Here is a 206,836-nt window from a genome sequence, read left to right on the forward strand (position 1 = left end):
GCTTTCTCTAGTTGCGGCAAGCGGGGGCCACTCTTCATCGCGGTGCACGGGCCTCTCACTGTCGCGGCCTCTCTTGTTGCGGAGCACAAGTTCCAGACTCGCAGGCTCAGTAGTTGTGGCTCACGGGGCTAGTTGCTCCGCGGCATGTGGGATCTTCCCAGACCAGGGCTCGAACCCACGTCCCCTGTATTGGCAGGCAGATTCTCAACTACTGCGCCACCAGGGAAGCCTCATTTTTCATTTTAAGCCCCATTTTGTTTCTGATGACAATTTCCCTGCTTTTTTGATGCGGGACTATCCTTTCTGTTATAAAATGATGCTGACAGTTGATGTTTTTTGCTATTTTTATTTCCTTAATTGGCAAGATAAGGAGTTGGCAGCCCTCTTTTTCTCACTTTGTAAAAATATTCTGGGGGACTTCCCTGGTGGCACAGTGGTTAAGAATCCGCCTGCCAATGCAGGGGACACCGGTTCGAGCCCTGGTCTGGGAAGATTCCACATGCTGTGGAGCAACTGAGCCCGCGTGCCACAACTACGGAAGCCCGCATGCCTACAGCCCGTGCTCCACAACAAGAAAAGCCACCGCAATGAGAAGCCTGCTCACCACAACTAGAGAAAGGCCATGCACAGCAACGAAGACCCAATGCCAGCCAAAAATAAATAAATAAAATAAATTTTTTAAAAATTAAAAAACAATTCTGTAACTCTGAGAACTCCCAAATCTGGGAAATACTGGGAAAAAACTGCAGCTGCCTCAGGGATGCTCTGCCTGGGGTGGGGGACTGGACTAGCCAAGCTCTGTAAAGAGAACACAGGCTTGGGTTCCACTCACAGCTCTGCCACTGACTTGCTGTGGGAACTTGACAAGTTACTACAACTCCTCGAGTCTCTGCTTCTCCATCTGCAAGATGAGGATGATGTACACATCTCAAGGCTGTTGTAAGATTAAACCACATAATGGACCTGGACAATCGCAAGCACTTGAGAAAGTGTCTTCCAGAGTCCATGAGCTCGGTAAAGGGCCCCATTTTTTTCTTCGGCAAGTCGAAGAGTTGTCACTTCTTCAATTATTCTTTACATCCCCACTCTAGTTTCTTCTTCTGTGTGTTCTCTAGTTTGTCACTGTCACTCTTGACATATCAATCTAGAACATATTCTATTGGCGTGGTCTGGCTGCGTACAAGAGAGAACCTACTATCACCTCCTTCAGTCTAGACTCTATACCTCCACTAACACAACCCGAGTTTGCAATGGATTTTTTGTGCTCTTATCTCACTTCTTTGGTATTTGTTGAGCTGAGAATACCTACCGGCTCCAGATGTTTTTCACAAGAACGTTTGCAAAACCCCGTCTCCTATTCCAAACCTGTGCAATTGAAGTCTTGGACCTAAAACGAGGGGCTTTTTGCATTTATTCCCTTTTATACTTTGTCCAGTAGGACAAGGTGCCCCCTCTGACTAGATGGGGTCAAAGAAGACCTCAAACGTATTCTCACACTCAAGAAACTGAAAGGAATGTTTAGCTGACTCTTTTTAGTCCAGGGAAGAGAATGTTTATTTGAATCTTAATGGAGTCCAAGGACAGCAGGGCTGGCACTAGGTAATAGGAAGACCTGGATGCTGTGGATTTAGTTCCCCCAAATCTCACCTGTATCAGGTTCACCCCAGGGGCCTGACGTCGTACTTCCCTGCCTCAGGGCAGTGGACCATCTGTCTGTCCCGGGATGGCCTGGGGACTTGAGAGAATTCACAAGCCCAGGCAGATTACAGCTTGCAGGGCCCAGGGGTCTCCTACTGCCTCCTGAGAGGAGTGATGTCCCAGGATCCTCCTGATGATCCAGGCTCCATGAAGGGCCCAGGCCCGCACCCTCCCTCTCCTGCCATCCTGGCAGCTGGGTTGCGTGCCAACACTGCCCGAGGGACACCTTGGCCCAGCTGGTGCCAATGTTCAGACCACATGGAAGGCAAAGCGCTCTCTTTATTGCTCTAGCTTGGCCCGCCCGCGCGTCTCCCAGGACGCTGCTCTATCCTCGTGGGCTGAAAGGATGCAGTGGTGGTCACACCGGGGCCTGGCCTGGCTGCCCACCTGGCACTGGTCTCAGTCGGTCTTCCTGAAGCCTGGAAGGCAAAGCCCACAGGATGGCATGGGATTCTGAAGGCAGCCAGGCCTCCTCCCCACCATTACCCCAGATGCCCAAATACCCCTCATAGCTGGGATAAGGCAGTCATGACCCACAGCCATTGCAACAAATTTCCCCTTTATGCATGAGATGGATTAAAGGAGACAAAAGTTCACGACACGGAAGCACACAGCCCCTGGCCTCTCAGTTTTGTGATTTAATGGTAGACACAGAGCTGCTGGTCAAGAAAGAGGATCTCCTTTAGCCTTGCCCAGCCACTCTAGCTGTGTGATTCTGGGCAAGTCACTCTACCTCTCTGATGAGTGTAACTGACTAATGAGTTTCCTCATCAGCCAAGTGTAAGATAACTGAAACCCCCTCTCACCCCCAGTTGGGCAAATAAAATCACAGAGAAGATACTGTTTGGAGAGGTGCAAAGTTCTATGAGAGAATGAGGAATACCCAGGTCCCCTCCACTTTCCTACAATGGTTCAGACTTAAGGACTCTTACATCCATTCCTCACTTGATTTTCACAACACCTTTGTGCTGTAGGTATTATTACACCCATTTTCCAGTTGAGGAAACCGAGGCTAAAAGAGGCTCTAGAGCCCCAGAAATGGTAAATGGAAGGAGGCAGGACTTGAACCCAAGCCCCTGACTCCAGGCCCTGTGCTCTTTCCAGTATGCTAAGCCTCATTTGCAACAGAAGACCCTGGTAGGGAGAGAAAGTGAACATAGAAGAATGTAAAAGTTACCTATCAGCCTAAGCTTCTGAAAGAGGGGAACGAAGCCATGCAGGACGCTGTGGATCCGGTACACTGTCAGGAACGGAGGAGAGAAAGGTGATGGAGCTTTGTGTCCCCTCGAGGGATCCGGGGTCAGACCTCCCCCTGCCTGCCCTTGAACAAAGCTCGTACAAACAAAGCTCTGATGGTGGAATTTCAGGCTGCAGGTTAAGCTTAGATAATGGTATTGAGTTCTTATTATTAAAAACAACCATGAGCAGCAATAACAATGCCAGGAAGCTCGGCGAATTCAGTACCTCACTCCATTAACTGCCTTGTTTTCAGTATCTGGCTAATTCTGTTTGTTTGCCACTTTAAACTGTCTTTGTTGTATTTTTATGGAGCTGCCCATTTTTTCCATGGGGTTTTGCCAACGACCTCACACTGACCTTGAAAGCGGTCAGGAAGCAAACACGAGCATAAAGAAATCTTTACAAAAAGTTTAGGTCGTGGCTTTCCAGCCCTTGGCAAGCCTCTGCGGCCGGCCCAGCCACTGCCCTCCCAGAGTCTGTGTGCGAGGGTCTTACCCAGGCCAAAGTAGATGCCAACGGTCTCCAGGGAAGCGAAGGTGAGCAGCCCGACCCCAAGGGACATGAACCAGTCTGCAGGGGCAGCGAGGGAGAGAATGGTCAGCCTGCAAGTCTGGACCCCCGCCCCCCGTTCTCACCCCCCCCCCACTCACCTGTATAATAGTGATAACACACCAGCAAGGCCCCAATGGCAAAGCAGAGGAGGATGAAATGGAAAAACTCATCTGTAAAGGCAGAGGTGAAGATTACTGTTTGCTTCTTTCTCTCTTTTTAATTAATTAAAATATTCTTGTCTCTGCTCAAAGGGAGCTTTATTCAGAGAAGTTGCTCCTGACCAGCCCAACTAAAACAGCACCCCAAGCCCCACCCGTTTCAGCCCTCACCTCACTTTATTATTTTTCTAATACTCATCACCACTCAACTTGCTGGATTTCATTGCTGTGTTTATTCTCTGACCCACTCTGTAGGATGGTGGTTGGGGATTTTGCCCATCATCTAAAGCGGCGCCGGGCATGCAGAGGTGTCTGACACCTTATTTGTCGAATGATGCTAAATACAATTGTAAAAAATGCACATGCCTAGTTTAAAAGTTTCACATTGCTCCATTCTCCCTTCCTAAACTCCTTAAAAGCAAGCAGTGATTGACAAAACTTTTCCAAGTATATATATGCACATTCAAAAAAAACAAAAGCAGGATCAGTTTGTGTACCTGCTGCTCTATCGTTTGTTTTCCTCTCTTTGATAGATTGGGGCCATCCTTTCAATCTCCAAGCATATACAGATCTGCCCTGTTCTTTTTTTTATATATATAAATTTATTTATGTATTTATTTTTCTCTGCGTTGGGTCTTCGTTGCTGCGCGCGGGCTTTCTCTAGTTGCGGTGAGCAGGGCCTACTGTTCGTCATGGTGTGTGTGGGCTTCTCATTGCGGTGGCTTCTCTTGTTGTGGAGCACGCGCTCTAGGTGCGCGGGCTTCAGTAGTTGTGGCTCGCAGGCTCTAGAGCGCAGGCTCAGTAGTTGTGGCACGCGGGCTCAGTAGTTGTGGCTCGCGGGCTATAGAGTGCAGGCTCAGTAGTTGTGGCACACGGGCTTAGTTGCTCCGCGGCATGTGGGATCTTCCCGGACCAGGGCTCAAACCTGTGTCCCCTGCATTGGCAGGCGGATTCTTAACCACTGCACACCAGGGAAGCCCCTGCCCTGTTCTTTCTGATGGCTGCATAGTGTTCCATGGCATAAACTTACCCTAATTTATGTAACTAGTCTCCCATTGAGGAAGCTAGAAGGGACTGATTTTCTGCACCAAACATCACTGCACATGAAATGTGTCTGTGCCCTTGTGTGTGCGTTTCCGTGGGCCTGGTGCCCAGAAGCAGCATTGCAGGCTCTTCCTAGTAGTTAACGGAGGTAGAGAGAGTACCTGGGAGGCAGGGCCTGTGCCCTGGGCAGGAATTCAGGGATGGTTTGTGAAGGAGGCCCCCCTGCCCTTTGCCAGGCGCTGCGGGAGTCATCAGGGGAGAGAACACAGGGGCCTTGACCCAGGCAGAGGGTTGCGATGGGGAGATGCCAAAAAGGTTTTTAAAAGAAGAAAGAAAGAAAAAGAAAAAAGAGAGGACACTTCAGAGACGGTTCCCTGGAACGACGCAGGCTCTCTGAGTGGCCAAGGCTGCTCGGAATGTGTCTTACTTTAGTCCAGTTTGGCCACTGATGTGCTGTGAACTTTGGACAAGTGTCCTGACTCCTTTGAGCCTCAGCATTCTCATTGATAAATCAAGGAGAGCAACCTCTACACCACTGACAGAGGGATGGTTGGGGGTCTTGGAGGGGAAAGTGCTTTGTAAATGGTAAAAGGCAGAGTGATACTACATATCGCTGCTGTCAGGTGGCATGTGGAAGGCAAGTGAACAGAAGTGAGGAGGGTATTTCTGGTCTTGTTTTTGTTATTTTTTTTCTGGGGGGAAAATCAAAAGAGTATTTCTAGAACATTCTTGGCTCTGAAATCAATTTGTCCTTTAGGGGAAAAAAATACGTCATGCAGAACTAGACTTAACATTTAAGAAAGCATCAGGCTTAGGTCTGTTCAGAGATGTGACAGAGTGGGGGTGAAAACTCTTTCCTCACCCAAATCTTCAGAAATGCAAAATGGGGGGCTTCCCTGGTGGCGCAGTGGTTGAGAATCTGCCTGCTAATGCAGGGGACACGGGTTCGAGCCCTGGTCCAGGAAGATCCCACATGCCACGGAGCAACTAGGCCCGTGAGCCACAACTACTGAGCCTGCGCGTCTGGAGCTTGTGCTCCGCAACAAGAGAGGCCGCGACAGTGAGAGGCCCGCGCACTGCGATGAAGAGTGGCCCCCGCTCGCCGCAACTAGAGAAAGCCCTCACACAGAAACGAAGACCCAACACAGCCAAAAATAAATAAATAAATGAATAAATTAATTAAAAAAAAAAAAGAAATGCAAAATGAATTCCTAGCAGAGAATTTCTCCCTGGATCTTTCCCCCATTTTCTTATGAGTAAATACTTAGAAAATACAAGTGTTTTTAAAGAGAGAGACTGCAGAGAAATGTAAGACCAAACAGAGGGCTGGATGGGTAGGGCAGCTTAGTTTGAAAGAGCAAAAAATTAGAAATAGCCTAAACATCTATCAAGTGGGGAATGGTAAATACATTATAAGGTACCCACACTGTGGAATTGGATGCAGTTCTAAGATGTCATAAACATTCAGGACTCACCATATCTGGGGCAGTCCAGGAGGGCTTAATGGAAGAACGAGAGTTTGAGCTAAGCCTTAAAGACAGCCAAGGCAGTAGGAGTTGGATGAAAGGGAAGATTGTGTGCGTGTGTGTGTGTGTGTGTGTGCGCGCGTGCGTGCACACATTCACGTGCCATGAGACAGGTAAGAAGGTGGGACCAAGGCACAGACCCAGTACAGTGAAGGGTTCAACCAGGTGAGCGGAGGAGGGTGAGTGAATTTCTGGGAAGAGAACTTCAAGTTTTAGGGAACTAGAAGTTTTGGGGGCTGAAGAGATCAGGCCAGGATAAGGACTCCAAGGTGTATTGGAGCCGGAGGGACCTAGGAGATCACGCTTGTCTGTTTTTTCTGATTTCAGCCATCCACACACCACCTTTGTGGGTTTTGCCCTTTCTACGTAGCACTGCTTATGACCTTCACAATTTCATGCTACCCAAGGACCGCTTGTACTATTTACTTAACGTTTTTCTTTAAGCAGATTCTTATTTTTCCTTAAATAGATTTACTTGAAAAAGAAACTTTATGTCACAACGCTAAGTGGAAAACTAGGATCCCATGTCTTAAAAACAAACAGAAGGCCCATAAAGCAAGATGGTGAAGGTCTACCCGCCTGCTGCCTGCAGACGGCTCTGCGCACCGTCCTGATCTCTGTGTCCGGAGGGCAGTGAGTCGGGGTGGCACTAAAGGCCCGGGGGCTCCAAGCAGAGAAAGAGAGGGGAAAGGGCAGTCACCTTCTCACTTGGGGGTATAATGCCACGTCCTGAAGCAACCTGGACATGGCCTGCGCTTTGGGAATCTCGGTTTTAGTGGGATGAGACTCACTTCACAGCCCGGGACAACTCGACAGCACGTCCCGGTTCATGTAGCTGGATGGAGGCAGAGCCAGGGGCTCGGACCCAGGTCTCCCACTCCCTAAAGGCGGGCTTTTGAACAACTCAAAATATTTCTAGAGGGCTTCCCTGGTGGTCCCATGGTAAAGAATCCGCCTGCCACTGAAGGGGACATGGGTTCGATCCCTGGTCGGGGAACTAAGATCCCACATGTCGCGGGGCAGCTAAGCCCGCGCACCGCAACTACTGAGCCTGCACTCTAGAGCCCGTGAGCCACAACTAGTGAAGCCACGTGCCCTAGAGCCCACGCTCCGCAACAAGAGAAGCCACTGCAATGAGAAGCCCAAGCACCGCAACAAAGAGGAGCCCCCACTCGCCACAACTAGAGAAAGTCTGCACGCAAACACCCAACGCAGCCAAAAATAAATAAGTAAATTTATATATAAAAAACAAAACAAAAACCATGGTCTCAGGAGTTCCCTGGTGGCCTAGTGGTTAGGATTCCAGGCTTTCACTGCTGGGCCCGAGTTCAATCCCTGGTCGCTAACTAAGAAGATTCCACATGCCTTGCAATGCGGTAAAAAAAAAAAAACCCAAAAAGCCCCCCCAAAAAACATGGTCTCCCTTCCCACCCTTACCCTCCTCCCCGAAGCCCCCACGATTCCAGGCCGGGAGTCGAGGCGGTCCTCCCCCCGCCCCGTTCTCGTCACTCCTTCCCTAGAGTCCAGTCTAATCTAACCTCACAGCTTCCTCGGCCCAGCCTGTTCCCAGCTCCCCATTATGGCCATAAGGCCTGGAGGACGTTTATCATCCTAGTGACTCGGCGTACAGCAGAAAGAGCACAGGACCAGGATCCAAGCCCAAGTCGTGTCACTCACTAGCTGTAAGACCACTCCCCGTCCTTGAGCCTCAGTTTCCATATCTGCAAAACAGGAATCATTGTACCACCTTCTCAAGGTGATTCTAAGCTGAGGATTTTGCAAACTGCAGGGCCCGCAGCAGAGGTGGGCCATGATTACTGCCGTTCCAGGCCACCAGCTGACTTTCTACCCAGAGAAATCTGGACCAGACAGCAGAAGCAGCCCTGGAACCTCAATTTCCTTACCATCCTTCTTTATATTTAGTCTTCTTAACTGGGAGGGCTCCACTTCTCCTTGGGAACAAGAGAGAGACGAGGGTTTAACTCTGACACAGGATAGCTGGTGGGATTCTCGCTCCCCTGCCTCACTGAGAATGGCTCTTCCAGGTTCTATTTCCTGGGTCAGAGGGCACTCACTGCAGGACTGGTCAGGGCAAAGCTTGAAGGTGGGGTAGCTGTCCTTGGACCCCCACTGATGCCCTCCTCCTCCACAGGCCTGTGTCTGTTCTGTTCCACGTCCCCTGAGCCCAGAGGCCCCTTTCCTGGATCACGGTGACACTCTGGCTGGTGACGGCACTGCTGCTGGGACTGATCTCCCTCCCCCCCAGGCTGCCTGTGGTCCCATCCCACACCCTGGAATCCAGGCCGCCTCCCGCTCTCCTCTGGGAGCTTGCATATTTACCACTCTCTGGGTTAGAGCCTCTCCTTCGGAGTCCTGGAAATTAGAAACTCAACATTAGTGCCCAGGCCAGCTTGGGTCCTTAACGAGTGCCACAGGTGACCTCTGAAAACGCCCCTGTTGAATTCTCCAGCCCCCAGGGGATCTTTCTATCTATAGATTGTTATTAATAATCCCTTTGTTCTTGCCTGGACCCCCTTTCTAACCTCCACTGGCCCCCTGTCTCATGCCACTGCCAGCCCCGCCTGCTTGCTGAGCCCAGGTCAGAGCCCCAGGCCCCAAGCAGACTTGGAGTCCCATCTCTCACAGCCGTGCACCTGACAGTAGCTGCCTCTTTTGGGGGAAAGACAGTGCCCAGACCTCGTTCAACACCAGTACCAACGACCCCTCTCCCCTATCAGACACTCACCTGATTCCTCATACGGCACCACCTCCCCGGGGGCACCTGCACAGAAGGGAAATCAGTGACTGCATATTCGCATCCTCTAGGTGGGGAGAAGTTACACTGCAGGGAAGTGGAGCTCTCTCACCCAGAGACTTTCCATTGATCTGCAGGGGGCACTGGAGCAAACTGGAGGGTTCCTCTTTCATCTAAAGGGGTAGGCACCACCCTGCAGCCCCCGAAAGCTGCCGCAGCAATGCCTGCCCCGTGTTACAGGTCTTCTAATTTCCCACGAGAAGCCAGAAATTCAGGTTTTTACATAAACTTCTTGACTATAAAAAAAGCTGGCAATTCATATTCCATCGAATCAAAGATATCATGGTTTGTGAGAATGATATCATTTTATGGAAGGAAAACTACTGCCAATTATAACTGCAAGTTGCCAGTGATTTTAAGAGGCACCCTGATTTCATAGATCTCAAGATGTGAAAAACTGTTAGTTGTAGACGTGATGAAATATATTAAGAACAATAATAATAATAATAAAGATACTCTGTGAGCCAGATAATATACATCTGTACACACAGGCCACCAGTTTGCAATCTGTGCCTGTTCATTCCTATCCAGATGCAGGTGAGGACACTTAGCCACGTGGCTCCAGCCCCACCAGGCCCTGAGCTTGTGGAAGTCAAGCTGGGTTGTACCGTGGGGGCTCCGGCCCCTGACCCCAGTGTGGAGCTCCTGTCTGGGCTGCCTAGGGTGAATCGAGTCCTATACCTGCCCTGAGATGCAGCCTTCCCTTTAATCTGGCATGGGTGGCCCTCCCACCTCATTCACACTCTGGTTCTTTTTTTTTTTTTTTAATTATTTATTTACTTAGGCTGTGCTGGGTCTTAGTTGCGGCACGCAGGAACTTTAGTTGTGGCATGCAGACTCTTAGTTGTAGCATGCATGTGGGATCTAGTTCCCCAACCAGGGATCGAACCCGGGCCCCCTGCATTAGGAACGTGGAGTCTTTCCCACTGAACCACCAGGGAAGTCCCCACCCTCGGGTTCTTGGTGCCTACTCTATTCCCAGTGACTTCTCTCCTAGCCTGTCACCTTCTTCCCCTCAAGGGCAGGCAGGAGTCCCCACTCTGTACACTTCCGCCCTCCAGATCAGCCCCAGGACACAAACACCTGAAGGGGGCACTCAGCTCATGGCAATAAACACTCAGTATGCTGAACTATGTTTAGGCTAATGTGCAAATGGGAACCAGTGTCTGCAAGTGACCAGAGACGCCAGCACCAAGGGTACAGAAGGCAAACCAAGAACGGCATGAAATGAGACTCTGGCAGTGTAATTACCAAGTACCTCCGGTGTCTCGGGGGGCGGGGGGGTGGCGGTGGGGAATTCATTACTTGGGGGAATTAATTCACAAGTACGTGACGATATCTACGTTTTCTACAGTGAACATGACTTACTTTTTGATGAGAAAAAAACATTTAAAATGTATGTACATGTAACAGTTTCTCTCTCATTTTACACTCAGTGAAAACTTTCTTATACTACTTAACAACATTTTAAAAAATTACATAATACCTGATTTTGTTTAAAAAAAAAGAAAATCAGAAAATGTAGATGAAAGAAAATAGTATGAAGATTACTCACAATGCTACCACCCAGTGGCAGCCACTGGTAATACCTTGATGCAGAATATTAAGATATTTCATTTCTATTTCTTTGAATGTATATGTGTTTCCCGTTGTATTTCTTGGGTTATTATCTGGCATTAGGAGACTAAGCAGATTATGTAAATGTTGGATTAAACAAAGTTAAACAGGTTTTCTTATCTGGCAGTGTTCATTTATGAGGCTTTTTGGCAAACTGGTTCATTCCTACAAATTCCTCCATCTCATCAAAGTGCTACCAAGCAAAGTGCCATAATATTTATAACTGCTTGCTGTAAAAATCATGATGCTTAGAAACAATTACTCCATAATTTGAGTTTTGTAGAAATCAGGTCCTTAATTTTCCCTTGCATGCTTAAACAACCCAGTATTCCAAGAGAGAGGGTACTGATTAAGTTCCATCTTGCTGGTTGGAAAGCTGAGGCCCAGAAAGGTTGGGTGACTGGTCACAGTCAACCTGCAAGTCAGGGTTATAGATCAGAAGAGATTCCAAGACAGTCTCACTGTGGCAGAAAATGCCTGCCCCCACCGCCACCTGCCCATGTTATAACCACTCACCTTGCCACATCTCCTGTATCTGCCCAGAACTTTCAGCTCATGAAACACCCTCATCACCTTGTTTCCTCCCAACAAAGCCCTAAGCCTTCGTGTCCTTTGTTTAATTCTGTTTCCCCCAAAGCCAATGGACAATCACCTTCATAGAGTTGAAGCTCATCCTTCAAAACGTCAGGCTCCCCATGCTCAGCACCTGGGTGTAGACAAAGCCTGTTAGTCAGCCCCCCCCAGTCACAGCACCCCAGAGTGGCTTCCCTCTCCTGGCGTCGGAAGCCTTAAAAAGTAACACAGTCCTTGCGCTGCGGGTGAGGTGGGCGCTCTTCAAGAGGCAAGACAGCTGTACAAGAGCTTTCCTGCTGCTCTGTCTGACGCCCCTCACACACCCTGAGGTGACTGTGTTCAGCTGACTAAAGAAGAATTGGGGGCCTGAGATGACCTGGGCCTCGTTCAAAGTCAGTAATAAGAGTCACCATTTACTGAGCACTTACTATGCACCAACACTGAACTAGGTAATTTATAGTTAATATTTCATTTGATCCTCTTGGAAATGCTGTGAACAAGGTATTAGTACCTCTCCTTCCCCATTTTACAGATAAGGAAACTGAGGCTCACAAACGTTAAGTTATTTGCTGAAAGTCACACAGGAAGCAGAAATTCCAGGGTTCAAACCCAGGTCTGTCACCAAGGCCTGCATTTCTAATCATTTCTATCTCCAGAAATAAAACCCAGAGCTCAGCTCCAGAGCCATGAGAGCATTTATTAAACACCTTGTGTGTGCCAGGATCTGTACTAGGCATTAATCCAGGCTCTTTCCCCCAAGTTCTTTTCTTCCCACAATCAATTTAGGCTAACATTTATTAAACTTGTTTTTTTAAAAAAACAAAATTATATTCTTTTGGTTATAAAAATAAAACAAGATTATTGTAAAATATCTATGGTATAAGTCAATTCAAAAAAAAAAACCAAGAAAATAAAAGTCACCTATAATTTAACCATCCAGAGATAACCACTATTAACATTTTGATATTTTTCCTTCCAGTCTTGTTTACAATCATGTATGTGTGAATTTTTACAAAGTGTATATGAGATTAAACAAATTCTATGATTTGAATTTCTCTTTTTCACTTTAGAGATGTATGAAGACCAGGGCTCTGACCAGGACAGGGTATAGCATCACCACTCTGTGTTGCTGTTGTTGGACGTTAGGTTGTTTGTATTGTTGCCCTACTATAAATAACGCTGCAAGGAACAAATCTTCACACGGGGGACATCCCTGGTGGTGCAGTGGTTAAGAATCTGCCTGCCAATGCAGGGGACAAGGGTTCAAGCCCTGGTCCGGGAAGATCTCACATGCCGCAGAGCAACTAAGCCCATGTGCCACAACTACTGAGTCTGTGCTCTAGAGCCCGCAAGCCACAACTACTGAGCCCGTGTGTCACAACTGCTGAAGCCCTCATACCTAGAGCCCGTGCACCGCAATGAAGAGTAGCCCCCGCTCGCCACAACTAGGGAAAGCCCGAGCGCAGCAACAAAGACCCAACGCAGCCAAAAATAAATAAATAAATAAATAAATGTATTTATTTATTTAAAAAAAAATCTTCACCCGGACACGCTCAGGCCCACTGAGAAATTCAGCCATCAGCCAAGTGGGCAAAAGAGAAATGGTGAGGCCTACTGCCTACCGGGTGAGCTGCCCCTGCAGGGGAGACCAGCCCCCGTCTCTGCCAACGTTTTCCAGTTACTCAGGGGTGCTAGTCCTCATTGCTGCTCTTTGCAGGGAACAAACACAAGCTGTGGGAGAAGCTCAGCCTGGATCGAGCCTGGAATACCTCATTCTGGTGTCGGTTCTCAGAATTCAGTTTACGTGAGGAGTGTGGTCTGGGGGAAGAATTCTGCTTTGAGGGTTAGGGAACAGGAACTGCCACGAACTTTCTGTGTGACCTCAGACAAATCACTTACTATGTTCAATACGGCTTTCACTAAGATAAGACAAGGTCCTGTGAAGTATCGTGTTACTGAGGTGCTTTCCCTCCTGCCCAGCATGGGGGCTGCATCATCTCTGTGATGCCACCAATGCCACGCTGACTCTGGGTTTGCTCGTGCTCTGTCTCCCACCTGGAATGCCCTTCCCACTTGCTCCCTGATCCTGAAGCTTAAGCCGATGTCACACCTCCTGCAGAAGGGCTTTTCCAGCTGCCCCAGCTCACACGCATCTTGCCCACCCTCCCCTGGGGTTTCTATAGCATCAACTGTCTGTGCTTGACACAGTGGGCATGAGGGTCCCTGGTGGTGCTCATCCCTCCAACCACCTTGAGCTCCTGAAGGACGAGGCCTGGGTATCACTGTCCTAAGGCTGCCCCGCCTGGAGCAGGAGCTCGATTAAGCCTTGAAGAATGACCACATTGTTTGCACTCTTGGATTGGTCAGCATTCCAGGGATTCAGGCCTAGGAGTTTCTGGCTTCAGGTCCGGAGGACTCCCTTTTCCTCAGGATGACCAAGAGGGCCCCAGCAGTCCTGATGTCCCTCAGCGGGCTTGGGGACCTCCTGGTCTATCATGGATAAATTTTTAAATTATAGGAAACCAAGTTAACTGTGCTTAAAAATCAGTGCGAAAAAAAAAAAAATCAGTGCGTATGTGATCTCATATCTCCAGGCACAGAAAAAGAGGTATCAGGAAGTACATCAAGATAACAACAGCAGTATTTATCTCAAGAGATGGAATTTTGAGTGGCTTCTATTTTCTTCTTTTCTGTATTTTACAAATATCAATCAATGCCCCCAAAAGGCTTTTTCATCATATTTTGCAAAATATCAAACGATACAGAAAACAAGAAAGCAAAAATTACTCCAAATTCTATCCAACAGGGACAATCTCTATTAACATTCACATGAATATTATTTTAGCTTTCTTCATGATATATTCATGAGATATAATTTTTCAAACTTGTTCAAAGATTGATTTTTTTTCTTTTCCATTATGGTTTATTACAGGATATTGAATATAGTTCCCTATGCATACTATATAATTTTTTAATAAAAGGTACTGTAGAATTGTATGCTGTCAAGAATGAGGATAATTTTTCTGTGTGCTGTCTAATTCAATTGTTTAAAAAATTAACTCTGGCAGAAAGAATCACGTTTGTTTCCGGTGTCCCCAGTATCCATCACTGAGCCTGGCACATAGTTGATGCTCAATAAATATTTATTGAATAAATGTAAGAAGATACACTAATATGTGTTTAGTGGTTATCTAACAGAGCAAAGGATGATTTTTTTCCTTCTTTCTACTTCTTTGTATGTTCCATATTTTCTACAATGTGCCCATGTGTAATCTTTTATAATAAAAAAAGTTTTAATTTAAAAATAACAGGATAGGGACTTCCCTCGTGGCGCAGTGGTTGGGACTCCGTGCTCCCAATTAGGGGTGCTCGGGTTGGATCCCTGGTCAGGGAACTGGATCCCACATGCATGCCACGACTAAGAGTTCACATGCCACAACTAAGGAGCTGGCAAGCCGCAACTAAGGAGCCCGCGAGCCGCAACTAAGATCCAGCATAACCAAATAAATAAATAAATAAATATTTTTAAAAACCCAAACAGGATACATTAAGAACAAAAAGCTATGTAGGGAGAGTGGTGCTGGATGCCAGACTCTGAGTTAGGGCCCTCAAGTGGAGGAAGGTGGGGGGCTGCTGGGAGGCACCCAGGTTTGGGGCCCGAGGACTAACGGTCACCATCTGAGCCTGAAGAATGGGCAGGGTCTGAGTTCCAGCAGCAGGCCAACCAGGGTAGGACCAGAGACCAGGATCCTGAATGTCAGTCTGTCTCGATGCTTCTAGGACTCCGTGTTTATTTTCCTGCTGCTTTCTCTTAGTGTTGTTTTGTTAACTATGCCCAGTCCCATGTGTATGTACTCTGGAGGCCAGAAGGAAGGAACTTATGGCCACACTTGGGGGAGAACATTTGTGGGGGAGCAGCAACCCCTGAGCGTCAATCAGAATCAGAAGACAGAATGTCCCTTCCCACCTAGCGAGGACAAACAAAGGGACAGAATCCCCTGTTGGAGCCCCCCTGCCTCTGGAAGCTCTTCTACAACGAAACCTCACTGGCCTTGGTTTCCTCACCTGTAAAATGGGAATAACAATAGTGCCTTCCTCATGGGTCGCTATGAGAATTAACTGAGTTATTCCACATAAAGTGCTTGGAACGCTACCTGGCACATAGTAAGTGCTCAATAAATGCTAGCTGTGATGTTGCTGCTGCTATAAATTCAGCCTTACCTTTTGAGTTAAAAGTAGAGAGACATTCTGCTTCTTGTCAGAGAATCATGCGGCAATTTGTATCAAAGTCCAATTAGAGATGCTCATCCCTCTAAACCCATTAAAGAGCTTGTGGGAGTCGGTATGTAAGACTTGATTTGTATGAAAAATTCAAAAAGTAAAGGCTTTTGTGCAAGGATGCTCATGAGCATGACAAACTGGGGTGGGGGAGGGGGAGAATCTTAACAACAGCAGTTATTTTTAGAGCTATTACTATCTGATAGGTGCTAAGCCTTTGCACGTGTAGAATGTAATCCTCACAGGTATCCTATGAGATAATAACTTTTGCTATCATCCCCATCTTATGCATGAGGACCCCAGGGCATACAGGGTTAAGCAATTTACCCAAGGACACTTAGCTAGTTAGTGGCAAAGAAACGGTATGAACCTGCAGGCTGCTTGAATGGACACATGCACTGCCCCTGATTCCCAAGTTCTCCTACCAAACTAAACGTTCCTTTACATGAGATGCAGTCACTTGAGGGCTACTTGGGAAGCATGAAAAATAGCCGCTAAGATATTATGGAATAACATGGCAAAATGCTTAGGATAAGATAGCAAAAAAAATTGTAAACCAAGGACAAAATTGTCTATACGGTAATTTTTTGGGTTTTTTTTTTTTTTTGGCCATACTACGTGGCATATGGGATCTTAGTTCCCTGACCAGGCATCGAACACGTGCCCCCTGAAGTGGAAGCGTGGAGTCTAAACCACTGGACCACCAGGGAAGTCCCTATATAGTAGTTACAACTGTGTACAAGTTACATGTACAGAGAGGTGGGCTCTGGAAGGGAACATGGAAAAATAGAGCTGCAGTACTGAGGTGGGAGGTTCAGGAGACTGGTTTTTCTTTTTTTTTAATTTATGTTTTTGGCTGCGTTGGCTTTTCGTTGCTGTGCGCGGGCTTTCTCTAGCTGCGGCGAGCGGGGTCTACTCTTCGTTGCGGTGCACAGGCTTCGTATTGCGGTGGCTGCTCTTGTTGCGGAGCACGATCTCTAGGCGTGTGGGCTTCAGTAGTTGTGGCACGCGGGCTCAGTAGTTGTAGCTCGCAGGCTTAGTTGCTCCGCGGCATGTGGGATCTTCCCAGACCAGGGCTCGAACCCATGTCCCCTGCATTGGCAGGCGGATTCTTAACCACTGCGCTACCAGGGAAGTCCAGGAGATTGGTTTTTCCATGTAAATGCTTGTCTTTAATATTTTGATATAGATTTAATGAAATCATTGCTTTACCTGAGGAGGAGGATGAGGAGGAGGAGGATGAAGAGGAGGAAGACTTGCCTTTCTCATCCTCTTCTTGAGAATAGAGCTCAGCCTCCTGGTCTTGCTTGTGGAAATCCGTCTCTCCATCTGGGAGGCACACATAGGCAAGGATGAGTGTTTCCTGCCCTTCCCACCCCAGAGACCACCCAGGCCTCCCTAGGGGTCTACTTGGATGTGGGGAGCCAGGAGTGGCTGAATTCGCTGGGACACTCTTCCCAAACCCCTAGGGTCAGTGGGAGGTGCAGGAGACCAGGGCTCTCAGAGGCCCCAGAGGCTCTAGGAAGGCCAAAGGCAGACTTTTCTCTGAATATGGAGCCCAGAGAGGGGCTTCTAAGCCCTCCATCCTTCCCAAGAGACCACTACACCCTGTAGAGCAGTTGCCAATTTAAAATTCTCTGTAAATTACAGGGCAGGTGGGATCCGATCAAGCCCTAAACCTTCCCATTCCCCATTCTGGGGCCATGCAGGACCCTTCCCACCTTCTGAGGACTCTCCCTAGTGCCAGTCCAAGCCCCCAGAGCCTCTGAGATTTGGGGAGCAACTGAGGGTCCACACAGCTAGAGAGTACTGGGGGACAGACTGGACCAAGCACACACACGTGCGTGTGGGTAAAGTCACTACTTCTCTAGAGGTTTCAACCGTAACTTGGGCCATTCATTGTGCCGCATGAACTGAGCAGGGTCTTCTGTTCCACCTACTGCTGGACTTCACCTCCCATGTGGCTTTGCCCAGAGGGTCAGAGAGAGCAAACATACGGTCTAGATCTTCTGATTCTCCGTGGACTCGACTGTGGTCTTGAAGTGATCCTGAAGTCTCCATGGCCTTCCCTGGAGGAATAACAATAGTAATTAATGTTACCTTAGTTAATATCTTTAATATATAAAGAGCTTAGCAAATAAATAAGAAAAATATAAACATCCAGTATTCAAAGGTACAAGAACAATTTACGAAAAAAGAAATAAACAGTTAGGGAAATTTGAATAATGATCACCTTTTGATACTATTAAGAGCTTATTTTTTAAAAAAGAGACTTTAGTTTTTAACAGCAGTTCTAGGTTCACAGCAAAACTGAGTGGAAGGTACAAAGATTGCCCATATATCCCCTGCTCCTAAACGTGCATAGCCTCCCCTGTTATCAACATCCTCCATTAGAGAATTTATTTTTTTAGGTGTGATATTTGTATTGAGGTTATATTTATTTAAAGTATTTAGAAAGAAGTATTTAGAGATAAATACTGCAATGTTTATGATGAAATTATATGATGTCTGGGACATGCTTCAAAATAATCTGATTATTTGAATAAGGGAGTTGGAGGGCATAGGTGGGGGTCCAAATATAACAAACACGACCACGAGTTAATAATTGTTGGAGCTATAACAAAATATAAATAGTAGTTATCTCTGAGTGGTAGCATTATGGGTATTTTTAGTTTCTTATTTTTACTTTGCATTTTCTAAATTTTTAGCAGTATTGCTTTTCTTTTCCTTGTTTTTTGTTTTTCCATTATAGTGTATTACAAGATACTGAGTATAGTTCTCTGTGCTATACAGTAAATCCTTGTTATTTATCTGTTTTATATATGGTGGTGTGCATCTGTTAATCCCATACTCCCAATTTATCTCTCCCCCCACTTCCCCTTTGGTAACTGTAAGTTTGTTTTCTATGTCAGTATTTCTTTTGTTATAATAAAATAACCAATAATTTTTCATTACTTAAAAATGTAATATGCCACCTTATACCAGTACAGTAGTTAACAGTTTTACAAAGGGCTTATGTGTCTGTAATTCCATCTGAGCCTGATGATAAACCAGTCTGTTAGGAATTGGAATTAATTACTTCACACCTGAATTGCAGTTTCTAGACAACAAAACTTCCCAAAAGATTGTTTCATTTGACTCTTACAATAACCCTGCAAGGTAAATTTTATCATCCCCATTTTATAGAGGAGGAAACTGAGGCTCACAGAGATGAAGAGATTTGCATGAATTGGGACTCCAGAACCCACATTCTGTTTAATGTACCCCAAACATTGGTCTGGAGCACAAAACTGCTCAAAGTCAAGCCCTGCTGGTATGGCTGTCAGGATTATAGATGCAAACGGTAAAGCGGGGGCAGGAAGCAGGCACTTGAACGTGCAGAATGAGGTTTGGGAATCTGTCCCTTCAGGACACCATACTCTGTGCTTTCCTGAAATTCTGAGTGGGAGCTAGTGGTAACTCGAAGCCAGCCTTCAGATGAGGCCATGAGAAGGCCATAAGTGTGGCCTTGGAAAATCTAAACGGCTAACCTCAGTGAGCTGGTGCTCTCCTCTGGGGAAAATACACGGGGCTGCCATGGTTGGGCTGACTTGATTTTAGCTGGGCACATGGCCCCCAGCTAGAGACTGTATTTCCCAGCATCCCTTGAAGCTAGGCATGGCCTTGGGACCATGTGACTCACATTCCTGCCAGTAGACCGTGAATGAAGGGGATGTGCGTGGTGGTGAGCTGACAGATGTTCTAGGGTTCTGGGGGAAAAAGTATACACACACACAGATATGTCTGCTGTAAATTTTACTGATGTAAAGAATGTATGGGGGATAAATTAGGAATTTGGGATTAACAGATACACACCACTATACATAAAATAGATAAACAACAAGGACCTAATGATTAGCACAGGGAACTATATACGATATCTTGTAATAATCTATAATAGAAAAGAATCTGAAAAAGAATACTTATATATGTATATGTATAACTGAATCACTTTGCTGTACACCTGAAACATTGTAAATCAACTATACTTCAATAAAAAAAAATAATAAATAAAATTTTAAAAAGAATGTATAGCACACAGTTACAAAAAATAAAAATACAGTCCTCTTTATTGTGAATTTCATACACCTCTAACTTCAGTGTGACTTGGAATTTCTTGCAAAATCTACTATCAGTTTTTACAAATCTATCACCAACAATAGTGTCACAAAATCAAACTACAAATAAATGCTCAATCACTACCAAATTCAGAAAAGAAGTTGCTCACATCATGGATGAACAAGAGCACTGCCGACGTGAATGTTGGCTGATAACTTCTTTCATGTTAACAAGTAAGATGAAAGGGAAACAACAAATGCCTTTGTCGTCATAGTTTGTCAGTGATATAAGCAACTTCTTTGCTGAATCGAATGATACTTTACAAATTCTGGAAGAATATTTTCTCAACTTTTTGTATTGTTCACAGTGTAATGGCAACAGGCGTAATGTAATGCCTACAGGTTTGAGGTTTGATCTCCATTATTAACATTTGCTTGATCACTTTCTTAAATTTAGACAATCGACAAAGCAAACCTTCAAGCTCTGATTTGTAGAGTTTACTGATCTCTGTGACTGATACCTGTGTGATGTCATGGAGTGCAAAGTTGGGAAGGCATGGGCAGTGGAACACAGCATTACACAGTGATTCCACAATACAGATAAAACAGATGTGAAAATCTCAAGTGCCTAGGTAATGGGCAGAATGTAGTAAAATAAATTAGGAACTTATTTACCTTATTTTTTATTTTGAGTACTTATTAACCTTTTTTTTTAAACATAAATTAGTTATTTATACACTTATAGAATTTAATTTAATAATGGTGTGTTTAACAACCGATTTTCAGCTCTGGGCTTATAAACTTCTGTGCCTTCTACTTCCTCTTTCCTGCTTCTTGTATGCTGGAATGCAGACATGGGGTGGAGAATAACCTCAATCGCGCAAACTGAGCCAACACCCCAGGGAATACCTGAGCAACAAGGCAAAGGAATCTGGGCCCTGAAAGGCCTCACTCACGAAGCCGTCTGCACACCTGGACCTGTCTCTGGTCAGCTATGTGCACAGGAAATGAGCTTCTCTCTTATGTGATCCCAGGGATTCGGTCTCTGTTACAGCATCTCAGCCACGCTGTGCAGGCTTCGTTCTGACGCACCCTCCGCCATTTCTTCTCCTCCCAGCTCTGAGACTAAGGCCTCAACTCCACGAGGAGGTAGACTCACTCCTCTCTAACAAGTTTAGACCTGGGCTCCCAACCTCAACGCTCCCCACGTTTGGGACCAATGATCCTTTGCCGGTGTATGCATTGTGTTTAACGGCCTCCCCACTGGATGCAGGTAACACCCCCCCCCAGTTGTTGTGACAATCAAAAATGTCACCAGACATTTCCAAATGTCTCCTGGGGTCAAAAATCACCCCTACTTGGGAACCACTGGTCTAGAGAATCTACTCTTTTTTTAAAATTTTAATTTAATTAAAAATTTTTATTGAGATAAAATGCTCATATAACATTACTTTCAAGGGTACAACATGATGATTCAATATTTGTATATGTTGCAAAATGATCACCACAGTAGTCTAGTTAGCATCTGTCACCATACATAGTCACAAAATTTTTTTTCTTGTGATGACAACTTTTCAGGTCTGTTCTCTTAGCAACTTTGAAATATGCAGTACAGTATTATGAACTATAGTCACCATGCTGTACATTACATGCCCAGGACTTTTTTATTGTGTAACTAGAAGTTTGTACCTTTTGACCCCCTTCACCTATTTCGCCCACCCCCAACCCCCCATCTCTGGCAACCACCAATCTCTTCTCTGTATCTATGACTCTGTGGGGTTTTGTTTGTTGTTAGTAGAGAATCTACTCTTAATCCACCACAAGACCTTGACAAGGCAGCATCCTTCCCCGTGCCTCAGAGCTGGATTGCCTGGCTGTGAATCCAATCTGACACTTGTAGCTATGGGATTCTGGGCCAGTCACTTAACCTCTTACGTGCCTCAGGTTTCCCGTCTGTAAAATGGGGACAATGATAGTGTTTACCTCATAGTATTGCTGTGAAAATGGCATGACTTAAAACCCATAAAGCACTCAGAACAATGCCTGGTATAGAGCAAGGGTTGAACAAATGCCAGCTGAGATGACGATCATTATTATGACGGGGCGCGGCAACAAGACAGCATATGCTTTCGGGTGAGACTGACCAGGGTCCAACCCCACTTCCATCACCTGTGCACAAGATGACCTTGGCAGGACAGGCCCCTTCTCCAAGCTCTAGTTACCTCAATTGCGAACTGGCAATGGCAGCACCCTAGAGAAGAAAGATGGCCAGTGCCTGCCCATAGGAGGGCTTGGTGAGTGTGAGTTCCCTCTTCTACAGACCTCCTATGACCCTCGGACATTCGGGGTCCAGCCCCAGCCCCACCCATCTCCCATCTCCTAGGGCCCAGGCTCCATTACCCCTTTCTAGAATAAAAATTCCTATTTCTCAGGGCAGAATTCAGCTAAGCATTAGGAGGTCACTAGCCAATAAAATGAATCAAAATCCAGGTATGAATGACTGATGACCACAAGCCTTCAGGGCATATTTATATTTTGAAAAGGACTCTTTGTTCATAGCAGGTGTCCAGTATGTCTCACTGGCTGAGATCATCTCTCATGGTGGAATTTCAGGTGGAGCAGAGGAAGAGACTTAGAGCCGTACGGGGGCAACAGAGCTGCTGGCTGACAGCAAATACGCCGACAGTCCGCCAAGCTCGTCCTACCTTTCCTGCTCTAGCTGTCTCGGTCACGTGGCAGCCCCTGGTGACACTCAGCATTTTCAAGCCTCCAGACTTCCACCCATGCCATTCTTCCTTGTTACCAAAATTGTATCTGACTTCCCAGGCACTGCGCAAATACCACCTCTTTCATGAAGACCTCTGCTGGTTGTCTAACCAGTACCCACCCTCCTTACCCCCACTCCCTTATTCCTTCTCCCCGCTCTGTCACCCCTGGACTTCTTGCTTGTGAGCAAAACTGAATTTTGTTCTTCCATATCAAGTAGATACTTGTTTTCCCAGCTAGGAGTGGCCATGTGATCCAGTTTTGGCCAAAAAGAAGTGAGAAGCCTGATGGGGTTCTGGGAAGGAGTTTTGCTTCTCCTGACCAAAGAGGCCAACAGTGTTGGTGCTGTGTCTTGCCTCTCCTTTCTTTCTTGAACATGAAGGTGATGGCAGGAGCTACAGTGGCCATCTTGTGACCATGAGGAAAGGCCAAAGCAAATGCAGGGTCACTGAGCTGATGAGCCCTTGACAGCAGCTGCCTGTTTTCTTGTTATTTAAGAAAAATAAACCCCATTTTGTTTAAACCTCTATAGTCAGGATTCTCGGCATTTGTAGCTGAACACAATTCTGACTGATACACCTTCCCTCCCCTACCTTCATACATTAATCGAGCACCTACTGTGTGCTAGCACTGGGGATAGCGTGGTGAACAATTTGCAGCCCTGTCCTCAAGGAATTTCATGGTAGACCCAGGGGGTAGTCCCATGGGAGTCCAGGGGCCAAATCAGACCAGGGTCAGCCAGGGAAAGTTCCTGAAGGAGGGAATGCTGCGGGTGAGTTTGGAAGGGCCAGATGAGCTGTGTGCAAAGGCACAGAGGCGAGGGGCTTTGGCCCACATGGGAGACAGTTGGCACGAAGCAACTCTAAAGAAGGATGGGATTTGGGGGAGGCCCAGAGGGCACATTGCTCTCCTGAGCCTTCATCAGCTGTGCCTTGTTTCAGACTCTTCCTTCTTGAGGGAGGAGCCTTGTTGCACAACTGCCGGGGCCACTGTTCCTTGTTCACCTTCAGATCTCCAATCAGGGCCCGGCAGAGGGTCTGACACACCCAGGGTGAGTCTCCTCCACTAGATCACTAACCAGCCAGGGTAGGGACCATGGCTGATTCATCTTTGTCACCTGTGCCCTGCACAGGGCCCGGCAGAAAGCAAAAATGATGATACTGATGATGATGAAGACAATAACAAATAAGTGCTTCCTATCTACCAGGCAAGGATCTGAGCACATGACACATGTGCCTCACATATGCCTCACCACAACTCTATCAGGGCTCACTGTGGTTGTGCCCATTTTATAGGTAAGAACACTGAGGCACAGAGAGGCAAGGAAACTTGCCCAGGGCCACAGCTAGTAAGTGGTTGAGCAAGGGTAGTTGCTCAGTCCTTGTTGATGCTGGCACCTCTTCCCAGGCCTCTGTCATTAGCACCAGGAAAGAAGCCACTAACAGTCATCGAGTGTTATGCAAATGATGCTGACTTGCCTTCTATTTAGTGCTGGAGCCCTGAGCAAGTGTCCCCAGAGCCCAGGGAACCTCCTCGGGCAGTTTTTCAGCACACTGATCCATCAGGAGGGGAAATAGAACTATCACGGAGGCAGGACCTGAGGTAGCCCTGTTTCTCCTTTTAATGTCCTTGCCTCATCCTCCTCCACCCATATTTCTGCTGTAAGAAAGTATAAACAGAATTGTAAAAATTTAAAACTCTAAGATCAGTGTGTAGGGCAATGCTTAAGACAAAAGGACAGCGCACTAGTGGTGGGACATCAGGCAGAGGGATTGCCGTGAGGGGCTTCTGAAAGTTCAAGTTCACAGCAATGTGACCTCCTTTGAGCCAAGATGGAGCACGGGGAGTTGAGACAGGAGAAGTGAAGACAGAAGAAAGCAGAGAGAGGAAAGAGCACATGGCACAATCCCTGCGATCTTATTTCACCCCTGCAAGTCTTATTTTACACAGAAAGAAACTGAGGTTCACAGAGACAAGTGACTTGTCCAAGGTCTCCCAGCTTACGGATGGACTCGAATCCATCCCCTGCCCTAACAGAGAACCCCCGTTCCCTGGCCCCGGTTAGAGGCCCGTAGGCCTCCCTCTTTCAGGTGGCCCCCACCTCCCCACCATCTGAGGCTGTTCCTACAAGGAAATGCAATGCTTAGCGCTTTTCTCCAAAAAGCCCAGCCCTGCTGAGTCACCGGTGGTGCCAGGGCCGCTGCACCCACAGGCTTTGCTAAACTGGATTTCCACTTCAGTTCAGCCCAGATTTCCTAAGCTCCTGCTATTACAAGGGCCTGGGTCCGAGGTGGGAGGGATAGTAGGGGACACCAGGCCATCACAGCCGCACAGAGCTTTCCCCGCTCAGCTCACTGGATCCTCACGCTAACCAGGCAGGAAGCAGGGTGGCGATCGGTGTCCTAGTTTATGGAAGGGGAAACTGAGCCATGGAGAGGAACTTGCACAGGATCGCACAGCGATTCAGGGGCAAGGCTGGCTCCAGAACCCTGTCTCCTGATTCAGGGGCTGCCTATCTTTCTTGGGTGTCCCACCTTGGAGGACGGGGCTTACTAAGATTGAGTTGGATTTTAACATCTGGCCAAAGTGGGATGAAGGTTTAGTGGAGGGGGTGGGTGGCAGTGGGCTGCTGAAGGGCTAGGAACCCCGTGAGGCTGGGGAATCATCCAGGGCCTTGAATGCTTGGGTAACGGCCAACTCTCCCCACAGGTGGACTGAACCTTCACCCCTGAGGGCCACCAATGCTGGACCAGCTCAGTTCAACACGCCCAGGGCAGGAAGTGGGATGGGAGGCACTGGGAACAGAACCAGCAGCTAAGAGGGGGACAGAGCCGACAGAGGGGTGGACACTTACTGATTTTCCCCACCTGGCATTGAAGCCCCTTCTGGTGATTGCAGCAAAGGATTAAGTCAGAGCCCTGGATAATCTCCAGCTTCCCAAGCCACCCCAAACAAGCATGCGCCCTAATTCCAAGCACATCCTTGTCAGGCAGACACTGCTCCAGGACAACTGTATGGGAACTCTGGAGGGGTGACTGCCCTCCACCCAGGCTAGACCACCAGCTTCTCCCTCCCGGGAATCGGACTTGTGATGTGAGTGACACAAAGCCCTCAGTCTGTGGGCGCTGGTCTCCCCTGAGACAGGGCCCTCTTGTTTCTGCTCCTGGGCACCGTCTTCTCTGCAGTCTGGCTCCTCAGAAGTTCCCTCTGTTCTGTGAGACCTCCATATCCTCCCAAGAAAGTCCTGTTATGGTAGCCTGTGGTGGTTTCTGTTACTTGCAACCAAAGCATTTGAGATGAGACGAATGCGGGGGGAAGGGCTCTGAGAGTGTAGGCAGAGCGAAGCGGGGCTCGCTGGGCAGGCCACGGTCCACAGATTTCACTCCAGCCCCCAGGGCGGGATGGGCAGGGCCCCTGAGGCCCCCCACCCCATTCGTGGTGCTTTGTCTCAACTCCAGGCTGGGTTGGGGAGCTCCCGGGTTTCCCCAGCACTGTAACCACCCAAGCCAGTTGTCCTGAAGATTTTGCCCTACAGGCCTGCACACTTGCTGAGGACAGAGACCGTCCTGGAGCTGGTTCAGCTCCTCACTGGTTTTCTATTTCTTCTGTAACAAATTCCCACAAACTTAGTGGCTTAAAGCAACACCTGTATAGTATCTCACAGTTCTGCAGGTTAGAAGTCCAACACTGGTTCGCCGGGCTAAAATCAAGGTGCCAGCAGGGCTGCCTTCCTTCCTGCTCTAGGGGAAATCCGTTTCCTTGCTGCTGCTTTTTCTCCTTCCCCTTTCCCTCCCCCTCCTTCTTCATTTCCTTGCATTGTCCAGCTTCTAGAGGCCACCTACATTCCTTGGCTTGTGGCCTCTTCTTCCGTTTTCAAAGCCAGCAATGTCAGGTCAAGTCCTCACACTACACTGTTCTGACCTCTTCTGCCACCCTCTTGCACATTTAAGGACCCTTGTAATGACACTGGCCCCACCCAGATCACCCAGGATCATCCCGTATGTGACGGCCAGCGGCCGAGCAACCTTAATTCCACGTGCAATCTTCATTCCCCTCTGCTGCGTAACCTAACAGAGTCGCAGTTTCCAGAGATCAGGACATAGGCACCTCTGGGGGCTATCACTCTGCTTATCACAGTCTCTCCACCGCAGTGCCTGTCTCAGCCCGGAGCCCTCAGATGCTGACCCTCTTCCTTCCTAACTTCTCTGACTCCACCACCCTCCTGGGCCCCCAAGCTCCAAAGGCAGGAAGGATGACACGGCTCCTCCCTCCACAGCCAGCCAAAGCCCAAGCCTGTCCCATCTTCCCTTCAAGAGGAGCTGGGTTTTCTATTTCCACTGCCTCCCTCCCAAGAGATCCTACAAGGGGACTGAGGGCTTGGGACTTGGTCATAACTGTGTTCCTGTCCCTGTTCCTTTGCTGCCAGGCTCCACTCAGCTTCTATAAAATGGTGTGTTAATATCTATCCTCCAGAGTGTTGCGGGGATGAAAGGATATCGCACCCACAACAAGCCTAGAATCCTGGCAACTTAATAAATGAGAGTTTCCCCTTCCTTTCCCATGCTCAATGTCTCTCAAATTTGGGTAATGGTCAGATGTCCTTGGGAGCACTGTTGACAGGGCAGATACCCAGGACTCTCTCACTCAGAGCGTCTGGTGTTCAGAGCAAGGTTAGGGTTAGGGTGTGGCTCAGGGAAATCTGTACTGTGAACAAAGGCACCACATGCTAGGCAGAGTGTGGTCCACTCAGGCCGCCAGAAACTCTCCCCTGAGTGTTACAACAGTCTCCCAACAGGCTCGTCTGCCTCTGCCCTCCCTCCTCCAAACATGTTGCTGGACTGCCCTGGGCTTCAGTTCCCACACACGGAGAAGCTGGGCTGCACCCTGCAAGGTTCTTCCAGCTCTGACGTTCTAGGATACTAACGCTCTGGTCCCATTAAAGCACTCAGGGCTCATCCACTCAATCAGCAAAGGCGCTCAGGGTTGATGTGACCCATGGGAGGGCCCAGAAGAGCATGTTCTAACAGGAAGATACACACAGTATCTTGTGGGGCCCTTGAAATGCTCCAAGAAAAAGTGGATTTTATGTTCAAAGAAGTTTGGGCAACACTGCTTTCCATAGCCGCCCCCACCTTGGAGCTGCATGAAGTGCAAGTTGTACATTAAAGGCTCTGAGAAGGCCTGCAGGATAGAAAGCTCTTTTACTCTAGTTAATCCAATCCTTCCCCAAACTACACAAGAGTACAGTCCTTTTCCCCAGAATGTGGTTCAATGTCTTTTGGTACAGCTTTGGGAAATGCCATCTGCTTCAATCCCTGCTGTGCCTGGGGCCCGTCTTTTTGTCCTAGAATCCAGGCCTGGGCACTCTCGCTGCCCACTCTGGACACTGCCAGCTTCCCGGGTCCAGAGTTCCTCCACCCGTCAAGCAGGACAGTTGGGGAGGGGAATGAATCAGACACAGACCCTGGGAAGCCAGAGGCATGGGACAGAAACTGTCTTTTCAGAGCTCCAGATCCCAAGGTATGGGTGGGAAGTCCTCTGGGCACCCTCAGGGCAGGGGCTGGGAGGAAACAGAGTTAGCTGCTGTGAGACCGAGGGCCTGGCCGGGCCCTGCCACCAAGCCCTGGGCACATCGCTTCCCTCCTCTAGGTCCTTTTTCTCATCTATGAGACAAAGAAGAATGTCACTCACCAAGGGTTTTGGAGCTCACCTGGGGCTGTGGACAGGACAGTACATAGCAAAATGACATGCTGTTAGCCAACACTCTGTACTGAGAGGTATCTTGATTAAGTCACTCCAGCAGTGGGGTCTGACAGAGCCCACTCCAAATCGTGCCTCATCACTTTACTTCCCAGCTCGGTGACTTTGGGCAAATAACTTTATCACTTTGAGCCTCAGTTTCCCTGTCTGTAAAATAGGGATTGTGTCACTATCTTGCAGCGTCGCTGTCAGGATTCAGATAAAATGGACTTAGATTCTGGGCTCCCTGGGATTAGGAATCACGTTTTTCTTGCTACTATATTCTAGTCCCTGGCTTAGAGAAAGTGCTTCATAAAAAGAAGCCATGAAGTGCTGGATTTAAGAGCTTAGAGAAATAATGTTACACCAGCAGTGTCTTAGCATCTCCCCCTTCCCTTTATAAGATCCTCCGCTTGCTCCCGTCCCTCTTCTTCTCCAGCCCGCTACACCTCCTGCCTCAGCCTCACCTCCCACCTCACCCCACTCCCCAGGCTTGGCCCTCTCTCTCTTTCCCCGAGCTTGAATTCCACAGAGTTACAGCCAGCAGATCAAAGCTGAGGCCCAGAGAGGGAAAGGGGCTTCCCCACAGGCCACGTAGCAAAGGATATGAACTCGGATCTGAGGCTGAAGTCCAAGCACAAGGGGAACCTCACAGAGGAAAAGAATGAAGACGCCACCGTTCCCACCTCCTCAGCCGTTTGTCTCAAGTCCATCCAGGCAATTTAATGGTGGGATAACAACCCAAACTGCTCAGCCAGCTGCCCACAAGCTGGACGGACCTGTCACGAATCTGAGTGAATCCTGTGGCCACAGTACATCCAAGGATGCAGCTAGGGCCTGAGAAGTGGGGATGGCACCGAAAGAAGAAGGTAAAAGGGACAAAATCAAGTCTGTGCAGAAGGAGGATGGGTGGGCCCAGCTTGGAGGCTGTTCATACAGAAAGACCTAGGATTTTAAAAACATTCTCTGAAAGATAAGTAAATGTTAGCACGAGCATCTGACTGGACTCTAGCACACAGGAGGTACATAACCAATGTCTGTTAAAGCGCAATACGAGTCAACAAGGTGACAGAGCAACAAAGCAAAGCTAACACAGCCTTCGGTCATATTAACAGAAGCACAGAGTGTACAGTGAGGAAGGTGACCTATACCTCACCAGCTCCTATCCTAGGCTCAGTCCTAGGTCCTGAACAGAACAGAGTCTGGACAAACCAAGATCATCCAGAGGACGTGAGTGGTACGGAGACCACATCCAAGAGAAGTGGCCGGAGGAGCAAGGTGCTCAGCCTAGGGATGAGCACTGCAAGAACAGACCTGGTCACTGTCCCCAGGTCTCTGCAGGGCTCCTCCAGGACAGGACGACCAGGTGGGGCTGTGAGCCCAGAGGGAGGGGTTGGGACCTTGGGGAGTCACCGGGGCAGATGCCAGCTCAATATGTAAAGGAATTTTCTAAAAATGAGAGCTGCTTTGAGTGGTCATGAGCACCCTGCCATGAGAGATGGCAAGCGAAGGTGTGGCAGAGGTGGGCTTAGATGTCCTTAGCTCAGAACCTATTAGTCTCTCAAATAATAATCTCCAAAGCACAGGAGGAAAATATTAGTTCATTATTTCTGCTTAAGTTTTAGCTAAAAGTAGTTAAGAGTATATAGTTCAACCCTGATGTGCACCCTTGGCCATATGTCAGACACCCAATGCCATGTCCATTAAGTGGGGTCCCCAGAGGCCAAGGGCAGCCCACAATGCAGACAGGTTTGCTATGCCCATGTCTTCTGTTCTTTTACATTCAGCCTATTGCTGTATACTGTAGTGTCCTGGTGGCAGGTTAGGTGGAGTTGAGGATCAAACAACACAGCTTTAACTGAATCAATCCCTGTAGTGTGGACAAGTGGCTTCTCAAAGTCCCTGCCAAGAAACCGTGGATGGAGATAACGCTAATCGAGAAAGTACAAGCCAGCGACAGGAAAAGTGTAGGACAAACCCACCACTGCTCCTAGTTCAAGTCCTACCACAGCTACCCTAACGTTGAAAACAATAAAGAATGGCATCTCATATACACATTATTGCTGACTGAAATCAGAGTAAGAAAACTCCTTGAAAGGTGGACTTCTATCCACTACTGTTGGTGATGAAATTCACTCCGAATATATACTGGGCCTTGAGACATTAGTTAATGGTCACAGTACTTGTATATAATTTCTAAATCCATATATAAATATATAGTGTTGTGGGTGTCTAAACATTTTTCTTGAGCAGAGATTGCTATCAAAAAGTGTGACGAACACTGCTCCGGATTCTCAGACCCAGCTAGACACTAGGGGATGCTATTCCCTGTTTAGGTTTGGGGGTCTAATCAGATTTGTTTTGGATTTAGAGACGAAGAAAAACCAGGAGGGAGTGTGCTCCTCAATAAACTTTTTTGAGGCCCCCAAAATGTTTGAAGAGGAATGGGAAGAAACCACAAACTCTGAAAAGAATCTTCCCTGGCTCTGACTCTCCAAGGCCGGTGTCTGGTTAAACAGCCAGTGCCAGGCCAGGCTCCTCTTTCTCATCCTCTCATGCCAGTTTCTCTCTGTCTCTGTCTCTTCTCTCTCTCTTTTCCATCTTTTTCTCTTGGTCTCTCACATTCCCTCTCCCCGCCCCCCTCACACACACACACACACACAATTGACAATAGCAAAAACCATAAAGGAGGCACCCAGTGAAAGAGAAAGAGCTTTCTGGCTCTTGAATATCAGACAGACCTGGACTCAGTTCCCAGCTCTACCCACCACTGACTGTGAGATCACTGCAAGTCTCACCCATTCTGGGAGCCTCAGAATCCTCCCCTGGAATGGGCACGCCTACAACTCAACAATAATATGACATCCCAATTTTAAAATGGCCAAAGGATTTCAACAGACATTTCTCTAAAGAAGATGTACAAATGGTCACTAGCACATGGAAAGTTGCTCAGCATCATTAGTCATGACGGAAATGCAAATCAAAACCACAATGAGATACCACTTCATGTGTGCTAGGATGGTTAAAATAAGAAATACAGACAATAACAAGTTCTGAAGAGGACGTGGAAAATTTGGAGACTTAACATATTGTCAGTGGGAATGTAAAATGGTGCAGCCGCTTTGGAAAACAGTTTGAGCTCCTTACAATGTTAAACATAGTTTCACCATAAGACCTAGCAAGTCCTTGGTATTATATCCAAGAGAACTGACAACCTGTGTCCACACAAAGACTTGTACATGAATGTTCACAGCAGCGTTATTCATAATAGCTAAAAAGTGGAAACAACCCAAATGCCCATCAACTGACGGATGGATAAACAAGATGTGATAGAATCATACAGTACAATATTATTCACCCAAAACGAGGAATGAAGTGCTGACACACGCTAAAACATGCATAGACCTTGAAAACATTATGCTAAGTGAAAGAAGCCAGTCAGAAGAGATCCCCTATTGTATGACTGCATTTACATGAATTGTCCAGAATAATCAGATCCATAGAGACAGAAAGTGGATTAGCCGTTGCCAGGGAGAAGGGGATATGGTGAGTGACTGCTAAAGGGTATGGGGTTTATTTGGGGAGGATAAAAATGTTCTAAATTGGACAGTGGTGATGGTTCACAACTTGGTGAATAAACTGAAAACCACAGGCTTGTACACTTTAAAAGGGTGAACTTTATGGCATGTGAATGATATCTCCATAAGGTTTTTTTTTTTTTTTTAAAAAGACAACTTCCCACATACAGCTATTATGAAAGTGAAATAAGCGGTCCCTGGTCCTGGCATGTGGCCACCGTGTGGGAGATGTCTCCCTAAGAAGGCGGCCTGGTGAGGATTTCAAGGCACAGGGGCCCTAGCCTTTTAGAGGGCTGCACCAAGTTCTGGGAGATCCAGAGACAGGAGGGGGGTTCCTTATTACAGATCCGCTTGGCTTGGACTCCGAACAGGACAAACACTCACTCCTGACTTCACTTTTCTCTCAGCTTCTAAACAAACCAGGTCAAAATGATAAGCACAACCCCATAATCTTTCTTGTCCGCCATAAAAGGAAAATGGGTTGGCTTCCGGCCCAAAGGCTGCCTCTGAGGAGAGAAGCCGGGATGCTCTGAGCACAGGTGGGTCCTCCAGACTCGGGATGACGGCCTGGGGGACTGGGGCTGCTGGGGACTCCCTCTAGGCCGCACCCTCCACCCCGTGAGCCTCTGACTTCAGCGGGTCTCCCCCCGCCCCCAGCTCTCTGTTCAGCACTTTTTCCCCAGAGATGCCTTTGAGCCCGAGGCCAGGGCAGCTTCTGGGGGAAACAGGAGCGCGGCTGCCTTCACTCGCGGGTGAAAGCGCAGAGGCCGGGCGTCTGTGAGGAAACACCCTCCAAAGCTGTGAGTCCCATGAGGGCGGAGTGGGAGAAGCCTTCCGAAACTAGGGGGACCCTTCACCTCATGAATGGGAAAGCTGAGGTCGTAGGGTTTTCTGAAGGCCCCGCAGGAAGTCAGCGACAGAACCGCAGTGGGTCACCTGCGGGGGCGGGGCACGGGCTGGCTGGAGGCTCACAGCACCCCTGAAGAACTTCACCCTCCCCCGATTTTCCAGAGATGGAGACACAGGCGCTCACCCAGCTGGGAAGCCACTGAACTGGGACTCAAATCCAGGCCCACAGGGAACCACAAAATGTCAGGCCTGTTGAAGAGCCTGTTTCTCCCCAGTTCTCTTAAAAATCACCCCCACCCCGCCTCTCCCGCTCCGCGTGTCCCTTACCTGTGTTCCCGAGGCCGGTGTGGGCTGGAGGCGAGCGGCGCTCGGACTCTGGAGGCGGGCGGGGCGGGGCGGGGCCGGGCCGGGAGGAGGGCGGAGAGGCGGGGCCGCCCCCGTGGCAGGCAGGGGCGGGACGTGACGTCGCCGTGGGCCTCACGCTCACCCGCCCACGCGCCCACGCTCAGCCGGGGGGCGCTCCTTCCTGCGGTGCTGTCGGCGCCAGGCCTTCCTGTCTGCCTTGACTCCTACCTGGATGTGCCAGGAGGGCAGGTGGGGCGGCTGCACCCCCAGACGCGCCCCGGGCCGGGGCCATGCCCTCTGACTTAACGGGTGGTTACGTGGGGGCAGTGGTACCACCCTGACTGTGCCAGGCTCTGGGCGGGGAAGAGGTGGCGTGTCCCAGATGCTCCCCACCCCGCTGGGTGAGGCCGACTCAGGGCCCAGCCATGTGGGCCAACCGGATGCTCCCCCAGAGGAGTGAGGTGGGGCCGGCAGCAGAAGAGGAGGCCCTGGGGCTCAGGGCTGGGTGGGGGGACTCCTGTGGGTGGGACTGGCAGTTCCCTCTCCTGGTGAGGAAACTGGGCAAAGGCTAGAACATCCACTGCCTTGTGGATCCCAATCGGGTAGGGGGTGGGGACTGACCTCTCAAAGCTGAGGCCGGGACTCTCACTCACCTCTCAAACACTCTGGAAGCAGGACAGTAAACAAGTCCTACACTGCCCTGGGGAGCACCCTGAGGGAGACAGGCCACGACAGCCCCCATGAGGGCAAGGCCCAGGGAGCTGTGGGTTCCCAGGAGGGCTTCCTGGAAGAGGAGTCATCTAAGCTCAGGAGTCATCCTTGACCCTTTGCTCTCTCATACTCTGGTTCTGACCTATCTGGAAAACCCTGTTGTCCCCACCTTCAACATATTCTGAACCAGCCTCTTCATTCCATCTGCTTGGCAACCACCCTGGTCGGGCCACCACATCACTAGTCTCTATGCTCCTGTCTGTTCTCATCAGGCAACCAGAGGGAGCTGGTTAAAACTCAAGTCAGCTCATGTCCCTCCTCTGCTCAGCACCCTCCCAGGGTTCACACCTCACTCACTCCCGTATTTACACGGCCCTGTACGATGTGCCACTCACTCCTTGCTCTCTCTGATCTTGATTTCTATGACTTCCTCTCTCACTCCGCCCCAGCCACCCAGGAATGTGCTCCAAACACTCCAGTCAGGCTTCCTCCTCAGGGCCTTTGCACTGGCTGTTCCCTCTGCCTATAATGCTTTTCCCTAGACAGCCGCCTGGCTCCTTCCCTCACTTTTTCAGGTCTCTCTACTCAAATGTCACCTTCTCCAAGAAGCCTTCCCTGACACCCTGTATACAGTAGTAACCGCCTGCACCACCTTTCCCTCACATCCTGCTTTACTGCTCACTGTCTGACACACTGTATATTTTCTCATTATACATATTTCCTTCTTATGTATTTGTTCCAGGATCTGGGACAGTGTCCGACACATAATAGGTGCTCAATAAATTTTGTTGAATGAATGAGTGACCTGAAAGGGTAGCCCAAGATGCATTCCAAGGGTATTCGAGGCAGAAGGAGCCAAGTGTGGAAAGGTTTAGAGGTAACAGGCACTACTGTGTTGAGGATCTGTGAATAATTCAGTACAGCAGGAGAGTAGGGGCCTTGGGGGCTGGAGGAGGGGAGAAGGGAAAGCAAGAGACGCCTCAGAAACCAGACCAAGGAGGCCGGACCTTATCATGAGGGTGATAGGGACACGATCAAATCTTACGTTTCAGGCAGTGATTTGGCTGCCGTACTGTGGATTGGCAGGCAAGACGTGAGGGGCAGGAACCTGGTAAGCATGAGCCGTGGCAGGGCAGATAAGGACTAGGAACAAGGTCACTGCGCTGTCCAGAACAGTAGCCACCAGCCACATGTGGTTATGGAGCCCTTGAAATGTGCTGGTCAGAACTGAGATGTACTGTAAGTGTAAAATACACACTGGATTTCCAAGTCTTGGCATGAAAAAAAAGAAGACACAATAGCTCCTTAATAATTTTTGTATTGATCACCTGTTAAAAAGATAATATTTGAATATAGTTGGGTTAAAGTATATTATTAAAATTAGTTTCACCTGCTTCTTTTTGCTATTTTTAATGATGCTACTGGAAAATTTTTTAAATTTTGTACATAGAGCTCACAATATATTTCTATTGGACACTTGATTTAGAGGGTAGAATGGACAGGGCTTGGTGGCTATGGACTGTGCAGGTGAGGGAGACCTTTAGTCTAATTGCAAGTCTCCTCTCCCCTCCAATTGCTCCTTTTTGATGAGATCATGCAGTCCAGAGGCAGAGAGAATGAGCCACAGAGGAGAGCCAAGAGGGTTAGTTTTCATCGCAACATAAGCACACACACACACAAGTCATATCTTCACAGTAAAAACTATCTAGAAATGAAATAGGTTGACAGAATAGACAATGAGACCTCCATCCCTGGAAGAAGAAACTTGAGAACCACCATTAAGCAAGGGAAAGGAAGTTGAACTAATTAGTTAGTCTCAAAGTGTGGGCCCTGGACCAGCAGTATCAGCATCACCTGGAAACTTTTTAGAAATGCAAATTCTCGAATCCCACCCTAGTCCTAACGAATCAGAAACTCTGAAGGTGGGACCACAATTTGTATTTTAACAGCCCCCCACCCCCACCGTGGTGATTCTGATGCTTGTTCACATTTAGGAACCACTGGTCTAAATAATACTTCCTACCACTGAAAGGTTTCAGTGACGGGCACATAGTAGGTGCTCATAAGACCCAGTCATGACCTTGTGTTTGCCTCCTTCTAGTCCCAGGTTAGGGTACTTCCCCTCTCTGAGCAAATGGGAGTTCACCCCCTGCAGCATCTGGCACAGGGTCGAGGCACAATCTCAGGGCATTTCCTACCTCTCTGCCATGGGCAGATCTCCAGGGCCACGACAGAGCTGCCAGAGGCGCAAGGGAGGTCCAGCTCAGCTCCATCCTGAGGTGACCTCACTGCCCTGCGTGTGTGTGTGTGTGTGTGTGTGTATGTGTGTGTGTGGGTGATTCATGGGGCAAACTCCCACCATCCTGTGGCCACAGCTGACAGCCCCAGGGAGCCAGCTCAGCAGCTGAGTGTGGTATCTGGCTTCCCTGCATTCTAGAACTGACAGCCAGGGGGGGCCCCCTGACTCAGCAGGCACGTGAATTCTGGAGACAACAGTTACACAGCTTGGCCTCAGTCTCCATATCCATAAAAATGGGGAGACAGCAGTCCCAATCTGTGGTGAGATTATTTGTATGAAGTGCTCGGGGCAGTGCCTGGACACAGTCGCCCCTCCCCAGGCCTTGACACTCTTGTGATGAGGCCCTGGGATCCCTCAGGCTGATGGGAACTTCCCAGAGACTACCTGGGTCTGAGAATGATGCCCTGTGGGTGTAGAGGGCAAAGAATGTGCCCCTACTATGAGCACCCTGGAGCCTGGTTCTTGACATGAGTTTTTACTTACTCAGCAAATGGATGCCTCTGAGGGCTGGGCCTGTCTTAACCATATTAAAACATTTATTAAATGAATGCTCTAAATCTGGGACTATCGCCCATTTCATGGATGAGAAAAGTGAGAATCAGAGGGGTGAATGATTGCTCAAGGTGACATAACTGGGATGTGGCTAAGTCAGGACTTGAATCCCGGTTTCCTTGACCTCAAAGGCAGGACTTTTTTCACCCCTCCATGGAGAAACTCCAACCTAACCTCATTTAGAAGCCCCTGTATGTGTCATTTAAATCCATGTTTGAAGAGGTAGCCTCTGGCCTAGATTGGACTCTTTGCCACTCCATATTCTTTGGGAAACAATGGCTGTATCTGATGCAATTTGAGATGGAGTTTAAAATATTCCTAAATCTAGATTAAGCCTGACTCACCCTGGGCCTCTGGGTCTCAGTGGTTTCAACTGTTGGGTCTAAGGAAAACCTCTGCAGCTGAAGGCAGAAGTTGGACCTGGCCATCCTGAAAGTCCTCTGACTCTCAGATGCCAGTGTCTCAATGCCTCTTCTAAAGAACAAGGACTAAAGTTAAATTTTTTTTAAAAAGGGGGGGTGGCAGGGAAAAGGTCAACCCTAGCTCATTCTGACAAATGCAAAATGAGGGTTCAGACTCAATTTAAGTGGCTTTCAAACTTCCTTTTTTTTTTTTTAAGCAGAAAGATCCTTCTAACAAAATTTAAGACGTTCTAGCAGATCAGAGTGGACTTCTTTCTAGTTCAAGTGGGGATCTTGGGGCTATTGATGGAAGCATCTGCTCAGCACCACCTTGCAGGCAGCCACTGGGGTGCCCACTGAGAACCCAAAGGCTCCAGGGAACCCAGTTTGACAACCACTGGAGGGCAGCAATGCAAACTATCCCTGGAAATCTCTTTGAGGGGGACAAATAGGTCCAGAAAATATTCCCTTTGGTTTCTAGGGGAAACTACCTCTGCTTGACCACATTTTCTTAAAATTAAACTTTTTGAGATAATGTCTTTGAGATAATTATTTGAGATCACCACATGCAGTTTTAAGAAAGAATACAGAGACCCCCATGTACTCTTTCCCAAGCTTCACCCAATGGGAACATCTTGAAAAACTATAGTACAATTTCCCAACCACGACATTGAAATTGATACCATCAAAATACAGAACATTTCCATCACCACAAGGACCCCTCATGCTGCCCTTTTATAGCCACACCCACTTTCCTTGTCATTCCTCCCCTCCCTGATCCCTGGCAACCACTAATCTCTTCTCTATTTCTATAATTTTATTTCAAGGAGGTTATAGAAAAGGAACCATACCGTTTGTAACCTTTTGCGATTGGCTTTTTTCACTCAGCGTTAATTCTCTGTAGATTCATCCAGGTTTTTGTATCAGCAGCCTGTTCCTTCTCATTGCTGAGTAATATTCCATGGTACACAGGTAGGGCCCACCCCACCCAGGGCTGCTGGACCCGGTACAGAGGTTAACAGGGAACCTGGCCTCATCTTGAGGGCCTACTGTGAGCTAGCTTGTGTCCAGCACACAGCTGGAGGTTTTAAGAAGGGGTAGGACGCATTCCTGTCTCCATGCCCCTTCTAGCCCATTCAGGAAGCAAAACACTTGAAGTGCCACAGTTGCGGAATTCAGAGCCAAATGAATTTTGTGAACACTCTTCTAACAAACTAATTGCCGACAGACATCTTTGACACGATCTGGGAAACCTGAATATGGACTAAATATTAGATTATTTATGGGTTTTTGTTATTTTTGCTAGGTGTGACGTTGGCACAGTAGTTATGTAAAAACAATACCATCCGTTGGCGTGGCAGGCTGAAGCGATTACTAGTGACAGGACATTTCGTCTGGGATTTGCTTTAAGCACTCCAGCCTCGGGAAAAATGGGGGAGGGGGAGAGAGGAAGCACGATTGACCAAGATTGACAGTAGCAGAAGCTGGGTGATTCGTACGTTGGAATTCATTATATTGTTCTTCCCACTTCTGTGTACGTTAGGGTGTTTCCATAAAAAGAAGTCTTGGAGCATGCAGTGTTACTGGACTTACATTCCACACCTGGAGAGAGGCGGTCTTGTCCTACCGTAGTGTCTGGACTGTGGCTTCCATTGCTTTGTTTGAAGCCAGTATTTAGCGACCAGACACCAGGAGACTCCTGGCTGGAACTGCTGTTGTGGAATCTCCCGCTTTGGATTGTATCAGCCTTGGTCATCCCGTTCTAGTGCTGTCTGGTTTGCAAGTATAGTTCTGTTCTTGAGGAGGTGTCACGAATCTCTGTAAATAAATGTGTGAGCTGTTAACCTTTATGATGAATAGAAAGAATGGAAGGAAGAGAGGGAGGGAGAAAAGAGGAAGGGAGGAAGGAAGTAGGGAGGGAGGGAGATTTTTTAAAAGGCTCTTGAGAGCATCTTGAGATGCAAGGCCCAAACGTTTGAAACGGGCTCACCTGTGCTGGAAGGACCCAGCGCCTTCAGCCTGGGAATTCTAAGATCTCGGGCAGTGACTCACCTGTGAGTGATGTCTGACCGGACTCGAGCCCGGGCAGATGTCACAGGATGCATCTGTCCTGTAGGCCTGAGGGGCAGACCCAGGGCACCTGATGATGGAGCCTGAGGTTGTGAGGATACAAGCATGCGTGTCTGGAATGCTGGCCCGGTTCTCTGCCTGGAGGATGTACTGCTCTTCAAGGCCTGGCTCACACGTCCCATCCCTCTCCTCTGTGTCCCCAGAATCCTTCCCTCGACCATCGTACATCAGCATATGTCTCCCCTACAAGGTGTAACGATAATAAAAACAACCAATAGCTACCGTTCACTGCAGGTTTGCCATATGCCAGGCATTCTGCCAAGAGTTTTGCCTTATTGGGTGGGTGCTATTATTTCCATTTTATAGATGTGGAAACTGAGGCTCAGAGGGACTGAGTCACTTGCCCGAAGTCCCACAGCTAGAGGTGACTCAAATTCAGCTCTGTCTTCTCACTAAGTAGTTGTTCTTAACCACATCCCTGATCAGCTTTCCTCTGTATCTCCCTGTGCTTAGCACATGGCCTGGCTCTTTGGTAAATGCTGACAGGAATACTCACTGCTTGGATCCTTGGCTCCCCCCACAGGCTGGGGGGCTGTCACCCTCTCCCAGCAACCTGCCTTCCTCATTCACTCCTAAAAGATGTGATAGAACAAGAGTTCAAACTTGTTTGCTTCAAGCCACAAACATCTTTCTCCATCCCAGAAAGAAGTGGTTTAGTATTATGAATAGCCCTCAAGTGGTTCAGTATTTTAAATAGCTGGGAGACCCCAATTTGAGTGCTGGCTCTAGCTGTGTGACCTCAGCCAAATCATTTAACCTCTCTGAGTCTCAGCTTCTTCACAGGTCAAATGGAGAAATCACCTGCCCCACACAGACAGCACCCGAGAGTACTAAGCAAGTGTTCCTTTTTTAGTTCTCCAGGAGGAGGCTAAAGGATTCCTTTAGTGGCCCTCTGAGGTGGACCGGCATCTCACAACTTGGAATACCAGGAGATGGGCAGAAGCCCCTGCTGAGGTCCAGACAGAAGAAGTGGGACCCAGAGGGAGCAGCCCAGCCTCTCACGGCCGAGTGGGACGACTCCTGGGGCAGGGGCTGTTTCTGGGGGGGAAGGGAGTGGTTCTGCTGCCTGGGCCTTCTCCTCAGGCAACACCTCAAGCCCTGGCCATGTATGAGTGAGGAGAAGCATTTGCCAACAAATTCCATCTTCAGACCCCTGTGGGGCACCTCCTGGGGGGAGGGTCCAGGAATGAACCAGTCCTGTCCCCCATCCTAGGGGTATAGCGGGCACATGGCCACCAGAATAAAGACTACATTTCCCAGTGCCCTAATAGCTATGGGTGGCCAATGGGTTGTAAGTGAAGTATCAGCTTCTGAGAACTTTCCTTAAAACACATCTGGCAAATTGCCCCTTTTCTCTTCCCCTCAATCCAACTAGATGGAACGTCAGTGTGTGACAGGAGTCACAGTAGCAATATTTGACTATAACATGATCTTGGGCAGTTTAGTTACAGTGAGAGCAGGAACCTAAACAGCAACAGGATAAGCCAGAAAACAAGGAACGATGTCTTCAAAGTGCTGAAAGAAAACATCAACTTAAAATCCTAAATCCACCTAAATATTTAAGAGCAAAGGCTTAATAAAGACATTGTCAGGCAAAAAACTGACAAAGTTTATCATTCCCAGATTCTCGCTCAAAGAACTTTCCTCATTCCCTAGATGAGGAAAAAAGAAATTGAACATGGAAGTAAAGAATCAAAGAAGGAATTGTTAGCAAAGAAACTGGTAAACATAGGTAAATCTAAGTAAGTGCTCTCTAAAATAATAATAAACAACTTGAGATGTATAAACACAAGGTAGAATCCAAATTCATATTAAACAATAATACATATCAGACTGGAAATACTAGAGTTAAAGCATTCTAAGATCCTCATATTATTCAGGAGGAGGGTAGAGGTATTGATTAACTTACAAATTAAATTAAATTATAAATGATTTAAATTACAAGTTTAAATTATTTTTAATAAATTATAAATTTAAATGTAATTTTTAAAAAGGAATTTATTTATCTTTGGCTGCATTAGGGGTCTTCATTGCTGCATGCGGGTTTTCTCTAGTTGTGGCGAGCGGGGGCTACTCTTTGTTGCGGTGCGCGGGCTTCTCATTGCGGTGGCTTCTCTTGTTGTGGAGCACAGGCTCTAGGCGCACGGGCTTCAGTTGTTGCGGCACGTGGGCTCAGTAGTTGTGGCGCACAGGCTTAGTTGCTCCGCGGCATGTGGGATCTTCCTGGACCAGGGCTCGAACCTGTGTCCCCTGCATTGGCAGGCGGATTCTTAACCACTGCACCACCAGGGAAGCTCTAAATCTAATTATAATTAACTTATAAACTAAATTTGGATTAAATCAAGTCTACCTATTAGAATGTTAAAGGTAACTCCTAAGCCAATGAAATAGAATTTACAATTTCCATAAAAGGGGGATAAAAGGAGGGATAAAGAATATATGACCAATCTGGGACTTCCTGGTGGTGCAGTGGTTAAGAATCCGCCTGCCAATGCAGGAGACACGGGTTTGATCCCTGGTCCGGGAAGATCTCATGTGCCATGTAGCAACTAAGCCCACGTGCCACAACTACTGAGCCCCTGTGGCACAACTACTGAAGCCTGCGTGCCTAGAGCCCATGCTCCACAACAAAAGAAGCCACCGCAATGAGAAGCCCGTGCACCGCAACGAAGAGTAGCCCCCATTCGCCGCAACTAGAGAAAAGCCCGTGCACAGCAATGAAGACCCAACGCAGCCAAAAATAAATAAATAAATTTATAAAGAAAAAAGACTATATGACCAATCCAATAAGAAGTAGGAAGTAGCAAAGAAAAAGCAGGGTAAATTACACAAAATAGAATATAAGTGAGGATAAAGCATAAAACTGAGCAAGAGAAGCCAGACTCACAAAAACGTGTACTATGATGTCATTCATATGAAAGTAAAAACAAGCGAACCTAATCTATGATTTTAAAACTTACAATAGTGATTTTATTTGGAGAGGAGAGTGGGAGTAGTAATTGGAATATGCAGGATGGGGATTTCTGGGAATTTGATAAGGTTCTATTTCTTGATCTGGGTGGTCTCATGGGTATGCTCAATTGGTGATCAAAAATCAAGCTGTACTCTTAGGATTTTTGCACTTTGATGTATGTATGGTAGATTTCAATTAAAAAAACATTTTTAAACCTTTAAAAAAAAAAGAATATAAGTGAGGATAAAAGTCGACCAACCATATCAGTAATCACGATGAATATAAATGGAGCAGACTTGCCACTTTAACAAACTGGACTTAAAAAAATTTAATCTAGCCATCTCAGCTCGCTGTAGCAAAGGTGAATTTTTTTAAACTTCTAATTTTGATATAAATTATCAACTCAAATAAAGTGGCAAAAATAATACATAGAGTCCCATGTACCCTTCACCCAGGTTCTCCCAATGGTGACATCTTATATAACTGTACTACAATATCAAAGCCAGGAAATTGACACTGATACAGTACCATTAACTAGACTATCAGCCTTACTGCGTTTTCACCATTTTTTACATGCATTCATTTGTATGCACAGTTTCTATGCATTTTAGCTCATGTATAGATTCATATAACCACCACCATCCTCAAGATACAGAGCTGATACACCACCACAAGGAAATTACTTTGTGCTATAAACCTTTATATTTGTGGACATTTTAATAAATGATGCTGAGGCAATTGGGTAACCATTTGGAAAAAATAAAATTAGATCCATATCTCCTACCATACGGAAGAATAACATTTTTTAATTGCATGGCAAAAATCATCATAAAGTCAAAGACAACTGACAAACTGGGATAAAATGTTTGCAAAGTATACCATATAGGGCTTCCCTGGTGGCGCAGCGGTTGAGAGTCTGCCTGCCAATGCAGGGGACATGGGTTCGAGCCCTGGTCTGGGAGGATCCCACATGCCCCGGAGCGGCTGGGCCCGTGAGCCACAACTACTGAGCCTGAGCGTCTGGAGCTTGTGCTCCACAGCTAGAGAGGCCGTGACGGTGAGAGGCCCGCGCACCGCGACGAAGAGTGGCCCCCGCTTGCCGCAACTGGAGAAAGCCCTCGCACAGAAACGAAGACCCAACACAGCCAAAAATAAATATAAATAAATTAAAAATTTAAAAAAAATATATATATATACCATATATAAATATACCACATATAAAGAAGACTTCACGATTGAGGACAAGACTTCCAGTTTTAACACCAACACACAAAGAGCTTGGAAGCCATCATTCCCATCCTTGCAACAAGAAAAGGCTGAACAAACTGAAAATCAACAACTTTTCTTAGACTCAACCGAGAAGTGAGGTCGAAGGGCAAACACCACCCCAAAATTTAAAGAGGCAGGAGAATCTAGAAAGTTACAGCTGAGATCTGCTTCCCTATAGCAAAAGCCACTGGAGCCATAAGCTGGTAGGAACACTGTTACGGCAATTTTGACAAATTGAGGGAGGCTGACTGGGAACTAGCGGGAGAGTGAGAAACTCCTGGGGCCACAGTCTTAAGGGAGCCCCCCACACTTTTGTGGGTTTTACATCCAGGCACCTCACTAAGTTCTCATAATGAAGAGAGCTCCCCTGTGAGTTCTGAGAAGGGGAGGCAAAGAGTAACCTCTGCGAAATACACCCAGAGTGTTCTCCATAACAAAGGCCTACTCTCCAGGAAAAAAGTCTTTACAAATCCTTATCCCACCTGTTTCTGGTGATTATAAATAAAGCTGCTATGAACATTTATGTACAAGTATTAGTGTGAATATATGCTTTCATTTTCCTTGGATAAATACCTATGAGTGTAATTGCTGGGTCATACGATAAGCATACTTTATAAGAAACTGCCTAACTGTTTTCTAAAGTGGCTGTGTCCTTATTTATTCTATTTCTATAACACATCCAAATCTGTCCATGTCTTCCCACCTTCACCACTACTCCCCTAATGCAGCCCTCATCACACTTGACTGCACGACTGTTCAGCAGTCACAGGGGTCTTTCCAAAACACCAATCATGTCACCTCCTTGCTTAATGCCCTCCAGTGGCTCCCTAGAGATTTGACATAAAATCCTAACTAATTCCTCAACTTGGCCTGAAAGGCTGCGAATGATCTGGCTCCTGCCCACCTCTCTGACCTCACCTCCTCCAATACTTGTTCCCACCGCAGGACCTTTGCACTTGCCGTTCCCTCTGTTTGAGGAGCTCTTCCTGCAAACCTTTGCCCAGCTGCCTCCTTTTCCTCTGTTCAGGTCTTAGCCCAAATGTCTCTTCCTCAAAAAAGGCCCTCCTTGACTGACATGGCTAAAGTTGCCCCTCCACACCTAGGCACTCTCTATGCCCTCACCCCCTTTTGTTTTCTGTATAGCTCTTATTTTCCTTATCTAATCACTTACTTCCTTAATGCTCACATCCTCCATTAGAATGTATGGTCCCCAAGGGGCAGGGGCTGTGTGTGTCTAGTCCCCTGCTGTGTCCCTACTATCCAGAAATGCACTGTCCACTATGGTAGCCACTAGCCGTAGGTGGCTCTTTAAAGTTAATTAAAAATAAATAGAATTAAGTATTCCATTCTTCAATCATACTAAGTCACATTTCATTTAAGCCACATTTCAAGTGCTCAATAGCCACATGTGACTGATGGCCACCAGAATGGACAGTGCAGATGTATAAAATGTCCAACATTGCAGAAAGTTCTGTTGGACAGTGCTGCTCTAGAGCCCAGGAACCCATAATAACTGGTACCCAAGAAGTGTGTTATAAAATAAAGATTAATTTTATCCCTATCTTATGGGTGAGAAGAACATACTCAGAGAGGTTGTGTCATTATCCCAAGGCCACACAGCCAGGAAGCAGCCTGGCAGGGATTTGAACCCAGGGTTGTCTTGCACATGCGACTCACTTCCCCAAGAGCCAGCAGCCTCCTGGCTGTTTGGAGAAGTTCTGCCACTCTCCTCGTCCTCCTACAGATTCTCCCACCCTGAGCTTGTACCTACCTGGGGAGAAACTGTGCACGGCTTCATTCTGGTTAAGAACTGTTGCCCAGTCTGGGGTCAGTCCTGATTCCATCCCAGATTCACTGGCCATGTGGCCTGCAGCAAGTCCCTTTGCCTCTCTGGGCCTCAGCTCTGCAGCTATAAAATGAAGAAACTGGCTGTGATGTCCTGAGGGTTGGAGGTGGCAGGCAGGAGGCCTGGGGCGACAGGGTACACTCCATATCCTGTCTGGCTTTGGGGTGGGCCGCATGGGGAGCAGGGTGGGGGTGGAAGTGCTTTGGTTGGCTTGACCTACAATAGCAGCTCCTGTTTCTTGAATGCCTACAGATGAGAAAGCTGAGGCTTAGAGAGGTCAAGTAACTTGGCTAAGGCTTCACAGCAGCAGAACTGACGGAGGTGGGGTTCGAACCTGAGACTCTCTGTTACCATGCCTGTGTCTCGCGAGCAGGGTTGAGGCCCACAGGAATCATAGGGAGAGGCTGTCCGGTGAGAGATGGTGAGCTCCCGGTCTGTGGGAGTGTGCAAGCCGGTGATGGGCCGTCTGCAGGGCTGGCGCCTAGCCGAGACCACAGAGCTCCTAGCGGGCCCCCCTCCCGGGCCCCTCCCGCCTCCCGCCTCCCGCCTCCCGCCTCCCGCAGCGGCGGCCACAGCAGAGGCGAGCGCTGCGCCGTGGGGCGGGGCGGGGCGGGGGCGGCTATTTCTGTTCGCTGAGCGCAGCCCGCGTGCGGCGGGGGAGGGGGCCGCGCCGCCATATTCCCTCCCGTCGGCGGCCCCGCGGCGCAGCCACCATGAGCACCGCCGCCTTCCACATCTCCAGCCTCCTGGAGAAGATGACGTCCAGCGACAAGGACTTCAGGTGCGCCCGCTGCCCGGCCCCCGCCTCTCCGTCCCGCCCTGAAGCCCCGGCCTTGCCCTCCCGGAGCGCCGGCCCTCCCCCGGGACCCTGCAGCCCCCATCTCTGCTCCTCGCAGCGGGCCCCACTCCTCCACCCGAGACGCCCCCTCCCCGCCTCTGCGCCCGGCGGAAGCTCGGGCTGCGTTCTCCGCGGATTGCTTGCCCTTTCCTCTCCGGGACTCCAGACCAGCTGCGTCTCCCACCGTGCAAACTTCAGCCCCTGCCTGCCGTCCCGCGTCTGAGCCGCAGCTTGCCCCTCTGCACGCTTCCTCTGCCTCTCCTCTCTCCACTTATGCCCAGTCCGTATCTCTCGCCGCATTTGATGGGCCCTGGCCCTCCTCTTCAACCCCCGCTGAAGCCCTCGGCCTCTCCTTGGGGATCCCAGCGCCTGCCTCTTCTTCTCCGCATTGAAACCCGCTCCCCTCCCAGGACTCCAAGTCCCAGGGCTGACTTTTTCACTCGTACTCTCAGCTCTGCTTTCTTCTCAACATCACCCCAGGCCTCCTCCCCGCACTTCATAGGGGCACCCTTTCCCCGCCTCCCGGCTTTGCTCTGACACCACCTGAGGGAGGGGGCTGGGCTGAGTGGCTTAGCAGACAGAGGTAGGTGATGGTTTCGGTGGGGGCTTATAGGTTTTGTGGGCCACTCCCTTTCTGGTCCAGTCCCCTCCTCCTCAGGGGAAACTGAGGCCCAGAGAGGGGAAAGGATTGGTCCGTAATCACACAGCCAGTTCTGGACCCTCTGAGCTGAAAGGAGTCCTCAGAGAGGATATAGCCGTTGAACATTCTGTCACTTTACCCCCCCATTTTACAGATAGGGAGAGTGAGGCTCAGAGGTCAGAAGGGCCCAGGTGCAGTCACAAAGCTAGGAAGTGGAGAATCGAGGTGCACAGCCAGGTTAGTCTAACACAGAGGATGAGATCTCAGCAAGGCCCCCTGACAGGTGAGGATACCCAGGCCCTGCCCTCCTGGTCTGACCCCTGCCTTCGGCAATTCATTCCTCAACACCGCTCAAGAACCCCCACTTCAGTAGAGCCTCTGAGCCACAGTCCTGGGTTCGGATCCTGCCTCCAGCCACTTACTGGTTGTGTGACTGTGGACAAGCTGCTTAACCCCTCTGAGCCTCAGCTTCTGTTTCTGTGAAATGGGGATAATAACAGAACCCACCTCGAGGGTTGGTGTGAAGATGAAATGAGTTAATACATGCGGGATGCTTAGATTAGTGCCTGGCACCGCGTAAGCGCTTAATAGATTGACACTGTTGTGATTTTGGGCACATCAGAAATCTGCCAGTCCCCTCCCCTGTCTGGGCCTTTACCTGTAAGTTCTTTGTCTGCCCCGTCATTTCCCCCCTTCACCAGGCTAGCTTCTACTCAGTTGTCACCTCTTTGGGATGCCTCCTGATACCCAGGCAGGGTTAGGCACCTCCCCCAGCCCATATTTCTGCTGCATAACTTTTTAAGCCTGGGAGACCCAGAGCTCCTGGACCTCTGGACTGTGCACTCTCCTTTTGTGTCCAGAGTATGTTCTGGGTACACAGTTGGTGCTCAGTGAATGTTTTCTGTGTCCCAGGCTTCCTGCTGTCCAGTGTAATCTCATTCAATCTTCCTGTCTGCCTGGGTGGTAGTGATTGTTCTTCCTGTTCTCCAGAGGCTTGGAGAGGTGAAGTGACTTGCCCAAGATCACACAGCCGGCCAGTCACCGAGGGGATTTGCACCACTGTCTAGGCCCTCAGGTCCAGGCTCTAGGAGAGGGAATTGGCCCTGCCAACTGGAGCCTGAGAAGCCCTTCCAGTCTGCTCTGCCAGCGGCCCTGAGAACATTTAAAACCACCCCAAGCATATGAGGATGATGTCTATTTTTAAAGTCCAAATACCAGGGGGGCTGGATCCCGCTGACCAGCTGTCCAGGCACCCATGTGGCCAAGTATTTCAGTTGAGTCGCCTCTAGGGTTTCTCTGGAATGAAACTGAGACTGTGTCCTCTGGCTCCTGGAGGCGGACGGTGACTGCAAGTGGGGGTCCCAGGCAGGTGGAGGAAGTCTTCGATCCCTGTTGTTCTGGGCCCCCACTCTGTGGGCAGACGGCTGCTCTACTCCCACTCAGACTTCAACAGTGAAATGGGTAAATTGAGGGGTCTTGCAGGAATTCCTACATCATTTCTTGAAAACATAGTAGTATTGGTTCAGGAGCCAGGAGACCTGACCGGTGTGCTGATTCTTTTCCCAACTTGCTGTGTGATACTGGGCGGTTCATGCAACCTCTCTGAGCCTAGTTGCCTCATCTGCCTCATGCCGAAAGCTGCTTGTCCTATTAAAACCTCCCAAAGGTGTTACGAAGTGGGGCAAAGAAAATTCCCATTTTATAAATGGAAAAATTGAGGCTGAGAGAGGAGTCAGTTGTTCAAGGTCACCCAAGTGATAAGTATATGGCCAGTATATTTACTTAAAGCCAAACTTTGGTGCCCAAGCTCTTATCTACCAAATGATACCCTTTCCTGTATACGCCCCCTTTACGACCACCACACACACATACACATATATGTGAGAGCTGAGTGTTTGCAGGAACTCTGGGGTGTCAGAAGTGCTGGGGAGTATTTCAGAAGGATTAGTTTCTGAGTTTGGATTTCCACACAGCTGGTTGGCTCTGAGCCCTGTTAGGGGCTGGTCCTAACCCTCCTTCCCCTTCTGCCCTTACCCTGCCCCCTCAGGGCCTCTTTGGACCTGTTGTTCGCTGGGCCTGGAGTCCCAGAGATGAACTGACAGGCCTCTGTGAGTTCACAGTTTAACAGGAGAGACACCGGTGACCAAGCTTGCAGCGCAGTGTGAGAGATGCTATAATGGAGGGGTCCAGAGTATCTGAGAGGGTCCTATCCAGGGGGACCAAGTGTGCTTAGAGATTGTGGGTGGACGATAGGGCAGAATGATGAGAGGAGTCTTCCCTGAGACTAGGACATTTGAGCTGGGCCCTTGACAGGTGAATGGGAGTTCAGTAGGTGGAGAAGAAAGAGACAGGAGGCCCATCTTGGGCAAAGGAGTACATCCCTTGGGTTGCCAGGCTGAGCTGGGTCTCCATGGACTGCAGCAGAAACTCAGCTTCAGGGCCCTGCCTGCCTTCTCCGAACATCCCTTCAACTGGACAGACTTTGGGGTGCGTGTGGCTACCCCAGGCCTTGTCCTGGCTCAGATCCAAACCTCATCCTTCATCTTAACCTTGGCTGCTTGTCCTGAGGTGGCCAGGCCCACAGGTGGGCATGGTCAGCCCTGCCACCCGCTCCTTGCCTCCAGCCCAGCCTCCTTTCTTCTCTCAGGCTTGAGGCTTATCCCAGCTGTTAAAAATAAACAGCTATGACACCGACAAGTGCCCTCCTGCCTAAGGGGCCCTAGGGGCCACTGTGACATCCAGCAGCAGGTCTGAGCCTGCAAAGATGAGGCTGGAATCCCACTGTGACCGATTTTGCCATAGCAGGCTTGGTGGGGCGGGGAGAGCGGGTTCTTGGTTGACTCACTCAAGCTAGAAAGCAAGGCTGGTGTGAAGAGGCCTGGTTGGGGAGCAAAAGCTGGACGCTTTCTTTGGGGCTGCCACTCTCTGATCCGGACTTCACAGCATCTCTCCTCTCTGCTGTCAAGTGCCTGCAGGAGCCAATAAACGGGTGCAGCGGGCCTGGGGAGAACCTGCTGAGCTGGGGAGTGTGCACCTACCTACAGAGGGCAGCCGCCACTGCCTCGAGCCAGTTACAGTCACCAGAGACCGCTGGCCCAGCTGTATTCAAATATTCTGTTTTCAGGAGAATCTGGAAATCAGTACTTTTATGTCAACTCTTCTAATTTTTAAATGTCAATAAATAATTCAAATTTTCGAAAAACATTTGCCAGGTGGACACAGCCGAGGGCTGCCAGTTTAAGACTGCTCTCCCCTCCTGATCTTGGCAGGAATGGTGCTCCATGTTGCTACGGCAGCCCCAACTCCCCGTGACCTTCCAGCTCAGACTCCACTGCAATTTCAAATGCCGGGGACACGGCATCCGGCCACACGGATCTGCCCAGCTGTGGGTGGGTGGTCCTTGACGCTGATGCCCACCCTGGGTCTGCGAGCTGTGGCTGGGGACTGCTCAGCCGTTGCCATCTATGTCTAAGATATGCCTGTTGCCCGTCAACCTGGCCTGGGACGTTAGTTCTCACAGTGTGGTCCCCGCCCCTCAGCCTCATCCGGGAACTTGTTGGAAATGCATAATTTGGGGCCCCAGCTCAGACTTTGTGATTCAGAAACCCTGGGGCCCAGCAGCATTTAGCAAGCCCTGCAGGTGATTCTGATGCTGGTACGGTTTTGAGACCCGCTGGTGTGAGGGCAGGGCTGAGTGATTCTTTGAGGTTGGGTGGGCTGGGCGGGGCTAGTCCCCCTCCACCTGTCAGGTAGAGAGGCTTCCTGCTGACACCTGACTTGGTTGCAAGGTTTGTGTTCGACCTTCTAGCCCGACTGAGACGTGAACGACGTGACATTATAATCATGGCAGGACACTTACTGAGTGCCCACTGTGTGCCAAGCACACCCCATACATTGTCTTCTTTTATCTTCCATACAACCCCACAGGGCAGGTACCGTTCTCATCCCCACTTCTCAGACAGGTTAAATAAGGCTCAGAGAGGTGAAGTAACTTGCCCAAGTTCCCATTTGCATAAATGGCAGAAGCAGGAGCCATGTGCTTTGGAGGTCCTAAGCCTTTAGCTGGGGTGCTGTGTGTCCGAGTCTGCCACCTTGGGCCAGTCGGTATCTCACACACGCGTCGCCTTGTGGTAGCCCAACTGTGCCCACAGCCCAGATAATCTACTTGCCCTTGACTGCCCCTGACCCTTTGTATCAAGGTCTGCTTCTGGGGAACTCTAAGGTGCTGCCCAAATCACCGGGGCCCAGGAGCTGCTCGGCAATCCTCCTCCGTCCTCCCTGCCCAGGTTCATGGCCACCAGTGACCTGATGTCAGAGCTGCAGAAGGACTCGATCCAGCTGGACGAGGACAGCGAGCGCAAGGTGGTGAAGATGCTCCTCAGGCTTCTGGAGGACAAGAACGGGGAGGTGCAGAACCTGGCGGTCAAGTGGTGAGCGTCGACCCTGGTGGTGATGGGAGGGTCCCTGCCCCTTTGGGGTACAGCCTCTGAGAGAAGAGTTGCCGAGCAGCTCTTGGAGCGCCCGTGGAGCCGGACAGTGACTTGGTCTGGGTTCCCCCAGACGTACACCCCGTGGCAAGGATTCAAGTGTACGTTTACCAGGAAAGAGATCCCAGGAAACTAGGTCGGGGGATAGAGAAGTGAGGCAGGGAAGGAAGAAAAACAATAAAGCATCAAGCAAGTTTCTCCTGTGGGCGAGTGGAGCTTACCCCTGCTGGGGATCCCTGGCACACAGCGTAGGACATGCACCTTGGAGTGTTCCCACCTGCCAGCTTTCCTTGGTTGAGGGCTGCTCCTGGGGTAGGTGGAGGGTTATGCATTCGTTGGCATCTCCAGCCAGGGAAAGCCCTCAGGCACAGATGCAGGTGCTGGCAGCTGGAAGGTCAGGCTGGCACGCACAGGAGTGGTGGGGGTGAAAGAACGCGGCGGGGGTGGGCGCGTTTGCCGTAGGCATCATGAGGTGTGGTTCTGAGACCTTTTGCCAGTTACCCCCAGAGCTGAAAAAGCAAGATGGGGTATGTGCAGGGCATGTGTGTGTGTGGCGGGGTAAGCAGGGGACTGAGGAATGGCGGGGGTCAACAGAGAATTGGGGCACTGCCTGTCAAACAGTACTCTGCGAGCTGGACCCAGGTAGTGAATTGGGGCGGGTAGTGAATTTCAACTTGATCCCAAGAGTAGAGGAATTCAGTAAAGAGTTTCATGCAGGAGCAAGACGTGCTCAGGTTTGTGGTCTGGGAGCCTCCCTCTAATGGTGGAATTGAGATCAGGTGGAGTGGTTTCCTACTAGCAGAAGCAGTAACCCCTTTTTATAACACGTAGTCTGAAATACTCTTATCACGAAATGAAATTCATGCATAATAGAACCTGCCTTTACACATGATTACAAAACAGTTTATATAATGCCTTAAACTGGAGCATAAAGGAGAAATAGGAGGAACGTTGTTGATGGTAAAATAGTGTGTGTTTCACTGTGTAAATGCTCAGGCGCGTTGACGGTAGACGTGTAATGAAGTCGTGAGAAGCCTGCACCTGAGGTAGGCTCGCCGAGGCAGCAAGCAGGTGGAGACAGGTGTGGACGTTGGGGACTCAGATAGCACAGGCGGCATTGCTCTTACGAGATTTTCTGAAATGGTGACCATGTCCCGGTAAAGTTTCCCAGGAAAATAAAGTACAGTCTTCCTTCGAGTTACCTGATAACTACATTTTTGGAAATTTTAAGAGTATATTAAAATATTAATATTTTAATATATTAAAATAGTGCAAAAAAGTACTTTGTGTTTATATGTAAAATGAAATTAGGTTTTGGACTCAGATAATTATAGAAAGGCTGCTTACCTGTATGAATGCCCAGTGGGATGTTAGAAACTCCAGCAGGACATGGAACATGGTTTTACAATATTGTCTTTCTGTCATCCGTGACCTCCCCCCCGTCCCCTCAATAAAAGCCAGAAGTGCCATCTCATTAGTTACGATGAGCATAACTAATAGAAGGGCCCCCCCAGTAAATATCCAAAACGCCCCTCAGGGCAGAATCACCCCTACTGAGAACCAGTGCTATAGAAGGTAGAGTGGAAAGACCTGGGATTACTTAGAAGTCAAGAGTTTGCCAAGTGGTGTGCACTGCGGCCACCTGGGACCCTTGTTTAAACTGTGTGCTCCCCACCCAGGGATTCTAATTCAGGAGGGGGCTGGGGCGGGCAGATGAGGATGTAGCACCCAGGAATCTGCATTCTAATGCGCACTGTCATCTGAGAACCACTCTTTTAGGTCAGAGGTTCTCAGCCTTGACTGCATGTTAGAATCACCCGGGGAATTAAAAAAAACTCACCAGCTCCAGGCCACACCTGAAACCAATTAGCTGAGACACTCTGGGGCTGGCACCTGGGTAACAATTTCTTAAAAGGCCCCAGGTGACGGCAATGCGCAGTTAAGGCTGAGAAGCAGTGTGTCTGGTGTGGTTTTTAAACTTTCGCGTGCATTCGAATCAGCTGGGGGTTTTGTTGAAGCACAGATTCTAGTTCACTAGCTCTCGGGTAGGACCTGAGCTGCTGCATCTCTGCGTCTCCAGGTAGTGCTGATGATGCTGATCTGTGACCGCACTTGGAGAAGCAAGCCTCTAAGGCAGAGGTTCTCAAAGTGTGGTCCCTGGACCATCAGCATCTACTGCGAACTTGCTAGAAATGTAAATTCTCAAGCCCCACCTAGACCCCTTAAGTCTGAAAATCTGGAGTGGGGCCCAGCAATCTGTGTTGTGTGTTTTGTTTTTTTGTTTTTCTTTTTGTTGCGTTGGGTCTTCGTTGCTTCATGCGGGCTTTTTTTTCTAGTTGTGGCGAGCAGGGGCTATTCTTCGTTGCGGCGCGTGGGCTTCTCATTGCAGTAGCTTCTCTTGTTGTGGAGCGCGGGCTCAGTAGTTGTGGCTCGCAGGCTCTAGAGCACAGGCTCAGTAGTTGTGGCGCACGGGCTTTGTTGCTCTGCGGCATGTGAGATCTTCCCGGACCAGGGCTCGAACCTACGTCCCCTGCATTGGCAGGCAGATTCTTAACCACTGTGCCACCAGGGAAGTCCCACAATCTGTGTTTTAACAAGTCCTCTAGGGGATTCTGATACACGCGCAAGTTTGAGAACCCTACTCTTGGGCATTCTTTGGTTTCCAGCTGAGGTTACTGGGTTCGATGGTTTGGCCGTATACTGAGATGTAAAACCCAAGAGGAGGTGCAGGTTTGGGAGGTGCCAGGAATGATGTCGGCATACCCAGAGGGTACCTCTCTTTCTGGCAAAATAGGAAGTCCCCTGTTGATCTGGGGCCTTTTCCTCAGCACATGTGGCCCCATAGACATGAGGGGACATAAGGGGCAGCCCGACTCGGGCTGAGCCTGGGCTTTCGGACCTCCTCCCTCCCTCCATATTCAGCCTGGGTCCTCTGGTGGGCAAAGTGAAGGAGTACCAGGTGGAGACCATCGTGGATGCCCTCTGTGCCAACATGCGGTCAGACAAGGAGCAGCTCCGAGACATCGCTGGCATCGGCCTCAAGACCGTCCTGTCGGAGCTCCCCCCTGCAGCCACAGGTACTCAGGTCTTAGGGACTCGGTGCTATTGCTATTTGTCCTAGTCTATGATTGAAGAAGCTGAGGCTCAGCGAGGTGAAAGGACTTACCCAAGGTCAGCCAGCTAATAAGTGGCAGAGAATTCAGACCCAGATCTGTTAAACTTCATGGCTCTGTTTCAGGGATGCTTTTAGCTGCAAGTAACAAAGTCTAACTAATGGCAGCTTGAAGAAGTAGGGGGTTGCTTTTCTCACATAACTCTGAAGGGATCTGCCACTCCATTTTTACAGCCATTCATTCAGAAGCTCAATTAGGACAGGGCTGAAGTCTCTGCCCATGTCTCTTGCCCTTTATAAGAAAAGCACGTGTTTCCCCAGAAGACTTTGACCTGTATCTCACTGGCCAGAACATGGTCACACCTGGCCTCTCCAAGCAGCAAAGGAGTCTAGGAAAGAAGTGCTTAACTTTTCCCACCTCCGCATTGGAAGGCAGAGGGCAAAGGGGTCAGGTGTGGGGTGAGCAAGGCAGCAGGTCCGCCCTTGGTTCTTTAGCTCCCCAGCTGTCTCCTTTAGTGTGGTCTGACTCTGTGTCAAACCTTGGACCACGCCAGCCCTGGCTTCCCTGGTCAGCAGGATTTGGGGGATGTGGGCTCAGGAACACAACCAGAGCAAAGGCCAGCCACAGGTGGAGGCCAGCCCTGGGCCTCACCACACCCACCTTGTGCTCTGTGCAGGCTCCGGCCTGGCCACCAGTGTGTGCCGGAAGATCACAGGCCAGCTCACCAGTGCCATCGCCCAGCAGGAGGACGTGGCTGTGCAGCTGGAAGCCCTGGACATCCTCTCTGACATGCTGAGCAGGTGCGGGAGGCCACCATGGGCAAGGGGGACAGGGAGGGTCTCAAATTCACAGAGCCAGCACTTACTGTACACCAGGCCCTGTGCTAGGGCTCTGTAGTCGTACCAGCAGTGTCCCAGGAGAACTCATTTGTCACCGTTTTATGGGCTCTGAGAGGTGATGTGGCCTGTCTGCAGTCACAGTCAGTAAATGGCAGAACCTAGGTGTTGAATTCAGGTCTCTCCATAGCTGGAGCCCATGTGTTGTTCATCCTCTCCCTCGGCCCTTCTTTCTCTTTTTCTTCTCTTGGATTAGTATAGCTGGGCCTTTGTTTTAAATTGCACTACACATTTTTAAAGTATTCATTCATTCAGCCTCTCAAGATTTGAGCACCTACTGGAAAAATGTCAGGTGCTGGACTAGTTCTGGGAATATGGAGTTGGCTGGGTCTTGGCGGCCCCTAAGGAAAAGCTCACAGACACATAAATCTGTGAATGGAGTAAGAACAACAATACGGCTAAGAGCAGGGCCCGTAGGAGCTCAGAGGAGGAACCCATAACCCAGCTGGGGGTTGGGAACCTTCCTAGAGAGGGTCCAGCCAGCTGAGCCTTCAAGGGTGGGCAGGACTTGGCCAGGCGTGGGTGAGCATAAGGGAGACCCTGGATGGGGGACCTGCCTTCAGCCCAGAGGGCAAAGGCCAGAGAGACATGGGGTCCTGGGGGTTGTGCAAGGCCGTCGTGGGGTGTCATGAGGAGGGGCTGGTGTGGAGAGATGAGGGCTGGGAGGGTGGGGCAGTTGACTAAAGATTCTACTGAAAGTGTGAGGAGCTCACGGAGGGGTTCTCGGCAGGCATGAGGAATGCCCTGGGTGTATTTGTGTGTTTTAGACTGATCTTTCTATGTGCAGAGTGCACGGAAGATGGGAGGGGGTTGAATGGGCAGGGAGACTGCTTAGAAGGCTTCTGCAGGCAGGTGAATTCAGGTTGTATATAGGAGGTAGACTCCACAGCGCTTGGAGTGGATGAGAGGCAAAGACTCAAGGCTGACACCCAGGGGTCTGGCTTTCCTAACTGTGGGCACAGACACAGGGCCATTGGCCGTGTAGGTGCGCTCCAGGAGCAATGTCGGGGCGGACGTGATGGTTTCCGTTCGGAACATGTTGAATTTGAGGTGCCTGGGAGGTACCCACTCAACCGAAAACTCCATAGGGCAGGACTGAGGGCCAGAGTCCGTCTTGCTCTCCCGAGTTTCCAGCCCAGGCCCTGTCACATAGTAGGTGAATGCATAAATAAATGAAACCCAGGAGAGAGGTCTGGGCTGGACAGAGAGATATGTGAGGGTGAGGTCAATGTGTTGGTGTGGAGTGAGAGAAGAAAAGGTTTCAGGACACATATGGGACAGGAAAAGCACAGGCCTGGTTTGAACGTGGGATAGAAGCTGCTGCAGGGGCTGCGTTCTATCTGTGCAGAAACCATTCTCTGGTGTTCCCTCTTGCCTTGAGCCCGGAGCTCAGCTTATCCGAAGGGCACTGGGGAGCCACTGAAGGAGTTAGGCAGAGGCACACTTTAGATCACTCTGGCCTCAGTGATGGGGAGGGTGAGGGCCCTTGGGTTGTCATAATGGGGGAGGCGGCCAGGAGCCCATGGGGAGAGGGGAAGCGCCTGGCCCAGGCTGCCCGCCGGGTGGGCCTCACCCGACACCCCTTCCTTCCGGCTCCCCAGGCTGGGCGCCCCGCTGGGCGCCTTCCACGCCAGCCTCCTGCACTGTCTGCTGCCGCAGCTGAGCAGTCCACGCCTGGCCGTGCGCAAGCGGGCTGTTGGGGCGCTCGGCCACCTGGCGGCCGCCTGCAGCACTGACCTTTTCGTCGAGCTTGCGGACCACCTGCTGGACCGGCTGCCCGGCCCACGCGCGCCCGCCAGCCCCGCGGCGATCCGCACCCTGATCCAGTGCCTGGGCAGCGTTGGCCGCCAGGCAGGCCACCGCCTCGGTAAGGGGGAGGGGCCCCACGGGGAGGGGGCGGGGCCGACTACAGGGATCCTGGGCTGAGGGGGTGGGGCCCGGGTGAGCCACCTCTTTGGTTAAGGGGCGTGGTTGAGGTGGGGAGGGGCGGGGGCGGTGCTGAAGCGCCTGAAGAGGAAGAGTGGGCTCGAGAGGCAGCCAGGTGGGCCCTGAGCTCAACCTGCTTCTGAGCCCTACCCAGAGGCTCGCGAGGGTAATTATAAGTCATGCCTCCAAAGGGATGATGTATGTACAATAAACCGCATTACTTAAAGTGTACAATTCAGTGTGTTTTGAACTTTTCGCGCACTTGTGAAACTACCACCGCAATCAAGATGCAGAACATTTCCATCACCCCCAAAAGTTTCCTTGTGCCTCTTTGCAGTCCATCCACCCTCTGCCCCACCCTAGGCAACCACTTGTCCACATCCCCCCAAACAGCAGCCACCCTTGGGAGCATGGACCTGGGAGAGGGAACTGCACAGGACCGGACAAGGGTTCAGGGTGGGAAAGCGTACGGCTGGAGAAGAGCTAGGGCAGAATCCATATAAAGCCCAGGGACCAGTGAGGGGGCCCCCCTTGCCTGTAAGGGCAGTGCCTGCCTCCCCACTTTCCTTGCCCAGGTCTACAACCTAGTGCAGGAAATAAGGCAAGAACATGAGTAATAGTTTCAACAACAGATGCTTCTTATTGAGTGCCTGCTTTGTGCCAGGACCTGGGTGGAGATCTTTATCTGAATCTTATCGTTAATCTTGACAAACTCTCTGGCTGGTAGGCATTGTTATCCCTACTGTGAAGATGAATGGTCTGAGGTTAAAGAATGTTGTGATGTGCCCAAGGTCCCATAGCTTATAGGGCGCTGAGTCAGGGCTAGAACCCACATCTGCTTGACTCTGAAGCCTCTGAGTAACTTTGCAGTGGCCAGGGCTGCAGGTGCAGGCACAGGCTGAATGCTGTGGGCTGGGGGAGCCCCGGAGATGGTCTGGCCTCACCTCGCCTTGCCTCAGTGACCCACCTGGCCCTGCAGGGACCCATCTGGACCGGCTGGTGCCTCTGGTGGAGGAGTTCTGCAACCTGGATGATGATGAGCTTCGGGAGTCCTGCCTCCAGGCCTTTGAGGCCTTCCTGAGGAAGTAGGTGCAACAGGGGTGCTGGAAAACGGGGGCCCCGGGGTTTCTTTGAGAAGTTGGTGGGGATGGAGTGGGGGCAGGATGCTGGCCTCAAAGCAGTCAGGTCTCAGGACTCACCACTGGGCCCCATCCCCAACCCTGTCCTGCCTGGGTCCAGCAGAGCCTCCCCTATCCCACCCCACAGGTGCCCCAAGGAGATGGGCCCCCACGTGCCCAACGTGACCAGCCTCTGCCTCCAGTACATAAAGCACGACCCCAACTATAACTACGACAGTGACGGGGAAGAGGAGCAGATGGAGACGGAGGATAGTGAGTTCAGTGAGCAAGGTGAGTGGCCAGCTTGTCCTTGGGCTGCTGGGTGGAAATGGGTGCAGCCTTCCCGCAAATCCCCCAGCCAAAGACAGGGGCCACATATGGTGCCCCCATCCTGATCCCAGCTCTTCCTCAGGCTCCAGCCCTGCCCTTGGAAATCTGGATCCTCTGTGGTGCCCACACTCTCTGATTGCACAGATCACAAGATAGTAGTAATTGCTGATGTTTATTGAGCATCTCCTGATGTCCTACGTGCTATTTTTTTTTTTAATATTTATTTGTTTATTTTTGGCTGTGTCAGGTCTTAGTTGCGACACGCGGGATCTTTCATTGTGGCGCTCGGGCTTCTCTCTAGTTGTGGCGTGCGGGCTTAGTTGCCCCACGGCATGTGGGATCTTAGTTCCCCGACCAGCGATCGAGTCCACGTCCCCTGCTTTGGAAGGTGAATTCTTAACCACTGGACCAGCAGGGAAGTCCCCTAAGTACTCTCGTATTTCATGTTCCTTATAATGACCCTAGGAAACCAGGTATTTATTATCATCCCCATATTTCAGACAAGGAGACGGACACTTATGAGAAGAGATTTGCCTGAGATGACACAGCTAGGAAGTGGCGTAGCTGGGCCTTGGAGCCATGTTTGCCAGACTCGCCCACCTCATGCTGCCATCTCTGTACCCTTTTAGTTATGGTTTCCAACAGCCATTGCTTTAACCCAGCAGAGTGAAGCTCTAGTGGTGGAATGATTGGCACTGACAGGGAGAGATACCTGGATGGGGGATGGACTCAATGGCTTCTTTCCTTCTGTGCCTGTGGGCCTGTCTGTCACTCAGAGGGAAGGCCCTGGGCCCTGGAGGCATTGGATGGAGGTGAGGGCCTTAGGTCCTGATGGGTACTCAGAGTGAGATGCGGTGGTAGGAGATGAGATTGGACGGGCATTTTGGGCTCAAATGCCCGGCCAAGGAGATTGGACATTTTCTTGTTAGTAACAGGGAGCTCTGGATGTTTCTTCATGGGTGACATAGGGTGGAAATAACAAACAAGGGTCCATCAGCGGGGACACATCTGCTCCGCTGACAAGCCGCATCTGGGGGACCATCCACCTGGCCCACTATGGCTCGTCCAGATGCAGTGCTCTGAGAGTCTGGGTTCTCTGCAGAGCAGTGTGGGTAGGAGCATGCTGGCCTTTGAGCCTGTGCCTGGGGGAGTCCCTAGGGAGGACCGTCCCCCTCTGAGCCTCGTGTGTGTCTCCCCAGGTGTATGAGTTGGCTTTGCGGGCCTCATTCATCTCTGCTGTTTCTAGCTGTGTGTCCTCAGGACAGTCCTCATTCTCTCTGAGCCTTAAGTGTATCATCTATAAAAGGGGGCTCAAGACACCTTCATTCCTGAGGCACGGTGAAGACTTGAGCTCTGACCTCTTGGGGGAGCTCGGAGAGTGGAGAGCCACACAAACACAGCTTTTCCTTATTGTTAGTCCTGCTTGGAAGCCGGAATCAGGACCCTGTCTGGGGCAGGGGAGCTACCACCTTTACCTTCTGAAATCCCAGTAAATGAGACATCACGCAGCCAGTCCTGAAACCCAAGGATGGGTCTTGTGCCCCGAATGGATTCCCTAAATCCTCACTGGAAGCTTGGGAGTCAGTTTTTCCCTGGTGCAGTCAAAACAACCAAGAGTCTGGAGGCAGCGGGAGGACCCTGGTGTAACTCCAGCTGGTTCCCTGCTTGACGCCACCCCTAGCGCACAGCAGGTGTTCATTAACCGGTAGTGACCATGGAAAGGTGAGGCCCTGGCGGAGCCCCCCTCACTGCCCCCTCACTTCTCACCCCTCCGTCCTGGGAGACCGCCCTGGGTGGTGCGCAGGGCTCCATGGGTGTCTGGTTCCCGCCCCAGAGAGCGAGGACGAGTACAGCGACGACGATGACATGAGCTGGAAGGTGCGCCGGGCAGCGGCCAGGTGCCTGGCGGCCCTGATCAGCTCTCGGCCCGACCTGCTGCCCAGCTTCCACTGCACCCTGGCGCCCGTGCTCATCCGCCGCTTCCGGGAACGCGAGGAGAACGTCAAGGCCGACGTGTTCGGGGCTTACATCGTGCTGCTGCGGCAGACGCGGCCCCCGAAGGGATGGCTGGAGGCCATGGAGGAGCCCACCCAGTCGGGAAGCAACCTCCAGATGCTACGAGGACAGGTGTGCCTGCCTGCCCCTCCCCATGCCCCTCCCTCCTGCTCACAACCCTTCCCTCCTCCATCTCCCCACCCTCCCACCGCCCCCCATCTCTCCACCCACCGGATTGTGCGTACCGAGCACCTGCTGTGTGCCCGGCCCTGTGCATGAAGTGGCGGGGCACAACAGGGAGCAAGACGGATGAAGTCCCTGGCCCTGGACCACACAGTCTCGGGCAGATAGCCCACAGCACAAGTAGGGTTCCAGGCCACAGGAAGGGGGTTCAGTTTTATTCTAAGAGGGTAGAAGCCACGGGAGGGGAATTATGGGATCCCACTCACATTTGAAAAAGCTCACTCTGGCTGCTGTGTGGGGAATGGATCGTAATGGGCTGGAGGCCGCTGCAGCTGTGCAGGTGAAAGGGCGTGGTGCCTTGGGCAGGGGGCAGGGGGACAGGTGGTCGGACTTGAGAGATAGTTTTGGGTTTTGCAGATGGATGTGAAAGGCAAGGGGCAGGGAGGTGTCATGTGAGTTCTGGGCTCTGGCTAAAAATAGTGCAGTCCCTGAGATGGTGGAGGGTGGAGCGGGGGCATGTCTAGAGTTCTGTTCTGGACATTAATGTTCGAAGCCCTCGTTGGATGCCGGAGTAGAGATGTCTGGCGGGCAGTTGGCACACAAGTCTCGTGTCAGAGATGTAGGTCTAGGAGTCATTGCTTCAGGGGAATCCTCAACTCGGAAGTGGATGAGCTCACTGGGGAGGGGATCTAGCTGGGGGAGGGAAGGGGACCCCGGTGCTTCACTCTCACCAAGTGTAGGAGTGAGAACCACGCTGCCCGGTGACCTTGAGCAAGTTACTTCAACTCTGTGCCTGTTTCCCATCTGTCAGCTGGGCACAGGACTGGTACCCACCTCAGAAGGCGAGCGTGGAATCAGGTGCCTGGTACAGAGCAAGTGATGGGAAGCTTGGGGTGGAATGATCCTCTCCACGCTGGGGGTCCTCCATGGGCAGGTGCCCGGGCAGAGTCCCCCAGTAGTGGGTGGGGTGTGGAGGTTCCTGGGTGGTCACTGACCTCCCCCCTCCATCCACAGGTGCCTCTTGTGATTAAGGCCCTGCAGAGGCAGCTTAAAGATCGGAGTGTCAGGGCCCGCCAGGGTTGCTTCAGCCTCCTCACCGAGCTGGCAGGCGTCCTCCCGGGCAGCCTGGCAGAGCACATGCCCGTGCTGGTAGCAGGTAGGATGAACTGGAACCCAGTGTCTGCTGTTCTGGGCTTCTCCCTGAGCCCAGCCCCCAGCCCCCAATCCCTGAGAGTGCCGCTGTTCAGCAGCCTACAGTGGCTCCCCGCTGCCAGCAGTGAGAACAGGGATGGGGTGCAGGCCCGATGTCCTGTTTTTAAATAGGTTTCCTGGCCTGTGTCCTAAGCCCTGGCTCCGGCCACGGCCAAGCCCTGACCCCTCATAGAATCTGCTGCATGAGAGCCCAGGTGCCTGGGTCCAGCTCAGACGCTTGAGGGTACTCCACCCCTGCATCCAGGGAGGGCTGAGTTGGGTCAGGGTCTGTGGCCTGGTAACCTTGGCCCGCTTCCCCGCCCCCCCCCCGGCCCCCAACCCAGGCATCGTCTTCTCGCTGGCGGACCGCTCCAGCTCCTCCACCATCCGGATGGATGCCCTGGCTTTCCTGCAGGGGCTGCTGGGCACAGAGCCGGCTGAGGCCTTCCACGCCCACCTGCCCACTCTCCTGCCACCTGTGATGGCCTGCGTGGCTGACCCTTTCTACAAGATCGCAGCCGAGGCCCTGCTGGTGCTCCAGGAGCTGGTGAGGGCCCTGTGGCCGCTGGACGGGCCTCGGATGCTGGACCCCGAGCCCTACATTGGAGAGATGTCCGCGGCCACCCTGGCACGGCTTCGTGCCACCGACCTGGACCAGGAGGTGAAGGAGCGGGCCATCTCCTGCATGGGCCACCTCGTGGGCCACCTGGGTGACCGGCTCGGGGATAACCTGGAGCCGTCGCTCTTGCTCCTCCTGGACCGCCTGCGGAATGAGATCACCCGGCTCTCTGCCGTCAAGGCGCTCACACTGGTGGCCGTGTCCCCGCTGCGGATCGACCTGCAGCCCATCCTAGCTGAGGCACTGCCCATTCTGGCCTCGTTCCTGCGGAAGAACCAGCGGGCTCTGCGGCTGGCCACACTGGCCGCCCTGGCTGCCCTGGCCCAGAGTCAGGGCCTCAGCCTCCCGCCATCCGCCATGCGGGCCGTGCTGGCCGAGCTGCCCTCCCTTGTCAGTGAGAACGACATGCACGTGGCCCAGCTGGCTGTGAACTTCCTCGCCACTGTGACCCGCGCCCAGCCAGCCTTGTTGGCCAAGGTCAGCGGCCCTGTGCTTGCAGAGCTGCTGCGTTTGCTGCGCTCGCCCCTCCTGCCGGCCGGTGTGCTAGCGGCCGCCGAAGGCTTCCTACAGGCCCTGGTGGGGACCCGGCCGCCGTGCGTGGACTACACCGAGCTCGTCAGCCTGCTCACGGCGCCCGTTTACGAGCAGGTGGCGGACAGCGGGCCCGGCCTGCACAAGCAGGTGTTCCACTCGCTGGCTCGGTGCGTGGCGGCCCTCGCAGTGGCCTGTCCCCAGGAGGTGGCGGGCACGGCCAACCGCCTGGTCTGCGATGCCAGGTCGCCCAGCTCGAGCCCAGGGGTCAAGGTGCTGGCGTTCCTGTCGCTGGCCGAAGTGGGCCAGGTGGCCGGGCCGGGCCCCCAGCGGGAGCTGAAGGCGGTGCTCCTGGAAGCCTTGGGCTCGCCCAGCGAGGACGTGAGGGCGGCTGCCTCCTACGCGCTGGGCCGCGTGGGCGCGGGGAACCTGCCTGACTTCCTGCCCTTCCTGCTGGGGCAGATGGAGGCCGAGCCCCGGCGGCGGTACCTGCTGCTACACTCGCTCCGGGAGGCCCTGGGGGCCGCCCAGCCCGAGAGCCTGAAGCCCTACACCGAGGACATCTGGGCCCTGCTGTTCCAGCGCTGCGAGGGCGCCGAGGAGGGCACCCGGGGGGTGGTGGCCGAGTGCCTCGGGAAGCTGGTCCTCGTGAACCCTCCATTTCTCCTGCCCCGGTTCCGGAAGCAGCTTGCTGCAGGTAGGGGCACAGGGATGGGCACAGGCAGCCCAGATCGGAGGTGGGCGGAGGTCCACATTGGGCGAACTTGTTCTGGTCATCGGGTCTGAGAGTCACAGTGTTGACAAGATTTAAGGCAGAGGAGCCGTTAAAAACAGTGTTTCCTGAGACTTAAAGGCCTCTTCCTGTGGGACCCTCTGGGATGGAGGGGACAGAATCCTTGATGTGTCCCTGCGACAAATAAACTTTTCACGGTGCCACTTGTGGACAGCAGCCTTGTGGTCCAGGTGAGAGTTAGTAAAGGCAGTTCTCTGAGGGGCCAGAAACGGCAGCCTGCAGGATGCAGCTGTCTCGGGCTAGCATGAGGCAGGAGCAAATGGAAACATGGCCTAGGATTGGATGCCAGGCACCAGGCTGTGGAGAGGGCCAGGGAAGGGGTGAGGAAGGCAGGTCTTACGTTCCGGAGTTAGGGCGCGTCAGGATGTTCTGCAGCTCAGGAGGGAGGAAAGCGGGCAGGTGGACTGTGGGGTCTTAGGCAAGTGGAAGCCCCTGAGGGCGAAAGGCCTCCAGGCCTTGAGCTGGTCGCCTGGTCCCCAGAGGGTCAGTGCTGTGTTAGTTGACATAATGCAGCCAAAGTGCTTGGTATAGTGGGTGGTACCTGATTAGTACTGCTGATATCCACTATCGTTGCTGTGTCAGTGACTCCGGTTAAGCCCTTCCTGGGTTGCTGGTATACAAGCAGCAGCTCTGGGCCCTCACCGCTGTGTGGACAGGACAACCACGTTGAGGACGTCACCTGTTACACTGCACAGGGTTCTTCACAAGGAACCTTGGGAGGCAAGAGTCTTGGGATGAGGGCCAGCCCTGCCTTTTCTAAGCTCAGATGTGTTTAGACCTCGTGCCCACTATTGAACCAGCTAACCAGTCACATTTCCTATTTACTGCCGGCTGCTGGGATGCTTCGAGCCGAATCAGCGGCCTGCTTCTAGCAAGTTCATAGGACTTTCTAGTTGCCTCTCGCTGCATGCCCCTCACTCTGGTTTCCATCTCACTTTGTCCTTGGCCTCATTTTTCTTAATTCAATTAATCCTATTCTATGTGTATTATCTTCATCAGCCACCCTGAATCTTCTTAGGAGCCAGTCAGGATAGAAAGAGAAAGAGGAAAAAAACTACAAGTCTGAAGTCAGTAACTCACTCACTCATACCCTAGCATCAAATTGTAAACTTTCTGCTGAGTCTTGAACTGAAGTCTTGGATGGAAACAGCCTTAACCCATTCAGTGCTGTGTGCTGGAGGGGTGGAAGCTGCCGATTAATCTCCTTCACCCTAATGGGAAGTGTACTCCCTTCCCTTTCTGCAGCTTCTCTACTCAGAAAGCAAGCAGAAAAGCAAAATTAAGTGAGTTCAGCCTGCTTGAAGCACAACTGCTCCCTCCTTGGAGAAGCCCACAGAGAGGGCTCAGAAGCAGCCGGTGAATTCTGGACCTGCTGTGTGACCTTAGACGTGAATTTAACCTTTCCGGTCTCTCCTCACATGTAAAATGGAGATTAAGAATTTTTATTAATTATTGTTACAAGTATTATATGATTTATTATTATTATCAACCAATGACTAGGATTAATTAATCCTGAGTATTAATTGAGATAATGTGTCTGAAAAATACAACACAACCCCAAGGCCTGGGCAGAGAGGTCTTTCTTCGAGTTGAACCCTGTCTTGGGTTCTCATTCTCCGTTCCTGCCCTTGGCGTGGCTGCCTGAGAACTGGCAGTTTTACCCTCTCAGCCGAAGTAGGAAGAATTCAGGGGAGATTCTGGGCTGCCAAGGAAAGTGGTAGCATCAGCTTCCCCAGAGATGGGCGGGGCGTCTCGCGTGGGGAGGGGATGTGGTTCTGTCTCGGAGGCTAGGGGAGCCTCAGCGCCCTCTGGCCTGTGGGTGTCCGGGACCCGCCGCGCCCGCCCCAAGAGCCCCCTCCCGTCCTGCAGGTCAGCCGCACACCCGCTGCTCTGTCATCACAGCAGTCAAGTTCCTCGTCTCGGACCAGCCCCACCCCATCGACCCCATCCTGAAGACCTTCGTTGGTGAGTGCCCCCGCCCCTCTGCCCCCTTTGGTCACCTCCACCCTGTTCTTGGGCTTGAGCTGATTTTTCTTTTTCTTTTCTTTTTTTTTTTTTTTTTTTCATTTTTATTGGAGTATAGTTGATTTACAATGCTGTGTTAGTTTCAGGTGCACAGCAAAGTGAATCAGTTATACGTATACCTATACCCACTCTTTTTTTAAAGATTCTTTCCCATATAGGCCATTACAGAGTATTGAGTAGAGTTTCCTGTGCTCTACGGCAGGTTCGTATTAGTTATCTATTTTATATATAGGAGTGGGTATACGTCCATCCCAATCTCCCAATTTATCCCTCCCCACCAGCCCCTTGGTAACCATACGTTTGCTTTCGATATCTGTAAGTCTGTTCCTGTTTTGTAGATAAGTTCATTTGTATTGTTCTGTTTTTTATAAATTTATTTATTTGTTTACTTTTGGCTGCGTCGGGTCTTCGTTGCTGCGCACAGGCTTTTCTCTAGTTGCGGCGAGTGGGGGCTACTCTTCTTTGCGGTGCGCGGGCTTCTCATTGTGGTGGCTTCTCTTGTTGTGGAGCACGGGCTCTGAGTGTGTGGGCTTCAGTAGTTGTGGCACGTGGACTCAGTAGTTGTGGCGCCCGGGCTCTAGAGCGCAGGCTCAGTAGTTGGGACGCATGGGCTTCGTTGCTCCGCGGCACGTGGGATCTTCCTGGACCAGGGCTGGAACCCGTGTCCCCTGCATTGGCAGGCGGATTCTTAACCACCGTGCCACCAGGGAAGCCCTTGTATTGTTTTTTAAAATTAGATTCCACGTATGAGCGATATCATATAATATTTGTCTTTCTGTGTCTGACTTACTTCACTCAGTATGACAATCTCTAGGTCCATCCATATTGCTGCAAATGGCATTATTTTGTTCTTTTGTATATATGTACCACATCTTCTTTATCCACTCCTCTGTTTGTGCACGTTTAGGTTGCTTCCATGTCCTGGCTGTTGTAAATAGTGCTGCAGTGAACATTGGGGTGCATGTATCTTTACAAATTATGGTTTTCTCTGGGTATATGCCCAGTAGCAGGATTGCTGGGTCATATGGTAGTTCTGTTTTTAGCTTTTTAAGGAACCTCCATACTGTTTTCCATAGTGGCTGCACCAATTTACGTTCCCACCAACAGTGTGGGAGGGTTCCCTTTTCTCCACACCCTCTCCAGCATTTATTGTTTGTAGATTTTTTGATGATGGCCATTCTGACTGGTGTGGTGTGATACCTCATTGTAGTTTTGATTTGCGTTTCTCTAATAATTTGTGATTTGAGCATCTTTTCATGTGTTTTTTGGCCATCCGTATGTCTTCTCTGGAGAAATGTCTATTTAGATCTTCCACCCATTTTTTGATTGGGTTGTTTGTTATTTTGATATTGAGCTGCATGAACTGCTTATATATTTTGGGGATTAATCCCTTGTTGGTTGCTTCATCTGCAGATATTTTCTCCCATTCTGAGGGTTGTCTTTTGTTTATGGTTTCCTTGCTGTGCAAAAGCCTTTAAGTTTAATTAGATTCCATTTGTTTATTTTCGTTTTTATTTTCATTACTCTAGGAGGTGGATCAAAAAAGATCTTGATGTGATTTATGTCATAGAGTGTTCTGCCTATGTTTTCCTCTAAGAGTTTTATAGTGTACGGCCTTACATTTAGGCCTTTAGTCCATTTTGAGTTTATTTTTGTGTATGGTGTTAGAGAATATTCTAATTTCATTCTTTTACATGTAGCTGTCCAGTTTTCCCAGCACCACTTATTGAAGAGACTGTCTTTTCTCCATTGTATATTCTTGCCTCCTTTGTCAAAGATAAGGTGACCACAGGTGTGTGGGCTTGAGCTGATTTTTCTTACATGTTAGCCAAGGGGAGTTGGAGACCTGGGAGGCTGCCTCACCCATGATAGGCAGCGGGGCTCAAATCCCTGCACTGCCCCAGAATCGCTGGGTGGGCCCAGCATGCCCCTTCTCACCTCTGAGCCTCAGTTTCCTCATCTGTAAAATGGGATTGAGAAATCCTTATCTACGTGTTCTCAGGTTGTTTTGGAGACCCCCCTGTGTGACTGGGGGGAAAGCACTCCATGAACACAGGCTCTTAGAGGTAGAAAACCACAGCCTCTCCCTTGCATTGGCTTTGGCGGGCAGCTAGCTGGGTAGAGCTGCACAGGGGCTGGGGAGAGCAGCTCCCCGGCTCATCCCTGGTCTGAGGGGCCTTCTGGCCTAAGGAGCCCAAACAGCCTTGCCTGTGGACCTTCACCTGGACCACACCAGAGTCTGGCCCTCCTCATCCAGGCAGGGCAGCCTGGTGGAGTGTGGAGAGGTTTTAGAGTCCAGCAGCCTTGGTTCAAATCCTGGCTCTGCTGCTTGGGCTGTGTGAGCATGGACAGGCCACCTCGTCCTTGGCTATAAAATGGGGGTGCTGATCCCCACCTGCTGGGGCACTGTTGTGTGTGACCAAGGGGCCAGCACTCTGGGTTTGTTTGGTTTTTTTTAAATTTTTGGCCGCACCGTGCGGCATGTGGGATCTTAGTTCCCCAATCAGGGATCGAACCCCTGTCCCCTGCACTGGGAGTGCAGAGTCTTAACCACTGGACCGCCAGGGAAGAGGAGCCAGCACTCTGGATTGGAGAACATGTCCAGAAGCTGCAGCAATATTGTCAGCAGCTACTTCATCCCACGTCCTGACCCAGCGGGCTCACGCTGCCTCCAGCCCTGATTTTGTCCATCTTGCCTGAGCTGCCCATGGCTGGCACCCCCCCAAGGCCTCCATCTGGGTGTTTGGGTTTGTTGTTGTATGTTTTTGAGCTCTTGCTGTAGATCAGGTACCATGCTAGGCCTTTTACCTCATCACGGTTCATCTTCACAGCCCCCTGTGTAGCCTGAGCACTGGCCCCATTTTACAGATGAGGAAAGTAAGGCTCAGAGAGGAGATTTGAACTGAGGTCTTGCCGGGTCCCCACAGCTGTGTTCTCAGAGAGAGTGAGAACCTAGGAGCCAGCAGGGCACAGCAGAAGGGACCCAGAGCCACCAGCCCTGGGTTTGGATCCTGCTCTGCTGGGAGACTGTGTTCTTCCCAGTGCATCACATCAGGAGGCCCATGATGGCAGTTTGTCCCATGACAGGTGATGGTAACTCTGATTGACTGGTTAGGATGGAGACTTCTAGGTTTCTCCACTTTAAAGTTACTTTTCCCTTTGGAATGAATAAGTTTTTTTTTTTAATTTATTTATTCTATTTATTTATTATTTTTGGCTGCGTTGGGTCTTCGTTGCTACCCTACGTTGCGTTGCATGGGCTTCTCACTGCAGTGCCTTCTCTTGTTGCAGAGCATGGGCTCTAGGCACACGGGCTTCAGTAGTTGTGGCACGCGGGCTCAGTAGTTGTGGAGCCCAGGCTTGGTTGCTCCGCTGCATGTGGGATCTTCGCGGACCACGGCTCGAACCCGTGTCCCCTGCATTGGCAGGCAGATTCTTAACCACTGCGTCACCAGGGAAGCCCATGAATAAGTATTTTTAAGCCTATTGAAATATCTTCTTCCTCATCAAATTTTTGCCCACTACATTTTGCATCCATTGTGGTTTCTTGCCTGAATAAATGATTACTGACAGTTGCTAAATGACAACTTTCTAATTCCAGCATTCCTCCCATATTTATTAGTTTGCATTTTGTTCTCAGAAATAACTTTTCTTTTTCCCCCATTGATTTATTCATTGATTTGTTCATATCATTATAGACTCAGGGATTTGTATTTCACTCAGTGGGTTATAATCTATAACTGTCTTACTTATTTTGATTCCCAAGATTGTCTCACATTCAGCCAGTGGGAGCCCTTCAAGCTGGTTCTTATGTTCTGTTGATATGTTTCCATCATTCTTTGAGCATCTCCTTACCTTTTGGCACGAAAAGGTGCTCCCGACCCATCTTGAACCTTTCCTGCCCCAGCCCTGGAATCAACCATTTCTCCAAGGAGCCTGATTCCTTTTAGTGGAGAATAGTATTCAGAATCCAAGATCTGAGCACTAGGTGTGCTCACTGCTACTGGGATGCCATTACTTCCAGGCCCTCTCAGCAGACAGAATCAGGAAATCTAAGTATGTATGACTGTATGTACCTAGTCAGACACACATGTATATTCCAGTCCAGCACCACAGGGTTCCTGCTAGTCTTCTCCCTTTCCGTATACCCTTCTGTTACAGGAGAAACCCAGCTCCTGAGATATTTATTCACTTAATCCTGGAATACACAGAAGGTAGTCATGAGAATTGCTAAACCCTTATCTGTGAAAAATCAGTATCCGTTTATAATTCTTTTGTCTTCAGCCTGAGGGCATCTTGTCACAATGCTTTGGAAGTTACTTAAGTGAGTTTTCTCCTTCATAACCTGGGTGGTTATATTAATCATTTGAAATACAGTTTTTTTTTTTTTTAGGGAGCCCTGCCATTCTTGATTTTATTTATTTTTTGAATATATAAAATATTAACATAGTTATTAAAAAGTCTAACCTATACTGAAAGAAATGCTGTGTGATTTTGTGTAAGTCTCTTCACCTCTCTGATCTTCAGCATTCTCATCTGAAATAAAATCAAGTTAACATTTATAGAGTCCTCACTTGGTGCTCTGCTGTGTGCTTTGTAGACATCACCACATTTTTAATCCTAAAACCAGTCCTACAGTGTAGGTACTGCTGTTACACCCATTTTACAGTTGAGGACATTGAGGCTGTCCAAGGTGCCACAGTTAGGACGTGGTCAAGCCTGGATTTGAACCCAGGCCAGACTCAAGTCCACATTCTTATCTGGACTTTGAAGGTTTGTTGCGCAGAGTAGATGCTCAGAACACGTTTGTCCCCGTCCAGCCAGGTCTGCACGGCTCCCGTTAACCAGATAAGCACGGTGGGGTGGGGTGGTTTGTGTTTGGCTGTGCTGCCCCTCCCACCACCTCTGGTCTTTCTGCCAGGAGAGTTCATGGAGAGCCTGCAGGACCCAGACCTGAATGTGCGCCGGGCCACCCTGGCTTTCTTCAACTCCGCCGTGCACAACAAGCCCTCACTGGTCCGCGACCTGCTGGACGACATCCTGCCCCTCCTCTACCAGGAGACGAAGATCCGCCGGGACCTCATCCGAGAGGTGAAGCCGTGGGAGGACAGAGACGGGAGCCCTTGGGCCTGACTGCTGCGGCTGGGGCGAGGGTTAGGGTCAAGCTCATCAGAGCAGGTCCGGCCCACAGGGTTAAGTTTGCCCCTCCACTTCCCAGCTGTGTGACCCTGGCCGGGGCAACCCGATGCTCTCTGAGCCTCAGTTTCTCCTTAACGGGCAAAGGGAGAGAAATAACCGTGTCCACATTATAGGGTTGTTGAGAAGATTTTTAATGAGTTAAATCCTACAAGTGCTCAGATCTGCTCCTGGCACACAGTCGGCGCTCAGTAAATGTCAGCCACTCTTGTTATCACTCGACATTCAGCAGGTGTTCGTGGAGCACCAGCCCTGTGTCCAGGCGCCAGGGAGCTCATGGCCTCCTGAAGGAGAGGGAGGGATACCCTCTCTGCTGATTATTTAAGTTACTTAGAGCACTTGGTGAAGTTAGGATTTAAGAGGCAGAGATTAAAAGTGAGTTAACAGCCAAGTCATTGCACGATATAATGAGAAGGGCTGAACCACCTGGCATCGCTGAGGAGGATGTGACTGATCAGAGGGGTTAGGAAAATTTTCCAAAAGAAGGGGACATTTGAGCTGGGCTTTGAGGGGTAAGAAGGAGTTTACCATTAAGAGCAGAGCCTTGTGGTTATAACTTCAGAGAGACCTGGGTTTGTAATTCTGGTTGAGCCATTTGCTAGCTTGGGCTAGTGTCCTTGGGCAAGTTAGTTAACCTTTCTGAGCCTTAGTTTCCTCATATATTAAATGGAGTTAATAGTAACACTGTCTTCCTGGGACTGTTGTGATGAATGAGTAGAATGTCATCTGTCAAGCACTCGGCACAGTGCCTGGCACATCATAACTGCTCAGTAGATTCTAATACTTGTAATTATAATTATTGTTACTATTATTATCAAAAGGCATCATGGGCTGAGCAAAGGCATGGAGACTTAAGAGTCTAAGGCCTGATTTGGGGATGGGACGCAGTACTGAACAACAGAGGGAGGGGTGCAGCAGGAACCTGGGAAGGTGTCCTTATGCCCTGGGGTCACAGCCCCCAGCCCGCTCTCACCCCTCCCTCCTGCAGGTGGAGATGGGGCCCTTTAAGCACACGGTGGACGATGGGCTGGATGTGCGGAAGGCGGCCTTCGAGTGCATGTACTCGCTGCTCGAGAGCTGCCTGGACCAGCTGGACATCTGCGAGTTCCTGAACCACGTGGAGGACGGCCTGAAGGACCACTACGATATCCGGGTAGGACGAGCCCCCTCTCGGACCCAGGCCCACCCCGCAGCGAGAGGCCAGCCAGGCGCCACAGGGCCCACTTCTTGTTTGTCCCCCACCCCTGCCCCAGGCGCCCCCGTGAAAACAGCTGTTTTGTTCTTTAACAATAAGAAAAAGAACCCACGTCTCACACCTTTGGTGGGAGTCTACACTGGGCAAGCTCTTGGGAGGATGGGTTGACCAGAACTAGAAAAATGTAGAATTTAGAAACATTTTATTTTTTTATTTTTATTTTTTTTTTGGATTTATTTTAACATCTTTATTGGAGTATAATTGCTTTACAGTGGTGTGTTAGTTTCTGCTTTATAACAAAGTGAATCAGCTGTACAAATACATATATCCCCATACTACCTTAGAAACATTTTAAAATTTAGAATTCTTAGACACTCCATGAACTGACTTCATGGACTGACTCCTAAAAATACATTCAGAGTTTTATGTGAGAGATGGTTCTCCACAGCTTTCTGGGAGTTGGGAAAGGCTGGCAGCTACCCAAATGTCCACTCATGGGGAGCTGGCTCAGTAAAACGGGTACCTCCAGCCATGGATGGGATCCTGGCAGCATTACAAAGACGGAGAGGGATCTCTGTGCTGGCATGGAAGGTGGCCAAGACCCACTGTTCGGTGATAAGTGAGTTGTAGAAGTTTGGGCCATTTTTTTATTACCTGTGAGGGAGACAGGTTTTACTATCCTTCTTGTAGCTTTTTAAAATACAATGAACGTGAATCATTTTTGTAACGAAAAACCAGTGTAAAATAATCAAAAGGAATTATGCTTGTCTTAAAGGGTTTAGATGATATAAAAGTGAATAGAAGAGTGAGTAGTAATCTCCCAAAAGTTCCACTCCACCTAGAGAGAACCACTGTTGTAAATCTCAGTGTTTCCTGGGGAAACGCACAAAAACATTCCTTAATTTCGTCAAGCAATATTTGGTGAGTGCCAGTACACACAGGTCAGTGTGGCAGGCGGGCAGGCTGGCTGCTAGAGCTTGGGCTTGAGCTCCAGACCTCTGCTCTTCCCCGGGGCCTGCTCCTTTCCGTCCTGGGCCATTTCACCAAGAACTGTCTCCTTCCTCCTGGGCAGATGCTGACCTTCATCATGCTCGCCCGACTGGCTACCCTGTGTCCTGTGCCTGTCCTGCAGAGGGTGGACCGGCTCATCGAGCCCCTCAGGGCCACCTGTACCGCTAAGGTAAGCCCCCTGCCCAGCCCTGGGCGCACCTGCCGGGTTCTCTGCAGATCGTTCATGGTTACTGTTTGCTGAGAATCTCCTGCGGTACAGGTAGTGTATGAAGTGCTTTATTCGATCATTATCACTGCCCTACAGAGTACTTCTTATTCTTACCATTATACACACAGGGAAACAAAGGTTCAGAGAGGTTAAGTTACTGACTGAGGCTACACAGTTAGTAAATTGCAGAGCTGGGATTCAGACCTAGCTCTGTCTTTCTTTCACTCATTAAACACTTCCTGAGTGTTGGGCCTTGTGCAAGGTACTAGGGATGCAACATTGAACATGGTGGACTCCCTCCTCTCACATCCTAATTGGGAAACTGAGTCAGACCCTTAGAAAGATAGAAGTCACTGACTGGTTGATTGGTATAGGGCAGTTAGCCTGGAGTGCCTCAAGGTCCGGGGAGGATCTGGGGCAGGAGGCTCACGGAAAGCTGTCACGTTGAGCACAGAGCCTATCACACCCAGGAAATGCCTGCTGAATGCAAGAACTAATTTGGGTTTTGGAAGAGTAGGAATTAACCAAAAAGAAAGCAGAGTATTTTAGATTGGAGCTTAAAGAGGGGTCACAGCTCTTAGGGGGCAGAGCCATTTGAACCCAGGACTGTCCAGCCCCAATGCCAAGCTTTTCACCTCTACCTGAGCCTCTTCGGGGAAGAGCCCGAGTGTTGTCTGGGCTGCGTGTCCTGAGAGCAGAGCGGAAGGAATCTGGACTTTATTCCATAAGCAGTGGGGAAATTCCTGAGATTCTGTGAATAAGCGGGAGAGGTAGGGGATAAGGCAGTGGAAAGCAGGCGCGGCAGCTTTGGAAGTCTACTCCCCAGCTTGTCTGCAGAATGGGTGGCAGAGGCAAGGACTCGACCGTGGGTAAGAGGCCAGCTAGAAGGCTGTCACAGCAACCCATTCATGAAGTCCAGTGGTGCCAAGAGCCTGCTTTAAGCACAGTAAATAAAGATAGGAGATGGCGCATGAGCTGGGGAGGATGACGTGACCAGGGAAATGCAAGGCCACGTTCAGTAAAGGATGGCTCGTTGTTCATTGCTTCCCACCTTAGGTCAAAGCTGGTTCTGTGAAACAGGAGTTTGAGAAGCAAGATGAACTGAAGCGCTCCGCGATGAGGGCAGTGGCCGCCCTGCTGACCATCCCAGAAGTGGGGAAGAGCCCCATCATGGCTGACTTCTTGTCCCAAATTCGATCCAACCCCGAGCTGGCTGCCCTCTTTGAAAGCATCCAGAAGGATTCTGCTTCAGCCCCCAGCACAGACTCCATGGAGCTCAGCTAGTGCTCCCCCACCCCCAGGGGACCCCAACTCACAAGGAGGCCCACTGAAGCCAGAGCCTCACCCTCCCAGCACCACAGGCCTCTGACTTTTGCCCCTTACCCATCTCACTGGGGCCCTCCCTCTCCTGGTCGGGCACCTTCTCCAGGGATCCCAGTCCGAGCTGCAAGGCTGCCAACAGTTGGGCCCTTTAACTCAGGACAGTTATTCAAAGCGGGTGTGGTAGTTCTTCCAAATCTTCCAAGGAAGATAGATGTGACTTAACACACATCAGCCTGGCTCCTTCAAACTGGGGGTCCCAGCCTCACCAAGTACTTAGTTATTTAGAAATACGTGTGGTCACAGCTGCACAAAGCTTAGGAGGCAGCTGGATGGCCTTCCTCCCTGCTGTCCCAGATGTGTCATTCACACTACTCCCACGTTTTCACCTGATCTGATGTGCCAAAAATTAGTGCTTTGGCTGGGCATCTTAAAAACTCAGGTAACCTCCCTGAGCTACTCACACTTTAGAATCCAAAATGCTTTATTTCTCATTGGCAGTGATAAATCAGAAATGTGTATTATTTTTGCAGAGGCAGGTGAGTGGGGTAGGTAATTGGATGTAATGTTTTTTTCTAATCCCAACTCTTTATGTAGCAAAGAGAGACAGGAAAGCACAAATGAAAAAGTACAAACCACCTTTCATGTCCCCCCATTGAGGTGTAACCAGGTGGTTTGTGAACATGTCCTTTCTAGTTTTTAGTATCAAGGACACAGAAACAAGCAACAGGCCAAAGAATTTTCTGCTATCCCAGGTTAATAAAGGACAGATCCTAACTGTTACCGTTTTCTCCGCACAATTCCTCTACTCAGTAGTCAGAAGACTATCAGAATGCTTCCCACGTCAATTCAAACAAGTCACACAAAACGACCAACAATTTACTCAAAATGTTTCAGACTGAGTTTTGAACAGGAGCCAATCTGTAAGACATTTATCTACTGAACTAAGGGCCTTAAATCCAATCTTGTGCTATAGCATGCCACATGCCCTGTTCCATGTGATCTGTGCTGCCACTTAATACCATGTCTTGGAAAAATGGCCTCTTAGCCTCATAAAACAGCTGAATTCTAGGTACTGCTGACTAAGGTCTAGGACTGTAGTTGAAAAGGAAACTTGATTGTCCTCAATCTTCACAAGAACCACACAGGGTGATTCCTAACTTTATAAAGTGAGGCTAAAAATGACTACTTATTCCAAGATGCAAGGTCCTTCAACCAGGGGTCTCAGAACCTACCGTGGTCTGAGGGCCACATCTTCCCGAGCCCACCTGGAGCTGACCAAGGCTGCTCTGGGCGCCTGAGGCCTGGGCCCCATGAAGGAGGGATCACGTATCCTTTACAAACGCCTTCCAAACAGAAGGTTCCACAGAGCACGAACAGGCAAAAGAGCAATCTCTGTGACAAGCTGTCAAACAAACTGAAGAGTAAAACCAAGGGGGAAATGCCAGATGGCCGTTTTACGGTTTTATTAAACAAAACGTGCACACGAGCTGTCTATTCATTTTCTTCGCTGCGCAGCCTGGCGTTGGGATTGGTGACTCTGATGGCCAGCTGGGCTGCTCTCTCCACAATGGCTTTGCGGTTCTTGGAGGAGACGTTGTGCGCAATCTCAGCACAGTAAGACCTGGAAGAGAATTGGTATGTGAGTAAGGAGGCCATCGCGGAAAACACACTTGGTGTTCTACTGGGAAGGCAATAGCGCTGGTCACTTTGCTTCCAGAGCTACAGCACTGAAGAGAGGGGCGGCTGCTAACTCCCCTAATTCCATGTCACTAGCAACACGGCTCTGACGTGTTCCCTGGTAGTGATCCCTCTCGTTTAACCCTCCCAGCGGCCTTGTAATCCAGGTAGCGCCTCCATTTTACAGACGAGGAAACCCAGGCCCACAAAGTGGAGGTGAATTCCCAAGTCACACGTAGGCCAGGATGGCTCAGCCCCAGGCTCCAGGTTCAAAGGTTCTGCCTCAGTCCTTTGAACCAACCTGCCCCTCTCAAGGCAGTCTCAGGGAGCTTGGACTTGCCCGTGAAAAGTTTAGGTACTTTCTGCAAAGCAACCAACAGCAAAACCCAACAGCCTGATTAAGCCAAGGGCTCCCCAGCCCAGACCATAAACATTTTACCTGTTTGCTGCAGACAAATTCAACTTGAAAAGTAACGGTGCCTAAACTCACCCAGTGAATGACAACACCTAACATTTCCTGAGCTGGTGCCAGGTACCGTTCTATTCATTCCTGCACAGCCACACCACACCCCGGTTTGACTACAAATTGGCCTAATGAGCACATTTCAGTAAGGAGGTGATTTATGAAGCCATCAACAGTGGATTAAGAAGACACTCTACCCCAGGAGGAATTTCAGCAGAGAGAGGAGTAAGACTCGAGGGAGTGAGTAATTAAGGCAGTGGGCACAGTTCTTTTTAAGAACTCTGCAGGAAAACAGCTTCACAGCAAGAGACAAACCAATCCAGACAGAGAACTTCCTTGTTTTATGTAAAGAAGTCCACTCAAGTCCAATATCTTAAAACATTTCCCTAATCTTTATTTCCAAGGAGACTTAAGTTGCATCACACTTTTTTCATTTTTCAAAAACTCCCCCAAGTCCTCATCCATGTGTATTTAATAATCACAATCACACTGCACATACTTCAAATACTTTCCCCTCTGCTTGGGCATTTTCCATACATGACAACCGTTTTTAACGTACGCACAACATTCCAGCCGGCGCGTGTAACCCCACCATTCACCAATTATACGTAGTGCAGTTACTGCTGCAATGATCAGCTTACAGTTTCCCTACTTTTCAATTATTTCAGGATAAATGCCCAGAAATGGAACTTGTGAATTAAATTAGATCCAGAGTATTTCTGTGCCTCTTGATACAAACTGCCAAGCTGCTATTTAAAAAAGACTTATCTTTATGGCAACCAGCTACATTTGCACAGCAATCATCTTTGCTACACAAAAGATATTAAACTGCATCTTTCTGTCACAATTCTCCATCAACCTGCTTACTGCAGTTTGGGCATCCAAAATTAATTCCTATGCTCATCCTTTCTAAAGAGTATCTGCAGCATTTCAATGCCTGGCTAGATTTCTGACCTAGAGAAACTCAACCAAAAGTGAGAATAATGGTCGTTTATTACTTGCGTCTACAATTACTACAGGTAAAAAGATCTTTGTAAACATACGTATACACAGATGTTACTGGTCACTCTCTCCATGTCCTTTCTAACTCACCAAGAAAATGCAGGTTTTTTAGCTCCTGTTTAACAGGAAGGGAAGAAAACAAACTGTCCTCTGCTTAACCAAAAATTGCCATTCCCCCCAATCCAGATTAAAATTGTGTCTAAATCACTACCCATGAGAAATCTTTTCTCATCCCACTGCCCCAGTTTGGCCCTAAGCAGACCAAAAGTCTCTTACACACAGAGCTCGCCAACTGTCTAAATTTCTCAAAACACTAAAATAATGCTGTGAACCCCCATGCCCTTCTTGCACTCCTACAACTCTGTGTAAGCTGTCCTCTCTGCCTGCAGCCTTCCCATTTCTTCACTTCAGATCAAAGCCCAAAATGAGGCAGCAATTCCTCTACTCCTGTAGCCTTCTGAAGATACCTGTGGCCACAGTGTAAAGTGTCCCTTAGGTCTGAGGCAACATTTCATCCCGCCCCCCCCACCCCCCGCATAAGTAATGTTCTGAAAATGACTGCCAGAGGCTACAGCAGGAGCCGCGCTGTCGAGCTCAAGCAAAGCCACTTACTCTCTTCCGGTCCTGGGTCTCTACACTTTTCAGGACAGCCCCCAACCCCCATCTCTCCAGCAAAGGAAACACTCTGAAGTCCCCAACAAGCATCACCCAAGCTCCTGAGGACACACCACTCCTCCAAATGCATTCCAGAAGGTCTAGAGTCCCTGCCCAAACTGCTCACACACGCAGGCTTCTGACACCTGAACCGAGAGGTGGGACCCAGCTCACTTGTTGCACATCAGCAGCACTTCAAGCTCCTTGACATTGTGGACCAGGAACTTCCGGAAGCCGCTGGGCAGCATGTGCTTTGTTTTCTTGTTGCTCCCGTAACCGATGCTGGGCATCAAGATCTGGCCCTTGAATCTCCTGCGCACCCTGTTGTCAATGCCTCTGGGTTTCCGCCAGTTCCGCTGAAAGAAAACACATGGTTAGTGTCTGTGAAGACACCAACTCTTCCCTTCGGAGAAAAAAGGGACCAGATGAAAAGGAAACGTGCCGAATACTAGTTGTCTTCAGGGAACAGGATTTCACTACGTTTTTTTCTGGTGGAAAAAAATAGGAGCTCCTGCATCTGACCAGCAGGAATACAGATGCAAATTCACAGTCCTTCCAAGCAAAGGAAAAGCAGACTACACACCCATGGGATGTGAGGAGACCACGTATAATGTAAAATGAAAAGCATGGCTTTTAACATCGCACTCAACACCTAAGTTTTCTCATCTATGAAATAAGCGTAATCTCGCTCTCATATTGTCATAAGGCCACCTGAAATATAACAAATATAAGCCTCTAGACACCTCAAAACAGGCAAGTGTCCCTTGCCATTAAAATTTCAATTTACACATCAAGAGACTGAGTGCCAATAAGGCAGGGACACCTGGGATTCTAGAGAACTCTACCACCAGCCACAGACCAGTTCACCTACCAAAGGTCATCTGAGTTGGGGATGTAAGAAACCCAACAGCCTGTTTAGAAACCCCTTTCTTCACCCCAACACACACTTCCGTCCTGGGCCACATACCTTAATTTTGACATATCGGTCTGACTGGTGCCGGATGAACTTCTTGGTCCTCTTTTTGACGATCTTGGGCTTCACGAGGGGTCTGAGGGCAGCCATGATGCCTTCAAGAAAGAGGCAAGAGACCATGTCAAAGATGAGTCTTGGAAGGAGGCTTTCCCACCCTGCGTGGGGCTTGAACTCTGTTGCAGAGTATCTTCCAATCACCAGCTACTGAGCAAACTGGGAATGGAATGGGTACCTCTGCCAGGCTTGCTTTTCCTCCCAACTCCGAAGCTGGCAGAATACTAGCCATTCTCCAGACGCGATCCTAGGAGGTCAGGGGTCACCTTGCCCAGTCAAAGCCAAGAAAGAATGCCGACAGCTGACCGAAAACAAATTAACCACAAAGGGAAATTTTGCAAAGGAGCAGCAAATCCCATTCTACAAAGTGTCCCGGCCCTGAGATGGCCCAATTGCAGGCTTTGGGCAATCTTCATGAACCTGAATCTCAGTTTTCTCACCTTTTAAATGGAGATATTGCACACTGAACACCTGCAGTGCCCGGACCACAAGAGATGTGCAGTAAAGAGAAACTTGTAATTCCCCTAGGGTGCTGCTGCTCTATGACACCCTCGAAAAATACACAAAACCGTCATGTGCTTCTAAAAGGCCTCTAAGCCTTGGAACGTTCAGTTCCACCTGAGCATCATCCGAATACCAGCTTTTACGTTCCTCAAGGTGGCCTTCCCAGCTACCTTATCTTTTGTATTGCAGCACCCTTTTTGTTCTCTTCACAGCCACCAATTTCTTTGTTGAGCACACAGCAGTTACTCAATGAATGTGTCCAATAAATGAACTTCCCCCGACCCCCAATGATTTCCTCGAAGACCAGGATGCGGTCTCACATTCCCAAAGATCCTGACCCGCTACCAGAATTTCGGTTAATTGAATTATTCGACTCGCAGCTCGATTTTTTTGGCAGTCCCGCCACAGAGGCAACCCCAGGGCCAGAAACTGGAAAAGAGGGAGCGTGGAGCAGCGGACATATAAGAATACACGTGGGCAGACATCGCTGAGCGAGGTGTCCCAGGGCCGTAAGGCCGGAACCCCCTCAGTCGCGCCCCAGCCCCCAGGAGCCCCCTTAGTCTAGCCCCAACAGGCGCCCTGCGCCCCCAGGACGCCAACAAGCTGTCCGCAGCTCTGACCCCAGGCGGCCTCCGTAGGAGAGCAAGAGGCCCTGGGAAGCGAAGCTCCATCACGCTCCGGGCCGCTTCGCTCTGTTCCTGTACGTGGTCCAGCCAACCGACAAGGGCCATGCCCACCCAGACAAGTGCACGGAAGGACGGGCCTCCTCGGCAGGGGGCAATGGGGCCAGATGGGGACCGCAGAGACGAGGATGGCCAACGATTAACACTCACCGAGTAGGAGATGGCTGCCACCTCCGTAGGCAGCGCCGAGGAAGAGAGGGGAAGGTAGCGCGCGAGGCTGATGGGACTTCACCTCTGGGTCCTGGCAGGGAAAAGGAGAGCACTTCCGGCTTCTGGTCCTTCAAAGATACTATAGACACGTCAGAGAAATAATAGTGAAAAAATTCGAGAATACTTGTGTTTTTCTAGATGTTAATATCTAGGAGTAGCGCTAAAAATTTTCATGCCTGCTGTTGGGACTACGTAAAAATTTGGTATTTTGTTTTGAGCGTCTAAGACCTGGTGAGGAGCCATCCACTTCCGCCAGGAATTGAAGCCGCCCCTCCGGAGGATAATCCAGCTTTTAGATTACTGCCGCCCGCGTTTCTTCTTCCGAAGTGCTCCTCTTAGTGGCCAGGAGGGAACAAAACAGCGACATTTTAATAATTCTCTCAAGTGAATTTATAAATAGCAATGAGACTGTAACAGCTCTCGTTCAGTGGGCCTCGCACATTTCCATGAGGTAGTTCTATTAGTTTCCCCATTTTACATATGTAGAGAGTGAAGTATGGAGATTTGACGCCAAAAAAAAAAAAAAAAAAAAAAAAAAAATCCACACTTCTAACCATTAGGCTAGACTGCCTCGTTTAAAATTGTTCTTTATTTTAGCTTTTGTTTTTAAGATTATTGTGAAAATCAAATTTCAAGAGAGGAAAAAAAAAAAAACGTCCCTTGATTCCAGAGCCCGAACACAATAGGGATGTCATGTCATCAGTGATCTGTGGTAGAGTAGTTTCAGGGCCAGATGGAGACAGAAGCTGAAGTGGATGGTGTTGTTGACTTCGTGATGGGTGAGAAGGGAAGGGAGCGAGTGTTGACAGCTCCTTCGTGAGATTTTGACTGTTAAGGGGAGTTTGAGGAGACCCAGAGACGTGAAACGTGAAATGTGAAGGGAATGTCTTGTCCAAGATCACACAGCTGGCAAGCCGTAGGGTTGAGACTGCACCACACCTCACGAATCCTGCTTGCCCTGTGGGCTGGGGAAGTCAACTGGGATGCTGAGCACGGAGGCACTGTGCTAACAGCAGCCCACAGGGTGTGTGTTGTGAAGGAAAAGGTCTTGATGTGGGGTCAGGTGGGTGAATCAGGGGAAGGGCTCATGAACCAGTGTGCTTGCACTTGTGAAAGGCCCAAGAGTTTTGGATGTAGTGATCCAAATGGCTCATTCTTTGGGGGATGAGGGACACATTTCAAGAGGAGGGTGCAGGGGTACCCACACTGCCTGCTGCTTCCTGGGGGTCCCTGAGATCCAGGATGAGAGGCTGGAGGTGCCATGCAGGCATCCCTGTCAAAACCCCAGGCAATGTGTGTTTTCTTCCCAGGCTCAGGACCCCAGCTTGCCAACATCCCTCTGGCCACAGCTCCTGAGCAGGAAATCACATCAGCTGGATCACAGGTGACATGAGAAAAACCCCAACGTGGTTTATTTCAAAAGTACAGAGGTCAGGAGAGGGAAATGCTCAAAACCCACATCTTTCCCTGGACACACCCACCCTCTGAGACACTGCACACTTTGAGTCTGGAGAGAGCTGGCCCGGGCCTTCCCACTGAAACGACTTCTCTTGTTTGGCTCTTTGATACCCTCCCTGTGTCTATGGCTCTGGGCTGCTAGCTACACTGGCCCCCGGCCCCAGGATGGCTAGGTTTGGCGACCCTTGGGCCAGTCTAGTTGATGTGGTAGATCTTGGGGGCATCGTAATAGGAATAGGTCATGTAGTTCATGTCCTTAATGGGCCACCAGTGGTCGGGATGGTAGGTGGCTGAGTAGGCCTGGGACCGGTGTTGGACACAACTGAAGAGCGCCAGGCTCCGGTCCACGGTCACAGTGGGCAGGTAGAGCTGTAGCTTGTCCAGGAGGTGACCCGGCCAGAAGAAATTGGGATGGGTTAGCTGCGGACCACTGGGCCTCTTCGCCTTCAGCTTCCTGGAGAAGGAGAAGACACCGGGACGGTTGTCATGGAGACAGGTGGCGGATGGGGCTGCTTCCCAGCGGAGCCCGCCCGCTGTGAGCAGAGTGGAGGTGCAGCACCGTGCTAAGCACTCTAGTACTCAGTCCTCCCGACAGTGCTGTGCGGTGGGCTCCGTTGTCCCATCTGCCTCACCAGCGAGGACCCGGAGGCCTAAGGAGGCTGAGTTGTTTCCCCAAGGCCACACAAGCCAGCAAGTGGCAGGGCACAGGCTTGACTGCCAGTCTGCTGCCTCTAAACCCAAACTCTTAAGTGCACACCACCTGCTCTGCAGAGGCATTTTAATGTGCTGTTCAGAATGCAGCCTCTGGAGCCAGCACAGCTGGGTCCGAATCCCTGCTCCACCACTTAATAGAGATGTGACTTTGAGCAAGATAGTCAAACTTCCTGTACCTCAGTTTCCTCTTTTGCAAAATGGGAATGCTAAGAGTAACTTCATAGGGTTGTTGAGAGGATTTATGTGAGTTAACATCTGGAGAGCAGGGTCTGCCTAGCACTCCTAAGTGTCATTTTATGCCCCTCAGCTCCTGGGCACTGAGTCCCAGATGCTGTGCTACCATGTACCCTGCAACATGCGAGACCTGGGCACCTTCCTCCTACCCGCCCCCCTCCCAGAGTTAGATGATCACTACAGACCTGGTGAATTCCTCAAACTTCTTAAAGCTGACTTTCTTGATTTTCTTCAGCATGTTCCTAGTGGAGAAGAGAGAGAGAGGTATCTTGTCAGGAGACAGGAAATCCAGGTCAGTGGGGCTTTGGGGAGTAGGTCAGTGTGACAGGGGGTCCACCTCTGAGTCCAGACCAGAGCTCTGAAAGGAGAACTTCTTCTACCTGGGTGGGGCCCTGACTCTGTCCCCCATGCTCCAGTGGAACACACAGTGCGCTGGGGTGTCTAGACCTCTGGGCCCCTATTGGTCAAGCAGACAGGATGACAGCCCTGGGCTCAAGGCCTGGCTGGCTGGGTGACTTGGGGCAAGTCACTCCCCCTGTGGAGCCTCGGGTTTCTCATGTCCCAGCACAGAGACCTCCCAGATGGTTATGAGACATGCTCAGCAATCTGAATCCTTTTGGGGCCCCTGACTCCCACTTGCCTTCCAGAGCTGAAACCAGCCTTGAGGACAAGGGTGGTGAAAGCTAACGCCCCAAATCTCAGGCCTGGCAGACATCACTAATTACCACGGCACACTTTCCCAGCAAGCCTGCATCTGGCTCCAGACTCTTTCACAATGCATTCAAAGAAGCCAATGAAACCAGTCCACCTCTGCCCCGGGGGACCTCTATCCTTTATAACTGTGGTCCACCTAAGCAGGACAAAAGTCACTTTCTCAGGTTCCCTAGGTTCATGGCTCAGGAACTGGTGGCAGCCACTCAGGGGCTGGAAGGCAGTCACTAGGGGATCAGAAAGGACTCTCCAGGCCACAACCTGCCCAGTTCGTGCTCAGCTCTTCCCAGCCAGGGCTGTGGACAGCCCCACTTGCAGACCTAGCCCACTCCTGCACTGGAGAACGCCATGACGGGGCAGGCTACAACAACAACAATCAGTGCTCAAGTGCTAACTGCTAAGAAGCTTACTTGCATTTCTCATTGGTCCTCACTGTGTGTGGTATAGCTGTTGTGCCCATTTTACAGATGAACATACTGAGGCTCAGTGAGTAAGGTAACTTGTCCATTTAACCGCTGGCCTGTTGTATTTCCACTCGGCTCTGCTGCATCCCACCCCCCGTTCTGGCCAGACTACCGTAGCAGGCAGCTGGCAGTGACCTATGGTGTGGTTCCATCTTGGCCCCTCCCCCCGTCATGGTATCTGGTCAGCTGCCCCCTCCTCCCCCGCTCTGCAGGGATGCTGCCGTTCTCCAGTCTGCAGTCACCACTGATGCTGGTTCATAGCCTGCCCTGGGGTCACCTCCTGACAAAGGAGGGCATTTTCTTAGAGAGGACTTGGGATCTGAGGGTCAGGGGGAGGCCCCAGTGCAGAGTTCTGTTCTCCTCCTGGGGGGCTGCAAGCCCACCTCTTGCCAGAGAAGGGGCTGCCATCACTGTCCTCTGCAGGGGCCCTGACACCCAACCCATAATTTGTGAAGGGGCCTCCCCCGTTTCTCTAAGAAGTCCCTCTTTTTAACCTTTTCCAGAGAGCTTGAGGTCACATAGGATGTGGTCAGGAGGGTGGCTGCGTGGGAACAAGGCAAGGCGGCTGCAGAGATATGTGCCCGGGGACACGTGGCCAGTCCATGGTGATCAGTTGGGTTGGACATGCCAGGTTAGGACACAGACACTGGCACAACGTGACCCCCAGCCCCCCAGCAAAGGGGCAGCAGTGGGGCAGGAGCACAGGCAGGGTAGGAGGGGGCCAACACTCAGCTTGTCAGGCTTCTGAGCCACAGGTTTGGAAACTCCCTGGGATCGGAGCAGGGCCAGGTTCGGACTGAAGATCTTCAGGTCTGAGTAGTAGCCTCCCGGTTGCCGGATTGGACGCACCTGGTCCTTCTGCAAAATGATCTTGTCCCCCGGGTACATCAGGGCTGTGAGCAGCAAGAGAAATACAGCCTGTCAGCCCAAGACCCCTCCTCAGACCGAGCCTTTGGGGCAGAGCGGGGGGTTGTTTGTTTTAATAAATTCACATTTTTGTTTGAAAAGATTTTTCTTATATACATTTAAAAAATTTTTATTGTTAAATCACTGTAGATTCACAGCACGTTACAAACAGTAGTGCAGAGCGTCCCCCAGGCCCTCTCCCAGCCCCCGCTACGGTGGTGTGTGCCTCACCGCAGCACGCTGTTGGGAAGCGCGGCTGGCGCAGTACCGCTCACAGGACCGCAGATGAGGGTGCCTGTTCACAGCTAGGGCAGCAGTGGCCCCGAGGCCTGGGGGCAGTTAGGACGGAGCGCTGCCCCACACCCTACTCTGCAGGGGCGTCCTGGTCAGGAGTCCCAGGAGGAGGAAGGGAGGCCTCACCCAAGACTTCACTAGATTCACTTAGACCCAGTCGATGGCAGTTTTCTCCTCGTGCAGAACATAAGAAGCTCTGGGCTGGGGCTCCACCCTCCTGCAACTGCTGAGCAGGGCTTGTCCTAAGATGGTAACACACAAACATCTCGTGTTCTGGACACAGTGATGGAGGGTTATTCTCCAGGTTATTAATGCTGGTTATTGGGGCGGGGAGGGCAGGGATTGCGGAGCTGAGAAGGGAGGGCAGGGAAGGAGGAGACGTGCAATGTCAACATTTTTTAAAGGTTTAAATGATTTTTGAAAACTACATTAAAAAATATATATATACACACATGACTTTAAAAAATGATTTACATAAATAATTTTGTGTAAATAGTAAAGAAAGACTGTCCTTGTGAAAGGACAGTCACTAAAATATTATTGCTGGTCAACTCAGGCTGGGGGGATTTTTATTTGTATGTTTTCAAAAAATATAAGTGAGCATGGATTATCTATAAAATCAGGGGGAGAAAAATAATAAAGCTATATTCAGTGGGGACAGGAAATGCCTCGATGTTCTGGAGTTCCGGCCCATAAGCTTGAGACCTTGAACACAAGCTCTAGCCTTGAACACAGACCTGGAAATCCCCATGTTTGTGCTTCTTGGGCCACAGCAGATCACGCCTCTGTCATAAGGACAGCCAAGTGGCCAGGACAGTGGTCAGAGATGGACCAGCGTCTTTTCCGTCTAGACCAATCAGAAGCAAAAGGAAGCCCACCCACAGATGCTCCCGTGTGCCCATGCGTGGTGGGATCCTGCAGACAGGTGAAGCTCACCTGTGTGCGGACCCAGGAGCCAGCAAAAGCCAGTGGTGGAGAGAATCAGTAGAGGCTCGATCCTCTGGTGGGGACAGACCAAGGGGCACGTCCAGGGGAAAGACCTAGCCCACAGGAGCCTTCGGGTGCCTGGCAAGCACGCTGGTATTTTAGAAGACACAGCTGCAGCTCCACCACTAGCCAAGACCAGGGGATGTAAATGATCCAGGAAGACAAGGCTCCCCAAGGGAGCAGGAAGGAATGATGATTTGGTGAAAAGTTGGTGTCCAGAGCTGTGGGGTCTCCTGCTGTCTCTGCCCTCCCAGCCCAGGCGGGCAGCAAGTGGCCGCCCAAGCGAGGGGTGTGCAGCATGTGCAGGAGACAATGACCATTTAGGCTGTTTGGCCTGTGTTCCTGAAGGCCCTTGGCCACTTCCCCTTGTATAGACCTGTTATGGGCTGACTTGTGTCCCCCCAAATTCATATACTAAAGCCCTAACTCCCAGAATCTCAGAATTTGTATTTGGAAATAGGGCCTTTCAAGAGGTGATTAAGCTAAAATGGGCCATTAGGATGGGCCTGAATCCAATCTGACTGGTGTCCTTAGAAGAGGAAATCTGGACACACAGAGAGACAGCAGGGGTGCATGTGTACATGGAAAAGACCATGTGAAGAGACAGACAGAGGGTGGCCATCTGCAGGCTAAGGAGAGAGACCTCAGAGGGAACCAACCCTGCTGGCACCTTGATCTTGGACTTCTAGCCTCCAGAACTGTGAGAAAATACATTTCTGTTGTTTAAGCCCCCAGTCTGTGGTATTTTGTTACGGCAGTTCTAGCAAACTAATACAAGACCCAAGGCCCTGTACATTTAGCACATGTTTCCCTCCATCTGGGGGAAAAGATGGAAACAATCAATTGTGACTGTTAACTCTTGTTCTCAGGTAAGTCACACTACTCTCTGGGGGCCCCCTTTTCTGAGAAAACCACATGCCCAGTATGGCCACAGCTCCTTCCTGCAGAGTTCCTATGGGAAAACCTCTGCCCTCAAGTGCAGCTCACTCCGTGTTTTTAAAGCACAGACAGCAACCTGCCCATTAAATATATAAATTCATAAATTTGGGAAGCCGGCATTGCTACATGGTCACCAGGGGGTTATGGGGACACTCCCCTGTCCCATGTCTCAGAAGCACACATCCAGAGATGTGGAGGGTTCAGATCTGCTTGGATGTGTGAAAACACAATCCTTCCCCGACGCAGAGGGCAGAACCAGTAGGAAATCATAGGGTGGAGACCTCTGGTCTGAGCAGAGAGCAAAGGGCCTCAGCAGAACCTGTCTCCCGGTGCCTTCTTCCCTCCGTGTGTCAGAAGCACCAAGAAACAGGCCTGGCCTAGACAAGTGGTTTGGAACACCCAATGCGTCATAGCAGTTACCACTTCCAGCCAGGCTCCCTCTCTGAAATCGGGATCCTTTCTTTGTGCCCAACCTCTGGCTCCCTCACCCGGAACTCCTGTCCTGGTGCTTCCTGCTCTAGACTGGGGAACCCGGACCTCCAGGCCTGTGAAGCCTGCAGCCCTGCAGGGCTGTAAAATCCCATCTAACAGCGAACCACGCGGGGCTGTTCCTCCCTCCACCACCAACCCCCGCCCCCGCCCGGCCCCGCAGTGTCCCCACCACAGGCCGCAGTGGCGTGCTTGGATGTGTGTCGGCTGGAGAAGGACAGACCTCAGGTGGACGCCATCCTCGCCCTGGCTGTGGGCCCCCTTGGCACCTTCCCGAGGACCAGCCCCGAGGCCCTTACCTCTCACGAGGACGTCCTCGGTCAGCGGGAGGCCGTAGGATTTGCAGAGCTTCCAGCACTGCAGGTAGACCAGAAAGGTGCGGGTGCGCGACCTGTTGATGACCGCCTCCATCTCCCCGTGGATGGTGGACGGGAGGCAGTGCTCATCGAAGTGCTTGTTCCCGCTGCGCACCAGGCGGCACTGCTCCGTGTACTGGATGGAGGGGATGGTGAGCTGTGGAGAGAGCAGAGGCTGGCACTCACTCCTCCTCACCTCCTGGCCCAAGGCAGACGTAGAGCCTCATCTACCTCTCCCCCCAGGCCCCCGTGAGGGGCGACGGCAAAGAATGCAGGTTCTGAAGTCTGGCTTGGGATAGTATTATATTAGTACTGTCTGCCTCCCTGACTAGACTCTCAGCTTCCTGGGGCCTGGGGCCGTTTTGTTCTAGGCAGCACCTAGAACAGTGCCTGACACATCACAGGCTCTCGATAAATATTTATTGGATGAAAATTAACTCATGTAATCAGTTATTCCCTTCCTTCACTCGTCACATTGTTTCTGGAGTGTCTACTCAGCGCCAGGCCCCAGGCCAGGTTCTTGGATTCCAGCTGTGATGAAGACGCAGCCCTGGTCTCAGGATGCGAAGTCATAACTAAAGAGTTGGAGGAAGGGAACTCGATACTTTCAGATGCATCATCTCATTTTATCTTCACAGAAACCTTGTGAGGTAAGTGCCATTCTTACGTACAGAAGAGGGAACAGGGAGGTAAGGAAGCCCCCTAAGAGCTCCCCCGGCCAGAAGGTGATGCAGGGGCAGTGGATTTGAACCCAGGCCTACCCAGTCTCCAAGCCCCATCCCTCCCCTGTTGGCGGGGGCACCTTGCTCTGCCGCTTCTTCTCGCGGTACCGCTTGCCCACATCCTCCATCTCCTCCAGGGTCATGGGCCGTGCCTCCATCTCGGTGTCGACCACGGGCACGGTCAGCAGGTCCATCTTGAGAGGCTCTGGGGCTAAATTCACCTGCTGCTTCTTGGATGGACTCTGTGGGGAACCACTGTCCTTGGCAGATCTATAGTCTAGGAGCAGAGGGAAGAGACAGAGGAAGGAGGAACTGGGAGGGTGCCCAGCCATGGAATCCATCAAGCAGTTAACCAGTGTCAACAAGCAGGTGCCCACGTGTCCGGTCAGTGCCATCTGAGGTGCACCTTGAAGGTGTCCCTTCTTCCGTTTCCGCTGTGGCCACCTCCTCTGTCACCTTCACCATGGCCACAGCCCTCCTGTTGCCATTCTCATCCTCTAGCATCCTGTTTCCAGGCCTCCACTGTCCCGGGCAGAAATGAAATCCTGGCCCTGCCACCTTCTAGTTTTGAGACTGTGGACAGGTGTTCAGCCTCTCCGAGCTTCAGCTTCCTCCTTGCAAAGCATGAATAGTAGCCCTGACCTCTGGGGACTGGAAGGAGAAAATGACCTAATGCTGTGGGTAAATGAGGGTAAAGCTTCGCAGCCCACAGGGGGTGCCCCAAAGCCACCGCCTTCTCCCTTGTAAGCCAGGCGTCCAGACTCTTGATGCTGCTGCCCCTTTAAGCAAAGCAAGAGATACCCAAGTCCGCTTACCTTACCCACTGCTGCTCTCCAGGGAAAAGGAGCTCAGTGAGGACACTGAGATAGCACTGGCCAAGCAGATACCTGCTCTTGGCTCTTAGGAAATAATAGGTCTCAAATACCTTTGCTGCAAACGTGTACCATGGTGCACTCTGATCATTCACCAATTGTTGCTGCGTAGTTGCAGCCAACTACGCGGATAACGATAAGCTTCGGTAATGCATAATGAAAAGGCAAAAGGAGTGTGGGTGGGAAAGCCCACCCAACTCGAGGAGACCTCCAGGATGCACCAGACACAAAGGGTACAGGATCTCATTACAGTGGGGGCACTCGGGTTCCCTGGGGTTCTGAGAGGGATGGAGACTGTGCCTGGGGTGACGGTGCCTCGGCCTGGAGGCTTGTTGAGACTGGAGGTCAGAAATCTCGCTACCGGACTTCCCTGGTGGCGCAGTGGTTAAGAATCCGCCTGCCAATGCAGGAGACAGGGGTTCGAGCCCTGGTCCGGGAAGATCCCATATGCCGTGGAGCAACTAGGCCCGTGAGCCACAACTACTGAGCCCGCGTGCCGCAACTACTGAAGCCCGTGCGCCTAGAGCCCGTGCTCCGCAAGCCCCCGCTTGCCGCAACTGGAGAAAAGCCTGCGCACAGCAACGAAGACCCAACGCAGCCAAAAAATTAATAAATTAATAAATAAATAAATTAAAAAAAAAAGAAATCTCGCTACCCTGTGGGACTGAGGAGGGGATGCTCTAAGGGAGCCGCCTCTAAAAGAACCTACCCGGGAGGACGCTGAGCACCCAGCTCAGTGTAACCTTGAACTCCAGAGACCCCGCCCACATCTTCACCTCTGTAAGGAGACCCCTCTGCTGTCCTCCTAGGGCTTTTACATGACCTCAGGGAGGGCCAGGAGGTCCCCCCATGTCCACCCTCACAGACGTGTCTGAAATTAAATTCCCGCCAACCTGGAGGGTGGGGACAAAGCAAGATTTGTTTCATTTAGAAGAAGAGAGATGTGTTTATATTTGAGGAGGATTCTGGAATGGTGGGTAGTAGTCAAGGGAGGGCTTTAATTTTATCTGTAGTTGTTCAAAATTTTTTTTTTTTTTTTACAATAGTGGCACTAACAATAAAAAACCAAAAAACAAACAAACAAAAAACATGATGTACCCTGTGTTGTAAATTCATACGCAGAGCTACTGCTGTTTCATTTCTAATTTGCCTCTGTGCTTCGTCTGGATAGATGTGGCTTCACAAGCACACAGCTTGGCAAATGGAACTTGAGCTGTGCACAACCTATACAACTGTTCACAGCAGCCCTGCTAATATCCCTGATAGTAGAATACCAAAGTAGATTTTCCAGTAAACTCTAAACATGTACTAATTCTAGTTTCTGAATTCTAGTTAACTTTTTATCAATAATACGTAGATTAATAGTGGGCAGGCCTTGGACCCACATACAAACGGAAAGGCTTGCCGTTTGGGTCAGTTCTCAGCCTATCAGGTGGGCTTTGATGGGCTAAAACCACCCTTTGAGAATCCTCCTTTAAGAACAGGGTTGGGCCTCATTCATCTTTGAACGACCCGGTAGCTGGGCACTCAAGAGAATATCTACCCCGCGGTTGATCTCTGGGCCTGGAAATACCAGAGGGAGGCTTGGCCCACCTACAGTAAGCCAGAGCTGGAGAACACACTCAAGTGAGCCAAGGCTGCCTCCATCACACTGGCTCCCCGGACGTGGAAGTGGAGGCACGGGGGTGGAGGTGGATATGTACACTCTGTTGCAGTTGCCAGGGTGCTTTTCTGCTGAGCCAAAGACCACTGCTTGTAGGTGCTGGCCAGGTTATCCACGGTGATGCTGTCGTGCTTTCCCAGAGAGCTGAGATAGATCACGATGTCCTCCACCTCCTGGCTTTTCAGAGGGACTCCAACCTGAGGAGAGAAGCCCCAAGGTGGGCGGGCAGGCTTCAAACGTCCTGCCAGGATGGCCAAGGCCTTGCCAGCCTGGCCTCACCTCCCCGTCTAGTTTCATCCTCAGCCACTCCCAGCTCACACCCAAGGTCTCTGCCCAGGAGCTCAGAGCCTTTCCCCGGGGCCCTGAACACACCCTACACGTTCTCACCCTCTGCCTTTACTCAGACATTTCCCACTTCCTGCCTGAAAAACTCCTATCCTTCCTTCAAAACCCAGTCCAGACATATCGTCATCTTTGCAGAGTCTGTTACTTCTTCCTCTGGCCTCCCTCCCCACTCCATTCCAATCTCAGTGACAGCCTTCCTGTGCTGGACTGGAAGAAGGGTTTCACGTCTGTCGTCCTTGTCCATGAGGGACACATAAGCCGCCCTGAGCTGAAGTAAAGTAGAATCAGAAATCGGATACACATTACTCCTTTAAGGATGGTGAGCAACTTCAGAGAAGTAAAATGCTTGCCAGCAATACCGAATATTCAAGAAGAAAAGTTTTAAAGGAAATACAACTTTGTCAGCTTCTTTAGGCTGTAGATATTATGCACTGAGCTTTACTTAAAGAAGATCAGAACTCACTTGGTGCTAAAGGATTTAATGTTTTATCTTTTTGGTTACATTGATTAACAACCCTTTATTTTTTGTTGTTTTAAATGCTTTGAAATTTTGTTTAGATAATTACATGTCATAAAATGATAGTGTGAAAACTGGTGATGATTTAAGACCATAAAAGATGTAGCATTCCCCTTCCTAAAGTTTTTTTAAAAGGTATCTTGTATTCAAAATATATAAAAGCTTCATTCACCCAGACCAGGAGTCAGCAAACTTTTTCTTGAAAGGGCCGGATAATAAATATTTTAGGCTCTGGGAGCCACGTGATCTCTGTCATCACTACTCAACTCTGCCCTCCTAGCATGAAAGCAGCCATGACGATATGTAGAATAATGAGTGTAGCTGTGTTCCAATAAAACTTTATTTACAGGAAAAAAGCCTTTATTTACAAAAACAAGAGACTGGCTGGATTTGACTCCCGGGCCATAGTTAGCAAACCTCTGCTAGACCAATAGTACTTTCTACAATGATGGGAATGATCTATGTCTGAGGGATCCAGTGGAGGAACCACTCACCACATGTGACTACTGAGCACTCCAACTGTAGCTGCCGTGACTGAGGAACTGGATTTTTATTTCTTTACAACTAATTTGAATGTTTGAATAACCTGTGAAAGTGTGGTCCGTGGACCTGTACCATAGGCATCGCTGGGAGCTTGTTAGAATGCAGCATCTTGGGGGGACTTCCCTGGCGGTCCAGTGGTTAGGACTCCGCGCTTCCACTGCGTTTTAACAAGAAGCTGCATTTTAACAAGACAGAAGCTGAGACAGAAGCTGCGTTTTAACAAGACCCCAGGTGAGTCATATGCCAATGATGGTTCCAGAAATTCTAGAAGGTACTAGAGGCAGGACTGAAGGCCCAGCTCTCTCTGTGCTCAGTTCTGGGGTGATTCCCCAAGCAGCTGGCTGGTTATGGGGCTGGCTCTGCAGACCTCCCACTCAGGTAGGGCCTTTCAAGGTCAGACCGGTGCAGGGTGGCCTTAGGGGTCTGATGGGGCCTCAGGTTAAGCCACATATTTCAGTCCGGCTTTATAAGTAATATGGCTGATAGTCGGAGCAGGATCTGGGGAGGGGGCAGTGAGGGGGGAGGGGGGTGCATGGGCGCCCTCCACCCCACCCCCCCAGGCCAGCCTCGGGGGCGGGGGAGGCGCTTACCGCCTTCAGAGCCCTGATGAACTCCTCCCTGGAGACCCTCTGGTTCTTGCCCTGCTCCACCTTGTGAAATATCTCCTGGATCTTGATCTTGTGGCTGCACAGGTAAGAGTACAAGGCCAACAGGGCAGAGGGTTCCGGCAGTTGTAGCTGGGGCACTTGCCGGTGGAGGGGTCGCAGGCTTTTCTTCTGAAAAAGGCAAGAGAGTGGGGTAGAGGGGAGAGTGTGGGGGAGACAGGCCGATGGAGCTAGATCCCCAGAGTTAGAAATGGGAGAGAGAGAGTCTGAGCCACCCTGACCAGACAGCAAGGTGGAGGGCAAGGAGCGCTGGATTCCGGCAGGTGCGTCCTGCCACGGGACGCCTGGGAGATTTTGCTTCTCTGGGCCTCCAGTTTCCCATGAGAAGCAAGAGGCTTGGACAATATGAGAACTAAAATTTCATTCTTAACCACATCTCTCCTGTCAGACCAGTCAGTATTATAATCACACTGGGCTCTCCATGCAAATACATGCCCCTGGCCGGAGCTTCCTGGGCCCCCACTGCCCACACCTCCCAGCCTCTGCCCCTGCTGGGCCTCCTGCCTGGAATACCTCTCCTTTCTCTTCCTGCCCAAATCCTACTCCTCCTCCATTTCCGGGTGAACGGGAATACAGTTAGCCCTCCAGGTCCATGGGCTCCACATCCACGGATTTAACCAACCACAGATGGAAAATATTCCAAAAAAAATTCCAGAAAGTTCCAAAAAGCAAAACTTGAATTTGTCATGGCTGTTGGCTGTCAACTATTTACATAAAATTTACATTGTATTTATAACTATTTACATGGCATCTACATTATATTAGATATTCTAAGTAATCTAGATATGATTTATCCTCCTTATACGGGAGGATGCTTGTGGGTTATATACAAATACTCTGCCCTTTTATATAAGGGACTTGAGCATCTTCAGATGATGGTATCTGTGGGGTCCCCCCCCACAGATGCCGAGGGAGACTGTACTTAGGAATAATGTTCCTTTACTTTGGTGCAGCACTTGACAGTTTACAAAGGGCCTTGCCGTTCCCTAGCTTATAGCTCCTCAGTGTCCTAGAGTCTATTCATGGCCTGTGGCAAACTGTAGAGTCCTTAATCTGCTGTGTCCACCTCTGCCACTAGCATGGAACACCTTGAGAGCAAGACCATGTCTTATTTAGCTACATACCCCACCTCCTATCCTTGTACTCAACAAAGCCCCCAGCCCTCTGCAGGTAGGCAGTAATGGTTTGCTGAATGAAGAAAACAATGCTGTGAATTCGGTATTAGGTATTAGTTTCCCTTTTTTTACAAATGAAGAAACAGGCTGAGAGGTGAAGTGACTTGCCCGGGCTCACACAGCAGGTAAGCAGTGGAGCTGGGTTTCTAACCCAAGTCCTGTGCTTATACCTAGATGCTGTGCTGCTGGCAGGAAAGCATGTGTTGGACCCATGAAAGTTGGCTTTTGACTATGATTACACCAGGGACTGACGCTGAAGTTTGGGGGCCAACCCAAATGACATCCGTAAGTCTGCAATAATAATAAAAATGACAAACATTTATTGAGTGCTCACGATATGCTCAGCACTGTCTCAGGCACCATATATAAATTAGTCCGTTTAGATGTCACAGCGGCCCTAGGAAGCAGGCACAATGTTTATCCCCACTGAACCGTTGAGGAAACTAAGGCCCAGATCATACAGCTAGGAAGGAGCAGAGCTACCTGACCTCTTATGCCAGCTTTACCTGAACTGGGAGAAATTTCAAGTGTCTGTATTGTAAAGAAATGTCCCATACAGTGTCTGTATTGCAAAGAGTTGGAAGATGAGGGCTTTGGTTACTGACTGCCATTTACTATCCCTATGGGCTTGGACAATGTAGGCCTCACTGAGCTTCTGTTTTCATATTTATAAAAGGGACTTATATGTATAATATATATAAATACATATACAAATTTATAAAAAATTTTCTTCCAACCTCCCAACTGTGATCCTTACAATAGCCTTGTGAGCACCTGCTGGCACATATAGGCCCTCAACAAATGAATGAACCAATGAATGAACAATGAGTATTTAAAATGCCCCACAGATGAATGCCAGGGATGATTCGTCCCAGGGTGGTTTTAAGATATAGTCACAAATTCTTCAACCCTCCTCTCTTCTAAGGTGGAGCTCAACCCCCTTCCCCTAGAATGTGGGCAGTATTTAGTGACTTGCTCCTGACAAACAGACCGCAGTGGAAGTGATGGTGTGAAACTTCTGAAACTGAGACCTCCTGAGACGAGGTCATAAAAGGCACTGCAGCCTCCTCCTTGCTCTCTTGGACCGTTTGCTCTGGGGGAAGCCGGCTGCCATGTGGTTAGGACACTTGAGCAGCCCTGGGAGAGGCCCACGTGGCCAGGAACTGAGCCCTCCTGACAGCAGCCAGCTTAGAAGCGGGTCATCCTGCCCAGTCAAGCCTTCAGATATCTGTGGCCCAGGCCAGCATCTTGAGATGAGAGCTTGAGCCATGCCATCCAGCTAAGCTCCTCCCAGGTTCCTCATTCTCAGAAACAGTGACATAATGAACATCTGTTGCTTTAAGTCACCTTGCGGGTATTTGTTATGCAGCAATAGATAACAAATACACCTTTTCAGGACTTCTGTTTGCTCCCCTGGGACTGGGAGGGGGATGGTGGGTGGGGGTGGGGGTAAAAGGTCCCCATTCTGCCTAATTCAAGGGAGTGAAATGACAGCATGCCCCTAATACCCGAAGTGTCTGCATCTGGCAAATGGGGCTGCTCACCTTGGTGTCTCTGGTAGTGGCCAGCTGGCCCATCAGCCGGGCCTCGTGCTCCTTGTGGCTCTCGTGTAGGACCTTGGCCTCCGAAGGCGTGAGTCTGGACTTGTTCTGCAGCCACCTCTCTATGTTGCCAAATGACTCCAGGTCCTGCCGAACCTTCAGCCTCTGGGTCAGCCAGGCCCTTGGGTCCTCTGGCTGTTCTTGGATGTCCCCAACTTCCGGGGCTTTGGAGCTGGGGGTGGGCTCGGGGGGAGCCTGGGGTTGGGGGGTGGGATTGACGGGCATCAGAGCCTCCTTTCGAGGCAAGATGATGATCCTCCAGGGGCTCTGAGGCAGGTGGAAGTCCTCCTGCTTGAACTGCTTGAAGCAGTGGGCGATGACCGCTTCAGGGTTGAACACGGGCTCCTTGCTGGCATTTTCATCGTCAACCAAGGACTTAGACTGGTAGAACCCTGGAAGAGGGTTAAAAGGTGAGTTCCTTTCAGGAAGAGGATCAAAGGAGTCGGGAAGGAGAAATGCTTCAGCACCAGGCTGGGCATCAGGGCCCCTGGGTTCCAGGCCTGGCGTTATTGTTGCCTCGCTGTGATGAGGAAAATAATTACATCTAACGTGACTGGGCACTCCCAACAGCAGGCACTATGCTAAGAGATTTATATGCTTCCTCATGAACCTTCTTAGATTCCAATCTTACTCCACCCCACTCCCGCCACCCCCAGTACTCCTTGGCAATCAGAATGATCTTTTTAAAATGCCATTCTGATCTGGTCTGATCATCTGAGGCAGCCTAGTGCCGTAAAGCGCAGAGGCTTTGCAGCCAGAACGCTCTGGCCTGAGTTCCGGCCCTGCCGCTTACTTGGGGGCATGATCACTTATCCTTGCAGGGTCTCAATTTTTTCATCTGTAAAATGGGGATAATGATGGTACCTACCTTATTGAGTGGTGGAGATGTTTAGAATCAGTTCAGTTTGTTCACAATAAGTGCACTGTTATTATTTTTTTATATACTTACCCTCCCCCCATTTTGAAATACTTCCATGACTTTTCATAGTCCTCAAAATAAAGTCCCATGACTCTCCTCCGCTAACCTTTCCTGCGTCATCACTTGCCTGTCTTTCCTTACCCTGTCCAGACATCTTGGCGTTCTCTCTGTTCCCTGAATGATCCAAGCCCCATCCTGCCTAAGGGTTCCGCACACGCTGTTCCCTCTGCCAGGAATGCTCCCTCCCCCATCCATCCCCTCCTCGCTCCTCCTCATTCTCCGCGTGTCAGAACAAATGTTCCCTCTCCAGCTTCAGGCTGTGTTATATCCTCATGTTATCTCTGTACTTTTCCTTCAGACCACTTATCATAAGTATGTAAAACAAGGGTTGCAAACTGGCAGCCCTCATACTGAATGAGGCTTAGGGTCCTGTTTTGCTTGACACACTTGTTTGCTTAAACTTTTCCAGTTTGCACTGCGTTAGGCTGGGGCATGCGCTCTGCAGCTTGCCATAGGCCTCACCATTCCCTATCGTCTCACACGCAGCTCATTTCATTCAGTAAGGGCTTGGTTCAGGCAGACAGCTGCATTTGAAACCCCTGGTGCAATTACTTGGTTTATTTTTTTCCAATACACTGTGAACCGAGATCTCATCTCTCTTGTTCCCTGCTGGAGTCCCAGCACCTCCATGGTGCCAACATATAGTGGGAGCTCAGTAGATATTTGGTGAGTGAATGAATGACAAGTGGACAGACCTAACAGGTTGGCATCATGATTTACACCCATTTTTACAGATAAGGACACCAAGGCCCAGAGAGGCCCAAGGTCACACAGTTGATTAGTAGCAGAGCTGGGACGTGAACTTCGGTTTGTCTAGCCCCAGAGCTCAACTCTTAGCCATTACTTGATATTACCGCAGGCTGTCACCTAATCCTGCTGAGTCTCAATTCTTTTATGCCTAAAATGATATAAACTCTCGTCTAGCAACCGCCCGAAGCTATTATGAAGATCAAATGAATAACAGGTGTGGGACTGTTCTAAAATTCAGAAGGGATACAGCATTATTATTAAAAATATTGTCGGGGCTTCCCTGGTGGCGCAGTGGCTGAGAATCTGCCTGCCAATGCAGGGGACATGGGTTCGAGCCCTGGTCTGGGAAGATCCCACATACCGCAGAGCAACTGGGCCCATGAGCCACAATTGCTGAGCCTGCGCATCTGGAGCCTGTGCTCCTCAACAAGAGAGGCCGCGATAATGAGAGGCCCGCGCACTGCGATGAAGAGTGGCCACCACTTGCTGCAACTAGAGAAAGCCCTCGTACAGAAACGAAGACCAACACAGACATAAATAAATAAATAATAAATACATTTTTAAAAAATTTAGAAAAAAAAATATATTGTCACCATCATTTTCCTTCTAAAACCAAAACTCTCCCGCTTAAAACCCTTCTATTGTTCCCAGCTGCCTCTAGAATAAAGTTCAATCTCCTTAACTTAGCCCCACCTGTCCCACCCACCCCTGCCAACCCCTCTAATTTCTCCAGCTCCTTCTCTCATTCCTTCTACCTCACCTTGTATTTGTACCCAAACTAAGCTGACTGTGGTTCCATAGTTCCCCCCTCCTGCCCACCCCCCCAAACCATGCTCTTTCCTGTCTTTGAAACACGCTTCTGTCTCTCCCCTGTTCACTTGATTATTCCCTACTTAGCCTTTGAGGCTCAGCTCAGGCATTACTGTCCCCTGAAGCATCCCAGCCTCTCCCTCGTGCCCCTCTTGGTCCCCATAGCCCCTACGCTTAGCCCTCTCATAGCATTTACCATATTTTTCTGGATGAAGATACTTTTCTTTCCCAACAGCCTGTTAGTTTCCCAATGGCAAGAACTGTGTCTTACTTCCTGTGCATCCCCGGTACCCAGCCTGGCAGAAAGTGAACAGTCAGTACATTTGTTAAGTCCCTTTACAATGCCCGTGTATTCCTTTCATAGTCAGAAAATAATTTAAGTATGTATACATCAATGTGGACAGAAGTAAGTACTTCTCAACAACCCATTTATCATTTCTTTGAGGACAAGATGTTCGGTAAGACTGAAAATTTAGTCATTCATCAAACCAGCATTTACTGAAAGTTACCCAGTGCTTGGTACTGGCTGGGTGCCCAACAGGCAGTATGCTGGCACAGAACAAGGTGGGGTAACCAGAGGGGTTACAAGGTGGTTTCAGTCAGGGGAGAGACGCTGACCGAGGGATCTGGGAGGTCATCATGCAGGAGGGGACATTGAGTGTGCTTTCAGAATGAGTCGGGTTTCAAGGGATAGAGGGGCCAGCATGGGGATCGATCAGGGTGGGGTTTAGGGACTTGAGGGTTACTAAACAGTTTCACAAACTGGAAGCACATTGTGTGCGAAGGACGAGGTTAATGGAAAATACGGTTGGAGTGATCTCCAGCGCCAGGTTCAGGGGTTTACACTGTACTCTGCAGCCCCTGGGAACACATTCAAAATATGCCCCTCACTGGTCTCGCCCCTTCCACTTGAGCCCCCCCTAGACCCCGAACCCATGATCTGCCTTTAGCCAGAGGCATCCCTTCCCCCTCGGAAACCCTGCAATGGCTTCACTGAAATGGCTTCTCCTGCTCTTAGAATAAACGACCCTCTTTCACAGTGGCCTGCAAAGCTACCTTGCTGGGGCTCGGCTCCGTTTCCTCCCTAACCTCCCCCCCACTCTCCTCCCCTTCGAGAGCGAAGGCTGCAGGCCCACCATGCCATGGAGCTTGCATTCTAGTGGTCTTTGGGGTCCTCTGTCCGTTGATAGGAAAGTGAGGCGGGCTCTTAGAATAAAAGAGGTCACCATGTGGTTGTGGGTAGAGCCTGTGTGAAAATGTTCCCCAGGGATTAATGAGGCCAGCTCTCAGCGGCCAACTAGTCCCATTGCCTGCCCAGGCCAGGGAACTCTTTCTACAATGCCCCTGCGGACTTCGCCTGTTTGTATACCTCCAGTGACAGGGTGTTCTCTACTTAACATTGTGAGGGCCTAATTCCAACTGCTAGAAAAGACTTCTTTATATTGACCCAGAATTTGTTTCCCTGGAATTTCTACGACCCTTGGTCCTAGTCCTCCCCCACTGATGCCCCAGAAAACACATTTGTTCCCTCTTTTCTGGGACAGCCCTTCAGGTGTCTGGAGACAATTCAATACTTCTTTGAAATTCTCCTTTTCTCTTGGCTCTTGATACAAATCTCTCCCTAAGTTCCATCCTACCTCTCTGGCCACTTGTTCTTGGCCTCTCTTTTCTTCCCCACTCCTAAAATGTGGAGCCTCCAGGCTTACACTTGGGCACTCTTTCCCGCCCCCCACCCCCAAACACTCTCCTCCACTCTCATTTCTGTGGCCCTCCATATGCAGAGGACACCCATACCAATATTTATGACTTGGAATTAGCTCCAACTTTCTACATACAGTTGCTCCTAAAGCATCTCAACTTGTACGGCCTACGAGGATCTCCAACTCAACCAAGTCTGAACTCTTTCCAAGTTCCCCATCCAATCAGCGCCCTCTAGCCTGGCACCTTTCCCTCACCTCCCAGTATCTTTGGCCTGGGAATTTGGGACAGTCCCAGATCGCCCCACTCCCAACATTGTGAGTTTGCCAATTCAGACTCTGCATTTGCTGACGCTCCCAATCCAATCCTGTCATTCTCAGTGGCTTCCCCATCTCCTGGCTCACAAGATCTCTCCTGATCTTGTCCCTTCTGACCCCTCTTGCCTCTCATCTCCAGCAACACTCAAACTACCAGCAGTTTTCTGAAGACCCCATGTCTCTGGGCCTCTGTGCATGCTGTTCCCTTGGTCTGGAATACCTTTCCTCCCCCTTTTGGCTTGGATAACTCCTTGTATCCTTAATTTAAGCTCCAGTGTAAAGAGCTCTCCAGGACCTTGGAACCATTCCTCCCCATCCTCTGCATTTAGCAGACCTCTTACTCCTGGGTGTCCCCCCTGGACCCAGTATTCATCCCTTCTTCTTCTGTAAGTATCCATTTATCTGTCTTTCACCTCTGAAGTTGCAGTGCTTGTCAAAGACAGCAAGCTATCACCAAAAGTTTGAAGACTGATGGTCTTCTCCATGCCTCTTCTCCCATACTGAACACACTAATGTCTAGCGAAGAAGTAGGGCCAGCCAGAGGGCCTGGACACCTTTCCCGGGCCCATGGGTTGGGCCGCTGGTTCCAAGCCAAAGCAACTCGGCCTGCTCCTCCAGACCGGGCAAGGAAATCTGAGAAACATGCACGACCTGCCCCCGACTCCCTGGCAACCCTGCACCCAGAGAGAGGACGACACAATGAGATATCCGTCCCTGTCCTAGCCCTCACCCCACTTGCACCCGTCCACTCGGCGGTTGAGGGCTTCCTGGAGCTGGCGTTGATTCCCGGGAGCTTAGGGTGAACTTACGGAGCAGAGACCGGAACACAGCCTCGTACGCTTCAGAAGAATAGTCCGTGGTCGCGGCGCCGGGAGCGGGTGCTGAAGAGAGCGTGTGAATGTGCGTGTGTGTGTGTGTCTGTGTGTGCTTGCTTGCGCGGGGGTATGGGGTACCAGAAAAACAGTAATACCAAGTTTGCAAGAGACCCGTGACTTGCAGAGCTTGGCGCAACTGCTGCCAAGACTACGGACGCCCCGCGCTGATTGGCTGGGTGCCGCCACGTGGCCGGAGGCCCGCGGGGAGAGGATCCGCCCGAGCAGGAAACCCCGACAGTCTCGCTCCCTTGGAGGGTCCTGGGAGGGGCCGCGAGGAAACGGTGCAGAGCATCCGGCTCCGCAAAAGACAGGATTTCTTAGGTTGGCCCAGTGGCCCTTGAATCTGGAGTAATAAATCCCAGGTTTTCCTGTAAACCGTAGGGTCTCCAACAGGTCTCCACATGTTTAGGGCTGTGTTCTCACCCATAGAACAGGCGCTCCCTCCTCCAGAGGGAACCCGAGAGAGTCGTGGCCAAATAGAGGCAGTGTTTTTGGTATGCTTTGTCCCTGAAAGACAGGGTGCCATGGTTTGGAATTATAGAACCTGAGAACTGGAGTATTAATAATATTTGAAATGTCCGTTGACTGATGAATGGATAGACAAAAGGTGATCTATCCAAACGACGGAATATTATTTAGTCATAAAAAGGAATGAGGTATTGACACATGCTGCTGAGACAGGCTGGGACCTGGGACCCTTTGCTGCAGTGCTTACACCTGGACAAGTGTCTCCTCGAGTAAGAAACTATATAAGGGATGAAAAATAACTGCACATATGTGCAGTTGTGGCCAATCATGAACAACATGATACAAAAAGACCAAAACCCAACTGCCACTTCTGAGGTGTGGGGAGCAAAAGCAGGGTACTGCACATGATCTCTGCACACAGCACCACGAGGGGGGTGGGCAGACCACCTAAGCCACCCCTCCAGCCCAACCCATGGGTCAGCCTCTACCCTTGCCCCATTTAAGGGACCTGCTCACCCCCCTCCACCCAAGAAGCGAGCAAGGGAACTTATTTGTTTTCACTCCCTCCTGCCGCAGCACTAGTCCCAATAAAGCCTTGCCTGAATTTCTCATCTGGCCTCTTATCAATTTCTGTTGATTAGAGTCTAAGAACCTGGGTCAGTAATACTGCAACATGTACGGACCTTCAAAATATGCCCAGTGAAAGAAGCCAGACACAAAAGGCCACAGATTATATGATTCCATTTGTAAGAAATGCCCAGAACTGGCAAATCTATAGACATAGAAAGCAGACGAGTGGTTGCCAGAGGCTGGGGGTGGGAGGGATCGTTGGGTTTGACTGCTAACAGGTAACGGGTTTCTTGTTGGGGTGATGGAAATATCCTGGAGCTAGTGATGATGGTTGCACAACACTGTGAATGTGCTAAAAACCATTGAATTGTACACTTTAAAAAATGGTTAAATCAATTGTATGTTATGTGGATTTTGTCTCAAATAAAGAAGGTAGAAAAGACCCAAACACTTGAGTGCTTACTCTGCATAAGGTACCATCCTTACTGAAATGCGTTATTTTTGTAACCCTCTCAAACAACCTGAGGTCGTCACTCAGACCATCCCTATGGGCCTCATTAATGTAGCACTTTTGTAAGCCAGGCTCCATTTAAGCAATTTCATACATTAACTTAATAATCATAATTGTGTGAGGTAGGCACCACTGATCCGTTCAACAGATGAGGAAACAGGTACAGAGGCCAGGCAACCTCACCTGCAGGAAAGGGGAAAAGCCCGGCCTGGCTGCTGCAGAGCTCCCCTGCTGCACCCGCAGGCCCACAGTCTTGATGGAGATGCCGGGCCGGGACTGGACAGCAGGTCCCACCGCCACGCCACACCTGATGCCCCAAGCTTGCTGCCTGCCCTACCCTCTGACCCCAGGCACACCCAGGGTTGCAGGGGCCCCTCTGGACTCTTCGCTGCAGGGTTGGGCACCCTGTCCCCACACCTTACCCCTTTTGTTCCCTTTCATTATTGTGTGTCCCTTTCTCTCTCCCGTGAGGGTCTCTACAGAGCCTTTTCATCTTTGTGCCCCTCCCTGGCACAGAGCTTTGCACTTAGTGAATGCTACTCTGATACCTGTTAAATAAAAACGTGATGGGAGGTTATGAAGTGGATGTTTGCCTTGGAGGTGTGCGTGTGTGTGGCCAGTTTTCCTGTTCCTGGATTTTGAAGGATGGTCCAAATCCATCCTTCTCTAAAAAATGAATCTCACCCACTATAGTGGAAACAACCAACTAGCTCTGCAGCACACTGTATCCCGGTTCTGTTCACACTCTACCCTACATCAAAGGTAGTTTCCCTAACAATTCGTTTTTCATTTATTCAATCAATTTAATTTCCAAATTATGCCTTAAAATGACAATTGATAATCGAGATTTAATAACTCAGATTTTTGTTTGTTTTGTGAGTTCCTTCTAAAGTAAATGTTTCAGTATTTGAGCTATACCATTATAATACCTGTTTTAAAAATGGCATAAAACTTAAAAGGTCCTGTCCTCCAGCTGGAAGATGGGAGATGGGTAAATGCTCCAGTTTTCACATAGGCATCAAGGTAAATGCGTGAGCCAGAAGCCAACACTCTGCAACAGAACTGCAGGCAGATATGCACATTAGGTTATCAAATGGTCAAATCTCCAATTCCTAAAAGCCAGCAGACAGTCATCAAGGACACATGATGACAAAATAATCTTATTTTTCTTTGGAGGTTAGCGTTTTTTAATAAAAATACTTTATTAATTAACTGCCTAATTTACCCTATCATATCTTTTCTGACATGTGTGGCTGAAAACTCTTTGCTTCTTCATATAACAATTGTGTGACATCATTTTCTATAGAAGGACAACAGGAGGTCTAATCTTCCCTCAGGCAAGGCTGATAGAAATTTGCTTTGTATTATTAATAACTGAGGAAAGTTTTTTTAAACTTCAAATCACATTTCATTATTGGAAAAGCCATATACATTTTTAGGATTGTTGTCAAATAACAATTTATTTTTAAAAAAAATCTCAGAACATGTCGTAGCACATTCAGTAGCAAAGATCTTCCGGTGGTACACACATTAAGACACACATTAGGTTTCTAGTTGGGCTGATTAGAATCTATACGCCTGGAAAGGCGGTTGTGCTTAGTGGAAATTTTAAGAATCAAAGTGCAAAGCAATGCATAAAAACAAGCTTGAAAATGTCAAAGGGTTTTAAGATAGACTTAACTTTTCATGATTTTCCCAGAGCCAGTCATGATATTTATTTAACTTGTGGTCTTCAGGGTGTACCTGGAAGAAATACAACAGATTAAGAGACAGAGGCCATATGTAAGTTAATCAGAAATACATTTTTTTTTTTTTAAACTAAGCACCTACTGTGCACCAGACACAGAGTTACGTATGCACTTTTTATTTATTTATTATTTATTTATATTTATTTTTGGCTGTGTTGGGTCTTCGTTTCTATGCGAGGGCTTTCTCTAGTTGTGGCAAGCGAGGGCCACTCTTCATCGTGATGCGCGGGCCTCTCACTATTGCGGCCTGTCTTGTTGCGGAGCACAGGCTCCAGATGCGCAGGCTCAGTAGTTGTGGCTCACGGGCCTAGTTGCTCCGCGGCATGTGGGATCTTCCCAGACCAGGGCTCGAACCCGTGTCCCCTGCATTGGCAGGCAGATTCTCAACCACTGCGCCACCAGGGAAGCCCAGAAATACATTTTTTTAATTGGCTTTTTAAAGATATGGTGGGGGAACAATACCTTATGACAATATACCTGTAAATGATAACCTTTACCCTAATGAGATTCAGGAATGGTTAAAATTATACCTTAAATCAAAGCAATCCTTTACAGTTTACAAAGTACTTTCCAATCTGGTACTGATCTTCACTGGGACTCAGTGTGGAGGGTGGTGATAACATGAGTCAAGTATTAATATGCCATTTTCCAGGAGGTTATAGACCCTGAGAGTTAAATGGACTGCTCAGGTCACAATAAATGGTGAAGCAGGGATGGGCTTGGCCAGACCTCCCAGCTAAATGCTTTAGGGCAAGTCACAGACTAAGAGGAGAGTGTACAGGCTATGTGGCAGTGCCTATCAGCTGCCAGGATGCCACCCAGATGCCCATGGGCTGGGCATACTCAATAGAATGGGCAGGCGAAGTAGGACCCACCTACCACAAAAATAGTCTGAGACCACTAGGAGAAACCCAGCAAGCCTGCACTTCAATCCTGCACCTGCCTGCTTCCCTTCAGTGGTGTGCTTTTGAAGGCGAGTATGACTGTGACAGGAGGAAAACCACATCAGGCCTAGAGACAGTATGTGAATGGGAATAACAGGAACAGGGCTAGAAGTGGCAAACCAGTGGAGGTCAGTCAGAGACCAGGGAGTCTTTGTGGACTTGGGGAAATCTATGGACCCTCTCCTGCTGTCAATAACCCCAAGCCACCACTGCCCCTCAAGCTTGGAACAAAGCTGGTTGTGACTGTAATAGTACATGTGTCCAAGAAATAGTTTTAACCATAACGGTGGACTTACTTTGCCTCAGGGACAAAATGTGCCAGAGACGGGCCTTACCTGCTTCCACTCATTGACACAAAAAATTCGGTAAGAGTCGTTGCCATATTTGCCAATCCCATGAAGCTCAATCGGATACCTCCACTGCTTTGTCAGATATTCATCTGAGAATACAACACCCCACATATCAGGTCAGCCTCTAGGAAAATACTTTCCCTGAAAAGGAGAAACAACAGAAAGGGACGGGAAAGAATCTCTCCTAACAGCCTGACTTGTGGCTGCTTTCTTCTGAATTCCTGCAGCCCCCAGCCCTGTCTGACCTGCTTGTCTGCCACTCACTAACCATTACTGTTTTGTGCTGACCTAACGAGACAGGGGTAATGTCCCTGAGGTCAACTGGGCTTTCTGCTTCACTGACTTCTTCCTCTAATCCTGCCCACACGGCCTGACCTGGTGCTGGGCAAAGATTTATCACCTGGGTCAGCGGGAGACTGCACTTTGGGGCAAGCGAACTATCTTCAAATGCCTTCAGTGCTTGAGCTGAATGACCTCTATTAATGTCGCAACTGAGGACATTAAAGTTTAAGGTGTGGCTCTCTTAAATAGGCACAGTTTATGTTTTTCCCTTTGGGTATATGGGAAAGTACCTGAGAACTTGACAATGGTTTTTGCTCGAAGATCGTAGAGACCAAGAGGTTTAAGAAGTTCTGAAACATCTCTCCAGTCTGCAGTTCTCGCTACCTCAGCTGAAGGATACTTCTCCAGAAACTGCCAAAGCACAGGGATTGCCATTTTGCCTGGGAAGTAAAAGTAACTACGTGACTACAAGCCTCCAGATGGGCTGATTTTAGGCTCACGTACTTCTTTATCTAGAAATCTCATATAGAGAGTTTTTTTCTTTCTTTCTTTTTAAACCACTGATGAGAAGACATTACCTAAATCAGCAACCACTCTCAGAGTCAAAACCCAACACCATCAACCGATTTGGTTAACAGTCCAAATTATGCCAAAACCTGGCCTTGCATGATATTGGTTTTTTTTTTTTTTTATACTTTTTTTTTTTTTTTAACTTTGGGTTTATTTTATTTATTTATTTATTTATTTATGGCCGTGTTGGGTCTTCGTTTCTGTGCGAGGGCTTTCTCTAGTTGTGGCAAGTGGGGGCCACTCTTCATCGCAGTGCGCAGGCCTCTCATTATCGCGGCCTCTCTTGTTGCGGAGCACAGGCTCCAGACGCGCAGGCTCAGTAATTGTGGCTCACGGGCCTAGTTGCTCCGCGGCATGTGGGATCTTCCCAGACCAGGGCTCGAACCCGTGTCCCCTGCATTGGCAGGCAGATTCTCAACCACTGCGCCACCAGGGAAGCCCATGATATTGGTTTTTAAATAATCAGATCATCATATAACTAGTGTAAAAGCATACAGAACATAAGGTGCCAGTGACATTAAAGAAAGCATCCAATGAAAAAGAAATGCTTTTATACATGACACAGAGCGGAGGAAGGTTAAGTAACGGATTTTCATTGATGACTAAAAGTAATTTGGAAGTAGAACATAAATGGAAATCTGTTCTTTAATGCTAAAAAGGCTGTTGGATGTCACCTAGTCTATAGGTGAAGAGTTTGAGGACTGACTGAAAGAAGGCCTTACCTGAGGTCAAAATCAAACTTGAGACCAGGTTTCCTGATCAGTTCTCCTCATCACACTGTCTCTACTACGACAAAAATTAAAAGAATCCACAAACCTGAGGTCCGGTTGAGGAATATAGTCGCAATGAGGAGCTTCCACGGATCATGGAAAAGTGTTTCTTGGACAAGATTAAAAGGTGACCGAGGAGGTGTCCACTTCTTAAAGGCCTTGCGTCGTGGGGGACTAAGAGCTAAACAAACACACTGTATTAGAGGGGAACACGTGAAATAGATTTAAAGTCTGGTTTTCTGATTGGAAAAGGGATACCTTCTCTGTTATATTTGCTGGAAAAATACAGGCTTGTTTTCCTTTTTTCTATTTGTGTCTGTGGGATGGTGTCTTCTGAAAAGGAAAGAGTGAACATTGTTTACAGAATCTATGGTTCAGCCTAAAGTAATATTCAGGGCTGCAAATAACAACAACAACACACTACTGCTATAAAACGTTCAGTTTAGCACTATTCTAAGCACTTCACAAAAATTAACCAGTTTAATCCTACTAATGACCTATGAGCAAGGTAGGTACTATTTTGTCTCCACTTTACAAATAAGGAAATTGAGGTACAGAGAAGCTAGGTAACTTGCCCAAGGTCCCACAGCTAGTAAGTGTCAAGAGGTGAAATTCTAATCCAGGCAGTCTGGTTCCTGAGTCCATGCCTTTAACCACTATTATACTAGTTTTCTATGATTTTTGTTCAGCGTTCACTACATTAAAAAATTGGAAATAATATAGAATATTTTAAATTATGACATTTGTACAATGTGGTGATTAAAATATTTTGAGACTACATCATGAATTTTTCCCATGTCATTAATTTTTAAGTGAAAAAAGCAATATTCAACATATGATCCCAATTTAATAAAAAAAGAAAAAAATGTGAGAGATTAAAATAAACCAAAATGGCATAATGGTTGTTGCTAATTTTTTTCTTTTAATTTTCCATATTTGCCAAATATTCTACAGTGAATACTTTTACTAAAAAAAACAAAAAACAAACAAAAAAAAGGATACAGATAAAACAGAACCTGCAGGAAAGCCTACGATTTGGATCTTAGAACACCTAAGGCCACTATCTACTGGGAAGTTTAATTTAACAAAGACTCTTTGACCACCATTATTAGGCTTTCAAGCTTCTAAAATCATCACATTTAATACTCCCTATAGCCATACCCTCTAAATTTGAATATCAGTTAATAATACCTTGCATTTGTCTAGCGTGAAGCCATCTTTTTCACTTCTCATTTTACGTTACAATATTCATGATGTGAAAAACAGGACTGGTGAGGGTTATTACCTGTGTTTTACAGATGAAGACTCTAAGGCTTAGAAATTAAGCAACTATCTGAAAACAATAGTGGGACTGACTATAGATTGGGACAAGTATCCACGTCTCCAGATAATCAGTCTAGTGTTTTTTTGCTCTTCTAGTTTGAATAGGCAAAGCCCAGTGGAAAGTAAAAAAGAGTCAGAACAAAGGAAACTGCTCTTACTACCTACTTGATAATTTCTTCTGTGGGTTCCTATAGATAATTACTGGCTAGCCTCCTTTACTACTAGGAGACTAAGCTCAATTTACGTGGCAATTTCTAACTAAGGCACTGGGAAAGTCTTTACTACTCTGTTGGGATACCTATTACCTACAGTAAACGTACTTATGTTGAGAACTAGACTTCTTTATGCATAGGATGACTAGGATACTTCCATTTTAGTCACAAAAGGATGTTTTTGATACTTTATTTGCCCATTTTACTAGCAATAAATCTACATAAACCTCAAGGCTTTAGGAAGCTCAAGGTCTTTAAAGGACACATTGGAGAATTTTTATGCAGTTCCTAGGTGTATGTGGTCATCTTCTGTTCAAGGTAGAGAAATTCCAGGCACAGCAAAGACATAATAAAATAATGAGTGGGACCAGGAGCAGAAACTAACTCTAACCACCTGCTCTACTAATCTGTCCATGCTGTCTCCCCATAGGACTGTAAAATTACTATTCTTCTTTAAAGGAGTTATTCATTACACCATAATGGCATAATGAATAACTAATATAGCGTTGCTCAAAGGTCTCCTTTCTTTTATCTCTTATTCACTGAGGTATTATAAAGGCAAAACTGTTAAGCTCTGAACTCTGTATTAAGAGCATATTACAAATAATAGATGAACTATGTGATTACAGTTTTGAATTATTTAGAGCTCTAAAGCATTTTAGAGAAGCATTATATTACAATAGAAGATAAAAATGACTATGATATATAAAATTAAATTGGAAGTCACACATCAGTAATAAGTAACAGGAGGGGTGCAAAGAGAAGATACTATTCTCAACCAGTTTATGTATAAAAGGAGTCTTCCCCAAATCTTTTCACAAGTGAAACCTTTTTATTTCCCCTAAAGTTGTAAGATTACTGGCTGGAAAAAAGGGAAGAAGGGACAGCACTGTTGAGGAGAGTCCCAGGTGTTGTAACAGGATGGTAGCAACGGTTAATGGCACAATTGTCCTCTGTTGGGGGCATCAAGGCAGTAGCCAGCTGACTGTTTCTTTGCCATACAAAAGGGCTTAAATATCAGTTACACAAGGCACTAGGACCAACTGGTAGAATGTATCTGATATTTGGCCCTACTTCTTCATTCTATTCCCACATGCTAACTGGGTACAGGCATGAAGTGCAAAATCCTCATCACATGTTTAACAGCACTTTAGTGCACTGAATACCTTGAAATATTTTCGCAGAAGTAGAGTCTTTCTCCGTTTGTGAGCTGTTGTCCATTTCAGAGCCACCTTTTGAAATGTCAATATGCAAATGCTCCTTCCTTTCCCCAACTTCTACTTTGGTTCTTATTTCCTCAGATTCTAAAAAGGTACCCTCACACTTCTTGTTGTGTCCTGCTTCTTCGGTTGAACGTAATTTGTTTATGATGCCAGAAGTGGTCTGTTCAAAATCTGATCCTGAACACAATGATTTTTCTTTACCAAGCCTCTCCTCTTCACTGGTAACAGTGAGGGTCTTGTCGCTCGCTCTGGCATCAGAGACGCAGCAAGTTCTCTCAAGCTGACTTTCTTGTGCAAGAGGGTCACTTTCAGCATCTGCTGCCTTATTATACACAGATGCTCTTTTTCTATTACTTTGAACAGGATCTGGAAGACTCCTCCGGCACCCTGTTTTAGTTTTCTTAATTTGAATCCCTTTCAAAACAGTCACCTTTCTTTTGGACTTTCTAACCTTTCTGGAGTCAGCATCATTAACACCGTCATCTTCTTTCAAAAGCCAATGAATGGAAGTAAAGTTAGAGAGTTCTCTGCTATCTTGCAATTCTAAACTAGCACTTGGCAAAGAAACCACATCTTTTTTCCACCTGCTTCGTGTCCTGAGGCTCCGGTTTGAATTGCTACTTTCATTTTGCGGTTGGGATGGCAGAGCTGCCATGCTTTGGTCTTTACATCCTGACTTGATGCTCCTTTTATGAAGTACAGTAAAATCAAAATCTTCTGGCTTAAGAGAAGTCTCTCCACTTTTGTGAAGATAATTAGCAAGTGAACTTTTGGATCGGAACTTCAGTCCCTGTGGGCTAGAAAATGATATTAAAGAAAACTTATTGCTAGTTAATAAAAGTGACTTTTAAAAAAAACTGGACCACATTTAGGATTTTTTATTAATAATTTCCAAACTTTGCCATGGGCATTTGTCATTTAAAATAAAAAAAGTGATAAAGTGATACTTTAAAATAGTTTCCTCTATGACAACAGAACATAATTTTACAAATATAGCTTAAGTGCAACCTTACCAGTAGCCATTCACAGTAGCAGAAAATGTAAGTATTTGTCCCCAACTCACCTGATGTAACTAACCAGTGACAGTGAAGGAACAGAATCCGTAATGGTTTTATGGTAAAAACAGAAAAAAGCCAAAACTCCTGCTATGCTTTCCTACCACCTGTCTAGACAAAATTATTTGGCTGTACTATCTTTACCATCTTGCGTGCTCACCTGATGAAATATACGTCGTATCTTCCTGCTGTTTTCCCAGACAACCTTTGCTTCACAACTCTTTCCCATCCACATGGTACAGACTTATGGCACTCTGTCATTGCGCTACCACCAAATTGAGCAGAAGCAACGGGTTCTTGCAGCGGGGGATTACACTCACTGCTGCTTTTTATCACCATTTGTTTCTCATCTTCTCCCACTCTTTCTGATCCCAGAGCAACATCTTCCTTCCTGAAAAAAAACAAACTCCAAGTGATTAGCTCATTTAAAATTAATTTGACTCTGCTTATTCAATTTCAGTCCATAACAGAGAAGGAACCACATGGACTATTCGGACTATGGGAGAGTTTAAAATCAGTGTGGCTCAGTCATTCTATGAGAGTATCTTCCTGTCCTCCAACATGGTTCAAAAGGGTTGTAAATCTCTGCACAATGAAAAGCTCAAGCTACTGGCTAGAAAAAAAAATTTTTTTTGTTAATCATTGAATAGCTCTGTTATAGAGATTTCTGGTGACACTTGGCGTAAGTTTAAAAACATGAACCAATAGCTGAGCTCTTAACCTGGGGATCAACAGAACAGCTTAAATGAGTCAGTGAGATACCCTCCTTCTCCCGAAATAAGTGAGGTAAAATTTTTATATATATGTGCATTTTGGGGGCGGTGGGGGGACAGTGTCTATTACTTTCATCAGAGGCTGTAACCCTCTAAAAGGTAAAGAACATTTGATAAAGAATTTTCAAACTCTCTTTCATTCTTGATCCGATAACCTTGTGAGGTAGGTAGGATAAGGATTACTCTCATTTTATTGATAAAATTGAGTGACAGGAAGATTAAGTTATTTGCAGAACTGATTCCAGGACCTGGGTCTACTAAATCTTGGTCTAATACTTCTCCCCCTGTACTATTGTTGAAAAACTTCAGTAGAGTGTATCCTAATCACTAAATCATATTTACATTTTCAAAGTTGGAAGAGTCTCTAGAGATGTCTAACCAACTTCTCTTCTACAAATAGGGAAACAAAGCATGAGCCAGTGACTAGAATTAGAATCAAAGTCTTCTGATGTAATACGGGGTTAAATAATTTGGGAGATCTGGGTGGATCTTAAGAAATTATACTGTTCACAATTTTGGCGATAAGGAAAGTGAATCCTGGTGAAAACAGCACTAACTTTAAAATCAACAGACTGGGTTCAAATCCCAGCTCTGCCATTTACTACCTATGTGGTCCAAGAGCAAGTTAATTAACCTGTCAAAGTCTCTTTCTCCATCTGTAAAAGGGAGGTAATACCTCTTTCAAGGTAGTTCTGAGAATCACATTTTTTGGGAGGAAAAAAAAAGTAGGTAAATCATCTTAGCCCCACACCGCACATACACAACTACTCCAGCCCCTGTTCGCAGGAACTAATCCTGCCGGCCTCCAAGTGTCCATCCACCCTAGGTAAGAAAGGCCCACCCACCCTCTACTTCCCCGCTCCCATTTTACAGATGGTGAAACTGAAGCCCGAAAGGGGACAATAACTTGCCGGAGGTCACAGGGCCGCTCTGGGACTAGGCGCTGGTTGGCGATGACCGAGGGGGCAGCTCCGCAGTCCCCCAGGCTCGGACTCTCCATCCCAGACGTGTCCCTCAAGCGGGCTCCGGATGCAGTAATAGGCTGAGAGGGTGCGTCGCTCTGGGTGTGGAGCGGAGTTAGAGGTGAAAACTTCTTCAGTTCGGAATTCTAGGCTGGAACCAAAAGATGTAGGCAGTGGAAGTCTGTCCGACTGCTCAGCAGCTTTCCGGCCGCCCCCCTCAACCACAGCCGCCATTTCCACGGCTCAGCCAATCAAATCCTTTGTCGAGGAAGACGCACCGCCCCCTGCCCGTTCCGACCAATCGCGCGCGTCCTAGATATGAGGACGCCTTCTAGCCTCCCATTCCTTCTTTCTAGCCCTCCCTTTTAGACATGCGCACTCGGAACTCTCTGCCTCGTGCGTAGCTCACTGCGCATGTGCGTTGCCGGGGTAGCGCCGGCAGACAAAGTGGCTTGCGGAGTTAGGCCTGTTGCTGAGGCGGGGAGGAGGGGCCCGAGGCGTGAGGGAAACCGCTATGAGGGCCGTGTTGACGTGGAGAGATAAAGCCGAGCAGTGGTGAGGAGCGGGGCAGTCCGGGAGGAGCGGGAGGCTGAGCCCCAGCGGGGATGGCGGGCGCTATGGCGTGAACCCTGGTGGTTGCCAAGGGTAACGGGCCTGCGGGCTGGGCTGAGGGCCCTGAGTCCCGGCTCTGGGCGACTGCAGGGTCGCCCTCCCACCGCTTTGCGGATGGAGAAACTGAGGCCTGGAGAGGGAGCAAGGGAATGTACCACGCGTGAGGTAGTGGCCTGTGGAGGTGGCTTTACACATAATCACAGTCTGATCTTGTCGTTCCTTTACTCAAAATCCATTCTGGGCTCATCAGTGTTTTCCAGCTTCACAACTTAGGCCGCATCCGCGTATTACTTATACTCTTGTTCACTTGACCTTTTCTCTAAATTGTCTCACTTATTTTCCTTTAAACATGCTTTTACATTCTACAGGGAAACTTTATTACACCGTATATGAAAACCAGTAGCAATTGCTGTAAAGGTAAGATAACTGTAGAACTTAAAGCAGGGAGAAACAAAACGGCGTTAACAAGTTGTAGCTAGATACTGTTGCTAGGGAACCTCTGAGCCTCAGGTGTAGTGTCTCTAGAGCTAGAGGTTTAGCAAGTGTGGTTGGAGAGGTGCTTGAGTTGAATAGCATCAAAGCAAGACTTTCTCCTGTGTTTTGTTAGAAGGTTTGAAAGAGGATCGAAAGAGAATGACTTTCTCACTTTATGATTCAACGTTGTTTAATGTCCTATTCCATTTTTATCCCCCAAATCCATCATATAACAACACATTTGGGGGCATACTGACTTATTGGGCAGTTCTCCTCAGCCTGACTTTCAAAACTTCCTACATGATCTTTTCAGCTTCATTGTGAAGCCTCTGCTTTGGCTACTGGAACAGAACCATTCCCTCTCTGTCTTTTCTTTGGCCTCTCTGTGTGAGGCCTTCATCTCCTCACAATGAAATCCTAAACGTCCTTAAGCCTCCCTTTGGAGATGGTCGCTCTCTTTGTACTCTGCACCAGTAATAGCTAATGCTTACTTTGTGCCAGGCACTGGCTGAGAACTTCATATCTTTTATCTCATTGTCACCTCACAGCAGTACCTGACGTAGGTACTATACTTATTTCTTTTTTACATATGAGGCGACTGAAGCACAGAGTGGGTAAATAATTTGCCAGGGTCACACAGTGAGTAAGGGGTGGAAGCAGCTTTCTTCCTTACTCCAGAGCCAATGCTCTTAGCCACTGCATTAATTATTCCTGGTGTTAACAGAGGCTGCAAACTCAAATGCCTGCAGCAATCAGCAGGCAACGTAAATGGGAGATGTTTATTTGCATCTTGAACACAAGGAATTGTTTGTTTTCCCTAGGAGTATTCTTCTTTTCTATACTGCACTCTTCTTGAAACATATAGCCCTACCACTGTATCTTTCACTTCTACTTTTAATAGAGATTTGAGTAAAAAAAAAAAATTTTTTTTTTTTAACTTTTCTCTTAACTGTTATAAAAGTACTCATAGCACAAGCTGCTGATAGCTAGCAGCTGAGCATTTGGTTTTGCTGTCAGATACTAACAAGTGGCAAGGACTGTGGCAAACTGGAGAGCGCATGCTCTGACTGAAAGGGAGAGCAGCTGCTCTGCTTCTGCCAGTTACCACCCTGCAGGGATTTGGCCCAGCGTGGCTCAGAGCTTCCTGTTTTCACCAGAAACCAGGAATCTGGGTTTTTATGTGAAATGTCCTAATTTTTAAATGTTGGCACCTAATCTGTAAAAAAAAAAAAAAAAAAAAAAAATACAAAATAAAATACCATATGGGCCAAACAAAACGTTTGCTGGCCAAATATAGCCTGATTGGCTCCCAGTTTTCAACCCCTGGCATAGGATTTTGTTCATTCCTCTCTTGTGGTACTTAGCGTCTGTCTAGTGCAAGAGTTTAAGGGAAACTGTTGATCCCAGAAGTCTATAAACCCCTTAAAAGCAATGGCTATGTCTTACTCATTTCCAAGGCTTATTCTAGAGCCTAGACAGTGGTTGTTGTGATTATTTCATGGATAGAGGTATTCATGAATGAATGAAGAGGTGGGTGAATGAATGATGAATGAAGATTGGTTATTTGGTTTTTGGCCCATTACAGCTATTCTAGTGTAGGGGCTTTAGGGGTTCTAGAGACCAGCAATACTGATGGCAGCTACATATGCAAGCTGATAGCCCAGAATGAGACAAAACAAAAAACTATAAAAATAAATAGTAGATCTCCAAAATCCCAGATGTCAAAGATTCTTCCTCCACACTGAACCAGCTCCGCCTGCTGGTCTGCTCTTTTGCTTCCGTCTAACCTTCGTGTAGCAGCAGGAATTCTCTTTTGTGAGTCCTGTTGCTGTGATCCGTTACTCCACCTCTCATCAAGCCAGAGTGACTCCCCATTACCTTCCATGTCAGATTGTGCACTTAATTAGGTGGTCTTTCCCCTGGCCCACCCTGCCCCCTTTTGCTAAGATTTAAATTTATGCTTTTCAGTTCAGCTGAAAACTCCATTTTCCTGTCCAAAGGCCCTTCCCAAATGTTCTCTTATTCTTCTCTGAACTCCTTCTTTTCTCCCTTCCAAGCAATGCTCTAGGTTCTTCTCAACCATGATGCCTTATTCCAGGCGGGCTGCCATCTGCTCTGCCCCTCATCCACAGCAGCTGTGGGCCAGACAGTGTTTACATGCCTTATCTTGTTTAATCTCCACAGCAGCCTGTGAGGTTGGAATTGTTACCCCATTTACAGATGAAGAGACTGAGACTTAATGAGGTAACAATTTGCTTAAGATTCAAATCAAGTAAGTGGGGGCTGGATCAGGTTGTGCAGGATTTGGAGAGGCACCTTGAGGCTTCAGTTTACAGTGGGGTGGGCACAGGGTTGGCAGAGGGCAGTTTGCAGGACTCACCCTCTGTCTCTCTGCAATGGAATCTGACAATGTCCGTTTTTCATAAAAGGGGACAGGTGGGGAGAGAGAGCCATCTTACCGTACAATAGACTGTCTGCAGACAGGTGAGCTCCCCAGCCCTGGAAGTGTTCAAGCAGAGGCTGGATCCATCAATAGGGAATTCCTGCCCTGGTAGGGGAGTTGGACTATATGACAGGGTCTAGGGTCTTTCCCAATAGTTTGGGAAAGTTTCTGTGATCTTATGATGTAATTAAAGCCCAAGGCGTTCAAGATAAAAATCTTGTCAGTTTGTCAGTTATACTCATTTTGTGTCTAGGACAATGCCATGTACTGTGGGTCCACATATGTCTAAAATAGGGTCATTACCCTGAAATTGCATATGACTGTAATTAAGGAGATAAGATAGTATCTGAAACAGTGTAAATACAGAAGATTATATAATTCTTAAATTGAATTGTACAGATTCTAAGTACAATAAGAATTTTGACTGGGGTAAATCAGACATGTATGTTATACTTTAGAAAAGCAAACTTCGAGAAATGAGGAGAAAATGAATTTTCACATCTGAAAGGAAGATAGCTAAAGACTTGGCCCAAGTGAGATGCTCAGAAATGATTTGCTAATAATTCAGCCCAAAATGATCCTAGTGAAGAAGAAGCCTCACGGGAACCACTTTTTTTTTTTTTTTTTAAATTTATTTATTTATTTTTGGCCGTGTTGGGTCTTTGTTTCTGTGCGAGGGCTTTCTCTAGTTGCGGAGAGCGGGGGCCACTCTTCATCGCGGTGCGCGGGCCTCTCACTGTCGTGGCCTCTCTTGTTGCGGCGCACAGGCTCCAGACGCGCAGACTCAGTAGTTGTGGCTCGCGGGCCTAGTTGCTCCGCGTCATGTGGGATCTTCCCAGACCAGGGCTCGAACCCGTGTCCTCTGCATTGGCAGGCAGATTCTCAACTACTGCGCCACCAGGGAAGCCCCGTCACACGGGAACCACTTTGATGGGCTCAGATATGTACAAGGCAGGAAGGGAGCCACACGACCAAGATGACTGTGGAAGAGAGGTGCAGACCCCTCCCAAACCTCGTGCCTCCCCAGCTCCCCACAGCAGGTGGTGCTTGTGTACCCTGTGAGGCAGGAGGGCAGCTCCCTAGCCTTGCTGTGTAGGTGAGGACCACAGCTCAGGCCGGGGGTCAGCCCTTCTGGCCCCAGCTCCCCCTGCTTTTCCCTCTCCCGCCCTGCTTCTCCGCAGAGTGTGAAATGCACCCAGTACGTTGTCCACTAGGTTCTGAGAAAGAAAGTCTGAGAGACGGGAAAGCCCAGGTCTGTTACCACATAACAGCGAGGAAGCTGAAGGACTCAGGGTTTGTGTTTGCTTCTATCACGAGGGATGCCCAACTGGAGAGGGGTAGCAATCGCTGTGTTCCAGCTTCTCCATCAGCCAGCTCTGTGACAGCAGACAGATGACTCGCCTGTGTACTTCAGTTTCCTCATCAGTAAAAATGGGCCAGTAATGCCTGGCCTGTCTGAGGCATTATGTTAGCATAAGGTCAAATGAGATCATGTAAATTTACACTCTTCAACAACTCTTAACTCTTGAATATATGTGAAGAATTATTTTTATTAAAGGAAGCTTCTGGGCTTCCCTGGTGGTGCAATGGTTGAGAATCTGCCTGCTAATGCAGGGGACACGGGTTCGAGCCCTGGTCTGGGAAGATCCCACATGCCGCGGAGTGACTAGGCCCGTGAGCCACAACTACTGAGCCTGCGCGTCTGGAGCCTGTGCTCCGCGACAAGAGAGGCCGCGATAGTGAGAGGCCCGCGCACCGCGATGAAGAGTGGCCCCCGCTCGCCACAACTAGAGAAAGCCCTCGCACAGAAACGAAGACCCAACACAGCCATAAATAAATAAATAAATAAATAAATAATTTAAAAGAAAAAAAAAAAAAAGGAAGCTTCTGAGGTCAATGGAGCCTATATAAGAACTCTGAATTCTATGTGTGATGCCTTGAGTAGATGATAACACTTTTTCTTTTCCTGCTGATGAAACATGGAGACTCTTGCTAATTATTTGGTCAACTATGGCATATGCAAATAATAATTATAATGGAGGCCACAAGCGTAGTGGTTAGAGCTTGGGCTGCAGAGTCAGACTGCCTGCGTTTGAATTCTGGCTCCATCTCTACTCAGTAGCAGTTTATTTTCAGGCAGGTTAGTTAACTTCTCTGTGCCTTAGTTTTCTCATCTGCAAAACAGATATAAGATTGTTGTGAAAATTAAGTGAGTTAACACATGTAAAGCATTTAAACTGTACTTTGCACACATGTAAATAAATGTGCTTAATAAATATTAGTCACTGTTATTAAAGTATTGAGGGTGGCATAGATTTGTTATACTTGACAGTAATTCAGGAGAGTGGACGGCCATATGGCACAGACTGTAAAGTCAGACCTGAGTTAAAATTCTGGCCCTTTCACTTGCTGTGTGATGTTGGGCAAGATACTTGACCTTTCTGAACCATGGTGTCCTCAACCACAAAATTGAGTAGTAATTCTTACCTCGTAAAATTGTTGTGAGGACAGAATAAGATAATGCATTTGAAGAGCTCAGCATCGGGTGTCTGTGGTAAATGCTCCAAGTAGTTACCAGGGTGTGTTTTTTTTTTGGCCGCACCGCATGGCTTTTGGGATCTTATTTCCCTGACCGGGGATCAAACCCATGCCTTCGGCAATGAAATTGTGGAGTCTTAACCCCTGGACCGCCAGGGAATACTCCAGGGTGTATATTTTTCGATCACTCACAGGTGCCAGGTTAATTTATCCCATGCTCAACTTTTACAGTAGGCCATCTTGGCAGTGCTGTCTGACACATTCTTACTAGGGTCACCCGAACTAATGAAATCCTCTGCCTGGGGACATTTGAGAATCTTTGTAATAGGGCTCCAGCCTGTTTTTTTCAGCCTTATCGCTTCCTATTGCCTTGCACATAGCCCAATGTTTCAGTCAAATTAGGTTTTTTAGATATTTGCTATTCCCACTGTCTTGTCTTTGCTTGTTCTGTTTTCTGTGCCTGAAATGCTTCACCTACCCAGTCTCCTCCTGCATGTCTCAGAAGCCCTACCTTTTTCACATATTGTTTTCTTCATGAAGCTTTTTCTGATCCTCTCCAAATCAGAACACTGTGTCTACTCCTTGGAATCCTACAATATATACTTTAATGTATCTCCTAAAGCCTCTATCACAGTATTATTCTATATTTCATCCAATCTAAGAGGTCACTGATTGTAAAATATCATTATTTTACGTACGACTAAGAAAGCAAAAAATGCTGCCAGTTAAACTGACACATCATCAATTATAAGACACATCCCAACATCAGAAATGTTCAAATGTGAAAAAAAGTGTGCTTTACAATTGATGACATGTGATTCTTTGTGAGTGTCTGAGCATCACCTTCCCACAGGATGGTAATTTCCTTGAGGGCAGGGAGGGTCTGTGATCTACTCATCTTGTATCTGTTAGCTCCTAGCACCTAAGAGGCACTTGATAAGTATCTGATTAATTGGAAAGAGTAACGTTTTTTTTTTTTGGCTGTGCCTCGCGGCATGTGGAACTTCCCCACCCAGGGATCGAACCCGTGCCCCCTGCATTGGAAGCGTGGAGTCTTAACCACTGGACCACCAGGGAAGTCCAGTAATGATATTTTAATAAATGACCAACTTTTTCAGAGACCTGTGGATTTGCTAGCCCTCACACATTCTTTCAGTTCGTGTAACCTTTATGGTATTATTAGATGAGGTAGTGCCCTCCACTGTTTACCCTTTGAATCATGTCTGGCGTCTGGCTTCTGGACAGGTGGAAATTGGGACACAACGCTAACTGCCAAGTGAATTGTGATCGAAGGTGTGGTAGTTGAATGGAATTTGCAACCAAATGCAATTCTTAGCCATTATTTTTCTCTCTCATACACAATCAGTGCTTCGTAATGGAAATAAAAGTTTGCTTTCCTGGCCATTAGCAGACCTCATCATTTTGGTTCCTAATTGTCCTTTTGTCTTGTCTTGTCTCCTGTTTAGTGTATATGACCTCGCATTTAAGCCCGACGGAACCCAGCTGATTTTGGCTGCAGGAAACAGATTACTGGTAGGATTTTGTCTGAGTTTCCTTTTTAAGTGCTTTTTTTCCTCTCCCTCTTGTAAGTGCTCTGAAATTTAACCCTTTTTTTAAGATAAAAAAGACAAGGTGGAAAAACCAGTCATTATTTTTTAATAGGGAAGGAAATGGGCTATTTAAAACAGGTAGGTAAACTGTCTATCAGATAGGAACCTGTGAACAATACCTTCTTTGGAGTCATTAATCTTTCCCTTTTTACTTTGAGAGACCCACGAAAGAGTTCAAAATAATTAAAATGCCTTTGAAACTGAGCTGTTGTCAGTTCACATTTTGTCCCCCTGAAAAATTCAAACAACAGGCCTGAAGGGGCTCCCTCCATGAGAAGCCAGATAGCCTGACCCCAGCTTTTAGGCACTGGCCTTCCTAAGCAATTCCATATGGATGCTGTCCTATTTTTCATATTTTCAAAGAACGTAAGCAGTCTCTGCAACCTGTCCCAGAGTATAAGAGTAATTTTCAGAGAACTCTTTACGTTTGACCTAAAACCCTTTGCGTGATCTCCCCTTCCTCCTGCGTAAGTCCGCTTCCTCTTGCTCTGTTGTCTCGAGATATGCAGACGGCCTGATCTCCATTCTGTGCATGGTAACTACATAATCTGAAAGCCGTGGGTAAATTGTTCTGCAGACTTCTTCTGGCCAGGGTAAACAATCCAAATCCTTTCAGGTTTTTCCCATAGTTTATCTTCTCCAACACTTACCATTTTTGGAGGGTTTTGCTTTTATTTCTCAGATGGTGTGTTTTTTAAATCTCCACATACTTATAGATGTTACACAGCTATAAAATCCTAAATGCACATTACAGACGGGTTTTATAACACTCCCTCCAGTTTGCAAACCCAGAGTTCAGGTCTGTGACTTCCAACTCTTGGTAGCAAGTATGAAACATCTCTCTGTGATGTTGGTAGTAGGGCAGGGCTAGCACTGGCATTTAATTCATGCTCTAGCTGGGCTCTTTGTGCTGGCTTTATTAGGGAGGGCCTAGCTTGTTTGGTCATATATCCAAATACATGCAAAGGGAGTGAACTTTGTAGAGAAGTTTCACGGAGTGAACTTCTGTTTCTTGAGCATTAATGGCACATTTCCGGCCATGTAATGGGCAGAATCAGAGCCTCTCCTTCTTGGGTTTCCCAACTTTAAGTCACATTCTTTCTGGTTTCTTGGTTCAGTTTTTACTTGGTGCAAATTTAGAATATTGACAAATGTGTTGTTACGACAACAAAAATAGCAGCAGCAACCTGCAGGGATTCTGACTAATGGATGCCACGTGGGTAACCTGTACTTTTGTCTCTTTTTTGCCAGGTTTACGACACGTCTGATGGCACCTTACTTCAGCCCCTAAAGGGACACAAAGATACTGTGTACTGTGTGGCATACGCGAAGGATGGTAAGAGGCTGCTCTGGATTTAGTCTCTGTAACGGCCTCACAGCCGCTCATTTCTCTCCTTGGCTGCGCCTTCGTCGTGTTGAGTGAGCTCAAGTACAGCTTACAGTTTCGGAAGATAGTTAGTCTCTTAGACTTCAGTTCAGTCATTCAATTCAATTCAGTCATTCAAGTATTTATTGAGGCCCATCTGTGTGTCAGGCGTTGTTCTAGCTGCTTGAGATACTTCAGAGAGCAAAACAAAGATCCCTGCCCTTATGGGGCTTTTATCTATGTGGGGTGGGTGTGGGGGAAGGAGAGAGAGTATGAGGGAAGACATACAGTAAACGTGGTAAATAAGTAAATTGAACAGTACACCGGAAGGTGGTAAGTGTTAGGAAGAAGAAAAAAGTAGGGCAGAATAAGGGGGATTGAGAGTGCTGGGTGGGCAGGGCATTGGGTACAGTGTTGAACAGGGGAGTCATGGTGGCTCATTGAGATGGGGACAGGTAAGTAAAGACTTGAAGGTGGGGAGGCAGGGAAATAACGACTGAGCATCTGGGGAAAGAGAGCTCCCCACAGAGGGGAGGGCCATTGCAGAGGCACTCAGGTGGGGTGTGCCTTCCTGGGGCTGGGACAGAGAGAATTGGTGGGGAGCAATAGGGGAAGAGGGTAGAGAGGTAACAGTTGTGGGCTGCCTGGATTATGTTGGCTGTCGTTGGACTTTGGCTTTGATTCTCACTGAAAATGGGGAACCACTAAAGAGTTCTGAGCAGAGGAGAAATCTGATCGGATTTATATTTTGAAAGGATCCCTCCAGATGCTGTACTGGGAACAGCCTGCAAGGGATGAGGGTTGGGCAGAAAGACGAGTGAAGAAGCGTCATCCACTGGTGATGGCAGCTCAGACCCCTGTAGGAGCAGAGGAAGTGGGGAGGAGTGTTCAGAGTCTGGATACTGTTGGAAGGTGGAGCCAATAGGATTGCCTGACAGAATGTGGGGTGTGAAGAAAGGAGTCGGGGGTGACTCCATGGTTTTTGACCTGAATGACTGAAAGGATGGAGTTGCCCTCCACTGAGATGGGGAAGGCTGCAGGCCGAGAAACTTACAGCAGAAGATCTGGAGTTCAGTTTCAGACGTGTTGAGTTTGAGGAAAGTTGACGCTGTAGAGAGGGGGGATGGAATTGCTGGAGCAGAGTTGCTGAGTGGGAAGAGGAAAGGGGATCCAGGGCAGAGGTGAGCATGGTGGGAAGTGGAGCCGGGGACATGTGGTAGTAGGAGTCTAACGGAGTTCTCTTCTGTTCTTCCAGTGAAACAGGAAGCAGCAACATCTGAGAGTGAGGATGGGGAAGGAGGTGTCCAAGAGTTGAGGAAAAAGGAAAAAAAGCAAAACACCACTTAGTTGAGGGGCTGAGTGAATGGCCCCGGGAAGTATAGTGAGACCCTAGCTACACGAAGGGCCCACCCAAAGCTGGTGATCATGAATTGAAAGTGAGATCAGTGGTGTGATTGTGTCTTTTTCTCCATCACTTTGAGCTGCACAGATACAGGGACAGAGGAGGTGGAGAGTTGGATTTAACCAGAGTGGTAGATTTACAAGCATCTCTAAAGATGCAGTGAGAGGGCAAGGGCAGAGGATGTATGCAAAGGAATGATTATATACATTGACCTTGAGTAATGAGGGGTGAGCAACCTTGTTGCTGAGTAATGAGGGGTGAGAGGACCACAAGGGGTGAGGGAGGTTCTAGTGGGGTTGAAGGGTCATTGGCGTTAGGGCACCAGGTGGGGTGAGAAAGAGGAGAGGTGGTGGTCACACCGGCTGCGTGAAACTGACATTGAGAGTTAAAAGTAAATCCGTGCTACGCACAGCATAGCATCAATGGGAAGAACATGGACTTTGGGATGAGACAGCTCCAACCCGAAAAGCTCTGTGAGTTTGAGGTGGTTATTGACCCTGTCTGAGTCTCGATTTCCTCATGTGTCAAGTGGATATAGGATTAGAGATGGCCCTCTGTGACCACTGCCGAGAAGTCGCAGAATCGATGGTACAGTGCTTGAATGAACCATGGAGATCATTCAGGCTCCAGGTTTTTAATTTCTTTTAGATGACAGACCTCTTTGAGAATCTGATGAAAGCTATAGACCCCTCTCTAGAAAAATGCACATATTTCATGTATACACACAATTTTGGGCACACAGTGTTAGTCTGATCTAGCCCAATATCTTCATGTTACACCTACATAAAGATTTAGAGAAGTCACATGACTGGCTGAGGTCATACAGCGAGTTAGTGGCAAAGACAACGCTAGTTCTTGCCTGGTAGTCAGGTGTGCTATGCCACGGTAGTCATATTTTTTTATGTGCGTGTTTGAGTTTAAGTTCAGAGTAGTACCATGGGGAGACCTGTGAGGCCTCAGAGTTTATAAGCCTAGGGCGTCTTTGGCCTGCAGCACCATTAAGGCCCTTGAGGATCTTAGAGTGAGACCTGCCATCAGGGGCATTTGTCTGCGTTTTGCAGAGTCCTGCCACACACATTGTCACGTTTGATCTCCCAGCAGCCCTCTGAAGGAGGCAGGGAAGGGATCGCAGCTCCTCTCACGGATCAGAAAACAGGCTTGGAGCGATTACGGGTGACAGTGGCAGAGCTGGGCCTGACCTGGATCCTCTGACTGCAGAGCCCTTGTTCTTTCTGGTGTATCATGCTGCCCCTCATGACACTCATGTAATGATAAGGAAGTCTTTTCCCCTTGGATCTAGAAGTGAGGATACACTGAATTATGGTTTTGCTCTTTAAAAAATGATGATTTTGCTTGTTTCCGATTTCCCCCTTAAGTTTAATAAGTATTTAATGAGCAACCATGATACAAAGGTGTATTAAGAACTAGTTTTTCTTCAAGGAAAGCAATACAAGGCAATGTAAGGAAATAATAATAATAGCTGCTTTTTGTTTAGCATTGATTCTAGGCTAGGCACAGACCTAAGCACTTTAATCTCATTTAATCTTCACAGCAACTATGAGGTAAATACTGTTGTTGCGTCCACTTTTCAAATGAGGAAATGAAGGCCTAGAGATGTTCAGTAGCTTGTTCCTGGTCCTGCAGCTGGTGGGTGACGTCACTGGGGATTCCAGCTCAGACTCTGAGCCCTTAGCCCACACTCTTCATCACCTGCTGCCTGCCAGTGTAAGGGAGGAGTGACAGAAATAATAAATAAGAACAGCTTCTATTATTTAGTATTTGCAGCAGTATCACATGGCCCAAGCAGTGTGAAAATGAAAATCTCATCTGTCACTCTTTTGCTTAAAGCCTTTCTTTGGGATAGAGAGCAGGATCTTACTGTGGCCCCGAAGCCCCTAGAGATCCCTTCCCACCCACCTCACCCTTTGCCCTTGATGTTCCATGCTGGCTGCCTCTCAGCTCCTCACACATGCAGGTTTTTCCTGCCTCAGGGCCTTTGCACATCTGTTTGACCCATATGGATGGGTCTCTCTCCTCTCATTGCACCTGGCTAAGCTTTGCTCAGTCTTTAGGTCTCAATGAAAGATACCATTCTCACATAAACCTCCCTCACCAAAATTGGGTCCCCAGGTATTCTCTTTCTTTTTTTTTTTTTTGTTTGTTGTTTTATACTGCAGGTTCTTATTAGGCATCAGTTTTATACACATCAGTGTATACATGTCAATCCCAATCGCCCAATTCAGCATACCACCATCCCCACCCCACCGCAGTTTTCCCCCCTTGGTGTCCATATGTCCATTCTCTACATCTGTGTCTCAACTTCTGCCCTGCAAACTGGCTGATCTGTACCATTTTTCTAGGTTCCACATACATGCATTAATATACGATATTTGTTTTTCTCTTTATGACTTACTTCACTCTGTATGACAGTCTTTAGATCCATCCACTTCTCAACAAATGACTCAATTTCGTTCCTTTTTATGGCTGAGTAATATTCCATTGTATATATGTACCACAACTTATTTATCCATTCGTCTGTTGATGGGCATTTAGGTTGCTTCCATGACCTGGCTATTGTAAATAGTGCTGCAGTGAACATTCGGGTGCATGTGTCTTTTTGAATTACGATTTTCTCTGGGTATATGCCCAGTAGTGGGATTGCTGGGTCATATGGTAATTCTATTTTTAGTTTTTTAAGGAACCTCCATATTGTTCTCCATAGTGGCTGTATCAATTTACATTCCCACCAACAGTGCAAGAGGGTTCCCTTTTCTCCACACCCTCTCCAGCATTTGTTGTTTGTTGATTTTCTGATGATGCCCATTCTAACAGGAGTGAGGTGATACCTCATTGTAGTTTTGATTTGCATTTCTCTAATAATTAGTGATGTTGAGCATCTTTTCATGTGCTTCGTGGCCGTCTGTATGTCTTCTTTGGAGAAATGTCTATTTAGGTCTTCTGCCCATTTTTGGATTGGGGTGTTTGTTTCTTTAATATTGAGCTGAATGAGCTGTTTATATATTTTGGAGATTAATCCTTTGTCCGTTGATTCGTTTGCAAATATTTTCTCCCATTCTGAGGGTTGTGTTTTCGTCTTGTTTATGGTTTCCTTTGCTGTGCAAAAGCTTTGAAGTTTCATTAGGTCCCATTTGTTTATTTTTGTTTTTATTTCCATTACTCTAGGAGGTGGATCAAAAAAGATCTTGCTGTGATTTATGTCAAAGAGTGTTCTTCCTATGTTTTCCTCTAAGAGTTTTATAGTGTCCAGTCTTATATTTAGGTCTCTAATCCATTTTGAGTTTCTTTTTGTGTATGGTGTTAGGGAGTATTCTAATTTCATTCTTTTACATGTAGCTATCCAGTTTTCCCAGCACCACTTATTGAAGAGACTGTCTTTTCTCCATTGTATATCTTTGCCTCCTTTGTCATAGATTAGTTGACCATAGGTGCGTGGGTTAATCTCTGGGCTTTCTATCTTGTTCCATTGATCTATGTTTCTGTTTTTGTGCCAGTACCATATTGTCTTGATTACTGTAGCTTTGTAGTAGAGTCTGAAGTCAGGGAGTCTGATTCCTCCAGCTCCATTTTTTTGCCTCAAGACTGCTTTGGCTATTCGGGGTCTTTTGTGTCTCCATACAAATTTTAAGATGATTTGTTCTAGCTCCGTAAAAAATGCCATTGGTAGTTTGATAGGGATTGCATTGAATCTGTAGGTTGCTTTGGGTAGTATACTCATTTTCACAATGTTGATTCTTCCAATCCAAGAACATGGTATATCTCTCCATCTGTTAGTATCATCTTTAATTTCTTTCATCAGTGTCTTATAGTTTTCTGCATAGAGGTCTTTTGTCTCCCTAGGTAGGTTTATTCCTAGGTATTTTATTCTTTTTGTTGCAATGGTAAATGGGAGTGTTTCCATAATTTCTCTTTCAGATTTTTCATCATTAGTGTATAGGAATGCAAGAGATTTCTGTGCATTAATTTTGTATCCTGCAACTTTACCATATTCATTAATTAGCTCTAGCAGTTTTCTGGTGGCAGTTTTAGGATTCTCTATGTATAGTATCATGTCATCCGCAAACAGTGACAGTTTTACTTCTTCTTTTCCAATTTGTATTCCTTTTATTTCTTTTTCTTCTCTGATTGCCGTGGCTAGGACTTCCAGAACTATGTTGAATAATAGTGGTGAGAGTGGACATCCTTGTCTCATTCCTGATCTTAGAGGAAATGCTTTCAGTTTTTCACCATTGAGAATGATGTTTGCTGTGGGTTTGTCATATATGGCCTTTATTATGTTGAGGTAGGTTCCCTCTATGCCCACTTTCTGGAGAGTTTTTATCATAAATGGGTGTTGAATTTTGTCGAAAGCTTTTTCTGCATCTATTGAGATGATCATATGGATTTTATTCTTCAATTTGTTAATATGGTGTATCACATTGATTGATTTGCGTATATTGAAGAATCCTTGCATCCCTGGGATAAATCCCACTTGATCGTGGTGTATGATCCTTTTAATGTGTTGTTGGATTCTGTTTGCTAGTATTTTGTTGACGATTTTTGCATCTATATTCATCAGTGATATTGGTCTGTAATTTTCTTTTTTTGTAGTGTCTTTGTCTGGTTTTGGTATCAGGGTGATGGTGGCCTCATAGAATGAGTTTGGGAGTGTTCCTTCCTCTGCAATTTTTTGGAAGAGTTTGAGAAGGATAGGTGTTAGCTCTTCTCTAAATGTTTGATAGAATTCACCTGTGAAGCCATCTGGTCCTGGACTTTTGTTTGTTGGAAGATTTTTAATCACAGTTTCAATTTCATTACTTGTGATTGGTCTGTTCATATTTTCTGTTTCTTCCTGATTCAGTCTTGGAAGGTAATACCTTTCTAAGAATTTTTCCATTTCTTCCAGGTTGTCCATTTTATTGGCATAAAGTTGCTTGTAGTAGTCTCTTAGGATGCTTTGTATTTCTGCGGTGTCTGTCATAACGTCTCCTTTTTCATTTCTGATTTTGTTGATTTGAGTCCTCTCCCTCTTTTTCTTGATGAGTCTGGCTAATGGTTTATCAATTTTGTTTATCTTCTCAAAGAACCAACTTTTAGTTTTTTTGATCTTTGCTATTGTTTTCTTTGTTTCTATTTCATTTATTTCTGCTCTGATCTTTATGATTTCTTTCCTTCTGCTAACTTTGGGTTTTGTTTGTTCTTCTTTCTCTAGTTTCTTTAGGTGTAAGGTTAGATTGTTTATTTGAGATTTTTCTTGTTTCTTTAGGTAGGCTTGTATAGCTATAAACTTCCCTCTTAGAACTGCTTTCGCTGCATCCCATAGGTTTTGGGTCGTCGTGTTTTCATTGTCATTTGTCTCTAGGTATTTTTTGATTTCCTCTTTGATTTCTTCAGTGATCTCTTGGTTATTTAGGAACGTATTGTTTAGCCTCCATGTGTTTGTCTTTTTTACGTTTTTTTCCCTGTAATTCATTTCTAATCTCATAGCGTTGTGGTCAGAAAAGATGCTTGATATGATTTCAATTTTCTTAAATTTACTGAGGCTTGATTTGTGACCCAAGATGTGATCTGTCCTGGAGAATGTTCCGTGCGCACTTGAGAAGAACGTGTAATCTGCTGTTTTTGGATGGAATGTCCTATATATATCAATTAAATCTATCTGGTCTATTGTGTCATTTAAAGCTTCTGTTTCCTTATTTATTTTCATTTTGGATGATCTGTCCATTGGTGTAAGTGAGGTGTTAAAGTCCCCCACTATGATTGTGTTACTGTCAATTTCCTCTTTTATAGCTGTTAGCAGTTGCCTTATATATTGAGGTGCTCCTATGTTGGGTGCATATATATTTATAATTGTTATATCTTCTTGGATTGATCCCTTGATCATTATGTAGTGTCCTTCCTTGTCTCTTGTAACATTCTTTATTTTAAAGTCTATTTTATCTGATATGAGTATAGCTACTCCAGCTTTCTTTTGATTTCCATTTGCGTGGAATATCTTTTTCCATCCCCTCACTTTCAGTCTGTATTTGTCCCTAGGTCTAAAGTGGGTCTCTTGTAGACAGCATATATATGGGTCTTGTTTTTGTATCCATTCAGCCAGTCTATGTCTTTTGGTTGGGGCATTTAATCCATTCACGTTTAAGGTAATTATCGATATGTATGTTCCTGTGACCATTTTCTTAATTGTTTTGGGTTTGTTTTTGTAGGTCCTTTACTTCTCTTGTGTTTCCCACTTAGAGAAGTTCCTTTAGCATTTGTTGTAGAGCTGGTTTGGTGGTGCTGAATTCTCTTAGCTTTTGCTTGTCTGTAAAGCTTTTGATTTCTCCATCGAATCTAAATGAGATCCTTGCCGGGTAGAGTAATCTTGGTTGTAGGTTCTTCCCTTTCATCACTTTAAGTATATCATGCCACTCCCTTCTGGCTTGCAGAGTTTCTGCTGAGAAATCAGCTGTTAACCTTATGGGAGTTCCCTTGTATGTTATTTGTCGTTTTTCCCTTGCTGCTTTCAGTAATTTTTCTTTGTCTTTAATTTTTGCCACTTTGATTACTATGTGTCTCGGTGTGTTTCTCCTTGGGTTTATCCTGTATGGGACTCTCTGCGCTTCCTGGACTTGGGTGGCTATTTCCTTTCCCATGTTAGGGAAGTTTTCGACTATAATCTCTTCAAATATTTTCTCTGGTCCTTTCTCTCTCTCTTCACCTTCTGGGACCCCTATAATGCGAATGTTGTTGCGTTTAATGTTGTCCCAGAGGTCTCTTAGGCTGTCTTCATTTCTTTTCATTCTTTTTTCTTTATTCTGTTCCGCAGCAGTGAATTCCACCATTCTGTCTTCCAGGTCACTTATCCGTTCTTCTGCCTCAGTTATTCTGCTATTGATTCCTTCTAGTGTAGTTTTCATTTCAGTTATTGTATTGGTCATCTCTGTTTGTTTGTTCTTTAATTCTTCTAGGTCTTTGTTAATCATTTCTTGCATCTTCTCGATCTTTGCCTTCATTCTTTTTCCGAGGTCCTGGATCATCTTCACTATCATTATTCTGAATTCTTTTTCTGGAAGGTTGCCTATCTCCACTTCATTTAGTTGTTTGTCTGGGGTTTTTTCTTGTTCCTTCATCTGGTACATAGCCCTCTGCCTTTTCATCTTCTCTATCTTTCTGTAACTGTGGTTTTTGGTCCACAGGCTGCAGGATTGTAGTTTTTCTTGCTTCTGCTGTCTGCCCTCTGGTGGTTGAGGCTATCTAAGAGGCTTGATGGGAGGCTCTGGTGGTGGGTAGAGCTGACTGTCCAGGTATTCTCTTTCATAGGGCCTGCTTTTTTTTCTCACCACGTCGTATTTGAATTGGATTAATTTAATTTAATGCCTACTTTTCCCACCAGACAAACTCTATGAAGGTAGGCAGCATGTATGTTTTAATCACTACTTGATTCTGAGCACAGAACATGATGCTGGCATGTGAGAGGCCCTCAGTACATCTTTGTTAGTGCCAGACAGAGCAGGATATGAGCTCAAACTTCCTGACTCCAAAGTACTGCCACTCAGTACAGATAAGAAGAAGGGGTAGAGAAGCAACTGACACTTACTAGGGACCTTAAAGAAGTCGTTTTCTAAGAAATACTCTGCAAAATGCTGGCCTAAATGAATGTGAAAATTTATTCTTTTTAAAAACACTTTTAGGCAAGCGCTTTGCTTCTGGATCAGCTGACAAAAGTGTTATTATCTGGACGTCAAAATTGGAAGGCATTCTGAAGTACACGTAAGTAACCGTTTAGGTGTACGGTATTATTAGTTTGCCTCTTACTGAGCTACTGTAGCAAAAGCCCCTTAGCAAAGCTATCAGGAAGGACTTTTTTCTCTGCAGTTGAACTTCAAGTGACGTTATGGGGTTGTGCGCTGGGAAGGTTGGGGAATGAGTAAGTGAGGGAATAGTTCTTGAGCATTGCTGGCTTGGCCAGCACTGGGCTAGGTGTTTTCATGTAGCTCAGTTTAGTTAATCTGATATCGCACATTCCACCCCACCCCGACCTGTCGTTTTTCACGAGCCTCACATCCAGCCCCCGTTGACACCCTGAGACTTGGGGTCAGTGTGCTCCAGGCCCCTCTCAGTGCAGAGGCTCTCCTCCTGTTCTTCCCCGTCCCTCCGCCTGGTTAACCCCTACCCACTCTGCACATCTCAGATGTTGCTTCTTCTGTGAAGCCTTTCCTGCCCCTGTAGCCTTGATCGGGTCTCCTTCATGGTGCTTCTCACAGCTGTAGTTTTTTTTTTTCTTTTGGCCATACTGTGCGGCATGTGGGGTCTTAGTTCCCCGACCAGGGATTGAACCTGTGCCCCCAGCAGTGGGAGCATGGAGTCTTAACCACTGGACCACCAGGGAAGTCCCTCACAGCTGTAGTTTTACACTTATTCTGGTGGCTGATTGATATCTCCCATCAGTCTGTAAGCTCCATGAGGGCAAACGCTGCATCTGTTTTGCTCATGCTGTGTCACTGGTGCCTAGTGCAATGCCTGGCCTGTAGTAGGTACTCAACAAATGATCGTTTTCCTTTTAATTGTGGTAAAATACACATAACATATCATCCTAAGCATTTTTAAGTGTACAGTTCGGTAGTGCTAAGTACATCCATGTTGTTGTGCAGCCAGTCTCCAGGACTCTTTTTCATCTTGCAAAACTGAAGCTCCATACCCATTAAGCAGCCTCTTCCATTCCCCCTCCCCCAGCCCTAGGCACCACCATTCTACTTTCTGTCTCTATGAATTTGACTACTCTGGGTACCTTATATAAGTGGAGTCCTATGGTGTTTGTCCTTTTGTGACTGGTTTATTTCACTGAGCATAATGTCCTCAAGGTTCCTGTGTCAGAATTCCCTTACGTTTTAATGCTGAATAATATTCTGGTGTACATACAGAGCATATTTTGTTTATCCATTCATCTGTTGTTGACGGACATTTGGGTTACTTCCACCTCTTGGCTATTCAGAATAATGCTGCTGTGAACACCGATGTACAAATCAACAAATCAACATTTGAATGAATGAATAAATGACTGAATGAATGAGGTTGTAAGTAAAGTATTACCCAGAAGTAGAGGAATAAAACTCAGGTTGAAGGACTTCCCTGGTGGCACAGTGGTTAAGAATCCACCTGCCAATGCAGGGGACATGGGTTCGAGCCCTGGTCCGGGAAGATCCCACATGCCGCAGAGCAACTAAGCCCGTGCGCCACAACTACTGAGCCTGCACTCCAGAGCCCATGAGCCACAACTGCTGAGCCCACGTGCCACAACTACTGAAGCCTGTGCGCCTAGAGCCCGTGCTCCGCAACAAGAGAAGCCACTGCGATGAGAAGCCCGCGCACTGCAACAAAGAGTAGCCCCCACTCACTGCAACTAGAGAGAGCCCGCGTGCAGCAATGAAGACCCAAAGCAGCCAGAAATAAAAATTAATTAATTAATTAATTAAAAAAAAACAAAACAAAGAACAACTCAGGCTGAGATGCCCTGTGTGGTACGTGACTCACTCAGCTTTCATTGTTACCTCAGATGTTTCCAGATATTGGTCTAGTATTTTCATTGTACCTCCATCCTGTTAATGAATGTATTTCCAGGCCTCCACAAAGCAATAACTGTTATGGCCGTTAATATGGCACTTCTTATGCAGCTGGCGCTAGGCGAGGTATTTTACATCATTCTCTTACCAGCTGGCACACCAGAGGTGTGCAGCACTCTAGTCTTGGAGGAGGTGGCATTTAAGCCAGGCCAGTCTGATGGGTGGGTAATGTTTGAGAGAGGAAAATAGTGGGTGGGGGATAGCCCAGGAGGGGAGAACTCATCCCTGTGCTTTTAATTGGTCACTTGCATCAGAGTTCACAGTGTGGAGTCAGAGAGGCTGTGAACCCATCATTAAAATCTTGAGCTGTAGCCACCGAAGCATTTGTGGTTTGCTGCATAATCATCTATACTTGTTTACTTCTCAGGCACAATGATTCTATCCAGTGTGTCTCCTACAACCCTGTTACCCACCAGCTGGCGTCCTGTTCCTCCAGTGACTTTGGTAGGTTCTCATTCCCAATGTCTTGTCTGGGAATAACTGAAAATTGGCAAAAAGTGCTGAAATCTATCCAGAATGTGGTGGTTTTGTCCTGAGAGAGTTAATGCCGTTCTCCCCCCCTTCAATGGCTGAAGGGAGGCTGGCAGTTGTTCATTAAATTGTGTAGAAACCAAGAGAGTGAGTGATGGCACTGAGTCTGGTGAGAAGTCTGGGAGACAGCAAGAAGGGCCCTGGGAGGGAGATGGTAAGAGGGATGGGAGAGCACAGGCTTTAAGTTGGTGTTGCCACCTCTGGGAAGCCTTCCCCACCTCACCCTGGCAGGGACAGTTCGGTTGTCCCCACCTCCGGGTCCCCCAGCATCCGTGTATGTGTGGAGAGCTTCGCTCTGCTTCTTGTGCAGCGTGTCCCCATTAGTTGTTCAGTGGCTGTGGCTGTCGTCCCTGAGGGGCTGAATGCCCCGAGGAGTTCACCCACCCCACACGCGGCACTGGCGTGGTCCTGGCGCAGAGGAGAAGCAGTGAGACGTCAACGAAGAGGCAGGAACGCGAGCAGAGGCTTTCATGTTCTCTTTTCAAGGTCGATTCTGGCTTACAGCTCATAAGTTCCATCTTCGTTCCGTCTTCCTTGCTAAGAGATAGTGGTTACAACAGAACAGCCATTGTTGAAGTCAAGGAGCGAGAGATCTAATCCCTTTCAGTTTCCCTTCCTGACCTAAGATGAATCCATTCCCCCGTCCATCCACTGATAGAGTTCTGAGGTTCCAAAGAGAGGATGTAATTGAAAGCACGTGGTATAAATAAAAGGGGAAGGGACTGTCATTCATTAAAAGTTTAGCATTTTCTCCATGTGAGGCATTGGTCTGGGTGCTTGCTTGTGGGGTGAAAAAGACAAAATAGTATTCCTGCCCTCAAAGAGCTTGTGGTCGGGGGCAGGTAGGGAGGAAGAATTTGTAAAAATACACTATTAAGGAATAATATTTGTTGAATGTTTGTGGTATGCTAGGCACTGTGCTGAGAGTTGGAACGAATTCCTGTGTGAGCTCTGTGACGACCCCTGAGGTCAGGTATTATTCTCATCCCCACTCCACTGAGGAACAGAACTTGGGCTTAGAGCGGTCCAGTGACTCGCTTGAGGTCACCCAGCGGGTAAGGGATGGACCCAGGGCTTGGACCTAGGCCGTGTGATTGCATCTAGAGTCTGCTCTGGTCAGCGCTGCCTCAGGGGCCTGGAGGGTGTGGTTTCCTCCAGCTGGAGGCTCTTGGGGGGGCTCGGTGGACCACAGGTAGGGTGTGCATAGGCTGAAATGCTGGGGGAGGCAGTCTGGGCAGGGGAGAGGGGAAGCACATTGTTTGATGTTGCACCTTGCTGTGTAAATGTGTTTCTGCCCTAGGTTTACCTCCTTGGCCGTGCTTCATGGCTCAGGCAAAGAGTAGAATTTGCTTATGTTGCCCAGACCTACACCTGTTGTGGGCCACTGAGTCACTGGCAGGAGGGAGCAAGCCGAAGGTGACCAGTGTGCCAGGGACATGGCACAGCCCAGATAGGGTCAGGAGAGACTGGATTTTCAGAAAGCGTCATTCATTACTTTGAATGCTAAGTTGTACTCTGGTTGCAGTGTAATAATTATGAACAGTGAAGTTGCCATTTCTTTGAGTTAAACTCCTGAAAAGTTGGCTATCAATTCACCAATATATCTTCCTCTCTTTTTTCTTTTGAAATAATTATAGATTCACAGTAAGTTGCAAAGATAGTTGAGAGGTCTTATGTACCCTTCTTCCTGTTTCCCCAATGGATACATCTTATGTAACTGTTGTACGGTATCAAAATCAGGAGATGGGGCCTGGCACAATGTGTGTATATAGTTCTGTCATTTCATCCCCTGTGTAGATTACCATCACCACAAAGATACTCCTTTACCATCATCTCCCCCATCTCCTGTTATCACTAACCCCTTGTACCTGGTAACCATTCATCTCTTCCCCATCTTTATATAAGATGGAATCATATAGCATATGACCTTTTGAGATTGGCTTTTTTAACTCGGCATAAAACCCTGGAGATTCTTCTAAATTGTAGTGTGTATCAATAGTTTGTTCCTTTTTGTTGCTGAGTAATATTCCAACCAATCTCTCTTCTTTTATATTATTTTGTGTTGAAGGCTTATGGTCTCCTGAACAGAAGTCTGTCTCTAAGCACAAATCTAGCAGCAAGATCACCTGCTGCAGGTAAGTTAAAGGCAGCTCTGAAGGTAGTTTTTTGTTCCCCGCTCTTCAAACAGACTCTCAAAGTCTGGTTAGTTCACACAGTAGAGAAGGTCTTGTGCTACCTAGTTGGTTTGGGCCCCACGTTTCCTCTTTTCTTCTCTCATGGTCTCCTTGATGGGAAGAACCTGTGCTTTTGATCGGCAAGCAAAAGAGAACTGCAGGTTGCTTTTGTGCAGTTGTCTGGCAGCAGGCCTCCCCAGCCTCAAGCTGTGCTCAGGGGAGGCTCTGGGGACCTGAGGCTGTCCTGGTCCAGGCAGCACATGTGCTGGAGAAAGCTCGGGCTTTGATGTTAGATCTGGATTCGAATCCACATTCAGTGGCTGACAGGCTCTGTGACCTCAGGAGGTTCCTTATTTGACAAATGGGGATTAAGATGCTGACTTGATGGGGCTGTTGTGAAATGCACACGAGCTAAGGAGTTTAAAGCAAGCAGCATGGTGCCTGCAGACAGTAGACGCTCTCAAATGGTGGCTGGTCTTGCTGCGCAGCTTCTGAGTGTAGCCTTTCTTTCCATTCAGCATTTGTTAGGCACCTGTTCTAGAGGCTGGCAACAACCAAGACGCAGATTCTGTTCTTACGGTGCACTGGAAGTGGGAGGAGGTTGAAATGGCGAGTGGGGGATGGAGGCTGGCCCAGCAGTGCAGGCAGAGCTAAGGGCCGTTGTGGCAGTGCAGACAGAGACTGTGGGCACCGAGAAGGTGCTCCCGCCTTCACATCTCACCCTCCACTCCAGGAAGAAATGGGACTCTAAGTTTGGCCCTCTGATTTTTACAGCAGGGTCAGGATGAGCCCAGCCATTGCTGCCTCATCAGATTGTTTCAACCAAGGTATCATCCTCACAGCTTTGACTTTCTGTGTGTTCCTTTCCCCTCCCCATGGCCTTTGTTGGTTGTTTGAACAGCTGGACAAATGACGGTCAGTACCTGGCTCTGGGGATGTTCAACGGGGTTATCAGCATACGGAACAAAAACGGCGAGGAGAAGGTGAAGATTGAGCGGCCAGGGGGCTCCCTCTCCCCCGTATGGTCCATCTGCTGGAACCCTTCAAGGTGACCGCACAGCTGTCCTCCTCCCAGGACAGAAACTCCGTGAAGAAGGCCGTCCTCAGCGGGCTGAGTTCTTTCCTCCTGAGGGCTCCATGATTCAAAGGCTTCTCACCCCATTTGACTGATCTGTTTTGGAACCTATTCCATGTGAATGGAATTTTTAAAGAGCCCATCTTGAGTTTTGGAATGAATCCCAGAAATTGAGCTGAGCAGATGAGCTATCTAGACCAGCTCAATGTGTGTGTGTGTGAGACAGAGAGGGAGAGAGAGTATGTATGCATGTGACACAGGAGAGCCATTTTCTTAGGAATCAATAGCACACCTCTCTGCTGTGGCTTTATTTTGGTCTTTTCCGCCTCTCAGTTCTTCCCTCCAAGTCTGAGCAGAAGACGTGCTTTTTCATGAGCCTTTTTTACTTTTTCATGCCTATTTTGCTTCCCTTGTCAAAAAAACGTCAAAATTAAGTATAAATGTTCCCAAAGCCTATAGTTCCACAAACAGTTGGCAGGTTAGAGAAGGTAGCTTCTCTAACCTTACACACGTTTTCCTTGCTGTGCTCATGTGACTTTGACGGTGGACTAATAGCTTTACATCCTCTTTGTATAATTCTATAATATTATTAAACCACCAGTATCCCCCACAGAGTCCTCTGAAGGTAAAGAACTTAATGTTTACCAGCCCAATGTCATTTTACAGGTGGTGCCTACTTGATTTAGAAGGTAGTTTAATTTCATTGCTTTTCTTACGTCAGACTATTACGCTTCTTCCTGAATAATTTTGTCCAGCCCAGGGCTGTACCATGTATGTCTAATGCCTTCAGAGGCCATTAGCCTGCCCCAGAGTTCCTGCTGTTTGATTTTTGTGGCCACAGATGACTTTGTGGCTTCAGGGTGCCATTTTTAATTCATGAGAAGCGGGACACCCAGTGCACCTGGTTGCTCTCCTCTTCCGGGCGGGGTTCAGGGGCTCCTTGACAGGTTTTGAAATTACAGCTTTAGTGTAGTTCTAGGCAATGTGACTGTGAACAATCACTTACTGTCTGCAGCCGATGGCAGAGTTTCTGGATGAACAGAGAGAACGAGGATGCCGAGGAAGTCATTGTCAACAGATATTTTCAGGAAATCCCTTCCACTCTGAAGTCAGCAGTGTACAGTAGTCAGGGTAGTGAGGCAGAGGAGGAAGAGCCAGAGGAAGAGGACGACAGTCCCAGGGACGACAACTTGTGAGTGTGTCCCGAGGAGCGAGAACCCTCCTTGGAAGGGTCCAGCCCCCAGCGTAGACCTGCTGGGGCAGGTGCTGCTCCGAAGTTCCTTTCTGAAAGGCACCGGGGGCGGGGGTGTTGCTGGTGAAAGCTCCCCCAGCAAGGGGGACACTCCCTCAAAACTTGTGAGTTATAAAATTCTTCTTTGTGAGACTTTAGGAAATGCTGAAAAGTCTAAGAGAGAAAGTTTGACTTTTCTATAAAACCCCATCCCCTGAGGAAACCACTGTTAGCATTTTAGTGTATTTCCCCTCAGGCTTTTAGTGTATTCATGTAATGAACCAAATCATATCCTACTTCCTTTTTTTCCACTTAACATCATAGTGAACTCTTTCCGGTGACATTAGAGGTCCTTTGAGAAACATGATTTTTAGTGCCTGCCTCGTGTGCCCTTGGCATGGCCGGCCGCACAGGAGTTCAGTGAACACTTCCTCTCTTACTGGACACTTTCTTAGCCTGTTTCCACGCCGCACCTCACCTTGTATTTGCTAGGACACGTGTCAGAGAGGAGACCCCATCTTACCCACAGTCCTCACGCCAAATCCTCGCTGTCTAGCCGTCCTTCCTTCTCTTCGGTCGAGGTTACCTGCAGGGAAAACACTGCAGGCTGGAGTGCGGGAGCTAGGATATTCTGATTGGGCAAAAGTGATCGAGCTTAGGACTTTTCAGACTGTGTTCTGTGGTGCCTGGGGTTCCTTGGAAAAAGAAGGTGGGAGGTGGGGGACAAGGAAGGGAGGAAAGGGAGGGTTTCAGGTCCCTATCTGTGCTTCAGCCAGAGCAGACCCTTTAATTGTTAGCACAAGTTTTTGTTTTGGTAAGGAGTCCCACTGCCAGGGGTAAAAAAGGGGAAAAGAAGGTTGAAAACCACCCATCCAGCTCATGGGGCTGAACCCGGCCCAGAGCTGTATGTGGTCTCCCCAAGAGGGCTCACTGTAGCCTGGGCCTCTGGATCGTGTTTGGATTTCAGTGCCATTCACACAAAGTTCACCTGTGGGTCCCCTCCATCCCTCTCCATCTTTGTCTTTTTTCCCTTAGTTACGAATTAGTGCTATTTTGCCACTCTTGGCTGGGTTTTGCAGATAGGGCTACACCATGCTTTGCCTGCATATCTCATGGTGCTGCCCGATGACCACAAGGCCCTGGGCTCAAAAAGCTAGAATTAGTAAACAAAGAGGAGGCAACGTTAGGTGGGTTAAGACCAAGACTCTAGGGCTGGGAATGTCTCTCTCTTGAACTAGATTCCTGAGTAGCCTGATCCCCAGCCTTAGCTGAGGAGGTTTCTCCTGTGCTGGTCCTACAGCCCCAGTTCCTAGACACTGATCCTGATAGGCACTCAGTTTCAAAGACAGTTGTTGGTCTTTTTCATTATTTATTTATTTTTTAGATCCAGTCAACCTTTTCACCTGTGCAAAAACCCCAACTGTGAGAGCACCTAGTTTTAGGTGTTAATTTCCCTCTTGAGGAGAAGCAAGCCAAGTTCCCCTCTGTCCATTAAAAAAATCCGACGATCCATGCCTTCCCAGCGCAGAAGACGTACCTCCCCACCGTCTCCCCATGTTTTATAGTGTGTAAGAGAGCAGCACTCTTGGATCTGCAACCTTGCTGTTTCTTAGCTTTGCTCTGAGGAAACTGAAATGAGAGGTTTCACGTCTTCATTGTGGCAGTGTCTTGGCACCACGAGCACCTGAGTGGTAGGGCATTCAGTGAAATAACATCCCGGGAGGGCTGAATCTCACCTGGCCCCTTCCCATTGGACTGATTGATGGGTAGGCCCACATTACAACTTTTGGCCTCTGTGCTCTTGTCCAACATTTGGCAATCTGACAGCCTGGCCAGGGCTTTCTTTTTCCTGTTGTTTGTTAAACTCTCAGACTACACTGAGATGTAGATGCTGATGAGGGCTACACTCCTGAGCAGGCCATGGCCCCACGTAACCTTTTTTGTCTTCTGTTGATTAGAGAGGAACATAATGACATCCTGGCTGTAGCTGACTGGGGACAGAAACTTTCCTTCTACCAGCTGAGTGGAAAACAGGTATGTAGCTCTGTACAAGCCCGATGGGAGAAACAGTTTCGGTCGTGCCTGTTTTAGTGTATTTTCATGTTTGGAGATTGTATTAATAATAATTGTACATTATTTTTGTTAGCTCCTGTTTATTGAGCACTTACTGTGATACCAGCTTCAGTTCTCAGTGCTATGCATACTTTATCTCATTTAATTCTTACAAAACCTTTTGAAGTAGGTACTTTGATCAACTTTTTAGAAATGAGTAGATAATACTTAGAGCGGTGAAATAAATATTATGTCCAAGGTCTCGCACTGCTAGTAAATGATGACACCTGGGATTGAAACGCAGCTTGGTCTGTAAAGTCTTGGTTCCAGTCATGACCCTACGTTCCTGTATTTGATTTATTCACCCTGTGAACAGTTATGAGCAGCCGCTAGGCCAGCCCTTCACCTATTAGGAGCTGCTGACATAGCGCTGTGTAAGTCAATGCCTCTGCTCTGCGAGAGCTCACAGGCTGGTGGGGATAGCCAGCAGTCCCCGTGCAGTGTGATCCGTGGCATGAGAGAGAATTGTACACATAGACAGCTATAGGGACACAAAAAAAGAAGGCAGCACTGCTTGGTGGAGACCGGAGATTTTGTAGAGGTGAGCTTTGAGCAGGACAAGCAGGAGTTCGCTAGGCAGAGGACAGTGGGAATGGTGTTTCAGGCAGAGGAAATAGCATCTGCAAAGGCAGGGAAGAATGAAAATATGTGACGGTTCAGGCGACAGTGATTTGTTCAGGGGGACTGGATCCCCAGGCTTGTGGACAAAGATGGAGCTAGAAAGGAAGATGGGGACATGATTGTAAAGGACCTGACTAGTGAGAATAAGGAGTTTGAACATCATCTGCTGTAAGTATTCAGGAGCCATAGATCCAGGTAGGGAGTGAGCTGGTCAGATTCCCATTTCAGAAGATTTCCTTGTTTCTGTGGAGGGTGGATTAAGATAGAGCCTGGTAGTAGGAAAATCTGTTAGTAGGCAGAAGACACTGAGGATTAGAGCGAAAGTAGTGGGGGTGGCTTGAACCACATACAAGCAGGTGAGAATTACAGCCTGTTCAATGGAGCCTTTGTTTAACAACATCCTTACTCCTCAAAAAATGTCACGCTAGAAGGGAAAGGTTCCAGGTATGTGTAGCCTACCTTTGGGGCCATTTCTTCTACCTTATCTTACTGTTGGTCATTTCTTTTATAATTAAGTAAAGAAAAAATAAGGAGTGTTTTCTCAGTTTCCCATGGCTGATTTCCCCAAACCCTCATTTTTATCATCTTGAATCTAGCCCTGGCACTATCTGTTCCTCCACTTAATGTGTGTACATCATCATTCAACAAATATTTATTGCATATCTACTGTGTAGTGGACATCGGGTGTGGGTATTGGAAGTTCATGGGAACAAAAATCCACACTACACAGGGAAGGGGTCTCGTTGCTATAGTAACCACAAAGAAGAGCTCAGCGTGGGGGCCAGGCCATGGGAGATATCTTACATGTATGCAGCTCCAGAGCTCATGTTGTGACCCTGAGTTTTTGAATGATAAACAACCTCACTCTGCTGAGATAACTTGTTTGGGACAGTAAAATTGTTTCCTCAGTGGGTAAGTGTCTTCTAAATCTGGGAAGATTTAGAATTAAATATACGGTGATGAAGTAGATCAAATCTATACTTTTGTGTTAGGCTTAGGTATAATGTGTACTTTTGGCATTTTAAGTGTTTGTAATGTTTAAGGGGATCTGGCTTAATAATGACAATAGCTAACATTTATTGAGTTTCAGGCATTGTATAAACTCTTTATAAGGTTAATTCTTTTAATCTTTATAACAACTCTATGAGATAGATACTATTATCACCGCTTTACATCTAAGAAAATTGAGGCACAGAGAGGTTCAGTAATTGCCCAAAGACACACAGTTTAGTTAGTGGTCAAGCCTGGATTGGAACCCAGGCAGACTGGTACTAGAATCCCTATTAGAATCTCTATCAGATTTGTCTTATGATGACCATTTAAAAGACATAATCTAGTAATCAATTTTATTCTTCCAATTTTTTTTTGGCCATGCTGCACAGCTTGTAGGATCTTAGTTCCCCGACCGGGGATTGAACCCAGGCCCATGGCAGTGGAAGCAAACTCCCTTATTCTTCCAATTTTAAACTGAAAGATAAAAGACATTTTTATTAAGTACCTAAGCAATGTTGGAATGTTAAAGAGATTTACTATATTTTCTGGCTTGGGATTGTGGGGGAGGTCACTGAGCTTCTTGATGCTCTACATCTATGTCTTTATTATTTCACCAAATATGGAAAATTTTTTGGTTATTATTTCTTCAAATAACTTTTCTTCCTCATTCTCTCCTGTCCTTCTAGGACTCCAGTTATACATGTTAGACCTTTTGATATTGTTCTCCAGGTCACTGAGGCCCTGTTCATTTTTTAAATCTTTTTTTTCCCCTCTAATCTTGAGATTGGAGGATTTCTGTTTCTCAGTCTTCAACTTCACTGACTCTTCTGTCATCTGTAATATTTCTCTTAAGCCCATCCAGTGAATTTTTGTTTCAGTTATTGTATTTTTCAGCTCTAGAATTTCTATTTAGCTCTTCTTTTGTATTTGTTCATTCATTACAAGTGTATTTTCCTTTATATTCTTTTTTTTAAATTAATTTATTTATTTTTATTTATTTTTTTGGCTGCACTGGGTCTTCATTGCTGTGCACGGGCTTTTCTCTAGTTGCGGCGAGTGGGGCTACTCTTTGTTGTGGTGCATGGGCTTCTCATTGCGGTGGCTTCTCTTGTTGCAGAGCACGGGCTCTAGGTGCGTGGGCTTCAGTAGTTGTGGCATGCGGGCTCAGTAGTTGTGGCTCCCGGGCTCTAGAGTGCAGGCTCAGTAGTTGTGGTGCACAGGCTTAGTTGCTCCATGGCATGCGGAATCTTCCCGGACCAGGGCTCAAACCCGTGTCCCCTGCACTGGCAGGCGGATTCTTAACCACTGCGCCACCAAGGAAGTCCTCCTTTATATTCTTGACCATAGTTATAATGGCTTTTTTTTTTCTTTTTTTTTTTTGGCTGTGCCTCATGGCATGCGGCATATTTGTTCCCTGACCAGGGATCGAGCCCGTGCCCCCTGCAGTGGAAGCTCAGAGCCCTAACCACTGGACTGCCAGGGAATTCCCTAAAATAGCTATTTTTAAATTCTCATCTGCTAATTCTAAATTCTGAATCATCTTGGGGTCAGTCTCTATTGGTTGTCTTTTCTCTTGAATATGGTTCACATTTTTCTGCTTTTGGGAATTTTGGGTTATATTCTGAACATTGTGAAGGATACAGCATAGGGAACATCTGTCATGTTCCTCTTAAGATTATTGTGTAGTTTTTTTTTCTTTCCCTTAAGCAGGTAGTTAACTTTGCTGGACTCAATATTTAAATTGTACCTTTCCAGTGTGGGCAGCAGCTGGAGTCTCTGTTCAGCTCTTCAGCCTTTGCTAGACTGCTTGGCATCTGCCCCACACGTGGCGTGTGTAGTTCAAGGGGCTCCAGATATTCAGCAGTGTATGTGCAGGATTGGGGCTCCCCCTCTGCATCTGTCTCTTTTCTGGGGTTTCCCACCTCAATTGCAAGCTGCTGTGGTCACTCCAAGTTCTGTGCTCATCCATCCGGTCACAGACAGTGGCTGCCCTCAGGCAAAAAGCCATTAAAAAAATGAGAAACTCACCTAATGCCATTCCCTTCTTCCAGATGCATTTGTGTCTTAAGTCTCTTTCTGCTTCTGGTTGCTCTCCAGTGCCTCCAGGTGGTTGTAGTTTATAGTTGGTTCAGAGTTTACAGTTGTTACCTGTAGGAGAGTTGGTCCAGTGGCAACTAGTGAGCATTACCAGCAGCTGCAAGCCTTCCGTGCCATCACTCATACGATTTTTTAGTTTTCTCATTAGAGCTACTGTCATTATGTAAGTACGAGGGGAACTTTTGGTTATTAGGCATTTGAAATTCTTAAAAAGGAAAATTGAATATATTAAGTTAATAATTGCAGTTTAAATTAGTTTAAGGGAATTAACTAAGTTGTAAAGGAGACTAAGGGATTTTATGGTCTGTTCAAAATTGAATTCCGTAAAGTTTAATGAAAGACTCCTTTTCAGTTGGTTGCTTATTTTTACTAGGTTTATAAATAGGAAAATATTTGTAAGTTGAACAAATATTTGTAAGTTGAACAAAACTTGAGAAACCAGGATTTTAGAGTTATTTCTATAATAAAGTGATTATTAGTTTAATAATAATAATAATAAATAGTCTTTTGTCACAGAAGGCACACTCAGGGGCAGCAAAGGACTCAGGTGACAATGAGGAGCGTGGGCTTTAGTGGGGAGACATCGAGTTAAATGTGCAACTACAGAGCAGTGAGAGAAGTGCTGTGGGAGAGGCGAGCACAGGGAGATGGCTCTTAATTAGGCCTTGGGTGGGCAGGGAGACTGGGGGATGCTTCCTGGAGGAGATGACACCTGGCAGAGAAGAAGAGGGAAAGGGCACTCTTGGCCAGGGCTGGGGTGGTGTGGAGAATGGCACCTGTGTCATCACGGAGGATTGCAGGAGCATGGGCCACTCAGGAAACTAGAAGAAATTCATTTTGGCTGAGAGAAGGATCTTGGGAACAGAGCTCAGGAGCTTGACCTTCATCCTGAAAGCAGAGGGGGCGCCATCAAAAGTGAAAAAACAGTGCACAGAGTGGGAGAGAATTTTTACAAATCGTTTATCTGATAAGGGACTTGCATCTAGAATATGTAAAAAACTCCTACAACTCAATAATAAGACAACCTAATTAAAAACTGGGAAAGGGATCTGAATAGACGTTTCTTCAAGCAAGATATACTTGTGGCCAGTAAACACATGAAAAGATGTTCAACATCATTAGCTACCAGGGAAATGCAAATCAAATTCACAATGAGACACCAGTTCACACCCAGTAGGATGGAGAAATTGGAACCCTTATTTACTACTGATATGAATATAAAATGGTACAGCCAGCCACTTTAAAAAAGTCTGGTAGTTCCTAAAAAGTTAAACATGAAGTTACTATCTGACCCAGCAGTTCTACTCCTAGGTATGTGTATCTAAGAAAGATGAAAACATATGTCTACACAAAAATGTGTACACAAATATTCGTATCAGCATTATTCATAATAGCCAAAAATAGGGAGAACCCAAATGTCCATCAACTGATGAATGGATAAATAAAATGGGGACTATCCATACAATGGACTATTATCCAGCAATGGAAAGGAATGAAGTACTGACACCTACTACAACAAGAGTGAACCAGTCACGGAAGGTCACATATTCTATGATTCCATTTATATGAAATGTACAAAATAGGCAAATCTGTAGACGGGAAGTAGATTAGTGGTTGCCTGGGGATGGAAAGAGGAGGGAATGGGGATTGACTGCTACCAGGTACAGGGTTTCTTTCTGGGGTGTTGGAAATGTTCCAGAATTAGTGATGAAGGTTGCACAACTTCAAATATATTAAAAGCCAATGAATTGTACACTTCAAGTGGGTGAATTGTATGGTATGTGAAATTCCTCAATAAGGTTGTTATAAAGAGAAGTTAGGATGAGTGTAGTTTCAGAATAAAGGACAGTTTTTAGAAAATTGAATGGACTTAGTCTTGTGAAATAGAAAAAAAGAAAGGAAAGAAGGGAGGGAGGGAGGAAGGAAAAGGAAAGAAAAAGAAAAGAAGCTGAGGGGAATCCTGAGTCCTAGTAAAGGCTACGTGCGGAGGAAGGCCTATGGGAGAAAGACCATCCCGGGTGCAGATGGGCTGAGGAGCTGAGACACACCCCTGGAGCAGCTGGGTGGGACTGCGGAAGACACTGGAGGATGGGGCTGTGTGGAGGGGAGAGGTAGGGTGCTCCAGAGCGCTGGCCTGCGTTCGTGACGGAATCAGTCACACACGGGAGAGTGCTGGCCAGCTCTTCCCAGTCTTCCCAGCTCCCTCTAAAAGTTGGAGGGAAAAGCCCCTGATTTTGCTGTGATTATTATGAATTCAGAAGTAGATCTCCCTTGGTGTGTTCTCTTTCCTCAGATTGGGAAGGATCGGTCACTGAACTTTGATCCCTGCTGCATCAGCTACTTTACTAAAGGGGAGTACATTTTGCTGGGGGGGTCAGACAAGCAAGTATCCCTTTTCACCAAGGATGGAGTGCGCCTCGGGACTGTTGGGGAGCAGAACTCCTGGGTGTGGACGTGTAAAGTGAAACCCGATTCCAACTATGTGGTAAGAAGGGGGAGTTCATTTGATGGGCCATTGCCAGAGTAGTCACTGAACATCAGCCATGTTTAGCCAGTCAGATCATTGACGCTCGTTCCTGACAAGCGGGAGGGTCGACTCTTTCTCCACAGAGAGCTGGGAATTGACACTCTCTTTCTCTGCAGGTGGTAGGCTGCCAGGATGGCACCATTTCCTTCTACCAGCTCATTTTCAGCACAGTCCACGGACTCTACAAGGACCGATATGCCTACAGGGATAGCATGACTGATGTCATCGTGCAGCACCTGATCACCGAGCAGAAAGGTAAAAGGCAGGTATGGCCCCTCTGCCCTCCGACACTGGGAAGAGGGGCAGGTTGAGAGGGCTCCTGACAGGGCGAATGAAATGGTAGGAAATGTTTCTCCTTGGTCTTTTGGAAACACGCTGGACCACCAGCTCTTGCTTTTTTTTTTTGTGGTGGGGTGTGGAGAGGATGTAGATGTCTGTGAAAACAATAAACCCTCTCTGCAAAAAAAAAAGAAAAAGAAAAAAGCACAGACTCAGAAAATTTGGCAGATAATACTAAGGGGAACGTGGACCCCCTGGCTAAGGAGGATAACGTCTCACAAGTTAGCGCTGGGGCTTGGGGCTGACCTGCATGGGTCTCTGTGGACCTGTATCCTCTCTGGTCACAGTCGCTTCGGGGGTGCTGCTCCGTCAGCTCCGTCTCCACTCGCCTCCTGGCGGGTCCTTCTCCCAGAGATAAGCAGGCAGTGGGTTGCACAGGCTTGGTCAGAAGATCAGGGTTCCAGGCCTAGTGTAGTCAGTCTCCTCCCCTGTCCACCCAAGTGGCCATGCTGGTTCAATGCACTGACTTCAAGTGCATTCGTATCCAGATGTGCTGGCCACAGCACACTGCTGGGGGCCTGTGGGTAGGGATCCAGGTCGAGGGTTGTCCTGCAGATTCAGGTGGCATCCTCTGGTCCTCATCTGGGAGCACCACCTCTGGTTGAAGATTCCAGCTGTGATGATGAGGGTGTAGCTACTTGGGTAGCTCCCCGGTTTCCTTCCTGAGGACATTTTCTCCACCTGGTCTGTAGCAAGAGTGTGAGACCCTAGTGTGTACCAGAAACTACCTTTGGTTCCCTGTTGTCAAGGGTGGTGGGTGGGAAGTGGCCAGAGGTGTGGGCCGTTACCCGGACGGGCTCCCGATCGTCAGGGGCCGTTAGTGCCATGCAGAGGAGATTAGATTTATATTCAGCAAGTGGTGGTAGCACAAAGAATTTTACTTTCCATAGCCATTTGTAATCTTTGGACCACAAACATTGTATACAATTTTGGATCTCAGTTTAGCAGAGCTGATTGTACATATTAGACACTCTGTAAAGATTTTTTGATGAGAGTATCTCCTTTAATTGCCAATAGCAGTAACTAAATGATGGCTTTTAATTTCTCTGCCTTCTACCTTACTCAACAGCCTCTTGGTAGAGCTGGTTTTTTGTTTGTTTGTTTGTTTTTTCTCTTTGACAGTTCGGATTAAATGCAAAGAGCTTGTCAAGAAAATTGCCATCTACAAAAATCGATTAGCTATCCAACTGCCCGAGAAAATACTCATCTACGAGTTGTATTCAGATGACTCGTTGGACATGCGGTACCGGGTGAAGGAGAAGATTGTTAGGAAGTTTGAATGTAACCTCCTGGTGGTGTGTGCTGACCACATCATCCTCTGCCAGGTGGGCAGCGGTGGCTGGGAGGGTGGGCCGCATCCGCTTCATGCTTCCTCCGAGAGTGGGGTACCCAACTCACAGCTTTAAAATTGGTCACTAGGAAGCAAGTCCCTTTCCGTCAAGCTCAGTGGCTATTCATTGCTTGCATTTTATTGGCATCTACATGAGTCACACTCTACCAGAAAGTCATGGGCCATAAACTGGAGAATACTTTTTTGTATTGCAAAGCACTTTGTTAAACTGGGGTTGTATATATATTTTAATGACTTAAAGCATACGTTGATATCCCACAAAAGGAAGATCAATATTTTTTGGTAAACATATACACCTAAAAATTTGTGATAACTTTCAGTTAAACAACAAAAAAATTTATGATATCAACTCACAGTCGTAAAGGAAATTTTACTTCTGAGAACTTTTTTCACAGAAAAAAATTTCTCAACTTAGAGCTTCCTAGAAATGTCTAGGTCAACGCCAGGAGGGTTTGGAAAGACTTTAAGAGAAGGCCAGCCCAGCAATTTCTTGGAAGTAGAGGTGGATTTGGTTTCAAGAAACTAGGCCTGTTGGAAGTGATAAAATGGAAGAAATCCTTTAGGAATCACTGGATGTAAAATACTATTAAAATCTCTCTAAAAATCTAGAACTTCAGGCAGTTTAGGGGTACCGCAGGTTATAGGATAGATGTGGCAAAAAGCTGTGCTTTTGGATGCTGCCTCTGGCTGTGGCCTCCTGGAGGTCTGCTCAAGAACTGAAGCTGAGCTGGGCTTCGTGGGGAAAACTTGTGTGCAGGGGTAGTGGTGCCAGGCATGGGGTCTAGATGGGGTTCAGTAGGTACTGAGTGTGTAGGTATTTTTCATCCCTTAGGTGCAGGCAGACCTCCTTGGGAGGGCTGGGCATGCTTATTCTGTTGAATATCACGCAGAGCTGCACTTGCTTTCTAGGAGAAGCGGCTGCAGTGCCTGTCCTTCAGCGGAGTGAAGGAGCGGGAGTGGCAGATGGAGTCTCTCATTCGCTACATCAAGGTGATCGGCGGCCCCCCAGGACGGGAGGGTCTGTTAGTCGGCCTGAAGAACGGACAGGTGAGCGCTCCCTCGCGTCTCCCATCAGGCTGATTATCTGCAGGCAGACACTGGCGACCAGACTGGTTGTGACCCTGAGGTGGGTTCCCCGGGGCAGGAACAGGGCTCCCCCGCCTCACCTCACCCCCCGCCCCAGGCACATTGGAGGGCCTCCCAGAGTTCCATTTTATGAGGACAGCTTCAGGCCAAAGATGCTCCGACTCATAGCATGCCGAGTTCTGACAGAGTCGGCCCTGCAGCCTCTGGGCTGCCCTAGAGTGGGTTAGTGGATTTAAGGTCACCCAGAAGGTGGGAGACTTGTTAGAGATTCAGTTTCAGTGTCTTGCTAGAGAGGAAGGCAGAGCTCGTTCCTTAGGTCAGGTCCCTGTTAGAGCAATGCATGGGTCAAGGCATGTGTTCTAGCTTGTATCCCAGAGGGTGCTAGTCCTCAGGCTGTTACTAGATGTTTAAGACAAATGGGCCCTTTGCTCAAATAGATGTGGAAAATCTAGGTTACAAAAAGTTAAGCAGATTTATGTGTGCGTGTGTGTGTGTGTGTGTGTGTTCTTTGCTCAAAAGAAGAAAGTTCTAAGTGGGTTACATGGAAATTTGAAAGGGAAAATATAACTGCAATATAACTGCATTAGCCTGAGAGTCAAGCTGTCTAGCAGATGGCTTGTGGCTGAGCCTTGTTAGGCCTTTCCTGGGGACGGAAGTCATGGAAGTTGAGATTGGCAGGGGCCACAGCGTAGCAGCACCACAGGGAAGGAAAGCCAGCTTCCTCCTCTCTGTCAGCTGTCACTTCCGGCGCGAGGCTGGAGAGCATGGGCTTTGTGGGCAGGTGGACCTGGGGTCATGTTCATCCGTAGCTACTCACTAGCTGTGTGATCCTAGGCAAGTCACTTCACCTCTCTGAGGCTCAGGTTTTACAAATGAAGAGAATACCACATGTTTCACAGGGCTGTCAAAAATGGTCAATAACTGATAGCTATGTACATCATCAACTCCATCATCAAAATTATCATCATCCCCACCACCAGCATCTTCATCGTCGTCATCTTGCTGTGGCTACACCAGATGTCTTGTTAGTGTTTACAGGCGCCTCTTCCCGTGGTAGTCTGTGACTCAGCTCTCATTAGATGGTGTCTCCTAACCCTGCAGTTTGGGTAATGTTGTTAATAGTCCCCAGTCAAGCAGACATTCAAGTGAGTTGGTCGTGTCTTGGGGACTGTCATTACCTTGGCGGCCTCTGACGGACCACACTCCCGGTCTCCTATGGAGAAAGCCCTGTTCTCTTTCTTTTGATGGGTCCTTTTCTCCGCACAGAGCCTCTGGTGAAGTTAGTGGGAGTTGTTCTTGTAGAGCACATGGGTTCCAACGGCCTGGCGGTGCTCCAGGGTGTTGTTGCCATGGGGACTCACAGTTTTCCTCTGAAATTTTGCCAGATCCTGAAGATCTTTGTGGACAGTCTCTTTGCCATCGTCCTGCTAAAGCAGGCCACAGCCGTGCGCTGCCTGGACATGAGCGCCTCCCGCAACAAGTTGGCCGTGGTGGATGAAAACGACACGTGCCTGGTGTATGACATCCACACCAAGGAGCTGCTGTTTCAGGTGACCCCCAAGAGTGCCCAGGACGAGGTCCTTGCCTAGAGACCCTGCAGGAAGGGCTCACACTCTGGCTCCCAGGCGGGCCTCCGGGGAGAGCAGTGAGGTGTGGGGTGTGGGGAACGCACGGCAGCGCAGAGTCCGAGAGGCCGGGCCCAGCCTGCGCCTCGCACGTGAGCGGCGGGAGCTGGGCGAGCCTCGTGGACTTCGGTTTCCTCACAGGTAAGGTGGGCAAGTTACACCTTTCTTATGAGGTTACTGTGAGCAGTAAGTGAATAATAGTCAGTCTAAGTGGGGCTCATAGGTGGACTCTCAGTAGGTGTTTTAATGTGAAGATGATTCTTTTGAAAAAGTCTGCTGCTCACCGGCTGGAGGCCTGCCAGTGTCTGCGAGTGCCCTGAGACACGGTCAGGAAACAGGACCGGTTTTGTCATCTAAAAGAAGGGAAGGGATGGGGGCAGCCCTTCCTCTGCTGTTTCCCAGGGATGCTGTAAGAGCCAACAGGAGGTGGAGTGTGTGGGGGACAGTCGTTGCTTACACACTGCTTGGTCCTGTGGCTGGAGGAGGGGTGTGCCCGGAGAAGAGCGCCCACAGGCTCCGTGCCCAGCGCCCGCTGGCTTTCTGCTGGACTCGGCGCTGCTCTTTGCCTCTTTAGGGCTTTGTAAGCGGTCAGGGCCATTTGCCTGAGGCGGGTTCCCCCCAGAGCTAAACCCTCCCCTGACTGGCTTCCTCAGCCACTGCAGGTTTCCCTGTGTCATGGGCAGATTGAGGACCCTTTATCAGGGCTCCTCCTTGTCCTCGGCAGCAGAATCGGCACGGCAGAGGGGTGCGGCCTCGGTCGTTTGGAAGGGGACACCTGGCTACCACTAGCCCAAGGCGACTCCCCCATAACAACTCGCCCCCATCACCGGGAGGCAGAGTGGTTTCAAGGAAAGAAAGAGCACAGGCTGTGCCTTCAGACAGACCTGCCTCCAGTTCTGCCGTCATCACTTACTGTGTGATCTCAAGCAAGTTAGTGAACCTCTCTGAGCCTCAATTTCTCCTTACCTCTAACATGCAACTAGTACTTGCCCCCTCACAGAATTGCTGCTGGGCTCAATAAGGTACCATGGAACCTAGCTCAGTGCCTGGCACAAAATAGGGCCTTCGGTGTTACGTCTCTTCTCTCCAGACTGAACACCCACCCCCTGGAGGTAGGTTAGCAGGCCCCCAGTTGTGAATCTGCGCCTGAGCCTTGAAGGAGTGGAAGGGTGTGTGTCCTTCCCAGTCCCCACTGAGGGTTCTGCAGGCAGCCAGGGAAGGTAATTCTCCAGGCTTGCCAGGGGACACAAACATTCCCAGCTATCTTTTTTTCTCCTCTCAGCTGCCCCGGCCCCCTGCAAGCAAAAACAGCTATATTGTTTTTTTCTCATTATAAAAGTAATCCATGCTCATTATAAACGATTCAGGCATTGTAACAGATTCTAGGTGGAAAGGTATGACCATCTGCTGGTCCCTGGGGCCCCAGAGCTGAGCAGAAAACTTTGGAGGGGAAGTGAGGGGGGGAGGGGTGCCTCCCAGGGCGACTGTAGTTTTTACATGTGTGAATTGTCAATGCAGAGAGAATATATTATTTTCTAATTTTAAAAATAACTCACTGTTCTTTTTCTTATTATAAAAAACAATAGATGTTCATGGACCAAAAGAAAATTTCATGGACAAACAGAAAATGTAGAAAACAAAAATTACCCACAATTCCACCCACCTTCAAACAATCCCTGTTAATTCTTTGGAATATACCCCTTTAAACCTTCTTCCATGACTAGCTTTGTATATTTATTCCTTAATAGAACTAGAACCCACCTTGCTGATTTTCTCACTTACTATGTAATGATTAATACTTGGGGATAATAATATTTTTTTCAAAAGTAATGCTTGCTTATTAAAAAATTCCTACGCACGCAGTGCAAAGAGGAGCTTGCCTCTGTGTCCTGTCCATTTCGTCCGATCCCCTTCTCCCCCCGTTCCCTACACCCCACTGTTGGCAACTTAGTGTGATTCAGGCTTTAAAAGGAGTCCTTGTCTGAGTGTAGGAATGGTGCCCACGCCCGGGGCTGTCACCCTCACCATCCCCGTCCCTCAGGAGCCGAACGCCAACAGTGTGGCCTGGAACACCCAGTGTGAGGACATGCTCTGCTTCTCTGGAGGCGGCTACCTCAACATCAAGGCCAGCACCTTCCCCGTGCACCAGCAGAAGCTGCAGGGCTTCGTGGTCGGCTACAACGGCTCCAGGATCTTCTGCCTCCACGCCTTTTCTATGTCGGCCGTGGAGGTGCCACAGGTAACCTGGGAGCCTGTCAGCTCTTAGCCGGGGCAGGGCAGACGAGACCAGGAAAGCCAGGCTCCTCGTGGTGCGTGGGAGGGACTGGGGAGGAGAGAGGGGAGAGAGACTAGAGTGGCAGCCGTGACAGCGTGGAAGGCACTCTGGACTTGAACCTGAACCCCATGTCCACCATTTGCAACCTGCGTGTCTTTGGGCAAACAGCTCAACCTCACTGAGCCTCCATTTCTTTCTGATCCTCCTTTCCTGGGAGGGGCGGGGAGGGGTATGCAAGGTTGTCTGGCAGCAGACAGCGTGTTTTACTGAGAGCCGTGCGTGGGACAGAGTGGAACAAGCTGGCAAAGCTGGGAGTCCAGCTGGGAGTCCAGCAGGGCGTCCGCATGGCGTGCGAGGGGGTGGTGTGTGCGTGTGAGAGAGAATATGGGTGGGACGGGGCGTAGGAGCCGAGGTCTGTTGAGCCAGAAAGGGAGCGTGGGACTGTCTGCACCCGTCCCTCAAACCAGGAGGAGGCCAGAACAGATGTGGGGGGGTTGGGGCGAGCTGGAGTCCAGAGCCACGGAGTGGTGGGGAGGGCAGAAACAGACAGGAGGGCAGAGATTGACGACCCAAGTTGGGGCTGGCCTAACCCCGGCGGCCCCAGCTTCCTGTCTTCTCCCCAAGGGAATCGCGCCCTCTGTAGAGCTGTCTTAAAATAGAGACAAGCGCCAAGGAGAGGCTAGCCCTCAATTTCCCATCCTCGAGAGAGAATCACTCTTGACTTTTTTTTTTTTTTTTTTTTTTTGCTGTACGTTGAGGCTTGTGGGATCTTAGTTCCCCGACCAAGGATTGAACCTGGGCCCCTGGCAGTGAAAGCACTAAGTCCTGACCACTGGACTACCAGGAAATTCCCAAGAATCACTCTTTTTTTTTTTTAAATAAATTTATTTATTTTATTTATTTATTTTTGGCTATGTTGGGTCTTTGTTGCTGTGCACGGGCTTTCTCTAGTTGTGGCGAGCGGGGGCTACTCTTCATTACTCTTCGTTGTGGTGCGTGGGCTTCCCAGTGTGGTGGCTTCTCTTGTTGCGGAGCACAGGCTCTAGGTGCACAGGCTTCCGTAGTTGTGGCTCACAGGCTCAGTAGTTGTAGCTCGCAGGCTCAGTAGTTGTGGCTCGTGGGCTCTAGAGCACAGGCTCAGTAGTTGTGGTGCACGGGCTTAGTTGCTCTGCGGCATGTGGGATTTTCCTGGACCAGGGCTCAAACCTGTGTCCCCTGCATTGGCAGGCGGATTCTTAACCACTGTGCCACCAGGGAAGCCCAAGAATCACTGTTAAAGATTGTAGAATATATGCACCCAGACTGTTTCTATATGTACATATAATAGATGTGTGATACGCAATTATGAGTATATGATTTTATATAAACATTTTTAAACAAAAGTGGAACCATACTGTAAATACTGTTTTGTGACTTCTGTCTGTAAGTATTGCTCCTATAGATGAAACCTGGTTTACTGTACTTACTTTACTGAATGTGGATTATAAATAAGACTTTTGATCGCCTCCCCTTACCTCCCTCTTCTAATCCACCTGACATTACATACTGCAGACCCATCACTTTGTATGAATTATTGGCCATCAACGAGCATTCTGGCTTTTTCACTAGCAATCTACTGGAAACATGGCTCCACATTAGTAAATGTGCTCCTCTAGCATTTAAAAATACTGAGGTGATTGTAGGTTCACATGTAATTGTAGGAAATCATACAGAGATCCTTTGTACAACTTGCCGAGGTGTTCCCGCTGGTAACAGTTTGCAACCACAGTACAAATTTATCACCTGTGTAGGTGAGTGGTACCTCCGCCATCAGCCCACGAGATCCCTGGTATTAGGTTGCCCTTCTGTTATAAACACACCCCCTTCCTGCTGCCCCCATTGTTTTTAACGATTGCTTTTTGTCCTGTCACATGACGTCCACAGCTTACTCAACCAGCGCCTATTGTTCGATGGTCATGGCTATTTACAGCTTTTTCCCTATTGTAGATAGTGGGCATCTTTCTAGCTAAGTCTTTGCACCAATCCCAGTATAGCTCCTTGGTATAAATTCCTAGGAGTGAAATTGCTGGGTCAGAGGTCATGTCTATGTGAAAGATTTGTAGACGTGTCTCCAGATTGCCCTTCAGCTGGGCTCCATCCGTCTGCGCCCCCTCCAGACACCTCACCTTCACTCGCGCTCCCTGCCTTGGCTTCTTGTAAAGGCTGGGGCTGGGGTCCGCTTCTCCCTCTAAGCTGATGATACCCTTGTTACTTATTGCTTCGGGAATTAATAGTGCCTGACACAGAGCAGTTATTCAATAAATGGCAGTAGAATTAAGATCTGAGGAAAAGGAGAGAGACAAAAAGAAAGCCAGAGAAAGAAGGGAGAGAGGTGGGTGGAAGCAGGGCAGGAGGAGGGGCAAGAACCGCCCCTGCTGGACTGTTTCCTCGCGGAGCTCCCCATCCCGAGCCCCAGCTCCACAGCCACCAGAAACCCAGTCCTCCTCCATCGTGCCAGGCAGCCCATGCTGAGTGACAGTTTTCCTCCAAGACTGCCAGCGTGACCTCGAAGATAAATGCAGTTTGCTGCTGCTCCCTGGCTTTGGCCACCAAGAGGAGCCGGCAGGGCAGCGTGGGGCTCCCTCTGAAGCCAAGCCCTTCAGATTCAGCAGCCAGAGCCCCCGTGGCTGCACCAAGGCCATCCTGCTGATGCAGCAGGTCACAACTGCCAAGGGTTTGGAAAGGCAGCCTCAAGACAGAGGCTGTTTATCTGTCGCCTCTGCCTCCAGCCATCCTGTGGCTTTGGCCCAGAGAGGAGGGAGAAAGAGCAGACCCGCTCTGGGGATTTCTGGTTTCCTTTCGAAATTTACATCATCTTGTGCAAGAATTGGTTAGTTGGGGCTGCCAAGTAGGGCGGCGAACCCTGGTCGGGCTTCTTAGGGCGGCGGTGACTTCATGCTTGGAATGCAACAATGAGATCAAGTAGAGCTCCGAGGGCATTTGTTCCGTCAGTATATTTTTAAAACTCCCGTTCTCAGAGTGTGCCTCCCAGGCAAGCCCGAGTGTTAACCATTTGTCCTGTGCTGGCTTCTGCTGTGCTTGTCCGAGTCCCCGAACCACGCTTACGGGGCTCAGCCTTGGGGGCAGTTGAGGGGAAGGAGCACTGGCTTTGCGTTCTGACTCTGCTGTCCAAACCAGCTGTGACCTGGAGCAGCTCCTTTCACTCTTCGGGCCTCACTTTTCCTTGCGGTGGAGCTAAACGCACCCATCCTTCAAGTTTTGTCTGGCCCAATTCCTATGATTATTATTATCATCAATCTTTAAATAGCAAACCCTACAGAACAACTAAATTGGAACAGAGGTTGTTCACCAAAGGAGTTTAGAAAGGAAAGCTTGTTGTTCTTGGGGAGTTTGAGAAAGCTTCCGGGAGGTGGTGACAGTTGATCTGAGCCCAGAAAGGTCTGGAAAGACAGAGAGGAGCAGCAGCTGTGTTTCTGTGCTGAGAAAGCACAGTGGGGAGGGAGCAGGCTCGCTTTCGCCTGGCACCTTCCCATTTTCAAAGCACTGGTGGCCAGCGGGCTGGGCAGGGCATCGTAACAGAAGCTAATCAGTTTACCCCAAATCCCACAGCTAGGATGTGGCTGAGCCAGGCCGGGGTTCTAGCTCAACTGCTGCCCGCCTCATACCCTGCTGCCCCCTTGAAGGGAGGAGAGATGGGGGGCAGGGCAGAAAAGGTGAGCATTGAGAAGCAGTCTTGCTGTCAGAGGGGAGAATGGCTTAAAAAGAAACAAGTTTCCTTCAACTCTAAAGCTAAAAAATGGGGTAGGGAATTTCAAAGATAAAGGCCCCAAATGGACACAACAGCTCTTCCAGCTCCACATTTGGGAACCATTAGCGCGGAGGTACTGGCTGATCGATTCCACTGCCCAGGAAGCCAGAAGGAAGGGTGCAGTCCCTTTAGCACGCTGACTGGCCTTTCGTTGTTGAGGACACCCAGGCCCAGCTTACACCTGTTCTCGTGTGCGAAAGAACACACACACGCATACACACACACACACACACACACACACATGGCAGGGAGGAGCACAGAACCTGGTCAGCGTGCCCCCGGTCCAGCCTCAGGGCTTCCACGTGCCACTTCTGTGTCCTTAGCAGGTCAGTTGCCCTCTCAGTCTCCGGGCAGTAATCAGGGGGCAGTAATACCTACTACACAGGGCTGTTGGGACCGATCCAAAAGCACTTAGTAAACCTAAAAAAAGAAGTTATTAAGAACTGTTCACAGGTATCATGGTGAGGCAGCCCTGTCTGGATGGAGGGATGGTAGGAAGGTTCCCAGGGCTGGGGCACTAGGAGATGGCAGCCTTTCTTGGAGATGCAGGTTTCTCCTCCCTCTTCATAAGAGGCCATCCCAGGCCCCTCTCCTCACAGTAACGTTGTTCATTCCTTCAGCAAACGTAGACTGAGGGCCCACTGAGGGAGTTAAGTACGACCCCGCCGCCACCCTCAGGTTGTGCACAGCCTTGTGGGGACAGACTTTTAATTAAAATATAGCCGGAGTGACTTCCCTGCTGGCACAGTGGTTAAGACTCCATGCTCCCAATGCAGGGGGCCCGGGTTCAATCCCTGGTCAGGGAACTAGATCCCACATGCATGCTGCAACCAAGAGTTCGCATGCCACAACCAAGGAGCCCGCCTGCTGCAACTAAGGAGTCCACGAGCCACAACTAAGGAGCCTGCAACTAAGACCCAGCACAACCAGATAAATAAATATTTTTAAAAAATAAAATACAACCTGAGTTCAGGACAAGGGGCAGAGGGAGCTCAGACCCCTTCCCTTGAGGGGTCAGTGAAGACTTTACAGAAGAGGTGACATTTTAACAGGGCCTTTACAGCCAATTAGGTACTTTGCAGAGGGCGAGGAGGGGCAAAGGCATTCCAGGCAAGCGTGACATCTTGTGATCTGGCCACCCTGGAGGTGGGGAAAGCCGGTGGTGGTGGAGGGGAGGCGGGTGGAAGTTTGTGCTACTGAATACGATGGCTGTGAAAGGGGTGGCCGAATGGAAGGGCATCAGGTGGGCTGGGGTGAGGCTGAGCAGGGTGCTGATGGGTCATTGTGACCTTGCTCTGTGACATTCGTCATTAAGTTGGTGCACACACGTGGAATCAGGCTTTGTGTGCATCTGACTTCCGTTGCTCTGAAGGCAGTCTTCTTTCCTTTTGATGAAATCCTCCAGTCTGCTCCGATGTACCAGTACCTGGATAGGAAGATGTTCCGAGAAGCCTACCAGATTGCTTGCTTGGGCGTGACAGACACTGACTGGCGCGAGCTGGCCATGGAAGCTTTAGAAGGATTGGAGTTTGAAACAGCAAAGAAGGTAAGCGTCAGTCAGCGTGAGCTGGAATTTGGTCCTCGCAGGCTCCCTTGAGGAGGCAGATGCCTACTGTCGTGGGCTCTGGAGTTAGACTGACCTCGGCTGGGATCCCAGCGCAGCCACCTCCGTGAGCCTCAGCAGGTAACAGCCTTTCTGAGGTTGCTCACCTGTAAAATTAGGGTGATGACAGGCCCCATCCTCACGGAGTTATAAGGATCTGATGGATAATGCCTGTAAAGCCTAACACAGAAGACGGGGCATCTGATAGACTCTAGCTGTCAGCCTTGTGAGCGATCATCCATGCACAGCGCACAGCAAAGCCTGCACATTGTCAGCACTCGGTAGACGGTAGCTTTTATCATTGGTATAAGCACTTACTGGTATTAGGGCCACTTATTACACAATGCTGTTTTTCTTGGCACTCCGCTAAGTACATTGGAAGAAATGGTCACGTTCTCTGATTCTGACAGCAGTGTCACTCCACACATACCCTCGTGGCGTGCATGATTCACGGCCTTGATTCGTGGTGTCGTTGCCTGGCTTAGTCTATGAAAACTACAGAAATGGTTGAAAACATTTGCCCCCTTTGCACATATTAGAAAAAGCCCAGCTACGTCTCTGCGATGGGTTTTCATCTGGAGCCTGAAGTGGTGAAACGAGTGGCTTCCAAACCCCCCTCCCCTACTCCGCCCTCCCCTCTTTTTCTTCCCCACAGTCAGTTAACCAGGTCCTCATTTAGCCCATACTCCTGGCTGGTGGGCACGTGGTTGCAGAAGTGTGTGGTGCCTGCCCTGTGCTAGGGTGGGACTTCTAGGCCTGAAAAGAGAGTGGATGGGGACCAGGCCGGGACTCAGCAGCCTGGTTGAGGCCCAGCTGTGCCTGCACGGGCTGGATGACCCCAGCCAGCCGCTTCTCTCGGAGCTTCAGCCCTCCCACTCCCACAGCGGGGACGGTGAAAATGCTGACTGACAGGCCTGCGTGACACAGTGTCATTAGGTGTAACCCCCACGTTGTAAGAGGGATTCTAAAACTGGCAGTGGTTGTATAAATGCCAACCATTAGTACAACAAGTAAAATTACCATGATACAATAATTATCTGTATCATAGTTTTAGATCTAGCTAGCATCAGAAAAGTGGTAATAGAGGAGGGCTATTAGGAATTCTTAAGAATTCAGAGGAGGGAGGAAGCAAGTCCATGGAGGGAGCTTCCCTCTCCTGCCCCACCCAGAAATGCCAGGTGGGGTGAAGAATGACAAAGGATTCCTACAATGTGTTTTGTTTGTTTGTTTTTAGCCTGGAATGAAATTAGAAGTCTTCCTGAGAGATTGTCAGTTACTTACACCCAGCAACTAAGCATCAGTCTCATCCTAGCATCAGCCAGCACTGCCTAGCACGGTGCCGTAGACCATTAGGCACTCAGCAAACGTTTGAAACAAACTAAACTGGAACCCCTCCTCCCCACCCTGTATCCTCCAAACGCTCCCTGAGAATAGAGGTTATTGTGTGAAGCCCACAAGATTTTAACCATAGACTAGAACTTGATCATTTTATCCAAATTCCCATTCCCCAGCCTTTCTTTTTCTGCTTTGCCATGTCTCAGGCACACGGGGATGGAGGGTGGTTCCCGGCGATAGGCCAGTGTCTCCACTAGATGGCGGAGGAGAGCTGCTTCACACCTGGGAAGGCAGCCCCAAGCAGAACTGCAGATGCGGCCCTGTTCCCACACTTCCCTCTGCTTGAGGTTATCCACGGGCCTTGTGACTCTGACCGCTCTGACCAGGGCACCCCTCACTCTGCAGAATGTGTCAGGGCTGAAGAAGCTCAGGTTTCTCACGGTGACAAGTCCTCAAAGACTAGCAGAGCAGAACTAGAAAGGCCATGGAGACGACCTCGCTAGCTTGCCCCTTTCCATAAGGAAGTTGTTGGCAGCCTGGAGGTGGGGAAGGGTTAGGTTCAGGGCCCCCCAGCTGGAAGGTCTCAGAGCCAGGACTGAGACCTAGAATGCTCCTTCTTTCCTCTCTGCCACCTTGCCAGACACCCCAGGCTTCCCCCTCATGTTGCTTTCAGGAAGCCCAGATCTAGACGGTAGCTTGTAAGCCCTCCTGTGTGGAAAATGGGTGCTTTGAGCCCTCATCCCTTTGCTTATGTGATGCGTGCCTGACCCTTTCAAGGGACCCCTCTTCAGGTCCCATCGGTCAGGTTCCTACCCTGTGATGCTTTGCTTAGTCCAGCCTCCTGCCTCCTGCCCGTTTCCAGACAGTGAATCTGTGTTCTCCAGGGCGTCTAGTTCGTAATTGTATAGCTCTTGGCTCGGGGAGAGTTCATGATCTGTCTAATCTGCCTGCCTCCCCTTTTAGAATATGGGTCCCTGAATCACAGAGGGGGACAAGGGCCAAGTCGTGTTCGTCTCTGGGACCCCAGCCCCTGATAGGATGCCTGGCCCTGCAGGATGAAGAGATGAAGTCACATTGTGGTCATCTGTGAGGCAGTCGGAGGCCGGATGACCTGCTCATCTCCTGGCCTTTTAGGTGGAGCATGTCACGCAGCTGAGCAGAGAGAGCGGTTGGCCAGGGTGGTGGTTCTGCATTTTAAATTCGAAGCTCCTGGACCTGCTGCCTCCTCCAGGCATGTGTCAGCCCATTTCATGTGGGACTCTGTAGAGAAGCCCGCCTGGGAGGAATTAAATGGGAGGAGATGCTGGCAGCAAAGCCGCATGAAGATCCGCCTGACAGGGTGGGTTATGTTCCTCTAAACCCCTTGCAGAATGTGAAAGCAGCACAAGGGGCTTAGCTAACATCAGTTTGCCTGCAGAAGGCTGCCTAGAAGTTTCTAGTAGCCCATGGGTTAAAATCTCTGGCTTTACTGCGAGTCCAACGCAAGAGCTCCACTTTTAGGATTTACATAAGAGTTTGCCTTCCAGGGACTTGGAGTGATTCATTCCCTACCTCCCCCTTCCTTCCAGAAACCATCTTTGTTCTTTCTCAGCTTTCCCCTCTTCCCCTCCCCCTGTGCCGGCACCACAGGCCCTGTGTTTGTGCCCTGCCGGTAAGCAGGGCTGTCTCCTGTGCTCCATCCTGGTCACTGAGGTGGACGTGCGGTCTCTCCTCAGTCAGCACGTCCCCCGACTCCCACCCCACTCCCACTCCTGTGCTGCTGCCTCAGAGGCTCAGACCAGCCTGGTCTTCCCTTTCGCATAGAGATTTCTCCAAGCCAGCCCCATCACCGACTGCGGTGTCCGAGTTTTGTTTACCTAGTCCCAAAGTGAGTGATGCAACCAGGGCTTCTTTGCTGTTCTTCATATGGACTAATCCCAGGGATAAAGCCATGCTTCCCTGGGTGGCAGGACCCTCCCAGTACACACGGTGATTAATCAGTGCTTGTTTCTTTCCCTCCTTACTGGCTCACTTTCTAAAGCTTGACTTCCCACCCCCAGCCAATCACCCACTTTTGAAGCCCAGAAGGCAGCTGATTTTATTCTTTCATTTCTTCCCCTGTAGGCCTTCACCAGAGTACAAGACCTCCGGTATTTAGAGCTCATCAACAGCATTGAGGTAAAAGGTGAAGCGTTCTTGATTCTCAGGGAAGCGCAGATGCGCTGTCCGTGGTTTGCAGGCAGCTCTTCCAGCAGGCGAGGGTCTTGAGGACATGTAGACAGAGCCCACTGGTGTCTGGGCGTCCGGGCCACAGCCTTGCTCTGGGGGGCACAGTGCCACGTGGGGGGAGCCAGCACGTGGGAGCCGGGAGTACAGTCTGTCACTTGGCAGCTGGGTGAGGCAGGTGGGTCCCTAATCTCTCAGAGCTTTGGTCTCTTGTCTGTGAAATGGGATGAGACCTACCTCACAGGGTTGCTGGGAGGATTAAACAGTTCTCAGTAACGGGATATCATCCTCAAAGTGGCTGTTAGCTTGCTGCCACCCTCTAGGGCTCCGACAACGTGCCCGTGTAGGAGGCGTTTCCCAAATGCACGTGGTCTGCACCCACCTGCAGGGATGGGCCCTGGGGAGGGAGGCATGTGACCGAGCTGGCGCCTGCGGAGCTCTGAGCCCTCCCCGCAGCCCACCGGTCCCGGCCTGGACCTCGTCAGCCACACCCAGAGGCGGATGGGGGCCTAAAGAGGCTGGTTCTAGCTGCACCATTTGCTGGGTGATGGGAGAAAATATTTTTCATTCCTGTGCATCTTCATGCTGTCTGTCCGTAAAAAGGTGTACATATTTCTTCTTCTGAACAGATTTATTGTGAGGCTCTGGGAATGTGAGATACATTTGAATTCACATATGGAAGCAGTGAGGAGATCAGCAAATGTCTCCTCCCTTCGATTCAGTTCAGCATAATAAACACCTGTCGTGGGCCAAGCCGTGTGGCTGAGCCCAGTGGGCAAAGAGCTGAGTGGAAGAGAGGCCTGCAGGAGCTCACAGCCTGCTTGGCCTAATAATAGTTGCCGTTTGTTGAGTGCCTGCTCCACGCCGCACGCGTGATCGATGTGTACACGATTTTAAATCCTCACAACTTGGTGAGGCAGCTGCTGTTCTTACCTCTATTTGATAAACAAGGAAACTAAGGCTCGGAAAGGCTGTGTCACGTCCCCAGGGCAAAAAGATGGGTTGGAATTTAAGCCAGTTTTGTTTTCCACGCTCCTGCTGTCTTTACTCTAGGCCATGTTGCCCTCTTGGAAGTTGCTCGTGGTGCTTTTCCCTGCACTCCCTCTCCCTCCCCCAGCACAGTCACAAGGAGCATCTCTGTCTTCCGTTCTGTCTTAACCTGCATGGTGAAGGGTTTCTTCAGAGCCATCTACCCATGATGCCCAGTACCACTTACTACTAGGGGCCACATTTGTAGATCAGCTGGTCTGGATCTAGGGGTCTTAACATCAGGCCATGGAACATAATTTTTCTCTGTGTAAAAGTAACCGACCTCTGTGAGGACCAACTCTGGCCATTTATCACGTCTTACGGAGATCCCGTGTACTGTCTCTTCTGGTGTGCTGTGAGCTGGGCAAAGTAAACTTGTAAGAATTGCCTCTTGAAAAAGAGCAAAGTGCCTTTGAGTGAGGATCCATTTTGTTTGCTCTGAGGCCTTAGTTGCTTGCTTCTAGGCATTCAGCATTGTTCCAGAGAACTGGGGTTCCTTACTGCGCTTCTTTTGGATGGGCCAGATGCAACTGTGCTGATAGCAGGAGGAACGGCATCTGTCCATGTGGCTCTTACACATTGAGCGTGTGGAATCCTTTGTACTGATCATGGTGAGGTTCTGGGGCCCGGAACAGATTTGGCCTAAATTCCACACCTAGTGAAACCTATTTCTTTATCTCACTGCAAGATTTTAATTCATTTCGTACTATTAGGAGTTAGTTTATTTGGCTGATAAGCCTAAACTATGTGTAGTTTGGTTTTTTTTTGGGGGGGGAGGTTAAAAAATTATTTCTGTCAGTGGGGAAGCATGTTGCCTGCCGCTGTTATGACTTTCACCAGCTTGCCTAGGAGTTTGATTCAATGTTTCATCTTCCTCCACTGTGGCACACTGGCTGGAAAACAAGCAAAAGGAGACTGCTGGGGATGAGAGATTGGGTGCTATTGAGTGTTCACAAATATTTGAGCTGTAGACTGTTGACTGTTCCCTAACACAGGAGGGAGGGGAGAGTGCCAGTTACTTCTCCTCGTTCTCAGCACTGCTACCTGTGTGTGTGTGTGTGTGTGTGCGTGTGTGTGTGTGTGTGTGTGTGTGTGTGCGCGCGCGCGCGTGCGCACACAGGTGTGTTGTTGGGGGCCGTCACAAGTTTCCAAAGGCTGTATTACGTGGAAAAAAGAGCAACTGGAGTCAGAGTCCAAACGCCAGCTCTGTGTGATCGCGACCTGCCCCTCTCCCGAGTCACGGCTTCCCGCAGCGTGACACTTGGGTGAGGAGTAGCCGGCGCCTAGTGGGTTCTCAACACACGGCGTTGCTCGCCTTCTCTTTAGAGACAGGGACGTAGTAAGATTCTCTATCCTATTTTGTTGGTCTTTTTCTTGGGAAGAAACCCTAAACTTTGTCCTTGTCCACCATTATCATGAGTAACAACTCGGCCAAACCAGGCCTGAGGATTTGGGAGCTCTTAGAGCTTGGGGACCCCCTACGAGTGGGTGGTACACACCATCCTCACTATGCAGTTGTTTCCTTGGAAGAATATATAAGGAAGCAGCCATGAGGAATTTCCATTAAACAAACAAAAGTTTGCATCTCTTTTGATCTTCACTCATCTGGGGAAGAAAAAATCTGCTTTTGTTGTCAGGCATTCCCACCAGAAACCTAGGTGAGAGACACAACAGCCCAGGAGCCAAGCGTAGGTTCCAGTAGGAAGGCCCAGGGGCTTAACTTGAAATAGCAACATCTAACTTTTGTAAAGGCTGCTTCCTGCCATGGCTGCAGAGGCCATTTCCTGTGCTTCTAATTTTTCCAGGAGAGGAAGAAGCGGGGAGAGACCAACAATGACCTGTTTCTGGCAGATGTGTTTTCCTACCAGGGGAAGTTCCACGAGGCCGCCAAACTGTACAAGAGGAGCAGGCACGAGAACCTCGCGCTCGACATGTACACAGACCTCCGCATGTTCGAGTACGCCAAGGTAACCCGGCCACGGCCTGCCCAGCGCCGTGCCGACCCTGCGGCCTCCAGGCTGACTACCCCAGAGGTGGTGCGGACAGACGGTAGCTGTGGCCTCAGAACGGGTGTGGGCACATTGGTAAACAGAGGAACCATCGGAGGCCACTGGTTAAAGCTGACCTACAACTGACCTTTCAGGCTGACGTCAAAAGGGGCAGAGTGTAACGGTTCAGAGCTTTGTCAGTGACAGAACTGGATGGGCGGTGAGTCCTAGCCAGCATAGTCGCTTTGTTAAGGGTTCGGGGTTCTGTTTCCCACAAAGTCTCTCAAACCTTTGTCAGAAGCCACTGAGAACCTGTGTCCTCAGGCATGAGCTGGTTCTGCCGTTGTCATCACATAGGCCAGCATGGTTCCCTGCAGCCAAGGTTTCCTAAGTGCCTGCTCTGCTTGGTGCTGGGCTTCGCTGGGCCTCAGAGGCGCTGTGACAGAGGCCTTGCCTGCCGCTGTGAGCACACTGTGCCCTCATCGCTCGCCTGGGGTTGGGGGAGATATCCTCTTGCATTTGAAGGGCCCCTGTGAAGGTTAGTCCCCAGCAGGTCTGGGCCTTTAAAGGTACGTGAGGGCAGTCTTCCTGGAGTAGCTCCTGATGGCCTGTGTGAGACTGAGTCCCACTGAGGACCCCAGACCACCAGGACACATGCAGGTTCGCCTAGCGCGGGTGAAAAGAGGGTGGGTGCCTGGGACAGCCAGGTTCTTCCTTCCAGGGAGGTGCCTTTGTTAACCTGTCTCCGGGTAACCTCACAGAGGCTTCAGAATGTTCAGTGAGTCATCAGCCACAATCAGTTGGAGGCTGTTAATGGTAATTAGCTAACGAGTTCAAGATGGAAAATCCTCCCCATTTTTTCCCCTGCTTTTCTGTTCCTGGAGATGGCTGTGTGCTCTTTTATCTTCTACCATCTGTGAGACCCTGGGGCTAAAGTTTGTGTCTGGGTCCCTGTGATGCGGCCCAGGAGTTGCTGGTCATCAGTACCTGGCCAAGCACCTGGGCTCCAGTCTGTCTCTTCCTTTGTGGTTCCTTCACCCCAACCCTCAGATCTGGGTGCTTCAGGTAGCCCCCTTTTTGCCCTCTTCAACTTTTGTATCCTCCCTCAAACCCCACCACACACACACACACACACACACACACACACACACAATTTAACAGTGCGTTCACACTGAGAACACCTAAATCAGGGTGTCTCTTTCTGGGGGTGACAACATTTAAACCAAGGATAAAACCTTGAACTAAAGGATCGAATCCCTGAGGGTGGAATTCAGGCTTTAGGAACAGCTAGCCTTGGTTGTTCTTCTGGACCAACAGCACTTCCCGGATCCTCTGAAAAGTCCTGGTGGGCAGCTGTGGCGTAGGAGACAGCACCTTGCCATGGTGCCCAGAGAGCAGGCGTGAGTTCCGGCCTCCCTGTGGGTGACCTGGGGGAGGCTCTGCACTTTGCTAGCCTCCATTTCCTTCTTGGAGGGTCACCTAGTCCAGCTGAGCGCAGTTCTGAGAGTTGCAGAAATGAACCCACGAGGAAGCCCTTTACAAAGGCCGAGCTGTAGAAAGGCTGGGAGAGTGAGTGGAGCCAGGCGTGACCACAGCATGGCCATCCTTCAGACCGGCCCCCGCCAGCCCCACCCCGCCCTGCACTGAAGCCCCTCCTCACACTTCCCGTGGGCTTTGTGCGCCTACACTCTTCCACCCAGAAAGGCAGCCCATTTACGCAGTCCGTCTGGTCTGCCTCTCCGTGAAGGTAAATACGCTGGGGGTTGTTTCCGGTTTCAGGTTTTGATCACAATTCCAAGTAGGATCCAAGTAGGTTGGTTCCATTTCATTCCCCCCCGACCCCCGACAGTCTGAATTTGAGAAAATGTGTACGTACACATTATGTTGGGGGGTGGGGGGAGATACAGTGCTTATTAACATGGCATGTTTTTGTTTACTTGAAAATTGCTTCCCAAGATTCAATCTGGTTTTTGGAAAATTTTTAAATTACATTCCCACGTACAAATAAATTGTATGCTTTCCGGGGAAGTGACATGTTTATATGGAGATAAAGGGAATTATAATGCTCTTAACTCTTATGTAGTATGTCCTTATCAAAATCACCAAGCATGAGAACGCTGTTTAGTCTCATTCATCACTCAGCACAGCCTCTTTCTGTCCACTCCAGGACAGAGTCTTTGCCATGGCCCCAGATAATGTGTAAATTAGCTTCATGGGACCAGAGAACCTTTGGAAACCCAGTTTGCTGAGCCTTGAAGAACCATTTAGACTTAAGTTCTATTAGGTCCGAGCTCCGGGAGCTGGACCGTGGGGCTGGAGGGGCTCCTTCAAGCCCGGGGGCTGTGTCCCTGCCTGGTCTCCACACGGACGACCCGAATTTATGGCTTTGCTCTTAGCCTCTGACCCTTCTCGCTACAGAGTGAGCGAGACACCCGGAGTCCACTGAGCGCTCCCTTTGAAGGACATCCCTGTTCTCTCACGATGCCTGTTTTCCCCAGCTGCTAACCTCATTTAGCCAACCAGGTTAAGGAAGAGTTTCCGGCTTTGTGTTGGCATAAAGGGTACACATTGTCGCTGCCAAGAGTAAAGGCCGGGCCTGTGACAGCCCAAACCAGGCGTCTCCAGGTAGTCAGCGGCTGCCTTCCAGCCCCTTCACCCGTGTGGACTGCAGAGGGCCCCGAGCCAGCGAGGCGGGCCTGTCTTCTGTTGGGTCCTCAGCATCAGGGTCATGATGCTCCTTCCTCCCCTTAAAAGAATCGCTTGTCTTAGGCCAGTCTAATATGTTATTTTAGGGGCTACCCAATTACCCTGAAAGCAAATGGAGGAAAAGAGAGAATGCTAATTGTTCAAGTGGGTTTTTAGCATACACTGACTGTACTTTTCTGACAAGTGAGTGCTAATCAGGGGAAAGGAGTGCTTTCTTATGCTTTGTGAGCTTGACACAGCGCAGCCTCTGCAGGGTACATTATTCCTGAGACAAACCGCTTCTTAGGAGGAGTGCAGAGCTGGGCTCCAAGCACTCTCCATTTCCCTTTTTGAAAAGCCCCACCTTTCAAATTGTCAGCACCAAAAGCTGCCTCAACTCTGGCAACCCTCAACACATATTTTGGGTAACTGTATCCCGAAAAGAGGTGATTTTCTGAGGCTGTTTCTTGCGAATTCTAAGGCCAACCTGGGGAAGCTGGGCACGGCCCCTCAGAGGCCCGTACTGTGGTGGAAGGAACACAGGCCTGTCCTCCTTCATGGGTTCTCTCCCAGCCCCTTCCCCCTGCCTCAGATCCCCCACGGCCTCCTGCTGTCCCCACCCCTGCAGACCTGACCTCAGGACAGGGTCTGATACTATCCTGTTGAGACGTAATTAACCAAAACCACTCGTGCTCCTTGTCGGCCCCAGGCAAACAGCTGGGGCAAAGCTGAGGGGACAACGCCCTGAGTTCAGGCAGCAGAACGTGAACAGAGTCAGAAAACAGATGCCAGTGATACTTGCAGTGTGGTGATGGCTGAGGGGCCGTCCTAGAACTCTGTAAACCATCTTGCCTCCTTTAAGTTCAGGGGACCACATACTCAGCCTCACTCTGAGGCGTGTGGTATCATCCTTACTCTCTGAATAAAGATTTTAGGTCTGACTGTTTGAAATTGTGTAAAGTCACTATAAAGGAATAGTTACACATACGTCAAACTCTATATGAGAGAGAAACAAAGTACTCTGATCATAAACCTCCCACAGTGCGGGGTTGTGCGCAGTACTCCAGAGAGTCGGGAAAGTGTTGTTTAGCTGAAGAACAAACGTCCATTAGTGGGAAGGACGAGAAACATTGAGGGCCATAGTCCTTGACACTGACCTCGTACCCGCAGGAGCACCTGTGGGGCGGCCTGCGAGCCCTCCTCCCCAGCACTTGGGCCTGCCCCCCAGTCCGCCCCGAGGGGACAGGCTCACGCCTGCATCCTGACCGCCTGCTGCAGCCAAGTGGGGCCCTTCCTTGCTGCAGCCTTCGGCAGCCTGACGTAATGCTGGCAGCAGGAAGTTCTAATCCGGAATGTTTTTGTTTGTTGTGCTTCCTCAGGATTTCCTTGGATCTGGAGACCCCAAAGAAACAAAGATGCTAATCACCAAACAGGCCGACTGGGCCCGAAATATCAACGAGCCCAAAGCTGCCGTGGAGATGTACATCTCGGCGGGCGAGCACGGCAAGGCCATAGCGATCAGCGGCGACCACGGCTGGGTTGACACGTAGGTTTTCAGTCTCTGCCCCAAGAGGCATTTGGCAGCATGTCATGTCATGTCAGCTCTTGGTTTTGACTGACAAGGAAAAAACTAGTGTTTCTCTAAGTATCTGATCCGAAGGTGATGGTGACTTGGTTTTTGGGAGACACAGAGACTGAACGAGGCAGTGGCTGCCTTTGGGAAGCTCAGCGAGGCCCTGGGGAAAGGGTGGTGGGGACTGAGAGGGGAGCCATCCGGGCCCCGGGGCTGCCGTTCCCTGAGCCCTCCCTACGAGCCGGCCTTCGGTTCTCCCCCACACCCTCCGCGTTGGTGTTTCCATGCCCACCTTCAAATGAGGAAACCGAGGTTCAGGGACCAAGTGATCGTATAAGGCCAGGTAGCTGGGAATTTGTGGAGCAGAGCTACAGACTGATCTCAGTGCCCATAATGGGTATGATGGTAGGCGCTGAAAAGAACAAGAAAAGTCCTAAGCATGTCAGGGAAGGAGACGTGAATTCTCACGGGAGGAGCCCTGGATGTCTCCTCCTGAGAGGTAGTCTTTGCACGGCTGGCATTTGACGAGTTTCAGGAGGTAGAGATGGTAGGAAGGGAAGATCGTGCAGGTGGAAGAACAGCACAAGCAGACAAGTTGGCGCCGGTCAGACGAAGGGTCCAGGAGAGGGTGGAGGGCGCTGGCTGCGGCAGGGGCATCGGGGCTGGCCTCACCGGGAGGGCCTCGGGGGCCAGCCAAACTGAGGCGTTCAGGTTCGTCAGTAGGTGGTGAGGACCCCTGGCCGGGGCTGTGCGCTCGGAAGCCCACTCAGGCAGCAGGTGGGGGATGGAGGGAAAACTAGAGGAGGACCAGGTAAGTGGCCAGTGCAGTGGACCGGGGCAGCGTGGCGGCTGAGAGAACGAGAGAGACGTGGAGGAGCTGGACTGACAGGACCCAAGGCAGGGTGCGTTGGGGCAGGGCCGGCAGAGCTGATTCTGAGCTCTGGGCCTGGTGGTCAGTGATTTCACTCAAGGCACAGAACAGAAGCACGGGGGCTTGGGGTGGAGCTGCCAGACAGAGGATGGATTTGGTCTTAGGACTCTTAGAGCATCAGACCTTCAGGCAGAGGGCTTTCTCCTCCCACCGTCAGGGAGAGTGGGCTTTGTGCTCATACATGTACACATAGGCTGCTACAGCTGGCACAGGAGAAGAGGTGAGGGAGTGGCTCCTGAGTTTGGCTCAGTCTGAGCCCTGAAGGCTGTTGGCTGTTCTAGAAACAGGTAGCAGTGGCCCGGGACCGGGGAGGGGGAGGGGCTGGTTGATGACTAAGTCATGTGGTTGGTGTGGTCCCTCACAAAGGGACCTTGGGTGGGTGACCTACTACCCCGTCTTTCTCTTGTCCAAGGATAACATTTCTTGCAGATGGAGGTGCAGACTTTGCCCCCGAGTTATTCTGTTCATGAAAGGTGTGGTACAGGAGAGAGCCAGGCAGCTTTAGGTCCCCCACTCAATCCTCTGGTTTTGCCTGTCACTTTCATTTGCAGCTTATATGAATCAGGTTACCCTGGGGATACTTAACTAGTGCAGAAAGGAGACATTAAGCATGTTCTGTCCTTCTTCCAGGCCTGGCTGTAAAAGGTGCTTCTCCTCCAGGGACATTAGGGTTAATGGGCGGGGCGGGGGCGGAGGTGCTTAGGGGTTGCCTGTGCCACCTTTCCCTAAACACGTGTCCTTTCTTTGCTGAGAAGTGTTATTTTTAGATGCCATTATTATTCTAAGTACAGATTGACAGGCCTCCCTGAGCTCGCCTGTCTCTGAGACAGGGCTCTGCTAACAGCTGCTTCTCACAAAGAGCGAGCTGGGTAGAACCCCTTTCCCTTGGGAGAGCTGGTTTTACTCAAAACCCCGGCCTGACCAGAGGGAACAAGCACTTTCCACGCAGCCTCATGTGCCCACGAGCAGTGGCAGGGCTGGCTACCACTGGGGAAAAGTGGTGAACCAGTGGTCCCCATGGCCCCTCAGCCTGGTCAGCACTTTGGCCAGGAGGAGAGGCACAGTCAAGATTCCCTGCAGGCCTTCCTTCCAGAGCTCAGAGCAGAGCCGCACATGCCTCTTCCTTGAGAGGTCCTGTCCCAGAAGACATCTCCCACCTCTGCTTCTACTTTCCTGTGAGAATTCCTCAAATTGTGCAGGAAAGGGCACTCTGCCGCTTCCTAGCTGCAGAGTCTTGGGCAGGTTGCTTCACCTTTCACCCTAGCCTCTAGTCTCCTCATCTGTAAAATGGGAATAGCAGTACCACCCCCTTAGGGCGGTGAAGATTCAGTGAGATCACACGTGCGAAAGCTCATGGCGCTGAGCTTGATGCCCATAGGTGATCAGTAAACGTTGATTTCTCTCCCCAGAGCTTGCTGGATAGGTTCGTAACTCCTGTGAAAGGCACAAGAGGTGGGGGAGATGGTGTCCTTTACCAAGCAGCATTTCTGGATTAAGTATTCACTCAATTAATAACCTCCCATCAAGCACCAGGGGCCATGGCACCATACTGAGGCCTGGGGACGTCAGCACAAATCAACACCGAGCCTGCCCTGGGAAGACCCAGACGCTCGCTTCCTTCCCCCGGGCTCCCTTCCCGGGAGCCCATCTCCTCCCTGCGCTCTCGCCGCTCCAGGCTCATCGACATTGCCCGTAAGCTGGACAAGGCCGAGCGGGAGCCCCTGCTGATGTGCGCCCACTACTTCAAGAAGCTGGATAACCCTGGCTATGCTGCCGAGACCTACCTGAAGATTGGTGACCTGAAGTCCTTGGTTCAGCTGCACGTGGAGACCCAGCGCTGGGATGAGGTGAGCGTAGGGGGCCCTCCCTGAGCCCCAGGACACGGGGATTTTGGGGGTTTGGGTGGAGAGCAGCTGCCCTCCTTGTGGGCGTGAACATTGGCCTGGCAGTCACGAGACTCACCTGTGAATTCTCTGAGCCAGAGTATCCTGGAGGGCCTCTCCGTACTCGCTTTCTGTTTGTTCGCTCGTTCATTCATTCATTCAGAAAATCCTTACGGCCTGCTGGCTGTGTGCCAGCCCAGTGATGGACACCAAGGATGCGGGAGTTAACGTGACAGCCCGCACTGCCTGCTGTTGGTCCGAGCTGCCTCCGACCAGCACCACGGGCTGAAGCACTGCAGACAGGGAGGCACACCTGCATGACATTTAAAACCTGCTGGCTGGCATTTTGGCAGAAGATGCCACCCGTACTTCCTCCTCCTCTTCCTTGCCCCCTCCTCCCGACTCCTCTGTCGTGAGGGTCGGTAAGAGAATTAGCCAGGCCAGCGGGAAAGATGGCTGCGGTGGGGCTGGTGGAGCAGCTGGTGTGCTTGACTCCCGCCCTCCAGCACGCTGGCTCCCTGTGCCCTGGATTAAAATGCGTCCTCGAGGGGATGCGAGCTGTGCGCACGGTCCTCGCCCTCCCCACCCGCCCACTGTGGTCCGGTCTGCAGAGCCACTGCACGGCCTTTGCTGGTAAGAGCTGTCTGACTCTTGTCTCCCCACTAAGTGGCTCCATTTGGTGAGGTGACAAGGTCACTGATGAGAAAAGGTGGAGCCAGGGACAGAGGCAATAATGGCTTATCAAGATACATTTATCAGATTTCTCAAGCAGCATAAATTAGAGCATCTTGGCTGTGCATGAGGCCGACTTTCTCCCTGTTGCCACATATTGTTGTCCCCCGTGACTCATTTCCAGTTCTCCTGGTCTGACAGGTGGTTCTGGGGCTTAGATGAAGCAGTCACCGGGTCCCATGCAGCACCACGACCATGGTCATCTTTGACAGCTAATAAGCAGCAATGATGATAATGTCAATTCTGTTTCCTTAGGTGTCGCCTGCAATTAAAAGAAATCTGTTTGCAGCGCTACAGGAGCCCACGCAAAGCCTCAAAATAAAATGTTTCCGATTCTGTGCTGCTTCTGTGGTCCAGAAACAGACTGTGTTGTTACTGAATCCAGTTGCTTGCATATTGCTGTTAATTGCCTTTTGTTTTCAAAGAGCTGATTTGTTTTTGCGTTTCTGGGGGTGGTGAGGGGGGGAGGCACTCTCCTCCTCCAAGTTGTCAGGCTGGCAAAATATGACATCCCTGATGGATTCAGCCAAGCGCCGTGTTTTCATGGGGGCTGCGGGGGCTGCTTTATTAAGAAGCCATTTGCTCCTTCCTCTAGGCCTTCGCCTTGGGTGAGAAGCATCCCGAGTTTAAGGATGACATCTACGTGCCCTACGCTCAGTGGCTAGCAGAGAGCGATCGTTTTGAGGAAGCCCAGAAAGGTAGGCCACATAGACTGGCACCTTGCAGAAGGGGCAGGAGAAAGCACTGCCAAGACACACACGTCAGGAAGGCTGCCCAGCCTTCCTGCCGTGGGCCCCAAGGTAGACAACTTCCTCCGGCGGGTGTGATGTGCTTGGCCATGGAGCCGTGGGAAGAACACGGGCTCTGCGTGGGATGCACCCGGGCCCACCACTCACATGCCTCAGGACCTTCAGCAGGTCCTGTCTCCTCTCTGAGCAAAGCACCGTGAGCTCCAGTGTATCTTCCTGTTTATTCCTCACAGCAGCCTTGTGATGTAGGTACCGTTTTGTAGGTGAGAAAACTGAGGTTGGAAGAGGTAAAGGGATTTGTCTGAAGTCCCACAGCAAGGAGGTGGCAGAGGGAATTTGAGGCAGGGTGGGGGAGGACGGAATGAGAGTGGCCGCAGAATGGCCAGCATGGTCCCTCCCACCTGCCACTTTCCTCACCCGGAAGAGAAACTTGGGTTCTGTTTCTGGCTCAGGGAAATGGGGTGTCCTCTGCTCCTCAGCATACCCAGTGGTAAAAGAGCTGGGCACAGGAGCGAGAGGAAGTCTAGAGCTTAAAGGGGTAATAATAATTTTTAAACGTGATGGCCTTCTGTGTGTCAGGCACTGACTGGGCACTTAACCACATAACCTTGCAGAGACGCAGAGGCTAACTGTGCCCTGCAAAGTCCCAAAGCCACAGAGTGGCAGAGCCAGAATTGGACCAGGATCTGTCAGACTGGGGAGCCTGATTCTCCCAACTGGGGTTTACTGCCTCTCTGGGAAGTATTCTAATTGAAGTTGGATGTGTCGTGTTCTATAGCATCCCATTTGCACTTCTCTGTGGGAACGGTTGCCACCTCCGGACACATTTCGGAGTGGCTCCCTGTGGAAGCTCCTCAGCTGAAAGGCCCCGTTGAAGGAGCACGTTCTCCATTGCTTCAGCATTTCCAGAGCACCCAGTTGCTGAAGTATGTGCATGTTTGGGCAAAACACATCAACCTATCCATCTGTCTGGTCTGTCCTTCCAAGAATCCATCGCCATAGTAACTTGGTGCTCAGACAAGAGATTGGAGATGAGAATGGAACAAAGGCCAGACCTCTTCCTTCCCTAAAGCAGAGGATTTGGATCATCTGAGCGCCCACGTGTGGGCAAGTGTCACAGCTAGGAGTGCTTCCCCAGCCGCCCCAACATCCCGAGGGTCTGACCACACAGTAGGGACTCAAGAAATTTCTGTTAAGTGGATGTGAGGACGACTGAGAAATTTTTGCTTGTTTTCACAAATGTTTGGTTGCTAGAACCAAGCCAGATTTTCCAAGGTTGTCATCAAAAAGCACTCAGTTGGAGACCAACCACGCGCTTGAGTCGGGCTCGGTTCTGTGACCTTGGGTGTGCCACTTTACCTCCACCTTGCGAGCCCATTCAAAAACGTCTTCCTAGGTCTGTTGTCACGATCCAACAGATTCACAGATTCTGTTGTGAGGGAATCATCAGCAAAAGCACTCTGTAAAACCACCGAGCCCGTTAGAGTGCCAGGTCCTGTTAGTGTCACCTGGGGAGTCACTAGGCTTTGTCCTGGAACAGGGCAGGGGGCAGAACCTCACTGACGGTGAGCAGTGCTTCTGTCCTCGGACTTTGCCCTGCAGTTTGGCCCCTCAGCTTTCTCTGTCTGCCATGCCTTTCCAAAGCGGGTTGCCTTTTCCCAGCCAAAAAGGAGTATATCTCTCTGTACTTTTTTTCAGGATGTAGCCTTGGTTATTTATAGCCTCCGGCCTGAGAGGCGCATCCCAGCAGCACGGTGCTGCAGATGCTCCGACGAGGGTCCTACTTCTGCAGCAGCCCCAGCCCCTTGCAAGCCCTGCAGAATTCCACCCAACTCCCCGCATGGTATGTGCTTTTGTGCCCCTGCAGCGTTCCACAAGGCCGGGCGGCAGGGGGAAGCAGTCAGGGTGCTGGAGCAGCTCACACACAATGCCGTGGTCGAGAGCAGATTTAATGACGCTGCCTATTATTACTGGATGCTGTCCATGCAGTGCCTCGATATAGCTCAAGGTAAGTAAACATCAGCAGGGCCGCTTGTTTTCCCGGCCCCACTCTGGCACCAAGATAAACATCGGAAGAGCTGGGAGGTTTTAATTAAAGCCCTGGGCTTTGCCCTGTGTTGCTAATTCAGAACATATCTTTTCCCTGCTACCTGGGAACCCATAACTGGACCTGGCTGAGCAGTGGTTTCAAAACGTTGAGTTAAATGAAAAGGTGAAAAAGAGATCACTTTACAATAACACACTCCAGATTCTCGCTCATCCCAGGCAGGAAGATAGTTTCGATGTTGCTTTCTTTCACAAGACTTCCCATGATGCACTGAGGGAGTTCTGGAAGCGGACGGGGCAGGGAGATGCTCTCCACTGGGCCGAGGCCAGCCTGCAGGAGTGGGAAAGACACTGGCATTGGAGCAGCTAGGCGACTCGTAACAAGTCCTTCCTCAGCACTGCAGCCCCATCTGTAGCGTGGGGGTCATCCCGCCCCGCTTCCTTCATAAGGGCTGCTGTGAGCCTCCCAGAACCATGGTTATAGTTTGAAAACTGTCAAGCTCTAGCGTAAGGTGGCATTTTTGTTTTGGCCAGTGGTTTGTGATTTGATACGGAAAGACACAGAGGGAAGAGCCATGAGGTGAGCGTGAATGAACTTGACGTCTGTCCACCCTCCCTGCCAGGTGGCTCTGGCTTTTCTGGATGCCAGTGATCGCCCTCTCGCACACCTGGCCCTCCCCCAGGGAATGACCCTGAGAGAAGTCCTGCTGTGTGCTCTGCCCAGCCGAGATGTTAGCTGCCTCGGGATAGCGCAGCTCCTGCGCAGAGCGCCTTTCCCATCTCCCTGGCTCAGGTCTGGTGTCGGGGGAGAACCTGCACAGTCTGACACGCCCTCTCCCTCCTGCCCTGCTCCCCTCCCGCTGCGCCTTGCAGACCCTGCCCAGAAGGACGTGATGCTCGGCAAGTTCCACCACTTCCAGCACTTGGCTGAGCTGTACCATGGCTACCACGCCATTCAGCGGTACACGGTAAGGTGGCCGGGAGATGAGTCCTAGCGGGGGCACTGCGAGCTGAGCTGGGAGCCCTGGGCACGTCTTAACAGAGCAGCAGACCTCTGGATGGAGAATAAACCCAAGGCATGATGACCTGCTGAGAAATCCTGGTCTCCTCCTGAGAGACAGTTTGGAACTTTGATTTTCCTTCATTGGTTACTTGTTTGAGGTGCAGCATGTGGGCTTCAGAATTAGCAAGCCAGAGCTGGAGTGGGCCTTTCTGGTTGCTTGCTTCAGGTTTGGATGACTCAGGCAGACTCTGGATTAGCCACTCAAAGGGCTGTCTCTCTAAGTGGTCAGTGGGGGACGTTGCCTGGGGCCCTCTCTTCTAGATGGGTGAAGGTCTAGCTCTAACCAAAGGCCTGAGGTCTCTTCCCTGGCCCTGCCACTGATTTGCTATGTGACCTTGAGCAATTTACTTCCCCTCTCTGACCCTCAGTTTCCTTCTCTATAAAGAAGAGTGTTGGCTTGATCTCCAGAGACCCAAATAGTTCCTTTTAGTTACTCCTGGATCCTTCTGATTAAGCCATTTTATTTTATTTTATTTTATTTTATTATTATTATTATTATTATTATTTTTTGATTAAGCCATTTTAAATCTGCCTCCTGACAGTAGGGAACAGGTGAAAGATCGTTATCAGCTTCCCTATTTTGTGTACCTTCGATCACTCAACAACAGTGAGCTTATCCTGTGCTAATAAGCCAGAGGGTAACATCAATAGACGACCTTTATTGAGCACTTGCTACATACCAGGCAATGTGCTGAGGGCTTTATCGTGTCAGCCTTTCAACCATGCAGTGAGATAAGTGCTGTCATCCCCATCTTACAGATGAAGAAACGGAGGGGCTGGACAGAGAGATCCCATAGCTAGTAAGTAGCAGAGCCAGGACTTGAACCCAGGCAGGCTAACTTTGAGCCTGTGCTCTTAGCCCCCCACCTCGCTAATTTAGAGAAGGCAGACCCCTGGCCTCACGCCCCAGCTCTACTGTGTGACCTTGGGCAAGTCGTTTACTTTCCTCTGTGCTTCAGCTTCCTTCTCTGTAAAAGGAGGTTACTAACAGTACCTACTTGATGGGGTTGTTGTGAGGATTCAGTGAGTTAATATTGGGAAGCACTTGGAAGAGTGACCCTGCACGAGTGTCAGCTCTTCCCACTGCCCCGTGCGGAGGCCTCAAACCAGTTTTCCATCGGCCTACTCCCCGCAGGCTGAGCAGTCGCCTTTGGGTGTCTCAAAGGCCCTGCCTTCCACCTTTGGTGCCTCTTTCCCCTCATTTGTGCTGAGCTCCTGGCACATTCTCTGCCTCTGGGGGAAGTCTGGCAAGAATGACTCTTGTGGGGAGGGGAGGTTCCCTGCCTAGGCCATTAGCCCTGCATCTCACCTCTTCCCCGCACCAGGCCCAGTGGTCTTGAGGGACCTCACCTTCCCTACAGTCTTTTTGGGGCCCCTTATCTCTATCAGGTGCTTACCTGGAAAGAAGCCCTTCAAATTAAAGACCCCAAACTCAGGGTGGAAGTCAGGGCCCAGCCCGGTCTCGATTTGCCTGAGCCCCTTTGGGACCCAGCTCCGTCTCTCCCTGCTCTTCATCGCCCTTGGCCCCTGGAGGCAGGGGCCTGGGGGTCTCCTCTCTGGAACAGCTGAGCTCTGCCCGAGGACCTGATGCAGCTGTGAGCTTGTGGCAGCTTCACACCCACTGCAGGGCCTGGCTCTTCATCCCAGCTCAGGCTTCTTCACTGGGCCCTTCCTTCATTCAACAAATGCCCGCTGTGTGACACGCCCCGTGCCAAGACCTCGGGCACAGTGCTGAAGGAGACGTTGTCCCTGCCCCCCAGGAGCTCATAGTCTGGTAACAGGCTACTGCAGTGCAGTTCCCGCAAAGGAGGCGCTTAGAAGACTTCCTCGAAGAGGTGGCCCCCAAGCCAAGAGGTGGGAGATTAGTAAGAATGGGGCAAGTGAAGAAGAGGAGGAGGAAGGGCATTCCTGGCAGAGGTCACAGCGTGAGCAAAGGCCTGGAGGTGGGTGTGGTGTTTCAGGGTTTGGCATCAGGGCCCGGCAGAGCAGCTCTCATTCAGAGCAGGCTGGAAAGGGAAGCATCAGACCTTTCCTGAGATAATGGCGTCCTTCCCGGAGGAGAGGTGCGAATCCCGAGGAACCCCCCCCACACACACTCTCCTCTTTCTGGGACATTTCTGAGCTTCCACATCTAGTGCGGTATAACCAGAGGCAGGCTTCTCCCTGGCTCTCACCCAGAAAAGGATGCACTCTCAGGTTTTCTTGGGTTCTTGGAACCAACAGAGGCTATAGAAATCTAAGTGAGAACTAAAGAGAGAATGCTGGGCTCTGGACCAAAGAAGTAATGTAAAGTGAGTCCTCACAAACTGAGACCAATTAGGGCCTAAGTCCTGGTGGCTCAGTGATGACTGTGTCCTAGCAAGACCCTTCAGGAAATGTCAGTTTATTACCAGTAAGTGCTCACTGTGGCGGGCGGGGGTTGGGGGGGTAGCTGGCCAGCTTTCATCTTGTCATCTAAAGCAGCACGCCAGATTCCTTCAAAACAGGATTTTCTTCATCTTTTATAGACTCCTCCTGATAGAAAATTCCCTCTGCTCTACTGTGTTGAGCTTCTGGCAGCCTCTAGGTGCAGTAGACCTGCTCATTCAACTCACGTGTCTTGAGTGCCTGTCTGTCAGGGCCTGTGCCAGGCGCTGGGGGCAGAGGGATGCAGCCGGGAGCCCCAGCGCCTGGCACATCTGTGGGCGTTGCACAGTCAGGCTGCTGCTGGACAGCAGAGAAGAAGCCTGCGATTTCATGCTACAAAGGGTTAATTGCCTCTGTTTAAAGACGTGCTTATATGGAGGTCGTGTCTTAAATCGCATAAAGGTCTCCTCTTTTAGAGCTACTTGGAGACAACTTGAGCTCAGGGAAATGGAATCATTACTGACCCCAGAGGCAGTGAGCTTGGGAGAAAGACAGTGTTGGGCTTTGGGATCAGACCTGGGTTTGAATCCCAGCTCCACTCCTTTCTAGCTGGTGACTTGGGCCGATCACCTCTCGGGGCCTCGGTTTTCTCGTCAGTGCGGTGAGGATGACAATGCTTCCCTCACAGGGTTGGGTTGGGGACCACCCGGGGCAGTGGCTGCAGGCGCCCGGCACACAGTAGGTGCCCACTGGGTGGGTCTGCTGTTCTGTTGAAGTCGCTCAGAGTTACTGGTGTCTGCCTCTCGCCCGGCCCAGCAGCAGCTCGGCTGAGAAATTCAATCCTGTTTGCTTTCCTCACGGCAGGAGGAGCCGTTCAGTTTCCACCTTCCCGAAACGCTCTTCAACATCTCCAGGTTCCTGCTGCACAGCCTGACCAAGGACACTCCCCTGGGCATCTCTAAAGTGTATCCTTTCTCTCACCCCACCCTCTGTCCCGCCCCTTTTGTCTCATGGCCAGAGCACTTTGCTGGCAGAAGTTTCCCTCTCTCCAGCTGCCTCGGGGAGGGGAGAGAGCTCGCCCTGCGGCTGCTGTTCGGCTGGACGAGAGGCTCAGCCAGGGAGAAAGAGGGAGCGCCAAGGGAGGATTAGTTTTCAGGGCTCTCTGGGCTGGGCCCAGCAGCAGGCCTCTGGCCAACACACTGTCCAGGCCCTCCCAGAACCCACAGATGAGGGTGTGACTGAAATGAAGGAAACGCCAGGCCTTCGGGCTTGGAATCTTGGGCACTTCCCTGGGGGGCGGGGGGGGAGCGTTTATTCAGCCCAGGTGGACAGAGCACCTGCTGCATCCCCGGCGCCGGGCCAGGCAGTAGGCGACAAACTGCCATCAAATGGGGGAGGTGACGAGTGTCAGGGCCTGGTTCAGTGGGGCGTGTGCTGTGTCCGAGGGTGGAATGCAGCTAAGGCTGGGGCCAAGGTTGGCGAAGGCTGCCTAGAGGAGGTGACAGCCATCCTGTAGGCTGAGGTAACCAGGGAAGACGTGGAGTAGATGTTCCAGGGGAGCATCCAGTGCCTGGAAGGGCTTGGAGGGAAGTGAGGTGGGGGGAGGGAGGAGCTGAAGGCCCCCTGCGTGGGAGCCAGGCTGGAGGGGCAGTGGCCTGAGGGCCTCCCTGTGAGCCAGCCTCTCCTCCGTCTGGTAAGGGCCACGGAGGGGCCATGATCTGAGGAGGGGCCTGAGGGCCTGTGCTGCCAGAAACGACCAGGAAATGACCCCAAATCCTGAAGGTCCTCAAAGTGATAAAAGTCGTAATAAACCCATGTCCTCTTCTAAACATCACTATCTCTAAGCCCCTTCCCAGCCCCACCCAACCCTGCCTTCTTTCCGTGAGTGAAAAACCCTCCCAGGAGAGGGTTCAGAGGTGAGAACTAGCTTCTCTAAAGGGTTTCAGGCCAATCATTTACGTTTCAGGGGAAGCTGCCGCAGACCAAGGGGCTCTCGGGACATACACCCGGCCTTTGCTGCAAGTTCTGTTCAAGTCAGCAGAGTTTGACTGGACCCTTGCCCTGAGCGTCACCCTTGCTGTCCACTGGGGATGTGGAAACAGCTCCCGACACAGTCCCTGACTCTGAGCAGGCACAGTGGAGACACAGACAAGGAGACTCGCCTCCATGTGACTGCTGGGGTGGGCGGGGCCACGCTGGGGGTGTGGGGAACAGGAGCATCGAGGAAGGAGAGAGGGGAGGAGGCTTGGGCCTCGGCCTTGTTTAGCTGAGGCTTGTTAGGGAGAAGTGGGGAAGGGCATTCATAGGTGGGGGGAGGGGAGGAAGGGCAGGCCAGGCCTGGGCACAGCCAGCCTTTGAGGTGACCTGAGATCAAGCACAAAGACTAGGAGTTCCAAGGAGGTCCTCGGGGCAAGGGAGGCCGGGCTCAGAGCTCGCCATGGCCTTGGTGAAGTGCAGGCAGAGGAGTGTCTGCACCGGGGACCGGCCTCCAGGCGGTCTGGGACCAGGCTCCCTTGGCGGGGCTGGAGCAGGGGGGCACTTGGTGCCAGGCATCCTAGGGCCTGGCTGGCAGGCTAGGTGAGGCGGAGAGAGCCGTTTTGGCCTAGGCAGGGTACAGAATGAGCCATCAGCAGGCCCAGAAACCCCAAGCAAGATTAAAATATTGATGGAAACTACGCAGTCTCTATCTCTGGAAAAATCTCTGGGCCTTGATATCCGAGAAATATACTGACATCCCACGAATGAGCGAGGCAGTGCTCAGACTCCTTCCCGTGCTCTCCCGGCACCAGCACGAGCTGCGTTCCAGCACGGGGCTCGCTCCAGAGGTGGGCAGTGCCAGCTCTCGGGCCTGGAGTGGCCTCTACTGTCCTTAACATCGTCTTCGGCAGGAACACGCTCTTCACTCTAGCCAAACAGAGCAAAGCACTGGGTGCCTACAAGCTGGCCCGGCACGCCTACGACAAGCTGCAGGGCCTGCAGACCCCCGCCAGGTTCCAGAAGTCCATCGAGCTGGGCAGCCTGACCATCCGCTCCAAGCCCTTCCATGACAGCGAGGTGAGGGCGCGGCCCCCTCGGGCAGGAGGCTTCTCCTGACACCTCCTGGTGCGACCTGGGTTCATTTGTAGATGGCTGCCGTGCTCCTGGGGCTTTGCACCCCCACCCACCGCCGCCCAAGCCCTAGCTTGCCAACTCTCTCCCCTCTTCCCTCTCTGTCTCCTCTCTTCTCTGCCGCAGCCCCCAGCCCCCCGAGCCCCACAGCCCTGCCCTCCCTTGCTTCCTAGCTCTCCCGAGGCTCCAGGTCTGCTCCGCCCCAGTGCCCAGGTTGGCCCTGCCTTCACCTCGTCCTAGGAGCCCCTCCCCGAGCCCACCCCTTCTGGAACTGGCTTGTCACTCGCCAGCAAATCTACTCCGAGTGTCTGCAGCTCAGTCTGTGCCCCGGCCCGCCTTCCTCCAACCCAACCAGCCGCTGTCTCTTTCACAGTCCCCTCCTTCAAGCTCAGAGCGGAGACTTGGCATCAGACAGATCTAGGTTCAAATCCCAGCTCCCCCATTTCCTCGGTTTCCAGCTCTGTGGAATGGGGATGCGCCTAGTAGCTTTCCCGCGCGAGGCTGTGAGGAGAAGTGAGCCGGCATGGGGGATACACTTAGCGCAGTCCAGGGAGCACAGGGACTGGTAAACGGGGCCGTGGTGGTTGTCATTCCTGCCAGGAGAACCGCGCTGCTGAGCCCTGCCTGGGAAGGGGGTGTCCGGGGCCGCTGTGGTCCCTGTAGGCCCTTATGCTGCTCTGCCGCGGCGCAGAGCCTGTGCGCTGCGCCCTCTCCAGTGCCCCCTGCCCACCTACCCAGGTGGCCTTTCCTCTCAGCCGCCAGACCCCAGGGAGCTGAAGCCAGGGGAGGAGACGGGGCTGGACCCCACCCCACCCCTGCTGGGCCCTCGGGCCGCTGTGCTGCTGGCGTTTTGTAGGAGCTGGTGCCCTTGTGCTACCGCTGCTCCACCAACAACCCGCTGCTAAACAACCTGGGCAATGTTTGCATCAATTGCCGCCAGCCCTTCGTCTTCTCAGCCTCTTCCTACGGTGAGTGTCGTGTGCGGTTGGGGCGGCCGGCGTGTGGGTGGGGCACCTGTCTCCTCCTTTGGACATTGGGGACTGTGAGACCCCCACCCCGCCTGACACGCACAGTCATTCCGGGTTCCCAGAGGCAGGACCCCAGTGCTGCCCAGGCCTGAAGCACCCACCCCTCAGAGCCCGGTGTGCGGCGCTGCCTGATGAAAATGCCTGGGAAGAGGCGCCGCTAGTCAGGCACTCCGTCTGCGAGGCTGACGTGGCTCTCAAGTCCCAGCTCCTTCCACGTTGACGAGGGTCAGAAGCCCCTTCCCGGTAGCTGGGCAGAGAGACGCCTCTCTTCTTCCCTCGGAGAGGAGTCCCTCCGGCTCCTAGGGGGACAGAGCAGGGGTAAAGGTCCCCGGTGCTCACCCTTGCGTACACACGCATGCCTGCACGCACACACACGTACACGCACACATACCTGCTTCCCCCAGATGTGTCAGGCGGCAGTGCTGCACCTGCCAGCTTTCAGAGAGGCCTGTGCTGGGTGGGGAAGGAGCTCTGGGACCCTTCCACCCCTCACGCTGCTTGGTGAGAGCATTCCAGCCCCAGCCCCTCCCCCTCCCTGTGCCTGTGCCTGCAGAGGTGCTGCACCTGGTTGAATTCTACCTGGAGGAGGGGATCACTGACGAAGAAGCCGTCTCCCTAATTGACCTGGAGGCGCCAAGACACAAGCGTGAGAATAAATGGCAAGAGATCGCGAGCAACAGTATCCTGGGTGCCGGCCAGACCCTGTGTGTGTCGGCTGAGCATCGGCCTGGGAGCACGCCAGATGGCAGGGGCCTTGGGGGGTAAGGCCAGGGCAGGGCAGGGCAGGCCACCCTGTGTGATGGCGAGGACCATGTGGGAGCAGGCACAGGGCCAGAAATGGGCAGAGCGCTGGCCAGGGTGCAGAGGTGCAGGAGGGGACGGCACGTGCCCGCAGGCCAGAAGTGGCACGTGGAACTGGAGATGCCGCCTTGGCCTTGCACCCAGGAGGGCCTCCCACCCACCCCTGGCTCCTGAAGGGCGCTCCCCTGCTTCTGGCTGTGTGGGGCTGCTGAGCAGCCAGCGCGGCATATGACGCCTGTATCAGTGGCCCGGCTCTTCTGGTCAGCTCACCTGTTTACAGACAAGGGACAGAAACGCAACTTGGACAGGCCAAGCCAACAGAAGGGTGTGGAGAAGCCTAGCGTGGGCGGGTGCTCAGCCTCACCCAGATGCTCACTCAGCGCGGACGGGAGCCTGTCTCCTGTCCTCGGGGGCCTGCTGTCCTCTGGTAGCTTCATTCTTAGGCCGCACCTGCCCCGTCCCCGCCAGCAGTACCCACCCTGCCTCCCATCAGCCCTGCGACCCCCGGCGCTCCTCCCAGCGTGTCAGCATAAACCCCGGGGCACGCCCTCCCTGGAACAGCTTGGACCACAGGCCACACGTCAGGTGTCCCTGTGGCCAGGACCGCAGTCAGGGTCCCAGCCGAGCCGCGGCGTGCACACGGTGGGCCTTGTGAGCACGCAGCAGCTGGGTGGGCAGGTCTCAGCGGGCTGGGAGCCGGTGTTTCTATAGGCTTTCAGGCGATGCCGATGCTGCTGGTCTGTGGACCACGTTTGGAGGAACAGGACTGAGGGACACCCAGGCAGTTGTTTACTGAAGGACGGAGACGGGAACCGTGTCTGCACGCACGCCCACCCGCCCTCTCTGCACACTCAACGTCAGATGCTTAGGCTGGGTTGTAGCTGCTGTGCGGGGCCACGTCCCGCACCTGACTCAGCACCAGCAGCCTCCATTCCCCGGGGGCCCTTCCTCGTCGGAGCCCCAGCCAGCCTGGCAGAGGGGGCGGCTCCCTGGGATCCGCTAGGCGCTCTCCGCCTTCTCCCTGAAACAGGATCTGCGAGGCCACTTCAAGTGCCTGCAGACCACCCAGCAGCTGCAGAGTGTTTCTCCAGGAGCTGGTGGGTTTGCCGGCCGTGGTTTCCAGCCAGGCCCATCGTTGCTGCTCCCACACCAGCAGGCCCACAGGCCTCCGCTCACACGGCGCTTCTCGCCGGTCCGTGAGCCGTGCCTGGTCTGAGGGGGCAGCAGAGGCCCGTCAGAGCCCCTTGTCTCCTCCTTCCCCACCTGTGCTCTGGGCATGGCCCCGGCCTCTTGTGACCGTGGCGTCTCCTCCCCGGCCCGCATTCCCTCTGTCCCTCCATCTGGAAAGCCACTCCACAGACCTTGCCGCGCTTCCCCACGGCTGGTAGGGAGAGTGCCACGCAAGGCCTGGAGGGAGCTCCCGTGGGTCTCAACGCATCGGGCGGAGGGGGGGGGCCTGTCCCTCGGCCTCAGGTCCCGTCCTTGACCAGCTCCTGCAGCTTCCCAGACTCTGAGGCTGGACGAGACCCTGGATTCCCTGGGAGACGACGACCCCTTCACAGCCAAGCTGAGCTTCGAGGTGAGGGCGCCCCTCTGAGTGACGGGCTGCTGAGGCCCATGAGGCCTGCTGGGAGGGCGGTCTTGGGTCCCTTTCCTGCACACACTCCCTGTCGGGGCCACTCAGGGGAGAGGAGGTGCCTTCACAGAGGTGGCCTGGCCAGGTTCTACTGAGGGACCCGGTGGGGGAAGTGTCTGGGGTCCTCTGTGGGATCATAACCCACGTGAACATGTCCCCGTGGCTGAGTGAGGGCCCTGGTGCCCCTCTCCCCGCCTGCCCTACAGCAAGGTGGCTTGGAGTTTGTGCCTGTGGTGGTGAACCGCTCGGTGCTGCGCTCCATGAGCCGGCGGGACGTGCTCGTCAAGCGCTGGCCCCCGCCCCTGCGGTGGCAATACTTCCGCTCCCTCCTGCCCGACGCCTCCATCACCATGTGCCCTTCCTGCTTCCAGGTACCTTGCCTGCTGCCTGCAGCTCACGTGTGGTTCCCAGTTTCTCGTCTCCACTGCTTTTCCATTTCCCAGATGTCCCCTTAGGGAGGCCAGGCATCTGGGAGGAGCACAGGTGTCCCTCAGCGGCCAAGGCCAAGGCCAGGGCTCCGAGTTGGGAGAGAGACTCGGCCATCCTTAGGCCCTCCCCACTCTCACGTGCATTCCATGGGCTGTCTGGAGTGGACTTGCCTCTGACCCTGTGCTCTCTGTACCTGCCCTTAAACCAGGAGGGCTGGGCAAATGTGATGCACCTTTGAACTTCATTTAGGAAAAAAAGGGGCCTCAGACCTTCTCCCCCTCCCTCCCAGTCCTCAGACAAAGGTGGCCTGGATGTGGTGTCTCTAGCCCCGACTCACTGCCAAGCCACCTGCCCTTGGAAGGTCAGTGGCCCCCACCAGGCTTGGGGCTGCTGAGCGCCCAGAGCTGCGGCCTGGGGTCACGGCCGTCTCTCCCCAGATGTTCCACTCAGAGGACTACGAGCTGCTGGTGCTTCAGCACACCTGCTGCCCCTACTGCCGGAGGCGCATCGACGACCCCAGCCCCTGACCGGCACCCTCGGGACCACCTGCCCCCTCCTGGCCGCCTTGCAGGCAGCTGGGCTATCGAAGGAAGAGTTAAACTGTCAGAATGTGTCTTCTGCCCAGATCAAGTTTGTACTCTAGGGAGGGGACTTGTGTATCCACAGAATTCCTATTTATGGCATTTCATGCCTTGTAAATAGTGCCAGGAGAGGGAGAAGAGAATGTACATATATTTTCTAAGAAAAAAAAATCTGTTACTTTCAGAACGGCTCTGAGTTGTTCACGGCAGCCTGCTGGAGTCCACAGATCTGTCAGACCATTAACATGTACGCTTTGCGAACAGATTGCCTCAATAATTACAAATAAAAGGGCTACTTATTTTCATCATCCGTGCCTGCATTTTCGCAAATCTTCGTATTGTCTGCAACTTAATTTCCTTATGCAAAAGTGCACCTGTTTCTAATTTGATCTAAGAGGAACATTACATTTGTGTGCTCTTAAAATTTAATCTAATCGAAATGGCAATGTGGGAATGGTAGGGGAACGGGTTTTTTAAAATATTTATTTATTTATTTTGGTGTAACGGGGCTCCATCTCAACAAGAAAATAAGATACCTGGCTCTAAAGAAGGTGGCAAAGAGGGCTGCCGCTCCTGGGGGCTCTGGAGTCGACCCTCTACTTCCCAGCTGGGGCCAGGGCCCCCTCCTCCCCACCATCCCCCAGTCCCCCAAGCTGACCTGAGGCTTTCCCCTTCCTTCAGCTCCTGGAGCGGGTGGGTTTCGTTTGAGGTTCCAGGAAGGTCCCTTCTCCTGAGCATCAGCAAGGGTCTGATTCGGCAGCTCGAGGGCCGATGGGAAGCTGGGGAGGGGAGCTGACATTTATTGGGGACCTTTTCTGTGCCAGCCGTGCTTCATAGGCTGGCTCAGTTCTCACAGCTCTGTGACGGAGGGGGGTGATTTCCATTCTGCCGCCATGGGGGCGAGCGGAGGTGCTGGGGCCCTGGCTGGGAAGCCCCTGTCCTGTCCTGAGGCCTCTCCCTTCGCCCTCCGCTCTACCTGCCCAGGAGGCAGCGAGCAGTCCAGTGCTTTATACAAAGTCCTGACAGCAGGAAGAAGGGAACTGGGCTGCCAGGGAATGTGTGGAAAACCACCCTGGTGATTAGATATTGATACTTTACAGGGCATCTGTGAAGTGGGCAGAGCGGGGCAAATGTCCCCATTAGAGGGATGAAGACCCTGAGGCCTGGAGAAGGGAGCAGCTGCAGAGGCCACCCAGTGGTGAGTCCAGAGCTGGACCCCTGCCCCACCGTCCCCTCCCTGCCTGCCTCTGCATCTCTCTTAGGGGATGATGGAGGAGAATACAGAAAGGGAGCCAGGCAGTTGTGCCAACAGAACTCCTCCGCTGAGTGTGTAATTACTTACGATCATGCATGCTCTCTCTCTCGCTAAACATTTATTAATGTGTTAGGATTTCCATTAGCGCATTACTTGAACTGAAAGCACTTGCATATGGCTGGGAGAAAGGAGAGGGAAAAAACAGCCCCCCGCCACCTAACAGGCGTCAATCACAGTTGACAGATGAGATGGAGGCTAGAGGCGGGGGAGGGGCCCAGCCTGAGACTCCAGCGTGCATCCTCTCAGCCGAACGACGCAGAGGTGAGGGTGTGCTGTGCCAGGTTCTGCTGCCACAGGGGAGCTGAGCTCCAGAGGCCTGGGTCTGAGCTCCCGTTAAGTCTGGCCCTGACTGAGCGCCAGACATGGTGCCAAGCACTCTCCATGCATCATCTTCTGTAACCCTCAGCCGTCTTCAAGGATGTCCATTGTACAGATGCTGAGACTGAGGCTCAGTGACATTCTCTTTTCTTTCATTCATCAAATATTTATTGAGTGGAGACAGAGTCGCAGGCAGGCACAGGCTTTGTGCGCGAGCACCGTGTCCTGCTGCTCTCCTGTTCCGACCTGGACAAGGTCTTGGCCAGGTCCAGCCCTCTCTCCAAGGCTGTCTTCCCGTCTGTACAAGAGGCCCCTCCAGCTCTGACACTGAGGTTCCAGCCTCAGTCTGTGTCAGATGACCCTGACAGCCCCTCCCATGCCACAGTGAGGAAGGCACCACGGGGGTCTCGAGATGCCTGTCTCACTAAGAGGAGACTGAGGCCCGGGGAGAGGAGCGGCTGCCAGAGGCTGTGCAGCTTGGAAGTGGTTCAGGCTGCGACTTGATCCTGACCTCTTGGCTCCAGGTCCTCAGCACTGTTCCCAGTTCCTGGAAGGAGGAGGTAAGGAAACGGGGATTGGGTGGCCCAGAAAGAGCCCCAGGCCAGACCTTAGGTGGCCCTGGCTCTAGCCCGGCCTCAGCCCACTGGTGTCTGCACCTACCCCCAGCAAGGCTGCCGAAGCCGGGAGCCCCTCGTGGCTCTCGAACAGCTGGGCAGGTGCCCCTTCTCCAAGGTTGCTGCCGGTGGCAGACCCCAGATGACCTTCCACTGTGCCAGCCCTGCCCTCAGGGCAGGTAGGAGCCCCAGCAGAGCGGCCACCACTGGGCAGGGCTGGCACCCTGGACCCAGCACTTTCCCAAGTACACCCTGATACTCCTCCAGCCAGACTCCAGAACATCTCCTAGAATGGAACCCGGCCACGCCCTCCCCTGCTTGTAACTTTAGTGGCCCCTGCTGGCCGCCAGCTGGCCCCCCGGACTCGTAGGCCCTCCTGCCTCCCCTGCCATCCCATCCCGCGGCCCCAGCGCCTCTACACCAGCCGGCCCTTCCCTCCCTGGACCTGGACACAGCTGTCCCCCTGCCTAGGCTGGGGAACTTCCCCTCCCTCCTGGTCCAAATCTCGCTCCTCTGGGCTCCCACAGCACTGGGGCTGGAGCATCTTCCCACCTCTCACGGTTATTAGTTTTCCCTTTGTCTGCTGCCTCCTAGGCCTGGGAGCTCCTTGAGGACAGGGACTGTCCAGGACTCATCTCAGTGTCCCCAGCACCCAGCTCAGGCCGGATGTTGCAGTGGAAGGGAAGGAAGAAGGAGGAAGGAAGTGGGGCGGGAGGAGAGGAGGCTGGAAGGAGAGGAGAGTTGGCCTCTCCTTTCCTCTCCCCCCTTGACATTCTCAGCTCAGTCTAAGGCCTCACTCGGCTGTGGTGACGCAGCCTGTGGGGCTAAGCCATGAGGGGAGGCGGGGAGGAGGAGGAGGAGGAGGAGGGGGCTGCTGACCAAGCAGCACCTCCACGCAGAGGCTTACGAGCTATTTGCGCGCTGTCCCCTAAGCCCTAATCCTTCATGGCCAAGTAGGAGCCCGACCCCTGGCGTGCCAGAGGGGCTGGCCCGGGGAAGCAGAGACAGCCAACCCCAGCGGCCCCGGCACCACCCCTCACGGCTCCTCGCAGCTTGTTCTCAGCCTGGCCAAGAGGGGGCAGTGGGTCAGGAGGTCGCCCACACCCGGACTTGGCCCTCCGTGTTCTCTGAGCCCCCCTCTGGACCTCCTGACACAGGGGACAAAAGAGCTCAGGCTGGAGGGCTAGCCGCCTGCCTCCGTTCCGGCTCTGCCGAGGAACCTCATTTCCCTCAGTGGTCAGAGGGGACTGAGGCCTCCTCACGGGGCTGGGAGCAGATGTTCCTTCACTGGGCAAATCTTTATTGAGCACCTACTCTGGGCTGCGAGCTCAGATGTAGCCAAGAACAGGCCGAGCCGGCCCTGCCTTCTAGAGAGAGATGGGCCGTCAGTCAGGAGACACATAAGACCGTTGCTGACAGTGACGACTACCAAATAGGAAATGAACGTGTGATGGGTGGGCCCCCCAGGCGTGTAGAGCTGGCGGGGGCTCTCCATGGCTGTGGATTGAACGAGGTTCAGAAGAGGATAACGCTTTCAGCAACGCTAACTGATCACCTGCAGGAAACTGAGGCACAGGGAAGGGGAGAGGGCTGGGCTACACCTGGCCTTGTGGCCGCAGAGCCTCAGTCCAGCGAGGGAGGACCGTGAGACCTGTATCGTCCGGTCTGAAGGTCTGTGAGCGCTTTCCCTGGTGGGGAAAGCGGGTCAGGTTTACCATGCAGATGGATCCCCAGAGTTTTCTAATCCCAACGAACTGAGAGGGGAAGCGGGCCTTCCGGGGCTCTCTTGGCCACCGAGAGCCGCAGGCTTGAGCCCAGTGCCGCCTCCACTGCTGCCCAGGCTTGATCGACTCAGTTGGGCCTTTTCCAGCACCCCAGCGCAGCCCTCTTTTGTCATTGGCACCGTGGTGTGAACTATGAATGGAAGCTCTTCCTGAGAGCTGTCTTTGGGGCAGGAGGGAGATGTGGCCAGACAGGTTTGTCACATGACCTGGGTGACTCCCTGCCAACTAGGGGCCTTGGTCTCCCCACCTGCAAAATGCGGCAAGAGGGGGTCAGAGTAGGTGTCTTCTAATGACCTTCCTGCTCGCTCCATGAGCCTGTTCTCTGAACAAAAAGAGCTTTATTTTTTTTTATTTTTTAATTCTTTATCATGCGTTACAGAACAGAGCTCCATCGCATCAGGGATGGCCTTTAACCCCCCATCTCCTCACCCTGTGAGCGTGGGATTATTAGACTTTCCTACAGAGGCTGAACCTGAGTCTTAGAGAAGGGAAGCACTTCCTGATGTAACCTAGATCCCTCCCCTCAGTCCACAAATATTTCTTGAGCACCTATTATGTGCCAGACTCCGGGGAATACTTCAGTGAAACAAACAGAAATCCCAGCTCATTCAAGTTCAGGGGAAATGATTTACATGCTCCTGCTGTGTGTGGAGCTGGGCTCTGGGGCCCTGTGGTGAGCAGGACAGACCCCAGCCTACCCCGAGGGACTCACGTGACAGCCTAGGAGATGGACAAAAGACACATGAACAGAATAGGAATGAAAAGCTTCCAGGTTGTCATAAGCATTAGGAGGTAACAAGCAAGGTCCTGAGGTCGAGGGTCCAGGGCTCAGCCCGGCCTGGGCAGGGCTGTGTGGGCTGGTGTTGACCCAGGGTGTCCACTGTCTTTCCTTCCGTCTGGCTACCAAGGGCCGCGTCGGAATCAAACTCTTCACCTTGACCTCATTAACGACAGGCCTAATCACTGGGCCAAGCGCCTTGCACTTTGAGAGGCCAAGCCCCACCCACCCGACCCGCCTGCCCCTGGCTCATTCACCAGCACACATTTCATCAGGCTTCCGTGAGCAAGTCCTGACCCTGCCCGGGACCGCAGGGGTCTGGAGCCCCAGGTGGGCTGGACGGAAGGGGGCACATTTCTGAGCAGACAGATGTAGGAAACCCAGGTGGGAAGAGAAACTGGCAAGAGGGAACTTAAGTGATGGAAGTCTCGGAGACTGGTGCACTTCCCTGGCCGGCCTTGTATTCCCAGCCTCGGGGCCTTTGCACTTGCTGTTCTCTCTCCCTGAGCGTCTCTACCCCCCCAGAACTCCTTCCATCCTTGAGTTCTCAGAGAGGCCTTCCTGGGCTGCTCTAGACAACCGTGCACTGGGAGTGAGTCGCTGTCTGAACTTACCCTGTTGTTATTGGTTTCATTATTTGTTTGCAGGGCGCTCCTCTCCCCCCACAGAAAGACACTTCCTGCAGGCAGCGGCTTGGTCCTTCTTGTCCACTGTGTCCCCCAGAACTGAGCACCTCGTGTGGATCACAGTAGGTGCTGGATAAAAATTTGTGGCTGGACCGTGGTCATTGAGCACCTGAAGGCCGGGCTCCCAGTTCACTCCTGGGGGATGTCCTCACGATCCTGCTCTACATGGGAACCCTCATTTTCCCCCAGAGCTCATCCCGCCGTCCTGGGACCCGCCCTCATGGCATTGCCTATCACCCGGCATCCAAGGCCCACGGTCCCAACCCAGCCTGACCAGACATCCCGGGTCGCATCCTGTGTGCTGCAGTGTCCAGCCAGTCCTGTTTCCGGGGTCCACCTCCCCTTCACGCGGGGGTGCCCAGGACCACGCCTGCCTCGCTCATTGCAGGGATCTGGTGCCTGACATGGGTTTGGCACAGCTCACTTCCCGCAGGCAAGGGCCTTCAGGAGCCCCGAGGGCCTCTGTCCCCTCCCTGCTTCGGTCACCCCCCCGCCTTGGTCCCCTCCTCCATCCTCGCTCCCTTCAATCCATCTTTGAGGGCTTTTGAGCCACCTTTCTGTCCCCGAGATCTGCCCAAGGCGCTGCCCCCTGCCCCTGGATAAAGCCCCTGGCACTAAGCCCCACCAGAGCTGGCCCCAGCCCATGTGAGGCCACATCCCACGTGGGCCTCAGGCCTCTGCCCAGCCTTTGTCTTCAGTCTATGCTGTCTTCCCCACTTGGCAACCTGGCAGAGTGTCCCCCCTCCCTCAAAAGATTATCTCCCTGGACATCTCCGCAGGTAGGCAGCCTTCCTCCCTGGGCCGGGAGCTGCTCTTCCCACACGGGAGTCGTCCTCAGCCTGTAAGCTCCTCCTTCTTCGAGCTTCGGCTCCCCAGTGGCCTGCACATAAATGATTGTTGAACGAGTGAGCGAGTGAATTCCAATTCAATGTAGCAAATGCTTTTTGAGCTCCTGGGTGATGCCGGGCTTGTGTCTGGCATGGGGAGTGCCCTGCCCTTGCGAAGCTCACAACCTGGCAGATGGGCTACTCTCAGTATGCGGTGACTGGATGAGCCAGGAGGTGACTTAGGTGGGGAAGGAATGGGTGAGGGGCTGAGTGAGGGGATGAGAGAATAACCGGCGCCTCTGCCCTCTGGGAGCTCATGGTCCATTTGGGAGGAAGACGAAGTTTGCTTGCCCTAAGCCAGAAGGAAGTGGGTATGGAGTCAGAGGTCCCAATGCCAGGCCAAGGCCATCAGCTGAGATGACAGAGATTCCTCGGGGACAGGAGAGTTGGGGGCGGGCCTCCTGTCCTTTCCCAGGGTCCCCAGCACCTCCCTTCCCCGACGGCAGCCTTCTACCTGGAGTCACCTTGGCCCCTCTTGGAAGCCAATTAGGCCCCCAGTTGCAGCAGTGAGGATTAATATGATTAATAACGCCCCCAATCTCGCAGGTGCTGATTCAGCCAGGAGCTTAGGGAGGGGAGGTCACTTTATAAGGGCCTGGGGGGGGGGCGGGTAGTTTCAGAGCCTGGAGCCATCCAGCCGGAGCCCCGCGCGGCTGAGCTCAGGCCTCAGCAGCATCCTCGGGTTGGAGCTGCCACAGGGCAGCCGCAAGGGCCGCAGCCATGAACGGGACGGAGGGCCTGAACTTCTACGTGCCTTTCTCTAACAAGACGGGCGTGGTGCGCAGCCCCTTCGAGTACCCGCAGTACTACCTGGCTGAGCCGTGGCAGTTCTCCGTGCTGGCCGCCTACATGTTCCTGCTGATCGTGCTCGGCTTCCCCATCAACTTCCTCACGCTCTACGTCACGGTCCAGCACAAGAAGCTGCGCACGCCTCTCAACTACATCCTGCTCAACCTGGCCGTGGCCAACCTCTTCATGGTCCTCGGTGGCTTCACCACCACCCTCTACACCTCTCTGCACGCGTACTTCGTCTTCGGGCCCACGGGATGCAACGCGGAGGGCTTCTTTGCCACCCTGGGCGGTATGAGCTGGGGTGCGGGTGACGGGGGCTACAGGAGCCAGGAGCTTGCGGTGTGAGGGGGGCGGTGTCTGGGGACAGCCTGTGCCTTGGGGATGGTGGCTGAGAGGCCATTATCCAAAGCCCTCACTTAATCAACAAACACTTTAGTGATGATGAGCTAGGCTGCCGTTTGTCGAGGGTGGGCACTGAACACTGTTGATCGCACTTGGAGTGGGGTCATTGTCTTGCTTGCCAGCAAGGAAGCAGATGAGAGAAGTCAAGGGCCTTGCTGGGGTCACATCGAGTTTCTGGCGGGGCTGAGTTTCAAGCCCACGTCTCTGAGGCCCTTCAGGACATATTCTGCTTCCCTCGCAGCAGCTGTGCTGGGTCAGACCCACACCAGGCACTGGGGATAGAGCTGGACAAGACAGATCCCTGTGTTCAGGGCTCCCAGCCTGGGGCGGGAGGAGGGCTCTCAGTCCTCCAGTCACTGGACTGCCTGTGCTGGGCGATGGGCTCGGTCCTTCTCCGGCATCTAGCTGAGTGCCTCCCAGCCCGCCTCCAGCCTCTCTGCCATGCTTGAATGCTTTCTGCGTTGATGATTCCATTCACAGGGAGACGTTAGACCTGTGAGATGATCTGTGTAGTTTTGAACCATACTTTAAAATACTTTCTTTAACTGAAAAACTGATTCTCTGCAGAGAATAGATCCCATTTAGCAGATGAGAAAACTGCAGTGTGCAGAGGGGAAGAGTGACTTAGGGATATGGCAGGACAGTGACCAGGGCCTAGGTCTCCTGGCTCAGATCCAGGAACGTCCCCTGGGGACACACGGCCTCTCAGGCAAGCAGGAGACACGAGAGGTCATTATTACAAAGCCAGGGTGACGGGGAGAGCCTAGCACCAGCCACAAGGACGCTCTGCCTCCTGTCTTCTCTCTCCCGCCTGTGTCCAGGCTGCTGCCTCCGCCCCATTCCTGGGACTCTGGCCGTCACTGGGTGTTTGTCACCTTCAGTGACCACCATCACACAGTCTCAGGCCAGAAGGGTGCCACACACAGGCGGACACGTCTCTGCTACAACTATGGTCCTGGAATACTCACTAGTGTTCCCTTTCACTCTCAGAAATGTCCGAGTTTGGCCGATAAATCCTATGGCCACCCTCCCTCCTGAGTTTCTGGGGTGATGTGCAGGGCAGATGTCTGAATCACATCATTATTTCCTCCTCCTTTCTCTGAGCAAAACATTATGCAGCTCCTTGGCTCCTAGGAGAGGGTCCCACATAACTCATGTTATTACATTTCCCTGGAGGGGAGAGGCCGCTGCCCAGGAGGGAGGGAAGGCCTCCCGACTCCAGGCTTCTGCTGCCTCTGCAATATCTTTTGACAGGAACTCTGCCTGTTGCCCCATGAAGGACACATTTTTCTGTAAAAACTCCCTACAGGGCTCCCAGTCTAGCCATGACCCCATGACCCGATTTCTGTGTCCCTCAAGAACCCAGAGCTCTTCAGCTGAACTAACCTTCCTAGGAGTTACTCTGTGCGGCCTATTGGCCCCTCTGCCCCGTACCCCCTCTTCAGTGTCCAGGCCCTCCGCACCCTAAGGCCTTGCTCCAGGCCCGCCCCCAGGTGCCTTCCTGGCTGCCCTCTCCCCATCCCTCAGAGGAGCTCCCCCTCCTTAGACAGGTCCAGCCACGTGGCATGTTGACTGACAGCTGGCTACCTTGCAGGTGAAATTGCCCTGTGGTCCTTGGTGGTCCTGGCCATTGAGCGGTACGTGGTGGTGTGTAAGCCCATGAGCAACTTCCGCTTCGGGGAGAACCATGCCATCATGGGCCTCGCCGTCACCTGGATCATGGCTCTGGCCTGTGCCGCGCCCCCCCTCGTCGGCTGGTCCAGGTAACAGCACCGAGTGGAAGGGAAGGAAGGGTCTCCAGGGCTCTTCGTAGGGTCCTCCAGCCAGGGGGGCTGTCTGGTTCCAGGTCCCGAGCTGGCAACTGTCATGGGGTTGAGGTTTAGGGCAGGGAAGAGAGGGTCAGCCCCTAACGCTGCTGTGGGGCTGGTCCGCATGTCAAGGAGACTCCAAGACGCCCCAACCCTTCACCTTGGCTGCGCCCCTAATCCGCAACTAAGCCAGAGCCAGATTCCAATCCTCTTTGGTCCAGTGCCCTGTTGAGCAGCTCCTCTGACCTTAGGCCTCAGCACCTGGGGAGGCAGAGCCTTCCTCATGCAGGTGTGACATTGTAGCCTCTGGGAAGCAGTCCTGTCCAGACTCTAGGCCGTCATCTCCAAATGGGCTGAGATGAGCTGGGGTTGCAGTGGACAGTGGTTCCGGACATTGGACTAGTGACTCTGTGGGCGGCCTCGTGTCCCTCTGCTTCCGGGAAACTCCCATCTCTCTCCACTTTCCTCCTCTCTCAGTCTTCCTGGGGCTAGTGTTCTTTGCCCCGTGCTGAATTTGAGCAATTCAGCAAGGGACAAAAAACTCTGGCTCCCTTCCCTGTCTTCTCCAGTCTGGCCCGGTTACAGGCACAGCTAACAGACACTGGGTTTTCCGAGGTCGGTCCAGTGTCTCCATCCTCTGAAATCACCCAAACATCCTAACCAGGCGCCCCGGAGCCTCTTGTTTTCAGAAAGTGCAAAGATCCCTTAGTTACCCTGTGTGCCCCTCTTTGGCCTAGAAAGACCCGGGCGCCTCAAATACAGAGCTTGGGAGTGCTTTTCCTTTCTCCCCGCCGACCTGTGCCCTGCGTGGCCCGAGGCCTGGCCTCCGGCTGCTAGGGAGTGGCAGGCCGGGCGGGGCAGGGGATGAGAGACTTGGAGAGACTATGGTCCTGGGATAACACGGCGCGGAACAGAACAGTGAAACAAAACTGTTTCCACAGGTGCATTTGAATCGCTTATCTCAGTCGATGTGATCCTCACAGTCACACAACCAAGGAGAGGTTTATTATCCCCATTTTACAGAGAGGGAAAGTGAGGCCCAGAGTGAGACCAGCCCTACAGTAGGCAGTGGCAGGGGACTCTGGTCAGCTGGGCCTGTTCCCAAGTCCCTCACATGTGGGTCTCCCTTTGCCACTCCCGCCCCATCCCCCCACCGGTCCTCAGGTACATCCCGGAGGGAATGCAGTGCTCGTGCGGGATTGACTACTACACACTCTCGCCAGAGGTCAACAATGAGTCCTTCGTCATCTACATGTTCGTGGTCCACTTCTCCATCCCCCTGATCATCATCTTCTTCTGCTACGGGCAGCTGGTCTTCACAGTCAAGGAGGTATGGTCCTATGCTGGGCGCTGGGGACGCGCACGTTGACTGGGCTGAGCCCAGCCCCCGTCCCAGAGGAGCCTCAGTCTGAACATCAGGCCCTGTGTCCCCGCAGGCGGCTGCCCAACAGCAGGAGTCGGCCACCACGCAGAAGGCCGAGAAGGAGGTCACTCGCATGGTCATCATCATGGTCGTGGCTTTCCTGATCTGCTGGGTGCCCTATGCCAGCGTGGCGTTCTACATTTTCACCCACCAGGGCTCCAACTTTGGCCCCATCTTCATGACCATCCCGTCGTTCTTTGCCAAGAGTTCCTCCATCTACAACCCCGTCATCTACATCATGATGAACAAGCAGGTGCCTGCTGGTGGGGCGGGAGGGTCCAGGTCCCCCAAGGCCACAGGAGGACGAGCCACATTCTTGACTGGGCCCTCAGTCTTTCCACCTGCAAAATGGTCAGGGAGTTGGTCTTCCCCGGGGCGTCAGAGTCATCTGGGAGAAATTCAGACTCCTGGGCCAACCCCCAGACGTTCTGATTAGAGGCTCAGGGTGGGCCCAGGAACCTGCATTTCTAACAAGCCCTCCAGGTAGCCCTGAAGCTGGCTCAAGAATGAGAAGCACCAGTCCAGATGGTTTCGGAGGCCTGCTTTAAAGGTCAAACGGTCAAAGTCCCAAGCCTGGGAAGAGGTGACAGTTTCCGCACAGCTGGACAGGGAGCTAAAAAGTCTTGTTCCGAGGAGTGAAGGGATAAAGCGGTCGTTTAACATAGACCAGTGGTTCCTCTGCAGATCCCTTGATCCAGTGGGGAAAACATGGAGTCAGACATATTGGGTTCAAATCCCAGCTCTGCTAGTTTCTAGCTTTGTGACCTTGGGCAAGTCACTTCCCTTCTTTGGGCGTCAGTTTCTTCATCCATAGGAAGGGTGAAATCCTAAACTCTTGGGTTAAATGAGATAATTTACAGATAGCCCTTGGCACACAGTGGGCATCATGGAGCATCACCAGTGACAAAGCCCCCTGAGGTTTGGTCCTGGCATTTCCGGGTGGGGTCGCGAAGGCTTAGTAAGTTCCTCCAGGGAGCCATTTGAGAGGGGAGTGGAGGCTGGGAGGGCCAGAAGCGGGAAGGGGGTGGAGGCAAATCTCACCGACCATGCCGGTTGCCACCCACATTTTGGGGGACCCTGACACTGACTCATGCCCTTCCTTCCAGTTCCGGAACTGCATGCTCACCACCCTGTGCTGTGGCAGGAGCCCACTGGGTGACGATGAGGTCTCCACCACTGCCTCCAAGACAGAGACCAGCCAGGTGGCGCCTGCCTAAGGACTCTGTGGCCAACTGTAGGAGTCTCCCAGCCCCCGCCCCCCACCCCAGCCGCCCCATCAGGAGCCGTGCCTGTCGGAACCAGGTCACACAGGCTCCCTGAGTTTAAACAAACAAACAAAAAAAGAATTAATGAGAGAAAAATGAGGCTCCTCACTTGGCAGTGTCGGCCCAGTCTGGAGTCCTGATTTCCCAGGGGCTGGTGGGATCTGTACCCCCCTTTCCCCCCAAACTCATCTCTCAGGCACACGAGAACTCTTGCTCTGGAAAAGTGTCCCAGCTTAGGGATAAGTGTGTAGCACAGAGTGGGGCACATAGTAGGTGCTTAATAAATGCTAGATGGATGAAGGAAGGAATGAATGGAGACATGAATGGAGAGATGAATGGGCGGGGCGAGCATATGTATCCTCTCAAAACCATGCTAGCAGCAGCAGCTCACCCTTGGCTGATGACCTTGAGCAGTTGTTTTCCTCCTTGGGCCTCACTTTCTTCCCCCATAAAATGGAAATTCCAAATCCCCCACACAGCTGCTGTGAAGATCAAATGAGATTGTGTGTGTGCGTGTGTTGTGCGCGTGTGTGTGTGTGTGTGTGTGTGTGTGTGAGCACTTTGTAAATGGTAAGGAGCTGTACAGACTGTAGTTAACATTATAAATAATATCAATGAATATAATTAATTCATTGCTATGATCATCTCCTCTTGATAGTGACCATTTTGAGATTGGGCAAGGCCCTGAGCATCCAGCCTCAGCAGGTTTATAAAAATGAGCCAGACGTCAAGGCCAGACCAGGCCTGGGTGTTGGGCCACGGGAGGGACAGTCAAGGAAATGCAGAATGCAGTCATCAGGACTGAAAAAACAACATCGGGGGTCCAGAGCGTGGGACCGAGGCCCGGGGATCTTACCTCCAGCATGGAGCCCCGGGACTAGGGCCACCCCTTTTCAGTGTGGCCCATGGAGAGACAGGCCTTTCTCTCAGCTTCCGGAAACCACTTGTTCTCCTCCCCAGCACTCAGGCTGCAGCATCTCTGGGCCAGTATGGAGCTTCTAGAAGCCACGCTTACCTGCCCACATTTAATGGGGAGCTGGGTCCCCAATGTCACCCTTTTCTCAAAGAGCTTAGAAACAAAGAATGGGAAATCTGGCTGGGCCCACCTTCCCTGGGGATGTTCACAGGTCTCAGGTTTCGGCTCCCTTGCTGGGCGAGCCTTCAGCGGCTCCAGTCCATTCTTCACTGTGGAGAGTCCTTGCTGTGAAACTGGCTGGGACTCTGGGGCATCAAAACTGAGCTGCTTCAGCAACTGCCCCTCCTCCTCCACATAACCAAAGCTGGAAGCTCTACCTTTCCGCAGCTCTGCCTGGAGATGAAGGCAAATTGGGGTATTAAAAGCTCAGCTCCTATACTTGGTGTTGATGGTGGTGGTTTTTGTCACTCTCAAGCTCTTTATCTGCAGGATGGATTGGAACAGGGCAGCGTCCACCTGATCCTTGACCCTGGGTTGCCCGGTTTGGGCAACCGTCAGAGCCCCCTGGGAGTACGAGGTGGGGGGAGCAGGCTGAGGAATGAGAAAAGCCCCAACTTTGGAGTCACAGAGATCCAGGTGATCCGTGAAACTGCAAGCAAGTTTTGTCACCTCTCTGAGTCTCCTTATCTGCAAAAAGGAATCTTAAAGCTGACCTTGATGGGATTTGATGAGCTTTCAGGCTTTATGCAGCCAGCCTGCTTCCTGGACACAGCAGACAGTGGGAGACTTTTGGCATTACTGGAGCCTTGGCTCAGAGCTGGCCCTACCAGGGACCTCATCTCCAAGGGGAATGGGATGGAGATGTAGCTCCCAAATTACCCTCATCCTCCAAGGTAGGAAAGGGCGTCAGGAGCCTGAGAAGGAAGATCTCCAGTGCCATGGAGGGACTGGAGCAGGTAATGGCTGGGATCTCTCTTGTTGCCCCTCTTTACTCTGTCTCCCTAGGTGATGTCAGTCAGGATTACTTTGGCTGCAAGTGACAGTAAATCCCACTCAATAGCACTGAAGCAAAATGGAAAAACTATTGGCTCCCATAAATGAAAATCTCAGGGCATCAGGCACAGCTGGATGCAGGTGCTCGGATGATGTTATCTGCCTTCTATGTCTCCCCTCTGGCTGCACTTTCCTCTGTGTCGGCTTCATGCAAGGCTGACTGTTCTCAAGAGGTGGCATAAAGGCCACCAGCAGTTCCAGGCTCTGCAAGGCCTATAGAAAGTGGTCTTCTCTTTCTCATCTGTTCCAGCACAGTTCCCAGGTAGGGCTCTCATTGGCCAGGCCTGGGTCACCTGATAGCCCCTAAGCCTATGATCAGGCTGGGATGGGGATTCATCCTCTGATTGGCCAGGCCTGGGTCATCTGATAGCCCCTAAGCCTATGATCAGGCTGGGATGGGGATTCATCCTCTGATTGGCCAGGCCTGGGTCACCTGATAGCCCCTAAGCCTATGATCAGGCTGGGATGGGGATTCATCCTCTGACTGGCCAGACCTGGGTCACCTGCTTGCCTCTGCAGCCAAAGGTAGAGTTAACCCCACAGAAACCAAATGGTCTGAGGGTGGGGACAGGAAGGAGCCCAAAGGAAACCTCAGGGGCTTGTTACTAGAGGAGGAGGGCCAGAGGCAGCGTGGCCAGAACCAGCAGCGGGCCAGAGGGGATGGACTCTATGTCGGTGATGCCCAGCTAGTCCAGCCTCCCCCCACAGCAGGGACCAGAGGAGAAGGTTCCCAAGGGGCCCCCGCGGGTCTTACCCTCCATTTCAGATGCCGAGTCGGGCCAGGCACGGCAGTGGGAGAGACAGTGGCATTTCAGCTCGTCTGCCTTGCAGGCAGCCCTGTCCTCTCACTCCCACACCCCAGTCAACTTATTCTGAGGATTCAGCCTCACATCCAGAGAAAAAAGTTACTCTAAAACCAGAACATTCTCTGGCTTTTCCTGGTAGAGAGAAAAGCCTCCTTACTTCCTTAATTTATAATTGATTTGACAGCCACTGATGGGGAACCCGCCATAAATAAAGGCAAAGAGCTGCTGACTGAGGCTGGGGAGAGGGTGTTACCCAGCTCATGTCCAGGCTCCAGGAAGCCAACAGGTTTATGGAGTGCCTGTTGTGTACAATCGTATCTTCACTCAACCCAACCTGGGGAAGCTGACCCTAGGCCAGGTCGTGCTGGGGACTCAGAGATGGATTGGAGGGAGCAAGTCTCTGGCCTGTGACCTGGCCAGCGTCAGGGCCACAGAGCTCTCTCACCCCTGATTTTGCCTCTGGGAGGAGAGCACATGAACCTCCACCCCAAGGCAGCAGGGCCTGATGACAGCCTGCCCCTTGCCCTCTAGTAGAGACATGCGTTCCACATACCCCGAAAGTGCCCCTGGGAGACAGTGGGTGCCCTTCCCAGCTGTGTGACCTCAGGCCAAATCCTTGAACCTCACTAGGGCTCAGGCCCCTCAGCTTTAAAGGGAGAATCATTCCAGTTGGTAGAATTGTCTAAAGGGACTGAGATTATTGATACAAGAGATGAGGTGCATAATAGGCATTCAATAAATGTGAGTTCCCTTCCCAGAGACATGAACCAAGTTCAAAGGAGCAGCTCCTGTTTAGTGGGAGATAGATGCTTAGAGAGATTAAAATAATGGAGGTGTCTCAGGAAAGGGGGAAGCAAGTGCTAACTGCCCCCAGTATTCATTCCCTTTCTTTCTTTTAGTATTATCAGCCCAAGTTCTAGCTAGGCACCTCGCCACCCAGCACAAGACTGTGTCTCCCAGCTTCCCCTGCATCTGCGATGGCATTTAGGTGATATTAAGGTCTAGCCAAAGGAATATAATCAGAAGTGATATGTGCAGTCTCTGGGTTGTGCATTTCAGAGAATGGAGGTGTCCACCATGTCCTCTCTTCTTTCCTTCCTGGTGGCTAGAATGTGGTCATGATGACCAGCACTACAACAGCTTCTTGGATCATGAGGTAGAATCTGTGGGCAGATAATGGCAGAGCATCAAGAAAGAAGGAGCCTGGGTCTCCCATGCTGCCTCACCAGCCCTGCACAACCCAGACTTGAGGGGTATCATGAGAGAACAGTCTCCTGGTTTCATGTTGAAGCCACTGTCATTTTGGAGTCAGGGATGGTCTCTTAACTAAAGCAGAGAGCTTCCAGGTTGTAGCCCAGGGTCTGGACTTAGGAAGGCCTAGTGCAGGTCCTCTCTGAACTTTAGCTTTTCCATGTATAAATATAACAGTGAATATAAAATATGTGGACATTGAACATGGCAGCTCTTTCTACCCTGCCCTCTATGCATTTATTGACCTAAAGTCACAGATGTCCTCATGCTACAGGGGTTAAAGTTAACACAAAACAGGCACTGCTTCAAAGAGTTTAGAACTGAAACCTGCAGAACTGTAAGTTCACACATAGGCGGACCCCATTCAATGTTACAAGATGGCAAAAAAAGTTTTTGGCAAAACTTACATTTCGTACAGGCCTCAGTAAAAGCGTCTCATGAGTACACCAAGCAACCTGTCCTCTCTCCAGAAGCCTGATCCTCACAATTACCATTTCCCTGTGAAAAGGCAATCCTCTAGAAGAATTTTTAGATCACGCAGCACATTTTAGAACTTCTTCCCTCCAAATGCAAAACTCTGTCCTGGCACAGCCCTGGAGCAGGGTTTCAGATGAAGCTCGTGGGAATGTTTGTATCACTGAGTCTTTCTCTACTTCTCAGTTCTTGGAAATGTGATCAAAATTGCTGCCCCCATTGGCACCAGCTTCCATGCGCCTCTTTGCCTCATCTCATCTCCTGCTCTAGATGGTTCCCGCAGATGGTTTTCAGGCCTCCCTCCACTCAGCCAAGCTGGGCTCTGGCACTGGGGCTTCCACAGCAATGGGTGCTGAGCACCTACTGCGTGCCAGGCTCTGTGCTGGGCACCAGGGAACACAACCAGGAACAAGACAGACACAGCCCTGCCCACCCCCACTCCCTCCCAGAGCTCAAGGAGACAGGTAAGGCAGTGTTTTAACTCGGGGTGCTAGAGGCTCCCACAGAGCAAGTTGAGGGGCTGCTGGCAACCCAAGGTGGGGGGGGTCCCGAACATCCTAGGGTGTCAGGGAGGGCTTTTCCGAGGAAGTGATGTCTACACTGAGGCCAAAAGGATGAGTGAGAAATGGTCCAGAGAAGGTAGGTGGAGATAAAGGAGGGCCTTCTAGGAAGAGTGTATCAGCTAGCTTATGCTGTGTGACAAACAACCCCCAAATCTCGTGCTTCAAACAACACACCATGTACTGTTGCTCATGACTCTGCAGATCAGCCAGGTGATCTGGACCAAGCTTGGCTGATCTCTGCTGGGCTCATTCAAGCATCTGTGGTCAGTTGGAGGGCTGGTTAGTTGGCCAGCTGTGGGCTGGGTGACAGGGGAGACTGGGCCATGGGCTGCTCAGCATCCAGCAGGCTTGTTCACATGGGACTGGGACTAGACATCATTTCCACCATGCGGGGTTGGTCAAAGCAAGTCACAAGGCGAGCTCAGATTCAAGGCATGTGGGAGGAGCTGCAAACTTATACTGCAAATGGGCATGGATATGGACGGGGTGAAAAACTGGGGCCATTGTGACATCAATCTAACAGATACACACACAGAGGAAACCCAAAGGGGAAAACCCAGCTCTCAACACCTAACCAGTTCCAAGAGCCTCACTGTGGTTGGACTGTGGGTTTCCAGGGGGAAGGAGGCTCCATAAGACAGACTGAAGAGGTCAAGCTTTCACCCATGGCAGTGGGGAGCCATGAAGGGTGCTAGGCAGGGCAGTGATATCCAGTGTCACTTTAGAACACTTTGCCTCCCTCAATCCAGACCTCTGGTGATGAAGAGTCCCCTGGAAAAATCCCAACAATAGGACTACAGAGAGAAAACTGCAAGTCTGTTCTAAGCCTGTCCCCTTCAAATCCTACACCCTCCTCAGAGGTAACCACTGCTATTACCTTGGAATGAACCCTTTCAGACCTTCTTCTGTGGCTTCACTTACACACACACACACATGCGCACACACACACACACACGAGTTCTGTCTTCTCAGAAGTGGGGACATATTCCACAGATACTTTCTGTTTTATTTCATTTTCACTGCTGTGTACTATTCCACCGTGTGAACAGATCACAGTTGATTTGTCCAATCTCCCCTTGGTGGGCATTTAGGTTGTTTTGAATTTTTGCTAAGATTGCAGTGTATCAGTGTAAGAGTTCCTCTCAGATTTATACCCAGAATGACATGGATGGGATGTGGCACGAATCTGTCTTAGTTGTATTAGACGTTACTCAATTCTTTCTATGTGGCCACCAACTTACCTTCCCGACGGCTGTGCATTTCTTCACATCCTAGACACGCAGTATTGACGGGTATTTAAATATTTGTCATTCTACTGGGTGTGAAATACCACCTCATCCTTGTTTTAATCCACCTCGTCATTTTATTTTATTTTATTTATTTTATTTATTTTATTTTTATTTTTTTATTTTTTTATTTTTATTTATTTATTTTTTTAAATAAATTTATTTTTATTTATTTATTTTTGGCTGCACTGGGTCTTCGTTGCTGTGTGCGGGCTTTCTCTAGCTGTGGAGAGCGGGGGTTGCTCAGCAGTTGTGGAGCAGGGGCTTAGCTGCTCCGCAGCATGTGGGATCTTCCCGGGCCAGGGCTCGAACCCGTGTCCCCCGCATTGGCAGGCAGATTCTTAACCACTGCGCCACCAGGGAAGTCCTCTCGTCATTTTAAATGGCTGCAGAGTATTCTACAGTAAGGGAGTAATTCAGCCAGAGCCTGAGTGATTCATTTGGAACTTATTTTTTTTTTTCCTTTTCCAAATAATGCAGCAATTATTTCTTTTCTGACTAATGCACTCCTAGGAAAGAGAAGTGGAGTGCTGGGCTCAAGGGAATACCTTTTCCAAGTAGGCTGCACCCAATTTATGCCCCAGGCAGAGGCAGTGAGGGCCTGGCTCCCTGCATCCTTGCCAACGCTTTGTCTTCAATTTTTATCAATGTGATGAGAAAATAGTATCTCATCGTTGTTTCAATTTAAAATTTCCTGAGTGTCAAAGAAGTCGAAGATATTTTCCTGTGTTTATCAGCCTTTCTGGTGAATTAATATTCTTTGTTTATTTTCCCAGAGGACATTGTCCTTATTTATGGAGACTTTGGGGAAGTAATTTAATTTAAAAATTGCTCATTCATCCCTTAAAAATTCTTTCTTATAAAACAAAACGAAAGGAGGCCACAGGTTGACCTGGGGTGTCTGTTCCAGGTAAACCCACTGGTTGGCCCCCAACTGCTACTTCCTGAAGCACCAAGGCCAGCAGTGGCCTGGGAACAGGAGTGGACACTGGGGCAGTGGGATTGGAGGGCCTCAGCAGCTACCTCCACAGCCCAGGTGTGCCCAGTTCCCCATCAG

General features: G+C 50.0%; 7 protein-coding genes across 35 annotated transcripts; 3 read left to right on the forward strand and 4 right to left on the reverse strand.

Annotated features, from left to right (window-relative positions):
• Window positions 1-1,959: 1,959 nt before the first annotated feature.
• TMEM40 (transmembrane protein 40) lies at window positions 1,960-33,061 on the reverse strand. 9 transcript variants are annotated; one of them, XM_082415806.1, is made up of 11 exons: window positions 32,857-33,061; window positions 17,498-17,569; window positions 16,713-16,829; window positions 11,302-11,355; window positions 8,964-8,999; window positions 8,558-8,590; window positions 8,122-8,169; window positions 3,588-3,659; window positions 3,433-3,507; window positions 2,876-2,938; window positions 1,960-2,117 (listed from the first exon to the last, which is right to left on the reverse strand). In XM_082415806.1, exons 2-11 carry the CDS (start codon window positions 17,559-17,561, stop codon window positions 2,098-2,100), a joined length of 582 nt encoding a protein of 193 aa, XP_082271932.1. In that variant the 5' UTR covers window positions 17,562-17,569; window positions 32,857-33,061; the 3' UTR covers window positions 1,960-2,097. The 9 variants fall into 9 exon arrangements, with proteins under 9 accessions (XP_082271932.1, XP_082271933.1, XP_082271936.1 ...); XM_082415807.1 differs by lacking the exon at window positions 32,857-33,061 and adding an exon at window positions 23,842-24,022; XM_082415810.1 differs by lacking the exon at window positions 32,857-33,061 and adding an exon at window positions 21,424-21,538 and having other exon boundaries at window positions 3,610-3,659; window positions 8,122-8,166.
• Window positions 33,062-45,665: 12,604 nt separating this feature from the next.
• Window positions 45,666-76,139, forward strand: CAND2 (cullin associated and neddylation dissociated 2 (putative)). 3 transcript variants are annotated; one of them, XM_082415641.1, is made up of 15 exons: window positions 45,666-45,816; window positions 50,800-50,943; window positions 53,923-54,077; window positions 54,790-54,913; window positions 56,611-56,876; window positions 57,915-58,020; window positions 58,202-58,344; window positions 60,188-60,510; window positions 61,576-61,717; window positions 62,097-63,599; window positions 65,565-65,660; window positions 70,642-70,811; window positions 71,905-72,069; window positions 73,184-73,291; window positions 74,387-76,139. In XM_082415641.1, the coding sequence occupies exons 1-15, from the start codon at window positions 45,749-45,751 to the stop codon at window positions 74,612-74,614; spliced, it is 3,741 nt and encodes a 1,246-aa protein (XP_082271767.1). In that variant the 5' UTR covers window positions 45,666-45,748; the 3' UTR covers window positions 74,615-76,139. The 3 variants fall into 3 exon arrangements, with proteins under 3 accessions (XP_082271767.1, XP_082271768.1, XP_082271769.1); XM_082415642.1 differs by having other exon boundaries at window positions 60,218-60,510; XM_082415643.1 differs by having other exon boundaries at window positions 45,696-45,816; window positions 50,713-50,943.
• On the reverse strand, window positions 76,100-80,954 carry RPL32 (ribosomal protein L32). Its single transcript, XM_082415822.1, has 4 exons — window positions 80,814-80,954; window positions 79,417-79,517; window positions 78,624-78,805; window positions 76,100-76,274 (listed from the first exon to the last, which is right to left on the reverse strand). The coding sequence occupies exons 2-4, from the start codon at window positions 79,510-79,512 to the stop codon at window positions 76,145-76,147; spliced, it is 408 nt and encodes a 135-aa protein (XP_082271948.1). The 5' UTR covers window positions 79,513-79,517; window positions 80,814-80,954; the 3' UTR covers window positions 76,100-76,144.
• Window positions 80,955-81,443: 489 nt separating this feature from the next.
• On the reverse strand, window positions 81,444-101,877 carry EFCAB12 (EF-hand calcium binding domain 12). The gene is made up of 9 exons (XM_082415742.1): window positions 97,589-101,877; window positions 96,472-96,920; window positions 93,678-93,863; window positions 91,723-91,879; window positions 89,228-89,424; window positions 88,369-88,582; window positions 85,188-85,347; window positions 83,465-83,521; window positions 81,444-82,785 (listed from the first exon to the last, which is right to left on the reverse strand). The coding sequence occupies exons 1-9, from the start codon at window positions 97,599-97,601 to the stop codon at window positions 82,527-82,529; spliced, it is 1,692 nt and encodes a 563-aa protein (XP_082271868.1). The 5' UTR covers window positions 97,602-101,877; the 3' UTR covers window positions 81,444-82,526.
• On the reverse strand, window positions 96,782-113,970 carry MBD4 (methyl-CpG binding domain 4, DNA glycosylase). 4 transcript variants are annotated; one of them, XM_082415738.1, is made up of 9 exons: window positions 113,668-113,970; window positions 112,144-112,374; window positions 110,872-111,725; window positions 108,429-108,503; window positions 108,217-108,351; window positions 107,121-107,270; window positions 106,534-106,637; window positions 101,892-105,249; window positions 96,782-96,920 (listed from the first exon to the last, which is right to left on the reverse strand). In XM_082415738.1, exons 1-8 carry the CDS (start codon window positions 113,754-113,756, stop codon window positions 105,172-105,174), a joined length of 1,716 nt encoding a protein of 571 aa, XP_082271864.1. In that variant the 5' UTR covers window positions 113,757-113,970; the 3' UTR covers window positions 96,782-96,920; window positions 101,892-105,171. The 4 variants fall into 4 exon arrangements, with proteins under 4 accessions (XP_082271864.1, XP_082271866.1, XP_082271867.1 ...); XM_082415740.1 differs by having other exon boundaries at window positions 112,144-112,370; window positions 113,664-113,970; XM_082415741.1 differs by having other exon boundaries at window positions 113,609-113,743.
• A 138-nt stretch (window positions 113,971-114,108) lies between these two features.
• Window positions 114,109-187,666, forward strand: IFT122 (intraflagellar transport 122). Of its 14 annotated transcripts, XM_082415634.1 has the most exons (31): window positions 114,120-114,273; window positions 116,989-117,048; window positions 121,252-121,318; window positions 122,647-122,731; window positions 131,834-131,912; window positions 134,130-134,206; window positions 136,362-136,428; window positions 137,369-137,515; window positions 138,558-138,734; window positions 140,732-140,807; window positions 146,890-147,081; window positions 147,240-147,378; window positions 148,585-148,787; window positions 149,723-149,860; window positions 151,285-151,449; window positions 153,566-153,763; window positions 159,013-159,153; window positions 162,649-162,702; window positions 165,585-165,746; window positions 169,832-169,998; window positions 172,632-172,803; window positions 174,167-174,269; window positions 176,188-176,328; window positions 177,240-177,334; window positions 180,640-180,740; window positions 182,664-182,829; window positions 183,740-183,851; window positions 184,465-184,590; window positions 186,212-186,291; window positions 186,555-186,719; window positions 187,067-187,666. In XM_082415634.1, the coding sequence occupies exons 2-31, from the start codon at window positions 117,044-117,046 to the stop codon at window positions 187,169-187,171; spliced, it is 3,705 nt and encodes a 1,234-aa protein (XP_082271760.1). In that variant the 5' UTR covers window positions 114,120-114,273; window positions 116,989-117,043; the 3' UTR covers window positions 187,172-187,666. The 14 variants fall into 14 exon arrangements, 11 of the variants coding, with proteins under 11 accessions (XP_082271761.1, XP_082271758.1, XP_082271756.1 ...); XM_082415630.1 differs by lacking the exon at window positions 116,989-117,048 and having other exon boundaries at window positions 114,112-114,273; XM_082415637.1 differs by lacking the exon at window positions 116,989-117,048 and having other exon boundaries at window positions 114,113-114,273; window positions 187,139-187,666.
• Window positions 187,667-187,781: 115 nt separating this feature from the next.
• RHO (rhodopsin) lies at window positions 187,782-200,784 on the forward strand. 3 transcript variants are annotated; one of them, XM_082415790.1, is made up of 7 exons: window positions 187,782-188,051; window positions 188,459-188,556; window positions 194,509-194,821; window positions 196,529-196,697; window positions 197,907-198,072; window positions 198,179-198,418; window positions 199,272-200,784. In XM_082415790.1, the coding sequence occupies exons 2-7, from the start codon at window positions 188,506-188,508 to the stop codon at window positions 199,380-199,382; spliced, it is 1,050 nt and encodes a 349-aa protein (XP_082271916.1). In that variant the 5' UTR covers window positions 187,782-188,051; window positions 188,459-188,505; the 3' UTR covers window positions 199,383-200,784. The 3 variants fall into 3 exon arrangements, with proteins under 3 accessions (XP_082271916.1, XP_082271918.1, XP_082271917.1); XM_082415792.1 differs by having other exon boundaries at window positions 187,782-188,556; window positions 194,526-194,821; XM_082415791.1 differs by lacking the exons at window positions 187,782-188,051; window positions 188,459-188,556 and having other exon boundaries at window positions 194,296-194,821.
• The last annotated feature ends 6,052 nt before the right edge of the window (window positions 200,785-206,836 follow it).

This window comes from Balaenoptera physalus (genome assembly GCF_965194825.1).
Source record: "Balaenoptera physalus genome assembly, chromosome: 11".
Classification (NCBI taxonomy): domain Eukaryota; kingdom Metazoa; phylum Chordata; class Mammalia; order Artiodactyla; family Balaenopteridae; genus Balaenoptera; species Balaenoptera physalus.

Excerpts from the sequence above, each read along its gene's own strand:
- TMEM40 (XM_082415804.1), bottom strand. Across the intron at positions 9,000-11,301 it reads TGAGCTTCAACTCTATGAAG|GTGCCCCCGGGGAGGTGGTG; the intron begins GTGATTGTCCAT and ends CCTTCTGTGCAG. Across the intron at positions 2,939-3,432 it reads TGGCATCTACTTTGGCCTGG|TGTACCGGATCCACAGCGTC; the intron begins GTAAGACCCTCG and ends CGTTCCTGACAG.
- CAND2 (XM_082415641.1), top strand. The coding sequence starts at position 45,749 with ATGAGCACCGCCGCCTTCCACATCTCCAGCCTCCTGGAGAAGATGACG. Across the intron at positions 50,944-53,922 it reads CAGAACCTGGCGGTCAAGTG|CCTGGGTCCTCTGGTGGGCA; the intron begins GTGAGCGTCGAC and ends CTCCATATTCAG. Across the intron at positions 72,070-73,183 it reads AGGACCACTACGATATCCGG|ATGCTGACCTTCATCATGCT; the intron begins GTAGGACGAGCC and ends CCTCCTGGGCAG.
- RPL32 (XM_082415822.1), bottom strand. The coding sequence starts at position 79,512 with ATGGCTGCCCTCAGACCCCTCGTGAAGCCCAAGATCGTCAAAAAGAGG. Across the intron at positions 78,806-79,416 it reads ACCGATATGTCAAAATTAAG|CGGAACTGGCGGAAACCCAG; the intron begins GTATGTGGCCCA and ends GTTTTCTTTCAG. Across the intron at positions 76,275-78,623 it reads GTGCTGCTGATGTGCAACAA|GTCTTACTGTGCTGAGATTG; the intron begins GTGAGCTGGGTC and ends ATTCTCTTCCAG.
- EFCAB12 (XM_082415742.1), bottom strand. Across the intron at positions 93,864-96,471 it reads CCACTACCAGAGACACCAAG|AAGAAAAGCCTGCGACCCCT; the intron begins GTGAGCAGCCCC and ends TGCCTTTTTCAG. Across the intron at positions 82,786-83,464 it reads AAGTTTGAGGAATTCACCAG|GAAGCTGAAGGCGAAGAGGC; the intron begins GTCTGTAGTGAT and ends CTCCTTCTCCAG.
- MBD4 (XM_082415738.1), bottom strand. The coding sequence starts at position 113,756 with ATGGAGAGTCCGAGCCTGGGGGACTGCGGAGCTGCCCCCTCGGTCATC. Across the intron at positions 111,726-112,143 it reads TACGACGTATATTTCATCAG|CCCACAGGGACTGAAGTTCC; the intron begins GTGAGCACGCAA and ends ATCATTTTCTAG. Across the intron at positions 107,271-108,216 it reads ATTCCTCAACCGGACCTCAG|GCAAAATGGCAATCCCTGTG; the intron begins GTTTGTGGATTC and ends TTTACTTCCCAG.
- IFT122 (XM_082415630.1), top strand. The coding sequence starts at position 114,233 with ATGAGGGCCGTGTTGACGTGGAGAGATAAAGCCGAGCAGTG. Across the intron at positions 131,913-134,129 it reads GAAGGCATTCTGAAGTACAC|GCACAATGATTCTATCCAGT; the intron begins GTAAGTAACCGT and ends TTTACTTCTCAG. Across the intron at positions 186,720-187,066 it reads TGTGCCCTTCCTGCTTCCAG|TCCTCAGACAAAGGTGGCCT; the intron begins GTACCTTGCCTG and ends CCTCCCTCCCAG.
- RHO (XM_082415790.1), top strand. The coding sequence starts at position 188,506 with ATGAAGACCCTGAGGCCTGGAGAAGGGAGCAGCTGCAGAGGCCACCCA. Across the intron at positions 188,557-194,508 it reads GCTGCAGAGGCCACCCAGTG|ACGGGCGTGGTGCGCAGCCC; the intron begins GTGAGTCCAGAG and ends TTCTCTAACAAG. Across the intron at positions 198,419-199,271 it reads ACATCATGATGAACAAGCAG|TTCCGGAACTGCATGCTCAC; the intron begins GTGCCTGCTGGT and ends CCTTCCTTCCAG.